Genomic DNA, 288,358 nt, shown 5'->3' with positions numbered 1-288,358 from the left:
GGCCTTTGCACTCACTGTTCCTTCTCCCTAGAACACACTACACCCAGATCTTGTCATTTGAGTGAGCATTCAAACATTTCCTCCTCAGTAGGGCCTTCCCTAATTATCAATCCTACCAATCAGTTATTCTCTATCATAATTTTTTATTTTTCCCTTAGTTCTATGCATAAGTCAAAATTCTCTTATGTATTTATTTGCTTGAACAAATAAAATCTTTTAAAAATAAAATTAAATAAATAAAATATTTAGTTTAAAAGGGCTTTTTCTGAACCCATTCAAAGCTATTTTTTGTTTTGATATAATCACACATGAACCTCAATTTTATTTTTAAACTTCTATTAGATAAATATTAGATAATATTATATAAATATTAGATAAATGTTTACCTCTACCTCAAGAAAACATTTTTCCAATAGCAGATCAAGAGAAACCCACAAAACTCTGAAGATGAAATGACTAATAATTTTTAATCTAAAACAGGATACTGTGAGTGAAAGGGGGCACTATTAATAATTATGCTGAGACAACAACATAAACTAGGATATACTGTCATCCTAATTAAAGACCATATAGGTAATTTCAAAAATGAGATGTGGTTGTTTGGGCTAATTTTTTGTTTATTTCTGATGGGAGAGTGTGTTGGATTATTGATTTTTTTTTTAAGAGAAATAGGAAGGAATGAAAAGAGAGCACAATATGAAAGAAACCAAAATAGAAAATAATAACTTTTTAAAGGATTTTTTTTTTTTTTAGATTTTATTTATTTATTTGAGAGAGAGAGAGAGCATGAGCAGGGGAGAGGGACAGAGGGAGAGAGAGAAGCAGACTGCCAGATGAGCAGGCACCACTCAGGTGCCCTGAAAATAATTATTTTTTAAGAATAGAGTGCAGATAACACTACTCAATAAATATAATAAATAAGCCTATTTTAGATCTATATTTTGGTGAAAGAAAGGGCATGAGAAAAAGAGAAGGGTGAATAGACAGGACAAGGACAGATAAACAGAGAATGGCAGATGGGAAGAAAGTTAGAGAGAAGCAAGGTAGCTGGAAAGAAGGGAGGGGCCATGAATGGAATGAATGGACCCAAGAAGCTATCACATATTGGGTTTCTCAGAAGGGAAATGCAGAGATGGAGGCTGGAATGAGGGAGGTTTAATAGGGAGGATCTGGGGGACAGATAGCGGCAGAAGCCTGGGGAAGGAAGTGGGAGTGGGCAGAGAAAGGAGTTCAGCTGCAACACAAGACCAGCAAAGGCTTCCACCCACCTCACAAGGAGCTCTGGAGCTGAGAAGGCCCTTCTGAGTTGTTCCAAGTTGGAACAAGGGAGCCAGGTCTTCACAGCCCAGTGTTGATCAGTTACTGGACGTGGACTGCGTCTGGGAGGAGGCATGACTTTGAGTGAGGTGTTTAGCTGATGCTCTCTCCAAAGAGAGTTGAAGGCATAGAGTCCACCACTGTTTAGTTAGGTCATTCAGTTTCTTCCTCTTTCTCTCTGACTATATGTGTAATCTTCAGCATATTCCTAGTCATCACTTCTGTGCAGATGAGGAAAGTATATGTATACACCAGTTTTTCAATATTTCTCTTGACATATTCTTCTGGGTTAAAATATCCTTGAGGGCACAACTTGCACCTCGTCCTTACTATTGGATCCCAGTATCTCCTAAAATAAAGCCAACTCACATGGTAGATGTTCAAAAAAATAGCCTCGGGGAATCAAAATGGGATTCAGTCTGACCTCTGGGAACTTCCACATTCTGGAGCCAGTTGAAAGTGACTACTTTCCTCCTAATGATGACTTCTCTTGAAAGAACTGCCCATATTTTCCTTGAAATAATTAATAAATTTCTCTGTTGCCTAAATTATCATTCCTTTCTTCAGGCTACCCCTGAAATGCTGAGAGAAATCCATCTCTCTCACCCTTGGATCTCATCAATGAGAACATTCAAATATCTCAGGTTGCTCATAATCTTAACAGCATAGTAATAATGATGATGAATATTTTTAGTAAAACTCAACTTCCTCCAAAAGTTCTAAATATCCAGGCTTGATTTTTCTGTATATTTCTCACCTCCTACTTTTCCAACACTTTGAATGATGATTTTTAAAGTAAAGAAAATGATCCCTAGACAATAACAATATGTAAAGCTATTTGCCTGTCCCTTTCTTTCTCTAACAAACTTGCTACAAATATATAGTAAGACCCTTAGGGAAAAAAATCAAAACCCAGGGGCAAACTGTCATCTGAGGCCTGCTCAACTACACAAAGAAGTTGAGATTTTTAAACATGTGGGGTATTTATTAAATCGCCATTTTAATAACCACTTCTAGACGTTTGGATTTTCATTTGAACTGGTAGCTGTATAAAAATAATTTGGTTTTAACATATTATTTGTTAATTCCTCATACTTCAATTAACTTTGTTGGAGTTTTTTTTTTTTTTTTTATGTACAACTCAGTTTGCTACTTTTACTAAGGATTTTTAGATATTTGTGATAATTAGATTTTTCAGTCTCCTGTTAGAAGTTTTGGCTTCTCCTTCAATTCCTTGCCAGTGGCAGAGACGAGTCACCGGATATTCTGATGGCTTAAACAAAACAGGCTGCCATCTTCAGAAAAAGTTAAATGGGGACAGGCAAATCTCAGAAGTAAGATTCTAAAGATTTCTAGCTACAAGTAAAGCAGGAAAGGTGAGTGAAGGGATGGGGGGAAATAGGTTAAAAGGGATTAAAAATACACTTATCATGATGAGCACTGAGTAATGTATAGAATTGTTAAAACATTATATTATACACTTGAAGCTAATATAACACTGCATGTTCATTATACTTCAATAAAAAAAGAAAGAAAGAAAGAAAAGCAAAACTCTTTAAATTTTCAATCATGGATTATATTTCCATCAAGGTAGCATAATGGAGTCAAACAGATCTGAGTTCAAATTTGCTGACCAGCAGTGTGGCCTAGGGTAATCATCTTTATGCTCTGAGCCTTGATTTCCTCACTCATAACATGATCAGCTCTAGTGTCACCGAGAGGATCTAATAGACACTTGCGACAGCATCTGGTGCAGAATAAGCAATTCAGAAAATAGTAGCTATTACCATTAACTCTATTGTTCAGGGTAAGTGCTTAAAATATACAAAATGTCAATTATGAGCACACATAGTGTAGCGTACTTACATTCGTGATTGAACATCAAACCATGTTTAATGATGATTGGATTCCAGATTCATGATTAGGCATGCAAATAATTAGGAACACCTACTTCTCAAAGTACAACGCTTTTAATGACCTCTGAACTTTTTTATTTTTCCTTTCCTAAAAGAATTCAGGAGTTTACTTTCTTCTTATTTGGTAAGTCTCAGGCTGAGGGGCAGACCACACACTACTGGTTGTGGCTGGGAACACACACCACCATCATCCTTCTACGAAAAATTACTCCATTAATATTTTCAGGTGAGTCTTTCCATAGACAATTTCAATATCCCTCACCAGCCATTTGTCCTACATTTTTTTACGTTATGCATACATCTCTCCACAAATCTGCAATAATGACTTATGAGAACATTTCCCTGAGCGTATGTTTAAAACGTCAGTCAGTATTTTTCTTTTATTATTATTAATGAATATATTTCTTTCACATTGGCTGTCACATTTCTGGTGCTTGTCACAGGCTTGTAAACACTAACAAGATTAAGAAAAGCTTTGAGTTATCTGGATAATTGCTTACCTCATATAAGAATGATCTGGCAATTCATTAAATTAAATTATGAGTGAAGCCCTGCTGAGTAGCTAAGAACATCAGCTATTTCAGATTCAGTAAGAAGTGGGAAAGTCTGGGAAAAGTCTGAGCTGAACCCCAACTGAGCTTCTATTGATCTGGCTGGGTTTTTTTATTTTTAATTAGAAATTGACTTCTACAGTCATTTTACATTAGCTACAGATTAAAACAAGTGGGGAGATTTGGAATATACTGACATTTACCTAAAAAATCTGATATTATATGCTGTTCCCACAAATGCAATATTAAATGGAACACTGAAGTAATTATCTGGATAATTAAAAAACTCATGATATGCTATTAAGGAAAGAATGGGAAGTAGGGAATGTAAACTCAAATCATCCATTAAAAAATCATTGCTTCTCTTTTAGCCACTATTAGTTTCCAAATGAAATGCCTCATTTAGGTAACAAGAATTTCCAAAGCAAAGAAAATATCTCAAAGTGATGATGTCTGATTGTTTTTCAAAGCACTTGAAAAACAATGATTCACATCTGTAAAAAGAGACAAACTCTGTCTATGGAATCACAAGTAAAAATTTTGCCTACATTACTGAGGTTTTTTCACAAGGTCAACCTTGCCAAATGCAAGCTCAAATGAGAAGCAGGAAGACAAGGTCTTCCATGTGTTTGAAATGCCAGTGAAGTAGCTTTTCCTCCCCGGCTGCCTTCCGTGAGATCACAGTGGGTGGAGAAGACACACAAAAGTTAAGGCAGCGAGACAACCCAAGACTGGTTTGAAAACAGAAACTGGAATCGTTCATACAGAGATCGTTGACATCATCAAAGCATTTTCTCTTAGCCTTGCCATCCAGATTTACTACATCTTTCCCCCACATGAAAACTAATAGGATGTGAACTGTCCTATTCAGCAGCCTTCTCACTAGCCCGGGCTTCCCAGGACAAGATGATGAAGCTCCGGACAGACCCGGGGACAGACCCGTCTAACCCCCAGGCCACCACTTCACACTCATATGAATTGTTCTCTTCGAGGGAGCCCCGCATCAAGCTTTCTTTTGACAATTTAACATGAAACGTTGTGTCACACTGATCAGTCCCTGAGTTCACACTCCTTGAACAGGTTGAATGAAGGAAAATAAACCCACCATCTGTTCCTGACACTTGTTTAATTTTGGAGGGAATCTAAAATCTGACTAACTCTGTAAGAGGAGCCAAGAAAACGTAAACAAAGCCTCTTAATTTAAAATCGACTAAACGCATGTTTTTCTCAGCTCCAGACAATCTGCTGTCTTCCAGCTGTGCTTGCTCAACTCTGCATCATTCTGGGAACCCTGGTGTCACAGCAGTGAATAGGCAGGGCTCCGCGGAGATGAGACTGTGCCAACCTGGCCTCCCCCACAGCATACAAACGAGTGCCCTTATGAAAGCATTAATTATGCAGAGCACATCAAGGTAGACGGCTTGGCACGGCCCTGAATGCACATCAGCAGCGGCAGCCGGGACTCGCCAGCCTGAATGTGTCTGCACGGGCTGACTGCAGGTGTGCCTGGTCTCCTAATCGCCAGTCTCCTTTCCCGTCACCCTCAAGGGCTTCATGAATAAAGATGAAGGACAAACACTTTCTGCCTCTCTTTAGTACCTCAGCAGGTGCACACTTAATAAACTTTCTTATCTCTCTGGGTACGAATGACCTCAGAGATTCCACAAACCCAAACCTGTCATTATTTTTTTCTCCTTCCGTCCACAAAAAAAAATATGCCCGAGCCACTGAGGAGGAGGAGAGAATGCATGGATGACAACAGTAAAAGAAACAAATTAATCTCGGAGAGATGCAGAATGGCCACACAGAAAATATCCACCCACGGTCACAATGTGCCTCTTTCCTTAGCAACCCATCTGCTCCACTTACCAAAGAAAAACCACCCAATCCAAAAGTTTTCACATGTTAGCATGTGATAAGGAGTCCCCGGGATCTCTAAGGAAGATTTCCAAATAGCTTTGGAAAGAGAAATTTGGCTTGTGTTAATTTGATCATCATCTGAAGGGATGGCCAGCCCCAAACTCTAAAGCTGGATGCGGCTCCTACAAACTTTACATGTAGCATCATGGAAAGCATAAAGGGGGGAAAGGGATATTACAGAGTATTTTCACATTGTGATTTAAGATCCGTTTATGACCTTTAAGACATCCACAATAATATCAGAGTATAAAGACACAAATTTATGGCTGAGCCAGCCAACAATTAAACACATTTTTAAAGGTACAATGATCTAAAAGTAGATTTGTTTTTATATGTGGTAGCTTCCTTCATTCCGTAGTGAGTAGCACATAGTAGGCATTTGCCAATGCTTTGCATGCTTGGGTGACTTAACACTGAAAAATTGTGGATCTTGCTACTGATCTCTCTTGCTTCCCTAAGTGTTCACTGCCTCCTTCTACCAACCAGTTGAGGTGGCTTCTTCAAATACACACGCCAAAAAAACATGATAATATATAAATCAGAGGGCAAAGCATGAAAATCAAGGGAAACATGAACTAAAGTCAAAAGACAAAACAAAGTGAAGACAAAAATGCAAATGCATTGTGTACAGTTCATAAAGGGCCTATCAAGTTTCTTCCAAACTTCCTGAGAGCCAAAGGAAAGAGAAAAGTAAACTTCTCTGAGCAACGTATACATTTGTGTTACCAGAAAAGATCAAACATCCCAAGTCCTCAGAGGAAGGAAAGTTCTAAGTTAGCACCAGTATGAAAAGCAAATGTTCCCATGCATTTTCCTTACCTGCTGCTTGTACACAAACACACCACATCTTCTCCTGCTTCAGACCTCCGTAGTCACTCTTCTGCTCTCTGAATGCCCTCCCCCCCATCAGTCGCGTGCTTCAGTCTCCTACCACCTCCAATCTTACCCCAAACGACATAGGCTCAGTGAGGCCTCCCCAGCCCCCCTGCTTAAGACTGCAGAGCTCCAGTCTTACCCTGCACTGTCACTCCCTCTCTCCAGTTCATTTTTCTGCATAGCGTGTACCATCTTCTCACATACCATAAAGCACATTCACTCTGTCTATTGTCTATAACTCTGGGCCCATCACCAACTAGAACATAAGTCTACAATATCAGAATGTGTCTGTTTTGTTCATTACTGTATCGCAGGTCCATAGTATCTGGCAAATTTATTAAATGAATGAACAAATGGGCAAGTTCTCAATATTATGATGTGCAACAGCTTCCCTTTGTGAAGTAATTCCACTGGACAAGAAATTTGGTTCTATTATGTACGCATTTAGTGATGTGGCTTGATCCAAGGTCAGACTTAAACCACCTATGGTGGCTCTTAACCATATCTGGTCACAGACTCCTTTGAGAGTCTCAAGAAACAGATCCTCTAATGTAATGCTGTCCAATAGAAATATAATGCAAGCCACACATATCATGTTAAATTTTCTAGAAGCCACATTTAAAAATGAAATTAATTTCAATAATGTATTTTGCAGGGCAGATGGATGGCTTAGTCCATTAAGTGTCTAACTCTTTTTTTTTTTTTAAGATTTTATTTATTTATTCATGAGAGACACAGAGAGAGAGGCAGAGGGAGAAGCAGGCTCCCAAGGAGCAGGGAGCCCGATGCGGGACTCGATCCCAGGACCCTGGGATCATGACCGGAGCCAAAGGCAGACGCTTAACCATCTGAGCCACCCAGGCGCCCAAGTGTCTAACTCTTGATTTTTCACTCAAGACATGATGTCAGGGTTGTGAGCTTGAGCCCCGCATTGGGCTCTGTGCCTAGTGTGGAGCCCACCTAAGATTCTCTCTCTCCCTCTGCCCCTCCCCCCTAAAAAGTAGGATACACAAATTGTCATTTCATTTTTTGCATACACAAATTGTCATTTCAACATGTAAACAATATAAAATATTATTAAGCCATCCAGTTTGTGGTAATTTGTTAGAGTAGCCACAGGAAACTAATATATAGACCAAAAAAAAAAAAAAAAAAAACCAAGATGCAAACTACCAAAATCAGGAACAAAAGAAGGACCATTGTTACTGACCTTACAGAAATTAAAACACTAAAAAGAAAATATTATAAATTACCTTATGCCAGGGTGCCTGGGTAGCTCAGTTGGTTAAGCATCTGCCTTTGGCTCATGTCATGATCCTGGAGTCCAAGGATGGAGCCCTGCATTAGGGTTGTCCCCACTCAGCGGGGAGTCTGCTTCTTCCTCTGCCACCCGCCTCTTGTGTGCTCTCTCTCTCACTCTCTCAAATAAATAAATAACCTTATGCCATGAAATTAGAAAGCTTAGACGAATCCTATAAATTCCTAGAAAAACAGAAATTTCCAAAACTGAATCAATACAAGAGAAAAAATCTGAATAGTCTTATAACAAGAAAACAAGTTAACAATTAAAAATTCTCTCACAAAGATGAGCCCAGGCCCTAAGGGCTTCACTAGTAGGTTCTACCAAATATTTTAAAAGGAAAAACTACTGATCCCTTACACATTCTTTCAGAAAATAAAGACAGAGGAAGCACTTCTCATTTCATTCTATGTGAACAATATTATCCTGAGAACAAATCCAGTCAAAGGCATTATAAGAAAAAAATACTACCAACATTCCTCATAAACATAGATGCAAAAATTCTTAACAAAATACTAGCAAACTGAATCTAATGACATATTAAAAAGATTATACACCATGACCAAGTAGGATTTATCCCAGGAACATGGCTAGTTTAGTAATGAAAATCAATTAGTGTAATATACCATATCAATAGAATAAATGACAAATCCACATGATCATCTCAACAAATGCAGATAAAGCAATAGGCAAAATCTAACACCATTCTTAATTTAAAAAACAAAAACAAAAATCTCTGAACAAACTAGGAACGGAACCTGACAACGAGCATCCACAAAACACCCCATAGTTAACAGCATACAAGATAAAAGGCTTAATTATTTCCCCCAAAACTGCTACAATGGAAGGTTGTCTACTCTCTCCACTTTTATTAAACAATGTACTACAAATTTTAGTCACTATAAGAAGACAAATTAAAAAAAACTAAAGGCATCCTGATTAAAAATAAAGACGTAAAACTGTCTTTAATTGCAGATTAAATGATCATACATATAGAAAGTCCTAAGAAATCATAAAACTCTACTAGAATTAATAACAAAGTTACAGGATACAAAGTCAATATACAAAAATTAATTGTATTTCTATATATAGCCATCAAAGAATCTAAAAATGAAATTAAGAAAACAATTTGGGGCGCCTGGGTGGCTCAGTCATTAAGTGTCTGCCTTTGGCTCAGGTCATGATCCCAGGGTCCTGGGATAGAGCCCCACATCGGGCTCCCTGCTCCCACTCCCCCTGCTTGTGTTCCCTCTCTCACTATGTCTCTCTCTGTCAAATAAATTTTAAAAAAAAAAAGAAGAAAAGAAAACAATTCTATTTACAATGACATTAAAAAAGAATAAAATATTTAAGAATTACTTTAACAAAAGAAGTGTAAAATTTACTTACTGAAAACTATGATTAAGCCCCTCCCCCCAAATCTATAATTGCTGAACTAAAGAAGGTCCAAATAAAAGGAAAAACTTTCCATGTTTATGGATAGACTCAATATTGTCAGCCTGATCTATAAATTCAATCAATCCTTACAAAATCTCAGGAGGACTTTTTTGTAGAAATTTACAAGCTGATCCCAAAATTTATATGGAAAAGTAAAGAACCTGGAATAGCCAAAACAATTTCAAAAAAGAAGAACAGAGTTGAATCTTTTACACTGTCCAATTTCACAACATACTCAAAAGCCATAGTAATCAAGACTGTAGTGTTGACAGAAGGACAAATATATAGATCAATGGAATAGAATTAAAGATTTGAGAAATAAAATCATCTGTCTTGACAAAAATGACAACACAATTCAATGTGGAAAGGATAGTCTTCTCAATAGATGGTGCTGAGATCATGGGATAAGCACATAAAAAAAACAATAATAATAAACTTAGGCCCTTACATCATAAATACATAAAAATTAACTAAAAATGAATAATGGACCTAAACAGAAGAACTAAGCATATAAAACTCTTAGAAGAAGATACAGAAGACAATGTTCATGACATTAAATTAGGCAAAGAGTCTTAGATATAGTACCAAACACACTATTCATAAAGAAAATAAATCAATATATTGGACTTCACCTAGAAAAGGTAAAGTTGTAGAGACAGAAAGCAGATCAATGGTTGCCTAGGGCTATGGCATGAGGGAACTCCTTGGAGTCTTGGAAATGTTCTAAAACTTGATTGTGGTGATGGTTACCAAGTCTATAAATTCAACAAAAATCATTGACTTTTCAACTGTACACTTACCATAGGTGCATTTATGGAGAATAAATTTGATCTCAATAAAGCTGTTTTTCTAAAACGTGAAATGAGCAGTCACCTACCTTCCAGAAGTTCATAGTCTAAGAACATATAGATAATGTTTGTTTGTTTTTTAATTGGTATCTGTTATTTCAGAGAAATAACAAAACACTGGAGGAGGGAGGTGTTATTACTTCAGCTGTGTCAAAGTTATTTGTATCAAAACGAGATCCCTGGGAGATGGTAAACATCCTGACATTCTCCTGACATGCTTTTTCCTCCTGGCATTTTACAATGTTTAGTGTCAATGGATCCTGAAGCAGAAGACAGTAACTTAAAGCTTGCAAAAAGGGTGTGAGCAGCCCAGGCACCAGAGAAAATAAAACCACAAAATCAAGAGCCCTAGTAAGCTGTGCAGCTTTTTCCTAGAGGCATTTGTCAAGTTCTAAGTTGTTCAGGACAACAAGCTAGGAAGCAAAGCAGAAAACTGGAGCTAAGAAACTAAAAATCTAAGCATTGCTCAGAGCAGACAAAATTTGGAGTTTCAGGACCCTCAAGGATGAATGGCCCTTGTAAACACCCCAGATTCTCAGTTGAAATCCCTGAAAGGCCATACTCTAGATGAGAAAAATAAGCCAACTGTCACAAACACTGAAACCCATCCTTAAATCATCTTCACCACTAGCAGAATCAAGGTGATCTGCCCCTACTGAGTCAAACTGCTGGCTGAAAGAAAATTACATCTTCTCTGGAGGAATGTTGGTTCACAACCTTGGAGCTCCCTGGGAGAAATTCAAAACTTGCCCCTATACACAAAGGGCAAGAAGAGACAGAAGAAAGAGGCAGACCACTCCAAATTGAGCTGCATAGGCCAGGGAACTTACATACAAGGTTTGTCTGGGTGTCTGTAATACAAGTATATCTTCACACCTACCCACTAGAATCTTAAAAGTTTATATAGAGGCCTTACCAGGGTTCAGTAACATATACTGTCCAGATGGTCTCAACAACATATTGTTCTCTTAAGGTTGCAGCCTTGAAATAGCTCCAGCTATGGGCAAAATATACAATCCAAGGACAGAGGAGGGGATGAGGGCCTCCAATTGCCCAGGTCCAAGTTGCAGGTCAACCAGCAGTCACATCGTGTTGATGACCTCTTCCAACAAGGAATAACACATCAGCCAGATTATGTGTAAATTGTGATACACAAAATCTGGCATTAAATGGAAATTGCAGGCATATCAAGAGGAAAGAGCAAATAAGCATAAAAAGTGAAAATATAATAGAAACAGACCCACCAACAATCCAGATATTGGAATTTTAGATATTGAAGTAATCATTTAATACATTCATGAAAATAGATTGAGATGTGGAGTATTTCATCAGAGAACTAAAATCTATGAAAAAGTCCATAATTTAAAACCTTCCCACAAAGCAAATTCCAGGTCCAGCGACCTTCACTAGTGAATTCATCCAAATACTTAAGGAAGAAATAATGCCAACATTACACAAGCTCTTCTAGAGAAAAGAAAAAGAGGGAACACTTCCCAGTTCCTTTTACATGGTTAGCATAACCTTGATACCAAAACCCATTGAGGATGTTAAAAGAAAAAAATATACACCAATCTCTTTTTTGAAAAGAGATACAAAAATTCTAAGCCAGTGCAATTCAGTAACATATGAAAAGTGCAGCTCATCACAATCTGAGTTTATTCTAAAAATTTAAAGTTGATTTAACATTTTAAGAGTATTTTAATTAATCTATGAATTCTACCAAAATCACAGAATAAAGGGAAAAACTCACATTTTTACCTCAACAGATGAAGAAAAAAACATCTGATGAAATTGAACATGGATTCATAATTTTTAAAGTTCAGTAAAATTAGGAGGAGAAAGGAACTTCCTTAATTTAATGAATGGTATATTTTTAAGACCTACAACAAATACTACACTTGATGAAACAGTGAAAGTTTGATCCATCAGATCTGGAATGTAACAAGAATGCCAGTCATCACCACTTTGTCAACCTTGAACTAGCCAATGAAACAAAACAAGAAAAAGAAATAAATGGTATAAGAAATGGAAAGGAAAAATAAAACTGTCCATATTCACAGATGACATAATTATATAGAAATCTAAAAGAATATCTATGATCTATTAGAATTAATAAGTGAATTTAGCAAAGCCACTGATATAGGTCTAAAAACAAATTAGATTGTATATTTACATACTAGCCAAAAAGAAGTTAAAAGTAAAATTTTTTTTAAGATTTTATTTATTTATTTGTCAGAGAGAGAGCACAAGCAGGGGGAGTGGCAGGCAGAGGGAGAAGTAGACTCCCCACTGAGCAGGGAGCCCATTATGGGACTCGATCCCAGAACCCTAGGATCATGACCAGAGCTGAAGGCAGACGCTTAACTGACTGAGCCACCCAGGCATCCCAAAAGTAAAACTTTTTAACATATTATTTTGAATTGATACTTTTATTCAAAAAAATGAATACCAAGAAATAAATCTAATAACAGATGTTCAAAACTCAATACAGAAAACAATAAAACATTACTGAGAGAAAATAAAGAAGACTTAGATATATAAATTTCCTAATTAAGTAAGGGAAGACTCAACATTGCAAAGGCAACAATTTTCCTCTATGTTGCTATAGATACATGCAATCCCAATCAAAAGTCCCTGCTGAAATTTTTTTATTGGAAAAGAACAAGGTGACTCTAAAATTGATGTGAAAATTCAAGGGGCCTACAATAGCCACAACAGTCTTAAAGAACAACATTGGCAGTGTGGGGACCAAGGGCAGGTCTCCCCAAGATGGGCCACTTTGGCATGAACATTATTTTGAGTTAAAAGCAATCAAAACCCAGCAGATTCAGGAAAAGCTCTTTACCTCCCCTTCAACTGCCTGCTTATACCAGGAAGAGAGTTATTAATAGAGAGTTTCTTTACCTAAGAAACTTATCTACATAATAGGGCAATCTTTTTTTCCAAACATGTCCTTTGACCTTCCTGCTAATGGTCTTTCTCCCCTTTGTATCCTCAGACCCCTACCCCTCTCCATAGCTCATATAAGCATCATGTTGCCTCACTATCTTTGGAATTTCCATGTCTGTGTGAATTCCTCATATGTACACTATTTTTTTCATTTTATTTATTTACTTTAAGGAATCTCTACACGAGCTCACAACCCCAAGATCAAGAGACTCACACTCTTCCAACTGAGTCAGCCAGGCACCCACCCCATATGTACACTATTAAATTTTATTTTCTCCCGTTCATCTGTTTCTTATCAATTTGATTCCTAATCCAGCTAGAAGGACTCTGAATAGTAGAGAAAATTCTTCCTCCCCAACAGCAGTGTGGTGGGAAAATGATGATCTTTACATTAAATGGTTTTTGAGTAAATGAGATATCCATATTTCATATCTCATTAAAAATGAATCTCAATCCTGCCACATAGTATACACACACACACACACACACACAGCAATTCCAGATAGATCAGCTCCAAATGTAGAATGTGAAAAAATAAAGCACCTAGATGATAACATAAGAAAATACCTTGACAAACGTTCATAAATAGGACACAAAAATCACTAAGCATAGAGTTTATCAAAAGACAATTTTAGGAGAATAAAAAGTAGAAGATATTTACAATACATATATTCAACAAGGACTTATATTTCAAATATGTAAAGAAACACTGTAAATCAACAAGTAAAACCAAAAACCAGTTTTAAAGAATGGGCAAAAGAGGACATCCATATAACTAATAAACTTATGAAATCCTATTCAACATCATTAGTAATTAGGAAAATCCACTTTAAAATCACAATGGAATGTTATTACACAACCAGATTGGCTTTTTTTTTTTTTTTCCCCCAAAACAGACTGTATCAAGTGTTGGTGGAGATACAGAATAATGGAAACTCTCCAACATTGCTAGTATGGATACAAATTTGTGCAACCATTTTGGAAAACAATTTATCATTATGTACTAAATCCGAAGATACCTATATCCTCTGACACAACATTTCCACTTCAAGTTGTATAGCTAAGAGAAAGAAATGTATACTTATGAACACCAGACTCTTGCAAGGATATTCATGGCACATTATTTGAAATAGCCAGAAGCTAAAAACAGTACAAATGTCCATCAATAGCAAACAGGATATACAAATTGTGAAATATTCAGCATTAAAATGAATTAACTAGGGCTATTCAAAACACGTATAAATCCTAAAAACATAATGTTGCAAGAAAGAATCCAGGCACTAAAGGGTACTCACTGTATAAATCCACTGATATAAATCTTATATAAAGCCAGAATACGTTACCTTTTGGGAAAGGGTAATGACTGAGAGAGAGCAAAAGACAAGTTTATGGGGTGGTACCAATGTTCTTGTATTTTGTTTTGGAGGGTTGTTTTTTTTTTTAACCTGAGTGATGATAACATGGGTATATCTATTTGGTAAAAATTCATCATGCTAATATATCTAACATACATATATATGTGTGTGTGTTCATATATATGTGCATGTATGTTATATGTCATAAACAATGTTTCCTTTGGAAAATGCTGTGGGAACACAGATTAAGTGCTTACTGAAGAATTTTGAGAGCTAACATCTTGTTGATTGGTTGGCTGGTGTCAGAGCAGCCTTTCTTCAGGAGGAGGACGAATCGGCAAGATGGCCCACTGACCTACTTATCAGGGGATATATTGATGGGAACTTTCAGATATGTTCCACCTGAGCCCAATCAATGTGCCTCCTTTGCAAACAGCAGGGCAGAAATTAGCTGCCGTCTTTCCAGTGCTGGAAATGGATTCACACTGTTTCACCTCTACTTTCTCATCTGCCACTCCCACCAATAATCATGGCCATTTATCTTCTAGTGCTCAGGCAAAGAGGGGCCTGCAGTCTTTGTCCCTAAATGAGAAAAAGGTGGCTGATCCCTGTGGTACTTTGGGACCAGCTTTCTTGACCCCCAGGCCTACTCTGCAATGCTTTGGGAAAGCAGTCTGGACTAGAGAAATAGCTGTGGAATCATGGACATAAGGGTGATGGGGGAAGACGTGGGTTGACGTGGGAGGAGGTGGCGGAGGCTAGAGCCCTGGAGAGATCAATGCCCGCAGTCAAAGAGTGCATAGACCTAGAGAGGCCAGAAAAAAAAGTGACTGCATAGGGGCAGACAAGAAGCAAAAAGACACCATAAAATCAGGAGATGGCTGTTCTAATGTGTCTATACATTCTCTCCAGAAAAATTCTGATTCTCTGCCCATGAGCCTCAAGGAACAGGAAGGAAAGCGACAAAAGCAGGCCCTGGCTCCACACCTCGGCCCTCCAGCAACCTCTGTCTGAGAAGACGAGACAGAAATTTACTGTCTTTTTCCTAGGATGTCTCAGAAACAAAATTACATTGTCCCCTCCTCCACACTACAAGTGCGTACTATCCTGGAGCAGACCCTTCCTCTGGGTCTCCCTTCAGAGGCCCTGAGGCAGAGAATGTTGTATCTAATATGGGCAGCTCTCAGGGCAACCCTGGGAGTGGTTCAGAAGAGTCACAAGTGAGGGGCCAGTGGCCCATTAGAACTAAATTAGTGCACAACTATGAACACTCATTTGTCATATAAATGCAAGGTTTGATGCAACCCACTGGGCACAGAGACCCAACGAGCTCTTCCCACAGGGAAGTGGGGAATGTGGTTCTTCCCTGCCTCAGCATTCAGGATGCCTCTATTCCGACATTGGATCTTTCTCTTCCACCCCAGGTTAACCTCAGAAAATTCATCACCCTGTGACAAAGAAAAAATAAAATGAATGAAATGAAGCCAGTTCCAGCACCTCGACCTCTGCATTTCTATTCTCAAGTTTCTAAACTTACTCTCTTAAGCATCCCTACAGACAAATGATCTGCCCTCCCAAACACAGCCCCAGACTCTCCTACCAGGAGCACCTCCCTCCAAAAGCCCTTTCATCTGAACCATAGCACCTTATGATCCCATTAGTTGTTCACTCTCAGTTCTCTCTGTGCTCCAGCCTCTCCTTACCTGCTCCCTGGTTCTCCTGTTCCCAAGCAGAGACCTCTGATGGAGGTGAGCTCTCTCTCCATGCCCGGCTCCCCCACCCTCACCTACCTTGGCTTCATACTCTGCTCCTACTTCATCCTGTTCCTTTCCTTTCAAACACCTTCACTTAAGTGAAGCCGTCCCTAGCCTTCCTGACGCTGACCTCCTTCTGGGATCTTGTACACCACATCTGCAGTCCATAATTTGCACTTGTTATATCCCATGGAGCGTGTGTGGAGTGTTTTAAAATATGGTCAATCGTAGGCCCAGCGTTATCGCCACAGCTGTCTCGTAAAAAGTCTCACAGGATAACATTCTTTAGCTTAATGAATATTTCCTGTCTGGGGTTTGTCTCCTAGACTTGGAGGCTCGGACGCCAAATGTGCCATCATAGCAGACTGTTTCCTAGGAAGGGTTTATATGAGCCAGGTTCATAAGTCCCATTCACTTGGAGCCAGTACATGAGAGTGGTGCTGAGTTTAGACACCTAAGCCAGACCTGGATTCAGACTCCAAATCTACCCCCTTCTGATTGTGAAATTTTGCACCAGGTACTGAATCTCTCGAGGCTATATTTTCTTGTTTGTGAAATGGAGATATTAACAGTAACATCCTCAAAGGTTGTCATGATGATTGAATGAATTAATACATGCAAAATGCTTGGAACAAAGCCCAGCCTGTAGTAAGCACCAATAAGGTTAACTATCATTTTTTAAATTAAATCAGAAGAGTAATTTATAATGACAAATATAAGTCTCCCAAGGAAGTTATATTCATAAATACTAGCTAGCCTAGTTGGTGTTTTAAATACATGGACCAAGACCAGGTACACTTTGTTAGAGGATTCAAATAATGAGTCACAGAAGAGCATGATGGTTAAGAACTTTGGCTTTTGATACTGGCTTACCACTTAACTGAGTAACCTTGGGGACGTCTTTCATTTCTCTAAGCCTTAGTTCCTCATCCATACAACAAGGCTGATGACAGGATCTTCATCATACAGCTGTTGTTAAAATTAATGGAAAAAGTCTACACAGGGCTTCACACTGTGCCTAGCACACAGAAACCCTAAGCCCCCCCAGTCCAGTTTTCATTTCACTATACTCAGCGACCTCTGGAAAAAATCAACCTCTCTTTCTCTCCTCTCATTGTTTTATTTCCTTCAACACCCAGATAGCAACTTCTGATGTTATAATCCTTATGCAAACTCATGAAAAACATCCACAAGGCCTAGATGATAACACAGGTGTAGATTATAATACATGCCTAGATTATAATACATGCTGGTCTAAGTGAGGAGGCAGGTGCGAAGAGAGAAGACCCATATTTGAGTGTGACCCTCCCATTATTATTTTTGTTCCGTTGGGCTGGATATCTAATATTGCTCCACTTAATTTTCCCCATCTTGAGGGATCAACAATTAGTATGGAAGTGATCTGGATAGTTTAAAGTACTATACCATGTTAACCACTAATAGCAATAATAAAAAATTCTATAATTAGAGGAGGAGCACATAGTGGAGGGAAATCTACTAGACTCCACAAATAGAATATCTTGAGTGCCCCAGCCACAAATGAGGGAAACTCATTTTCTACAGCACTGGCCTGACATGTGAAATGAGGGGGGTTAAGTTCCTTGAAAGGACAGATTCTGTAGAAATGGCAAACAGAATGAAAGGCCCATGTGGAAGAGATATTAAGGCAACTCACTTCTATCAGTGCAGAATTAAGGTAAGCAATAAAGCACAGAATGAAACAGAATTGGTTCCTCAGATATTACCTTGTCCTCTTACCATCCATTACAACTGTCAGCTCCCCAAATAAGGAAAGTAGACTAAAATCCAAGTCTCGCAAGAGGTGCATTCTTATTTCTCACTTATCTGTACTGGGGTCTGTTAGAAACTCAAAACTAGGTTTTCTTCTATGCCTAGAAAAATATTACATCTGCCAGTCATTTGCAAAAGATGAACAATGAACATTAAGGAAAACAACGGACTCTCAAAATAAGTTCTCTCCCCAAAGGGCACTAATAGAATATTTGCCTCAGAGTCTTCAAACTCCAGAACACATGGAATATTCTGTGGAGTCCTACACAGACATAGCTCAAAAAGCCTCACAGCTCCAACAGCTATGCATATTAAGGGATAGATCTCTAAGAATATCCATGTTGGCTGATAACCAACATCCTACTTCTGATCTTCTGGTATGATGGAGGTTAAAATGCAAAATGCTCCACAAAGACTGTATGTTAAAGTTCACAGACATTTACATCTTGATGTTAATAAGTGTCAAATCTTTTTGTGGGCATGAGTGACCTTTTCAAGGAGGAAGAATACACACTGAATCAAAAAGCAGTGGACACCAGCCACTCTATAATTTTACCTCCATCAAGCCTCAAGCTGTGGCTATGGATGCAATCGATTGAAAAGGACCACTTCATGTTATGGAACCACTTCACTTATGAGAACCTTCTATTTTATCTGTAAGAGGGATGACATTACCACTTGGAATGTGGCCATCTGGACAAGAGGAAGCGGAATACGTTGATTTATTTGAAAATCATACTAAGAAGCAAAAAATATCTTAAGAGAAATTTAATGTTTCACCAAAATAGAAGACACTGTAATCCCCCAGAACACTGACTTGAGTAGATAAAAGAAAATTAGAAAAACCTAGGAAGTTCAGTTTATTTCCTTAATTGAAGGAGACGAATTGTTTTTCTACAACCCAAAAGATGCAGGTGACAAAGAAATATATTCTGAGGAACAGAAAGTAGTTCTCTGAGCAGGGAAAACAAAAAAGAAGCTATTTAAATATCTGAGGTTTATCAAAGGGGAGGGCAACTGGGAAGTAACTCTGGGTGTGGGGCTCACTGAGTTCCTCACAGAACGAGGCTCGATTTAAGGGTCGTAGCATCTGCCTGCCCCCCATTCTGCAGAGCACGGTCTACCCCAGGTCCTGCAGGAGTCTCAGTGATGACAGAGCCACAGAGCTAGAAAATGCCCTGGAAAGCCTCCAAAGATAAAGCCTGAAGTTTTACCCACATGACAGGGGAAACAAGGGCCTCAAAGATTCATCATAGGAGGCCACTTCTTGAGAAAACAAATATGACGCAAAGCTGTGAGCAGCCTCAAGAGGCACAAAAGCCACCTACATCTGTAGTTACCTCAGTACCAAGTGTCAGTGGCTTTTTACCAAAGCCTGAAGGGTCATCTGAGGCTATGCACGGGAAAGAAGACTAACAAGGTCTTTCTCGGGGCACTCCCATTCCCAGCAGGAAGTAAAACAAGTCCCCCTTCCTCGTTTTGACAGACTGAACCTTCAGAACCCAGATTAGGGGTCGGCAACACAAGGCAAAGGGCAAATAAATCCACTTTAGGGCAACTGGTCAAACAGCTTTCGACTGGGGTTATTAAGTAAAATATAGCTTCTCAGCTTGCAGAATCAAATTGTATGGACTTTTCCTTTTCAAGATCATAATTTGGTTCCCTGACTCATATTGTATGTTTGGCACCTGCCATCTTGAGTGGAACTTCCTAAACCTGAACAACAACCAGAATGAAAGACGAAGGGGACACAGGGAGTAAGGGAGGCTTGGAGAAAAGGCTCAAGAACCACAGAATCACCATCCCTATGGTGGGATTTGGAAATAAATGCATCTGACACCCAAAAAGCTCATACCACTACACTCATATAACAGCTGCATCATGCAGAGCCCCAAACTGAAAACAATACAACTTTTCAACAAGAGAATGGATAAACAAGTTTCAGTAGAATGAAATAACACACAGCAATAAAAAAGAACAAATCACTGGTTCTTGCAACAAAAGGGATGAATTTTGCAAGCATCATATTGAGCAAAGGAAGTCTGACTCAAAACAGTACAAACTGAGTGATTCCTTTTTTATGAAGTTCAAGTAAACACAGAATTAATCTATGGTGACAGAAATCAGAACAGTGATAACTTTTGACTATAAAAGGGCTTTAATTATAAAAGGATATGAGGGGACTTTCTGGGGTAATGAGTATACAAGTCTTTATGCATGCAAAAACTTCATCACACTACATACTTCACATTAGTGCATTTTCCTGTGTATAAATTGTCTTTTTAAATTTATTTTTAAACAAACTTTGAAAATAAGATAGCAATATCTGTTCTTTAAGGGTTTGGTAAATCCTTTCCACTAAACTAAATATTTTGCTTTAAAAATAATGTTTAAGACACACACATATACCCATATACACGCAAACTCATTCCCCCACCCACCTACTGGTTATCATGCTGACTGCTGAGTTAGTCTTGGAAAACTTGTACCTAAATAAGATGAGCTATACAATGTTAAATCTGTTGAATTCACTAAATTGTATTATTTGCCTTGCTTTCAAAGTGTTAAAATTCCTAACAGGTATTTCATTATTTCTTACCAGGCCTTGTAATAAAAAGTGTCATTGTGTAACCAAATGCAGGCCAGCTCCCCTCAGGAAAATCATAAACTCCCTTTTAACTCTATTGTGAATTATTTTTTTTATTTATTTATTTTAAAGAGAGAAAGAACACATTCAAGCAAGGGGAGGGACAGAGAGAGAGGGAGAGGGGGAGGATCTCAAGCAGACTCCACGCTGAGCAGAAACCGGTCGCGGGGCTCAATCCCACAACCCCGAAATCATGACCTGAGCTGAAACCAAGAGTCAGACGCTCAACTGACTGAGCCACCCAGGCACCCCTATTGTGAATTATTGTAAAGGCGTGATGTTTTCAATTACTTTTAAGTTTTAGAATTTATTTATTCAAATGTTTTAAAGAATCGCTTTCCTAAGTGTAATTCCTTTAGTCTCCTAGAATTACTGCTGAAGTTATTATTGCTTAAAAATATGGAATGGCCTGAAATCGCAAGTCGGTGGTGCAACCAATCACCACAATGGTTCCAGTCTTACAAAAATTAGGACCCTGCTGGTGTTCCTGAGGCTATAGCCTGGCCTCTGCCTATCCCACCGACAGCTCCCACCCCCCCACCCCCCGCTCCAGAGAGCCAGCCTCCACATGTTTCTCAATGAACTATTTTCTGGGTCAAATTTTCCTTTCCTTTCCTCTTTCTCTGCTACTCAATCCCATCAATGTTGTTTGATTACAATTTTGAAGCTTTAAAAAAATAGTAATAAGATGGCAATGACCTAGCCTACAATAAATATTTTCCTCCCACATACTATTACCTGAGGAGCGGGTCAGCTGAAAACATGCATTTTCCATTTGTAAGGGGTCTGCTTTGCATATGCCATAATTCAGTTTATGTCTGGCTTTCAACTCACACCTGCAATTCCAAATAAAACTCCTGAACTGACTAATGAAAGGTTTTATGAAATAAACAGGAAATAAAATAACCTAGCAAATCTTCCAGAGCCCAATACAGTCCCCAAATGTATAACTTTATTTCAGTGAGAAATGTAGCCAAATACTAAGTAAGGAATTGAAACTTTTCTAAATGCTAAAGAGAAAGCCCTGGTGTTTGTTACAGCTCATACCCACAGAACACGTATGTACCTTCAGGTCTTCTCTTGGGTTCCTTAAACTCCTAGACTCCCAAACCAGGAATTCAAATGCAGCTGGAGCTGGCTTGCACCTCTGGTTTTATATTCCTGAAATTCCCTAATTCTCATGACTCTATGAGGACACTGGCTGACCACATCTGCTCAAAGTGGAACCAGACGCCCTGTGTCGTTCCCTCCAGCCAAAGCATCTGTAGGGGAGTTTTCAGACATGACTTTCAGAAGCAAAATGCAGAGGATGGTGGAGGAGCATCCAACTCTTCCATAATGTGAAATATAAAAGTAGTGCAGATGAAGGGTAAAGGAAAAAAATGTAAACCACTATCAGCCTATCAGCCCCCAACAAGAAGATGGCGCTCACCTAAACCCTACTTCGGTCAAATGACTGGTTACTTGAACTGTCCTGTGCTTTATCAAAATAGCATCCGTCAATCCTGGCAGAAAGATGAATTGTGTCTGTGTGTCCTCTTGCAGTGCTAAAACTAATTATTAGGGTCTTAAAATCTTATTGATGGATTAAGAGTTCCTGGTGAGCATAGTTAAACAAACCATTAGATTGAGAACAAAATTATTCCATGCTGCAACAATCCTCTAATGAGCCAACTGCTGCCTCATTAATCAGTTAGGAACTTGAACAATAGAAAATCTGAACTATGTTTTATTTATTTTTCCTCTTGTAGAATTGAGACAATATACATACAATAAAATGGATGGGCTTTAGCTGTGTATTTGGTGAGTTTTGACAAATGTATTTATCCATGTAACCTTAACACTGGTCAAGATATATAAAATATTTCCATCACCACAGAAAGTTCCCTCATGTCCTTCCTAGTGGATTGCTAACATCACTGCCCAGAGGCAACCACTGTTCTAATTTCCATTACCATAAATTAGTCTGTTCTAGAGCTTCATGTAAATGAATCATACCATAGCTACTATTTTGCATCTGGATGCCTTCACTCAAAATAATGTTTTCAAGGCTCATCCATGTTGTGTGTATCTGTATTTTATTAGTTTATTATGTAAATATGCCACATTTTTTTTCCACCCTCCTGGTAATGGATATTTGGGTTGTTTCCAGTTTGAGGTGATGATAAATAAGCTGTTCTGAACATTCTTATACATGTCTTTTGGTGAACACATGCTTCATTTCTCATAGGTAAACACTAGGAGTAGACTTGCTGAGTCATAAGGTAGTTGCAGGGCTTAACTTGACAAGAAATTGTGAGCCTTTTTTCTCTTTCACATGAACACTTCTACTTTCTCCAGTTTCTTCCACTGCTGCCTACATGCCGGCCTCCCACCCCAGGTTCATTCTAAAGAAGAAAATATAGTTTAAGATTTTCTGTTTCTTGTGTTTCTCTCTGCTCTGGCAGGTAACCCTGGTTGTCATTGGTAGAAGCAGTTTTAACCATTCAATTTCAACCACTGAAAATAAAAAAGAGGGCCCAAAGGAAGAGTTAGCTGCCCAAACCAGGTCTCCAGAGGCTCGGTCAATAACATCTGCTCCACGTCACAAGGGCATCAATTCCTGGACTAGTCTCTATGCTCAGGCCACTGGAAACATTTATTTTCATAATACCATTTGGTTTGAGCACTAAAATTGCCGCTAAAAGGGAAGGTGTTATGCAAATTAATATTATAATCAACCACTTGTTACTAAGGTAATCTTAACTCTTTCCCTTTGCTTCTGTTTTGGAGATTTGGGGTTCCCCAAATCCTCTTGGGTGCCATTCAGTGGCAGACGCCGGCATTAGGGGGAAGAAAGCTGCTGTTCCCACTAAACAGCTCCAGTTTGGGCATGATCAGCTGCCATGCTCTTCACAGGATGAAGATTCATTCCTTTGATAATTGGAAAACAAGGAAACAAAAGGCACTGCTTGAAAATGATTTACCACAGAACACATTTTGCTTTAGTCAAACCTTTTTTTTTTTTTCCTAAGGAAAAAGTGTGTGGGCTTATCTCTTGAAAATGCCAGCATGGTTGTGAACACTGGGGAAATTAAAAGACTGAATAGAATGGATTTCTTAGGAAAAATCAGTATGAGTATGCAGAGAGTTGCAAGGCTTATTTATTAAGTTGTGTGCTATGGGAGGATTATCTGCCTCAGACTTATCTATTACTTTGTGGCAGTGGTTTTAAATATAGAGGGTTTTTTTTCCATTGCACAAAGCCAAATTCAAATGGACTCTAAAATTCAGTAACCTTGGCAGCTTTGGCTATGACATAGGGATCAGAAAATCTGAGATACAAATACTTTCTCTACCACCATCCCTTGCCCAGAAAAACGAAAGGCTTTGAAGAACATTCTGTTTCCTTTTGACATAGCATCCAATTATTCCCTCTGAGAAACAGAGGTCAGTGGAACATCGATGAAGGTGTCTAGAGTAATGAATGCTGCTTAATGACTCTGGTAGTCAGTATACCCCCATTTACCAGTGTGGCCAAACCACTGAGGCCAAAAAAGAACTAAAGGTAGAGATGTCTTTGTCATGGGAGGAAGAGATTCAAAATCTGGAATCACAAGTTACAGAATTATGACTATTGGTACAGCTTCCAGCCCAGTTCAAAGGTAAGAGTGGTCTCATTCATTTAATGGGATACTTATGGCTTGGTACCTTGAAGTTACATGCTGCCAGTTAATAATTAATAATGCAGGGGCTCCTGGGTGGCTCAGTCGTTAAGCGACTGCCTTCAGCTCAGGTCATGATCCTAGAGTCCCGGGATCAAGTCCCACATCGGGCTCCCTGCTCAGAGGGGAGTCTGCTTCTCCCTCTGACCCTCCCCCCTCTCATGTGCTCTCTCTATCTCATTCTCTCTCTCAAATAAATAAATAAAATCTTTAAAAATAAATAAATAAATAAAAGTAAGTAATAATGCATTATCATACTTTTTGTTTTTAAATTGAAAAATGCTCTGTAGTTACTAGTCAATCCTCAGAATATTCCTCAGAGGCTGAGTCAATTTATTATTTCTATTTTATTTGAGAAGAAGAAGATGATCAGGTACAAAAAAAGTCACACAGAATAAAGACAAATATTGGTCCTCAAGAATGCCTTCTCCCAATCCTAACCAAATTTATTACTTTTAACCAAAAATATGAGTCTCTACAGAGTTTGTGAAATGCCCTGTGATAGCCCTTCACTATGACACTACCAAATGAGTGTTCATTCTGAACCAAGAAAAGGATATGGAATATTAAAAATAATATTGGTTTTCCTCACATTTGTATGGAACCACAAAAGACCCCAAAGAGCCAAAGCAATCCTGAGGAAAAAGAATAAAACTAGAAGTACAGCATTTCCTGATTTCAAACTATACTACAAAGCTACAGTGATAAAAACAGTATGGTACTGGGATGTCTGGGTGGCTCAGTTGGTTGAGTGTCTTCTCAGGTCATGATTCCAGGGTCCTGGAATCGAGTCTCACATTGGGCTCCTTGCTCAGTGGAGAGCCTGCTTCTCCCTCTGCCTGCCACTCCCCCTGCTCATGCTCTCTCTTTCTCTCTGACAAATAAATAAATAAAACCTTAAAAAAAAAAAAAACAGTATGGTACTAGCATAAAATAGACATACAGACTAGTGGAATAGAATAGAGAGCCTAGAATTAAAACCCTGCATATACAGTCAACTAATATTCAACAAGGGAGCCAAGAACATCCAACAGGCAAAGGCTAGTCTCTTCAACAAATAGTGCTGGCAAAACCAGATAAACACATGCTGAACAATAAAATTGGACCCCACCTTATGCCACTCACAAAAATTAATTCAAAATGGATCAAAGACTTAAACATCAGACATGATACCATAAAACTTCAGAAGAAAAGGTAAGGAAGAAGCTCCTCAATATGGATCTTGACAACAATTTTATGGATATGACACCAAAAGAAAAAAATCAGCAAATGGGACTACATCAAACTTAAAAGCTTCTGCACAGGAAAAGAAACAATTAGCAAAATGAAAAGGAAATCCACAGAATGGGAAAAAATTTTTGCAAACCATAAATTGGATAAGAGGTTAAGCTACAAAATATATAAAGAACACACACAACTCAGTAACAAAAAGAAAAACAAACAATATGATTCCAAATTAGGCAGAAGAATTAAGTAAACATTTTTCCAAAGAAGATTTCCAAATGGCCAATAGATACATGAAAAGATGCCCAATATCAGTAATCGTCAGAGAATGCAAATCAAAACCACAGTGGGATATCACCTTCTATCTGTTAGAATGGGAATCATCAAGAAGACAAGAGATAAGTGTTGGTGAAGATGTACAGAAAAGAGGACACTTGTACACTGTTGGTGGGAATGTAAATTGGTCCAACCACTATGGAAAACAATATGGAGGTCCCTCAAAAAATTAAACTAGAACTACCCTATGACCCAGCAATTCCATTTCCTGATATAAAACCAAAGAAAATGAAAACAGACTATCAAAGAGGAATACACACTCCTATGTTTACTGAAGCATTAAGTACAACAGCCAAGATATGGAAACAACCTTAGTGCCCCTTGACAGATGAATGGATAAGGAAGATGTGGTATGTGTATAATGAAGTATTACTGAGCCATAACAAAGAAGGACAACCTGCCATTTGCAACAACATGGAAAGATTGAGCACATTATGCTAAGTGAAATAAGTGAGACAGAGAAAGACAAGTACAGTACAAGATCACTTATATGTGCAATCTAAACAAGCCAAATTTGCAAGAATGGAGAGTCAAATGGTCATCAGGGGATAGGACAGATGCTGTTTAAGAGTACAAACTTGTAATGAGTGGTAAATAAAACCTAGAGATCTATGCACAATATAGTGAATATAGATAACAATATTCTAATTATCAAACTTGCTAAGAAACTACAACTTAATTATTCCAGCCACTAAAAAAGGATAATCATATAACATGATAGAGGTGCTAATTATCGCTACATTGGCAATCATACTGCCATGTACATATGTATCCCATGAACATGTTGTACACCTTACATTTACACAATGTGTCGAATATATTTCAATTTTTTAATTTAAAATTTTTTAATTAAAAGTTCAAAATTTTTCTTTTTTTTAAGATTTTTTATTTATTTATTTGAGAGAGAGAGCACAAGCAGGGGGAGCAGCAGAGGGAGAGGGAGAAGCAGGCTCCACGTTGAGCAGGGAGCCCAATGTGGGGCTCGATCCCAGGACCTTGAGATCATGACCTGAGCCGAAGGCAGATGCTTAACAGACTGAGCCACCCAGGCGCCCCAAAAGTTCAAAATTTTTCTTAAATAGGATGGATTTGGTTCTTTTCTGGTCCCCAAGTTATTCCTGTATATGGAGCACAACATCACTATTTTCCCTAATGCAGTACTTGAAATGTGAATGTCCTGGAGAGCAAAAATTTACCTCTTGGCAATAATTCAATTGGACTAGATACTTAATTAGAATTTCTTCCAGAATGCATAGGTCCCTTGCTATTAGAAAATACTTTCTAACTAAAGTCTGTACTTCCCATCGAAGAGAATGATAGCCAATAATTTCCACAGATACCACAGTCATATTTGTTTTCTTTCAAGAACCATAGTTTCAACTGAGCACATTCTTATAAGTATTGTCATGATTGGTAGACACTAGGAAACACAGGTGTAACACAACTCATCCTATAATTAAGTTCAGCATAAGGGGAATGGATCTTAGAGCTCAGGCAAAGTGGTCTGGTTCCTGTGACCTAATGATTCTATCATAAAGCAGTTTTACCTAAAAGGCGTAAGACTGGCTCTGCTGTGAGACTTATCAGGAAATGGCTCAACTTGGGTGGCTCAGTCAGTTAAAGTGTCTGCCTTCAGCTCGGTTGGTTAAGCCTCTGCCTTCAGCTCAGGTCATGATCCTGGGGTCCTGGGATCTAGCCCTGCATCCAGCTCCTTGCTCAGCAGGGAGCCTGTTTCTCGCTCTCCCTCTGCCTGCCACTCCCTCTCCTAGTGTGCTCTCTCTCTCCCTCTCTCTCTTTCTGTCAAGTAAACAAATAAATAAAATCTGGGGGAAAAAAAAGGAAATGGCTCATCTCCACAATTCCCTAAGCAGTGTCCTCACTCACTCACCATGGGTCCTGGCTTTCACCACTTCTCGTGGACTAGGAATCCTACCTCGTCTGAGATGACCTTGTGTTTCTTGAAAGGAGCTCAGCTGGCCAGATAGATCCCCATACTTCTTCTGAATCCTTATCCAATTCCTGATTTCCATTCTAAGTAGGAAACAAGAATTGTTCACTTTTGTTAGTGAAAGAAATCAGGCTACTTGCTGATCTTCTTGTTTCAGAAGTCCAAAAAAGCATGCTGGACTTGAACACACAAGTCCAACCCTGGAAATAAAATCCCAAACCCAAGAATTGCTCAGAACCATTTGTTTTTAACTTGCTTTTAATTAAGTTCTGTCCAAATTTAGGGAAGCAGATCAGTGTAGCTATTGTAGTCCAGGACTCCCTGATGGTCTGATCTGACAGGCATCCATCCTGTTTGGGGAGAGCAGTTCATCCTGGATTGCTGGGGACTTTGCTAGACTTCCCAACCACTGAAAGTCCCACATTCCCCAAACTCCCTCAGCCCTGGGAAAACTGGCATAGTCACATCATTTTAACAGCCAACAGTCCAGAATCTTCTGGAAACTTTCTTAAGATCTAACAAATCTTATTTAGAGCAATCACCTGTTAGTATCTTTCCTATGAGTTCTCAGCAAATTTCTAAGTGATGGGGATCAACAGGTATATTCATTTCCTAGGGCTGCCATAGCAAATGACCACAGATTGGGTGGCTTAAAGCAAACAGAAATGTACTCTCTCATAGTTCTGGAGGCCAGAGTTTGAAATGAAGGTGTCAGTAGGGTCACTTCCTTTCCAAAGACTCTAGGGTATAATTCCTTGTCTCTTCTGCCTTCTGGTATGGCCAGCAATCCTTGACGTCCCCGGGCACACAGCAGCATAACTCCAGTGGCTGCATCTGTCTGCACAGGGCCATCTTCTTGGTGTGGCTATGTCTTCCTGTGTCTCTCCTCGCCTCATAAAGACATCAGTCATGTTGGATTTCGGGCCCATGCTGATCCAGTAAGACCTCATTCTAACTGATTACACCAGTAAAGACCCTATTTCCAAATAAGATCACATTCACAAATACCAGGGATTAGGACTTCAGCATATCTCTTTAAGGAACACAATTTAACCCATAAGAGTGGGTCAAACCCGCCTTCATGATTCCAGTGATTCTCAACTCTGAACACACATGAGAATCATGGGGGGGGGGTTAAAAAAGAAAAAAGAGGGCACCTGGGTGGCTCAGTTTGGTAAGCATCTGACTCTTGATTTCAGCTCAGGTCATGATCTTAGGGTCGTGAGATCGAACCCCATGCTGAGCTATGCAATGGGCATGGAGCCTGCTTAAGATTTTCTTTCTCCCCTTCTCCCTCTGCCCTTTCCCACCCCACCTCTCGAAGAAGAAGAAGAAGAAGAAGAAGAAGAAGAAGAAGAAGAAGAAGAAGAAGAAGAAGAAGAAGAAGAAGAAGAAGAAGAAGAAGAAGAAGGAGGAGGAGGAAGAGGAAGAGAAGAAAAGAGGAAAGAAAACAATGCCCTTTCCATTCTCTCCACCACAGTAAATTAAATTCAAATATCTGGAGGAAGCCTGGGCATCCCCAGGTCATTCCCATATGTGGCCTGTGGCAGTGGCCCTTCACACCTTTAGGGAATGGTATATGTGGCTAAACACAAGAACTACTCAAAATGACTTTAGCTATGATTTCTTTTCTCCAAAATATGGCCCCTCCAAACCAGCCTAATTTCAAGAGGTAACTCAAACTTGTGGTTCTCTCCATAGATTTTGAATTGACAGTAAAAATGCATATTTTAATAACAGTGAGAAAGCTCTCAACAATTTATTTCACCCAAAAGAAACAGTATCCGGCAATTCAATCTCTAAAGTCAACATTTCTTTAATATAAAGTTAATTTTGATATATATTTGACTGTTTTTACTGACCTGAAACTTGTCTTACAGCCAAAGATTTTCATGCTGTTCATTCCAGGAATACTAATAAATATTCCAAACTGGAGAAAACTGTGACCTTTTCAAGATGAGTATCAACTAAGAATATGAAATTTTTCACAAAGTATTTGGAGGGAAAAAATTCTTGGTTCAGATACATGGGCTTTTTTCTCCCATGCTTTCTCATTGCTCTGTGTTTCTCTCTCAGCTTAACCTGGAGTTAGTAAGAGATTTCTTGCTATTTGCCTCCCCACTCTCAACATCAGGTTTCGCTCTTTTTTTAATTTATATTTTTCCAGAAACAGCATTTTCTGAGGAATATTCATGCTGAGACAACCAGCAGTGGGCCTCTGAGATCCTACCGCACACTAGATGAGCCAAGTGGATCACACTGGAAAGAACCGAGGTGGTCCTTAGAGCAAGGCAGAGAGCTCCTCTGTCCCCTGCTAACCTTCCTGCCTCCCCTGGGGCTCTGAGCATCCTCATGCCCACAGCGCATTCATCATACGGCACTTTTCTTTCCTGCCAGGTCTGTAAGGGGAAAGATTCACTTCTCCTTCCCAAGGTGTCAACCTTCATTGTTATTGATGCCCACAAGCCTGCAATTACTTGATAAAGCTAATGGGTAGAAGCACTTAAAGGGCTACGCTTTCTGGTTCCATTGTCATCTCCACGTAAAACAAACCAGATCCAACACAGACTGACAGGCTTTCAGCCTATTATTATTTGGGGCTTATTTAAATCGCGGGTTTGATTAAGTTTCTAATTTAGCCATTGCACTTAGCACGTACTCCTTTTCTTTAAAACTCCGAGAGAGACATTTACAAAATTCCTATCTCTGAGCTGTCAGAGGAGAAAAATGTCAAGTGGCCTGGGTGGCCAGAGGGAGGGGTTGAAAGTATACTTAGAAGAGTAAACTTAAATACAAATGGAATTTCCCAACTACTTTTTACGGCTTTGTCAACAGATACAATGTAGGTATTCATCCTTGTTTTAACTCCCCTATTAATCCCGCCATAGCACTGGAAAAAGAGTGGGGTGAAAAGCAGTCTCCCTATCACCCCTCCTCCCTTTCTTATCCTGGCCAGATCAGATAACCCTTAACAAAGCATGAAGCTATTACATTAAATTTTAATGTTTCGGTCCAGGAGCAAGAATGCCACTTCAGATGTCCTCCTTTGAAAAGAGTAGTTATCACCCGAGAGGTCAGCAACATCCCTCTGAGACAGGTTAGTTTTGTTTTAGACCGCTCGACATGGGCACTGTGTTAGCATGAGCACTAACTAACGTCACACTTAGACAAATATTTTATTGCTGCAAACATGAAAGCAGCTTGCAAGAAAATTAAATCTAACATACATGGGGTATGTCGTGAATCTGTTTATTCATCTATTCAAATGATAGTTACGGAGCAATGACCCAGGGCCAAACTCTGTACTGAGTACTAGGAATGCAGAGACAGTCTCAGGGATGAGCTGGGATGATGGGCATGCAACCAGTAAGTTACAAGACGCTCTGAGAAGTTCTGCAAGAAAACTGGTGTCATTGCCCCAGCACGCCACCTACACAGTGTAGGGGTGACCTCACATATGACCCTAGCGTATAATACAGAAAAATTAACCAGGCAGAGCAAAACTGGCTGCCTGGGCGAGTATCACTCCTTACTGAAACCAGACTTGGCGAAGGGCTCAGGAAGACCACGGGGAGGGGAGAGCATGGACAGGGCACAGATTTAGGACAAGGGGCACACAGAGTCGTTGGCAAAACTCTCTGCCACTTCTCGGTTATGCCTGGGAAGACAGGCCCACCTTTAGAAGCAGACTGCTCCCCAACACAGAGACTCAGTTAAAAGAGACCAGGCCAGGGGGCGCCTGGGTGACTCAGTCGGTTAAGTGGTTAAGCGTCTACCTTCAGTTCGGGTCATGGGGGAGCTTCATGCTCCCTGCTCAGCGGGGAGTCTGCTTCTCTCTCCCTCTGCCCCTCCCCACCCCTCGTACTCTCTCTCTCTCTCTTTCTCAAATAAATAAATAAAATCTTTCTAAATATTTTAAAATAAAATAAAATAAACCAGACTACATGAATCTCCTGGTTGGGGTGCGGGGGCGGGGGAGACTCCAGTCAAACACTGCATGCAAATCAAGCTAGAATCTGGCATAATTTCCTCAAAACATGTGGCCAGAGGAGAACAAATGCAACTGTCCCCATGTCATTTGGGACTGATTGTTCCATGACTCTAACTCTCCAGACTCCCACTTCAGTAGGGAGAGTGCTTGGACATCAGCAGCAGAAAAGCCAACTTTTTGGAGGCTCAAAGGGATTTATTTGCCTTCCGTTACAGGGAGTCCAGGTAGGCAGTCCAGGGTGGATGCAGCACCTCCACAATGCTGAAGGGAATGCTGGATCTTTCTGTGTTCTAAGCTTCTTGACTTTCATCTTCATGCCTATCCCTTCGTGGTTGCCAGCAAGAGGCTCCCCACCCATCCCTGGCCTCGAGTTCACATTCAAGATGAGAAGTAGTCCACAGAGATGAGAGAGAATAAAGCAGTGTCTCAAAAACAAGCAGAGACCAAAGGGGATGTCCTCAGCACAGACACTCAGCATCCCAGACTCCCAAATATTCAGCAACTAAATTCCTAGCCACACTTCCCTGACAACACCCAGTATCCCACAATAAATGTGTTTCCTTCTCTTTTGTCTTGTTTATACTAGATCAAGCTCATTTCTCTTACTTGCAAAATTGAAAAAGTCCAGTCTAATGCATTTATGAGGACAGGTTCACCTGTTAAAGCAGAGATACCTCAGAGGTTACATGCCTTTCAACTTCATGTTGGAGGCCCATTGCCAAGTATTTATACGTAAATCTACGTACTGATGGCTTACACAGTAATACCAGGAATGGCAACAGCTATTTATTGAGCACATGCTGCACTGCAGGCTCTGTTTGGGGCATTTTACATTCATTCTTGTCATCCTCACTCAGTCCTGACAAGTAAATGGTCCTAGTACATAAAGACATTGACCATCAGAGAAGTAACTTTCCTGAGACTGTACAGCTAGTAATGATCCAGAACTGGACCAGTCTGACTCCAGAGCTCAGTCTACTCTCCTAAGTTTCTTTCCAGGTGTGATCTGAGAGCCATCTGTATTAAATTCACATGGGGTATTGCTAAAATTTCCAGTTCCTGAGTCCTTTCTCAGACAGACTGAATTAGACTCTCTGGGGTTGCGACTAAAGGTTACAGGTCAGGAATTTGCAGTTTAAACAAGTTGCTTGGGTAATTCTTCCCCAGGCTGTTGGTTGGAAACCTCAGGAGCTTCCTGGGTGAAATCTGAAACTAGCCCATGTCCACAGAAGGTAAAGCCGGGCAGGTGGAAGGGGGGCGGGTGTTAATGAGCAAGGGAACTTACTAACGAGGCTTGTCTTGGCAGCTGCAAGATGAGTGGATCTCTGCACCTGTCCACCAGAATCATGAGAGTTTATACCAAGTCCTTAATGAGGCTCAGGGACATGTACCATCCAGATGGTTTCGATACCACCTTACTCTCTCAAGGTTGTGTCCTTGAAATGGCTCCAGCTGTGAGAATGGTAGGTGGAACGAACAACCCAAGGACAGGGGAGAGGGTGAGGAGCCGCCCATTGCCCAGGTCTGAGTCACAGGTCAACTAGAGGTCATGTCCTCTGATGACCTCCACCAACACATGCTAAAGCCTGAAAGGCACAGCCTCTCAGAGGCTCTTCTGGGGTTAGTGTCTGCCCGCATTTTTCACTGGTCAGTAGTATCATAAGGACAAATAAAAATTAAAAATAAGGAGCTTAATTCTCCCTGTGGAAATAATAGAGGAGACTTCTCCCACCTCCTTTTTCTTTATTTGCTTTAGAAAACTTAAAATTGTAAGTACTTTCTCTCTTTGAAATGTGCAAAATTGGGGCACCTGGGTGGCTCAGTCATTAAGCATCTGCCTTCTGGCTCAGGTCATGATCCCAGGATCCTGGGATCGAGCCCCGCATCGGGCTCCCTGCTTGGCAGGAAGCCTGCTTCTCCCTCTCCCACTCCCCCTGCTTGTGTTCCCTCTCTCGCTGTGTCTCTCTGTCAAATAAATAAATAAAATCTTTAAAAAAAAAAAAAAAAGAAATGTGCAAAATCCTTTTGAAAACCAGATACGCCTCTTGTCAGCTTTGGGACTCAGGAATGTCTTCCTCCCAGACTTGGGAGCCATCTCTTTGAAAGGTAACTATCTAGGGAAATAGCACCCCATCCCCTAGTTTCTGTGGGAAGGTAGGAGCCTAACTTCCCTGGGTGCCTTGTTCCAGTTTTCAAAACTACTTCCTGTCATAAAGATAAGAGGTTTGTTTTCTACGGAATAAAGCCAAAAGCTAACACAGATGATCACCCCAATCACCTGGTAAAGTTAGGAGGAACTATGTGTGACAGATGGCACCATCAGGTCCTCCTACTTGAGGACTAGTTATTGTTCATCTTGAAACATGTATATGTTGGGTTGTATCTGCTTAGCCAAATCAAGGAGTTAGATTCCTTTCTGTCTCCGAAGTCTCTTAACAACCACCAGTGATGTGTATCACATTCTAAGTCAATGCTTATTTGCTAATAAAACTCTTTCCTTTCTCTACTAGTTTTGTGGAGAGGATTTCTGGGTTGGGAGATAATTTGGTTTTTAATTTTATTTCCCCAACAGTAGCAACGTTCCTACTTTGCAAGATGAACTTTGAAAAGAAAAATTTTTTAATTCCTCCTAAATCAGCTTGGTAGAAAAGACCCCTGAGAAAATGGTATTATTCACGGCCACATTAGGCAGAGCGATAACAAGCTAAAGCAGAAGAGGCGCGTATCACAGGCCTCACCTCGCTTTTGCCGCATGTCCGCCTTCCATTGTAGAGAAATCCTCCCCCAAAGAGCCGCCTCAATGTCTTCATCTGTGAACTGGGATGCCGTAACAACAAAACCACACGGCAGCTAAAGACACTTCCGCACAGAAGCTTCCTGAGAAAGTGATTATCCACAAAAAGGTCAAGTTAAAATGATTCTGGAAACCACACTTGCAAAAGCTCATTTCAGGAAATAACATACAATAGAAATGAGATAATCCAGTCTAGAAAGGTTAAAACTCACAATTTCCACCCACAACATCCTCTCCCGCAAAGCCCCCGGGGCAGACTTTCCCGTGAAACCTGAAGAGGCCTGCCCTCCCGGCGTCAGCTCAGAGGGCAGGTCAGGGCTGGTAAACCCACCCCACAGGGGACTGAAGGCAGGCTGAATCACAAGACACAAAGGTTCCCCGGGGCAAAGAAGTCAGTTCCCTTGGGGATGGAAATGCTTATTTCTTCTGGAATTACAGAAAGATTTCTTCCTTCTGCCATTTTAGGGTTTTCATCTGCCAGGCAGATAAAGGAAAAGTTAGCTGAAGGAACCGAAAGACAGGAATGCCAAGAAGAAACTGGGGGTTTTTTTGTTTGGGATTTCATTTTTGTTGTTTTTTTATCGTTTAGTCATTTTGTTTCAATTATTTCCCTCACATTAAATGAAAAACTCTTTTTTTTTTTAAAGATTTTATTTATTTATTAGAGAGAGAATGAGAGACAGAGAGCACGAGAGGGAAGAGGGCAGAGGGAGAAGGAGACCCCCCGCCGAGCAGGGAGCCCGATGCGGGACTCGATCCAGGGACTCCAGGATCATGACCTGGGCTGAAGGCAGTTGCTCAACCAACTGAGCCACCCAGGCACCCTAAATGAAAAACTCTTAAACCTGAAAGCATATGAGGAAGGAAGGAAGGAAGGAAACAGCACCAACTTCATTTTTCATTTAAAATTACCTGTAGCCAAAGCAATGCATGAATTCCATGTTTCTTAATGCTTTCTATTAAATGTATAAAAGACATAACAGTAATCAAAAACTTCTTTCTAGAAATCCTGAGTTTGCATTTTCACTCACTGGCGAATCAGGTAAAGCATAAATGCTGAAGGAAAACTTCCTCTATGATGTTAAACTTGGGAACGGATGGCTTGCCTGGGGAATTCTCCCAAATCCTTCCCTCATTTCTAATTTAACTGTAGGGTCTGGGTCTTTGTCACTGAGTATAAGGCTGACAGCTCACCTTAGATTTCAATTTAGATGAATGTGCTTCTGTCCTGAGAAGTGTCCAGCTCCAGCCTCATGTACTGTTCCTTCACACTCTAAAGAGAGCAGCAAAATCAAACTGTCCATCCCCCTCTCAGGACGTCAATAATGGGGCCACTTGGACGTTTGGAATCTAATTGCAAACTTCAGTCAGACGCCAATAAAATTCTTTATCCACTAGATAGAGAAATAAAGGACTTGTTACATACAACTCCTTTGGCTGAGTTCACTATGGCTGCCCCCATTACCTGGAGTGAGAAATTACACATGAGAGGGGTCAAGATTAGCAATCCTGCCTGGGTCGTGAGAAGGCTTTTCTTCATACCGAATGCACGGCCCACCTCCATTCCAGGAAGGTAATGCAAACACTAAGTCGAGTTAAACCGCCGACTGTCACGCATCAGCCCTTGTGTACACTTAATGCAAGTGTGGTCCCGGTGAAGGGATGGCTGCTTGGAAGGGCATGGGGACAAACTGTCTTCAGTATTCCCTATTGATCCTACCCCCACCTCCCCGCGACTACCTCCAGGACCCACTCCCCAAAACAGGTCTCCAAACCAACTGGTTATTGATGTGGTGTGGAGGGCATTCCAGGACAAGACACAGGACGTAAGACAAGCTGAAATAACAAGCCCATGTGTAGACACTCTAGTTATCTGCCACCAATGATAAAAAACTTTCCTCTCTGCTGGGTAGAGCTGTGATACTAACTTTAAATTCTTTCATCATGCATTATCTCTGGATCTCTAATGTTCAGGGCTTGGAGATTTGTTTTGCTTTCCATTTGAAATACAAAGAGGCTCTGTTGGCTGAAAGAGTCATCTACTACTGACATCCCATTTTCCCTTCTATTATCAGCCTCAAAAGGTGTGCATGGGTGTGACAAGCAGAAAAACAGCCATCAGAAGGTTTGGGAACCAAGCTCAGAGGGAGGTTGGGGAATGAAGGAGGCCAACTGGTCTCCATGTGGGAGTGAACTGGAGGAGGTGGTACCCCTGAAAAGACATGAACTACAGCATGAGAACATTCTCCCCACTTACAAGGTGGGCGTTCGTGGTTCCTGCTGTGCTCTGAATCACAGTAAGAATGATGTTGAGACAGCAGTCCTCTTAAGTGCTGTCTAATAGCCAGCTCCATGTGGCTCCCGATGGCAAAATGAGGGGGAAAACGGACTAGGGGGCACACTCGATTAGCTGCCTAAACAATATCTATTCCTCCTTCTTGCTAATAAAATTTTAGTTTTGATTGAGATGAAAATACATCCCATCTCAGGGAATGAATTTTGACTGGTGTAGATCCATCCTGACCACCCCCACTGCCCACTTAACCAGACATTCGTGCAGTAAAGCCATGTGACCCAGTCTTTGTCATGACCTGCCAAGGGAAGTCAGGCAGAAGCCTTGGAGAGAAGCTTTACTTTCCTAATACAAGAGAAAGATCTGTTTGGCACTATGTTTTTCTTCTCCTTTTTCTTCCTGCCTTGAACACAGATGTGATGTCAGGAGCTGGGACATCTTGCTACCATGGGAAAAAAAAAAGGCCTAAGAGAATCAGAGATGCCAGTGCAACAAGGAGTAACTTAGCATGTCTGACTCAATATTGCTTTTATTTCCCTTGCTGCTGTGACCTGTAATTTAGGAACTTCTGCTTAGCCCCGCACATAAGCATATTACAGCTAAGATTTGCAAAAACTGCTTTTTACCCAAAATCTACCTCATACGAGGAGATAAGGAAATACGTACAGAAATAACTATGCTACATTTAAGATTTACAGGAACAACATGACCAGATTCCTGTATGCAAAGATCAACTGACCAAGGACAAAGAAGTTATATGACCTTCCTTGGATGTCTACAGATGTCAGTCACCTTTTGACTCCAACCCCTTCCCGCTTCCCCTCTTCCTAACATAAAATAGAAGGTCAAATCTTATGCTGGTGAAGCAGAATAACGAGGTTGTCTCACAGAGTCAAGGAATGAATCTCACAGACAAAGGAGAGTGAGTAAAGTGATAAGAGTTTTACTAAGTGAGGATACAGAGAAAGCTCTCAGGGGTGAGAGAGTCCCGCCAGGGCTGCAGCTTTTAGGGTTGGTCTTTTATTGAAGGCTAACCAAGGAACTGAAATCCTTTTAACATCTCTCCTGATAGCACCACTGAGTAAGGACTAGTGATACACCTTTAATGGCTTACTTCCTTTTTAGGTTCTGGTAATTCTTTGTTGGTCACAAGTGACAGGTTATAACAAGACCTCACCTCTGACACCTAAGGCAGGGTGGTCTAGTTTGTTCCCTTATCTCTGGTTTCCTTACATCTCTGCATGTGGGGGATTTCTGTGAGCCTGAGCCCATAGCCCCCTATCTATCTCTCTCTACCTAGCCCCACCTATCCCTTACTCACTGGGAGAGATGGTTCTTTGGGACTGGGCTTTCCAAATAAAGTCTCCTTCCTTACTCCAGCATCTTGCCTTTCAACTTATTGGGCTGTCCTGTGACCAGCAGAATGAGCTTGGACTCAGTTATACCAGGTCTAATATCACTGAGCCACTGAACTAATAATGCCAGCTTATTACATGAGAAAAATAAGCCTGTAGTTGGGGTTTCTGTTGTTCACAGTAGAAATCAGACCTGTGTTAACTCAAATACATGCTTACCTTCTATTGCTTTGATAGAAGAATTTAGAATGAGGAGGTTTCTCTTGAACAACAATAGTGCTTAAAATGTCTTTGTGTTTATTTGGGATTCCCTTTATCATCCATTATTCATTCAGCTTCACCATTCATATGTACATCAAGTCCCTCAAACTCTGTCCTGGTGAAGGACCAGCCCATACAGAGATGACAACAGTGCTTCACACTCACTGCTCAGAACTGTCTTAGTCAAGACAAAGAAAATCGGCTTGGTTCATCTGCCTAGGTCTGCTCTTGGCACACAGACAGGAAAGGTTTTCACAGCCAGTTAACACCATGCTGTGGTGAGAGGTTCAGATACAAAAAGGAAAAATTACTCCCAGTAAAAATAAATATTCAAAGACCTGCCCATAAGAAGTTGGATCTTGAAATCATGGTGTCACCAGGAGAAAGTCTGTGCAGGAGTATTCTCTCATAGAGGGAAGAAAACTTTGCCTAACTGAGTGAAAGGCTGATCTCTTCCAACAATGGACCAACTCCAGGAAAGAAATTCAGACACCCAGGACCCAGTGATCATCTATAGGCAAACAAATTGTTCACCTGATTACAGATGATTTTGCATCAACCATAGATGACTATCAACCGTCAAGCGGCCACACAAACTCGGGGTCTAACAGAGGTACCAGAAGAGTGAAGCACTGTGTGCTCTGAAAAACACTGCTAGCATATAATAAGTGCTCAGCAGATAATTTGTTTCATGAATGAACATCTTCTGACTTTGAAGGAAAAGAAGACCCCTAGTATCTGCAAAGCCATCCTGGCCATATTCAGGCATATGCAGAAGAAACATATGAAACATATGAGCATGGGGAAATGACCGTTCACACAGACCACGGTGGGATGTCGGGGTTTCTGATGAACACCCCAGCGGAGGGCTGAAGGGAAGCCCACCTGCTTTATACATCCAAGTCTCTGGGGCCAAATGGCTTACATGCAGCTTTCTTAGAGAACTGCCTTCTGGGAGCACCAAACCACTGCCAGTCATCTTCAGATGCCTCATAAGATCTGAGTGGATAAAATCATTCATATTAAAAAAGAAAGTGTTCTTTTAAAAATAATTCATATTTATATTCATAAAAAGAGAGAAAGAGATTGTGAATCCTCCAGATTTGATGGGTGAGCTTGACAGGTGAGATAAGAAGTAAGATTCTGTCACTGGGGAAGCTGACAGCAACAAAGTGCGCTAATATTTATTGAGTGTTTACTGTGAGTGCACAGTACTCTGTGCTTCACAGAGACTAGTTCACTCAAGCGTCAAAATGACACTGCGTGGCAATTACTTTTATTTTTCCTTATTGTACAATTCAGGAAATGGAGACTTAGCAAGGTTAAGGACTTTCTTAAGATCACACAATTAGTTATGAAGGGGTGGGATCTAGTTTGAACACAGACAGTCTAATTCCAGAGCCCACTCTACAAGCCTGAAAATTATCCCTATTTTCCTACTAAATGCTTGGGCTTATCTAAGGCTTCCTGCAGGTTAATGTCTAGTTGGGCAACCTGGCCAGAGAGTGCCACCGGGCTGTGCTCTGTGTGCAGGACAGAGAAGGAACCTCATTAACCACCCAAGAGACCATCTAACGAGAGGGCTGCTCAGGGCACCATTGCTCTTTCTCCCTCTCTATTCTTCCTTTCTCCCCAGTCTGCACCATGTACCTTCTAATACTGCTGTCTAAGGAAGCACATTCATTCTACCACTTGTGCTTTCCTAGTTGTTTAGATTCATCAGGAACTCTTCTGTGGCTTCCTTTCACGAAGTTATTACATACCTAGACAACAGGTCAGTCACAGCCGAAATGATCTTGTTTGCCATTTGTTGCCTTGTTTTTGTCTCTTCCCAATGGAATGTTAAATTCTGTGACAGCAAGGATCATTTCTGTCCTGGCCTAACACAGTGCTTGACACACAATTGCTGCTTAATATGTATTTGATGGATGAATGAATGAATGAACGAATGAACGAATGAACAAAGGAATCACAGAAGACAGAGAAGGTGTATATTATGTCCACCAATTCAGGGTCGCACACATAGTGGAAATTTTTTCTTCTTTATCATTGTAATCATCGTTAAAAGAGTTGTAGATTAAGTTGCCTATTAAGTGCCAACACTATTGGACATTTGATAAACGTGATCTTGTTTAATCCTCAGAAGCCACACCACAGACCATTCATTCCTGCCTTACAGATGAGGAAACAGAAGCTTGGAGAAGGTAAGTTATTTGCCAAAGTTTTCCAATTGCCCTTGGGATGGGGTTTAAATTTCCTAATAAGTTTATAAGTCCAACCTCATCTTTTTTCTTGGCTCAGTCTCCAATCTGACACTGCATTCTCTATCAGTTAGAAAAGTGCTTTTAGTAGCTTAAACAGAATTTCTTGTTTTTCCCCTAAGAAGTAGTTGAGAAATTCAGGGCCACTACAATGGCTTCATGACGTCAGCACGAACCCAAGGTCCTTCTATTTTTCCTCTCCACACTGTTCTGGTACACTGTGTTGCTCATGGCCACAAAATGGCAGCCGTTCCTGTAAGCATCCTATCAGCACTCAAAGCCAGGAGGAGGAAGAAGGGCGAAATCTGTCCAGCCAAGTTTCCCTCCTGAATCATGAGAAACAAAACTTTCCTGGAATCCTTCTAGCAAACCGTGCTAATATCTCAGTGTCTAAAGCTGTATCACATGGCCATCACTAACTACAAGAGAGGCCTCCATGGGGCACTTCACTGGCTCAGTCTGTAGGGCATGAGACTCTTGATCTCAAGGTGGTGAGTTCAAGCCACACACTGGGTGTAGAGCTTACTTGAGAAAGAGAGAGGCAGAGAGACAGAGAGGCCTCCATGATGGAAGGTGGGAAGGAAAAAAGATAGAAATTGTTCTCAGGTCTGTCAACCAGCAATGTCTGCCACTCAATCCTCCAGAGCTACTTTCAGATGCACAACATGTCAATGCTCATTCTTATGTCCAGATCCTTGTACCTGTTCTCCCTTCAGCTAAATGTAAGTTTCCTCTTTGAAATCTTCCCTGGCTTGGACACCTCTCACCACCAAGAGTAGGTAACAGCCCTCTTGCTTGTTCTCTTAGCATCTGGGACTTAACTGACTGTTTCCTTGTCTGTTTTCTCCACTGGACTGAAGTCTCTGAAGGTGGGGCCACATCTTCACTATGTCCCTGGCATTGATCACAATGTCTGGCGCAATAAGCCTTTATTGAATGAATGAAGCAACAAAGCAAAGAATCAAACTCAGATTGATCGCATCCCAAAGTCCATCCTCCATTCTCTACATAGCACTGAATTCTGGAAGTAAAAAAATATTTTTAAAAATCCATAGAAAATGATCCAACCTCCCCTTAGAGACACCTCAGAATTCTATTGTCATCATCATCATCATCATCCTCATCACATTTTTCGCTTGCTCTCTAATCAGGGACCCAGAAACATCTAGAGTCACCAGAATCTCAGCAGGAAGAAAACAGCCTGAAAAATAGCCAAACAGGGTGCCCAGTCCCTAGTCTCCATGAAAACTGAAAGCTAAATATACTAAGGAAAATATTTCAGAATAAGCAGGATGCTCTGGCTACTTAATTGTGGCTCCAGCACTAAATGGTGTTTGCTTTTCACTTTTCCATATGTGTTTAGTATTTACAGACCATAGCTCACACTCTGATTTTTCTTAAAAAAATTGAGATTGAAATGTATTGTGATGGTTCTAAGGTAATTGTTTATTCAGATACCAACCATAGCTTTCAAGCAGACAAGGTCCCTGAGAGATGGCAGAGAAAAATGTTATGCTTAACCTTGGCAGTATTGCTAGAAATAAAGAAACTTCTTGTTGTCTGCCAACTAGATGCCATTCCTCCACCTACTCCCTCTGGACTCCTGTGAGAAACAAACCATCAATATCACTGTTCTGGCCACCACAGTCACAGAAATAATTATCTTCACCTGGGAACACAGTCTAAGTTTTCTTTGGCATTTTAATTTGGTCATAATAGGCTTCCTCTCCCCTTTTTTTCATACTTCCTCTCCCCAGCCCACATGTTTTGGCATATTTTTAATGAAAAGTAATCTTAAATATTTGGTGATTTAAAACATGTACCCAAATATGCCATGATATGCCTCCTTTTAAAAGGTGAAGCCCAGGGGCACCTGGGTGGCTCAGTTGGTAAAGCAGCCAACTCTGGACTTCGGCTCAAGTCATGATCTCAGGGTCATGGGATCGAGCCCCAGTCAGGTTCCATGCTCAGCGGAGAATCGGCTTGGGATTCTCTCTCTTTCCCTCTCCCTCTGACCCTCCCCCCACTCGCACCCCCCCTTCTCTCTCTCATAAATAAATAAATCTAAAAAAAAAAAAAAGGTGAAACCCAATTCCCTTCTCTTTGAACGTGAGCTACACCTATGACTCACTTCTGACAAACAGAATAAAATGGCAATGATGGTGTAGGACTGAGAGACTAGGTGATAAAAGACCCAGCAATTTCAAATCTCTTCCTTCTCCTCCTCCTCCTCCTTCTTGTTCCTCTTCTTCTCTCTCTCATTGTCTTTCTCTCATCACTCACTCTGAGAGAAGTGTCCATGAGGACACTCAAGACAGCCTATGAAGAGACCCACATGAGGAGAACTGAGCCTCCTACCCACAAGAGCCATGTGAGCTCAGAGGCACATCTTCCAGCCTCAGTTGGGGCTCAGGGCACTGCAGCCTCGTGAGGGACCCCACGCCAGAACCATCCAACCAAACTGCTCCCAAATTTCTGATCACAGAAATTGTGAGACAACAAATGTTTGCTGTTTTAAGCCACTTATTTGGGAAATAACATAATGCATAGGAATAGATTAACTAATACAGCTACCTTAAAGAAATATTTTGTGCAATTAAACTATCACCAATACCTCATCCTCCTAACATGGTTTCCATCTTTGGATATTATCTTCCAAGTGAAAATGCTTTATATAATTGTTATCCTAATGCAAATACAATTCGGATTTCTGTATTTTCTCGTGTTTTGTCATAAATGCTTCCCTTGTTGTTACAATGTCTTCATAGTTAACATTTAAAATGTTTTAAGACTATTTTACCATAATTTATTAAACCATTTCCATAAATTGCATGTTTTGGTGGTTTCCAGTTTTTTATTCCAGAGATTCTACTGCAGTGAATATCTTTGAATATATAGCTTCTTGCTTGTGTTGATTTATTTGGTTAAACATTCTCTATTTGATTTATTGATAGAGTATAAACATCTTTGTGGCTTTCATTACATATTGTCATATTGACTTTTACAAAAGAATATATCAATTTATCAGCAATGAATAAGTGTATTAGCTATACTAACTACATGATTGTATTACAATCTTTCAAAATTTCCCTGGAAATACAAAATTGGATCTGAAGTTTGCTTTCATTTGAATTTCTTTGATCCTAATGTGCTTGTATGGTTTTTTTTATGTGTTTAATTACTATTTATTTCCCCTCTTGTGAATTACCTTTTCCTGTACTTTATGGTTATTCTAATTTTAATGTACTTTTTCTCATAAATTTGAAGTAAAATTATAGATTAGGAATATTACCCTTTGTAATCTTTCATTCAAATGTTTTTTCCAGCCAGTTGCCCATTTTTATTAGTTTACTTTTTCATTATACAAAAATCCATAAATATATCAATATGTTTATGTGATTTCTTCTATTGCCTTCTATGGCTGCAGAGCTAAGAGAGCTCACATTCCTCCTGGGATATGAACCACTATTTTCTTCTAGTTTCTCTAAAATTTATAAAAAGATGTTTTGTTTTGCTTGTTTGTTGTATTTACCTCAAATTTATCTGGTTTGTTTTGGTGTATACTGTAAAATGCAGGGTATTTTTTTTTTTTTAAGATTTTATTTATTTGAGAGAGAGCAAGCTCAAGTGTGCATGAGCAGTGGGAAGGGCAGAGGGAGAGGGAGAAGCAGACTCCCTGCTGATCAGGGAGCCTGACACGGGTAGCCCAATATGGGGCTCAAACCCAGGACCCTGGGATCATGATCTGAGCCAAAGGCAGATGCTTAACCGACTGAGCCACCAGGTGCCCCAGAATGCAGAGTATTTTTTTTTAATTGTTCTTCCACTTATTCATTTCTTAAGAAGAGTTTAGAATAGATTGACTTTAAAATTTTTATAATATTTCTAGGGCTCACTGGAGATCACTGAAGTGTCCCACCAAAATGGTAAGGAGTGGGAGTGACAAACCTGGGACCCGAGCTAGACACCTACTGAGAGAGAAACAAGTGCTTTTGAAGGACTGGGCTCCTCCCCAGCCCAGGTGCTGATCATGATTAGCTCAAACCAAATATTTCCGTTTTCTGATCATTTTAGGCTTGGGCTTATCTCACCATGTTGACCAATGATATGTGAGGGGGAAATCCCTTGGGGGCCTCTAGGAATAGTTTTTCTCACTGAACAAAAAGAAGAAAAGTCCACAGGAAGAGAGATCCCTCTTGGGCCATCAAAGTTGCCACCTGCCTATAATGCCTGGAACCTGGCAGGCCCCTTGCAAGCATAAGAGGGTAGGTCAGAGTACAAATGCTGGAGATGACAGAGCAAATGGCAAGACATGGGTCCTAGATGATGTTGTTGAGTCACAGAATGAATCGAATCGACTCTAGAACTGCCCTACCTAAGAACATGTGTGTGAGAATATATATTCCTATTTGGAGACACTTTTAGGTTCCTTTTCTGTTATTCTCAGCTGAAGGTATCCTAAATTTTAAAACCTCTGATATACTTCCCCTTGCACATTTATTTCTCTCATACCATTTAGAAATTATGTTACAGGCTTACGAACTGGATTCCTGAATCGTGAAAGAGGTCAAAAGCCAGCACGTATAGGAGAGGCCACTCTGGGAACCTCTCTGTTCGCAGGAACATCAGTCTTCTCTGCCCCTTAAGCTTGTGAACTGTTTCTCTCCCATATTCCAAGTGCTTTTATGGTCAGAGCTCTTTTCTCATTTACAAATATAGAACCCTAAGTATTTACAGCCTCCAGAAGATGAGTTGCAGTGAATGACAAGTACCATTTTCCACTGTCATTCAATGCAAATGTCTCAACACCCTTTTATCTGTAACAATACAATGAAAACAGCACTCTGCTGACACAAGCCCAAACTGCCAGGTTCTACAAATCCCTCCACCAAGCGTTGGCCCTATTAACAACTGCAAATAAACAACCTGAGGTTAAATGTTCAAATAAATCAGAGGGTTCATCTACACCAGTGGTGTTCACATTGAGCTCCACAGAACCCTAGCGAACCCTCAGGACAGGGTAGGAGCCTTTGAGCGAGCAGGGCTCAGTTCTGGCCCTCTCTTCAAATGGCAAGTTGCTTTTCTCTGTATTACATATATATTGGTCTTGTACAGAACATTCCATTTAAAGAAAAGGTACCTTTTTTTTTTTTTTTTTAGTTTAAAACACTAGTCAACACTCTTAATGTTTGAAGTCCTCCAGATGTTTGCAGTCAGACAAAATAATCAGTCAGACCATTAAGGAAGAAAGAGAAAGAGAGACAGAAGATACCATCTCTATCTTCTTATTATTTTTCTTTTTCTTCTTGTTATTTTGAGTATAAGAACTTAATGAAAGATCAACATACATGTGTATTTTCCATATGAGAACTGAAAAAAGACGAGGTTTTCAGAATCGAATCCTTGCTGTATCTGGTCTTGATGGAAGTTGGAGGGGGATGGGCAGTAAGGCGGCGGGGGAAGATGGGTTCTCAGTATTCCATTATAATAGAATAACCTGACAACACAAATTACTGGCATAGCTTTAGACATATTGGCACACACAGGCTATTTCTATTGATCCCTAAACTTAAAGAGTCCATGACTTCATCCGAAGTATGCTTTTTAATAATTCACTTCATTTAAGGGCCCATTAAAATGTCAGAACAATCATAAAGCTTGTAAACACTTAGTTAGTTCTAATGTCTTCAAAATAATAATGCATTATTGATGGAACCTTGATTCACAATCACTTTCTTCCCATTTGACAAAGCCAACACAGCACATGCTTTCTCCACATCCCACCACACGTTCCTCCCTCTTCAGCAACAATGCTTTGTTCCTGTGACACCCCTAGTTCTTCAAAAATGAATTCCTCGGAATCTTCTCTTGTTCCAAGCCAAGAAGACTGACTTACGGGCTGGTTTATTTCAATGAAGAAACTAGCATAAAGAAATGATGACCAAGTTGCCTGGATAAGCCACCAACCAGACCATGCAAAAGCAAGAGGGGGCTAGACAGTGAGAAATCCATCGCTAGCTGAAATATTTGCCTCTTTGCATATATAACGCTTTCCCCTGTAGAAATTCCCAGAACAATTTAAGCACGCAAGATTGATTTCTAGGGCCTTTTCAGTGGGACATGAGCACAAAAAATAGTATTAGTTTGAGTGTCACTCAAATCAGAAAAGGGAAAAAAAATTCTCCAGAGTATGGGGCTTCTCCCTAAAAATAGAGTTGCCAAATAAAATGCAGGATGCCCAGTTAAATTTGAAGTTCAGACAAACAGTGAATAATTTTTAGGAAAAATGTGTCCCAGATATTGCATGGGACATACTTACACTAAAAATTTGTCCATCGTTTATCTGAAATTCAAAGCTGACTTGGCATCTTGTATGTTTATTTGCTAAATCTGGCAACCCTACCTCTTAACACAAATCTTAATGCCTCACCTAAAACTAAAAATACAGATGGTACTAGCTCCATGGTCCCCAGTCCAGGGTACACTTTAGAATTATCTGTGGTTTCCCAAACCTACTCTTTTGAGCAGCTAAATCAGAGTCACTGGAGTGGGGCCCAGACATTCTTTCAGGCTCCCTGGGGGGTCTAATGGGCAACCAGGTTTCAGAACCTCTAAGCTAGAGGATTGTAATGACTCAGTGTAAAATATCAGAAAGACATATCTGAGGCACATCAGGGATGTCCCAGGATCTACTGACAGGGAAATATATGTATTTTTAATGCATATTCAACATTTTAATATAACTTTATATTGGAAAAATAAAAACTACCAAAAAACAAAAGACAAAAAACCCATACCCTACCAAAAAAAAAAAAAAAATCAAGGCTAATGGAATGATTTAGACCTGGAAGTCTAAAAGAGATGACGAAGCTTAGGTCTTGGAACCTGGGCAAGTCATAGATGGGCAGAGACCCTGGGATGGAGAACAACAGGCAGGAGTTAGTGGAGGCACAGGTGTCCTCTGTCCAGAGCTCAGGAAGGCAGACAAGAAGGAGTAGGACCTCAGGCCAAGAATCCAGACAGAGTCACCAGCCAGGCACCAGCAGATGTACTGCTGACCAAGGAATCCTGCCAATCACAGAACTTTTGGGGGCACTGATCCCAGCACCTGGCTGACGCAGGGTTCACAGGTGATTCAGGAATGAGCACTTGGCTAGAATGGGGGACAAGGCTACAGACAAGGGCAACTGGTAAGGTCACTCATGTGAGCGCAGTGCCAGCAAACCTGCACCTACAGTGACCTGAAATGAGTTTAGCACTTGGAGGGCACAGCGTTCAGTTCTGTGCCCCTCCTTTTTTTTTTAAGATTTTATTTTAAATATCCTCTACATGCAACACAGAGCTCAAAGTCACAACCCTGAGATCAAGAGTCCCAGGCTCCACCAACTGAGCCAGCCATGTGCCCCAGTCCTGCGTACTTTAAACAACTGGGTTGATGCCTTTCAACCTCAAAGTTCTCTTTTTAAAAATGGGGAGACTATCACCTTCTTTGCAGGGATGTGTAGGCAGCACCTTAAATCAGGAGATATATGCAAAAAGGATGGAATGTGATGGACAGGGATCTTCATCGGAGCCCATCACTTTCCCGACACGGACCCTTGTCTTGCCACATCCCAGGCCTCCCCTATGCCTCTCTGAGGCTCCTCTATGCCTTCACTCTCATAAGTGACTTGTTTACAGGACAGTAGGGATCCAGAGCCTGTCCAGGGGAGGTGCTCAGTGAGAGCTTGCCGCTTTACTTGGACTAAGAAATCTCAACAGATGTTCCTCCTTCTAAAACATTTTTTGGTATTCCCAACACTGAATATTTTCATTTTTCTCTTCTATCTACATCAATTTAAGCTTTGTATTTATTATCTATGTGACTTTGGACACCTGATTTAACTTTTCAAAGTCTCGGCACACCCATCCTTTAAAATGGGAGTATTAGTGTTAGCACTACTTCACAGATTTGTTGTGAGAATTAATTGAGATGATGTATGAAAACCTTTAGCCCAGCACCTGACACATCATAAGTACTTAAAACTGTTTAGTTATTACTAGAATGATCACCACTCAATTCGGCTATTGCTCCAGCAAAATTCTTGACTCAGACGTATACACTTCTGTGCCCACCACTAATCCAAGTACCCGAGACCGGTTTGCACAAAACGCTACAGCCCCACAGTAGAGGCTGGGCATTCCCAAGTCACACACTGCCCCAGGAATCATGAAAAATATCCCCCAGCTCTCACTGAATACACAATAATAAAACTTCTTCTGCATTTGCTAGATCTCCCTCCATCTGCATTTTCTGTCCTAGGTCTATATTTTACTGAGATTTCCATTCTTCAAATAAAATAACATCATGCTTTTATGATTTTCTGTATGCAAAAAGCCTTAAACCATCCCATCCCACCTCCTAAAGGCAGAAAAGTAAACCTTACGCCATATGGCAAGGGAATTAAAGTCAGCATATTGTTGCATTGTATAATTCGCCATCAGTATGAATGATCTCCCAGTGATAGGATGGTATTAATCCACTCTGGTATGCAATGGTTCATCATAGCGCCAAGTTCTCCTTCGCGGGCAGCTGTCTTCCAAATGGAGCTCAGCAGAATTTCGCCTCACAGACACGTTATGTTTCCAGCACTACTCCTCAGCCCCACCAGCTGCCTCGAAGCTGCCTGTTTCAGCCATGCATGGGGCTTCTGGCTTTTACCAAAGAATGATGCAATTCCAGATCCACAAGATCCCATCATAATTTATGGAGGTAATCAATCCATCCACCATTAAAGACATTTGACCTTGTCACTCAAATTATACTAGAGAATTTTGATTCAGGGGCCTACCTTCCTAATTTGCTAATTTGAAAGTTTGAGGATGGTGAATGGGATTCACAAGAGACTGTGGAATTTCCTTCAGTTAAAGAGGAGGATGTGAATTTCCCTTCCTTTCAAGGAGGCAACTTAGTACTTAACATACATGTCAACATATAGTCAACACCTACCTAGGCAACCTTTATGTGTATGTGAAATACATCACATATGTCAGCATACAAATATGTGCTTGTCACCTTGATGTCCCCAATCTTAACAGTCTATCTTAATATCCAAGCGAAATGACTCGAACAACTGCACTATAGAGAAAGAAACACAGCCCCTGACATTTGGAGCTGGCCTGGCACACACAGCTAGGCCTGGGGTTTCTGCCAAACCTAAACAATTTTTTTTTATTTTTTATTGTTATGTTAATCACCATACATTACATCATTAGTTTTTGATGTAGTGTTCCATGATTCATTGTTTGCGTATAACACCCAGTGCTCCATGTAATACGTGCCCTCTTTAATACCCATCACCAGGCCAACCCATCCTCCCACCTGCCTCCCCTCTAGAACCCTCAGTTTGTTTTTCAGAGTCCATCATCTCAAACCTAAACAATTTTACGGAGCATCAATATCAGCCAAGGCCACTCTCTGATCATGACAGAGCAAAAGAAAAACAAGACCGCTCCATATCTATGAACGTTGCCCAACCCACAACATTCAAAAACACCACCCCACCCCCACCCCCGGGTGGGGTAATATGGGTAGCTGAGGCTTCTTTGCCAATCACACCTTCAGCCTCACTCTAGCCTGCCCTCTCTATACTTAAGATGGCTCAGATACACAGAATCACCCCTCTCCTGACAACCATCCATCAGAGCAAAGCCCTACCCTGTCAAGCCCTACCCCAAAATCACTGACACAAGCCTGAATCCTGTGCTTCAGAACACCCTCTCATTGCGATGCCACACGATCCAATGCGTAATAGCCTCAACTTGTTTAACCACGTGTGTGTTCCTGGTGGTCTTTAGTTAGAAGACGCCAACCCCACAAAATAGCAGTAGTCACCCTCCCTGCCTTTTCAAATGTCACCCTCCCCCGGTGTATTTAAAGGAGGAGGTTTATCTAGCATCCACACGTGGCTCCATCTTGTTTCACAGCTGCTCTCTAGACCCTACCCGGCACTCTTAGCCCCACCTTAGGAGTTCTGGGACCACCATCTTTTACCCTCTTTCTGAAGAATACCATAAACATAGGGTGCCTGGGTGGCTCAGTCATTAAGCTTCTGCCTTCGGCTCAGGTCATGATCCTGGGGCCCTGGGCTCAAGCCCCACATCGGGCTCCCTACTCAGCAGGGAGCCTGCTTCTCCTCTCCCACTCCTTCTTCTTGTGTTCCCTCTCTCGCTGTGTCTCTCTGTCAAATAAATAAATAAAATCTTAAAAAAAAAAAAAGAATACCATAAACACAAAACTGTGAGCAGAGTAAACATCTGTGGGAGGATTTGTAAGTAATGGAGCACAGCATAGGACATGTAACTTAAAACTGACTAATGAACATGCATGTACAAAAGTTTCTCAGGTTCTCCCTTCACGCCTTCTCCCACGGCCTCCCTCCTCCAGCCCACCACCTCTTAAGGAATTTCTACCTGGGTTCTCCTTGCTCCCTACCTCCATGGTGCCAGTTTTGGTTACATGTGTTCTGTCCTTCCATCCATCTCTCCTTCTGTCCTCTGTAACCCCCAAACCTCCCTCTCCAGCACCTTCTCCCATATTCCTCTCTTGTCTATTTGCAGGGACTCCAAACCCTCAGCTCAACCACAGAAAAGGAGTGGGGAGAGTGATAGTGGTGGTGGTAACTCTATCACGCACGTCAGTTTTCTGTCTTGAATGCCCTATACTGAGCAGACCACGTAGCAGTTGAGATGGGAGTTGGGCGGTTGGGTAAACAGGAGAATCACAAAATTCTGCTCTAATTCTACTAAAGTGTGGCTTTCCAATTTTCTTGGTTGAGAATCTCAACAAGAAATACATTTACATTGTAACCCAGTGTATATACACGTACAAACATGGTAGATGAGGGGTAGATAGCGATATAGAGATATTGTAATCTCACTAAAATACTCTGATATTTCCTTTTTTTATTCCACTTCATTTTTTAATGAAAAGCTTGTACTTGGTCACAATCTGTTACATTGATTTCGTGACCCACTAAGGGATCTCACTGTAGTTCACACATACTCTCCTAAAGTGACCAACATCTAAAAATGACAAAACGTTCTTCCCGCCACAGGTAGAAAGATCCATCTTACAGTGACACACACGCATGCTCCCCTGAGGCATCATCTGGCCCATGGCTTGGGTTTCTGAGCCAGAGAGAGTAAAAAAGCCAACAGACTCTTCTTCACTCTGGGTTTCATAGGTAACATGGACTCATTTGACCATAGTGTGACTCAAAATAAAGCATCAATTCCCACGGTGACCAGTTCCGGTGAGGAGCTCCTTCCAGGTAGAGGGACTTGAAGCTTAGCCAAAGGTGGAGGAAGCAAGCCAAGGACCAGATCAGAGGCAACTCAGAATGTGACTGCAGTGGCCTCTGGGGACAGAAGCTAGAATCCAGTGGCTCAAGAGGTACACAGAAATGCAAGGTGGAAGAATATAGTTAGACAAATGAATAATGAGACCGCCATCACAAATCGGGCACCCTAGGGAGTCAGTGTCTACATAGAGGAAGAAAGGTGGTGGATGCCAAATAGATAGGGAAGCGTGGCCCCAGGAACAGAGCCAGGCTGGAGAGAAAGGGGTGGAAACTGCACAGGCAAAGTGATCCTGGGGGAAAAGAATGCACCTCCACTTGAATTGCAATTCATTTGGATTTGAGACAGCATCCCCTTTTGGCTAGCTACTCTTCAGGACCTTTACTCCTAGGACATATATCTTCTCAAACAGGGGTTTGAGGTGTGCATTCATTATCTTTCCCTGAAGTTAAATTTATTTTCACTGATTTTTAAGCTCAAGACAGCCTTGCTAGTATGTTTATATCGTGGTGTTTATTTTCAGAGGTAGAGCTGCAATAAATGAAAAACATTTTCCCTTCAGTAGAACAGGAAAAATTACACTTAGATATTTTATAAGTATGACTGGTTATTTTTTAAAACATGAAGTCAAAAATATTGTAATTATTATACAGTGCTGGCAATAATTTTCTGAGTGTGTCTAGCATAAAGACTGAAAGTAATATTCATGACATGAACTGTACTTCAAACTGAATATAGAATAAAAATGGATTTAAATAACCAGAGCGAACTGCATATCTAAGTAGTACATGCAAATCAGTTTAACTCTTTTATCCTAGAGTTACAATGCTGGGAAATCACCATAATAAAAGTAATAAGCTACTATTTTTTGAGTACCTATTTTATTCCAAGTACTATGATAGATGTTTTATATGTATTCTCTTATTTAATATCCACAGTAACCCCAAGAAATAGGTGCCATTAACCCTATCTTGCAGATGGGGAAAACAAAGCACAGAAAGATCAAGTTATCTACCCAAAGTCACACAGCTAGGAAGTGGCCAAATAGGATGGAGACCTGTATCACTTGGCACAAGTCTCTATTTTTTTCATGTTCTTACCTGTTTCCTCCATCTCAGTCTTTAGGGGGATGACATGCATGTGCTTACTCTGGGTACAAGGTTTGCCTGATCCAACACCATCATCTTTAGAACCTGTCAGAAAATTCCTCTAGAGAATTACCATCTGTCACTAAGAAGTAACCAGACTCTATACGGACCCAGGCAGAATGGAAGCTAAACTCATGTGGGTGTCAGAGGGTTTCTTTTCGGAGAGCTGCGTCCTCAGCAGGAGCGTCCTACTCCACTGCAATGTCTGGGGAGCCCAGTTCACCCTGTGGCTTCAGAGGCTTTGGATGTTTCCCCCAGAAGACTTCGGGCTCCTTGGAGGCCATTGTATGTAGATGGAATGGGCCACCCCCCTGGGGACACTTCACAAATGCGGATTACCTGCCTAGCATCTCCCCCAGCAGAACACTTCAGAATGGTTATTGTCTACAATGACTCACTCCACTCACCTCCAATCCTTCATTCCCATAACTTCCTCTTCCCCATCTCCCTTCCAGACTCCCTTAGAACTGAACGCATCTCCCATGTTCTTCCATAAGAGCACTTTCCTGCATTCAAGTGCCCATGCTAAAATAAGGGCATGGAGGGAACACGTCCGAGTCTCATTATGTTCTTCCTTCACTGAGGAGAGGAGGTGGCTAAGGATGGCTCTCCTCCATCCCATTCTGCACAGATTCCTCAGCAGCAACCAGGCATTCCTTGATAAGGGAGCAAAAGAGTTACCTAAAATGGGCCAGAAAAGTATTTTATTATTCAACCAAGAAGATACTTTGTGTCACAAAGCACTTTAATATTGAACTCCAATTTTAATGAGCTAGTGATTCATGTGTTTCCTTGGATTTGGAACCTACATACCTTTTTTAATGGACACTTTCCTCTCTCAGAAGTAGCTTTCTCTAGTGTTTTGCCATAATTATGTGACACATGAACTAATCATGATTTCTTCCGTTCGCACTGTCATGTAAGTACCGCATGCTAACCGTTTGCGCCACTGGAGCTCCGTAATCATGATTTCTTATATGAGTGGTGAAAGTACAAAATTTTAATGCGGGGAGGGGAGAAACAAAGTAAAGACCAACCCTCTCAATGTAATATAAATGGAACAATACACAGTCATGAAGGGAATTTTGATGATACAATAACTTTTATTAGCTTGATATGCTGACTGAGAAAAGAAATAGCATGCATTTTTTAAAAGTGACTTTTACACAAGAATAATTTGTTTGCATAAAATATGATTACTTACCCTCATAAATGTTTATTTGAATATATTGCACTATAACCAAAGCCAACTGCATTAGCCACAGCAGGGAAACCCAATTCTGAATTGCAAAACAAACCAAAGGTGTGACTGGGAGCACATCAGCATTCCATGCTGACTCAAGGAAATTTTGGCAGTTAAAATTCTGCTGATTTTCCAGGATGAGAGGCTCTAATGAGGCCAAATCTTTTAGAAATGGGTGGAAAAAAAATAATACCTGCAAGTCAGACTGGGGCCTACCCCTTCCAAAAAGAAAAACACCGAGAAAAGGCTCATCAGTACCTTTCTTAGGTTCACCTGAGGTTCCAACCCACTGTCTACACTAGAATCTCAACAGGCAACCACAGGCCAAGTCCAGCTGCAGATGCCATTTTATAGGTGCTCATCAAATAAGCATAGAAAGATTTTTTTAAAAAAAAGGTTATGTGGGCTGTGCTCTCCAACCAACCTGTCTCCATCATTTCTATTCTTCTTCAACTCCTGCCTTCATTCATTTGCCTCTCCAGCCCCATGGGCCCTGGGCACTCCTGAACTATGCACCTTCATTAAAAGGATTCATGAGGGGCACCTGGGTGGCTCAGTAGGTTGAGCATCCAACTCTTGGTTTTAGCTCAGGTCATGATCTCAGGGTCGTGGGGTCAAGCCCAGGGTTGGGCTCTATGCTCAGCATGGAGCCTACTTAAGATTCTCTCTCTCCCTCTCACTCTGCTCCTCCCCCCACTCACAGGCTCACACACACTCTCTCTCTCAAATAAATAAATAAATGGAAGTCTTTATATAAAAAAAAAAGGACTCATGAAATACTACTCGCCTGCTATCTCCAAGTTAAAAACTGGAAGATCTTCAAAGACAGGGGCTCAGGTTGTCTCCATCCAGAAGGGAGGGTGAAGAAAGGAGCAGGAAGAGAACTCAGCCTTAACAAACACTAATTTTCTCATGAGGCTACCCAAGACATCACAGGGAGTCAGAGGTAGAGGGAGCCCCAAGACTAACTAACTATCCCCATTTCCTAGGGCCCAGCTCTTCCAAAGATCCTAAAGCTACCTCTACTCCTAACAAACTAGATGCTCTATAAGCATTTACTGATGAAGGAGGCAAGAGATTATTAAGGAATGTCATGGAGGAAGTACAGAAGGATAGGCAAGGTTTCATGGGTCAGACTAGGACATCTTGAAATCATGCAACTGTGCAAAACAAAACAAAACAAAAAAAACTACTTTGTTTTTATAGTGATGATTTTCCATAATTGGACAACTTCTTTACTTCTACTGTTTAACCTTGTTATACCGAAAACAACATGAAATAGGGTAAAGAGATGGAAATGAAAAGGTAGAAACACTGACTCTCCCAATGTGCCTCTCACTGGGCTTGGTGTGTCCCATGTGGTATGACATGAGATCTTCATCACTCCTCACTTTAGAAATCAGGAAACAGGAGTTAAGTTGGCCAAGGTCACAGAGCAAGTATTGAAGTAGCTGGACCATGCTTGATCTTTCAGAACCACTAGCCAATGACCAGTTACACTCAGTGCTTCATTTTGGGGGATTATATTGCATGGATTCGGGATATAGTGCCTAAGGCTGAAATTAAAATACCACATATTTACTATGACATTTCATTCACCCCGGCAATTTCTGTTTCCTCTTCCCATACCTAGGCAAGGCCTTAGTTAGAGGTCCACAGTTCACTGGAGAGCCGCAATTTTATTTTATTTTTTTATTAACATATAATGTATTATTGTTTCAGAGGTACAGGCCTGTGATTTATCAGTCTTACACAATTCACAGCACTCACCACAGCACATACCCTCCCCAATGTCCATCACCCAGCCACCCCATCCCTCCTACCCCCCACCACTTCAGCAACCCTCAGTTTGTTTCCTGAGATTAAAAGTCTCTTATGGTTTGTCTCCCTCTTTCGTCTTGTTTCATTTTCCCTCCCTTCCCCTATGATCCTCTTCTTGTTTCTCAAATTCCTCATATCAGTGAGATTATGATACTTGTCTTTCTCTGACTGACTTATTTCACTTAGCATAATACCCTCTAGTTCCATGCACATCGTTGCAAATGGCAAGATTTCATTTTTTTGGTGGCTGCATGATATTCCATTGTGTGTGTGTGTATGTGTGTATACCACATCTTCTTTATCCATTCATCTGTTGATGGACATCCAGGCTCTTTGCATAGTTTGGCTATTGTGGACATTGTTGCTATAAACATTGGGGTACATGTGCCCCTTTGGATCACTACATTTGTATCTTTGGGGTAAATACCTAGTAGTGTAATTGCTGGGTCATACAGTGGCTCTATTTTCAACTTTTTGAGGAACCTCCATACTGTTCTCCAGAGTGGATGCACCAGCTTGCATTCCCACCAACAGTGTAGGAGAGTTCCCCTCTCTCCGCATCCTCGCCAACACCTGTTGTTTCCTGACTTGTTAATTTTAGCCATTCTGACTGGTGTGAGGTAGTATCTCACTGAGGTTTTGATTTGTATTTCCCTGATGCCAAGTGATGTTGTGCACTTTTTCATGTGTCTGTTGTCCATTTGGATGTCTTCTTTGCAGAAATGTCTGTTCATGTCTTCTGCCCATTTCTTGATTGGATCATTTGTTCTCTGGGTGTTGAGTTTGATAAGTTCTTTATAGATTTTGAATAGTAGCCCTTTATCTGATACATTATTTGCAAATATCTTCTCCCATTCTGTCGGTTGTCTTTTGGTTTTGTTGACTGTTTCCTTTGCTGTGCAAAAGCATTTTATCTTGATGAAGTGCCAATAGTTCATTTTTGCCCTTGCTTCCCTTGCCTTTGGCGATGTTTCTAGGAAGAAGTTGCTTTGGCTGAGGTCAAAGAGGTTGCTGCCTGTGTTCTCCTTTAGGATTTTGATGGACTTCTGTCTCACATTTAGGTCTTTCAACCATTTGGAGTCTATTTTTGTGTGTGGTGTAAGGAAATGGTCCAGTTTCATTCTTCTGCATGTGGCTGTCCAATTTTCCCAAAACCATTTGTTGAAGAGACTGTCTTTTTTCTATTGGACATTCTTTCCTGCTTTGTCGAAGATTAGTTGAGGGTCCATTTCTGGGCTCTCTATTCTGTTCCATTGATCTATGTGCCTGTTTTTGTGCCAGTACCATACTGCCTTGATGATGACAGCTTTGTAATAGAGCTGGAAGTCTGGAATTGTGATGCTGCCAGCTTTGCTTTTCTTTTTCAACATTCCTCTGGCTATGCGGGGTCTTTTCTGGTTCCATACAAATTTTAGGATTATTTGTTCCATTTCTTTGAAAAAAGTTGATGATATTTTGATAGGGATTGCATTAAATATGTAGATTGCTCTAAGTATTTTCACAATATTTGTTCTTCCAATCCATGAGCATGGAATGTTTTTCCATTTCTTTGTGTCTTCCTCAATTTCTTTCATGAGTATTTTATAGTTTTCTGAGTACATATTCTTTGCCTCTTTGGTTAGATTTATTCCTAGGTATCTTATGGTTTTCAGTGCAATTGTAAATGGGATCGACTCCTTAATTTCTCTTTCTTCTGTCTTGTTGTTGGTGTATAGGAATGCCACTGACTTCTGTGCATTGATTTTATATCCTGCCACTTTACTGAATCGCAATTTTAAATCTGATTCCCAAAATTGTTTCTGTAGAATGCAGTTGCCGAAAACAGAAGGGGCGGATGTCAGTATTAATGCCACTGCATTGAGACAATTTCTGGAAATGTCGCCTACAAGAGGATTTGTTCTAACTACTGATGGCTGTCTCAGTTCTCTTATTGCCTTTGGCTATAGAGGAACTGAGGACCGGCAAACCATTAGGACCTCCTCTCGCAGAGGGCTCTCCACCCAGCAGTTGGCTGCTCCATCCGGTACATTAGCAAACAGCCCTGATATAAGGGCCCATAACCATATTTCTAGACACCATGTTATGACTGTGTCCACCGTAGGAAGTTATTTTTGTCTTTTTAAAAAATCATCACAGAAGTATCTTCACAGCAGGAAACCTGAGAAAGAGGGGTAAATGCCTCACACGGTGTGTCAGGAAGAAAGTGAATGACAAAATTGCGAATATTTTATTTCCACATTATTTCCCTAAGCCCCCTTGTTGTCCAGCCCTTTCTGTCCTTTTAAACCACAGGTAGCTTCTGGCGAAGCTTAAGACAGATGGCAATGTAGAGTTCCTGGCAGCCAAGATAAATGTGTGTAATATCAAGCATCCCGCATACAGCTTCTGAGGCTCATGACACCCCAGCTCCTTCCCGAGGCTTCAGGAAGAGCCGCTTGCTAAAATAATTTTCTGGTTAACAAGAAATCTATGCAACATTTCATGCCCGGCTTGTTTCAGAAGCCCCCTCTGAGGGATCCATGCTATGCATTTTAATTTAGGTTTACACATTTTGTTTTTTAATAGAATGAATTGTGCATAACAACACATTTTGCAATATGAAATGAAAAGCCCTCGACACAGTTTATCCACTGGAAGGTTTTAAATCTAAATCCAGAACAAATAAAGCAAAATAAACACAGCAGGACTCCAACTTTCCTCTTCTAACATTTGGTAAGTTGGGCATGGAATGAGGGGAGATGAGGGGCACAGAGGAACTGGAAGAAGCCAGCGAGACACAGGACTGCTTGAGACCTGCGAAGGAATCCTGATTCTCATCTTGAGTCAAAGATCTTCCATTGCACATCACGGTATGTAAGATGCTGTCCTGAATCCCTCTTGGTGATTTTGCCACATTTTGCTAGAAATCAATCCTTTGGCAATCAGCTCAGATTTCAAATAACCTTTGAGAGGCTTTTTACCACTGCAGCATGTAAATGGACATTTCACATCTATTTGAAAATGCAGCAGGAGGGCTAATTTGGAGATAATAGACATTTTCTATTTGTTTGTGTTCGAATCCACAAGGTTTTATACAGGTCCAGAAACCTGTTGGTTAACACCGATTTTCTAACAAAAGCTCCATCCAGAACCTGGCAGTGGCCTCCAAGCATGCACTTAGCCTGGGTCTGACCCAGGAGGAGAAAGGTCCAGAGCGCTCACTTGAACTACCCACAATCACACAAGGATGCAGAGCAGCCCCTTTCAAACATGTCTTCAGGAGGCTGTGCTCCATGTCGACATTCCCAGTGTCCATCCTGAAGATCCTGAATAAGTGGGAAGCACTGAAGATGCTGAAGGGTTCTAGAAAGCGGCCCCCTCCCCCTTCTGCTCTCAACCAGTAGCACGGGAAGCATCAGCATCCTCTGGCAGGCTGAGCCATTGCTCCCAGGACTTGGAGGAGTTTGACTAGTGGGTTTGGGCAAGTGACACCTCTTTAGAGAACATTTTGCATTTAGACCGTCATGAACATAAACTTGCTTCAATCCACAAACATGGGAAATTAAAAAAATCTAGAACTGAACCCTCAGTTTCTTTTCCTCTGTGATATTCATGCAAATCCTCTTCCTGGCCTGTGAGGTCACCTGCAATAGGAAACTCATTGATATTTTTCCCCATCACATTAGTCTAAAAGTTAAAGAGATTATAAATGAGGCTGCAAAGACGCCCTACCTTCTATTTTCTAAATCCTAGTCATCCTTCAAGATCCAACCCACTTCTTCACAAAGTCTTCCCCAACCCACTCAGAGCTCACACTGATTTTCCATGAATGCTAGCTTCAGTATCCTGTATTGTTCAGGTCTCTCCATAACCTGGTTTTTGTAAAAACTGAGAATTAAAACAGAAAATAAATAGGGGGGACCAAAATATCAACTTTATTACCAAGTGGTTTTGTTAGACTCACCCCTGAATTTATTTAGGCAGACTTGCTCCCAATATTAGGCAGCCCTGGACCAGGGCAAGGGATAGCTACGTGTCCAGGAGAAACATACACCTCAGAAGAGAAGCATCCTGGGGCGCCTGGGTGGCTCAGTTGGTTAAGCGACTGCCTTCGGCTCAGGTCATGATCCTGGAGTCCCGGAATCGAGTCCCGCATCGGGCTCCCTGCTCTGCGGGGAGTCTGCTTCTCCCTCTGACCCTCCTCCCTCTCATGCTCTCTGTATCTCATTCTCTCTGTCTCAAATAAATAAATAAAATCTTTAAAAAAAAAAAAAGAAGAAGAAGAGAAGAGAAGCATCCAGGAGAGCCCATGCCCTATGTGGACAAGCTCGCCCCCAAGAGGAGGAAGGATGGAACTGTCTAGAACATGTATCACCAATCGCATGGGTCCCTCCTCCCCTCCATGGGGGCAAAGTTAATAAAAAGGAGAGAAAAATCTGGCATATGTTCAGGAAAATTCCTCCTTGAAGAGGCCAGAGAGGAGAAAAATTTCTTCTCCTCCGGCACATAGTTTTGTATTAAATTTCTGCACACATGTTAGTTCTGTCCCTTTATCTGGATTTTTAAGCTTCTTCGCAATAAGAGCCATGTCTTACACATCTAGTATCCCTCACAGAGGCAAACACAATGCTACGTAAATAATGAATATTTAACAAAGATCTGTCTTTAAGAGGATTGATAAGAGCAAGAATTGTACAAAGTTAACTGTTCACATTTGTGAAAAACAACTAAACCACAGAAATTCAAATCTGTTTCATCAATAGGTTGACAAGTTTGGACCTGGGTCCCAGGTCAAATCCTCATATGCAAAAAACCACACAGCCTTATTATTCTCTATTATAACAACCCCTCTATTTCATTACTCAGAACACATGAACACCCAGAGACCCTGAGGATAATTTGGCATAAGCTCATTCTTCACACACTCAGAACCTAAATATCTATTCCCTTTTAATGAAATACCTATAGAAAAAATTGCAAGATTTGGTTGAAAAAAGAAGAGAAATACATATCAAATTGCAAGAAATAGTGTTGGGGACTACCACTTATGGTCCAGACACAGGTAGCATATCCTCAAATTCCTCCAGTTTGGTTGATGAAAATCTTGCAGTTACACCATAAGCAGAAAGAATAAAATCTATACTCTGAAGAGATGCCCGACCAGCACACCAAGCAAACTGTGGGTGTAAAATTCCTGAGTGTTTCCACACATCTGCCTGGATATGAAAAATGCAGTTGCAGACATAAGTGGAAGCATAACAAATTAAAGAAATTCAAAACTGGAATGCCCTGAAAGTCAAGCTCTAAAAGTTCCCCCAAATGAGAGTTGATAAAATGCTACCTTCTTTCCGCACAAACAGATTGCAAGGGTGTTAGTGAAGCTGTTGCCTATATATTGGCCAGTGTCCTCTCCCTGGAGGTCATTTTTAAGTATCCCTAGAAGAAAAAAAAAATGCAGCCTGGAGACAAATGCATGCATTGATCCATATCTAACCAAGAAAATATCTTCTATGAAGGAAGATCTGCAGCTCTTAACCTTTAGCAACCAGAGATAATTGATAGAAACACTCTGTAACATTCTATATCAAGGATGTTGGTGGGTTCTGTCACCTCTAGAGGTGCTTCTGAGGAACACCCTGGGAAAGTGGCCTTCCTAGGCAGGCATTAACTACCAAATACTCAGGGTGCCTGGGTGGCTTAGTTGGTTAAGGGTCCAACTCTTGATTTCAGCTTAGGTGAGGATCTCAGGGTCAAGCTCCGCACTCAGCTCAGAGTCTGCTTGAAATTCTCTCTCCCTCTTCCTCTGTCCCTCCCACCCCCACTCATGCACAGTCTCTCTCTCTCTAAAATAAATAAATAAAATATTAAAAAATAAAAATAAAACTACCAAGTGCTCACTAGCAAGCCAGCCTTAAATGGTGAAGTAGAAATCATGGAAATACTCTCATGAACTGGCTCCAACAAAAGTCACCAAAACTTACCCAAAACTCCCCAGCTGCTCTCTAAACCATTAAAAAAAAAAAATTGTTCCTTTGACTTATGAATTCATTTAATAGATACGTATATAGTCCTCATTATGTGTCAGGCAGGGTTTTAGGTGTGTTACTCCTGTTGCCAAGCCTATTAAGTGATACTCTCATTATTCCTATTTTATAGTTGAGGATATTTGGCACAGAAAGACTAAGTAACTTGCCTAACGTCACACAGCTCATAAGTAAATTAAACACAGATGGTTCAGGCTCTTGAGTCCATGCTGTTCTTCCTAAGTGTGATAAATGGAGTAACCCTCTTTGGTCATGATCATCATGGACAGGCCCTAGTTACTTCTCACTGCAACAACTAATGTAAAATGTGTGTATACATATGGTCAAGAGGGGATTATACACACAATATAACATTCATGTTTATGCTGTGAACATTTGAAGCATATTAGAATATATTACAGTCCATTTTCCAAGTAACTTAAATATAAAAGGGTAAGATAATAGTTCTCAAACTGTAGCAAGAATTAGAATCCCCTGAAAGACTTGCTAAAATTCCAACAGCTGGGCCCCCTTCCCGGAGTTTTTGACCAGGCGGGTCCCAAGAATGTGTTTCTAATAGCCTCCAGGTGCTCCCCCTGCTGCTATGGGGAACCTGTTTTGGCCTGCTAGGGCTGCCATAACAGAACACCAATGACTGGGTGGCTTAAACCACAGAAATTTCTTTTTCTCAGAGCTCTGGAGGTTGGAAGTTCAAGATCAAGATGGCGGGTTTGGTTTCTTCTGAAGCCTCTCTCTTCAGTGTGCAGATGGCCGCCTTCTTGCTGTGTCTTCACATGGCCTTTCCTCTGTGTGTGTGCATCCCCAGTGTCTCTCCCCCTTCTTATAAGGACACCAGTCATATTGTATTAGAGCCACACTAGGGGCCTAAGTTTAACGCAGTCATCTCTTTGAAGACCCTATCTCCAAATGCAGTGGGATTAGGGCCTACCCATAGGATCTCATTTCAGCTTACCTCCTTAAAGACCCTATTTCCAAATACAGTTACATTCTGAGGGACTAGCAGTTGGGACTTCAACATACGAATTTGGGGAGTACACAGTTCAGCCCAGAACAGTACCATACTTTGAGAACCATGGTCTAGAGAATGTAACAAGCACGTGTGAAAGGCATGCCTTGGCTGGGAACCCTATGAGGGCAGTCCTCCCTGTGTGCCAATGAATTACATGTGTTCATTTGAATCTGTTTTTATTGGTGAGCCTCACTTCTGCCTCTCACTCCAAGCCTGTTGTTCTGACAAGAACATAATAACTGATAATAATCCTTTCTCTATCCTTTTCCTGAACTTTGGGACTCACATCCATAAAGAAAAGAAACCAATATCTGCATGAATTGATTCATGAAATCCAAGAATCAAGCCATTGTAGGTAAAAATAAGACTGCTCCCTAAGAGCTAAGCTATAATTATAAATTAAAAAACAGATCAAGGCAGACATACGTAAAGTCAACTTAAAGGGAAAAATGGCTCCCTATCTTAATTCTTTTTGGGCTGCTATCACAAAAACACCACAAATTGGGTATCTTGTAAACAACAGGAATTTCTTTCCCACAGTTCTGGAGGTTGGGGAGTCTAAGCTCAGGGTGCCAGCAACAGATTCAATGTCTGGTAAGGGCTCGCTTCTTCATAGACAGCTGTCTGCTTCTGTGACTTCACATGGCAGAAGGGACAGGAGACCTCTCTGGAGACTCTTCTATAAAGGCACTAAGGCCACTCATGAGGGCTCCATCTCTGAATTTGGAGAGGACACAAACATTCAGACCATAGCATTCCCAGACCTACAAATCTTGATTTTCATCAGATTGAAGCTGTTTAGACACTTAAAACACAGTGAGTCTGAAAGAAGGTAAATCAGCCTTAGAAACATAGGGGAAGGGGGAACTCCCAGCAGCCAATAGTAGTGGGTTCATTTGGACAGCATCCAGGGACCAATGAGGTACTTGATCAGTCCAACTTGAATCCCAGTGCACCTGATGTGTTGTCTCTTTTCTGGAAATATATGTACTGGGGCATAGCCACAGAGCCGATGCCATGAACTGTTTGAGTCATATTAAGTCTCCTAGCCTTGCTTTCCATGGCCACCAAGCAGCCTTCTGATAATTTGGTTTCTCTTGCACATAACACGTCTCCAGGGAAGAGCATGCCCGATCAGGCCAACCAGGAATTTCTGGTCCCACATGGCAATTATTTTTCTCATACTAAAGTATTAAGCTGGCATTCTGACTTTATACATCAGCCTTTTGAGAATTTTTTTCATTTAAGTCCAGTCAACTCAGAAATACCAACAGGGGCGCCTGGGTGGCTCAGTTGGTTAAGTGACTGCCTTCGGCTCAGGTCATGATCCTGGAGTCCCGGGATCGAGTCCCACATCAGGCTTCCTGCTCAGCAGGGAGTCTGCTTCTCCCTCTGACCCTCCTCCCTCTCGTGCTCTCTGTCTCTCATTCTCTCTCTCGCAAATAAATAAAAATCTTTAAAAAAAAAGAAAAGAAATACCAACAAGATCTGTTTCTGAATTTGAAGCCCAAAGAGCCAGACCCTGATCCCCCCAGGTGTATGCCATCTTGTGAAGACTCCTGGGACCAGGCACCCAATTATGAAGCACCCTAATAAATGACCCTGACAAGATAACCAACACACTTGGTGGTTGAGCAATAGGATCACACTTAAAGGACAAGTAAAACATAGAGCGAAAAGGACAGACTTTTGAATTAAACAAACTTATGGTTAAACCCTGGCTCTACAGCTTGCTAGCTTTGTTATTTAACTTCTGATTCTCAATTTTCCCACTTACAAAATAGAGGAAATGCCTATGTTATAACTCAGCAGTTCTGAAAGTCTAGACCTTGGATGTCTTAGTTCGGGCTGCTATAACAGAATACGTAGAGTGGGTAGTTTATAAACAACAAAAATTTCTCACAGTTCTTGAGACTGGAAAGTCCAAGATCAGTGCCCACAGTCTCTAGTGAAGACCTGCTTCCCAGTAGTCCTTCCATTATGTCCTCGCATGGCGGGAGGGGCAAGAGAGCTCTCTGGGGTCTCTTTTAAAACGGCGCTAATCCCATTCACGAAGGTGCTTTCTCAAGACCTAATTACCCTTCAAAGGCCCCCACCCCCTAATGCCATCACCTTGGGGGTTAGGATTTCAACATATGCATTTTAGGAGGACACACACGTTCAGTCTATAGCACTGGACAAGCAGCAACAACATTTCTAGGAACTCATTAAAAATGGAAATTCTTGAACCCCACCCCAGACCTACAGAATCAGAAACTCTGAAGATGAAGCCCAGCAATCTATATTCCAACAAGCCTTCCAGAGGATTCTGATGCTCACTAAAGCTTGAGAAGCACTGAGATTGGTGTTGTGAAGATTAGAAATCATGTGTACAGGGATGCCTGGGTGGCTCCGTTGGTTAAGCGTCAGACTCTTAATCTCAGCCCAAATCTTGACATCAGGGTTGTGAGTCTGAGACCCGTGTTGGGCTCTGTGCCGGGCGTGGAGACTACTTATAAATAAACAAACAAACAAATAAATAATAAAATAAAAAAGAAATCATGTATACAAAGTGTCTAGTACAGTGCCTGGCACAAAAGCAAATACTCTAGACGTTTGGCAGCTCTTATTGTTATTACTTCAGGGAATTTGGAGAATGAAGGAGTCTCCCATGATCTCACCACCATAGTAACAATTTCATTTCTTACTTGGCCAAGAACATGTATTTTAAACATGCTGTCGGGGTGCCTGGGTGGCTCAGTCGGTTAAGCATCTGCCTTCAGCTCAGGTCATAATCTCAGGGTCCTGGAATCAAGCCCTGCATCCAGCTCCCTGCTCAGTGGGGAGTCAGCTTGTCCCTCTCCCTCTGGCCCTCATCTCCACTGGTGCTCTCTCTCTCTCTCTCACCCTGCTCTCTCTCTCTCAAATAAACAAAATCTTAAAAATAAATAAATAAATATAAACAGACATACATGTTGCCAAGTTACTTGTATTTGTTCAATTTTTATTGATTTTCCTTCTTAGCATACTTTTTCAGTCTTCAAATGTCAATGGCTGCCCAATTTTCCATCAAGCAGACATGTCAAAATTTATGTAATTATTTCCTTAATTTTGACCAACTATGCCACTTCTAATTTTTCAAGAGACATCTTTGGCACACAAGTTATTCCTTTCCTTGGAACATTTCAAACTCCTAAACAAAATACCATGTGACAGAGAATGAATTTGTGTGAGCATTCTAGAAACACACTGTTATGCCAGTGTTTTCCAACTGTCCCAACTAGAAAGGTATCTCTTGGAATTTTATTAGGCAGAAAAACAGTTACTATGATTAGAAAATTTTTAAATTACTACCGCATTTGAGTATTTGTATTTGCTACAATGTGATGTAATTGTAAACTGTTATTTGAGTAGTTCACAGAAATTCACAATTATTCTCTGTAAATCCATAGAAATGGATCTTTTGTAAATCAGAAAAGTTGCAATTCTGAATTGGTTGAAAACTGTTGGATTTCTTCAACCTTTTGTGTGAGAGAATATAAAAAAACAAAACTGAAAATAGATTCCATTTACAATCTTGTATTTAAATCTTTAAGTACCTCGTGTATTTTACTATTGATACATAATTCTAAATCCTACCTTGCATTAAGTTAATGTTTGCAATATAGGAACAAGATGGAAAACAATATAACATTAATGTTCATATTATCGGTAAAGACAATTGTATATTTAGAACAAAAAAATAAAAATACAGTATTTAGCTGTGGTATAATAAATTTAAACATGTAATGGATGCAGATATCTGTATCTGCTTCTGAATTACTATACTAAGAACATATATGAGCTGAAATATTAGTATTTTTGTTGTTGCCATCATTATCATTATCAGTAAGAAAGATACTGTGTTTGAGAATGTGGTTTGCTGTATTTGCAATTGGACAAATACTTATTCCTAGTTGTTGTTTTGCTAAGGTCTTAGAATTGTATGTTTAGTTTACCCTTATGAAAAGGAAAAATCTTGAATTCTTCATTTTTATTAAAATTATAAATTCAACTTTCAGGCCAAGAACTATGAACTTCAATTCCAAACTATAAACAATAGCACAAAATATTAAAAGTCGATAAAATAAAGAGATATATTATGAGATCTAATGAGAAACTTCAACAAGGTTTCTAGAAACAAAATCAATTTATAAAAATCAATATTCCTTTATTCTAGCTATAGTCAAATAGAAAATAATACACTCTTCCCAAGAAAGTGTTTAGGAATTATCAACCTAAGAGAGAACATTTAAGATTTTTATGTAAAATATTTTAAGACACTCATAATAGGAGATAAAAAATGGATATGAGTTCATTGGGGAGCTTAACCAAGTTCATGGATATAGTAACCACATAGGTAAAGATGCCAGTTTCTCCAAAATAACGTCCAGACTTAGTATAACCCCAGACAAAATTTCTGGTTTGTGGAGCATGATAAATTCATTCCAAAATGTATATGGCAGAATAAAAGAACACAGATAACCAAGCTAACTTCAAAAAAGCAGCAAGAAGGGAGAACTCACTCTACCAGATATTAACACATATCACAAAGCCTTGGTATTCACAGTAATTTCACTCAGAGGAAGAAATATGTAGATAAACTGAATAGAACATACATAGAATAGAGATACCTGCAGGCACATACCACACACACAAAGGCACTTGATTTGTGATAAAGACGCATACCACCAAGCACAGATTATCCAGTAGATGCTGTTGTAAAGACCCCTCAATACCTCAACTGTTCTCACCCTGTGCAAGCCACCATAGTCCTTCCCCTTGAGCCCTACAAAAGCCTCCTACCTGGTCTTCCTGCTTTTTCTTCTGATCTCCCTCCGTCTCATTAATAAGGACCCTGTTAAAACATAGTCAGATCATTCTATTTTTTATTTTTCCCAGCTTTATTAAGATAAAATTGACATGTAACATTGTGTAAGTTTAAGGTGTACAGTATTAATTTGAGGCACTCATATACTGCAACATGATTACCACCTTAGACTTCATAGCTTGTGTTTTTAAAATACCAGCTTACATGAAGACACAAAAAAATCTTTTCTGGACCAATACATTAGGCAGAGAATAATAACTGATAATTATTGCACACTTTCTATTATTAGGCACTCTTTGATTTATACATATGAACTCAATCTTCACAACAAACCTATGAAGTAGATGCTATAAATCCCCCCATGCTAAAAAGGCGCAGAGACGGGGCACCTGGGTGGCTCAGTGGGTTAACCTTCTGACTCTTGGTTTTGGCTCAGGTCATGATCTCAGGGGTCCTGAGACTGAGCCCCATGTGAGGCTCCGCACTCAGCAGGGAGTCTGCTTAAAAGGTTCTCTCCTTCTGCCCCTCCCCCACATGCACGTGCACTCTCTCTCTCTCAAATGAATAAATAAATCTCTTTAAAAATTAATTTTAAAATAAAGAGGCGCAGAGATAAAGTGACTTACCAAAGGTCACAAGTTACTTAACCTCTCTGTGTAGAAGTAGAGTCGGGATTCAAATCTGGGAATTCTGGCTCCAGAATGTTTGGGCAAGGTTTGTAGCACAGAAAGATTTGTTTACTAGACTTTTAGATCCTCCACGTGGTTTTAATTAGAAAATTAAGTCATGATGTTCATAATTGATTTTACAGCTATTTTTCAATTTTATGGTAGGAGGGAATTATTATAAAGTGTATTACAAAAATCCAACATGTTGCCTGAATCTGTCCCAGCTTTCTGACATCTGCTTTGTTTCTACCACCCTGGTCTTTACATTATTCTCCTCTGCAGTCTGTTCCAGAGACCTCTCCTTGGTTCCTTGGTTCCTTCCTCTCTCCCATGAGCGGTCAAATTGCTAAGTAGGCCTGCATATTCCAAGACTGTCTCAGCACCTGACTGGGAGACAGCAACACAGGCCTGGAAGTGGAAGAACACATCACTGTGCTTCCCTAGAGAGGGGACAGGCTGGACGGGTAGGCTCGGGCAGGCAATCAAGCTGATGTGGGCTGAGGGGACTCAGTCTGTGGGACACAGTCTGCAGTTAGCTGGCAGTAACCCAAAAGCTGCTAAAAACCTTTAAAGCAAGAAGAATAAAAATGCAAAGTGCAAGATGGACCAGAGAGTGTGTGTGTGTGTGTGTGTGAGAGAGAGAGAGAGACAGAGACAGAGACAGAGAACATTTAATGTGTCAACATTCTCCTCTGTATTGAACAAACTATCCATTTAGATAGGCTTTGCCTGAAGCATTATCTAAATTATCCAAGAAGTCAGGGAAATTAACCCAAATTCAAAACAAATATTGACCTGTGTGGCCATGACTTAAAAGACGTAAACTCTGAATATGAAAAAATAAACCCATCCTTCACATTTTAGGTTGAGGTTTTGGAGAGTTTGGTAGCAGGAAGGGAACTGACTATATACTTGCTATTGACTACAGACATTATTTCTTTTTCCAGTTTTACTGAGATAAAATTGACCTTAAACACAGTTTAAGATATGATATATGTATATATCACAAAATGATTACCACAATAAGTTAACATCCATCACCTCACATAGTTACAGTTATTTTCTTGTGGTAAGAACTTTTAAGATCTACTCTCTTAGCAACCTTCAAATATATGATACACTATCCTTAACTATAGTCCCCATGCTATACATTATATCCCCAGAACTTATTTACCTTATACCTAGAAGTTTATGCCTTTTGACCACCATCACTCATTTTCCCCATGCCCCACGACAACTGACATTGTTTCATTTGAAATTTAACAAGGGTGTATCAAGAACCTTCTAGAATTATCATAGATAATATTAATTGAATGCTCAATACATGCACCAGATACTGAACCATCTACTTGACCTGTATTATCTCGTTACTAGTATAATCCTGTGCAAAAAGGGATTACTATCTTCGTTCTATAGCTGGGGAAGCTGAGGTTAAGAGGGTTTAAGATACTTGCTCATGCTAATAAAGAGAGAGACAAGGATTTGAATTTAAGCCCAACTCCAAGCCTAGGCCTTTTTAAAAATACGTATTTATTTTAGCAATGAAAGATTTGCTCATCCAAAAAAATAAGGTATACAAGACAATAGAGTAATCAAGGATAACAGAGTGAACACCTATGCACCACTACATAGCTTAAGAATAAAAGTACAGGGAGCAATCTACACATTCAATGCAATCCCCATCAAAATACCATCCACTTTTTTCAAAGAAATGGAACAAATAATCCTAAAATTTGTATGGAACCAGAAAAGACCCCGCATAGCCAGAGGAATGTTGAAAAAGAAAAGCAAAGCCGGCGGCATCACAATGCCGGACTTCCAGCTCTATTACAAAGCTGTCATCATCAAGACAGCATGGTACTGGCACAAAAACAGGCACATAGATCAATGGAACAGAATAGAGAGCCCAGAAATGGACCCTCAACTCTATGGTCAACTCATCTTTGACAAAGCAGGAAAGAATGTCCAATGGAACAAAGACAGTCTCTTCAACAAATGGTGTTGGGAAAATTGGATAGCCACATGCAGAAGAATGAAACTGGACCATTTCCTTACACCACACACAAAAATAGACTCCAAATGGTTGAAAGACCTCAATGTGAGACAGGAGTCCATCAAAATCCTTAAGGAGAACACAGGCAGCAACCTCTTTGACCTCAGCCAAAGCAACTTCTTCCTAGAAACATCGCCAAAGGCAAGGGAAGCAAGGGCAAAAATGAACTATTGGGACTTCATCAAGATAAAAAGCTTTTGCAAAGCAAAGGAAACAGTCAACAAAACCAAAAGACAACTGACAGAATGGGAGAAGATATTTGCAAATGACATATCAGATAAAGGGCTACTATCCAAAATCTATAAAGAACTCATCAAACTCAACACCCAAAGAATAAAGAATCCAATCAAGAAATGGGCAGAAGACATGAACAGACATTTTTCCAAAGAAGACATCCAAATGGCCAACAGACACACGAAAAAGTGCTCAATATCGCTCGGCATCAGGGAAATCCAAATCAAAACCTCAATGAGATACCACCTCACACCAGTCAGAATGGCTAAAATTAACAAGTCAGGAAATGACAGATGTTGACGGGGACGCGGAGAAAGGGGAACCCTCCTACACTGTTGGTGGGAATGCAAGCTGGTGCAGCCACTCTGGAAAACTGTATGGAGGTTCCTCAAAAAGTTGAAAATAGAGCTACCATATGATCCAGCAATTGCACTACTGGGTATTTACCCCAAAGATACAAAAGTAGGGATCCGAAGGGGTACGTGCACCCCGATGTTTATAGCAGCAATGTCCACAATAGCCAAACTGTGGAAAGAGCCAAGAGGTCCATCGACAGATGAATGGATAAAGAAGATGTGGTATATATATACAATGGAATATTATGCAGCCATCAAAAGGAATGAGATCTTGCCATTTGCAATGACGTGGATGGAACTGGAGGGTATTATGTTGAGTGAAATAAGTCAAACAGAGAAAGACATGTATCATATGATCTCACTGATATGAGGAATTCTTAATTGCAGGAAACAAACTGAAGGTTGCTGGAGTGGGGGGTGGGGTGGGAGGGATGGGGTGACTGGGTGATAGACCCTGGGGAGGGTATGTGCTCTGGTAAGCGCTGTGAATTGTGCAAGACTGTTGAATCTCAGATCTGTACCTCTGAAACAAATAATGCAATATATGTTAAGAAAAAAAAAGAAGAAGAAGAAGAAGGTAGCGGGAGGGGAAGAATGAAGCGGGGGAAATTGGAGGGGTAGACGAACCATGAGAGACGATGGACTCTGAAAAACAAATTGAGGGTTCTAGAGGGGAGGGGGGTGGGAGGATGGGTTAGCCTGGTGGTGGGTATTGAGGAGGGCACATTCTGCATGGAGCACTGGGTGTTATGCACAAACAATGAATCATGGAACACTTCATCTAAAACTAATGATGTAATGTATGGGGATTAACATAAGAATAAAAAAAAAAAGAAAATCTGAAAAAAAAAAAAAGAATAAAATTACAGGGATGCCTGGGTGGCTCAGTTGGTCAAGCATCTGCCTTCAGCTCAGGTCATGATCCCAGAGTCCTGGGATTGAGTCCCGCATCGGGCTCCCTACTCAGGGGGAAGCCTGCTTCTCCCTCTGCCTGCCACTCCCCCTGCTTGTGTTTGCTCTCGCGCGCTCTCTCCCTCTCTCTCTGACAAATAAATAAAATCTTAAAAAAAAAATAAAGAATAAAACATTACGAATACAGTTAAAGCTCCCATGTTCACTCCACTCACTCCCTCCCTCCCAGAGGTGACCATAAACCTGAATGTGGTGTTTATCATTCACAACCATTCCTTTACATGTTTACTACATACATTGGTGCGCTTAAGCAATATGTGACATTGTTTTGCGTGCTTCCTTAAACTTTAATAAACGGGATACTGTAAGTATCCTTTTACAACTTATTGTGGTGAGTGTGTGAAATGCATCACATGGATGAGCTTAGCTCTTGTTTGTGTTCTCTGCTGTATAATATTCCACTTCATGACTACATCCTGTTCTTTTGTTGACAGGCATTTAAATTACCTTTGACTTTTTATTATTACAAATAATGTTGCAGTGAACATAGTTGCACTTTCATTCTTTACAAGAATTTGCCCAGAGTATATGACCGGAAGTAGAACTGTTGGGTCACAGCACACAAGCATCTTCAAATTCACCAGCTGGCGAAGAGTTGCTGCAGAGTGGTCTGCAGAGTGGTCTGATTGCCATTGCCATCAGCAGGGCATGGCAGGATCTGTGTCCACATCTTCGCCAGCACTTGGGTTTCATTGGAGCGTTTAATTTTTGTCGATCTAAAGGAGTGAAATGGCATCTGATTGTGGTTTCAGTTTGAATTCTTTCTCATGACTAGTGCAGTTGAGCTGCTTTTCCTATGTTCATGCAACTGCTCAGGTTTCTTCTTCTGTGATTTGTCTATTCGTCAGCCTGAGCCAGGAAGGTATGAACGCATGACTCCTGAGCACAAAAAGTGGAGCTCAGGACTCAGTACTACGGAGCCTGGCCTTCAAGTAGGGCTGACAGGAAGGGACCAACAGCAGCCACTCCACAGGGCAAGTGCCATACAAGCCCAGGAGAGTGGAGGCAATGGACAAGGGAAGGCATTCTCGGGGAGACAACCCTTATGCTAATGGCTTGAGAATTCACGGCAGCCAAGTCCAGAGGGGCAAAGAGCACTCTAAAGTGAGGAAAAGAATATCTGCAAAGCCACGGAAGAAAAAAGAAACTGCTATGTCCAAGAATATAACAACTAGCTCTAATTGGTTGGTACAGAGGCTGCTTGAAGCAGACAAGTGACTAAGAAGGCAAAGGGGCAGCCAGACCTCGAAGGTTTTGTATTCTGCACTAAGGAACTCTGCGTCCTGCAGTCACAGGGGGTCATCTGAGGATTGTGAGCAGGAGGGTGTCATGATCAGATCTGCACTCTGGGGTGCAGAGACAGGGGAGGAAGGAAGGGCTGACGATGAGCGATGAGAACAGTTAGAAGGCTACCACAGGAGTGCTGAGAGCCCACACTAATGCAGTGGCAGAAAGGCCAAAGGAGGGAATGAATTTAGTGGATATCTAGACCAGGGAATCGATAGAACTTGATGGCCTGTTTGAAGGATACTGTTGGGGTCTGAAGAACTCATAAATAGGATTTCCATTTCCAAGCCCAATTTCAGAACCAATTAAGACAAAGACACAGGTGTCAGGCAGATGAATACTGAAATATTAGCTTTATTACCAATAAAGCCGATTTGGCAGGATATGTCTCAGGCATGCAGCACAATGGGCTTACTAATACCAGACATGAAAAAGGAACACACATCCTCCCAGGCACGGGCAGCCCCAGACTCCTAGGGGACATCCACGCCTGGGGGTCTGTCAACGAGAATGCAAACCCTCCATAAGCAGGTGCATGCAATCAAGAGGTGGAGGAAGGGTCTGAGCCACTTAGGGTCAGTTCTTTCATCAAAACTTACCAATAAGGTGTGCCTGGATGGCTCAGTCATTAAGTGTCTGCCTTTGGCTCAGGTCATGATCCCGGGGTCCTGGGATCGAGTCCCGCATCAGGCTCTCTGCTCAGCAGGAAGCCTGCTTCTCCCTCTCCCACTCCCCTGTTTGTGTTCCCTCTCTCTGTGTGTCTCTGTCAAATAAATAAGTAAAATCTTAAAAAAAAAAAAAACTTACCAACCAGATGAATCATTCCTCCTCCAGGGAAGAATGTGTGTAAGTGTGTGGAGGGGAAGGGCAGCCAGGAAAAGGGGGCCTCTGATGAAGCCCCCTCCAATTCAAGGAAAGAAGCCTCTTTCGTCTCCAACAGATCATCATCATCATAATAGCTTGTCTTGGAAAGTAGCTATAGCACAGTGGAGTTGACTAGAATGGGTTCCAGGCCTGCTTTAGGTAAGTTTGTAGGGTGGTAAAATATGCTCCACTCCCAAATCATGTGTGGTTTTAGAAACTGACAAAGGGGTGAGTGGAATGAAGGGTGTGTGATTGGAACTGGTGTTATACCTTGGGTAGTAACAGTAATGCTTAGAGCAGACGTGGTTTCTCTGGAAAACAAGCCAGGCTCAATACTGGACTGAATGTTAACTAACTGGAATTTAAATAAAAACTTGAAACTAAAAAAACCCAAAACAAACAAGCCAGGCTCAGGCGAGGCAGGAAAGAACATGGTGTTTCCCAGCTCAGTGATGATGGGACTTAGTTCTAAAAACTGCAAAGCCAAAATCATACTGAGTGGAGGAAATATTCCTTCTCCTTTGAGACTGAACTATGTTGTTTCTTTAAAAAAAAAAAATGCTTACTTCAGCCACAGAAATTTGGTAGAGAAACATAACAGCATTCAGAGCACCCACACTGGCCCTCCTGTAGAGAACCAGAGCCTGCCCCACTGCCTCCTGGGAGACTTTGGTGAATCCTGAGGCATTGGTCATTGTTGCAATAGCAGGAAACCGCCCCCCCCCAAAAGGCAAAACTACTGCCTAAACCCCACAGAGTGTGGTTTGTGAATGTGCCCAGCTCAGGGGCTTGAAAAAGGGGTGCCATGTGGAATGGAGGCTGGGGAGAGAGCAGGGTAGATCGGGGGAGCATCTTCCTAGCAAAGCTCTAAGCCTTTGAAAAGGCCTCCCCACTTTCTGCAGTTTTGAGTAAGGTAAAACACACAGAGAACCACTTTTCTGAGATTCCCTTGTCCCTTCCATAAAAATTTCATGAACTTGCCTAATAGGTGTGTGAGATTTATGGAGCAGAGACCAGAACAACAGGGAGACTCCAGGAAGTTGGAGGATTCATCCACATCCACCCTTTGGCAGAACTCTCCCAGAGACAGGCTGGAAGGTGGGATCACAAAAGGGAAGGGGCAGTGCGGGGAAGATCCCCCGGTGCTGGGGAACGCTGTGCTCCTTTGAGGCCTCCCTTCACCCAGGTTATGGAGAGAGGAACACACTTTGGGAAAAAGCAAAGAAGCACTGATACCCTGGGGCCACACATGAATGCCAAGGCAGCAAGCAGTGCTCATTGCTACCTCCTGGCTGGACACATTTGAGTAGAGGAGGAGGTAAGGTCAAAGGGAAGAGGAGCAGGAAGGAATAGATTCTCCAAGTGCATATAAGGCATTGAGTGAGACAGTGTTCCTGGACCTAAAGATAAGAGTAACAGAAAAACATTGCAAATCTAAAATCCTGTAAGTATCTGCTAGATTCAAGCCATAACCCTTTCTAGAATCTCATCCACTGAGTTTCTTCCAGAAATTTTTTCAGGAAAAAATTGGGGTCTTTGGGCCTTCCTACTCCTCAAGATTTCTATAAAACTGACTCGAACCCTCCCCCAACCCTATTGCTCTGTGGAAATACAAAGACTTCCCCAAGATTTCTGCAAATTCCCAGGTGGCCAGGTTCCCCCGGGGCACTCTGTCTCCAGGCTCTTGCTGAAATCCATCTGTTTCCCACAACACCCACGAAGCATGAATTCAGACCCTTTTTGGATTTCTACAACTCAGAACATGTGTGGGTTTAGCATGATTTACTGAAGATTTCAGTGAGGCAAAGACGGTTTATACCACAAGGATGCTCATCTCAAATGGAACCAGGAGGGGCATTATTCTTACAACGAGCTGCAGCAATAAGACCAGGGATTGTTCCGGGCCCTGCGCCCTACCCAGCCCAGCTGCTCTTCAGCTCTTCACGCCGCTTCTGTGTCCCCATCCTTCCTTCCCTCCCTTCCCCTCTTCCTCTCAGGAAAAAAAAAAAAAAAAAAAATTCCTCTCCTTGGCCCCGCTGTTGCTTCTGTCCTTGGAGTCTCAGCCCTCACCTTCACCTCAGCCAGGTATTTTTTTAGAACAAAGACAATTCTCTCCTTGAAATTTGATGCCAACTAAGGCCAACATTAGGACGATGTGCATGAGGGTCTTATCTCAAACACAAACATGTAAAGGGGCATCAAAAAACTCTGAATCAAGATATGGAAATTTTTAATGCTTTTTTTTTTTTAAAGATTTTTTTATTTATTTGACAGAGAGAGACACAGCGAGAGAGGGAACACAAGCAGGGGGAGTGGGAGAGGGAGAAGCAGCCTCCCCGCTGAGTAAGGAGCCCGATGCGGGGCTTGATCCCAGGAACCTGGGACCATGACCTGAGCCAAAGGCAGATGCTTAACGACGGAGCCACCCAGGCGCCCCAATGCGGTTGTTTTTTTTTTAAAGATAAAATGAAAACCAAAAAAGTGTATGATGAACAAAACATCAAAATACTAAATAAAGATAAGCTGTTGTGGTTTGTTTGCTACTCTGTATCATTTTACAATGGAAACCTAGTTCCCCATCAGCCCACGCTTCTCAGGCAGTGGGGCCATCAGGTCCCTGACCCAGTGAATCTATGGGGGTGGACGATGGTGTGAGGACAGATTGGGCAACACAGGGTTTTATAGATAGTCAATTTTTTTTTTAATTGTAGAGCTGTATTAACTTTTCCCCCTTGTCTCAAAATATGGGAGGATATTTTGATTGGTGTATCTGGAGGCACACATTTGTCCTTTGGCCTCAGGCTCCAATACAGCTGGCAGGGTACCTCACCAGGGTTACAGCTAAAGCAGCACTCCTGCTCGCCCTGTATGAGAGCACAGCAGGACACAGTGGGTACGAACTCGGAGTCGAACAGACTGAGCAGAGGCCCAGCTCACTGCTAGGGAGCAGGTGATCCATCTTCTCTCAGGGAGGGGTCCTCCCCTGGAACACACAGGCAGTAACAGTGCCTGCTTCCCAGGGTCATTTCAGGATTAGATAAAATACTGATGATCATCAAGTGTCCAATGAACATCTTCTGTGTATGGTATAATAGCTGGGACAGGCAAATAAGTTGATTGTGTTTTGTTGATGTATCTCCTAATCTAATGATTTGCCCATTCAATGGATGATGTTGTTTGAAGGGAATCTTCTCAGCATATCAAAAAAATTGTTTATTAGTAATAAATGGTACTGTTACTTATTCTTTCCCTCCACAAGATTCTCTTTGGTCTTTTAAAGTCCATTTTGATGGGGTGCTGGGTGGCTCAGTCAGTTGGGCGTCTGGCTCTTGGTTTCAGCGCGGGTCACTATCTCAGAGTCATGAGATAGAGCCTTGCATATCAGGCTCCGTGCTCACCTGGGAGTCTGCTTGATATTATCTCTCTCGTTCCCCCCGCCCCGCATCCCCTTCTCTCTTAAAATAAATAAAAATCCTAAAATAATAATAATAATAATAAAGTCCAATTTGAGGAAACCCAATCCAAGACTGCAGAACAACAGACGCTAAGTGGGGAATATCAACATATACACAAATCACCTACTTGCCTAATAAAAACAATGGTTTACGTTGTATCTACCGTGTGCTTTATGTGAGATGTTTAACAAACTCTAACCTTACACCAACCCAATGGGAAGTTTTGCAACTGACAGAAGGAAGCCCAGAGAGAAGAAATAATGTAACCAGCATAACATAACTAATAACGATAGAAGGAATATTTGATCATTGCTTTGCATCGGCCTGTTCATGCACTAGGAATACTTCTTCTCTTACATAATCCTCTCTTTTTCCCAGGGATTACCATCAAAGAGAGATGAAAACAATTATGTGGTCGTAGTTCTCAGAGGCTCAAGTGCATTTGTACCACTGCAGACCCATGTGTATTGCCCCTCTGGTGAAATTTTCTGACTACAAGAGCCAACTTCAGGATCAAACCTTTGAATATAACAACTGAAGAGTTGCTAAGAGAGGTTAAGCATAACTTCCTTTGTGTTCATCAAATAGGTTTCAAAGTAACAAAGTTCACACCTTTTTGACAAGCCCTGAGAAATTTAGGGCTGCTAATGGAAGCTCATCAGGAAGAAAAATAAGCTGGGAAAAATACCTTTTATCATTGCCTCAAAAGTAGGAAGGAGGCTAGGGACACATGCAAATGAAAATATATGAATAAACTCACTATAAATTCATTTTCGAGCCAGGAGGTTTGAGCAGTAGGGGCTGTTGATGGCCCAGATGTTGTCTCATTCTTTTTCTGCCACTCAATCTCCTTGGGGCTTTTCTTTCTTTTTTTCCTTTTAATGCTCTAACACTGATGATATTGTTTAAAATCAGCCTGGGACTAGAGACAAAAATGCAGATGCAGTTACAGAAGCATGAACAGCTGAAGCATGAAACTAATACGATCAAGAAAAGTAATAGAAAAGTCCTAGAGGCTGGTTTACAAAAAAAGAAGGAGGAGGAGACAATGCTGAATCAGAATCTTTACTGCTGGGTAAATGGGCTGGGAGGACCACTGCTGGAGGGGAAGTAATAATTATTCACACCAACATTAGCAGGGACACGGGTTAACTGTGGGTAGTATACCTTTCCTTTAAGGCACCAGGCCAGGGCAAGAAGAGGCATACTGCTTTGCTGTGACAGTCTTCATTTTTTTCCCACCATCCCTGTGGTGTGGTCAGAGGGATTTCTAGGACCCGATTCAAAGTCTGAGATCAGATTTGGAACAGAATTCTTGCTGCCTTCTGAAATGCCACAAACCCAGCTGGAAGCCCTGAGCCTCTGTGACAGTGCCACATTCTGCTTGGTCTGAGTTACATCCTCAAAGCCTTCCAGGGCTGCTGGCCAAGGCTGTTCACAGAGAAAAGAGGCATCGTCACCAGGGCTGAGATGAGGATGTGTTAGAAAATGCCCGACAGAGTATACCTCTCTTCCTTCCCGTGGACTCAGGGGGGAAAAGGCAGAACAAAATCGCAGCCAGAGGTTAGTTTGCATTCTGGGCAAACTCCTAAAGATGTGAGAGCATCAGGCAGCAAAATGGGCCGTGCAGGCATCAGTAATGTGGTGAGGAGGAGGCACTAGGAGAAGTGAAGCAAAAGCAGTTCCCATGGCTTTATGTGCAGATTCCAGAAGTTACTGCCAGCACACTGAGTCCAGAGTCACAGGTGAGTGCCCCATGTAAATACATTCTCCCCGGGCAGGCTCCCCCATCACACACCTATGGGATCTCCTCCTACCTGGCCTCCTCCAGCACTGGCGACACCTACAGTATCTGAGCTTCTTCTTCCCCCCTTTAGGCTGTGCTGGGACCTGACTTTATTGAACGAGCTTGAAAGTAACAAGGAGTGGAAGGGACAGATCCTGAGAATGAGCATCAGCTTTCAAGGATGTGCCTCAGCCAAGGTCACCGCACAGCCTGCCGGGGGGCTACCACTGTTAACCAGAGGGGTTCCAGGGGAACCTGGGGATTTACTGTTCTTGGGTGCATCCCCTAAATGTCCCCATCCTAAGCTTCAGGGGCCCACTTGTTCCCTATCAGGGCCTTGACTCTGACACAAGAGAGCTGCCAAGGCTCTTCATTCAGGCTCGCTGACAGCTCTGCCTCCCTACACCTAGATCCTTACAATTCCACATGCCTTCCCCGAAGCTAGACGAGATGACAGTCTCCTTCAGAGCTGACATAGAGACCTCATTACAAAGCATGCCGTGAGTTGGCTGTTGATTGCACTAACCTATTATTGTCCTTTTTCTTTTTTTAATTTTTTTTAAGGCTTACAATGCAGTTAACAGAAGCCATAGCACTCTCCTGACCATCCTCATCACCCTCATGCCCCATGTTACTCAATCAACATAATTCCCCAAGGCCCACGGCTTCCCCTTCCACCTACAGAGAAGGTGAGAGAAAGCCTGAATAATCGCAATGCCGCTGCACGTCAGGGTGATCACCCCCTCCCTTACCACAAACAATGGGATCCTTGGTGTCATCAGGCTGCTGCGTCATCCAGCTGAAAGGGCTGCTGGCCTCGGGTTTATATTCTGCACATTTCTCCCCCACGGAACATTCACAAGCTCCCTCCTTCACGGGTTCTCTAAGGTCCTGAATTCCTTTGGCATGTAAGCTATTCCTCGACCAGAGACTTAGCCTGGGTTCCCCCAGAAAGCAGAGCCTGAGCCAGAGGACTTGTAAACTAGCACTTAACTCGGGTAGGGTTCCAGGGAGCAGGAGTGAGGAATGAGCCGAGGGGAGCACAGACCCCCAAAGCTGCCAATATGCATCATTCAACTGGCCACCACCAAGTGTGACTGATGGCTTGATTTGCAAGACTGCACCTCGGAGAAGCTGTATAGGTACCATTTCTGTATCCTCCCATATCGGAGGGGAAAAGGTAAAGGCTCCCATGCCCATTTGTTCAAAGTTCACTACTTGTGAGTTCTGAAGAAGTCAGCATGGGTGCCTACTGCAGTGTTCAACTAGAAAGCCCTGGAGGGGAGCAGGGTGCTGTCAGGTTGTACCTGGGGGACATCACTCAGAGCCCCACACAGCTGGAGCAAGAGAGCAGGTGAGACCCAGAAAACAGGAACAGGTACACAAGAGGGGTGTAATGCAATGGGTTTTCTAAGCATTGAAAAAAACCAGAAAGGCAGCCTCACACATAACGGTTCCAAGTGCAGCATCTGCAAACTCCAGGCAATGAGAAAACCAGGGCTGGAAAGTCAGTGGCACGTGGAGAGAGAGAAACTCAAGTGTTCACAACCACGCAGAAAAGAACCAATCTTCTATTGGGTACACGAGAAAAACAAAAATAAATTTCTCACTTGCATGTGAAATAGCCCTTTTATGTGACCATCCCCTGCCCCATGGTTAGTGTTTATCAACACTATATATCAAGAAATGCATTTGCCAGCATATCCATAAGGACCTCTGGCATTTCCTTTATTCACCTTGAACAAGACATTGGGTTCCTAAATAAAAGAAGTGGTGGAGTTTGGAGAGTGCTATAGTTTTCTGCGGTAGCTGTAGGAAGGCACCTACAGGCAAACATGATGAAAAACTAGGAGGGAAATGCAGCATGATAGTCTAACAATGCAGTCATCTCTACCTCAAGCCACCTCTCTAAAATTAGTAATTGCAGAGATCAGTTCACAGGCCAAATCTTGCCACCACCTATTTTGTAAATAAAGCATTACTGGAGCAGAGCCACACTTGTTGGCTTGAGTACAGTTGCCCTCACCACAGTGGTAGAGTTGAGTAGTTGTGACAGTGACCACGTGGCCCATTAGACCATAAGACTAAACTAGTGACTGCCTGCCTTCACAGGAAAAGTATGCTGACCCCTGGCCTAGATCGAAGACGGTAAGCTTCCTCTTACAGGTAGGATCTCCAGCTTAGCAGTAAGCCAAGGCTGGTATGATCTCTCAGCCAAGAACAAGAAAATTCCATGTCTTAATCACCATACTGTGTCACCAGAGATTCATGGAGTGAAAACGAACATGAAGGACACACGGTGACTTTCCCTTCCTTTTACTAAGATCACAATTCTCAGATTCTTCCGTCCAAACTCATGTTTAAAATGCTGCTCTATACACCTAGCCCTGAATAAACTCGGGATGCACCCAGGCAATCTCAGGAATTGTGGTGATGGAAGGTAGGTGCGGGGGAAGAAAAGGGAATCTCTTTTTAACAGGCTAAATAAATAACAGTTCTCATGCTGCATCTGACCAAAGCTTGAGAACCCGTGTGTTTGTGGCCCTCTGTGAAGGTGAGCCCAATTCTAACTTCCTCCTTGGGTGTAATTTCAGTGCTCTGATAAACCAACTCCTTCAAGGCCCTGGGGGCCCCATCTCATCAATGCCTCTCAATAAATAATGTTCTTCTATATTCTTAAGTGATTCTAACTCAAACTGTACAAGAAGAAAAGGAAGAAGCCAAAAGCTTGCTTTTTTGGCAAAGAACAAAATATAAGGAGATGTAATTCTGCCAGATGGCAAAATCCCAGAATTTTAATTTGTTGATTCATTGACAGGCATAATTAGCTGTATAACTTACTAAACTATGATGGAAATACAGAAGAATTCTGCAATTTTTGCATATTCAGCTGCATCATGGGCCAAACTGCATCCTCACAAACATGACAATAGATAGAAAAATCCTGCTCACTGGGGCAGAGTAATGGCATTCTTACTCGTTTCTCTGCTTTCCATTTTCTTCCTTCCCAATTCTACCTACATTTCAACTGTGTTATGTTTCTAAAACATACACTGAAGTACTGGAGTCCCCCTGCTTTGAAATTTTGTAACAGCCTCTTCATTGTTACCAGGCTCTTTAGCAAATGAGGCTCTCCACAGTAAGACGCACACCTGAGCCACCAGCCTCATCTCTATTATTTCAAGCATGGCCTTTGCCCTGGGTGCAGGTCACACTGTTCTCTACTTGGTCCACAAACATGGTAAATACGTGCTCCTGGATGGGTCACCAGGCCACACAGCTATTGCTCTACCCATAAAGGGTGGAGGGAAACCTGATGTTGTAAACAGACTGTTCATAATGTGTCTCATCTCTCAGTCGGTGCTCCAAAAGCCCCAGTAGACTAGACTGAAGAAGCAAGCCCGGTGTTGCCCTCGAGCTGCTTCTAGATCACACACACTCCTTCAAGTGACCCTCTCTCCCTGCTGTGACTCACAGGACCCTCATTCACTTGCTCTATGCCCATTAATTTCCATTGAGGACATAGTCTGATGGCTCTTGGTCTTGGTCTATCTCCATCTCTCTCTGGATGGACAGGTAAATAGGTAGATACTTACATATATACATGCAGATATCTCACCCAGTGAGGCAGCTGAGAGGTCCCGAGGATCTGCAGGGTATCCAACAAGATTCATTTATTCACTCAATGAACGTTTTAAAGCACTTCCGATGTGCCAGACCCTGTACAATGAGTGTATGAGTATTCACTACAGTATACTACGGATGTGCACAGCAAATGACTTCATGCCCTCAGGAAGTTCACAGTCCTCTGATTAGCAGCCCCTGCCATTTTCAACATCTGTGCTGTTTCCCCAGCTTTCCTATGTGTCCTGGGAGCCACAGGACAAACCCCCAAATATCCAGCATCTAAGGATCCCCAAGCCATCCTGTGGGTGCGTGGACTGGTCAAAAATGAGGAGGGCTCATCGGACGACAGACCCCATGAGGCCAGTTCCATCACACCACGGCAGTAAGCACAGAGTCGCAGGGCAATTAGGCTCAAGTCTAAAATAATATTGTCCACATTTTTTGCCACAAATGCTATCCTGCCACTCATATCTTAGGAGAAATGCGGCCAGGATCATGCGCCTGCTACTCTCACTGGCTCCTCATTTCAAAGGTTCAGAAATTGGGGTACATGACTGGAATTCATAAGCAGAAAAGACCATCAACTCTCTCTACATGCACTGGTCGTCTAACTCACCCTATGGATAAGTGCAATGACCTACAATCTTAGATCCCTACATGGAGTCCTTCCTTCACCAAACTAAATGTAAACTCCGCTATTAACCCTGCTTTTAAAATGCTAGTTGGATTATGCATTCTCCCTACCCAGCAGCCTTCCAAGGCTCCCCACTGTCTTCTATCCAAATGCCTCACTCCAGTGTTTAAGGCCTCCATAACCTGGCCCCAAACTAACCGGCCTGGTACAAACCTCCCGTGCTCATCCCCACTATTACCTAACAAGCTAGGTCCTTTCCCATGATGAGCCTTTTAAGATGCCCTTTCCTTTTCTTGCCATTCATCAAAATTCCCTAAATCACTCAAAATCTACCCCAAGTGCCCTTGCCAAAAGGCCTTCCTTAGCTAACACTCGAACCAGTACAAAGTGAACTTTTCCTGCCAGGAGCATCGGCTTTGCTACTGGTGCCACTCATTATAGACAGCCATCCTCTTGGTCAGCTTCTCATGTATATTCGTCTTATCTCCTAATACCACTGCAAGAACCTTTTGAATTCAGGAACCATGTACTATCATTTTCATACTTAGCATCTGCAATGATGCCCTGTTGGCATGCTTGAGAAAAGGGGAAGACCTATATTTCTCATAGAAAGAAGATTAACAGGGCGCCTGGGTGGCTTAGTTGGTTGGGCATCTGCCTGTGGCTTGGGTCATGATCCCAGGGTCCTGGGATGGAGCCCTGCATCGGGCTCCCTGCTCAGCCAGGGGCCTGCTTCTCCCTCTCTCTCTGCCTGCCGCTCCCCCTGCTTGTGCTGTCTCTCTCTCTGTCAAATAAATAAATAAAATCTTTAAGAAAAAGAAAGAAAGAAAGAAAGAAAGAAAGAAAGAAAGGAAGGAAGGAAGGAAGGAAGAAAGAAAGAAAGAAAGAAAGAAAGAAAGAAAGAAAGAAAGAAAGAAAGAAAGAAAGAGAAAGAAAGAAAGAAAGAAAAAAGGAAGGAAGGAAGGAAGGAAGAAATGAAGAAAGAAAGAAAGAAGAAAGAAAGAAAGAGAAAGAAAGAAAGAAAGAAAGAAAGAAAGAAAGAAAGAAAGAAAAAGAAAGAAGAAAGAAAGAAAGAAAGAGAAAGAAAGAGAGAAAGAAAGAAAGAAAGAAAGAAAGAAAGAAAGAAAGAAAGAAAGAAAGAAAGAAAGAAAGAAAGAAAGAAAGAAAGAAAGGTTAAAAATTCCACACTGTTCCTACTGAAGGGAATGGAAATGATGGGGTCTGAGTCCACAAAGAGCTTCCATGGGCAACCCTTCTGGCTACTTCTCTGGGACTCCTGACTCAGAATATAGCCAGAGGACAAAATCCCAAGGGCCAAGTTCCTCCTAATGATCCATATGGCAAAGAGCCCAGAGTTTGGGGATGCATCCCTTAATTCTAGATTTCTCACACTCAGTGAAGTCAGGCCTCTTGCTCATATTTATATAAGAGAGGAGATGCAGGTTAAAATAAGTATACTGAGTTATGTGTGTACACGAGTTACACTTCCCTCTGCATCAAGTGACACAGCCCTGCCGACACACTCCTTTACTGCAATCTCCATAGCGCTTAAATCGTGGCATAGAAGACAGCTCCGATGGATCTTTTCCTTTAATGAAAAAAAAAATTAACCTTTGCACATCAACTGAAAATTTCCCAAAGCCTAGAACCTGATTATGCCCAAACTCCATGAATTATTCATGATGCTTCAAGTGAGAAAGATCAGATTTAATTATGTTCTGAGGGGGCATCTTCCCTAGCATTAAATGGAAAATATCATTTGTCTACTGAGTTGTTTTAAGAAAGGTTATCGTGGGCTTTCCACAGAACTGTATATGCTGAGAAACAAAAGAAGGTTCACTGGATCAGCATAAGGGAAATAAATATGAAACCAGAGAGTCTTTTCCACATCCACACGGAGCCTGTTTCTATTAAACTCAGGCAAGAATGACACCAATACCAACACATGCAAACCCTAATAAATTAGCTGTACCCAATTATTAAGAAGGCAGCCTTAGGTCATAAAAACGATTTTGTGAAATTGATCTTAAATGAAAAATGTGTAATTATACTTAAAGCAGTTACAGGCTGCTAGTCAATGAAAAATTTATATTTCCTGTGGAGTTGTATCACTTTCTGTACATATAAAATTAGTTGGATTGGGAGAACTTACATTACAATCGGAAGTGGTTCAAGAGACAGAAACATTTTTCAATATACTTTTCTAAATGATGCCACAATCTGGCCAGCTCGGCACCCGATGTGCACGTTACAATTTTATTGCCTTTGGTCAAAAGCCACCATAAGACCAAGCATGCAGAATGCTAAGCAAGAAATTCACAATATTTTTTAAAGGTATGAAGGAATTTTTTCTACGTTTCTTTTGTTGTTCTTTCCTTAAGATCTGAAAGACTTAGTTTTTAGTAAAAGCAAAAATAACCTAGGGAGAAAGAATGCATATAGATGAAGAATCATGGGATCCATCCTTGATTCATCCCTTACCTCACTATCTACATCTCACCCATTATGAACTTCTGTAGGTTCCATCTCCAAATTTATCTCAAAAGCATACAGCCCTCTTCACCTCCAATACCGACACCCTGGCCTAAGCCACCATGGCAGCAACCTCTTGACTGACCTTTATCCTTCTGCTCTTGACCCCTCCAATTTATTCTTCCCACAATAGGCTGAGAGATCCTCCTGAAAATGTAATCAGGGGGCGCCTGGGTGGCTCAGCCATTAAGCGTCTGCCTTCGGCTCGGGTCATGGTCCCAGGGTCCTGGGATCGAGGACTGCATTGGGCTCCCTGCTTGGTGAGGAGCCTGCTTCTCCCTCTCCCACTCCCTCTGCTTGTGTTCCCTCTCTCGCTGTCAAATAAATAAAATCTTTAAAAAGAAAGAAAGAAAAAGAAAGAAAGAAAGAAAAAGAAAGAAAGAGAAAGAAAGAAGGAAGGAAGGAAGAGAAAGAAAGAGAAAGAAAGAAAAAAAGAAAGAAAGAAAGAAAGAAAGAAAGAAAGAAAGAAAGAAAGAAAGAAAGAAAGAAAGAAAGAAAGAAAGAAAGGAAAGAAAGAAAATGTAATCAGATCATAACATGGCTCTCCCTCAGACCTTTCAAAGGCTTCCCATCACCCATTGAATAAAACCCAAATTCCTCTTGTGACCTATTAGGCCTTGCTTGATCTGGCCTCTGGCCCCCTCCTTAACAACACCTCTTTTCATTTTTGCTCCCACCCACCCACCACCACACTGGTCTCATTTCCATTCCTGAAGCCCTAATATCTCCTAGGCTTTGTGCTTACCTTCAGCCCTTTCTTCTGGAACACACTGTGCCTGACTTATGGTATCTCAGTCTCCTGCTTATTTCCTGTAGAGTCATCATTTTATTAATGTGTTGAGCTGCTGTGGTCTGTTTTAGCCTTCAGTGAATGCAAAACTATTCCGTGAACAAAATAACATATTTAAGAAATGGTAAATTCATAAAGAAGTACTTGGATACATAAGCAAATAGCTTAAGGGAAGTTCAGATTTAAGCTCACAATTGCCTGCCAAAATAGAACTAGATCCTTTTAGGGCTACAGTTTCTACTTTTTAATTGCACTAAAAATTACATTAGGTTAGCAATTTTTCATTTCTTATCTGCTTAAAGACATTTATACTAAAGAAGAAATTCATGCTACTAATAAATGTATGCAATTTTTGGCCTTTTTTATATTGAGCATTTCAAAATTTAAGTTTACACATTAGTTTCACCAGAGATAGCCATTTAAAAGGCTAATCTGTTTTATCTTTGGCTCATCCTTTGGTAATCTTACATGACTTGTCTGAAATAGTCCCACTAGGTAAATATTAAACATTATTTCCAATACCAGAGGATGGAATCAAGTAGTCTATTCACAACACCACCAACAAATCATATATACATAGGTTTGCCATACTTAGAAAGTGAGGAGATGCAAAGAAATATAAAATAGAGTTGCACCCATAGTGGATCTTCCAACCCATCCTTGAGACAAGACAAAGATGGGAGGAGGATGGATGAAAGAAAGAGTAGGGACTCAGGGAGAAGTCACCCTGGGGGCAGGGGGAGGTCAGGGCGGCCCTGAGTTGCCTTCATGGGATGGGAAAGCCACGGATAGGAAAGGAGAGCAGGAGACATTACAAAAAGGGGAGACAGAGTGACATGTACAGAGCAGTGAGTAAGCTGGTCTAACTGGAGCAAAGTCAAAACTGGGGAAAAATAATAAGAGAAGCTCAAGAGTATTTGGGGGCAGCAAGTCAGATTGCCGGCAGCAGCTTACCCCATTTTAACCCCTACAATACTGAAGGACTAGGGAAGATTTTGACAAAAGAACAAATTAATGGGAGGTACATGCTTCTGTGGTGAGAAACTGGGTATTTGAGGACCTGCATTTACAGAATAGAGGAATATCTCTTATTAAATCAGTACTCCAAATACATACCTTTCTAAGGCTTCAGCACAGGAGCGTACACTCTCCACAACATCTTTAATTTGAGGAGATAAGGATTTTAGAAACCCGGCATGAAGCTTTATTCAGAAAGAAAGAAAAATGGGGCCTGCAGAAAACTGTAAAACCATATTGTGAATGAATGACCATCTATGATTGAGTTCTAGAATAAATAACCCTACGTATATGCTTCATCATTTATCTAAAACTTCATTTTTCAGTGTAATCTGTGATCCTGAAGTCTTCCCCCAAACCCCGTGAAGCATGAGTTCTGGTTTTCAGATAAGAATGGGGAATTAGTTGACATGGTCAAGGTTATAAAAACAATGTAAACAAATAATGAGATCAGTGGCAGTTGTTACATGAGCAGCTGCAGAGGTAAGATGCTGGTCGGGCAACCATTAGAAGAACTTCTTAGACAAAATAAAGGCTGGGAACATTCACAAGGACAGGAATCCTAACCCACCTGTTGGAAGTAGTCCCTGGGGTACATTTATACCTTTCCATATCTTGGAACCATGCTACTTATTATTTTGTCACTAAAAGAAATATGTCCTTGCTAAATTCTTTGTAATATGTCCCCTTAAGATATCAAGGCTTCAAAACTTTAACAGTATATCTCCTGTGAATGTAACCATTAATCTCACACATACTAATTGGTTGTCATGGGAAACTGTATTCAACCTGGTATCTATAAATGCCATAGAAAACTCCTTCAGTCCTTTGTTAGTAGGAAGAGCCTCAAGTCTCTGTGCCCCACTGTTTTCCTCTGGGCTTGATTGAATTAAATAAATCAGTGGCTCTAATGCATCATCTTTAAAAAACAGCATATGATTTTATTTTTGTCAGTAAACACACACACACACACACACATACACACACACATTCCAGACATTAGAACAGAAGGGAGCACAACAGAGAGAGAATGTGTTTTAGTCAGCTCAGGCTGCTATAACAAAATACTACAGACTGGGTAGCTTAAACAACATTTATTTCTCATAGTTCTAGAGACTGCTTAAGTCCAAGATCAAGGTACCAGCAGATTCAGCTCTTGTTGAGGACTCTCTTCCTGGCCTTCTTGCTATTCTCACATAGTGGGGGGTAGTGGAGGAGGCAGGGGGGGAGGCTCTCTAGTCTCTTTCTTTTCTTGTAAGAGCACAAATCCAATCTTCCTTCACCCCCCCTCCCCAAACCTCAGGACATTATCTAAACCTAATTATCTCCTAAGGGTCCAACCTCCAAATACCATCATACTGGAGATTAAGATTTCAACATATGAATTTGGGAGGACACAAACATCAGGCCATACCAGCAAGCTAACCTCAGATAAATCACTCTGACTCTTCCAGTTCAATCTCAGATTGTCCAGCAGATAATTGTGCCATGGTTACCAATCCCAGGGGAGGACTTTAAAGCTTCTGCCCACTGCATCTTGGTAATGGAGTCACCAAGAAGAACACAATGCAGTCAAGCACTGGATGGAACAGTAACACAGATCATGTACAATAGTGGGTGTCAGTTCCCCATGGCCAAAAGGTCTCTCCCAGGGGCCAGCACAGGGCAATCTGCCTTTGCACACCCTCTTGTGCACAGTAGAAAGACCCTGTCCCCTCCCCACAGAGGATAGATATTAAAAGCAGAAAGAGTTAGGAGTCTCCAGAAAAAGAAAGACCAGACACAGCTTTCAGACACAAGAGAAGTCATTTTAGGCCCAGGCTATTTTCTTTCTATGCCTTACCAGCTCTATTTGCCCAAACACACTTCTTGCAGAACTTCCTAGGAGGTGTCAGAGTTACAAAAGCTTCAGTAGTTAAGGATTTTAAGGGAACAAAGGTAATGCAAAAGATTAACAGTCTCTACCAGGCCAGAAAATAGCTTAACCATATCAGAGACAACAAATCAGTGGTAAAAACTCCTAGTGCTGTTTCCAAAGTAAGCAAGGGCCGTGCATTCCTAATCTGTAAGGGGCCCAAGACCCCACCTGGTTTATACCTGTTCTTGAAGCATACCCACTGCCTCTTCGCCTTCAGAGAGTTACCTCTGCTTCATTATAATGTTAAAGTCTCTGCCCAAGGAAGAGCACAAACCTCATTAACATAACATACAATACATGTAAAGGCAGGTTTCCTAAATACGCATGCACGACCTTATACCTACCTCTACATGGGATGACAAAGCTCCCCTTTCTGAATATTCATCCTAACCCTAAATAAAGACTCACCCCCCACTCAGGGAGTCAAGGCCTTGAAGGTTATTCCTCAGGATCTTCTTATTTGTTGTAAATGAAGTTTCCTTTGTAATCTCTATCTGTAACTCACAGATCTGTAACTCACAGGAGCAAACCCAGGCTAGTTCAGTTACAATATGACAGTGGAGTTGGTCAGGAGGTATATGACGCACAATCTTTAAGCAGAGACAGAAGAACATTTATTAAGCATGAAAAAGAGAAAGATATTCCCACACAAGGGAGTACGGCTGGCATAGACTGAGTGGGATCCTTATCTCTTGGTTAAAAAGGAGTCTAAGCCCAGATGTACCATGGCTCGGTAGCAATGGTAACCCCCACTGGGACTGAGCATCGCCAGCCCCTCCGGCCAGGAGGTGCAGTTGCCTACCCCCTGCTCCTCGGTAACCATGGGCAACCGAAAGGCTGTGATCAAAAACGCAGATATGTCAGGCACCTGGGTGGCTCAGTAGGTTCAGCATCTGCCTTTGGCTCAGGTCATGATCCCAGGGTCCTGAGATGGAGCCCCATCGGGCTCCTGGCTCAGCGGGGAGCCTGCATCTCCCTCTGCCCGCTGTTCCCCCTGCTTGACTCTAAAGCTCGGGCTGGCTGTGTGGTCAGGAAAGAGCAAACCCATGGAAATCTTCCACCTCCCACCCCTCACCTTGGGTTCCCAAACTTTTCAACGCCCTACCCTCTACACAAAACTTTTAATGACCAAGGCTCCAGGAAACTCAAGCACTATGCTGCTTTCCAAAATGGCTAAATGGTGCACCTTAGTCACTGAACATAATTCCATCTTAACTTCTCCAATTCCCAACACAGGTACTACTTCCCACCAGCCTCACACTTTAGCTCTTCAGATCCTGCTTACTTGGGTCTTTTGTCTTATTTCTTTAGCACATTCAAAACTCTTGGTCAAGTTAACTACTCTCCAGATGCTTTATATATAGCTTACATTCAATACATTTGGCTTAAATATGAATGTTTAATACAAGCTGTATTTTTCCCTAATTGGGCTGGCTTATATATTTCTACCCCCAAATAAAGTTAAACTTCAGATAAACTCAGCATTCTGTTCATTGACCAGGTACTTTTGCCTCCTATCCTATCCAATACTGTATTTATCATAAACTCACTTATATCTGGGTAATTTATCTATATTCCAATATGTCTGTAACCTCATTTGATCTGCCTTGAGGCCATGCAAGCCCACAGTGTGCCTTCTGAATTATTCAAGATTATATTCAGTATTGTGTAATTTATTGTCTAACTAATAAAACAAACAAAAAACCCAAATGGTTAATTCGAGCTTTTTCATATAATTTTTTTTTTAAAGATTTTTATTTATTTATTTGAGAGCGAGAATGAGAGAAAGAGAGAGCATGAGAGGGGGAGTGTCAGAGGGAGAAGCAGACTCCCTGCCAAGCAGGGAGCCCAATGCGGGACTCGATCCCAGGACTCCAGGATCACGACCTGAGCCGAAGGCAGTCGCCTAACCAACTGAGCCACCCAGGCGCCCCTCGAGCTTTTTCAATTAGGTATATCAAGTATATGAAGACCAAATGGAAACATTAAGTTATAAAACTAAATATAAAAAATTAAGTATGGGGATGCCTGGGTGGTTCAGACTGTTAAGCATCTGCCTTCGGCTCAGGTCATGATCCCAGGGCCCTGGGATCGAGCCCCAAATCAGGCTCCATGCTTCTCCCTCTCCTCCCTGCTCATGTTCTCTCTTGCTATCTCTATCTCTCTCTCTCTAATTAATTAATTAATAAAGTATGACCTTAGAATTAAGTATATTCGGGGCGCCTGGGTGGCTCAGTTGGTTAAGCAACTGCCTTTGGCTCAGGTCATGATCCCAGGGTCCTGGGATTGAGACCTGCATTGGGCTCCCTGCTCAGTGGGAAGCCTGCTTCTCCCTCTCCCGCTCCCCTGCTTGTGCTCTCTCTGTCAAATAAATAAATAAAATCTTAAAAAAAAAAAAAAAGAATTAAGCATATTCTAGTAAATGTCACTAAAATAAATATACCCCATATAATACATACTAACCCAATGTTGGAAGGAACCAAACATATTCTCTCCCAACTACACCCTATAATTTATGGTACTACATAATTTTTAAGTACCATGGAAGTAAATGCACAGTAAATATTTACTGAATGATCTTCACAGCTATCCTATAATGTCCTGTGAATCATATTATCTGAATTATGAATTATCTTTCAAGTGTGCCTCTCTCATCTACACTTCCTGACAATCTTCTGGAGAGCAGGAAACATTGCCTCTTAATTCTTGGTATCTCTCTCAGTCACTTTTGCTTTCATTACCTTCAATATTGCCGTGAATTCAGGGTCCTCTTTCCAGGCAAGTGAAGGCCCAAAGGACTGAGGTCTGGGCCAGGTGAGAAGCCATAGGAGCCTGGGCACAGAGAAATATATCACTTACCCATAGGCCACAGTGCAAGTCAGCATCTTGGGAAGGAGCCAAACCAAAATCCAGTCAGGCCCTTTATCTGACTCATCATCCAAAGAAGCTAGGGATGGAGACCAAGTGCCCAAGTGTAAGCCAACAGAACTAAATGAGATCCAATGTCCTAATAGGCCAGTGGGAAAAAACACATCTGGAAAAACCTCCTGCTTACATGCCTTTCTTTTTACAGGGTGTCAGTAGCTTTAGCTATAGAGGAAGCCAAGAAAGTCACCAACCTGACTACCGTACTTTTCTTTCCATAAATGGAAGGAAAAGAGAGCGGTTAGGCAAAACTTGAGACACATTTTTTTTATTCCATCTGTTTAGCGACAAAGAATAATAAATGAAGCGTACACTTCTGCGTAGTGTGGTTGGTGAAAAAAATAGCCGCTATCATCGTTCCTTTGCCAGGTTTTCCGGAACTAAGTGACAGGTGGAATTTCAAACACTGTTACCCCTATGAGCCTGGGTAGAATCCAGTATGAGAAAATGAATAAAGTGGTATGGCCTCTAGGGTGATTCCTTTTAAGGGAATGTCCTCTGCCTGGTGGGAAGGAGAGTCAGGGATCAGCAATGCTGTAGAAGCTATTTAAATTAGGGTCTCCTAATAAGGACTCTCAAGTTTGTGGGCTTAAAATGGTTTTTAGATACAAGCACTGCCACTGGCAGCCTCATACCCTATAGTGCACCCTCAACAGAGCTCATGGTTCCTTCATACACAACAGTAGGGAGTCAGGATTCCTAGCACTTGGTAGGAATAGCCACATTATTCTCCCTTATAATAAACTTAGGCATTTTCTTAGCTTCCAAATAATTTCCTCTAAGCCAGAGGGAGAAAAGTTATTGTGAAGAGAGATGTTCCTGCCATTTCTTTTGTACAAGGTGTAGTGATTTCGGCTTATTGCTTAAGTCATTAATTTCACATCATTTTCCAGTGAGACTTTCATTTCATTAAAGGTAATAATAGTTGACAATCTATTACTGTCCCTTTTGCCCTGAATTATTATTGCTATATTTTCCCATAGAGTGTAAAAATAAAATATACACACTGCCATAGATCATCAACTCAAAGCTAGCTGCTCAAGAATTTATTATCCAATGGAATACTCTGTAGGGAGCTGTATTTCCCTTCTTGGTCATTCTAATGTGCTCCAGATGTCCAGAAAAGGGGAATTAGCATGTCACTCCAAAGTTCCATCTACATTACTGTTGTTTGAAATAGAGTGCTGGAGCCATTGGAACTCTTAAAGCTCCTCCAAGTCAGACAGGAGAAAACATCTTTTCTCCAAGACCCTGCCAGATTCTCCTAGATAAAGCAGTCAACTGAAAACCTTACACTAGCAAAACATAGATCAGTTTTTTAGGGTATTGAGTACAGGAGGGTAAAAACTGCTTACTCTTTGATCTTGGGCAAGCTATTTAAATTCTCTATGCCAATTTTCCCATCTTTAAAATAGTAAGGATAATAATACCTATTCCAAAGCACTTACCCCAACATCTAGAAGTTTGAGACTTAATAAACACTACTTGTTATTATTGTTTTACTATTTCCTATGGGAAATCAGCATTATATGAAATTACAAAGATAAGTTAAAGACAGATCTTGTTGAACCTTTTTTTTTTTTTTTTAAGATTTTATTTATTTGACAGAGAGAGACACAGCGAGAGAGGGAACACAAGCAGGGGGAGTGGGAGAGGGAGAAGCAGGCTCCTCACCAAGCAGGGAGCCCGATGTGGGGCTTGATCCCAGGACCCTGGGACCATGACCTGAGCCAAAGGCAGACGCTTAACGACTGAGCCACCCAGGCACCCCGATCTTGTTGAATCTTGAACAACATGCTAAGAAGTCTGATTTTAGAAGGCAAGCAAGAAACCAGGAAAGATTTTTAAAATAGGAGTGACAGGGGTGCCTGGATGGTTCAGTTGGTTAAGCATCTGACTTTGGCTCAGGTCATGATCTCAGGGTCCTATGATTGAGCCCCATCTCCAGCTCCCCTCTCAGTGAGGAGTTTGCTTCTCGCTCTCCCTCTGCCCCTCCCCTACTCGTGCTCTCTCTCCCTCTCAAATAAATAAATAAATAATATTTAAAAAAATAGGAATGATATGATCATATCTGAGTTTTAGGAAGAAAACAGAATCAAACCCTAAAAGATACAAGATGACTATAATACAGATAGAGACATAAATTAAAATGTTTAATTTTTCATTTTGTCCATTTCTCAAAATGGCCCAAAGCTATTAGCATATTTCCTTCTTGGGTATAATCAACTCTTTACCTTAAATACTATAAAATGTCTATATGCCTATATGGCCAATTTATGTTTCTGTCAATGGCTATTTAAAGCCAGTGGCTCAAATAGGCAGAGGATTTACCAGTCAGTCTTTAATCAGTAATCTCCTGTAACAGGCATTAGCACAATGTTATTGATTTCTTAATAGTCAAGTGGCTCTCAGCCTGACTACATTTGCATGTCATTTCAACTGGGCAAGTCATCTTAAGACACCTAGATGTATAGTTGGAAAGAAAGAAATCACAGTTTTGAAATAAAGTTTTTAAATGTTAATTTAAAAGAGAATGTAAACTGTTTTTGAAAAGGGAAATCTTCAGCAGTTTTTAACCTATCACATTGTAGATAATACTCAGTGTTGGAAAGCACACAGAAAAATAAGCACAGCCATATACTTTAGTAAGAATATAAACTTGACTCCACCTTTATGGAAGGTACTTTGCTAATATGCATAAAGTCTTACGCGCATAAGCTTTGGTCCAATAATTCTACTTTTAAGAATTTGTCTTCAGTAAGTAATAATAAATAGGCACATAGATTTAGCTACCAAGATGTTAATTTTAGCATTAATTATAATACTAACAATATGGAACTATCTGAATATCTACCTAGAAATAATAGGATAAACCGAATTATGACCCACAGACCAAGTCTAACCTGCAAGCTAAGAATAGTTTCAACATTTTCAAATGATTGCAATAAAAGAATAATATTTCATAACACACAAGAATCATAGGAAATTTTAGTTTCAATGTCCATAAATCAAATTTTACTCGAACACAACCACACCCACACTTACCAACATGTTTGTTTGCACTACAACAGCAGTTGGGTATATGCAACAGACCCCAAAGGCTAAAATATTTACTGTCTTCCCTTTCACATAAAAAGTTTGCCAACCTCTGGGTTAAATAAACCACGGTCTAATCATAGCATAAATTTAGGCAGCCATTTAAAATGGTATAGAAGATTACTTACTAGCTTGCAAGAATGTTTAGTATATCAAGTTATGACCACATTTTTGTTAATTTTAAAAGACCATATCTTTTAACAAAATGATACTGTGGCAGACAGACTCTAAAATAGCCCCCAATTGTCTTCACTGCCTGGTAATCACACTTGTGTAATCCCCTCCCATTTAGTGTGAATATGACCTGTAACTTGCTTCTAAACAATAAGAGATGACAAAAGCTGTTACTCCCATGATTAAGTTTCATAATAGTGACATTTTGTTGCTAGCAGACTCTACTGCCTTCTTACCTTGCACACTTTGATTAAGCAAACAGCCATGTTAGGGAGACCCATGTGGCCAGAAACTGAGTGTAGTCTCTGGCCAATAACTAAGATTTAAGGTGGCCTCTGGCCAACAGCCAATTAGAAACTGAGGTCCTCAGTCCAATAGACTGCAAGGAACTAAACCTTGCCAACAAGTGCATGATTTTGGAAGCAAACCCTTTTCCAATTGAGCTATCAGATGAGACCCTAGCCTTGGCTAACACCTTGCTAGCAAACTCATGAGAGACCGTAAAGCAAACTAATCCATGCCCAGATTCCACACCCACAGAAATTGTGAGATAATAAATGCATATTGTTTCCAGGCACCAAATTTGTGGTAATTTGTTATGCAGCAATACATAATATAAAAGTTATTTATATTGAATAATACATTAGGAAGAAATTAGCAACTAAGTAATTTCAATTTTTTTGGATGGCAGATATGACATTAGAAAAGTAGACAGAACAAATTAATCGGTAGCCAAATTCTGCCCTTTAGATAAAACTAAGGTGCCAGTCAGCAAGTGCATAGGCTGCCCCAGATCCTCTAGCTATTCATGTTTCAACTCAAAAGATCCTGGAAAGAAGTCCTGACTATTCAAAGCACCCCTGCATATGCAATTATCTAGGCTCTACAAGAAATGGTCATTTGATTTCCAGCACTCTCTAGAGTTCTGCACCCACCTTTTCCCCTCCAACCCCCTCCAAAGCCACCCTATTTGAATAGTAGGAAAAGAAAAACTATCATCATACAATAATTGCTCTGGAGTTGCAGCTATCACCAATATCTAGATCTTTCCAAGACTCATAACATACAAAAAGAATTTAAAAAGCATGTCCTCTTGCATTTTTTTACTAAAAGCAAGTTACTCATTTTCACCTTGATCAACAGGATAATCACATGTGTAAATCTCCCATTCTGACCCCAAAATTGTCTTTAAATTTCATGCAATTTTCATGTCTAACAAGCCATTACATTTTTATTACTGAAGCAGTAATAGCAGTTTATTAGATTTTTTAAATGCCCTACTGAACACTGAAGGTCTTTCTCCTTCCTCAAGTAGCTCTTAAATGACAGAAGTCATTGTCCATCATGATTACTGGGTATTAGTTACAGGTCATAAATATCCCTTATTTCTTGCAATGGATCTTTCTGGGATTAAAATAGGACAAAATAAATAAACTGCCCCCTGAACCAGTTAAAAGCATCTTGTTTATTTTTTTAAAAACTTATTTTATTTATGTATCTATTTATTTTTACTATTTGTTTAACTCAATTAATTAACATATACTGTATTATTGGTTTCAGATGTAGAGGTCAGTGATTCATTAGTATTATGTAATACCCAGTGTTCAGTACATCACCTGCCCTCCTTAATGTCCATCACCCAGTCACCCCATCCCCTTATCCCCCTCCCCTCCAGCAACCCTCAGTTTGTTTCCTATGATTAAGAGTCTCTTATGGTTTAATTGTTGAATGCTACATCAAAAACTAATGATGTACTATATGCTGGCTAATTGAACATACTAAGAATTTAAAAAAAAAAGTCTCTTACGGTTTATCTCCCTCTCTGATTTTATCTTGTTTTATTTTTCCCTCTCTTCCCCTATGATGCTGTTTTGTTTCTTAAATTCCACATATGCATGAGATCATATAATATTTGTCTTTCTCTGATTTATTTCACTTGGCATAATACCCTTTAATTTCCTCTACATTGCCATTGCAAATGGCAAGATTTCATTTTTTTGATGGCTGAGTAGTATTCCATTGTATATATATACCACATCTTTATCCATTCATCTGTCAATGGACATCTGGGCTCTTTCCATAGTTTGGCTATTGTGGATATTGCTGCTGTAAACAAGAGGGACAGGAGCCCTATCAGATCACTACATTTGTATCTTTGGGGTAAATATCTAGTAGTGCAATTGCTGGGTCATAGAGTAGCTCTATTTTCAATTTGAGGAAACTCCATACTGCTTTCCAGAGTGGTTGCACCAGCTTGCATTTCCTACAACAGTGTAGGAGGGTTCCCCTTTCTCCACATCCTTGCCAACATCTGTCAAGTTTCCTGACTTGTTAATTTTAGGCATTCTGACCCGTGTGAGGTGGTATCTCATTGTGTTTTGTTTTATTTTTTTTTAAGATTTTATTTATTTATTTTGACACAGAGAGAGAGAGAGACAGCGAGAGAGGGAACACAAGCAGGGGGAGAGGGAGAAGCAGGGGGAGAGGGAGAAGCAGGCTTCCCGCCGAGCAGGGAGCCCGATGCAGGGCTCAATCCCAGGACCCTGGGATCATGACCTGAGCCAAAAGCAGACACTTAACGACTGAGCCAACCAGGCGCCCCTCTCGTTGTGGTTTTGATTTGTATTTCCCTGATGCTAAGTGATGTGGAGCATTTTTTCATGTGTTTGTTGGCCATTTGTATGTCTTTGCAGAAATGTCTGTTCATGTCTTCTGCCCATTTCTTGGCTGGATTTTTTTGTTCTTTGAGTATTGAGTCTGATAAGGTCTTTATAGATTTTGGATACTAGCCCTTTATCTGGTATGTCATTAGCAAATATCTTCTCCCATTCTATTGGTTGTCTTTTGATTTTGTTGACTGTTTCCTTTGCTGTGCAAAAGCTTTTTACCTTGATGAAGTGCCAATAGTTCATTTTTGTCTGTTTTCCTTGCCTTTGGAGATATGTCTAGCCAGAAGTTGCTGTGGCCAAGGTCACAGAAGTTGCTGCCTGTGTTCTCAAGGATTTTGATGGATTCCTGTCTCACATTTAGGTCTTTCATCCATTGGTATGGTGTAAGGAAATGGTCCATTTTAATTCTTCTGCATGTGGCTGTCCAATTTTCCCAACACCATTTGTTGAAGAGACTGTCTTTTTTCCACTGGACATTCTTCCCTGCTTTGTCAGAGATTAGTTGACCATAATGTTGAGGGTACATTTCTGGGCTCTCTATTTTGTTCCATTGATCTATGTGTCTGTTTTTGTGCCAGTACCATACCGTCTTGATGATGACAGCTTTATAATAGAGCTTAAAGTCCGGAACTGTGATGCCACCAGCTTTGGTTTTCTTTTTCAACATTCCTTTGGCTATTCAGGGTCTTTTCTGGTTCCATACAAATTTTAGGACTATTTGTTCCAGCTCTGTGAAAAAAGTTGATGGTATTTTGATGGGGATTGCATTGAATGTGTAGATTGCTCTAGGTAGCATTGACATTTTAACAAAATTTGTTCTTCCAATCCATGAACATGGAAAGTTTTTCCATTTCTTTGTGTCTTCCTCAATTTCTTTCATGAGTGTTCTGTAGTTAGAAGAGTACAGATCCTTTGCCTCTTTGGTTAGGTTTATTCCTAGGTACCTTATGTTTTGGGATGCAATTGTAAATGGGATCAACCCCTTAAATTTCTCTTTCTTCTGTCTCATTGTTAGTGTATAGAAATGCAACTGATACCTGTGCATTGATTTTATATCCTGCCACTTTGCTGAATTCCTGTATGAGTTCTAGCAATTCTGGGGTGGAATCTTTTGGGTTTTCCACATAGAGTATCATGTCATCTGGGAAGAGTGAGAGTTTGACTTCTTTGCCAATTCAGATGCCTTTTATTTCTTTTTGTCATCTGATTGCTGAGGCTAAGACTTCTAGCACTATGTTGAATAACATTGGTGAAAGTAGACATCCCTGTTCTGTTCCTGACCTTAGGGGAAAAGCTCTTAGTTTTTCACCATTGAGAATCATATTCACTGTGGGCCTTTTGTATAAGGTAAAAGCATCTTGTTTACATTTATAAACATTCTGAAGAGATAGTCAAAAGATTGTTAAAACCAGTATTATTTGCATTTTTTTTAGTTTTTTTAAATTTAATTTTAGTATGTTATGTTAGCCACCATACCTCATTAGTTTTTGATGTAGTGTTCCAGATACTTTTTTTTTATTATTATGTTATGTTAATCACCATACATTACATCATTAGTTTTTGATGTTCCATGATTCATTGGTCAGAAACAATAGAGTTTAATTCTGATCTTGCATTGCCCAACAAACCACATCACCAAAGGTGAATGGGCAAAAATTCTTTCTGCTGAGATTTCCCCCTCTGTCTGAATCACACTGAAAATATATATGGTTACTCTTGTTATAGTAAAACTACTCTCACATCCATTTCTCCTAAAGTAAAATCTCAATTTTAAAGGACTCCTCAGTAATTTGGAGAGTTTGTGATGCAAATTATTTTAGAAGCTTCTGCAGATGAAGAGCTAAAGACTAAGAATGAAATCTCAAGTTGGCTGCAAAGGTCAATAATAATCTCAAATGTGGCTGTTTTAAGGGAAATCATGGGGGAAAAAAAAAAACAGATATATTACTTCTTTAGTTCACAGATTTGACATTTGTGAATTCCTTTGAAACTTGTTGGAGATTTCCTTTTTGTCTGCTTTCTGCCCTGCATAGGCCTCTCTGAATACCACAGACACAATGGCATTTAGATGATAGAAGTGTTCCCTTCCTTTCATCAAATCTCCCAACACTTTATTCATCTAACTCCTATCACATTGTTTCATCATCTTTACATGCGCATATCTCTTTCCTACCAATTAATTTAAGGCTATCTATCTTCCTTTACCAACTTCCTAAAGCCTTGCACAAAGTAGGCCCTTTAAAAAGGAAGACCTATAGATTTTTTAAAAAGAGATTAAAAAGGGGCGCCTGGGTGGCTCAGTCGTTAAGCATCTGCCTTCGCCTCAGGTCATAATCCCAGGGTCCTGGGATCGAGCCCCGCATCGGGTTCCCTGCTCGGCAGGAAGCCTGCTTCTCCCTCTTCCATTCCCCCCTGCTTGTGTTCCCTCTCTCGCTGTCTCTCTCTCTCTGTCAAAATAAATAAATAAAATCTTTTTAAAAAAAAAGAGAGAGATTAAAAGACACACTAACTGTATGCAATATATGGAATTTAATTGGATCTTGATACAAACAAATAAGTTGTTAAAAAATTTGTGAGACAAGGGAAAGCTGAACACTAATTGGATATTTGACAATATTAAGGAATTGTTACATGTGATAATATTGTGCTTATGTTGTTTTAAAGAGCACTTGTGTATACCTGTATACAAAGATGAAAGAAATGAAATGAAGTCTGGAATCTGCTTCAAACTAGTTGGGAAAATGGGTTTGGGGTATAAAGAAACAATGCTGACTCTGGGTTGAGCTGGTTGATGGGTACTTGGTGTTAAGTACTGTTGCTTTAAAAATTACCCCAATTTAGTGGATTGTGACAATGACAGCATGTATTTTGCTCACAAATCTGCAATATGGGTAGATTGAGGGAGCTAGCTCAAATCTATTCCACTTGGCATCTGCTGGGGTAGCTCAAAAGTTGAAGGTTGGGATCATCTGAAGACTTATTAACTTAGATGTCTAGTATTGATATTGGCTATTGGCTGAAATTTTAGCTGAACAACTACATGTGGCCCTCTATGTGTGGATTTGTCTTTCTCACAATTTGGGGGTAGGTTCCAAGGTAGAGTGGAGAGAGGAAGAGAGCACAGGCACACAGGACAAAAGCTGTAATGTCATGACTTAGATTTTTGTTTTCACTTCTAACACATTCTGCTGGTTAGAAGCAAGTCACTAAGGCCAATCCATATTCAAGACTCTAATTTTTGATAGGAGGAATGCCTAAGAATTTAGAGTTCACCCTGTGACCAACAATTATTTCCATTCTTCCCACACACAAATTACACTCTTCCCCTTCCAAGGCCCCCAAAAACTTATCTATCATGACAACAGGCTCAGATTTGAGGGCAAGTATATCATCATATGAATCAGGCTCAATTATAGATGAGGTTCCTCAGAGAGTTTCTCAGAGAGAGTGTCTCAAGTTCAGTTCCTTGAGTTCAGTTCCTCTTGGTCTGAAGTTTTATGAACTAAAGAGACAAGTTATCTGACCCTCATAAACCCAATATAAAATGGTTACAAAGGGATAAGATAATTACCTTAAAAAGGAGAAAAATCACACAAAAGTCACTGATCCATAGCTATTATGATACCATTCAGGCATATGTTGCCAGTTCCTTAATTAGGAATCAGTTGTATTCTTGAGAGTATGGATTCTCTCCTTCATAAAAGCAAGGAGAAAAGTGACAAAAATAATCAGAATCAACTTTTTCAAAACTGTGGAGATTAACCAAAATCTTGGAAGGATGGAGTGGCCTAACACAGGAAAAAAAAAAAAGAAAGAAAGAAACTGTCCTTTAAAAAGCCAGATGTTAGGCTTACTAAGTAAAACTTTTAGTTTTTTTTTTAAAGATTTTGTTTATTTATTTTAGAAAGAGCATGCAAGTGGGTGGGGAGGGGCAGGGGGCGAGGAAGAGGGAGAGATGCAGGGCTCAATCTCACAACCCTGAGATCATGACTTGAGCTAAAACCAGGAGCCGGACACTCAACTGACTGAGCCACCCAGGTACCCCTAATACCTTTAAATTATTATTTTAAATGTGGTCAAAGAACTAAAGGAAACTATCTATAAAACTGAAGGAAAGTATGAAAACATTGTTTCACCAAATAAGGAGTATTTTAAAGAGAAAGAAATCTAAAAAAGAACCAAACAGGAATTCTGAATTGAGAAGCATAACAATGAAATGAAAAATTCACTGGAAGGGTTCAGCAGCAGATTTGAGCAGGCAGAAAAATGAATCCAAAAAGAAAAAGAAAAGAATAGGTGAATTGAGATTGGCCTGTCTGAGAAACAGAAAGAAAAAATGAAGAAAAATGAACAGAGCCTCAGAGACATGTGGGACACCATTAAGCACACCAAATACATGTTATATTAGTTTTCTGCTGTAACAAAGTACCATTAATTGAGTGGCTTAGACAACAGAAATTTATTGTCTCACAGTTCAGGAGGCTAGAAGTCTGGGATCAAGGTGTAAGTAGGATTTGTTCCTTTTGAGGGCAGTGAGGGAAGGCTCTAATCCAGTCCTCTCTCCTTGGCTTTGTAGATGGCTGTGTTATCTCTATGTCTCTTCACATTGTCGTCCCTCAGTGCATGTCTGTCTCTATGTCCTTATGGCCCCTTTTTATAAGGACTCCAGTCATACTGGATTAGGGCCCACCCTACTGCCTTAACTTACTACATCTGCAAAAACCCTACTCCAAATAAGGGCACATTCTGAGGTACTAGAGGAGTTAGAACTTCAACATATGAATTTCAGGAGAACACAATTCAGCTTATAACAAGCATAATAGGAGCCCTAGGAAATGAGGAAAGAAGAAAGGGGACAGAAAGGATATTTGAAGAAATAATGGCCAAAAACTCCCCAATTTAACAAAAAACCATTAATCTACACATACAAAAAGCTCAATAAACTTCAAGTAAGATAAACTCAAAAAGATCCATACCTGAACACATCATAATCAAACTGTTCAAAGATGAAAACAAAGAAATAATCTTGAAAACAGCAAGAGAAGAGACTCATCACATACAAGGGATCCTCGATAGTATTAACAGCTGATTTTTCATCAGAAACCACAGAACCAGAAGGCAGGGGAAGGACTTACTCAGATTGCTGGGGGGAAAAAACTATAAACCAAGAATTCTACATCTAGCAAAACTATCCATTTTTGAAGGAGAAATTAAGGCATCCCAAGTAAACAAAAACTGAGAGAAACTGTGGTAGGAGATTTTCCCTACAAGAAATACTACAGGGAATTTTTCAGCCTGAAATGAATCCACACAAAGAAATAGAGCATTGGTAAAGGTACATGGGTAAATATAAAAGACAGCATAGATGTATTTTTTTGCTTATAATTATATTTTTCTCCTATTTGATTTAAAAACAACTGAACAAAACATTAATTACCTATCTGCAATGAGGAGCACACAATGTGTAAGACTGAATTTGTATGACAATAACAGCCCAAAGGGCAGGGAGAATGGAACTACATAGGACAGCAAGGTTTTAGTATAATATTGAGATTACATCAGTATTAATTTGAGCTAGCTTGTAATAAGTTATGATGTTAATTGTAATCTCTAGGGTAACCACTAAGAAAATAATTCAAAAATGTATGGTAAAAAGGGATAACAAAGGAATTAAAATAGTATACTAGAAAATATATATTGAACACCCACACACAAAAGAGTGTATCTCATAAAAACCAGATACAAGAATAAAAAGTAATAATAAATTTTGATTTTTTTAGAATAATTTTTAAAATGGTAATTTTTTTTAAAAAGCCAGAGAGACATACCCACAAACAGAAGAGAACTGTCACTTCATATTTCAGCTAAAAGAGCTGAAAGAAATTAAGATGATGATAGAGGATTGAAGAACAATCTAAATTAGAATTCGAAAAACTCAAATGAGAAGATTAGAGATTTGATAGGAAAGAAGAAACAATTCAGAAAATAATTTAAAAGGGAAAAAAAAAAAAACAAAAAAACAACACCATTTCAGAACTTAAGACCAAACAAGAAGGGGACCATGCCACCCTGACCCTCTTGCCTCTGGTCCTCCTTCCTTCTTCCCTACCCTCCACACCATCCTGGCTTGGTTTTGCAAGTTGTATGTAATGGTTCTGTAATAAAAACAAACAAACAAACAAACAAGAAGGAATATAACAGTGAATATACACAATCAATTATACTTTAAGAGAAATAAAACAAAAGGAAGAAAAAAATCTTAATTTAAAAGAAAACAAAAAGTATAATAATTTGAGAGAAATGAAGGATGTAGAAGGCAGACAAAGTAGATCCAAAATATATACAATGGGAGTCACTGGCAAAGGGAACCAAAAAAATGGAATTGAGAAAAGGCCAAAAAAGACCTTATGCTTGCCTTGTCCCTCAAACACAAGGTAATTATCAAATCATTCCTGAACACCCAGGAAATCTGAGGACCAAGAGAACAAAGTACACAACCTCTGGAGAAAAGAGGCCACATGGGGGAAGGAAGGAGATTCAACGATGGGATTTGGGGGAGAAAAGAATCATAGGTACTGTAGGGGGAAGAACCCTGATCATGAACAGAGGAGAGAGATAGAGGGAGAAAGACATAAAGCAGCAGGCAGGGGACTGCATAAGAGAAACACTTCCCCAAAACCATTGACTGGGAAGATGAGAGGGGCTGATTATTACAAGTTTTTACAAGCAGCAGAGCTGAAAGTCTGAAGTTTTACACATCCGCACCATCACCAGGGGTGAGCCTGTGGAGATGGAGGTTAGAAGGCCAGGAGCAGACAGTGTGCTCTGAGGATCCCTTGGGTTGTGCTCAGAGAGACAGTTCCCCTTCTTGGAGTGCACATGGGAGAGGTAGCACTGCCTCTCAGGCGACAAAAGAGCTGGCAGGTGCCATTGAGCTGCCTCATTCATTAGCATAGGAGCAAAGATGCCTGCTGAAAGCAGCTAACCTGGACACTGGCTTTTTGCTGTGCTTTACCATAAACCCTAAGACCTTGTGTGGTCATGCAACTACTTTTCTGGGACAAACCAGTACCAGCCATCGTGTGGCAAGACCCTCCCCAAGAGGACCAGTGCAGGTCCATGCCAAGCCAGGTCCCTAAAATTTGGAGTTTTCAAACCCAGCCACATGCCTGAGCTAAAACACAGGAGCAGTGCACCACCGGGTGGGCTCAAACACAGACAGGGTGATGGCAGGGATCTGATGGAAGCCTGGGACACAAGAAGGGAGATTGTCTGCTCTTCTGTGAGGGCCTCCTGAACAGCAGCAGGCATGAACTCCCCTCTCCTGAGACAAGAGTGGGCAGTCACCATTTTTCACCCCCCCATCAGCGCAGATGGGCTTCAGCAGAGTCACACAGTGCCCACAGTGGAGGCTTGAGCCGCTTACACCAAGCCCTACCCCCTGCACTCTGCAGGTGCCTCTTTTTCTACTAGGGCAACTGAGATTGAGAGCCAGAGCAGAAGCTGGCCCCTCCCCCAGAAGACCAACACAAACCCCCTGCACACACCAGGTCTACTGATAACAGAGTGCTGCAAAGCTTCAGCTCTAGTGGAAATAAGACCAAGCATAGGCTTTCCTAACACACAAAAGACAGAGACCTAGACAAAAATGTCAAGATGGAGGAATTCATCCCAAAAGAAAAAACAAAAAGAGATCACGGCCAGGAAGCTAAACAAAATAGATAAAAGTAATATGCTTGAACCAGAATTTAAAACAGCAATCATAAGGACACTAGCTGAGCTTGAGAAAGGCATAGAAGAATCCAGAGAGACCCTTATCACAAAGATAAAAAACCTAAAAAGTAGTCAGACTGAAATAAAAAATGCTATAACTGTGATGCAAAACTGACTGGATGTAATGACCACAAGGATGGAAGAAACAGAGGAGTGAATAAGAGATGCAGAAGATAAAATTATGGAAAATAATGAAATTGAGAAGAAGAGGGAAAGAAAAATAGTGGATCACGAATGTAGATTCAGGGAACTCAGCAACTTCATAAAACATAATAACATTTGTATTATAGGGGGAAAGGAGAAGAAGACTTATATGAGCAAATTATAGCTGAAAACTTCCCCAATCTGGGGAAAGAAACACACATCCAAATCGAGGAGGCACAGAGAACTCCCCACAAAATAACTAGAGCAAGCGAACACTAAGACATATCCTAGTAAAATTTGCAAAATACAGAGATAAGGAAAGAATTCTGAAAGCAACAAGGAAAATAAATCCCTAACTTCTAAGGGAAGACAGATAAGGTTAGCAGCAATCTCTCCAGAGAAACTGAACAAGCCAGAAGAAAGTGGCATGATATATTCAATGTGCTGAATGAGAAAAATATGCAGCCAAGAATACTTTATCCAGCAAGGCTGTCATTCAGAATAGAAGGAAACATAGAGTTTCCCAGACAAGGACATCTGCGTGGCTCAGTCAATTAAGTATCCGACTTGATTTCAGCTCAGGTCATGATCTCAGGGTTGTGAGATCAAGCCCCACATCAGGCTCGTGCTGGGCGTGGAGGCTGCTTAAGATTCTCTCACTCCCTTTCCCCTCTACTCCCTCTAAAAAAAGAAGAAAGAAAGAAAAAAAGAGTTTCCCAAAAACAAACAAAAACTAAAGGAGTTCGTGACCACTAAACCAACCTTGCAAGAAATAATAAAGGGGACTCTTTGAATGGGAAAGAAAGGCCAAAAGAAAAAACACTAGGAAAGAACACAGAAAATCTCCAGAAACAATGACTTTACAGGTAATACCATGGCACTAAATTCATATCTATCAATAATCACTGTGAATATAAATGGACTAAATGCTCCAATCAAAAGATATAGGGTATTCGAATGGATAAAAAACAAAAAAAACAAAAAACAAAACCCATCTATATGCTGCCTACAAGAGACTCATTTTAGACCTAAAAGACACCTCCAGATTGAAAGTGAGGGGATGGAGAACCATCTGTCATGCTAATGGATGTCAAAAGAAAGCCAGAGTAACCATACTTACATCAGACAAACTAGATTTTAAACCAAAGACTGTAACAAGAAATGAAGAAGGGCACTATATCATGATAATGGGGTCTATCCATCAAGAAGATCTAACAATTGTAAATATTTATGCCCCTAAGCTGGGAGCAGCCAGTATATAAATCAATTAATAACAAAGTTAAAGAAACTCATTGATAACAATACAATTATAGAAGGGGACTTTAACACCCCACTCACTGCAATGGACAGATCATCTAAGCAGGCTTTGAATGACACACTGGACCAGACAGACTTAATAGATATATTCAGAACATTTCATCCTAAAGCAGCAGAATACACATTCTTTTCAAGTGCACATGGAATATTCTCCAGAATAGATCACATACTGGATCACAATCAGTGCTCAAGAAGCACCAAAAGATTGAGATCATACCATGCATATTTTCAGACCACACACTATGAAACTTGAAGTTAACCACAAGAAAAAATTTGGAAAGGCCACAAATACAAGGAGGTTAAAGAACATCCTACTAAATAATGAATGGGTTAACAAGGAAAATAAGAAGCAATAAAAAACAAACAAACAAAAAAACATAGAAGCAAATGAAAATGAAAATGCAACAGTCTAGAACCTTTGGAACACAGCAAAGGCAGTCCTAAGAGGGAAGTATACAGCAATACAGGCCTACTTCAAGAAGCAAGAAAAGTCTCAAATACACAACCTAACCTTACACCTAAGGAGCTAGAAAAGTAGCAGCAAATAAAGCCTAAAGCCAGAAGGAGGGAAATAATAAAAATTAGAGCAGAAATAAATGATGTAGAAACAAACAAACAAAAACCCAGTAGAACAGATCAACAAAACTAAGAGCTAGTTCTTTGAAAGAATTAATAAAATTGATAAACCCCTAACCGATCATATCAAAAAGAAAAAAAAAAAAACCCAAATAAATAAAGCTATGAATGAAAGAGAGATCACAACCAACACCACAGAAATAAAAACAATTATAAGAGAATATTAGAAATATTATATGCCAACAAATTGGGCAATCTGGAAAAACTGAATAAATTCCTAGAAACATACAAACTACCAGAACTGAAACAAGAAGAAATAGAAAATTTGAACAGACCAATAACCAGCAACGAAATTGAATCAGTTATCAAAAATCTCCCAACAAATAAAAGTCCAGGGCCAGATGGCTTCCCATGGGAATTCTGCCAGACACTTAAACAAAAGTTAATACCTATTCTTCTCAAACTGTTCCAAAAAAAAGAAATGGAAGGAAAACTTCCAAACTCATTCTACAAGGCCAGCATGACCTTGATTCCAAAACCAAAGACCCCACTAAAAAGGAGAATTATGGGCCAATATCCCTGATGAACATGGGTGCAAATTTCTCAACAAGATACTAGTAATTTGAATCCAACAGTACATTAAGAGAATTATTCAGCACTATCAAGTGGGATGTATTTATTCTTGGGCTGCAAGGGTGGTTCAATATTCACAAATCAATCAACATGATACACCCACATTAATAAACGAAAGGGTAAGAACCATATGATCCCCTCAACAGATGCAGAAAAAGCATTTGACAAAATACAAGATCTATTCTTGATAAAAACCCTCAACAAAGTAGGGATAGAGGGAACATACCTCAACATCATAAAGGCCATATATGAAAGATCCAGAGCAAACACCATTCCCAATGGGGAAAAACTGAGAGCTTTTCCTCTACAGTCAGAACAATTCAGGGATGTCCACTCTCACCACTGTCATTTAACATAGTACTGGAAGCCCTAGCCTCAGCAATCAGACAACAAAAAGAAATAAAAGGCATCCAAACTGGTAAGGAAGAAGTCAAACTTCCACTATTTGCAGACAACATGATACTCTATATAGAAAACCCAAAAGACTCCAACAAAAAGTTGCTAGAACTGATACATGAATGCAGCAAAGTTGCAAAATATAACATCAATGTACAAATCTATTGCATTCCTATACCCTAATAATGAAGTAGCAGAAAAAAAAATTAAGGAGTCTATCCCATTTATAATTGCACCAAAAACAATTAAATATCTAGAAATAAACTTAACCAAAGAGGTGGAAGACCTGTACTCTGAAAAGAATAAGACACTGATAAAAGAAATTCAAGACAATGCAAAGAAATGAAAAGACATCCATGGATGTCTCATGGATTGGAAGAACAAATATTGTTAAAATGTCTATACTACCGAAAGCAATCTACACATTTAATGCAATCCCTATCAAAATACCACCAGCATTTTTCATAGAGCTAGAACAATCCAAAAAGTTGTATGGAACCACAAAAGACCCCAAATAGCCAAAGCAATCTTGAAAAAGAAAAAGAAAGCTGGAGGCATCACGATTCTGGATTTCAAGCTATATTACAAAGCTGTAAACATCAAGATAGTATGGTACTGGCACAAACACAGATACATAGATCAATGGAATGGAATAGAAATGAACATTAATTATATCAAAAACTAATGATGTACTACACATTGGATAATTGAATTAAATAAATGAACAAAGAAAAGAAAATCCAGAAATGGACCCACAACTATATGATCAACTAATCTTCAACAAATCAGTAAAAAATATCCAATAGAAAAAAGTCTCTTCAAGAAATGGTGTTGGGAAAACTAGACAGCAACATGCAGGACAATGAAACTGGACTATTTTCTTACACCATACACAAAAATAAATTCAAAATGGATGAAAGACCTAAATGTGAGCCAGGAAACCATCAAAATCCTAGAGAACACAGGCAGCAACCTCTTTGATCTTGGCTGTGGCGACTTCTTACTAGCCAAAGGGAAAAAAGCAAAAATGAACTATTGGGACTTCATCAAGATAAAAAGCTTTTGCACAGCAAAGGAAACAATCAACAAAACTAAAAGGCAGTGTTCATGAATCAGGAAGCTCTCTAAAGGTTGGAAGTATCAACCAATACAATTAGACAGGAGAAAACAACTGAGGTTTAAGAACTAAAACAAAGATGGAAAACATCTCTATTTGTAGGTGGCATGATTACTTATCTGGCAAAACAACAGTAAGTCAATGGAAACTGATAGGAAAAATTATTAAAAACAGAGAGACAGGGCACTGGGTGTTGTATGTAAGTGATGAATCACTAAATTCTACTCCTGAAACCATTATTACATTATATGTTAACTAACTAGAATTTGAATAAAATTTTGAAAATAAATAAATAAAATTATAAAATTAAAAAAAAAACTTTATATATTGAGATGGCATACCACATACATGGGAAAATCAATCTGGAACAGCCAACACTAATAGGAAAAACAAAACAAAATATTTCCTTCTACTGTACTACTTACAACACTTCTGTTTTTTCTTCTCACCACTCTTAATACTTGACATCTGACACAAATGTGTGGCTTTTTTCCCCACATTGACCAATTCTCTGATTATCAGCTGGGAGTCCTACAACTCAATTCAGTTTTGACATTATCTACCTAGCGTTATTGTCAGATGCCGTAAGTTAAGGGCTCAGTCCCACAAGACTGTTCCCCCACTTCAGACCCAATCGGCCTATCATACTTCTGACCAAGTGGCTACAAATTGGGGTTCCTCACAACTCTTTCCTTGGGTTCAGTAATTTGCTGGAATGGCTCACAGAACTCAGGAAAGCACTTTACTATTACTCATTTTTTATAATGGATGTAACCCAGGAATGGCCAAATGGAAGAGGTACATAGGGCAAGGTATATGGGAAGGGGCAAGGACCTTCCACACCTTCTCCAGGTGTGCCACCCTCCCAGCACCTCAAGGTGTTCATGAATCAGGAAGCTCTCCAAAGGTTGGAAGTATTAACCAATACAATTAGGAAAAAACAACTGAGGTTTAAGAACTAAAACAAAGATGGAAAATGTCTCTATTTGTAGGTGGCATCATTACATATCTGGCAAAACAATAGTAAGTCAATGGAAACTGATAGGAAAAATTATTAAAAACAGGGAGACAGGGCACCTGGGTGGCTCAGTTGGTTAAATGTCTGCCTTCAGCTCGGTCATGATCCCAGAGTCCCAGGATCAAGTCCTGTATCAGGGCTCCTGACTCAGCGGGGAGCCTGCTTCTCCCTCTGACCCACCCCTCTCTCATGCTTTCTCTCTCACTCTAAGAAACAAAATCTTTAAAAACAAAAAACAAAAAAACTGACATTAGTAAAGTAGTCGTTATAAAATTGATATAAAATCAACAGCTTTCACATTAAAAAAAAACACTTAGAAGATATAAATGAAAACCATAAAATATTTCTGAAAGACACAAAAGAAGATTTGAACAACAGGAAAGACAAACCATATTCCTGTATAGGAAGATACATCATACAGATGTTAGTTCTCTCTAAATTAATTGATTTAACAAAATTCCAATAAAAATACTGTAAAGTATTTTATACTAGAGCCAGGATTATTTAAAGTTTACGTGGGAGAACAAACAAGGGAAAATGGCCACAAAATTGTCAAAGAAAAGAGCAATAAGGAGGAGTTGTCTTGCCAGGTATCAAGATACATTATAAATCTTCTATAATTAAAAATTTGGTACATAAGTAGAAAACAGACCAATGAAAAAGGAAAAAAGCATATAGAAATGTAGTGTTGATGAATAGTAGTATCTCAGTCAGTGGGGAAAAGAGGGATTTTCTAATAAATGTTGCTAAGATAACTGGATAGTCAGGTAGAAATTGGATCCACTCCTCCCACCAATATGAAAAGATGCTCCATCTTGCTCATTAGGGAAATGCAAACTAAAACTATACTGACATATATTTCTCACCCATGATTGGAAAATAGCTAAATGTTTGATGACTCTCTCTACTGGCACTCTCTAACATTAATGGTACACATAATTTGCCTATGGAGAAGAAACTGGCAATATCTAGCAAACTCACAAATGCATTTATTTACCCTTTGACCCAACAACCCCAATTCTAGGAACCTTCCAATGCTAAATTGGTAAAAATACAAAGGGCACAAATTTATTCATGGAAGCACCATCTGTAATAGTACAAAACGAGAAATAATCCAAACGTCCAGCCGTAGGGGAAAGACTGAATAAACTTTGGTATATCAGCACAGTTGCTATAAAAAGAAATGAGAACCATCTCTATTATTATTGTTATTATTAATCTCCAGATTATACTACTTGAAAAAAGCAAGATGGAGAAAGTTGTGTATACTATTCTTTTGCTTGTCTTAGAAAGGGCTTTGAAAATATATGCTTACATTTAAAACAAATTTTAAAATAAGCTATATTATAAAAAGGCTTCCTATGAGAGGGAGGAAACAGGATGAACAGGAGATAAAGCCAGATTTCTCTGAATATACTTTTTTCTGTACATTTAACTTTAAACCATGTAAATATTTCTCCTAATTATAAGACAAAATTACATTTTAAAAATCCCTAAAAGACAAAATAAAAAAACACATGATCCTGTGCACTCGAGTTGGAAACATAGCAATTTGTACACCCCTCATGACATATACCTAAATAACAAAAAGAACTGGCGGGGGCATGGGGGGGGGAATAGGATTTTTAAACTGTTTTCACTAATATTATTGATGGTAGTGCAGAAATTGCTATCCTGAGACTATTGTATGAATCTTGTATAAAATAAATGGGTAATTATTAGTGTCATTGAGAGTTAGGATGCTCAGAATATAAGAAAGGAAATACACAGATGTAAGATCATTGACGTTGAATTTTTAAAATGTACTCCTGAATCTGAAGTATGAATATGAAGAACATGAACAGAATGTATACTTATTTCTTAGCTCTGTTCACTGTGATCAAACCAGTAGAAAGAACACCCCCAATGCCGAGATTACTCTGTGTGTGTATGTGTATGAGTGTTTGTGCATGTAATATGTATTAAGATCTATATAATACCATTTCTGAATAAACAAAGGCTTTGGAAAAATGGTCAATTCCAGGTCTGAGGAAAAAAATGTACAAGATAAAACTGGAATATCTTATTACCAGGAAACCAAAAAAAGCTATCAAAGACCACTTAAAATGCTAGCTAAAGATGGGACAATTTGAAAATCAATAAGGGTAATAACTGCAATGGATAAGAACACATCAAAGTTCCATGTTTATATTAATACTAAAAAAAAAGAAAAACTTAGTGATCATTTTTAAAGGATATTGGAGAATCAATTCATTTTTTAAAATAATGAAAGATTTTTACCATTTTTCCTGTATGTAAAAAACCTCAGGGTAACCAAATAATCAGGGGAAGTTATCTTTTTGGAAGTATTACAGGCAATAAGTAAATAAAACTATAATGAATAGATCTAGCTAGTGATCACCGGTATCTGCTAACATCACTAGGAATGAAGTACCCAACACCTATGAAGTGGTACTGAAAGAAAAAAAAAAAGTGTATGAGTGTGGAATCTGAATCGGACCAAGCCTCTGTATCTAGGGCTAGTTTCCTGGTATTATCTGTGCCATCACACTGGGCACTGTGCTCAGAAGGGCCCCGTGTTTGATTTAATGCTCTGCCATCCCCGTCTTAAAATTTGAACAAGACGTTCCACATTTTCATTTTGCACTGGGTCCTGCAAACTTTAGCCAGTCTTCGTTTACATCTGTTCACTAATTTACAGGAAATAAAGTGTGGTGGTTTAAAAATACCCTACAGGGGCACCTGGGTGGCTCAGTTGGTTAAGCGTCTGCCTTCGGCTTGGGTCACGATCCCAGGGTCCTGGGATCAAGCCCCGCATCGGGCTCTCTGCTCAGCGGGAAGCCTACTTCTCCCTCTCCCTGTGCCTGCTGTTCTGCCTGCTTATGCTCTCTCTGTCTCTGTGTCAAATAAATAAAATCTTTAAAAAATTTTAAAAATTAAAAAAATAAAAAGATCATACAAATTCAAAAGGTGGAGCCTAAGTCCTCCCTCCTTGATTCACTTCCAATAGAATGTACTGGAAATGATAGTGTGTGACTTTCAAGAACAGTATCACAAAAGGCACTGTGACATCCACCCTGCTCCACCTCCAAGACCACCTGCTCAGGGGAAGCCCGTTGGAATGTGAAGAGACTCAAACAGAGCAGCCGTACAGAGAGATCCATGTGATGAGGCAGAGGCCTCCAGCCAACAGCCATGTGAATGAGTCTCCCCGGAGTAGATCAGCCTCAATCAAGCCTTTAAATCACTGCAGCTTCTGCTTACACTTTAAGGCAACTTTGTGACAGACCTTGAGCCATAACCACTCAGCTAAGCCACTCATGAATTTCTGACCCACAGAAACTGTGTGAGGCAGTTTTAAGTTTTGAGGCAATGTATTACACAGGAATATATAACTTAATACGAGAAAAAAACAGCATGGGGTTATAATCAGCAAAATCCAAACTGTGGAAAACTCTACAGGAAAAAAAAATGGTCTTCAACCAAAACATATCAAAGAAAAAAATCACATCACAGGGATATTTTTGGATCTGTATTTAAGCTAACAAAAAAAAGCTACAGGACAATTAAAAACATGTAAATACTGACAGGATATTTAATATTACGAAATCATTGATTTTTTCTTAGGGAGGTGTAATAATAGTTATGTTTTTAAAAGGGAGTCCTTGACTTCTAGAGATACATACTAAAATATTTATAGATGATACATCTGGAATTTGCTTCAAAATGGCTATGGGAGAGAGGGAATTGGTGGGGAAAAGGAAGTAAGACTGGCCATGCACTGGTCATTATTGGAAGTTGAGTGATGGCAGCATGGAATTTCATTATACAATTCTCTGTTTTTCTGTATACATGAAATTTTCCATTATAAAAGGATAAAAAAGAGTAAGTATGCACTTACATCAACATGCACAGATACCACACCATGACATTTAAAAGTGGGCTTAATAAAATCAAATAATTACAAGCAAGACAAAGAACATAAGAATTTGAATGTTTTATCTAAAACAAAGTAAATAATTTTTAAGTGTCCAAAAACCGAAATCTAGAGTACACATTACTAATCAATGCATCTATTTATGGAACTACTCGGCTTGGAATTGATATCTTTGGCATATACTATTTGATCCAATATTCTGTAATAAGCTCAGGAGGATTATGCCTTCTTTTTAATTGTTTGATTCAAATCATAGTCATATTTAGTCACCAGATGGACTTTCTTCTTCACCTATTCCATCATGTTAGAGAAAGAGTGTAAATTAGCACCTTATAATGACTCATGATAGACTTTTATCATCCACATAGGAAAGCAGTGAAGAGAAGGTTATGCTAACCATTTGATGGTAAAAGAGACATAAACAGATGCTACATACAAGTCTCAGCGCACCAATGGCAATTACCGCCTGTTCTGCTTCATCTATTAGTGCTATGCATGAGAAAGAAGCCAAGAGACAGGAAAACCATGCAGACACTAATTTTACTGCAACAATAGTATTTTAAATTTCTTCATTAAAAATACATAGCATACATAGTTATAATAGTCTCGCAAAAGATAAGCAACTGCAGGACTAGCCCACGCTGAAACCAGATGACTAGCCCAGATTCACAATGGTCTCTCCTCCACTCTCCTCTCCAAGTAGGTGAGAGGGGTTATTTGCCTTATGCAGATTCTTAGGAAAAGAATCAACCCAGAAATGTCTCATTTCTCACTTTTATCGATTCATAATTTGTGGTTAACTCATGGCTTGAGCTTGGCTGGCTGCAGTTATCATTAACGTGATAAACAAAAGGCTTGATCAGGTACAAAACTGTAACAGTGGCTTGACTTTAACTATGGGGGAAAAAACACTCCTCAAACTTGTGTACAGATTTTTAAAAAGCCTGAGAGAAGGGAAATATTCCAATATATAGGTTAACATTAATATTGGGCCTGGATGATAAGATTATGGCTCTATCTCCCTTCCCCCTTCTTCTGCCTACTTTTAAAATATTTTTTTCTTTTAAAGTGAAACAATTAAAGAGTGCTATTGGTATTACTATGAGAATCTTTTTAAGATTTTTACTAGCATAGGGAGAGGTTAATAGGTGTCCTTTTATTTAAAATTTAAACGTTTTGGGGCACCTGGGTGCCTCAGTCGTTAAGCGTCTGCCTTCGGCTCAGGTCGTGATCCCGGGGTCCTGGGATTGAGCCCCGCATCGGGCTCCCTGCTCCGCGGGAGGCCTGCTTCTCCCTCTCCCACTCCCCCTGCTTGTGTTCCCTCTCTCGCTGTGTCTCCGTCAAATAAATAAATAAAATCTTTAAAAAAATAAAAATTAAAATAAAATAATAAAATTTAAATGTTTTATCACTAAAGCAACTACAGAAGATACAGACTTAAAATCTGCACCCAAAGTATGTTTCAAAGTATACATTTCCATAAAAAATATAATTCAGACTGGCCTCCTCTCAGTATAAATTATTGACATGTGGTTGCAAATAAAACTGTATTTTTCGGTTGGCTCAGTTGGTTAAGCATGCAACTCTTGGTTTCAGCTCAGGATTGTGAAATCAAGCCCCACATCAGACTCCATGCTCAGCGGGGAGTCTGCTTGAGATTCTCTCTCTCCTTCTCCCTCTTCCCCTTCCCACGCTCATGCTCCCTCTCTCTCCCTCAAATAAATAAATCTTAAAAATAAACTGTATTTTCTTTCTTTTTTTTTTTTTTAATTTTTATTTATTTGACAGAGAGACAGAGAGAGAAGGAACACAAGCAGAGGGAGAGGGAGAGGGAGAAGCAGGCTTCCCGCTGAGCAGGGAGGCCGACACGGGGCTCGATCCCAGGACCCTGGGATCATGACCTGAGCCGAAGGCAGACGCTTAACGACTGAGCCACCCAGGCGCCCCTAAACTGTATTTTCTACCAAGTAACCAAAGGTTACTTACTGTAAAGTACTGTATTTCAATGGCTGCCTGTCATTTAATAATAATAATAGTAATAATAATAAATATAGATGAGGATAGATTAATTTAACATCAAAGAGAAAAACAATGAAAGAGAAAGCAAAACAGGAAATCACAACAGTCACACACAGGAATATTAAGTTTTCCTTAAATGTTTTGTTAAAAAATGGAAAAGGGTAAAGAGAAAAAAAAGTGTTTTTAAAACTTTCATGATAGTCTCTATGCCCTCAAACATGGGCCAGATTTATTTTATTCTCTCCTAGGGAGAATATGTAGGTAGACTCAGAGATCCAACATTAGCTCTAAATAAAATATAGTACTCCTTTTCTCAATTTATCTTTCAGCTAACTACCCCAGGTCATATAGAACCATGAGTAATGGAATCACTTGGTATGGGCTCTCGTCTATACATTAGTCTTGATACTTAGTTATATGTGACCGGCTGCTTGGGATATGAGAGAAGGGAGGAGGGAAGCGTTCTAGTACAAGAATTCAGGGGAAATAATGGTACTATTATCATGTTCCCAGCTCACAGGAAAAGCTCTAGAGATCCCTTTAGCTTTGAGATCCTCTTTAAATTGAGTATTTGGATGAAGCCAGTGGGCAGAGCCTCCATTTGCTTTATACAAAGGATGAGCTCATAAAACTGAAAGAAGGTAGTGTACAGTTTTACTGGTTATTCTCCTAAATTGTTAGATCTAAAACACTTGACCATAGGGGCACCTGGGTGGCTCAGTCAGTTAAGCATCTGCCTTGGGCTTAGGTCGTGGTCCCAGGGTCCTGGGATCGAGCCCCATGTCAGGCTCTCTGCTCGGTGGGGAGCCTGCTTTTTTCCTCTCCCCGCCTTGCCTCCACTCATGCTCTCTCTCAAATAAATAAAATCTTTTAAAATTATAATTAAAAATAAATAAAATACTTGATCATAAAACTGAAAATGGCCACATTACTAGCAACTTCACCAGCAACTTAAAATCTTTCCACAATAGCACTAGGCACCCGCTGGTAAAAATTATACAGACAGTTCCTTTTCAAACACATTTTTTTTTTTTTAAAGATTTTATTTATTTATTTGACAGAGAGAGACACAGCGAGAGAGGGAACACCAGCAGGGGGAGTGGGGGAGGGAGAAGCAGGCCTCCCGCCAAGCAGGGAACCTGATGTGGGGCTTGATCCCAGGACCCTGAGATCATAACCTGAGTCGAAGGCAGACGCTTAACGACTGAGCCACCCAGGCACCCCTCAAAGAAATATTTCTATGACTAATGAAGAAATATAATTAGGGGAATATACCTTTGAGAATACAGAGGAGTATAAAAGTGAAAGGCAAACTTTTAGATGGATTTTCTCAACTTCTTTCTATATCCCATGCTCATGGAACTACCAAGTCACCTTTTCAGAGAAGACGTGGTTATTTACATTTGTACTAGTTATTATTCATGATACATTTTTGAGGACCAACAAAACTATAGAATTTTAGGTAGTAATCAGTCAAAAATACTCATGTTTTCAAGCTATATCTGACATAATACTTAAAGATCTATAAAACATCACGATTTTCACACAGGCTTACAGATAGATGGACTTAGGTGGAAAGAACAGATCTAAAGTTAGAGATATCAACCGGTCATGTGACATAAATATGCCACCTAGGCTGTCTATCAAGGATTATCACTGACATGGGTGGTCATGGAACACAAGAGGAGCGTAACTCATCTCTGGGAACTAGGGCCACCAGCAAGGTGCATATTAAGACACTTGCTACTAGGCAAAAAGGAAAGGGAAATATAAAGAAACAATGTTCAGGTTACCACTGTTCCATCAGATGATCATGGGAAAATATCCTATGACAGGAAGTACCAACAGGAAATAAACTTAAAGGATAACACAGGATCGTGTGTGTGTGTGTGTGTGTGTGTGTGTGTGTGTGTGTGTGAGAAATCTTGAAAACCGTTATTAAAACTGATCTTAAGTACCATTAGAGAACTATGGTACTACAGGGTTCTTCATGAGGCTCACTGTGACTTTAAAATGACAGTATTAGGGGCGCCTGGGTGGCTCAGTCAGTTAAGCATCTGCCTTCAGCTCAGGTCATGATCCCAGGGTCCTGGGACTGAGCCCCACATCGGGCCCCCTGCTCGACAGGGAATCTGCTTCTCCCTCTGCCTGTTTGCTCCATCTGTTTATACTCACTCTCTCTTTCCTCTCTCACTCTCTCGAGTCTCTCTCCCTCTCTGTCAAATAAATAAATAAAATCTCTTTAAAAATAAATGAGAGTATTAAGCAAACAAAACCACAAATATATATATATTTTTAAAGATTTTATTTATTTATTTGACAGAGAGATACACAGTGAGAGAAGGAACACAAGCAGGGGGAGCGGGAGAGGGAGAAGCAGGCTCCCCGTGGAGCAGGGAGCCCGACGTGGGGCTCGATCCCAGGACCCTGGGACCATGACCTGAGACGAAGGCAGACGCTTAACGACTGAGCCACCCAGGCGCCCCAAAACCACAAATATTTTAAAAATAATAATAATAAATAAAAATGGAGAGTATTAAAGCACCATTTTTCATGTAGGGCAGAGCTTATGGTTCACACTAACCAGAGGTATCATTTTGATCAGAAGTTGCAACTATAGGGGCGCCTGGGTGGCTCAGTTGGTTAGGCGTCTGCCTTTGGCTCAGGTCATGATCCCAGGGTCTTGGGATGGAGCCCCGCATCGGGATCCCTGCTCAGCAGGGAGTCTGCTTCTCTCTCTCCCTCTGCCCCACCCCCCTTTGTGCTTTCTCTCGCACTCTCTCTTAAACAAAACCTTAAAAAAAAAAAAGTTGTAACTATAACTCACTACCTGTACATACTTTCAGATCTCTCACTGAATCCTTGCCGTAAGTCATAAAAGTCATAAATATTTTATTATAAAGTAATCTAAAAGAAAGATACATTGTATACAGTAAGTAAAATTACTCATGTTTTAAATAGCAGGGGCTTTTAAATGTCTCTGAAATACCCATTTTCAGATTTTTAAGAACAAGAGCTCAATGATGTTATGGATAGTTTAATTTTTATTACACATTTGAACATGAACAAAAACACATGAGAAGACTCACCCTCAAATGTAAACATTCTATGTGCATTTGCCCCTAATAATAAACCAGTTATGTTCAAAATCGGAGACCTAGGGTTTGGAAAAATAAAGAGTAGAACAACATTTAAAAATTGCTACATAGTAAATACATTCTTGGAATTTCTTTATTAAGTATCAGAATTTCCACCTGGTTTTCCATATCTACACTAATTTCTGCTATATACCACATTCAAACTCTATCTCCACCCACAGGCAGCAACTACAGCTCTAATTTGCACCGAGTTCAGTCATCCCTCTGGACCTTAACAAGGCTCCATCATTTGGTCTGTCTTCATCACTGCTTTTATCAAACAGCAAAGGTCTATCAGGGATGGACTTGGCTGACACACTGCCATCTATTTCAGGCCACAGGATCCCATCAGGACAGAAGACTTGCCTCTCCTGTGGACCCAATTTCTAGCTGTCTATCATGACAGTAATGCTTTCATGAACTTTCTTTTAAGGTTGGTCCCGACAGCATCTTACCACAGCTCACCTGATCCAGTGTTTAGTCTTCTCTGACCATAGATTTCATATTGAGCATCTGGAAAACCAATAAGGTGGTGTCTCATTAACCTAGAATTCTGAGGTCTAAATTTCACAGGATCAAGGACTATGTGATAACCTATCTAGACAATAAAAGGAAGAACACTGTAATATTAATATAACTGGCAATCATTGCTTCATAGGATCAAAGCTGCCCTCAGATTTGGAGGCTGAATGGAGCTCGAATGTTTTAGTTGATACTAAGTGACTCAGAAATACATAGCTTTCTTTCTTTAAAGATGGTGCCACAGAAATGCCCCTCTCAGTCTCCTGATTTGTATTCTAAATATGGTAAAATCCTCCTTCATTTCAATACTGACCTAATTTTTTTCAACTGAGCCTATTTTTGAGTTTAAGTCTGTTCTTGCCTTTGCAGAAATGGGAGTTTCTTTCAGCCAAAGAGAGTATCAAGAACTGGGGGGGAAAACCAACAATAACAGCAAAATTATTCATTTTCTATTTTCTTTTTTTAAAAAAAAAGTTCTCCCCTGAGTTTATCTGTAAAAAGCCAATGAGTAAAAATTCTTCATAAAACTGACTGAATTAAGAGATGAGAATGGAATATAAAATAGTTTTTTATAAACATAAAAGATAGTCAACCTCAAATAAAGTAGTAGTAATAGCAGATTCAACCCCATTGTGTGTGCACTTCCAGGAAAGTTTCATGCATTCCATTCTAAGCTCCTAGCCCTAGGCAAACACAGAATCATAGGCGGAAATATGCCACGGTTAGCACTAGAAGCAGCATCACAGAATAAAGCAAAAAATGGTTCAGTAAATGAATCTATAACATAAAAATGTGCTGGTGATGAATCTGTAATAAAGTAACATAAGTAAGGTTTACAGTATTTTTTTACCAGGAATTCAATTGTAAACATTTGCATTAAACTACTGCCACCCCCAATCATAACTAACCACACAAACAAAAATCATCTTTTATGACTATAAAATCATGAAGAATTTGTACTGCATGGCTCTTTGTTTTGGTGGTTTTCAGAGTAAGATATGAGCTGCATTAAGTAGCTTCGCTGATTTCTCCATCTTGAGTAACTGCCAGTTCTGGAACTTCATTCATCCTCAGAACCTCTGCATAGAGCAAATAATTATGTAGGCTTCTGGGAAGTGGCAACTGACAGATAAAACTGTCAGACCGTAGGTGTTCTGGTTTTACACTGGACCGAATTTCCAAACGACAAAGGTGGGTGAGGGACGGAACAGAGGCTGGAGAAACAAAAAAAGGAAAGATGAAAAAATTTTTTAATTTTCTTTTTTAAATTTTTCCAATTCTTTGGAGAAAGCATATGTTACTTAGATTACTTTTGAAGATTTGTTGGGTGGGGATGGCCACAACAAACTTTATTTATTCCTTTTATTCTTTTTATAGCCTTCACCTGGCTCCTCTCTCTCCAGTTCCTGGCTACACATTGAAAGTCGTTTCAGGGCCATATAAAACTAAATGTTCACATTCTAAAGATGTGGCAATACCAGTTGGTACTTAAGAAATGGGTGAACTTGGGTGCCTGGTGGCTCAGTCGTTAAGCGTCTGCCTTCGTCTCAGGTCATGATCCCAGGGTCCTGGGATCGAGCCCTGCATCGGGCTCCCTGCTCCGTGGGGAGCCTGCTTCTCCCTCTGCCTCTGCCCCTGATCGTGCTCTCTCGCTGTCTCTCAAATAAATAAATAAAATTAAAAAAAAAAAAGAAGCTAATGTCCACAGAAACTGAGGGTATTAAAAACGACTATTGGTTTTATGTGTGAATCAAATCTAAAGTCTTTTATTAATCTAAGAAATCTTTTATAAATCCTCAAGAATTATAACAATGATTAACAGACCAGGATCAGAGCAGCAGCGGCAAGTACTACCATCGGGAGCCCAGCTGGTATCAGACCAACTGGTCTGACTCCAAGGCCAGGGTTCTGTAAACTAATAGCCTGTAGAACCTGCCATTCCAATTCTCTAACAACTTCAACACCTTCCAAACCACCAAAGTTAATCCATCCTGTAACATTTTAAAGATTTTATTTATTTATTTGACAGAGAGAGAGACACAGCGAGAGAGGGAACACAAGCAGGGGGAGTGGGAGAGGGAGAAGCTGGCTTCCTGTGGAGCAGGGAGCCCGATGCGGGCTCAATTCCAGGACCCTGGGACCATGACCTGAGCCAAAGGCAGATGCCCAACGACTGAGCCACCCAGACGCCCCTAGCTAGAGGATTCTTAATGCCTCACCAGCTTCTCTGACTTGACAGATCACCGACTTACAAACTCCTCAGGCTGAGGACAGCTCCTCTGGCTGCCCCACAGCCTCCTGCAGTGCCAACAAGCCTTTCCAGGCCATCTGACTACACCACTGTAGCACTATCTTCAAAGCTAAAGAAACCATTTATTTGTTTATATGTATTTGTTTGTATATGTAATATGTATGTGGAAATTTAATCATTTGTGATCAAGCCCTCCTTGACCAGTTACACATTTGCTATGAGAAGTTTAAGTAACTTGCCCATGGTTGAACTGTACATCAACAAAATAGCTGATATTAGATCCAAGTGATTTGACTCCAAGTCTAGGGTTCCTTAAAGTGTGAAAAGCCCAAAGTAATTCTCTAACATCTTCTAAACCACTGAAACTATTCTAAGTTTCAGAAGATCTTCCCATTTCACAATACAAAAAAAAAAAAAAAAGGAGTATAGTTACTCTAGACATTGGTTACAATTTTAATTGTACCACTTTCATTTTTCTCCTGTAAGCACAATAGATCAATGGCATCATGAACAGTTAGAGGGAAAAACTATATTCACTTGAACTGAAGGGAGTCTTTTATCTGCAGATTATTAACATAGACAATAATATACACCTCAGTGACATCTTAGTTTAATATGCCATTGAATACTAAGGGAACTTTATAATCATATATGCAATATTTCAAAACTCACAAAATTCCTATGAAAGTTTTAGTGATGCATAGTATTTCCAGATGTGTTACCACTAGACTGAGAGAAGATCAAGCCATGCCTTAAATTTATAATACGAAATAGCCCATAAACTGTACATATGTAAAAATATACTTTCATTAACACCAGATTTTAATTTGTTAAATACGTCTCTGTCTTCTTGGATTATGGCACCGATCATAGCCTAGAAAATGATGTCTGAAACCATGCTATACTTTTTTTTTCATTTCTTAAATTTTATTATGTCACCATACAGTATATCATTAGTTTTTGATGTAGTGATCCATGATTCACTGTTTGCGTATAACACCCAGTGCTCCATGCAATACGTGCCCTCCTTAATCCCTCCTTAATCCCCATCACCAGGCTCATCCATCCCCCATCCCCCACCCCTCTGAAACCCTCAGTTTGTTTCCCATAGTCCATAGTCTCTCACGGTTCGTCTCCCCCTCTGATTCCCAGCCCCTTCATTTTTTCTTTCCTTCTCCTAATGTCCTCCATGCTATTCCTTATGTTCCACATATAAGTGAAACCACATGATAATTGTCTTTCTCTGCTTCACTTATTTCACTTAGCATAATCCCCTCCAGTTCCATCCATGTAGATGCAAATGGTGGGTATTCATCCTTTCTGATGGCTGAGTAATATTCCATTCTATATATGGACCACATCTTCTTTATCCATTCGTCTGTTGATGGGCATCTCGGCTCCTTCCACGGTTTGGCTATTGTGGACATTGCTGCTATGAACACTGGGGTCGTGCTATACTTTTTTTTGTTACTTTTTTTATTATGTTAATCACCATACATTACATCATTAGTTTTTGATGTAGTGTTCCATGATTCATTGTTTGCGTATAACACCCAGTGCTCCATGCAGAATGTGCCCTCTTTAATACCCATCACCAGGCTAACCCATCCCCCCACCCCCTCCCCTCCAGAACCCTCTGTTTTTCAGAGTCCATCGTCTCTCATGGTTCGTCTCCCCCTCCGATTTCCCCCCCTTCATTCTTCCCCTCCTGCTATCTTCTTTTTTTTTTTTCTTAACATATATTGCATTATTTGTTTCAGAGGTACAAATCACTGATTCAACAGTCTTGCACAATTCACAGCGCTCTGACCCAATCATATTCAATTTAGTATATTAAACCTAGTTTATCTATAGATCCATTAGCAGACAAACAACCTTTAACTTTTCATTCCTATACAGACTTCTTCAATTTTGTTCTTTTTGTTGTTGTGTACCGAAAGAACAATCAAAATAGAAGGCTACATGTTATACAAAGTTTTATTAAGATGAAAAATGATAAACTAAATCCCACAATTCTTAATTCATTATGCTTATTAATGCCAACTTTACTATAGCACAGAACTACATGTACATCATACATACCCATGATCTACATTTTCCACAACCAATCATCTCTAGTCTGCCCTTCTGCCAATATTGAAATGATGTATCTGCCTGCACTATATTTCTATGGTTCTTCTGCATGGCTTTCCACATCAAATGTATTCATTTGACTTCTGGGCCATCTAGGACAATTTATATTTCCATCATTAATATACTGTCTTTCTGGTTGGCTTCCATCCTTTGTTCCCAGTCTTTCTTAGTTCACTAGTACAGTCTCTCTCTCTCTCTCTGTCTCTCACTGATTACAACCAAAAACTCTAGACAACATACAAAAAGCAATTACCTAAGGGTTCTGAAAAATAAATAACAGACAGATTAGGGCAGGAAATCAAAACATGGAGAATGACCAGTAGAACAGCAATAAATAAAATGAATGGAAAGAGCACCATACAGTAAAAAGACCTGTCTGGAGTTCAGAAGTCACTATTAACAAGTTGTATGACCTTGGACAAGTCATTTAAATACTCTGACCTTGAGTTCTTCCTCTGTAACATGGGTATAATGCTTCATCTATAAAATGGACATGATGACACCTCTCTGCATTGAAAGGTTGTTGATGAGGTTCAAGTTAGAACACATTTGCAAAAGCATTTTATAAACTATAAAATAACATACAAATCCTAGACACCATCTAATCTAGTGATCTCCAAATGTTTTGACTGCACACCCAATGAGGGAAAAGACTTTCAGTAAATAACCCCAATGTGTAGATACTTAATATGTATATACTATTAAATTAACATTATCTGTACTATAAAATACATAAAATTAAAAGAATATGCTAAAATAAGATACTTTTTAAAAATATTTATTATTTTACTTTTACTAAAAATATTAATAATATTTTAACAAGAGCAAGGTGATTGACTAAGCTTTATAAATTTAATTCTTAGTGATTTGGCAATTCCAAGATATGGTTCTAGGTCCAGTTTATTTCGATACTTGGTTAAAAGGGCTGATTAGCTAAAAAAATATCTTACAAAAGGATGGGGACCAAATGGGAGGAATACACTGTAGCTTAGTTGAACTAATCAGGATACTATCCGATCCCATCTACCAATTATACAAAAGTTTTTATCAAAATTTATCCAGTAAATTTCCATTTTTTCTGTTATCAGTTTATAAGCTACTTAGAAAGTTTGGCTTCTCTTAAGCAGTCGATCCCATTTACAATTGCACCCAAATCATAAGATACCTAGGAATAAATCTAACCAAAGAAGCAAAGGATCTGTACTCAGAAAACTATAGAATACTCATGAAAGAAATTGAGGAAGACACAAAGAAATGGAAAAACATTCCATGCTCATGGACTGGAAGAAAAAATATTGTGAAAATGTCTATGCTACCTAGAGCAATCTACACATTTAATGCAATCCCTATCAAAATACCATCAACTTTTTTCAAAGAAATGGAACAAATAATCCTAAAATTTGTATGGAACCAGAAAAGACCGCGAATAGCCAGAGGAATGTTGAAAAAGAAAAGCAAAGCTGGTGGCATCACAATTCCGGACTTCCAGCTCTATTACAAAGCTGTCATCATCAAGACAGTATGGTACTGGCACAGAAACAGACACACACATCAATGGAACAGAATAGAGAGCCCAGAAATGGACCCTCAAGTTTATGGTCAACTAATCTTCGACAAAGCAGGAAAGAATGTCCAATGGAAAAAAGACAGTCTCTTCAACAAATGGTGTTGGGAAAATTGGACAGCCACATGCAGAAGAATGAAACTGGACCATTTCCTTGCACCACATACAAAAATAGACTCAAAATGGATGAAAGACCTAAATGTGAGACAGGAATCCATCAAAACCCTTGAGGAGAACAGAGGCAGCAACCTCTTCCATCTCAGCCACAGCAACTTCTTCCTAGACACATCACCAAAGGCAAGGGAAGCAAGAGCAAAAATGAACTATTGGCACTTCAAGATAGAAAGCTTTTGCACAGCAAAGAAAACAGTCAACAAAACCAAAAGACAACCAATAGAATGGGAGAAGATATTTGCAAATGACATCAGATAAAGGGCTAGTATCCAAAATCTATAAAGAACTTATCAAACTCAAAACACAAAGAACAAATAATCCAATCAAGAAATAGGCAGAAGACATGAACAGACACTTCTGCAAACACATCCAAATGGCCAAAGGACACATGAAAAAGTGTACAACATCACTTGGCATCAGGGAAATACAATTCAAAACCTCAATAAGATACCACCTCACACCAGTCAGAATGGCTAAAATTAGTAAGTCAGGAAACGACAGATGTTGGCGAGGATGCGGAGAAAGTGGAACCCCCTCCTACACTGTTGTAGGGAATGCAAGCTGGTGCAGCCACTCTGGAAAAGAGTATGGAGGTTCCTCAAAAAGTTGAAAACAGAGCTACCCTACGACCCAGCAATTGCACTACTGGGTATTTACCCCAAAGATACCAATGTAGTGATCCCAAGGGGTACATGCACCCAATGTTTATAACAGCAGTGTTCTCAATAGCCAAACTATGGAAAAAGCCAAGATGTCCATCAACAGATGAATGGATAAAGAAGATGTGGTATATATATACAATGGAATATTATGCAGCCATCAAAAAAAAAAAAACACACCTGAAATCTTGCCATTTGCAACAATGTGCATGGAACTAGAGGGTATTATGCTAAGCGAAATAAGTCAATCAGAGAAAGACAATTATCCTATGATCTCACTGATATGAGGAATTTGAGAAACAAGACAGGATCATAGGGGAAGGGAGGAAAAAAAGAAACAAGATGAAACCAGAGAGGGAGACAAACCATAAGAGACTCTTAATCTCAGGAATGAAACTGAGGGTTGCTGGAGTGGTGGGGAGTGGGAGGGATGGGGCAGCTGGGTGATGGATGTTGGGGAGGGTATGTGCTATCATGAGCGTTGTAAATTGTGTAAGACTGATGAATCAGACCTGTACCTCTGAAACAAATAATACATTACATGTTTAAAAAAAAAAAAAATAGCAGAAAGGGAAAAATGAAGGGGGGGAATCAGAGGGGGAGACAAACCATGAGAGACTATGGACTCTGAGAAACAAACTGAGGGTTTTAGAGGGGAGGGGGGTGGGGGGATGGGTTAGCCCAGTGATGGGTATTAAGGAGGGCACGTATTGCATGGAGCACTGGGTGTTATACGCAAACAATGAATCATGGAACACTACATCAAAAACTAATGATGTAATGTATGGTGACTAACATTAACATAATAAAAAAAAAGTTTGGCTTCTCTACATGTTTATTAAATGCATTCAAAACCCAGGGAAACGGTTTCCAAGTATTTTAAATGTGTCAATATGAGAGGTTTTCTAAGTAACACACATTGTTTTTGGCAAGAAAATCGCTTAACAATAGAAGTATTTCCCAGTATCTGTTTTCAGAATCATCTCCCCAAGCAAAGCTTTCTTTCAGAAAGTGGTTTCTTTCTCACTCAGTCAAAATGTCATCTTTACCTTAAATCAACAGAATTTTTAGAAAATATACACTAGGTTTCACACTACTAATAACTATTTATCTCCAAGAAAAAGAAGATTAAGAAAAATTAGAACAGTGGTATTTTAGCAAAAAAAAAAAAAAAGTATAGTATATAATCCATCTTTAAGTTTGAGGACTCTTAAATATTGTGGTCATAGGAGAATGAGCAAACCTCTATATGTATAAACAATTATTGTGGTCACTCCTATCACAATATAAAGTACTATAAAGACTCTAATATATTTAAAAGTCATGTTTTTAGGAACTTATCCACCACGGTATTACTTTGTGCTGTTCCGGTTCAACTTCTTTGCTGTGTTAGCCTATTAATGGTGTAATAAACTCATTTCATGAATGATGTTATCTCCATTTCCTAACATCTACAGAAAAGTAAGCTGCCCCATCAGTAGTCATTCTTACACAGATTTTCCAAAAAACATTTTTCTAACCCATATGGATTCGTAAGTACAAAGCATTGGGCCATGTGTGTTCAGTTGGGGGGGCGTCGGGGGCAGGGACGAAAACAATTTTTACAACTACATCACTAGTAGAGAAAAGACAAAATGAAAGGGAACTTAATCATTGATAAGCAATTTCATCTTCCTCTTTCCCACCTTTAGAATGCCTCTCTGGAGCCTGGAATATTTGCAAATTACCAAAATCATCAAAGAAAGAATGAATCATGGTCTCAGAATCTCCTAGAAAAATCCATTCTTCATTACCCTACCCTGTTTAGGGTATTATAACACAGTAATCTGAGACAAGAGGAAAAAATGAGACTCAATATTATAACGCAAATTTTAACTGCCTCTAAAACTTTTCCATTAAGTTCTCAGGAACCCCCATTCTACCATAAACAAACTCACCTCCATCTAGAACACTGTAAAGAAAACTCTGTCCACCTCTGTCCTCAGAGAAGCCTGATCCTTCCAGGGAAATTAACTTCCTTGACCAATTTCTCACATAGATTTTTCTCATTTTTCCACCTCCGTCACACCTACCACAAAGTCTAGGAGGCAAATGTAGCATTCTCATGGTTCTGCACCAATTCTAGACCCATGGCTTTTTGTCTTTAAATTCCAGCATACACTACCGCCTATCCTTCCAGACTCTGCTCTCCCTTACTGCCAATATACCCAATCTTTAATATCATGGAGACCTCAGGTCCCCCAACTCCTCCTGCTGCTGATCTATCCTTTCTCATGTCCTTTCCTATTCAGACTAGATTCCAGAAGGCCCATCACTTATGTTATTTTATCATCCTCAATTCTTCTCTATCTGCTCTGACAATCCCCAGGATAATCTAACCACTCTCCTGCACCTCAAGACAGAGAAAGTGAAGCGATGCTGGGAAAAAATGATCCCATAACCATATGAGCTAGTACCACTTACAATGTCTATCAGGTCTGTAGGGTTGCACGGGACCTCCTTCTCTGGCCCCCCCTTCATTTCCCACAACAACCATTCTCAACCACCCCATTCCCACCCCACTGTCACTTCAGTCTCCTCAGCATCATTTCCTTCCTACTTCAAAGTGAAACAGGAGGCCTTTAGGGCCCTCTCTCTCTGAAGGCCTAGTTCTCCAACTATAACTTATCTTGAACCACACCACCTTCTTCTCAAAGAAATGGGCCTATTTAAGGCTAATCCCATCACCCTCTGGCTTATTTGAAACTTTATTACATAAATAATCACTTTTATCTATCCAAATCTTTAATGTTGTTGTTTTTACAAACTGAGACCCCTTAATCTATAAAACACGTCAAGCCTCTGCCATGATCCTGCTTCATTCCCTTTAGCCACTGCACTAAAGAACTATGCTCGCTTTATTTCTCCATTCATAAATTCTGTCAGTGTCTAACACAAAGTTGACATGTAATTAAAGAATCCACTCACTAAGGAATTAGTGGATATAAACAGCGAGATTTGTAAATGTCCACCTATGGAAATACTTATGTCTCCTCACTGAAGACTTCTGCCTGTGGTCCATATTTGTAACTAAAATTATAGACTGGATGATTAAAAATTCTCAAATGAACAAGCTATCAGGAGTTAAAGCTTCCATTCTAATTGCCTTTCCACCTTAAGATAGATATTTTGGGTCTAGAAAATAATTTTTTGTTTTAACTGGTATATAGCTGTCCCTAGGGTCCACCTGCACACATATCCAATGCAGTATACATCTAGGAGGAGTAAGATGGTCTTTCAAATAATATTGGTGACCTGATACCTGGAATACTTTTAAAAATTCTGTTTTAACTGCTCTAAGGCAACATTTTCTCCTCTCTTAGCTTACCAACAGATTACTGACAACATCAGAACAGTTTTAATGACAAAATGTCCCCGCAACTATGGCTACAATCTATTAGTACCTAGTTTAGTAAGAATTTCCCCACCACACACATACATACACACACACACACCCACGTGGATTAGTAAGAAATGCTATGTGAAGCTACACTTCGATTAGTAAGAGGCTGTGTGAAGCTAAAATTATAAATGGGCAGATGGAATCTTGTTAAAATTTTAAGTTAACTATAAATTTCTCACTAAAAAAACCTAAAACTAAGTCTGGCTCTTAAATCTAACAATAAGGGCAGTCTGTAGTACATTTAAGGCATGATTCTGCTGGAGTGATAAAGGCCAACAATATGGCTGGAATCTTGGAGGTCAAGTTTCCTACTCTATATATAGAAGATCACATGTTTAATTTTTCAAGATGAAAGGCAATTACTGTTGGGGTTCTTAGTGATAATGCCTCAAACCAGAGGAAATACCTCTAGGGTTAAAAACCGCTGTGGACAGTGGCTTCTGAGTCTCACCAAATACTGAGCTTTATTAATTCTATGGGCATGGTCCCTGTAACTAGACACAATACACCATTTTTCCTGTAGTTTTAAAAGCACAACTCTTTACTCCACCTATTTTCCTGATCCCTACCAAATTTAGAAACCTTTTAATTTACTGAACGTTTTATCTGAAAACTGCAAGTTGGGGTTTTGCAAGTCAGTATTTAAAATAAGAAGCAGGTGGGTTTTAGTTGAACTATTCCACCACATAGCATTTGTATAAATACTCATTACCAAGTACACTACTACATTATCTGTAGCTTTTACTGACCTTTCCTTGGACATGGACTCTAGGGCAGGATTTAGTTATGGGTTAACTGGGTTACAGGCTATGTTGTACTGTGATAACATATAAATACTAAAAACCAGTATCTTAACACAACAAAGGTTTATTTCTTCCTCATGCAAAATCCTCCTCAGTCCAGGGGATTCTCCAGGGCAGGTGCCTGAAATGACAACTAAGTGTTTCAGGTTACTTCCACCTTGGGTCACCACCATCTCAAACATGTGTTCACATTTCCTCAGTAAGAGAAGTGAGAGCAAAGAGAGCGCACACCCAATGACCTTTGACCACTTACATCATTCACATGATAATGGAGGCTGGAAAATTCAGCCTTCCTGTGTTCCAAGGAAGAGGAATGACAAAATCCATTGTAAAAATTATGTGAGGTAGGTTCTATTGAAGAAACCAAGGCTCAGAGATATAAGTAACTTCTCTATAGCTAGAAAGTAGTGAAGGTGTGTCTATTTAATTCCAGAGCTCAGATCTTTAACCATTTTACTTGGCCTGATGTCAATGCAAAAACTGAATCATATCACTACCATGAGTGTCAAAGTAGCAGAGGAATTAAAACTCTCCATTAGCCTGAAATAAGGTTGTGCCACACCTCCCATCTTTTTAACAAGTAACTTAATGATATAAAAGATACATCGCAAGGGGCATCTGGCTGGCTCAGTAAAGCAGGGCATTCTTGATCTCGGGGTCAGGAGTTCAAGCCCCACATTGGTGTAGAGATTACTCAAAGTAAATAAATAAATAAACAAACTTAAAAAAAAAGATATATCTTGAAAGATATATCTTCAAGAAATGAGATTCACCTTTTGCAAAAGATAAATGCTCTTGCTATAGATAACAGAAAAATGTTCTTTTAAAACTGGATACATTTGGGGCACCTGGGTGGCTCAGTCGTTAAGCGTCTGCCTTCGGCTCAGGTCATGATCCCAGCCAGGGTCCTGGGATCGAGCCCCACATCAGGCTCCCTGCTCTGCGGGAAGCCTGCTTCTCCCTCTCCCACTCCCCCTGCTTGTGTTCCCTCTCTCAATGTCTCTCTCTCTCTGTTGAAAAATAAATAAAATCTTAAAAAAAAAAAAATGGATACATTTTATTACCTTAAACTAGAAATGGCTTGAGTAGACAACCAGAATGCTAGTTAATTATTACCAAAAAGGTATACTTCAAACTTACACCATGTTATATGTCAATTATATTTCAATAAGGCTGGGGAAAAAAATATTACCAGAAAGGATTATAGCTATTGCTAAATTTAAATTCTGTTTCTGGTAGTTATTCCTCAATTTTTTAAATGCAAATATAACACTCTCTTAAAATAAGGTGCTACATGTAGTCAGTTTGGTGTACTTACTGCAGGCAGAGCTTTATCATGAAGAGTACACAAGGAAGGAACATTGCTTCAAACCACAAGTACTGTTCAAAGTTTCAAAGGAAACTCTGGTTGTGGATACTTGCTCAGCCCACCATATTTAGCAAGGAGTCCTCATAATGTTCTTTGGGTTTCACAAATAGAACACTTAACCTATCACAAATCAACCTTTATTTTCCATTTTTGTTTCGCTTCTACTCTGAAACTCGACTATCTCTTAAAAATATGTTCTCAACTCAACCTGCATGCAACACAAAATAGCTGTACTCTGATACTTCTAAGGTAGTATAATTTTAGATTCACTGCTAACTACTACTATTATTACTATTACTGAGTTGAGAGGTGCCTGCCTGGCTCAGTTGCAAGAGCCTGCGACTCTTGATCTTGGGGTGATGAGTCCCAGCCCCATGTGGGGTGGAGAGATTATGAAAATAAATAAATAAACTTAAATTTAAAAAAATTTTTTTAAAGAAATTGAGTTGAAAGAAACAATATTCAGAGAGAACTGCTGAAGTACATATCCTCCAGATATTACAAATCCAGCCCTGGTCAAGTCAGAGCAACAGATACCTTAATACCTGGATGACAATGTACTGATCCCTTAAGAACTACTTTTATTGAATTATATAGTTTGGTATGATAGCAAGAGCCCACAATGAAGACTGGTAAAATAAAGTCCCAAGAAACCATGGCTGTCAAGATATTGTCTAGAAAACTGTCCATTATGACATCCAAGAATATCAGTACTTCTGAGCAGTAAGTTTGTCTTATGTTATGAACTCTGTAACCTATATTATGAACTCTGTAACCTAGTGTCAATGACTAGAGAGCTTAGTCAGAGCCAAACTTATAGCCTGTCCACAGACAAGTTTCAGATCACCATGCTATATGCTCTCCCTGACTCCATTTTATATCCATCCCCAACATTACTTTTCATTTTTCTTTTGCTTTCACTTTTAACTTCTGCTTTACTGTTTTGTGATAATCTACATGTACAAACTACTTTAAATCCTTTTTAGAACAAAGCAGAAGAACACTGAAATGAATAGATCAAGAGAGTTTCCTGGGGCCCTTTTAGAACCTTTGTAGAATCCAGATTCATATAATACTCTGGATAGAATTGTACATATTTGATCATTACAGGGGGGATGAACTAAGCCAAGTGCTTTCATCCCTAAGAATTTAATTACTTAGACTTTATCTTAGACAGCTGGCCAGCGATTGGCAAATTTTTTGATTAAGAAGTCTACTACTGTATCGTTAAAATGATGTTTCTAAGAGGTACATCTATAAGGCACATGATTTAAAAAATTGTCATTAAAGCTGTAAACTTTAAAAATTAAAAAAAAATTAAAAATCTTAAAAAAAAAAAAAAAGCTGTGGTCAGTAAATTTTACCTGGTACACATCTCCTTTCTAATGCAAAACAAAACAAAACAAAACAAAAAAACTTCTTGAAGACAAATCTGACTTAATGATTAAAAGATGAGCAGCAAGAGAACTAGTTGTCTTTTTAATTTATAAACTACCAGAGCAAGTTGCTATTTCTTTATGGAGGAAAAAGGTAAGGAAAGGAGAGTTTTGACCAAGTACATGGCATCTCCAAGACCTGAAAAGGGCCTAAAAAAAAAAAAAAATGGAGAAAATTCTTTCCTTAAGATAGATTCTAGTATACCTAATGAGCTATGGAGCTGAAATTATGTGGGGGCTCACTAATAGTTGTAGAGCTGCAAGAAGCATCTTTTCCAAAAAATTTAAAGAAATATATTGACAATGTAGTTTCTACTACCATCACAAGTTACTGGAAAAGGTGGGCAAAAGTAAGACTGTCATACATATGAGTAGTCAAGAGTTGTTTTTCTGGGTTCACTCCCATTGGTGTTAAAAACATTGGCCATGCTTCTGCTCACCAGAAATCCTGCAGTTCAAGACCCAAATAAAGATAACCTATATACAGAAATGGAGTGTCAGGGTGCCTGGGTGGCTCAGTGTCCAACTCTTAATCTCAGCTCAGGTCTTGATCTCAGAGTCATGAGTTCAAGCCCCTAGTTGGGCTCCATTCTGGGCCTGGAGCCTACTTTAAAAAAAAAAAGAAAGAAAGAAATGTAGTGTCCTAAAAACTGAAAGAAAAAAGGGAAGCTGAGTATATTGAGAGAGAGCCTTCAACTACAGAAAGGAAGAAAAGCATAATCCTACTGGAAATTCAGACAACTGAGTAGATGGGCATATCTTTTCCTCAGCCTTACTAAAATCTGACATTAAATGGCTCCCATTACCTGCAGAAGAGGAACCAATAAAAGTATACCTTGAGAGACCAATATAACTAGGAGGAAGAATGCAAGCTTTTCCTAAGTCGTATGCAATAAGAACAGGGTTAAAAAGGCTTTCCATGATCGGAATTAAAAAGCCTTCCTAAAATTGGACAACCCAAGAGACAATGTAGATGAGTTTCTCAAACTCAGCACTACTGACATTTGAGGCCGGATAATTCTTTGTCATGGAGGGCTGCCCTGCACATTGTAGGATGTTTAGCAGCATCGCTCACCTCTACCCCCTAGATGACAAGAGCCCCCTTATCAGTTGTGACAACCAAAAAATGTTGGCAGACATTGCCAAATATCAGGGGCAAAATCATTCCTGTTGAGCACAACTGCTGTTGATGAAACAAGTAACAAAGAGCTGCCAAGAATAACTCACAACTCTAGGTCAGTAGCTCCCAAACCATTCCACTTCTCAAACCAGGATACAGAAGGAACAGCAGGACTAGTAGGAAAAATGACAAGTTCAAATTTTGGATAAGTCAAAAAAAAAAATTTTTTTTTTTGGATATGTCAAAATGTGGGATACCAAGTAGAGATGTACAAAAGGCAGTTGGATATATAGAAATGGAACCAAGAAGTTGGCCAGAAAAGCATTAGCTACATTAGTACCTCTGAGAAGGACTTTTGCAAATCTTCAGCCAAAATAAAATCCTCTTAAGAGATAATGATTATTACCCTACACAAGCTCTACCTAGTGACTAATTAAACAAGAAGCCCTTGATGGATTTAGTCTACTGCAGGTAATGTACTCAAGCACAATTTTTACCTTCATCTGGACAAACCTGCCATATGTTAAAGTCTTCAGAGTAAACTCTCACATATCTTTACTAATTGATACCTGCAATAATTTTCCCATTTGGCATATGCTCCCTCATTTGACTTTTGTTCCCAAATCCATTGTCCCATATTCTATTTTGAATAGATACTTGTTCTCTGCTGCTTCAGATACATAATTAGTAAAAGAAGATGCAATTCTCAACATTAAGAATTAAATGCAAGTGAGTTTTCCAACAGTATCATTAAATAAATTCTGTATGAAAAGACTCAGACTCCAAACATTACTTTTTTTCTTCCATAGAAAACTCTCTTAAGAGTTTGAATACACCTCAGTTCAAGAGTGTATTTTCCTGAATGTCTGTTTTTGATTGAGAAAATTTACTTAAATGTAATTTTCCAAGAAATTACAAGACACATTTCTACATATGCATAAGTTCACTTGTTAAAAACCTATTCAACGTATTTTATGAAGAGCTACATTTCAGGCAAAATAGCAGTGAAGAAATAATTTTCCTAACTTAAGACATATAATCTGTTTAACAAAATATAGTTAAAGTAAAATAAATCTGAATAAGGAAATAGGAATACTTTGCAATATATTATGTTTAGTTTAAACTAGTTTCCTTGTGTAAAATCTTCTACTGTATGCTTTTTTTTAACTAGCTTAAAAAATTTTAATAAGTGAAAGGAAGTTGAGAATTTGTTTTAAAACAGTCATTTAAAGTATCAATCAATTCACAGAATTTTCACCGAGCTCATCTTGATAGTTATACCAACACATTGGCATGCATTCAGTAAGAACAGTCATAAATAAGGGATGGTCATACTTCCTTTTAGAGATGATAAATTATTAAAGAGAGAACACAAATCCACACACACTCCTAAGAAGAAAATTAGGTTTAGCATTTTTCTGATCACAAACTAAATATTCTCTAACAACATTTTTAGGACTCACTTTTGTTTACATAATCCTTACTAGAAATAAAAGGATACCATTAAATAAAAATATCAATAAATACCTGTTTTTTGTTATATGTCCTTTAAGCTAAACTTACCAAATCAGATATGATTTTTGTTGAAGGAAATTACTATGATCCCCCGCCACCATTACCACAGCCCCATCCTTTCCCCACATAAAGAAAATGCAGATTAGTCACTATTTAATATATGTTCTCCAATGACTCTGGTCACTTAAAATTATAACATAGCTAGAGGAGGAAGAGAAGAAAAAGTAGTGAAACATGTTTAAAATTGTACTTTCTTACCAATATGTTGCTGCAGAGCCCAAGAGGAGTTTGAGGCACGAGTGGAGAGCATCTTTTCAACAGTTGGAGGAAGCCTCCTCCAATTGGTAAACTCCAAAGTGAAGATAAGGATGTCATCACTGACTGAGTCAATCCTATATTGGCAAGATGTTAACATACCATTAGACACAAAAGAGTTCATCCTGAAAACAAACACCACACAACTATTCTTACAACATCGCAGTATAGAAGGAAGAGCGAAAACTGGGACATAGAAATAATCGTGTAACTGGAGGCAAGTTCAGTAGATACGAACCATCATCTACAGGTTCCTATAAGAAAATGAATCGACTACATGTATAGTTGTCCAGTAGATGACCAGAGAATCTCTACACTTGTAGAGGACAGGAACTTTCCTTCCCATTCCTCAGCCAGCAGTGGTAAGAAAAAGAGAGACAGTACCAGCGTCATCAGTGGATTTGCCATTACCTCCTCCTACTCGAACCATCTTGCTGAACCTAGACTGGTCACCCTCACAGACTCACAATTTAACAGCCCTAAAAGGATAAAGCCCAAACACCCAAAGTTAACTCTAAACTGAATATATATGGGAGAGATGGCCTTTTTCTGTCCAACTCTCAGGCACGTACAATTGCTCCCCTCTAGGAACCTTCCCCATTATAGATTCACTTCTAAAAGATGTACCAAAATAAGTTTCGTCTTTAAGGACTGAAAGGTGTTCAAGACAAACAATTCTTCCTCTGTTTTTTCAAAATAATTTCAAATTTTTCCTACCAATTCAGCCAGAGGAGACTTCCCCCAAATTTTATAAGCACTTGAATCCTATTGAACAGAGCATTAGTCTAAGAAAAGTTCTGGTTTCTAATACCACCTCTACTACTTACAAACATGTTGCCTAAATTCTTTAAGCCCTAGATTATGGTCTCTAAAATGAGAATAATACTTAACCTGCCTATTTCAGGGGACTATTGGTGAAAATAATATGAAACAATATAGTAAACATACTTTTAAGACAAAAATGTTACATAAATATTTGCTATTACTAGAACTGGTCTGAAATTTTCAGTATTGCATTTTTGATAGGGCTTAAAACATTATACACATGAAATTTAGTCACAGCTTAAAGGGAACTCCAAATTCTAACAGGATTATCTATCTTGTACTCAACTAGATACTCCCCTACTCTATCACATTGTTTGAAGAAAAGTAAAATGATTAGGGCTTCCGGTAATTACTTCAGAAATTCTTTCCAAGGTTGCTTTTTTGAAGACATTACTGGGCAAGAACTAAAGAAGGGGAAAAAATAGAAGGAAAGGAAAGAAATTGAGTAATACTCTCAACATGTCATCTGAAAGATAACTTAATTCTTGTAATTCAGGGTCAAAGTGTCCTTGAAATGACTGATTAGAGAGTATGAAAATTATTTCCCAAATTCTTAATTCTCTAATATGCAAGCATATAGAAGAAAGAACTTAAAGTGTAGTACAAATGCTTTAGGAAAACATTCTACTTCTTGGGAAGCTCTCAGTGAAATCACAACCTATCAGGAAATTCTGAAAATAAATAAAATGATAAAATATATTCAAAAGCAAACAATCCCCTTGACTTTCTAGTACCCTGTACCAAAGGTTACTTAATTCTAACTCCTTATTTCATTTTTAATGGTTTCATTTTTCTGCTTAAGTGTGCTCTAAGTTTCAGTGTGACCAAACACAAAGTCATTTTTATGCAGTTATCTAAACACACACGAGAAATAAATCTGTTTATACAGCTTTAGTTAATATAATGGTGAGTGTATTCTACCAATGCTGATAATGCCACTAAAAATGTATTGTTACTGTACTACATTGACCATTACATTGTACAAAGCAGTTGTACAATCATAAACAAGTGACAGTTAATCAACTAAATGCAGAGATGACATTTACTTTCTATTATTCACCTATTACATTTGGGCAGGGGCAGGGGGGTGGTGTACCTAGTCTTGCATTTAAAGTTGAAAAAGTATTTCAACTCTGTAGATTATATTGTGACAGGCAATTATTCAGCCAGATACATTTTTTAAGACTGTTTAAGGCAAGCAATACTAGGAAAGACATTTATAATTTACATGACAAAGATTAAGCAACAGATTTACGTGTGATATAAATAAGATACAACCAAAATCCACTTTAACAACATACTGGAATTTTTATGGGAGAATTTTTCTTGTAACAGCTCTTTGAATGTAAATTTGATCAAAGAAAGCAAAACATTTATCATATTCAGCATAAACACTAGCTTTATCCATTCAATAAAAGATCAGTGAACAAAAATTTGACAATGTTAAGCATTTTCATTGCTAAAGTGAAATTTTCCATTGTATTTTTCTAATGACTATAAAGTGACTAAAGTTACTCCTTTGGAGTAAAATATATGCAAGTGGCATTCTCAGTTCAGATAGTTGAAAGTTTTACAATTTACTTCAAAATAATTTGTAGCTTACTGGTTCTCAACTCTTTTCTGTCCTAACACACCCAAGGAATACAGCACACAGAAATATGACAATAAATATAACACACACATTCTTTTTTTTTTTCTTTTAGAGAGAGAGAGTACCACCCTGGGGCGGGGGGAAGCAGATGGCAGAGGGAGGAGGAGAGAGAGAGAATCTTAAGCAGGCTCCACGCCCAACCTGGAGCCCCCAGAGTCCGACACGGGGCTCAGTCTCATGACCCTGAGATCATGACCTGGGCCAAAATCAAGAGTCAGGAGCTAAACTGACTTAAGTCACCTGGGTACTCCATATAACACACAAATTCTGAAACATACTATTCACATGGGGAGAGGGAGGGTCCTGTTATCAGGACTGGGGAATGGAAGAGCATATTTTACAAAGCCTTCTGGGAGAATAAAGCTAAATAATTCCCTCTCCTTCCAGCAGTCTAGGTGGTTGGCTGAGGAGGAAAGGAAAGGGGGCAATGTTTAATTTTTTTCCCTTATAGGTTCTTCTTAATTTAGGAATAGGAAGGAGCAGGAAAAGTTGGCATATAAACCCCCCCAGGTTTGCAAGGGATTAAGGTAGCTGAAATTAAGTGATGTAACTACAGGATCCATGTGGACACACAGGACTAAGGCAGCAGAGGACAGTGGTTAGAAAGAAAGACTTGAGCCACACTACACAGGACAGCCTAGGTTCAAACCTAAGCTCTAGCACTAACTAGCTGTGTGAGCTTGAGCAAGTATGTTAAACACTCTGGGCCTCAATTTCCTTCTCTGTAAAATACAGATAACAGTATCTACTGTATTCTATATTAAATGAGTTAATACAGTAACAAATTTAAAATAGTGCCTACTTAGTGTTGGTTAAAGAAAAAAATAAACCAGAAACCAGAAGGGAGTGTGAAGGCCAAAAGTAATGGACAAGTAATAGAGTCGAGTTAGTATCCTCAGTGGAGGAACACAAAGAGTACTGCTGAGGAGAGAGGGGGTGCCGTGAGGACAAGCACCAAGCTGCGAACACATTGTCAGGGCTGTCCACAGCTACCCCACATGCTGGCCTGGATTTACAGCAGCAGTTGGAAAGTGAATCCTAGAATGGTGAGAGGTCACTGCTGCTAGCTGTCAGGAGCCCAACACAACCATACAATTCACTAAGCTAATAGTTAAGGGTACTTAAATAACTTTGTTAATAGCTAGATAGAGCATTCCTTAGCAAGTGTTTCTATCTCAGTGGTGTGTGTGTGTGCGTGCGCACACGTACATGCACATGTACGGGAGTATAAGACAAATAAGCACATACAAATAACTTTTAAAGATCAGTGATCCTCGGGGCGCCTGGGTGGCTCAGTAGTTAAGCATCTGCCTTCAGCTCATGTCATGGTCCCAGGGTCCTGGGATCGAGCCCCGCATCGGGCTCCTTACTCAGCGGGGAGCCTGCTTCTCCCTCTCCCTCTCCCACTCCCCTGCTTGTGTTCCCTCTCTCACTGTGTCTCTCTCTGTCAAATAAATAAAATCTTTAAAAAAAAAAAAAAAAGATCAGTGATCCCCAATGAATTGTCAATAATCTTTATATTTCATTCAATTACCTAAAAAACACAATGGACGGGGCGCCTGGGTGGCTCAGTTGGTTGGACGACTGCCTTCGGCTCAGGTCATGATCCTGGAGTCCCGGGATCGAGTCCCGCATCGGGCTCCCTGCTCGGCAGGGAGTCTGCTTCTCCCTCTGACCCTCCTCCCTCTCATGCTCTCTGTCTCTCATTCTCTCTCTCAAATAAATAAAAAATAAAATCTTTAAAAAAAAATAATAAAAAAAATAAAAAATAAAAAACACAATGGATTTCTATGAAATTTTACTGAAAAGATATAGAGAGAATTACAACAATGAGTATCTGGCAAACGACTGGATATTAGCTAGTGGGAAAAAGAGTAAATACAATTAGGTACTCAACCTGTTGTAAAGCTAGAAACAAAAAAGTAAAATGGGAATCAGAACGTGTATCTCAACTTTCTTTATACTTCTATGTTCCTCAAACAACCTACCAGAAAGCAGTTTTTCCTTACAAACCACATATCTGAAACACTTAGTATCAAAAGGGATGACAGCCCTAAGCATAAAACCTCTACTTAGTAAAAATTCCTGAATTCTATATATTTTCAGATGTAATAAAAAGGTGGGATACTGGGATCCTGCCAAATACAGACCTGTTCATCATATGCAGATAGAGAAGCCACCAAGGGAAAGATAGGAGTCCCCAGAAGTGCAAACTAAACATACAAGTAGGGAACACTAACAGGGCCTGCACGAACCCCAAAGAGAATCTCTTTCTAACAAAAAACTCAAATAACAAGGTATCTTTAAAGCACTTTTCTGCTGAAATGCAAAATCTAGTATTTGACTAAACATTATTTTAGTGAATGCTAGTTTTTGAAGCACAAAAATGAAGCCATCTAGATGTTTCATTGAAATTTTATACAATACCCTTGTCCTCCATTTTCCTGGAGACTTTCATTCTGTTTTCTCATTTGACTTATCAGGCCAACAGAGTTCTTTCATTGCTACAATTATCTTCTCGGTTCTATCTAGACACTTAAAACTTTTGCAAAAGCTGGAGGCTGGCAGAAACAATGTCCTCTTCTTGCCCAAGAAAAATCCTGACTCAACTTTCATATATCATCAGCTACTTTAGAAATTAGTATTTATTAAGGGAGACCAAGTTCAAATAAACAAGATGCTATAGGACAAGAGTATTGACTCTAGTAGACTAAGGGACAACAGAAATCTCCAAAGCAGGGGCGCCTGGGTGGCTCATTCGGTTAAGCGTCTGCCTTCAGCTCAGGTCATGATCCCCGGGTCCCGGGATAGAGCCCCGCATCGGGCTCCCTGCTCCGCGGGAAGCCTGCTTCCCTCTCCCACTCCCCCTGCTTGTGTTCCCTCTCTCGCTGTGTCTCTCTCTGTCAAATAAATAAATAAAATCTTTAAAAAAAAAAAAAAGACATCTCCAAAGCAGCTACAACCATTTTGTCACAGGCATTTTTAAGAGCATGAGAGATGACCTAAGTAGAAAAAATAGCCCGCTCCAAAAATCCATCCTCCCCTACTCCCTTCCAGTCACCTCTTACCTTTTATTAGGACTCTTATATTCAAGCTCACTATTAGCAGCCCCCAACTCCATCACCCCAACCTAGCCATCATGTGCAAACACACACACACACACAAACACACACACAAGCCCTTCTCCCAACATGGGAATCTTAAGAAATTGGGGGAAATTGAAGGTAGTATATTCACTCAAAAAGGAAAAGTTTCACTATGGTAGGATTTCTTACCATGAGCTGCATAGTAGATTCAGTGGGTCAAATCCAGCGAGCAGGAGAGATGGCAGCCATTCCTTATATTTTGTCTGTGCTTTAATCGCATGACTTACAAATTCAGAAATATGGTTCCACGGTGCCAGTGGACAACCTTTCTTCAAAAAGTAGCGAAATACTGAAAACTTCTCATACTTCAGACAGTATGCCAAATGAAGTTCATTTAGTTGGGCTCCATATTTCAAAAGAATATTCACAATTCCAAAAAATTCACAGCTCCACCACAAGAAAGAAAGAAAGAAAGAAAGAAAGAAAGAAAGAAAGAAAGAAAGAAAGAAAGAAAGAAAAGAGAAGTTAGACTTTTATATAAAAAAATTCTTACAAATAGTTAATAGTACTTACAGCTGGAAAATAAATGGCAGATGGGATAGAGGAATCCTGTGACATGTGTCAGGGAGGAAGAACTTCCTCTGCCCTATGGTCCTTCTAGTTGGACTTAGAATCAAACTGACATGAGACAGATTAACAAGAGAAAATCAAATTTAATAGGCATAAGTATGGAGAATCCACATAGACATGAAACTCCAAAGACAAAGAGGCAACATGACGCTTATATGAGCTAAGGAGAGGGACAGGGCCTGAGGATACGAAGGGGAGAGAGCTCATTAGCAGGAAGGTGAAATGAGGGGTTTGGAAAAACAAGGTTGTCCTATTATGCACGAGTTCCTTAGATAACGGGGAGTCTCTGATAACAGTACTCTTCCCCCGTTGCAGGCTCCCCTTTCCAATGTAAAGTTAGGCAGTTATGGGGGAGGCAGAGAGCTTTTCTTGCATCTGCTGGATTTTTATTACTTTTAACTCAAAATAATCTTTATGTCAAATGATACATTTTGGGGCCTCTCATCCTGCACCCCTTCATGTGTCTAGTGAATTGAGACTAGGGTACTAGGGGAAAGGGAGTATTTTACTGTCTAATTTACACCCTCCTGCATGGTTTTTAATTTTCAACTATGAACAGGTAGTGCACTTAGAATTTAAAACATTTATCTTAAGTAGATAATTTTTAAAAATTATCATTGACAAATAGAAAACTCTTCTCAAACTGTGGTATTTTTGTACAATTAAGTATCTACAACAAAATACTTGGAAGCAAAGTTAATTAACATTGTCATCAGTCCCTAAAGACAGAGGACTCATTCTAGGAATTTCCAAGATACCATTTCCTTTAGCAAGAGTCTTAGTCAATTTCCCTTTCATTTTTAAGTTTATAATGGTAAAAACAAGAAAAGTTTTTTTATGAACAAAAATTTAACTTACAGCTTTATATTTTTAAATTAATCTTCTTTATCAAATACTTTTACAGAATAGAAGTATATAATTTTATATCTATTAAATTGGTTAATTTTATTTTTTTAATGTATCATCCAATACTGGTAAGTTGTGGTTAAACTGACTGAAAATAAGTGTAACCTGAGAACTAATTGGCAAGATGTATCAAAAGAGATATCACAGCAAAGTTATAAGGGGCACAATCTCTGGAGCTAGCCTGCTCAGCTACTTATTATCTACTATTATTATCTATGGGACTCTGAACCAGTTACTTCACCTTTCAGGCATACAAAACTAACACTATACAAGTATTTGTAAAGTAAAATTATATGTAAAATAAGTTACCATTAGTTAAATTAATTAAAATTAATTAATTAAAATAAAATAAAACATATAATTAAATTAAAACATAATAGGGGGTGCCTGGCTGGCTCAGTCAGTGGAGCATGCAACTTTTGACCTCAGGGTCATGAGTTCAAGCCCCATGTTGGGTGTGGAGCCTACTTTAAAAAATAAATAACTAGAATAGAATACAATAAGCATAAATCTTGGGAATTTATCCAAGACAAAATCAAAAAGAAATTATATCCTATCTGTACAACAATAACAATAGTATTATCTGTAACAGACTTTAGAAAGAAAGAAATTACCTGTTTAACGAGAGGAGTGGATAAGTACAAAATATGATATAGTCATCAAAAACTGCAATTACGATGGCCCTGTGACCACATTTTAAAAACTGTTTATGCTATAAGTTTAACTGTAACAAAGCTCAGTAAACAAGTATGTTTACTATGTACACAACTAGGAAGAAAATACATAATAAAATCATTCTCCCAGGGTACCTGGGTGGCTCAGTCAGTTAAGCATCTGCCTTCAGCTCAAGTCATGATCTCAGGGTCCTGGGATCAAGCCCCGCACCACACCAGCTCTCTGCTCAGCAGGGAGTCTGCTTCTCCCTCTCCTTCTGTACTCTCTCTCTCTCCCTCCCTCTTACTCTTCTCTCTTTAAGTAAATAAATAAAACAACAACAAAAATCATTCTCCCTTTGAAACTGGCATTAATTCTATTTTAAACAGCTATAAATTTAAAAAATATTTCCTTAATCACAATATAATGGAATCTAAGTAAAATAAAGGCATAAAAATTATAGAGAAAGCAAATATAAAATGTTTAATCCACTGTCATGTGAAACCAACTACTTATGAAGACTTAAGTATTCAGTTTGAAATCAAAGTTTCAAAGCAGTTAAGAAACCCAATACATACGTAAACTGTTACCTAATCCACGTCTATTTTTATAAATCTATGTTCTTTAATCTCCAATTCATGCTTTTCTTTAGTTAAAACCTTAAACAGTATTTGCTTTACTCTTAGTTATTTACATAGCAATTAGAAAAGGAAAATTGAGGGGCATCTGGGTGGCAGAGTCGGTTGAGCATCTGACTCTTGGTTTCAGCTCAGGTAGTGATCTCAGGGTCCTGAGATTGAGCCCCTAGTGGAGACCCAGCATTGCGCTCTCGGCATCAGTGTGAGTCTGTGAGTCTGTTTGGGACTCCCTCTCCCTCTGTCCCTCCCCACTGTGGTCTTTCTCTCAAATAAATAAATAAGTCTTTTAAAAAAGAAAAGAAAAATCAGTAATTCTAAAATTTCTTTTTAAAAAATATTTATTTGAGAGAGAGATAAGAAGAAAGAGAGATTGCGTTGGCGGGGGGTGGCAGAGGGAGAAGTTGAGAGAGTCTTAAGTGGACTCTACGCTCGCAGGTGGAGCCCGACACGTGGCTGAATCTCACGACCCTGCAATCTCACAGCCCTGAGCTGAAACCAAGAGTGGGATGCTCCACCAACTCTGCCACCAAGGCACCCCTCTAAAATATCTTTATAAAAATTAAAACCTTTTTGCCTGTCTACCATCTTGCTATTTGTTCCTGATTAGAAGTCCATCATTCATATTACTGTTCTTGAAAACAGCCGTATATTTATGTATTTTTTCCTCTGGTTCTTTTCAGATACAGGAAAGCTGAGAGATTTGTTGCCAGCGGTCTTGCACTGCAAAAAAAAATGCTAAAGGATATACTTCTGACTGGTGGTTCTAAACAGTTATCACCAATTTATTTCAACCACTTCGACCTCATTTGACTAGGCTCTCATTATTTTGCCTGCAGTTATTACTTGCTGATTCCACTATAGAACAGACAAGCTACACATGGACTGTTGAACAAGTTCCAATAAATATGCAGGTAAACTATGAGAAACTGCCTCACTAGAAATGTGATATATAATTCTCAAGAAGCAATTTTCAAGGCATGAGTGTTTACATGTGCAATTCAGGGACTGGTTGAATTCTTCCCTCAAGCGCTCTGAAGCCATCAACAACCTAACCACAGATACTTTAGCTCTTAATGATTTAGCTCTTGAAACATACTTCTGCTACAGAATACAAAGGTAAATGAGAGCCCTAAATACAAGCTATTAGGGTAAGTGCCACAGAAGGGTTCTCTAGCCATTTTCTGTTTAGAAAAAACTACAAAACAATTAGTGGCTTTCTTATTAAAATTTTAATATAGCACCCAGACATGTGGCTCCTGCTAAGAAAATCTGAAGAACAAGGCCAAAAGATAAACCATTCATCTCTAAAATGTGGGAGGAACATACACACATACAATTCCTTATAATAACAAACTTTAATGAGTATTTATTCTGTACCAGGCACTATGTTAAATGTGTTACATGGAAGATTTGCCTTAATCCTCACAACAACCCTAAAAAGTAAGTTCTACTATTATCTCCATTCTAGACACAAAAACTGTGAAGCTTAGTCACGGAACTGGTGACTGGCAGAACTGGTATATCAAACCAAAATCTACCAGTGAATATGACACAGCAAATATATGAAATATCGTTCCTCTATTATGAAAACTGCTTCATGAAATAGTCAAATGAAATTGAGGAATATTTTAGGGCCAGACCTATGTTTCCCAAAGTATGTTCCAAGGAACACTAGACCCTGAAAACAATCCATATGACAAAGGCTCCATAATGAAAATATTTGAGAAATCCCATATGGTATACACTGAGGTCAGAAAAGAGAGAACTATAGGATGAATTTATTTTTTAAAAGTATGCTAGAGGGGCGCCTGGGTGGCTCAGATGGTTAAGCATCTGCCTTCGGCTCAGGTCATGATCCCGGGGTCCTGGGATTGAGTCCCACATCGGGTTCCCGGTTCAGCAGGGAGCCTGCTTCTCCCTCTGACCCTCTCCCCTCTCATGCTGTTTCTCTCTTGCTCGCTCTCTAAAAAATAAATAAAATCTTTAAAAATAAATAAATAAATAAATAAATAAATAAATAAATAAATAAAGTATGCTAGAAAAAAATAATAAAGTATGCTAGTTACATTTTCAAATTAAATGCCAAAATGTCTTCTTCGATCTCCGGACACATCTCAGAAGAAATACCTTTTCTTTCTTTTTTTTCTTTTTTTTTTCAGAAGAAGTATCTTTAAATAAACAAACAAAAAAGATTAATTTATTTATTAGAGAGAAAGCATGAGAGCAGGAGGGAAGAACAGAGGGAGAGGGAGAGGAAAAGAATCTAGGGCAGATGTAGACTCCCTGCAGAGTGCAAAGCCCAATGTGGGGCTTGATCTCACAACCCTGAGACCATAACCTGAGTCGAGATCAAGAGTCAGACACTTAACTGAGCCACCCAAAAGAAATTCCCCCAGAAGAAATATATTTAAAATTAAAGAAATGGATCTGTTAAAAAGAAAATCACGGGCCCCACATGGCATCATCTGGCTTAAGGCCCCCAAGTCAGTAAACCAAGACTTAAAACCTAACCTAACTGCAGTCAGCTCCCTAAGGAATGTGACCTTTAATCAGTCAACATGGAATTTCCTGGTCAATACTGGAAAATTTACTGATGGACCCTTCCATCCCCTTAGGAGGGCAACCCTGCCTAAGCAACGCATTTCTTGATAGTAAGTTCCTGTCTCCTTTTTTTAATGCTCTCTCTCTGCCTTTAAAAACCTTTCTTTTGGGGTGCCTGGGTGGCTCAGTCGTTAAGCGTCTGCCTTCAGCTCAGGTCATGATCACAGGGTCCTGGGATCGAGCCCCACATCGGGCTCCCTGCTCAGCGGGAAGTCTGCTTCTCCCTCTCCCACTCCCCCTGCTTGTGTTCCCTCTCTCGCTGTGCCTCTCTCTGTCAAATAAATAAATAAAGAATCTTTAAAAAAAAAAAACCTTTCTTTTGTCTAGTTTGATTACCACATATCATTGAGCAACAACAGACCCTAGGGCTTAGATAACCTTTGGTTAAAATATAAATTACATGGACATATGCATGTAATTCCCTTAACACTTAAAACAAATTCTCTCTCAAGCCCCAATGAAGAACTAGAAAACTCTCAAAGAGCATATGAATTAAAAAGAAATAGTCTTTCTTATTTAACATGAATATCAAGAGCTAATTGTGACACATTAAGAGAATGCATGTTATAAAACAGTGGAAATCAACAGATACTAGGAGGAGAAGTTTAAAAACTAAAAAAACAATGTCTAGGCTTTATTTTCAGGGTTGTACCTTTTTTATCATTCTGCTCTTTGAAATTCAAAAAGTACAGAAACAGTACCCTGATGCCAGAATCACAGTAAAAGGAAATTCAACATGTTAACAAGACTTATTTTAAACAAACAGAAACAGGCAAATAGGGGCGCCTGGATGGCTCAGTCACTGGGCGTCTGCCTTCAACTCAGGTCATGGTCCCGCGGTCCTGGGATCGAGCCCCTTATCGGGCTCCCTGCTCGGCAGGAGGCCTGCTTCTCTCCCTCTCCTACTCTCCCTGCTTGTGTTCCCTCTCTCGCTGTGTCACTCTTTGTCAAATAAATAAATTAAATCTTAAAAAAAAAAAAAAGGAAAAAGAAACAGGCAAACATCTTGAGTATTTTATGTCCAATGAGCCAACAAAATATCTAACCAACTTATTAGCTGAGTTATCAAAAGGTCATATAGTAAATTTTACTGAATGGCTCTCAGCTAACAGTTGAAAACCAAATGAAGACATTAGGTCCTGTCAGGTGTACCCATGTGTGATATGATGATGAGAGTGGACATGATTTCTATAAAACTATGCGATAACAATGATCAGTATCAATTAGAAAGACAAAATCAAGTCAGTTAAGCCATGATCGTGTTCTACTGTCATCTATAAAAGGCAGTAACGTTTGTTCAAACTGTACTGAAATGTGTCAGCTTCCCTCCTCCTTCACCCATTCCAGTTAAAGGAGTCTTTTTCTTATATTTTCTCATTTGAGTTGAATTACTTAACTGTGCTTTTGAAAGATGCTTTCATGTCACTGCAGCTGTTAACTTTTTAGCCCCAAAGGACAAGACTGCTTTTTGTACAGTGGCAGAGGAGACACCTTTCCATCATTCCTCGTAGTGGTGAGAAGAGCTAAAGATCACTGCTTCAAATGGAAGCTTATCCTCTCAAAGGGATACAGAACAAAAATGTTTTAGAATCCTGAGCTAAAAAGTTAACGTGGCTGGATAAAACATAAAACAATAAAGAAGGGAAAACTTAAAACCCAGAGCCATTATTTATATTTATTATTTTCATCACCTTTCGATATTCATTATACCATTCATAAAAGCAGACAAAAGTTTACTGAAACACAATAGGCCAAAAGTGCAAGAAGGGCCACAAATACTAAATTTCTAGATCTCAGAGAAATGCCAAAACTACCAAAAAACACACAAATGCAAAAATCAAACTAACATTATTATAAGAACATATGGTTGCTATAAAAATAAAATTTCAAAACTTACACTACTAAACCTATCTCATTATCTCTTACCAAATCTCTGAAAATTTTAATATCTAATAATAATTAATTTCAGAAAACAGTCTTCCAAATGACCTCAAATTCTTATTAATAGTTGGTAAATGGGAGTAAGGGAAATTCACATACTGTTTCATTATGGAACAAAACCACATAATAGTTATTTTTAAATGAAAGTTATATTCAATTATCCTTGCTTTTTAAATGGCAATTTTAATTAATTTAATTTTTAAGTGTGTGACTATAGAGATCCAAATCTTTTTTTTTTTTTTTAAGATTTTATTTTTAAGTAATCTCTACACCCAATGTGGGGCTTGAGCTCACGACCCCGAGGATCAAGAGTAACACCCTCTTCCAACTGAGCCAGCCAGGTGCCCCTGAGAATCCAAATTTTAAAATGCATACTTACTGAAAGAAACAACAAAAAATTAACAAATTCTTCTTATTGACTTTTTCCCCCCAGACACTTGGCTATGTTACTCTCTTGATATACTAAAACAAAACCTATTGGGAGAATGACACTTTTCTTGCTTGATCAGCAAAGCTTTTATGGAATTCCAAAATAATCAAATGGTTCTCACATTGCATGAACAGTGACTGACATGTAAACTAATAGCAGACATTAATTAGCTAATATAAATGTAGTACAGAGATTAAAATTTAATTGATATTGTTTTCTAGATAAAAGGAAGATGGCAGGGAGAAGAAAATTAACCTTGGTGTTTCTTTACTATGTGCCAAAAATTGTACAATGTACTATACTTAAGTCAACTCCTTTATATACACACATTAAATGTGAGCACCATCGCTTAGATTTAGTCCCTTGCAAAAGGTTTCCCCTTCATTTAAATTACCCACAAAGTAGGTAGTAACAGCAAAGATGTCTCAAAATTAAGTCTATTGCCATGGGTCCCTGGCAAACAAACAAAAGTCAAGTACAAAGAGTAGGAGAATGTACCCTCGTAAAACAGGTATTTTGATGTTTTAAGCTTTTCCCCTATAGGCTAACAAGTAAAATCTTCCAATGACTTTTCTCACTAAAAAAACTTACCTTACTAATTAAGAACACATTTGGTCCAATTACAAGTTCCCACAAGGGAGAAAAAAAAGCTGATAAGCCCTTTTAAAGCCACCAAACCAGATTTCAATTGTGATCTATAGGGTCACTTCCCAGAGCAAAATTTCCAAGAGTAGCTCAAGTCTGTGACCAAGGACCACCGTACAGCACACTGCTGCTTCTTTACTTTCAGTTTTCAGCAGTTTGATTATTTTTGAGCATGCTTTTTTGGGGGGGGGCTTTATCCTGTATCAGTTCACTGAACTTCCTAAATCTATAAATGTGTATCTTTTATCCAATGTTGGGAAGCTTTTGGCCATTATGAGTTCACATAATTTTCGTGCAACAATCTCCTTCTCCTCTCCTTCTGGACTCTAATGACATGAATGTCAACGTGTTGATACTGTCCCTCAGGACACTGAGGCTCCGTCCTTTTTTATTTCCCCCAATCTTTTCTCTCTGTTCTTCTCTTTGGATAATTTCTATTGGTTTATCTTCAAGTTAACGGACTCCTTCCTCTGTCAGTTCCATTCTGCTACGGAGCCCACGCAGAGAAATTTTCATTTCAGATACTATATTTTCCAGTTATAAAATCTCCATGTGGTTCCTCCTTTACAGTTTTTATTGAGAATTTCTACCTTTCCATTTATTGCAAGTGTGTTTACCTTAAATAGCTGCTTTCAATTACCTGATACTTCCAAAAGCAGAATTATCTCGGGTTTGACACCTGTTAATTCTTTTCCCTTGAGAACTGGGCATAGTTTACTGTTCCTCACATGTCAAGTAATTTTAGATGATATCCTAGATGTTGTGATGTGATTGTTGTGTAGGTTCTGTATCCTGTGTCCTGTATTAATCCTTTGAAGAATACTGAATTTTGCTTGTTTTTTTTTTTTTAGCAGGCATATAACCTAGTTAGTTCAGACTGCAATTTCTGTTTCACCTTCTACAGGCTGTAGTTGCAATGTCAATTCAGTTCTTAAAGACTTTGTTGGCTATTTTGGGTCTGGTTCCATCAAATGTGCCACTCAGGGCTTACTCTGAGACTTGGGTGACAGTTTAAATTTTGTTTTCAGCAATCTGAGCCTGTCACTCAAAGCTTGGAGTGACCTTGGGACGTATGCACATGCATAGAGAGAATTAGAGGGTGCCCTCTTCCAGCTATCTCTTCTCCAGAATTCCCCTCACACTCTCTGTCCCATAAGGTTCAATTTACCTGATTCTTCAGGCCCTAAAAACTTAATTTTAAGGTGTTTCAGGGTTAACAGGGCACAGTGTCATATGGTTTAATTCAAACTATACTTAGAAGCTGATGAGGCATGAGCTTAGCTGCTCTTCCTCCAAAAGATAAAACGAAGGCCAGAAAAGACTATCATATTGGACAAACACATATACAAACTATCTAAAACCACTATGTTCTAATATAATATTTTTAAAAGTTCAATTCTGACCTAATAATAAAATATAATAGAGTTAGATACATATAAAGAAAGACAACTGAAACAACGAAAGTCATCAATGCAGCCTTACTGAAGAAAAACTAGAAGTGTTTAGAAAAAAAACTTGAAGGAGTACACAACAAACTACTATGAAATCATGGAAGTAATGCATCGAGTAGGTCCCAGATACTCAGATTCACCAAATCCCCAAATATTCAGACTACAATATATACTTGGAAGCTTGCATTCTGAATAAATAAAATGAACTACTATTTTACACAGAAATGTTAAAAAATGGTAAACTGAAAAGCTTAGAAAATAAATTTTTGATAGATATTTCAATTAAATAGTGGAGAGCTGTCCATAACAGTGAATTCAAGAGAGCCAATGACATTTAGGGTATGCCTACAACCTCTTCTGTATCAATAAAAACAAGAGTGTCTATCTGCACAACTTATTCCATTGATGGATGGACCCTACATATTATTCAGTATGGTTTTTCTTGCACATGGCCTTATTCTTACTATCTATTTTAAAAACCTTAGGAATCTTACAGACAAGGACTGGCCAGAAGCTAATAAAACAGCAGTAATTCTTCATTTATTCTACTTCACAGGATCATAGAAGATTAGCAGAACAAATATTTTAAGACTTTTTAATTACTCTGACTCACATAAAGAAATGCCACATACTGAATACATTAAAAGTACAATAATATTTACAAAACTAAAGTTTCATTTTTAGGCTCAGAACAAGTCTTATAAATTTCAAATGGTAAAATACCTGAAACACAATCAATGCCTTACTTGATAAAGTCATTTTGAATTCTTTTTTCATCCCCCAGCTCTACTAAAGTATAATTGACAAATAAGATTTTCAGTTATTTAAAAATATACAACATAATCCCATAAATATACACACTGTGAAAGGATTTCCCCCCACAGAATTAACACATTCATCACATCGCATATTTACCATTTTCTTTTTTTAGCAAATTTCAATTATACAATACAGTGTTATCAACTATAGTCATCATGTTATACATTAGATCCTCAGGCCTTATTCATCATATAACTGAATGTTTTAATTTTTGAATTGTTTTGAAAACCAAGAATTAGCAGAGAACTCCTGCATTTACTTTATTTTTTTTAATATTTTATTTTTAAGTAGTCTCTACACCCAACGTCAGGCTTAAACCCACAACCCTGAGATGGAGAGTTGCATGTTCCACCAACTGAGCCAGCCAGGCGCCCCACCCTGCGTTTACTTTAATACACTGAAAGTATTCTCTAAAGTGGCCACAATGAAAACATAATCCAGATCCAAAAAGAGAAGAGAAAAAAATCTTGCATTATCACTTCATTTTTACTGCACTTTGATGGAACAAGGTACATCATAGAGGGTTATTTGTTAAGTCAACAATTTAGCACTATGAGATAATAAGTCTCACCATAAAAGGAAATCACTTGGAAATACATCTCCATATAGCAAAAAAGAATAAAAATACAGCAAATATACATACTCCTTTTGGAAAGCCATACACATGGGAGAACTGAATCCAAAGACAAGGCACATCTGGGCATCTGGGCTGTAGCCATGCTGAAGTAACATTTCTAGGCACTCTTCATGCCCTCCAAACACTGCTGAGTAAACGGGACTCACTTTGTCTGGCCCAGTGTCACAAACCCGGTTGGTAAGTGGTATTAACAAATCCAAGATTCTGTAACCACACAAATTCAGGAGCATTTAATGTTTTTATACGTACATGAGTGCAGGCAACATTTCTACAGCACATATTTTAAGAGTCACCTGACTGATTTAAAGTCTTTCTGTCTTCTACCTACATTAAATTATTACAGGCTGTACACTCCAAAATGTTACCCTTACTATTGTTGCTTTATACAAAGGTCCTTACTATATATCTAAAACAGACTTAAATAATATGACCATAAGTAAATAGGGAACAGGTTATCCTTATTTTTTCTTTTTTTTCTTTTCTTTTTTTTTAAGATTTTATTTATTTATTTGACAGAGAAAGACACAGTGAGAGAGGGAACACAAGCAGGGGGAGTGGGAGAGGGAGAAGCAGACTCCCTGCCGAGCAGGGAGCCCGATGCGGGACTCGATCCAGGGACTCCAGGATCATGACCTGAGCCGAAGGCAGTCGCTTAACCAACTGAGCCACCCAGGCGCCCCTTATTTTTTCACTATTTACTTTGCCACCCCATCACCCTACTCCCCCCCAATTCAAATTTTCTGTTAGATATTTTAGCATCTAACAATTTAAAACTTCATTACACCAGATATAAACTTATATCAAGAAAATAAATAATTTCTCTTTTTTTAAATAAACTTCCCTTTTTTTAATAAACTGAAGTCTTATTTTTCTAATTATTAAGAATTTTTAAGGATGGTGAGTGTCATGAAATGAATAGTATTTTCATGACAAAGAAATAAGAATTTCTTTTCTTTTTTAAAAGATTTTATTTATTTATTTGACAGAGAGAGCACAAGCAGGGGGAGAAGCAGAGGAAGAGGGAGAAGCAGACTTCCCGCTGAGCAGGCAGCCCGATGCGGGGCTTGATCCCAGGACCCTGAAATCATGACCTGAGCCGAAGGCAGATGCTTAATGACTGAGACACCTAGGTGCCCCAAGAATTTCTTTTTTTTTATTTTTAAGATTTTATTTATTTGAGAGAGAGAACAAGCAAATGAGCAAGCAAGGTGGGGAGGAGGGATTGGGCACAAGCAAGGGGAGGAAGAGGAGCAGAAGGAGAGGGAGAAGCAGACACCCTGCTAACAGGGAGCCCAATGTGGAGCTCCATCCCAGGACCCTAAGATCATGACCTGAGCCAAAAGCAGATGCTTAACCGACTGAGCCATCCAGGTGCCCGAAGAAATAAGAATTTCTGCTAAAATATTCTATTCTCTGAAAAGAATATAAGCTCTTTAAACACTAAGGCAGATTTATAAAGAAACTGGTTGCTAAGTAGAGGAACTTCTAAAGAAAATCATTAAAACCTAAGTTCTTAGATTATTTGTAAACTTACCTCCAGATTCAGCTGGAAAGAAAGAACTAGTCTATTCTTCTAAAATTAAAAATAAAACTGTAGAGATAAGGCCAGCCATGAAATCCCCCCTCTTTCTGGGAAAAGAAAGGCAGGGCTACTCCAAAGCTACTTTCCTTTTGTAAGGTAGGCTTAAGATGTTAACATTTAAGTAGAACTTAAACTCACAGAAAGGGTTACATTAGAAGTAGTCTATGGAGGAAATTGTAATGACAAACAGAATTCCCAAAATTGAGGACAAATCCCAATAGGGTTTTGGTATCAATTTAAAGCTCCCAGTATAATTGTGGTTTTTTTATTTTATTTTATTATTTATTTGAGAGAGAGAGAGAGAGAGTGCACAAGCAGGGGGAGGGACAGAGAGAGAGGGAGAGGCAGGCTCCCCACTGAGAAGGGAGCCCAATGCGGGACTCGATCCCAGGACCCTGGGATCATGACCTGAGCTGAAGGCAGCCGCTTAACCAAATGAGCCACCCAGGCGCCCTGCTCCCAGTATAACTGTACCTAACACTTATGTTTAAATACACAATCAAGAATTTTAAGGGCGCCTGCTTCTCCCTCTCCCACTCCCCCTGCTTGTGTTCCCTCTCTCGCGGTGTCTCTCTCTGTCAAATAAATAAATAAAATCTTTAAAAAAAAAAAAAAGAATTTTAAGAAAAATTCCAGATCTTAAAACCTAAGTATTCTGTTAAAATAAATAACCTGTTTAATGTCCCTTAATAAATATGTTTAACTTTTAAAAATGGGTTGGAAAAATTATAAAAGATGCAAAAATACATAAAATATCTTTGAGGAAATAGTAAAATACCATGCCACCTAGTGGCATAATGACCAAATTACAGAATTTGTTTTCCTACCATGTAATCACACTAAAGTAATGGCAATTTCAATACTACTTTTTAAATTAAGTAATAGTAACAACAACTATAAAACTATTATTTTAGAATTACAACTCTAAAGACTTTAAACGTATATTTTTTAATACTATTCATTGCCAATTTATGTTAAGATGGGCTACCATATTCTCATAGGTATAACCAGGTTATTAGCTTCTAAGATTCCTGGAAGCCCCAATTTCAGGGAGTTCCAACTTTCTCTAAGTCTTCCTCTCTCCAGAAAATAGCAAATATTTCATAAGAACTTTTGGCTAAGGAAGAAGAGTAACAAGCAGAGAAAAGTACCAAGCTGGACTTGAGATTAGATAAAGAGAAGTCTAGTCAAAGGGTTCAAGACGGGGAGAACTACCCAGCCCACACAAAAGAAAGACTCGACCCAAAAGGAGTCACAAATTCAAAAGCTTTCTGGGGTCAGGGAGGTATCATAAATAAGTTGAATAAGGTCATCAGATCGCTAACTAAAGACACCTGGGATAAAACCAGAGCCGAGCAGAAGAGCATGGCCACAACTTGAGAAATCAGAGGAAAGACTTTAACACCCTGAGGATGCCCCAGAATTCTGTCTCTAGCCACTCTGCTCACACGAGGAAAGTGCAAGACTAAGAGGAGCTCAGGATGGCACGGGACAGATATGGGAATGGATCTAGTCATATAGTAGGTTGGCAAAGAAGGGAATACCAAGGATTCTGCCTAGAGATGAAGGGTCTGGGCCAGAAGATTTATTCCTTATTACTTTTTGATTATGAGACTATTTTTATTTTCTGTTTTAATACTTACTTTGTATGGCCCATTTGTGCAGCTGCATGAATAGGTAACTGCCAAGTGTCCTCATTACAGTAAAGATCAGGATCTGCTCCACTGGATAACAAAAGCTCCACACATTCTGTGTGGCCCTCTTGAGCAGCAATGAACAAGGGAGTAGCTTTGTCCAATGCTTGACAATTGACATTTGCACCTAATACAAAATACAACATTTAACAGACAATCCTAATTTATGGGGGAAAAAAAGGTGATGATTAACATAAATTTCAAAACAGCTGTCTTAAAAGGGCTTTATAGTACAATAGTTTTTCCAACCCCAGTGGATATTGTCGTATAAACATACTGATTTTCCCCATTTGTTGGTAATCATTTAAATTGTTTCCGCTTTTATGTTAACAAGGAAACAAGTGATTAGTACCTTAGAATTCATTTTTAAGCTAAAACAAAAATCTTATTCAATGAAGGATTCATTTCATTCCAATCTGTCCTCTAGCAAGCACTCTGTGGGCCCAATAAGTAATCACTGAAAAATGAAAAATGCAAACCAACAAATATGGAATGTCTGATTATTACAGAAAAATATAAGAAAAACCTAAATCATAAGAATTTATAGATGCCATTAATCAATTCAGGCTGAGATTTATGAAAAAAAAAACTAGGGATGCCTGGGTGGCTCGGTCTGTTAAGTGTCTGCCTTCAGCTCAGGTCATGATCTCAGCGCCCTGGGATCGAGTTCTTCATTGGGCTCCTTGTTCAGTGGTGCCTGGTTCTCCCTCTGTCTGCCGCTCCCCCTGCTTGCGCGCGCTCTCTCTCTCTCTGACAAATAAATAAATAAAATCTTTTAAAAAAAAAAGCTAATGTTGACCATACTCTTCATTAAGTCCCTTTTCTTCAGGACCACTGCACGATAAAACCTTATAATGAAAGGGAAAATGTCTATTTAAATGGGTTTCTGAGCTGATTTTTTTTAAAGAACAAAAACTAATCAATTATTTAAATTCCAGCGCATCAAGATGTAAAGAAGCGGAAAGTGACCTCACTTTTTGTGAAGGTTTTAAAATATCCCCCAATTTTTCTCATTGACAAATAGTGTGTTAAGTATGCTAAGTATGGTGTTACTACATAACTGTAAGAATGTTTAAATTTCTGGAATATGTCTCAGTGGAAAAGTCATCTTCATCACAAGGAAAAAAACTACCTCTTTGAAAGGATGTTCCATAAATGCACCTGGAATAAACCATAGCCCCGACTTAGGCAAAAACTTAAGCAAAACACAAATAGTAAGTTAATAGTAAGGGTGCATGGAACTTCAGAAACTCCAACTGGACACTCAACACATCCAGGCAAGTAGAATGTTCTTGACTTATACAAGGTGGATGCTTCATCTACAGTCAGCCTCAGAAAGAAGGGAACACTAATTACTGAGAAAAGACTAAGTCAAGAAAAGAAATCTACTTAACTTTCCTTTTTAAGCAGTATTTCATTTTGATTGATAATTTCAAAGTATCAAAAAGAATAAGGAACCAGGCCCCATAAAATTACAGGTAGAGAAATCAGAAAAATGACAAGATAATTCACTGAAAGGAAAATCATTTTAATAAGTTAGAAACATACATAGCTACATTATAAACATAGCTACATACCTTTCCAATTTGCTGTTCATAACTTCAGAGAGGAGAGGGGAAAAAAGGAACAAAGCAAAACAAAACAGGTGCCTAGCATTCTGGGAGACTAGGCATGAGGAAATAGTCATTAAGGTGCAGTTTAATCCATTTTATTCTTTTTTTTTTTTAAAGATTTTATTTATTTGACAGAGAGAGAGCACAGGTAGGCAGAGCGGCAGGCAGAGGGAGAGGGAGAAGCAGGCTCCCCACCAAGCAAGGAGCCTGACGCAGGGCTCAATCCCAGAACCCTGGGATCATGACATGAGCCAAAGGCAGACACATAACCAACTGAGCCACCCAGGCGGCCCCATAACCCATTTTACTCTAAATATTAGTTACACACTAATAACTGGAACTTACAGGACTGGAAGCCATAAGATGAATTAGGACAGCCTCAGGAAGGTACAACATAAAAGAGCAAGAGAGGTCATACATGAGAAGACCTGCTTCAAAGCCCTGATTCTGCCAGTAAATATTTTCTAGACCTTTGGCAAGGCACTTAAACACTCAGGGCCTGGGATTCTCAATCTAAAAAAATACATGTTTAAATAAGTGATTTTGGAGATTTCCTCTCAACTCTAAGATTTACAGACTCAATATTTGTAACAGATATCTTAATTTGGCACTTAATATTTTCTTTGCTACATACTTCAACTTGAGCATTTGAAGGTTTGTAAGGAGAAAGCAGAAATAAGAAAATATATGCTTTGCTGTCTAAATAAACTTTGTTTTGTATACTTGGAGGTAACTTTTTTTTTTTTAAGTAGGCTCCACATCTGCAACACCTATCTTGGGCTCATGACCCTGAGATCAAGACGTGAGCTGAGATCAAGTCAAGACGCTTAACCAACTGAGTCACCCAGGTGCCTCCTGGAGGTAATTTATTAAAAACCTAAGTATTATAGACATAAATAAAAAGCCTAGGTATTTAAAAAAATTTTTTTTTTTTACCTGGTGGCAATCTGATATATTTCCCTTTGGCTCTTAACTATCCATGCTTCATCAGGTTAGTACTGTGAGTCCATACACAGTGTTTGGAGGAATTTAAAAGCCCTTATATAACAAGCATTTCTGGTCACAGAAATGTCACACAGCATAAGAATGTCACCTCAACACCATCTTCTCCAGAAATGCTGAATGTATAATAATTGTCACAGAGAAACCTTTAGCAGGTTTATGTTGCTATTAACATAATAAAGTGTAAACATGCTTTCAAATAAACCTATTTAAATAATCACACAAGGGTGCCTGGGTGGCTCAGTTGGTTGGGCGACTGCCTTCAGCTCAGGTCATGATCCTGGAGTCCCAGGATTGAGTCCCACATCAGGCTCCCTGCTCAGCAGGGAGTCTGCTTCTCCCTCTGACTCTCCCCCCTCTCATGTGCTCTCTCTCTCATTCTCTCTCTCAAATAAATAAATAAAATCTTTAAAAATAAATAAATAAATAAATAATCACACAATTTATCAAAACATACAACTCAAAGGCTTAATATACAAAATAGCTATCTAATAAATTAATTAAGCTTATATAGTCTCTTGCCCTAGAAAGTTGGAACTGTTCAGGTCCCCATAAGCAAGAACAGACCCATCATTCAACTTGCCAATAAAACTGCTTTAGTGATAGATCATTATGTTCCTCTTCAGATATATTAGTAGCTGTGCATCACACTACGTTAGTAATAGACAGTTAGTAACCAGGCTTATAAATCAACTTGCATGTACTCTTATTTACCACTAACATAAAACCATAAATTTCACAACCTGATTTATATCTGGTCAAGAATTATACTTCCTAGGAAGATAATACAGTTAAAACTCAAGATCTTAACAGTGCAAAGGCTAATGGATTAATCTTACCTGATGAAATAAGTATGTTCAAGCTTTCTAGCTTGCCATACTGAGCAGCCACAAATAAAGGTGTGATTCCAAAGTCATCCTGGCATTCCTTGTTTGCCCCTTTTTTAAGAAGCAATTTTATGATCTCAGCATTTTCCTAAAGCACAGATTCACATTTTAAATAGGAGAAAACAAAGACAATAGAAGGTATCTCTTTTCTTATTGTTGTATTTTGGGGTTTTTTCAACCTCACTAAAGGAAAACTTTTTTAAGTGTACTGTTCAATGAGAAGGAAGTATTAAACAATCAGATTATTCTATACCTTTAGCTAGCCCATTAAACATAAACAGATGAAACACTGATCTCTAAGAATCATAATCCTTTTAAAGCCTGCAAACTAGTTTGCTAGCCCAAGCACTAAGGAGTTACCAGTTTCTAAACACACTGCTATAAATAAAATAAGCCACTGCTCCTTATCAATTCATATCCCAAATATTCTGATGGTCTCTTAACTCTGCTATCAACATATGAAAAACTTAGATAAACCCTGAAGCCCAAAGCTGCTGGAACTACCAGAGCAGCTGGCTTATTCAGAATGATCATTAGCATTTAGACTGCCTTTTCTGTACTGCACTAACCATCATAAATCACAGGCAACTAGGAAGCAAAAACTGTATAGAACTGTCATTTTAAAAGGGTAAAACACATAATTTACATGGAAATGAAATAATAAATTCAGAGGTTACCTGAAAAGTAGCCTGGTGCAAAGCGTTCCATCCACACATAGAATGGGATCCATTAACATTTGCTCCATGTCGAAGCAACAGCCTTAACACATCTATCTGTCCATTTTCAACAGCTGCAATACAGCAGTCAAAACAATTATTGTCAGTACAAAGGCATGTTTGCAGCAATGGACACTTTGGAGATGTTCTCCTCACTTATTCACCCTGGAACTCACAATGCTCTGATCATTCCTATCAAGAAATCAAAACACATATTCCCTATGCAATCCCAAAACATTCATCACAATTGTCTTAGCCCAGACCTATTAACATATACTATCCTATCTGTTCAAAATTATTTTCAATCCTATTCAAAAGATACAGACGAGGGGGTATAGCTCAGGGGTAGAGCATTTGACTGCAAAAGATACAGACGAAATGGAAACAAGAGGCAAACACTTATTCCCTCTGCTAATGAAGACAATGTTTCTGTGGTGTTAAAAATGCAATTGGGAGAGAGACAAGTTTGAATAAGTCAGAAGAAACAGCACCAGGCTGAAGAAACAGTCTCGAAAGGATTGAAAGGTTTCTATTATTACCATCTGACCACAAATGACAATAGTCACTGACGACCCAAAAAAGCAACACTGCAAGTTTTGCATTGTAGATATTTTCTGCCATCATAGACAACAATCATTGTTAAAATGACGTTTTTGTATCAATCAATGAAAATATGGTAAAACTCTGCTTATTTGAAAAGGAGACTCCAGGTAACCTAAAGGGTATTATTAAAGAACTGCATATGACTTAACTACAGTAACTGAAACTAACAGCTCCCAAGATGCTGCTAACATAGATCCTTTAAAGAAGAGTTCGCATGCCCGTAGATACCTAAAAATCCCTTACCCTTTTTACGAATTTCACCAAATTATTCTACTTTCTTTTACGTATCTAATTTAACATGAGCCCAAGATAGGTGTCGCCTGATGTCAGGTAAATATAACAATTTGTAAATCCTACTTTGTGAGGAAGAACATAAGTATGATGTTACTAAGTTGATACAACACACAAGTGGGACCAAACTTCCCAGAATGTTATCTACCACAAAATTGTGCATTGAAGGTGGCACTGGTTCTGGAGGAGTTAATGAAAAAAAACAGAACACGAGAACAAAGGTATATAGTACTTACTGAAGTAAATACACACACAAATACACCATTAGCAAATCAGGTACACTGTGAATGATGTAGGTGTGAGTTACTGTGATGACTTTTGGAATTATAAGTTTGGGGAAATATCAGTTATCTATTAGAAAGAGGACAGATGTGTATAAGAAGGTCTGACTTCATGTGCTTGGTAATGAGAAAGGAGGTTTGAAAAACAAGTATTTTTTATTTTATTTATTTTATATATTTATTCCTTCTACTATAGTTGCAGGTAGGAAGTGAAAATCAACAACTCTCAGTCAAAAATTAGAAAGGCACTAGACTTTTAAATGAAGGGCCACACATGAAAAATGCTAGCATACATAAAACAATAGGAAAGATAAAATATTTAGAAGTAGAAAACAAGAAATGATACATGTACTCATTATCAAAGATAAATGTCACTGATATTCTATTAATTTTGTATATTGAATTTATACCAAAGCTTAGTTCCCCCATAAGGACTGTCAGAAGTTCTATAGTCAAGAATTCTCTTATTCGGGCGCCTGGGTGGCTCAGTCGGTTAAGCAACTGCCTTCGGCTCAGGTTATGATCCCAGGGTCCTGGGATTGAGTCCCGCATCAGGCTCCCTGCTCTGCGTGGAGCCTGCTCCTCCCTCTCCCACTCCCCCTGCTTGTGTTCCCTCTCTTGCTGTGTCTCTCTCTGTCAAATGAATAAATAAAATCTTAAAAAATAATAATAAATTAAAAAAAAAGAATTCTCTTATTCAGGGAGGTTTCAGAAATGTGGTGGTTCAGAAACCACCACGGTTGAGATAGCACCGCTGTAATAGAAGTTTAACATATCTTATTTCTAAGTTAACGTTCAAGGGCATTTTACCAAAGAAAAACACAACAGCTTTTCAAGCTATTTTTTCTATAATCAATTTAAAATCAATCTAATTTGGGGTGGAGGTCATAAGAGAAAAGGAAGAAAATCTGTTTCATATCAAATTCATACATCATTATCAGTGATTGCTGGCAAAATCATTCTATTGCCAGACCCTGAGTTGAAGATTATCAGGCTGTCAGCAGTGATATCTGAAGCAGGGTAAAGATGTTTGTTTTTCATGAGTTAGGCTGACCTTATAAAAATGAAAGTCGAAAAAATTTGTTTTGATTATTAAATACACTATAGTAGAGAGACAGAAAAATTGTTTTTAACATCATAAATACATTAAGATATATGATATCTGCATCTCTAGTGAAAACATTTCCCAATGGCAAAACAGTGAAACCAATACATGAGCAGATAAACAGCATTTTTATAGCTCTCACTAATTATTTAAATATAAAGCAAATTTAATGGTTAATAATTAAGAAACAATGGTTCAGAAAAGTGTACTTAGAGCTTACATCTACTACCAAAAGCCTCTCCTTTGGAAAAGGTGGATTAATTTATTTTTCCTTATATAACAAGTTACCAAATTGAGGAGGTAGGGTGCCGTATGATATGAATGTGTGTTATGCTTCAATACAAGTTTATTTTAAAAAAAGAGAAAAGAACCAGACTTGAACTTCCTGTTTGCTGGCCTCTTAATCCACTAAGAAAGTATGCTCCTTGAGGAAAGAAACTGTGCCTCCTTCTGCTTGTATGCTTTGTGCCAAATGCAGATAGAAGACGGGAAATAAATAATCGTTGTCTGGATGAATGGGAAAAAAAAAACATCTAAAAAGAAGTAAAATTTTCACTTTTTAAGAACACATCCCCTTTCCAAACTAAAAAGGCTTCAGAATTAGACTTCTGGATAGGACAACATAACTAGAACTAAACTAGCCTTCCCACCATCAATTATTGCACAAGTGAACAAATATGTAAGGCAACTTTTTCTGGCATTAAATAGGCAGAACATTGTGATTCCCGAGAGAAGGGAAACACATGAGGTAAGCCCCGTGACCACCTCAGCTCTCTGCCAGGCAACATTTATTAATTATGGTGCTTTGAGCTAAAGTCCAAGCAGGGCAAGGGTAAGGTTGAGGAAAAGGTACTCCAAGAAAGGAAACAGCCCAAGCAGAGGATAGCAGTCCACTAAGGAAGCAGAGATTAGAGTTTAAGTAGTTGACATCTGTGGTGGAAGGCCCCAGAGAAAAGAGATCTGTGCAGAGAGGTCCTGGTGTGGAAGTTCTCTAAGAATCCTTGCCTGAGTCTGGGCTGCACATGCCAAAGGCAAGACGAAGCTTACTGGAGAACTGCTAAAGGATTAAGAATGGAATAAGGGGAGCCTAGGTGGCTCAGTCTTCAGGTTAAGCATCTGCCTCTGGCTCAGGTCATGATCCCAGAGTCCTGGGATCGAGCCCCATCAGGCTCCCTGCTTGACAGGGAGCCTGCTTCTCCCTCTTCCCCGCTTGTACTCTCTCTCACTCTCTCTCTCAAATAAATAAAAACTTAAAAGAAAAAAAAAGAATGGAACAGAGATAACTAGAGGTCAAACAGTGCTGAGGACAATGGAAATCCTAGGAGTTCTGGTCAGTCACAGGGGTGAAACAATAAGATACCTCATTAACACTTTGGGCATCCAGCTAAAATACCCAAAAGACCAAGCCCTGGGAGTAAAAACCATATCTGAGAGTAACATCTACTCTAGATCTGCTCTAATGAGGCCTAAAATAAGTCCTGCAAGATGGGGAAGGGGGCAGAGGTTGGGAGGTGAGAGTCCTGCCAAATTAGACACACTCGGGAAACACCTTAAGCTCTCCACAGATACAGTCTAACAAAGCATAAGACCAAACCTAAACAAGCTGTAGGTGATATGTCAGTAAATGAATTATTAGAAAAAAAACATATCAACGTTTCTCATATGAAGATAACAGAACTCAAATCTTTCTAACATACTATCCACCATGTCCAGTATACAAGTCAGAAAGCAGTCACCAGAAACTGACCCCAAGATGGCCCAGATGTTGGAATTAACAGATGAAATAAAGCAACTAGTATAAACATGTTTTAAAAATTTAAGGGAAATATGTTCAAAGACTTTACTTTTAAAATATATGGTATATAGAAAGGTATACACAGAGAATCTCAGCAGAAAAATGAAATTATTAAGAAAAAAAAAAAAAAAAAAGAAATTCCAGAACTGAAAAAAAGAAATGGATGGGCTTTTAAAAGAAGATTAGAGAAAGGAGAAGAGTCAGTGAACTTGAAGACATCAATATAAATCATCCAGGGGCAGCTGGGTGGCTCAGTCGTTAAGCGTCTGCCTTCGGCTCAGGTCATGATCCCAGGACCCTGGGATGGAGCCCTGCCATCAGGCTCCCTGCTCAGCAGGAGGCCTGCTTCTCCCTCTTCCACCCCTCTGCTTGTGTTCCCTCTCTCACTGTGTCTCTCTCTGTCAAATAAATAAATAAATAAATCTTTAAAAACATATATATATAAATCATCCAATCTAAAGAACTGAGAGAGCGGGGCGCCTGGCTGGCTTAGTCAGAAGAGTATGCAACTCTGGATCTTGGGGTGGTGAGTCTGAGCCTCATGTTGGGTACAGCAATTACTTAAATAAATAAAACTTTGAAAAAAACAAAGAAAGAACTGAGAGGAAAAAAAGACTGCAGGAAAATTAACTGTGCATCAGGAACCTGTGGGTCAACATCAGATAGCCCAATATACATGTAATTGAAAGTCCCAAAGGAGAAGAGAGTAAGAATGGGACAGAGAAAAATATATTTCAAGAAATAATGGCTGAAATTTTCCAAAATTTGATTTAAAAAACATAAAGAAAAGCCACATTGACTTACAGATCCCAGAAAATCAGCAAACCACAGTGCTTTAGAAGAAGTCACTATACTTCTTATGATTTCACATTATATGTAAATTAAGGATGATTATATGAACATACCGGACAGTTCCATGGAAGAATTCCATTATAGAAGGGGCTACAAACAACAAGCCACTGAAATCAACTTAACAGCTTAATAGTTTAATTTTTTTTCAGGGCTCCCACTTGCACTTAAAATCTACCATTTCATCATATCCTTCAAGACTCTGCGATAATAAATTAATTAATCCAGCCATTCAACAGTACCAGGGACTGTACCAAGCACAAGGGTTATATAGCAGTCAACTCAAGAGACAAGGTATTTGCCTTCATGGAACTTCCCTTTTAGTCAGAGAGATGGATAATAAACAAACACAGATAAATAAAATAAGTTCTCATGAAAATACTGTGAAAGAAATTAACAGAGTAAAATAATAGACAGTGACTGGGGATGAGTGTGCTACTTTAGAAAAGGAGATAGAGGTCATCTTTGAAACAAAGACAGCTAGCTGAAGAGAGAAATGAAAGATAAAAAGCAGTAAGTCACACAAAGAGATTGAGGAGGAGTAGTCCAAGCAGGAAACAGGAGTGTAAAGGCCATGAGGGAGCCAAGAGCTGGGTATGTTTGAGCAACAGCAAGATGGCCCCTATGGCTTAAGTGTAAGTCAGGGAGAGGAAATAAGGCCAAAGAGGTCTCAGGAAGAAGCCGTATTTTGTATGGCATAGTCAGAAGTTTTAATTAATTGGTTGACTGATTTGTTTATTCATTTATTTATATTCAAGGAAAAAATTTTCAGCTGGAGCATCAATGGAAAACAGCTCTCTCTTCAGACTCACCTTGTGAGCCTCTCCCCCTCACTTTCCTGTGTTCTAGCCACACTCCTTTTGCCTTATTTCAATGGTTCATTCCATACTTTCAGAATGCAACAACTAAGAAAAATTTTCACTGACCAGCCCAACTAAAGCAGGTCCCCCTATTACTTTCTATCATATCATAATGTCCCATTCCTCTCTATCACTTATTAATAGATTGCAATTATAATTCACATGTATACCTTTTCATTATAAATTCCCCACCAGATTATAAACCTCACTCACTACTATATATCCCCAGCACTTAGCAAAGTGCCTGACTTTTAAAGCCACTCAGTAAATATAAGCTAGATGACAGAAAACAGAAGAGGATTTATACTGACTGGTCACTTCAAACATTAAACACACCATCACAAATACTAAAAGAATAGAAATGAGCAGAGGGGAAAAAAGGACTTGAGATTAACACTAAGCAGGATTCTCAAATTGACTAATCAGATCTTTGCTATTACACAGGAAAGATAAACCTACACATGATTGATGTTAAAATGGAAACAATAAGATTCAAGTAATAAAATCTAGAGAAGTATTTATTTGGAACTTATAAATTAAATGAGATATTCACATAATGAGTTCTTTTACTGCTATAATCAAAATTTAAACAATAACTTATAAACACATAAAAAGATCAACATCATTAATCATGAGTGAAATGCAAATCAGAACCATGAGATGCCACTTCACACCCATTAGGATGGCTATAATCAAAACGATGGACAAGTATTGACAAGGATATGGAGAAACTGAAACCATCATCCATTGCTGGTAGGAATGTAAAATGGTACAGCCACTTTATAAGTCCAGCAGTTCCTCAAAAACATAAACACAGGGTTATCACATGATCCAGCTATTCCACTCCTTGAAATTTCCACAGAACAAACCAGAAAACATATATCCATACAAAAACTTTTACACAAATGATTTTGGCAGGATTATTCGTAATAGTCAAGAAGTAGAAACAACCCAAATGTTCATCAATTGAAGAATGGATAAACAAAAGGTGGTACAACCACACTACTGAATATTACTCAGCCATAAAAAGGAATAAAGTACTGATACATGCTACAACATGAACCTTAAAAACTTTATGCTAAATGAAAAGAGCCAGACATAAAAGGCCACATATTGTGTGATTACAGGAAATGTCGAGAATAAGCAATTCCATAGACACAACGGAGTTTCATAGTTGCCAGGGGCTGGGGGAAGGAGCGGGGAGTGACTGCTACCACATACAGGGGCTCCTGTAACCGATGGTGTCTTTACGTTTTGTACTATCTTTCCGCCTATCTCTCTTTCAAGTCACAAGTGTTTCTATCAACATATTTCTTTTAAAACTTCGTGGATCTTCTGGGAATCTTCTTAGGGTTCTCTTTAATAGACAAAAACCACACTCACAAAGCTCTTTGAGATAAGCCCTTCTCTGCCCTGGGCTTCTGCTGAGGAGCAACACCCCAAGTTTCTTAAAGCCCCACTGTTTGAGTGTACCTATAAATCACACCCCAAAATCTTTAGAGGACCTTTCATCTGCCTGAATACTTCTATGGCACCACCTTTATCACACACAGATTTTAACAAAGTACTTTACAATCATATAGAAGACTTCACTTTGATACCATGTTTCCCTGGTGGTGCCCTGGATTTGGTATTTGCTTGTAAATCTTAATGTAAGTCTTCTTAGTTTAAGCCTTTTGCTCTTAGTGGAGGCTGAGAACTTTCAAAACTATGAAGTCCAGGCTCTTTGGTGTTTTAAAGTCTTTCTTTTAGTTGACCTCTCTTCTCTCACTTTTTTTTTCAAAGTGTTTTCTGGCTTACTCCACTGGAAAATCATCACCTTGAATATAGTTACCAGAACCCTTTGGCCCATCAGCATTAATTAAAATATGAACCATGGGACAGTGCAGGGCGGGGGCGGGAGCGGTGCACACTGATGGAACTTGTTAAGAGTGGTAAGAGGTGTTAGATTAACTGATTAGCAGTTTCTAAAGGAAAAATAAATTTAGATCCAAACTTTTCACCACACAATAATCAAAAAATAAAAATTTAAAAAACCAGAATTGCACATTTATCAGATTTTAGTAGAAAAACATTCTAGGGCGCCTGGGTGGCTCAGTCGTTAAGCATCTGCCTTCAGCTCAGGTCATGATCCCAGCGTCCTGGGATCGAGCCCCGCATCGGGCTCCCTGCTCCGTGGGAAGCCTGCTTCTCCCTCTCCCATTCCCCCTGCTTGTATTCCCTCTCTCGCTGTGTCTCTCTGTGTCAAATAAATAAATAAAATCTTTAAAAAAAAAAAAAAATTCTAAACCTTAATGCCATAGATACAATCACAAAGTAAAAGATAAAAGGATTTCAACAGATATATATACAATAGAATTGAAAAAGTAGTGAGGAAACAAGTGCTCAGGGAAATAATAATTTTCACCAAACATAAAAACGAGCTTAATAATATAAAGAATTCATAAAAATCAGTAAGGAAAACATGAAGACTCTTATAGATGAGTGACATGAATAAATTTATAAAAAATAAAGTACAAGAAATAAACAGATAATGGGAAAACATATAAACATGGTAATATTTCTTAAATTAGCAAATACGTGGGGCGCCTGGGTGGCTCAGTTGGTTAAGCGACTGCCTTCGGCTCAGGTCATGATCCTGGAGTCCCGGGATCGAGTCCCGCATCGGGCTCCCTGCTCGGCGGGGAGTCTGCTTCTCCCTCTGACCCTCCCCCCCCCTCTCATGTGCTCTCTGTCTCTCTCATTCTCTCTGTCTCAAATAAATAAATAAAATCTTTAAAAAAAAAAAAAATTAGCAAATACGTTATGCAAATGGTGTCCTTGTGATGATTTACCAACTTTTCAGTGATTTAATAAGGTTAATATGAAAGTGTAATAAAATGTTTATTTTTTATTTACTAATCCTTCAATGAAAATTTGTTGTGTGGAAAAATTTCAGTTATTTTTTTTCAAACATGGAGTGACTAGTAATAAAAAGTCTAAATGTCTAATATTATGATATAATACCTTCAGTAGACTAAAATAATATCTAAAACTATAACTGTTAAGACAGTGTTGAAATGTAAAAAAAATGCTTATAGCAGATTAAGTGAAAAATGTAAATTGGAAAAATGTATGATGCATTTTATAAAATGTGAAGTGCTTCTTTAAAATTATAAAATATCTACATGAATTTCTGTATAAACTACATAAAATACCTACCCATAAGGAACTGCAGGGAATTCTTGAAGATACAAATGTGTAGGATAAGGGACAATTTTTTTTCTTCTTAAAATCTGCTATTGTTTACACAATAAAAAAAAATAGAAAAAAATGAAATTTGTGATATCTATGCTGTTAATACAGACACCTCCTTTTCAGCATATATCTACTAGTCTGTCTCACTATTAACAATTTTTCCAAATAGATATCATATTTCAAAAATTTGTACAGTAGTATTTTGGAGATTGGCTTATTCCAAAGTCTACAAATTTTTCATCACAAGACAATACTTCTGCTGTTGGCCACAATCTTCAAGCTCACTTTAACATCTGCCTTTAAACAGAATTTCAGCCCAAAGAACAATTCAAAATTACATTTAAATACCCTAAGACAGAAATTCCTATATAATACCTGTGTGAGAACTCAACTCTTTTTACAGCATTTCCCTATAATAAGATTTCAGATCCTGTGTTACAACCTAGAGTATAGAAGCATATAGAGAAGCCTACGGAATTAGTGAAGCAACACTGTAGGGCCAGACAGATGATTCAAATGTCTGGAACACAGTCCTGCTTCCTCATTATGATCAAAGAGATCTGCTGTGTGCAGAAAAATTTTCCTCAATAGTCCCTAACATTCTCTAGGCCTCAGCACTTATAATCCACCTGCTGGCCCCAGTAAGCCTCACTGTCCGATTTATTTTCTCCAGAATAATTACCTATGACCAATTTTATTGGTTTAAATAAACATGTTTACCTTTCGTCCTCCACAACTATATTGATCTTGTCAACCAACCTTACAAACATACACACTATTTTCCCATCCCAAAAAAAGGAGTCCAAAGTCCATAATCCTCTCTTTCCATGGTCACTACCTGTACAAACAGCCATTCATTTGCCAGGTTTTCCTCTACTCCAAAAAATACAACTGGGCCTGCAGGCAGAAGCTGTTAACACAGAACCTGTATGCTCTTTCGTGTCCTCCTATTTCCTGTCCAAGTTTTCAATGACTCTAAAGACATTTCCTTAGACTGTTTAATTAGTATCATTTGTTCATTTTCTCATGTCTCAGTAAGAGTAGGCTGCAGCTACTGACAATGACAAATCTTTAAAGACTTAAATTCCAAGACAACAAACTGCATACTTTCTGCCTGGCCGTATTGGGGCTACATACAGTCACTGACTTCACACTCAACAGTCACCAACGACTACAACTCAAATACTTTCCTCCCAATCCAACAACAACAAAAAAACCCTTACACTCATCAGTGTTTACAGATTTTCTGTACTTTTCCATGATCTAATCCCAGCAAAGTTTTGATTGGAAATTAATTTCTATTCACCTAAATTTGGAAAAGAATTTATAATTTAAGTGTATGTGTTTATTGTCATTGCCAGTCATATCCTAGAAGCCTATTAACATGTTTTACTGCAAAATACTTCAGCAATCAGGACTTCCTGGGTGGCTCAGTCATTAAGCGGCTGCCTTCGGCTCGGGTCATGATCCCAGGGTCCTGGGATCAGGTCCTGCATCGGACTCCCTGCTGAGTGGGGGGCCTGCTTCTCCCTCCGACTGCCACTCCCCTTGCTTGTGCTCTCATTCTCTCTCTCTCTCTCTGTTAAATAAATAAATAAATAAATAATCTTTAAAAAAAATACTTCAGCAACCTAATCATTATGGCAAGGCTGAAGAATTATTTAGTTTTGAAGGAATATTATTAATAAACCATGCCTACATATTTGTATGTAGTATAGGCACTAAACTAAAATTTATTTCTTTTCCTCAATAAGGTGGTAATACCAACTTCCTTTGATTTAGAAGCATTTCCATAATTGAAGTGATTCTGAGCAGAGAAACAGTGATTTGTGGATATCATCAAATAAAACTAATTTCTATGTGATACTAGGACAGCCATATACATGAAAAGTATCCTATAAGATATTTTGAAGAAGAGAAGAGGAAGAAAGGAAGGAGGAAGAGAAAGAAACTACTTCATGGGTGCAAATAACTAAGACCAGACACTTCAGCAGCATGGAACTATAAGTCCCCTTTTATTCTTGTAGTATCATACTCAGTATGTACTAACATCATAATATCTCTCAATCAGAATCTTCAAGTAACATGTGCTCACATGAGCATCAGTAACAATCTGTGCACAAGATGCTGTCTGGAGAATAAGGAAAATTAAGTCAACTCTTGCAAATATATAACATTCTTTTAGATTTATTTTATTTTTATTATTTATTCATGAGAAACAGAGAGAGGGACAGAGGGAGAGAGGCAGGTTCCATGCTCCAATACGGGACTCGATCCCAGGACCCCCGGATCACGACCTGAGCCGAAGGCAGACGCTTAACCAACTGAGCCACCCAGGCACCCTGTAACATTCTTTTAAAACACCATTAGCATTCTTGGAAGATGCTTAAGATTAACTATTCATCCATCCAAGACTTTGTCCTAAAATCAATGAACAGGTAACAAACATTACATGAGGTAGAAATGATGAAACACTGTACTAAAAATAAAATAAAGGACAAATAAACTAATTACAATTCAGAGACCTTAACTGGATCCTGATTTCAACAATCTGAAAAATACACATAATCATATATATGACAATCAGGGAAATTCTAACACCAATTGGATGTTTGTTGATACTGATGAATTATTGTTATCTTTAAGAGCAATAATAACATTGTGATAGTTTTTTAAAGAAACATATTTATCCTTTGCAGATACATACACAAATATTTATGTGTTAAATTATATGATGAATGGGGTTTTCCCTCAAAATAATGAAGTGGAGATAGTGAGTAGAGCTATAAATGAAACAAGATTTGCCCTAAGTTGAAAACTACTGAAGTTCAGTGTTAGGTACATGGCAACTTATTTCATTTGTCTTTATATTTAAGAATGCCACAAATTTTGAAGAGAATTTCAAATGGGAATTCCAAAAACATTTTGCATATCTGAAATATTCTTAATGTGTATAAATGTGAATTTTTTAAAACATTATCAGAATAAAAATTTAACTGAACATTCTTACTTACTTAATAATATAATTTAAGGTTATATTTTACATATTAATTAAAAATTCTTTAAAACCTAAAGAAACAGAGAGGGAGAAGAGACAAGAAAGTAGATAATCTACAGCAGAATAATAACAGTAATTAGGACTGACCTCACCTTCATAATACTTTGTGCCTCTTACAGCACTTACTAAAGTGTGCCTTGAATTGTTATTTTAATAACCCCAATTAGATGGTAAACCCTTGATAGTAGGAACTAAGCCTAACAAAGAAGACAGAACCCTGATCATCACCTAATCAATTGAGGAAAACGAGGAAAATTCTGCTGCAACTTCTACCATCTCGCTAAAGCAAAGCTGACTGGCTAAACTGGTGATTCTCTACTCCTTCCCTTTCAACATGCTGTGGGACCCACCTAGTACTGCATGCTAGGGCAGAGGAGACAAATGCTTCAAAGACAGAAGAGCACTACTGCTCAGTTAAGGATGTATGATCAGCCAAACTCTCCAATACAGAACCACTAGCCACAAGTAGGTGTTTACATTTAAATTACTTAAATTATAAATCAAAACCACAATATCACCTCGCACCTGTCAGAATGGCTAAAATCAAAAATACAAGAAACAATAAGGTTGATGAGGATGTGAAGAAAAAGGAACCCTTGTGCACTGTTGGTGGGAATGCAAACTGGTGCAGCCACTGTGGAAGACAGTATAGAGGTTCCTCAAAAAATTTAAAATAGAATTACCATATAATTCAGTAACTCTACTACTGGGTATTTACCCAAAGAATACGAAAACAATAATTCAAAAAGTTATATGCACCCCTATGTTTATTACAGCATTATTTACAATAGCCAAATTATGGAAGCAACCTAAATGTCCATTGACAGATGAATGTATAAAGATGTGGTATACATGGGCGCCTGGGTGGCTCAGTTGGTTAAGCGACTGCCTTCGGCTCAGGTCATGATCCTGGAGTCCCGGGATCAAGTCCCGCATCGGGCTCCCTGCTCGGCAGGGAGTCTGCTTCGTCCTCTGACCCTATCCCCTCTCATGTGTTCTCTCTCTCATTCTCTCTCAAATAAATAAATAAAATCTTTAAAAAAAAAAAAAAAAGATGTGGTATACACATATATATAATGGGATATTATTCAGCCCTAAAAAAGAATGAAATCCTGCCATTTGCAACAGCATGGATGAATCTAGAGAGTATAATGCTAAGCAAAATAAGTCAGTAGAGAAAGACAAATACCACATGATTTCACTCATATGTGGAATTTAAGAAACAAAACAAATGAACAAAGAGAAAAAAAGAGAGACAAACCAAGAACTCAACTATAAAGAACAAACTAATGGTTACCAGAGGGAAGGTGGGTGGGGGAATGGTTGAAATGGTGAATGGGATTAAGAGTACACTTATCAAGATGAGCACTGAGTCATGTATAGAACTGTTGCATCACTATATTGTACACCAAAACTAATATAATACTGTATACTGGATTTAAAATAAAATTTAAATATTTAAATATTTAAATTAATTAGATATAATTTATTGAAATCTGAGTACCTCAATCAAACTAGCCACATTTGAAGTGCTCAAGAGCCATACATAGCTAGTGATTATCATAATGGACAGTGTAGATATAGTACATTTCCAAGTTCTATGGGACAGCATTGGTCTAGAGTTCAGAATTTAACTGAATTGGAATTTAATCTAGAATACTAGGCACATCTGTCTGAGATACATGCATGCCTGGCAATGGGGACAGGGAACCAGGCCACCAGTTGTGGCTCCAATGGCTTGAAGTTAAGTGTTCAAGGACAGAAAGGAAATGAGCAATCCTAGAACCTGCAAAAGTACTGTGGTTCCCACAGAGAAAAAGAAAGCAGAATCATAATGATCTGGTATTATACCAGCATTCAACAGAGACCAGAGCTCAAGGATAAAGAGTAAAGATGAATAAAACACCCCACTTTGGAAAGCAGAGCTCAAAATGTCTGGGGCACACAGAGAGATGGGAGAAGGGTTTTCCTCCCTCAATCCAAACAGATATGTACTGTGATTGTCTCTCTAAGACTGCAGCTGAGAGAGTAGAAAAGAAAAACCAGAAGCTCTGAGGGAAGGGACACTGCCCCTCTGGCAAGAGGTTATATTATAGTGCTGGAGAAGCCTATAAGAGCAAAAGTCTAAGAAAACAAGGATGACAATTTCAATAATTTCTAGGGAGACAGTTTCTCCATTTCCTAAGTTAAAGGGAAAAAGAAGTAATCTGGGAAAGCATCCTGAATAACAAAATATTTTTGAAAAAGAAGAAATCAAGGAACTGAAAACAGTCTTTGACCCATATAAAACTTCTAACCAAAATCAAAATTTAGTTGAGGCATGGAGCATATTAAGTGCCGTCCAAAGCCCCAGATAAAGACTTCCTGAAGGCATGAACTCAACATAAGATTCTCATTTGGGACAAATACGACAAACCTATACATACATGTAAGTAATAAATCTAACTAGGAATAGTAAGTTCTAACTAGGAATAGTAAATAATGATCATCATATAATGCAACATTCATTAAAGAATAGATTTTTAAAAGAAGAACTTTTAAAAATGTAATTATCTTACTGAATGTTCTTTTGGGAAAATGCCTAATGTGACCACGTATTCTAGGGAACTACTGCAGACAAGTTCTATAGCAAATGCAAATCACAGTGAGCTGAGTTTTACATCTATAAGCTAGAAATATACTCTTTCATTTTAAAGCTCCGATTTTGACAGTAATTCTACTGAGAAACATCACAGTCAGTGAGGCTGAAGTGGACAGTTCAAACACAGGCTGTCCATCTCCTCTTGTTATAGCAGCAGGATGGCAATTTCTGAGAACGTCAGAGATCACCTAAGTGTTCTATTAGTATATTTGATTTATATATGGATTTTTAACTGTATCTATGCTTTTTAAGTTCTACATGTACTCTATTCTCCATTATGCACTTCATTTTTCTATACAATTCAACAATAAAATAATATTTTCACTGTATACCTAATATGTATAAAACTTTTTTTTATACATTTAAAACATTCATAAGTCATTTATCTACTGCAGAATTTCTCTGGTCCTGTGGTTACACTGACATCTGGTGGCACTAGGAAAGAAACTAGACTGCAATGACAAGGGACTTTTCTCTCTCTTTTTTTTTGGCTAATTTATTTGATATGACTTCAGAGTTTATGTTTTTCCAAGGCTTTATACCCAAGATAACAAAACTATTAAAATACTATACTAACTCCAATGACAGCAAACATTAGTTACAATCAGTGACATTCTTGAAGTAATTCACTTTGGTAACATGACTGGGAAGGATGTAGAATTATTTCAACAATGTCACTGGCTAAGTAGGACTGCCCATGGTTATTTATCTCATAATTAAAGTTTATAATCAGAATGGTTATAAAGTAAGACTTTCCCATCAAGGATAAAGGCATCATTGCAAACCATTTTCTCTATATCTTTAGATAGAGTCCCATATTGTGTCTTGGCCATGAATGTTTAGTTTGAAATAGAATACTGTACTGATATTTAGTAAAGTTTTTAAATATTTAGAAAAATTTAGAAAAAGTGTAACTTCGTAATAATAATGAAGTTACACTTCTTTTTTATCAAGTACCTCAGGTCTACCCAATGACTAACAAGCTTAAAGATGTATACTAATGGGAAAAACCATGGCCTCATGAGCAAAATCCGTTATGTCAGCAATATAACAAAAAAGCTGTGATCAATACTCCAATCTAATTTTACAGGTTGCCACTGACATGTCTCATGGTTTCTAATAAAAAGAGAATTCTAGGGGCGCCTGGGTGGCTTAGTCATTAAGCATCTGCCTTCAGCTCAGGGTCCTGGGATCGAGCCCCGCATCGGGCTCCCTGCTCCATGGGAGGCCTGCTTCTCCCTCTCCCACTCCCCCTGCTCTTCCGCTGTGTCTCTCTCTGTCAAATATATAAATAAAATCTTTAAAAAAGAGAGAGAGAGAGAATTCTTTTTTTTTTTTTAAAGAGGGAGAGAGGGAGAGAGAGAATCCCAAACAGGCTCCACACCCAATGAGGAGCCTGATGTGAGGCTTGATCCCACAACCCCGAGATCATAACCCAAGTCAAAATCAAGAGTTAGACGCCTAACAAACTGAGCCACCCAGGCACCCCCAGAAAGAGAGAATTCTAATGACCAGTTAGACACTGGAGACCATATCCAGAAAAAGACATCTTTCAGTCATGAGAAAGTCTTAGACAAAACCCTGAAATTTCACCATCTTATTACATATTATTTTTCCAGATGTCTCCTCAGCAAGAGAATCAAGACCACCATTTGACTCAGCATACCCCTAAATTTATATATTCTAGAGCTATAACAATGAATTCCACCACCTTCTGTAATTATCCATTTCACATTTTTGAAACATTCATATAACAGTATTCTCCTTATAGGAAAACCAGCTCTGTAAGTATGATCTCCATGTTATGGCTTAGAGAAATAAATCATTACACTGAAGAGTCCCTATTAGAGAAAAAGTATATAGCACACTGTCCTTCATCCCAAGGATTCCTATTTAAATAGAAGCAACACTTCTATTTCAGTTTTTAAGTTCTAGTGAAGATCATATATAATTAATTGGCCAATGGTAATAATTATTATGAAGAATGAAGAGACAACTGCATTAACTATGTATGCAATGATCCAGTTTGACAGCCACACATCCATAATGTACGGCAGTGATAGTCAATATTGTTCATAAACTGGCTGTCAATCTGCAAACTGTCCCCAGTCCTCAACAAGGTAAGATCTGACCAGAATGTAAATCAATTATGTCCCTAAGCACACTGTTTAGTTCCGCTGACATTTTTCTTAAAATGAGACTTCTCTAATAAAGGAAGCAGGGCAATGATTTACATTCTGACTCAAGCACCTTACATCAACAAACCAACATTTTGTGTGGCACTGCTCTATGGTATCTAAAGAGAACAGAGATTGCACTATATGGGTGGGGTGGGGTTGAGGGGGAGCCCATCTAGGTCTATACTAGAATATTACATTATTGCAAAATACTGAAATCAAGAATTTTTGTTCTACTTTAAAAGTTAATAAGGACTTCCGATTTTATTATGGGGGCATTAAGCAAGCATTTCCCCTTACTCTTCTTAGAAAGCATCCAAAAGCAATTAATCCAAAATCAGCAGAGAAAATTAGAAATAAAAACACACTCTCAATTTTTAGCAAAACTGGGATCCAGCTAAAACTCCAAACCAAAAATAGGTATAAGAACTTCCTAAAGAAAGGATGTCAATCCTGGGTACTTAAGGGAGGAAAGGGAGCAATGTCTCAGCTGCACATCGCAGAAAGAGCTAGCAAAGTAAACTCCTCAAAGGTGAGAGGCTCGCTCTAAGTTGCAAAACATAAATTCCCAGCAGAGGGATAGGGTTCTGGGCCGTTGACAGAACATCCTGGACCCAGTTGAAATCTGAAAGTCAGAACAGGGTCTAACAGGGAATCACACAAGGAAACTGTATTTGCAATAGTAGTCTGTCTCTGCTTCCATAGAAGGGAAGCTGCATTGCAAAAACCCCACAGCTGCCGTCTGTGCCCACTGACTGGTAAAATAGCTAAATGAACTCAACAACCAAAAACCCTAACTCTTCTGGAATGTGGCTCTAGCTCCTTTCTCTTAAAAAACTCCTAAAAATAACTGACCATGCAAAAACTCACATTTCCAGATAAGTTATCACAAACAAACAAGCACAAATCCATACAAAGTTATAAAAAAAAAAGGGGGGGGGTGGAAGAAAATTTCAGGAAAAACTATCAGTAGACAAAATAAAAACCCTCTTATCACAAAAATATCGCCACAAAGTAATGAAAATCGTAGCTAAAACTTAAGCTGTAATAAAAAAAAAGTTAAGGAGAAAAGGCATAACACTGAGATATAGGAGCTCAGGTAAAAGATGTCTAGATGATAGGAAATTATGTAACATATATGATTTAGAAAAGACCTGGAGAAAATGAAACAATCATAGAAATGCTGTTGAAACTGGAAAAAAAACATTATAGAGAATAGATATTTCTGAAAATGAACACAGAAGATTAAAAAAAAGGAAAAATAAAGTAAATGAATTTTAAGAGGGGATTAGAGAGGAAATAATAGATACAAAAAACAGGATATCCAACATATGAATAATGGGAGCTCAAGAAGACCATCACAATCACAGAAGAGACAAATATTTAAAGATGTAATTCCAAAAGGCTTTACTAAAATAATAAAGAAAAACTAAATCTATATATTGGAGGGGCACCTGGCTGGCTCAGTCAGAAGATGTGTGACTCTTGATGTCCAGGTCGTGGGTTTGAGCCCCAAGTTGGGTGGACAGATAGATAGATAGACAGATAAATCTATTGAAAGGCACCATATCTCTGAAAAAAACTGACCCAGAATGGACATGCAAAAATATTGTCACAAAAAAAAAGAAAAGAAAATCAGGCTGGCCTCCAACTTCAACTCTAGAACATAATAGATTACTATTAAAAAAACTTCCTAAAGAAAGTATGACTCAAGGATTATACACTTAATCAAACTGCTGCTCAAATACAAAATCACTATTCAATTATGAACATGCAGAACTCAGGGAACATTATTTCCACAGGTCCTTTTAGAGGACTCTATTAAAGGAAGAATTTAGTTAGCCAAGCAAAGCTGGAAAAGCCATGGTAAAGTAACTGGTGACAAACTTCTAAGCTATTTAACCATAGAACTAAGAATAAAATTAAATAAAGGAATTAAGAAGCCAGAACAGGTTGCAAATGTGATTATACTAACATGCAAATATGATATAACTAACAAAAGTTGGGAAGGGAAAAGAAGAAAAAAAAGTTACATAAGGACAATTTAAGGATAATGATTTCCTCATCTTTAAAAGTTGGAAGTTTAAATCTATTGAATCATGGCTAATAAAATGACAGATTATACAAATAGATTTAATTGCATGAAGGTAAATGTAAGACAGATAATACATATTCTAGTTTCATAATTGCTTACTTAAGAAACAAGATATTGTCTATGTTTTACATGGAAGAGTGTGATACAAAATAATAAAAAGTTACATCAGGAAACATTAAAACTAGGGGCACCTCTCTGGTTCAGTTGGTAGAGCATGTGACTCTTGATCTCAGGGTGGTGGGTTCAAGCCCCACATTGGGTGTAGAGGTATATAGAGATTACTTAAAAAAAATAAAATCTTTAAAAAAAGGCGGGGGGGCACCTGGGTGGCTCAGTAGGTTAAGCGTCCGACTCTTGGTTTCAGCTCAGGCCATGATCTCAGGGTCCTGGGATCAAAACCCATGTCAGGCTCCACACTCAGCAGGCAATCTGCTTAAAGATTCTCTCCCTTTGCCCCTCCCACCATGTGTGTGTGCGCTTACTTTTTTTTTTTATTTTATTATGTTAATTACCATACATTACAGCATTAGTTTTTGATGTAGTGTTCCATGATTCATTGTTTGCGTGTAACACCCAGTGCTCCATTCAGTATGTGCCCTCTTTAATACCCATCACCAGGCTAACCCATCCCCCACACCCCTCCCCTCTAGAACCCTCAGTTGGTTTCTCAGAGTCCATAGTCTCTTATTCTTTATCTCTCTTTCTCTAAAATAAATAAATAAATAAATCTTTTTTAAAAAAGAAACAGAAAAGAAATTAACATTTTTAAAATACAACTTTTTGGTGAATATCATACTTTTGATCTGGGAAAACTCAAACTTGATTTTCAAGAACATGCCCTCAAGTAAAAATGCTCGCGTTACAATCCCTGAAGATGATAATTAATCTCTGTTGAAAAATCTAAAAACAACTCCAAAGATAAAGTTTAATTAACATAATACATATTAAATATATGAATTCAAAACCTCAAAATTGCTAGCACCTCGAAAATTAGCCCTATCAATGACCACTGATTCATGAAAATACTAATGAAAAGGGAAACAGGTTGTGGTTTGTTCAATTTTGGAATATATTAGTGGAGTCAGAGTTAAAGGATATGCCACATGAGCTCAAGTATGACACATTTCACAGTTAAATACTGAAATAGGCAGCCTCACATAACACTTTTATAAAACACTTTATTCTTATTAAGCATTCCTGCTATGTTTAATATCGAAGGTTACACAGAATAAACAGACACACAGAAGAACAAAAAATGGAAAATAATCAATCAAAAGCCAGAACTGCATGCTGTGCGGTTCCCATAAAAATTGTTCTATGAAGTCACATTGGGTTGATTTCAAGCCTCCAATTAATCAGTGTTGTTTTATATATAGCAAAATAAAAAGAAAACTTAAGTCCTATAAAATTAGCTGGGTTTTCACTTAGAATCTACTATATTTATAAATAAGGATATTCTTATTCCAAAGCAATCTGACAAATCTATCCTTAGACTATTTACTATGTATGTATTCACAAGGCAAGAAAAGGGAATGGGGAGAGAAGGCAAGGGTAAAGAAAAGAAACAAGGGGGCAGACTCTTTGATAAAATATAAACTTTAAACTGCATGTTAACAAAAAGATGTTCAAGGACAATTTTCACGCGGAAAGAGAAGTTTCCTGAATTTCCCTTCTTGCGAGGTTTTCTTATTTTGATTCTTACTGCCATGAAACTGAAAAGTTTCCTTTTGAACTCATTTTTATAAAAATCTTGATGAAGGGCACCTGGGTGTCTCAGTCGGTTAAGCATCCAACTCTTGATCTCAGCTCAGGCCTTGATCTCAGGGTTGTGAGATCAAGCCCCGCACTGGGCTCCATGCTGGGCATGCAGCCTAATTAAAAAATAAAAATCTTGACGAGTTCTGTGTAGAAAGTATGTTCTCATTATAAATGGTGGCGTAATATATTTTCTCTCTGCATATAGCCTTCACTTCAGTCATACTCAAACATCACTGATGTCAATGACTTTTCTAAGTCATCTATCAAGTTTCCATAGTTTTATATTCATTTTTCTATCCCTTAATCCTCCAGGTTTATATTTATAGCCTCCAGCAACAGTCTAGGTGGTAAACTAGGCCACTAAGACAGGTACTACAACATGTATAGGAATATAGCTTCCGTTGCAGGGAGAGGAAAACATACTTCAACACTTAAAAGTTTTAGCAAAGAACAGTTTTGGAAGAAAACTCAAAGATCGGGAAGGAAGCTACACCAGATGGGCAGTCCCCCTTTCTCACTTTAAGTTCAAATGGCCCAGCCACTCTGCTCATCAAGACATTATCATCTTGTTTGTTGCAAATAGTTTGTTGCAAATCTTGAGGTATCCTAGATTTTGTTTCAATAAAAGAATCTCTTCCATTATAGACTGAAACATGGATCACTATGGTTATTTAAAAGAGGGAGATACAAGTAAGCAAAACAGACTGCTGAAGTTTGTCATAGTATTTATGGGGCAAGCAGACGCTTGTGCACAGATCACCTAACTGAGGAGTCATATGTCCATCCCTCAACCCTGTGTTCTTGCAAAAGCTAAAAGTAAACTTTTCCTTTTTAAAGAAATAGTCTACTTCCAAACAAGGACCTGATACAATTGATGCTGTACTTGGGCACATAAAAAGTACTACATCTCCTTGAAGTTAACCTCCTTGCTTGAATCAAAGTATTTTTTGTATTAGCCAATATAAAACATAATTAGGATAGTCAGTTTGCTGCCAAAAAACTAAGTAAGTCCAATTACTAAAAATAAGTGATTTAAAGTTATTCACTGGTTTGAATTATCTTAGCAACTGTTCTTTCAGTAACATAAAAAATCACAAGTTAACTATATCCTAAAATAGAAATCACTAAAACTGCATCTCTGATTTTCTTCAAATACTTATATAAGGAAGCACAATACTGAATTTCATAAACAGGACTATTATATTTTGAAACTGTAAACTAAATTACCAGATGAGCATTTCTCAAATCGTTCCGTGGAATGTTAATGTTCTTTGAGATTTTTCTAAGTGTTCCACAAAGAAAAAGAATATTATGGTCAAATGCATTTCAAAATGCCGAGTTAAAGTTAAAACAAGTGTTGTTTTATAGCAGATCTGAGAGACACTTTCATTCACCAAATAATTTACTAAATGCCACCATACACCAGGCACTTATCTGGGTTTGACGGTTACAACAGTGAACATGATAAATAAAATGCCTGCTCTCATGGAGCATTCTTTCTAGTGGAGAGGACAGTCAATTAACAAAAAAGCAAATAAATACAATACAGTAAAAGGGCTATGAAGACACAAAAATGGGGTAAGAGAGGGCAGAAGACACTTCTCTCTGGATGGACACATTAAGCTACAGAGCTAATGTTTTTTGTTTTTCTACATTGGGGAATACAGTACACAGAATTTCCCAAACACAAGTTGATCAGGAACCCTTTTGTCAATGAACATCTATTAATTCTATTAATAGCTCATCAAATCAATTCAAGAAGTGCTCTTCTAACCAATATGCAGACAACAGCAGGATCAAGACTTAAATATAGCTCTTCTGGTCCTAAATACAGTGTTTTTATATCTTCTTCATCTATAAAAGCAGAAATAGTAATAGTACATATCTCAGAATCATCATGAAAAATATAACGTAGCTAATTCATGTAAAACATCTGACACAGGGTTTGGTATACACTCTGCTCAATAAATGTTGTAGTTACTATTAATACAGTTACATGTCTTCCTCTGTTATCCCAAGGGGACTAATATTGCCTTCTTTTAATATCTTGAACACTTCATTTCTATCTCTTTTATAGGACTTAATTAATTTTGTTCACTCCTCTATATGGTAGATTTCTTAAAGACAGCAACCCAAACAGAGACTGTACATGGCTAAGCCACAATGAAAGCTTACTATGTAGTTGTGTATACAATATCCAAAGTGAGTTAAATGTGCATGTGAAAAAAAAAACCTTATATAAAAAAGCTATCTCCCCTCAGGGAAACACTAACCATATTATAGCAAGACTTCCATTAAGCATCTTCCTAATTATACATTTTACCTATTCAAAATACTTTAATAAATTAACATCACCAGTAATGGGTCATATTCTTCCTGATAAGATGTATTAAGATACCATTTCATGTCTTTGATATTCCTGCCAGAAATGCATAACCAGAATTATATCAAGAAAAATCAGACAAACCCAAACTGAAAAACATTCTTCAAAATAAATGACCTGAACTCTTCAAAAATGTTAAAATAAAAAAATGTTAAAATCATAAAAGATAAAGAGTGAAAATCTGTTCCTAATTACAGGAAGCTAAAGAGACATAACAACTAAATTTAACAAATGATCCTGGACTGGATCCTGAACTAACAAATTTTGTTGTTGCTGTATAAAGGACATTAGTGGAACAACTGGCAAAACTGAGTAAGAACTGTAGATTAAATAACAAATCTGTATCAATGTTAACTTCCTGATTTTGATCATCATACGGCAGTCATATAAGACAATTTCACTGCTTTTAGGAAATTCATACCGTAGTATTTATCAGTAAAGAAGCATTATATCTATAATTTAATCTCAAAGGGTTCAGAAAAATACATGGATAAATACAGAGAAAGAAATAAAATCATAAAGTGAACACAGCAAAAGAACAAGATTTGGGGGGAAAGTATATGAATCCTTTGTACTGTGAGAACATTTCCAAAAGTCTGAAATTATTTCAAAACAAAATGTCTAAATACAAAAGTAATGGGTGACAAAAAGGAAAGATGGCAAATAATCACATGAAAAGATGTTCAACATCATTAGCAACCAGGAAAAGTACAAAAACCACAATGAGATGTCACTAAAAGCAAAAAAGGAAAACTTGTCAATACTAACTGTTGGTGAGCATGTGAGGCAACCGAAGCTATCAAACATTACTGGAGGGATGGAATACAAACCATATAGTCACTTCGTAAGAAGTTTCTGAACTGTTTTCCAAAGTTAAACACACACACACCACAAGACCCAACAATCCTAGGTATTAATCTAAGAAAAATTAAAACTTATATTCAAACAAAACCTGCATGCAAATGTTTGTAGCAATTTATTCATAATCACCGAATACGGAAAACAACTCAAATGTCTATCAACTGGTAAATGGATAAACTGTGGTACATTTATATAATGGAATTCTACTTAGCAACAAAAGGAATGAATTCTTGATAACAAAACAACATGTATGAATCTCTAAAGCATTATGCTAAATGAAAGAAGTCAGCCTCAAAGGTTATATGTTGTATTATTCTATATATATTTATGATATTCTGCAAAAAAGCAAAATACAGGGAGGGAAATAGATCAGCAGTTGTTAGGGGTAAAGTTCCGGGGGAGGTTGATTAAAAATAGGCAGCCTGAAATAAAAATAAGCAGCATGATAGAATTTGGGGGGGTGGGAGGTGTTGGGACTGTTCTGTGTATTAACTATTACTGTCATTACACAATTTTATGCACACATCAAAACTCATAGAACTATATACTAAAAAGAATGACTTTTACTATATATAAATTTTAAGTATACATTATGCTCAAAAGAAATAAAGTACTTTCATAGGCACCTCATTTTATTCTCAGTCCAATAAAAACTACATAGGTACTATACTCTCATTTTACAAGCCAGGAAACTAAACTATAGCAAATAAATGTACATACAAATTACAAAGGGTAGGATGAAAATTGTAGTCCAGATACACTGATTCTACACAAATATTTTATTCTCTTAATTTTCTCACGTTCTTCTAAACTTTATGGGCCACAACGTCTCTAATGACAAACAGGATCAAAGGGAGGAAAAACAGGATCAAAGAGAGGGAGGGAAGAAAAAAAGACAAGTAGTGGAAGTGTGCCCTTTAGAATTTGACCTTTAGTCCTAGGAATTAAAAATAGGAATAGGAATAAAATAGGAAGGAATTAAAAATAATCCATAATTGAAGAAGTCTGAATAGTGATCTATATATAGGCAACAAATTAACTGACATTAAAGGACTAGCTGGTGATTTCTTCCATAAAACCTCAATTTCTTAATACAAAGCAAAAGCAAACAAAACATTTACAGGTAACCTTGTAACTATTGCTACAATTTAAGCTATCCAAAGTCTTCAGAACAATATTGAGAACAACAGTGATGGTGGCTACAATTTAGAACAGATTTTACAACTTTAAATAAAGACTTAAAAATATTTCCAAGATGCTATCACCCAAGGGTGGAAAACAATAGGGATACCTTTTCAGTTTCAGAATCAAAGAAGTGGCAATATAATCTTTGCAAAGGAAAATACTGTAAGTACAACAGCTTGGGGGTAAATTAAAGTTTAGTTTCTTCAAGAAAAAAATAAATAAAAAATAAAAAAATTACATCTGTACCAAAAATTGCATACTTCACCTAAAAACAGTGGCGTGGTTTCCTCTAAAGTAGTTGCATTAGGATCTGCCCCAGCTTCTAAAAGAATCTGTACAATCTTCCAATGTCCTTGACTTGCAGCAAGATGTAATGCACAGAAGCCCTCAAAAGTCTTTGTCTTAATGTAGTTTTCAGATGAATCTATGTAAAAATAAAAATAAAAAAAATGTGAACTGGAAGATATTGCTGCTATTTCTTGTGATTAAAAAGCAAAGATTCCAAGAAGAATTTAATGAAATATTAAAATACAATTATAAATGGGAGGCCTGAGTTTAAAACCATCTAGAAAATTTAAAAAAGAGTTCTACAGGGGTCATGATGTAAAAAGCTCTCTGGTATTCTTAACATACAAATTCTGCCCACAAACTCATTTTCTATTCTCTAATTTTTGGTGGGTAGGGGAAGAGAAGTGGCAGGAGTTGAAAGGTAACACCAAAGCAAGATCTGAAGATGATGTAGCACCAAATATTTGCTTAAGCAAGATTTACTGAAATACTGATAAATTTGATTTTTTTTATTTCTAAGTTTCTATGAAATGGTCTCATCTCAAGCATTACTTCCTTGTACTCAACTAATAACATGAAGGTAGTTCATATCACAAAAACAGTGTTTCCCAGATTAGTCAGAAACTGACGTTTATTCAGATATCCACAAAACTATAAGGTTAAGACAAAACCTAGGAACACAGAGATATATATAGATACACAGACAGCTCCAAATGGGAAATCTCAGTATTATAAAGATGCTCATTCTTCCCAAAATAATTAACAAATTTATTATAACTCTAATCAAAACGCCAAAAGAGCTGGCATTGTTGTTTGGTTGGCTGGTTTTATACTTGGTAAAGTGACTGAAGTTGATAGGGATAGGGGAGGGGAGGTAAGAATAACAAAGAAAAATAAAGAAAGCAAGAACTGAGAGGAGACTAGACTTACTTTGCATACTACACTGGATCTTAAAGTTAGAATAAGTAAAACAATGTGGCATTGACACAAGGGCAGAGGAGGGTGCCCATGAGGGAGAGGAGGAGCCATCAGAAGCAAAAAGAGATGAAGACATGATGGCTGAAAGGTAGCCGACCTATGCCAATGTTGTGTCAGATGCTGGAAAGAGACACTTTTGGAAAGGGAGGTTACAGAGAAGTAAAGGTAGAAAGCTAGAAGGAACCATATGGTACTGGATTAAAATCCAGACATCAGTATGAACTTGTATTTAGCTTTAATGCAGATATAGGTGGATAGATATAGAAATACTTTTAAGTATGTATATACACATGGGTCATAATAAATATATTTCCTAGCTCTGTCTGCTAAAGGGGCTTAAAAGTAAAGACATGCCAGTAGCCATAAGCATACTCAGTGCCCAGATCTTAATTTTGAGCACCATTCTCCAATAAAAGGAACCAGGGCTCTTAAGAAAATGGCTGATTCTAGGGTTGGCACAAAGAATATACAAAATGAGCCTGAAGCATCTCCCAGGTTCAGCAAGTTAAAAAAGTGCTCAAAAAACAAAACATGGGGGTGGAGGGATGCCTGGGTGGCTCAGTTGGTTAAGCATCTGCCTTCGGCACAGGTCATGATCTCAGGGTGCTGGGATCAAGCCCCACGTTGGGCTCCCTGCTCATAGGGGAGTCTGCTTCTCCCTCTCCCTCTGCCTCTCCCCCTGCTCAAGCTCTCTCTCTCTCAAATAAATAAATAAAATCTTAAAAAAATTTTAAAAAGGGCCAAAAAACATGGGGGCATGTCAAAGAAACACAAGAGCCAACCTGAAAGGGCACTCAATGACAAAAGCTAGAACAATCTGAGCAACAAAATAAGTAACATCACATTCAATTATAACCCAATGTATAAAATTAATACATATGAGTCCTGGCAGATATAAATGACTGAATAAATGGAAGAGAGGAGATATTCTAAATATCAGAAAAATTCCATATAATTTATGTAGATACTCCCCCCTCAAGGAAGGGAGCTTAATTCCCACCTGAGTGAGGGCCACCCTTAGTGATTTGTGCACACACACACACACCCAAAAACACCTGTGCAATTATCTATGAAATAAAGAAAAGGCACTTCTCAGGAGGAAAAATAGTGAAGTCAGTTAACTACTAAATTGAGATCTTAAAAGATTTTACCTATAGAAAAAAATAGATACTCTTAAAAAAAGGGGGGGGGGCCTGGGTGGCTCAGTTGTTTAAGCGACTGCCTTCGGCTCAGGTCATGACCCTGGAGTCCCAGGATCAAGTCCCACATCAGGCTCGCTGCTCAGCAGGGAGTCTGCTTCTCCCTCTGACTTTCCCCCCCTCATGCTCTCTCTCATTCTCTCTCTCAAAAAAATAAAATCTTAAAAAAAAAAAAAAGAAATAAAAAATAGATACATTTAAATAGCTAACTCTAAAACCACTGGACCAGAAAAGTAACATGGTTTGGCAAACACAATGGATTTGGAGTTAGAAGATATGGGCTGCAGGGGCGCCTGGGTGGCTCAGTCGTTAAGCATCTGCCTTCGGCTCAGGTCATGGTCCCAGGGTCCTGGGATCGACGAGCTCCACATTGGGCTCCCTGCCCCGCAGGAAGCCTGCTTCTCCCTCTCCCACTCCCCCTGCTTGTGCTCCCTCTCTCACTGTCACTCTGTCAAATAAATAAATAAAATCTTTAAAAAAAAAAAAAAGAAGAAGAAGATTTGGGCTGCAATCCTGGCTCCACCAATTCTATTCTGGGTTACCCTTTGGGTAAGTTACTCAAACTCTATGAAGCACAGGTTCCTTAACAGTAAAACAAAGATAAAACAGCTGATCTTTAAAAAAAAAAAAAAAAAAAAAAAAAGATAAAACAGCTGGCCTAAACCCTCAAAGGGGTTCAACAGAATTACAGTATTTATGTACTGTCACAGTTGTGAGAAATTTGGGAAAGTCTCCAAAACATCATTTTTTTCCCCAAAGCATCGTTTTAAAGATTTACTTGAGAAAGAGAGAGGGAGAACAAGCATGTACACGTGGGGGAGGGGCAGAGGGAGAGAATCTCAAGCTGACTCCACACTGAGCGTGGAGCCCGAGGAAGGGCTCAATCCCACAACCCTGAGATCAGGACCCTAGCCGAAACCAAGAGTCGGACACTTAACTGACTGTGCCACCCAGGCACCCCTCCAAAACATCATTTTAAGAAAGCGGTCAGGACCCAATATAAACTGATTTTGAAAATTCCAATAATAAACTGCCCTCCTTAACTGATTTGTGGGGACAAAAGGAACCTTATCTATCTTGAACTGGACTATCAACCACCTCTCTTTGTCTTCCTTTCCTTATAAGGATTCTTGGGGAAATGAATCATAATACTCAGTTTTTAATGCCTTAACCTCTACTTAGTTCTCACTGGAAGGCAAAGTAGTTTCTGCTTCTATTCTTATTGAAATTTTAAATGTAAAGGCATTAAAGACTTCATAATGGACAAACCCATAATGGGCACTTCAGTTCTTCTATAACAACTTGTGATTTCTTCCATGGCTGCACTTTCAGGATTGGGGCCATGTCAGCTGGACCAAATCCAGCCACCTGATGCCTGTACAGCAATGACTAGAGTTGACTTTAACTTTCTGGCAATGATACCATAACCCTATGTTTCCTAACCCAAAGTGTCCTTTTACTTATAAATAGTAAATTCGCTTACTTGTTTAAGTGAAAGATGGTAGACTTTTGTTTTCTGCAAACCCCTAATAAGGAAAGCAAAACCACATGGTTTTAAGTAGAGATTAATTATTTACATAGAGGTTAACATAGGTTAAGTATTAAGATCAGAACCTTATGTCAACAGCTGGGCCACAATCTGATGATGACCAAACAAATTTAACATGTGCCAATCACAAAGAGTGATGACTGTCCATTTCAGGTAGCTTACATAGTCACATACTTTGCACAATGTGCATCATCTCAATATGATTTAGGAATTCTAAGAAAAGGTTGGCTCCAGAGAGAAAGGCTACAGGAGGATAAAATGAACATAGAGAAATGCAGAGATAAGAGAAAGTAAGACCCTGAGTCCCGCTGACATCATTTCAACAGGAGCATCCAGCAATGCCTAAAGGGACCTACCACTCAGACTTAGTTACATAAGCACTCTCCGCCCCCCCTTTTTTTTTGAAGTTTTTCTTTTAAATTTTTATTTAAATTCCAGTTAGTTAACATACAGTGTAATATCAGTCTCAGGTGTACAATTTAGTGATTCAATACTTATATACAACACCTGGTACTCACACACTTCTTTGTGTAAACTAGTCTGAATTATTTCATTCATTACTGAAAATTTCTGATTAATATTATGAATAATTTAGCAGTGTCTATCAATATTTTAACTTTGCATATTTCCTTTTTTATTTTTTTGAGAGGCATGCGCATTTTTTATTATGTTATATTAATCACCATACATTAATTACATCATTAGTTTTTGATGTAGTGTTCCATGATTCATTGTTTGCGTATAACACCCAGTGCTCCATTCAGTACGTGCCCTCTTTAATACCCATCCCCAGGCTAACCCATCTCTCCACCCACCTCCCCTCTAGAACCCTGTTTGTTTCTCTGAGTCCATAGTCTCTCATGGTTCATCTCCCCCTCTGATTCCCCCCCTTCATTTCTCCCTTCCTGCTATTGTCTTTTTTTTTTTTAACATATAATGTATTATTTGTTTCAGAGGTACAGGTCTGTGATTCAACAGGCTTACACAATTCACAGCGCTCACCATAGCACATATTATGCTGAGCGAAATAAGTCAATCAGAGAAAGGCATATTTCCTTTTTTTAAAGATTTTATTTATTTATTTGAGAGAGAGAGAGAGAGAGTGAGGGAGAGGGAGAGAGAAGGTGAAACAGACTCTGCGATGAGCACAGAGACCAACTCGGGGCTCAATCCCACAACCGCAAGATCAGGACCTGAGCCAAAACCAAGAGTCAGACGCTTAACCCACTGAGCCACCCAGGCACCCCTGTATATTTCTTGCACCAGCAACTTCACTTCTAAAACTCCATCCTATAGAAACACACACCCATGTGCACAAAGTTATAAGGATGTTAACTGAAGCACCACCTATAATAGCAAAATTTTAGGAAACAAGATGCCCATCAACAGGAGAATGATTAAACATATTGTATCTATACTATGAAACACTTTGCAACAGTTCTTTTACTCAGAATGAAATGGGGAGCTATTGCAGAGTTCTCAGCAAAACAGAAAGACATCAGTCTGACATATTGTAAAAGGTTCTGATACACTACAACCAGACTGTGGTAGGATGGGGAAGAAGCAAGAGCAGAAACAGATTTGTCAGGATGCTATTACAGCAATCCAGGTCAAGAGATATGTGGCTCAGACCAAGGTCTTAGTGGTCTGAGGTAGCGAGAAGTGATGTGAATATATGTACGAGAAGTGATGTGAATATATGGACGCATATTCACACAGATACACACACACACACATATATACACATATACAACATAAAGATTTGCTGATTGGGTGAGGGATGTAAGAAAAAGGAAGTAATTAAGGATGGCCCACAGTTTCTGGCCTGAGCTGGAATGTTAGAATATATTTTTTTTTTTGAAGATTTTATTTATTTGAGAGAGAACAGGAGTGGAAGGGGCAGAAGGAGAAGCAGACTCCCCACTGAGCAGGGAGCCCAACACGGGGCTAGATCCCAGGACCCTAGGATCATGACCTAAGCCAAAGACAGACGCTTAAAAGACTGAGCCACCCAGGCACCCCTGGAATGTTGGAATATTTCTAATCTTATAGAAGAAGAAACAGAAGCACCAAAAGGTTAAAAGACCTGTCCAAGACCACACCAATAAAGTGGCAGAGTCAGCAGAACCCAGGTCCATCTGAACACAGCTCTTAATCACTGCTACACTGTTATTTACCTAATGATCTTCAGCATCTGTTATCATGCCCAGTATGACAGCACAATATTTTCTTAACCTGAACTAATAAAAAGTACTATGAATTAGTTCATATATTTGCCAAATAAAAATATTTGTTGGTGATATGCTACAATTATAAGATTTTAAGTGACCTTTAGTCAGTAAGTGGTTTAATACTGAATAGCATGATTAACTGCCACTGAAGATCATTATTGTCCTCCAAGATGAAAAGATGCATGAAATCTCAGTACCTATTACATAAACTTCCAACACAGGAAAGAAGACAAGCAAATCTATTATTTATATTAATACTTCAAATAGAAAGTTAAAGTGAAAAAAATATATATGCATATTAAATTTCCAAGTAATCCATACCGCAATTGAACGCTCTTCTCCAACATGGATGAGAAGACCATGTATGGTTCTTAGGCTAGATTCTGGATCTAAACTGAAGCAACAATAAAGCAAAACCTTTCTAAATATCTAAGATGCTTCCATTCTTTTCGTGTAGGCCTGAGCACTTTCATAACTTTAGTATGCTAATAAAAGGTATATTTTAAGAATCTCTGGCAGTTCACTAATATTAAATGAAGTTCAAGAAGATAGAAATTATATAATGAAAGACGCTTTTATGTATACCAGCAGAGCTGTAAAGGACAAGAGAATTATGAATTAAATAAAACACAGGTATAGCAAGTATAAAGAATAACAGAAATGTCAAACTTGGTTTGGAAACTTTTAAGATTAACCCATAATATCGAGTTAACTGGTACAGATATAAAGATGCCACTGTCACCAATAAGCAGAAGAGACCTTACTTTACTCCTCAAGACTAAAAACCCCTGTATTTCATCATTATTTTAAAATACATCCTCAGGGGCACCTGGGTGGCTCAATCGGTTGGTCATCTGCCTTCTGCTCAGGTCGTGATCCCAGGGTCCTGGGATAGAGCCCCATATCGGGCTCCCTGCTCAGCGGGGAGCCTGCTTCTCCCTCTCCCTCTGCCTACCTCTCCCCAGGCTTGTGATCTCTCTCTCTGTGTCAAATAAATATATAAAATCTTTAAATAAAATAAAATAAAATAAAATACATCCTCACAAGGGCCCGAGATGCCCTTCAACAGATGAATGGATAAAGAAGATATAGTACATATATACAATGGAATATTACTCAGCCATCAGAAAGGATGAATACCCACCATTCGCATCGACATGGATGGAACTGGAGGGGATTCAGTGAAATAAGTCAAGCAGAGAAAGACAATTATCATATGGTTTCACTCATATGTGGAACATAAGGAATAGCACAGAGGACCACTGGGGAAGGGAGGGAAAACTGAACATGAAGGGGAAGAAACCAGAGAGGGAGACAAACCATGAGAGACTATGGACTCCAGGAAACACAGTTTCAGAAGGGAGGGGCGTGGGGGGATGAGGTAGCTGGGCGATGGGTATTAAGGAGGGCGCGTGTTGTGATGAGCACTGGGTGTTATACACAACTAATGAATCACTGAACATTACAACAAAAACTAATGATGTACTATATGGTGGCTAACTGAACATAAAAAAAAAAAATCTTCACATGTAGCAAGCAGCTACCATTCCTCACTGGTCAATGTTCCTGAACTTGAATCATCCAGGTTAAGTTTAAATTGTAATCTTTTTTAAGAGGCAAGGGATCTAGGGATGCCTGCATGGTTCCGTCGGTTAAGCGTCTGCCTTCGGCTCAGGTCATGATCCCAGGGTCCTGGGATGGAGTCCCACATCGGGTTCCTTGCTCAGCAGGGAGCCTGCTTCGGCTTCTCCCTCTGCCTGCCACTCCCCCTGCTTGCGCTCTCTCTCTCTCTCTCTGACAAATAAATAAATAAAATCTTTTAAAAATTAATTAATTAATTAATTAAAAGGCAGGGGATCTGAATAAAGTATGGACTTTAGTTAATTTACAAAGGGGGGGATTGGCCATAAGAATATATAAAACATTTTTTAAAGTGACCAATAGGCTATACAGCCTTTCTGCCTCATTCTAGTTGTTTTCTGGTTAGTGAATCAAATAATCAGATATGATAGAATTTTGGACCCTAGTTCCAACTACAGAGAACAACTGAACTCATGGAAGACTGAGACCAAAAATGTCACCACCTCCTAAAACAAGTCATATAGCTGCTTCCTGGTCTCTGTACACCCTACTTTCCAATCCTTGTATACAAACTACATGTAAACCAGATTTATCCAAAGTTTATTTCATAACCGTGAACTCTAATAAAAATACAATTAGAAAATTTTACTTGACCATTTATATAAACTATTCACATAATTAACTATGTGTGGCTATCTTATCCTCCAAAAAAATCAAGCCTAAAAAAGAACAGTCATTAAAAATGAAGGTGATACTTAAAATTTCTAACAGAAAACATAGATGACTTGAATAGCCAATTCAAACACATTTAGTCAAAAGCATGCCTAAGTACAATCTGCAGCTATAGGAAAAAAAACTAACATAAACATAAACATAACATAAACAATATTATTCTGGTGTGGGGAGAAATAACATTGGGAATGACCTTTTTGACTAGAAAAGAATATCTAAATTTATGCCTTTATCACTAGAGATAGTCTGGGAACTCAAGCTATAGAATTAACTTCAAATTCTAAAAGCACATATCAAGTTTTTAAAATCTAAGGCAAAAAGTCTATTTATCTAATATCTCTTAAGAGTCAACTATAACAGACTCTAGAACATGTGCTTAGCAGTCATAATGAACTTTCTGTATTATGATTGGGGGAATTTAGCCTTGCCATCCCTCATTCCTGAAAACAAAACAAATAAAAATCAATGCCAAAAAAACGGAAGGATTATTTCCTTTCCCATTCATGAAGCCATGAGTTAGTAATTCTGATGAACTATGGCACCAGAGTCTAAATTTTGAGTAGCTATACCTGTGATGACAAGTACACAGGGAAGAATCAGAATTCCCATGATCAATGAAATATAAATGGTTCACTGAGTGTTAAAACAGAGTGTTATATTCAACCTCAGTTTAAATTAACTAAATGCTAAAAATGTTTACTTTGATTAAATGTTGGAAGCATGCTATTGTGAAAAAAAGTGGGCTTTACAGAGAGAAATGGGTTCTAGTTTATTATATAATCTTTGGACAAGTCAAGTTCTCTGAGCCTTGGTAATTTTCTCACCAATAAAATGGAGATAACAATGCCTCAAGAGCAGTTTGGTACATATTAAATAATGTAAATCAAGTATCTAGTACAATGTTAAAAAGCAGTGCTCACTCACTATTATCCCCCTCACTCCGGCCCACCATCTCCTGTCACAGTCTCTCATTTAGACTCTTGTCCTTTTCTCAGTAGTGAGCTGACAAATGTATCACTGGCTCTCAGAACGGGGGAAAAAAAAAAAGCCCAAATTTATAGCATTGGTTATAGTACTGGCTGATTTCTGCCCATGTAAATATTCCCACTTGACTGATCTCAGGTTACAAGCATGAAGTCAACTGAATACAGAATTGGAAAGAGATGCACAATAGCACACGGCTAATCTCTGTCCCATTACCCTTTTATTCTCTCCACAACACTTTTACATTTGGAAATTATCTTGTTTAAATATTTAGGTATTGTCTGTCTCCCCTGACAGGAATTTAAGCATCATTAAGGCAGGGACCTTGTCTATCCTATTCTCTACTGTGACCTTGGATTAAAAAAAAAAAAAAAGTAATTGGAAAGATTACTGAAATTAACAAAACTGAAAAGTATTAAAAAAAAAAAAAGACTAATTCAACCAAAGCACTCACACCCTCAATTCCAGTAACATTGTTCCTTTTGTTTGGAAAAGGAAGAAGGAATAAAAATGACTACTAACTACCAAATGCTTAATTAAAAGAGCTCAGACAGTAAAAATGGGCCAGGCACAGCAACTTACATATCAAGGACAACATTTATAGATGTCCAGCTGAAACACCATACTTATGTAACCCAAGGCAGGCAATCTTACCATTCTTAATAATGCATAGGCAATTCTTTTATGGTTATAGAAAAGGAAAACAAATACTACCATTAATAAATCATATATTACCATTTGCTTATGTTTCATTAATCCAGTTTGTAGGCCCAGCCTCCCATACCTTGAATTTACTTTACCTGCATGAATTAACATCCGTAAACATTCTACAGAGTTGTGATAAGCTGCTTCATGAATTGGCATCCATCCCCTGTTATCAGCAACATCAACGCTACGTCCCTTTTTGAGCAGTTTTCTTAAGACTTTAACATTGCCTTCCCTGGCAGCAAGTCCAACCGTGGAGCATGTGTCAGAGTAAGCCTCTGTAAAATCCATTCTTTTGACCAGTCTACAAAACAAGGCAGAAAAAAAACACTATAGACAATAAAACAACACTGCACTCCTAGAGATTAGCAGACAGAAGCAGGTCTGTCCTGCATCTGTCACAAGACTGCTGAGGAAAAGCCTGAGGTGGAGTAAGCGACCTGTCATGCCACAGCTTCTGCTAGAGTCTAAACCAGGAAGTGTCCCTGGGGAATTGGGATTCCTTGGCATGCTCTTATTAAAGATACCAAGAGAGTTTTAAGTGTTCTATCATTCCACTTCTGGAAATGTCTGAGCAGCTCCTTCCTGCAGGCTTCCGCTCCTGTTCATATCCACCAAAGTGCATTCACTAGAACTCTGTGGATGAAGGAGCTAAACACCTCCAGTTAATCCCAAATGTGTACTCTTATTACATAGAGATGGCCATTTAAGTAACAGCAATGCTCAGCCTCAAGAATTAATTTGTAGTCCTCTCCAGGAAAAAGCTAAACCCAAAAAAGCTAGAAAAGGAATGAACAAAGGGAAAAAAAGAAAAAGATAAGTAAAAATTGTAGTTTTTCTCCTGGTCCTTTCCAAAAGGGGCTACACATTCACGTTCTCTTTCCTTGATGAAACAGTCCCACTGATGGAATATACTGAATATACTGAAACGAACAAGAGCATCATAAAAAGATGAGTCCACCTTTCCTATACCAGCCCAGAAAGTTCTTGACAGTGTTAGTGCCTCTTTCTCATCATCTCCCTCCAAAGTTCATTCCATGTTCCCCCAGTATAGCTCTCAGTATATGATTCTCACAAAGACAGTTTCTTGTTAATCACACTATGAGGCTAAGGGTCAGGATTCTCAGGGGAAGAGTTACCTCCCAAGGGACAATCCCTCTCAGTAATACTCCTAGCCCAGCCTCCCTTAGTCTTTCTAATTATTTTAGAAGGTGGTTCAGGAAATGCCAACATGTCTAGTCCAATACAGGTGAAAAACTTTCTAGAACCACATTCTAAATCATTTATCCAGAAAATTAAGGTTTAAAAGAAGTTAAGGGGCGCCTGGGGGGCTCAGTCAGTTGAGCGTCTGCCTTTGTTTGGCTCAGGTCATGATCCGGGGGTCCTGGGATTAAGCCCCAAGTCAGGCTCCCTGCTTGGTGGGGAGCCTATTCTCCTTCTCCTTCTGCCGCCTCCCCCCCGGCTTGTTTGCTCTCTCTTTCTCTGTCAAATAAATAAACAAAATCTTTAAAAGGCGAAGTTAAAAGAAAGTACACAGCATTTCCGTAGGAAATTTAAATTTATCCATGGTCACATTTTTTTAAAAGATTTTATTTATTTATTTGACAGAGAGAGAGAGCACAAGTAGGCAGAATGGCAGGCAGAGGGAGAGGGAGAAGCAGGCTCTCCGCTGAGCAGGGAGCCAGACATGGGGCTCGATCCCAGGACCCCAGGATCATGACCTGAGCCGAAGGCAGCCGCTTAACCGACTGAGCCACCCAGGCACCCCCATGGTCACATTTAAATAGAAAGCTATAACTGCAGGAGTGATTCTACACTGCGCCAAACAGCTAACAGTAGCTATGGATTAATCTGATTGGATCAACTGGTCCCTTACTAGGAAAGTGAAGATATTGACTACAGAATATTTAATTATGCAGTTGACGGTTATTTACTGTGCAACAACTAGCTCATCAGTAATGTGGCAGATATAAAGATGACACAGACTTACATACGGTCTCATAGAAATGATAAACAACATGTTATTCAAAAGAAAGGAAGAAAGTGCTCCAAGAGAAGTACAGATAAAGAGTCCTGGGTAGTCAAAGAAGGGAGAAACTACTTCAACTTGTGAGGGATGTGAGCTGGGCCCTTAAGTACAGGAAGAATCTGACAATGAGAAAAAGGGCAGAGGAGCATTCCTAGGCAGAAGGAGAAACACAACCAACACTATGTAAATGAACAGTCAAGGGTGAATAAGGGACAGTGAATAAGGAGAACAACTAGTTCACTTCTGAAGGAGAATTAGCTAAACAAAGAACTGGAAGAAAAGGAGCTTAGAGAGGCAGCTGAAGGCCAAACTGTGGAGAACCTTGAATGTTAGGCTACACCTTTGTTGAAAGATGCTAATTTCCAGCTAAAGCCATTATAGCCAAGCTTCACAAAAAAGAACAGACCATACATTTATGGCAATTTATGGCATATTCATCTAATACAAGAAAAAATTGTTTCTACGGGGGGCGGAGCAAGATGGCGGAGGAGTAGGAGACCTGGATTTCATCCGGTCTCAGGAATTCAGCTGGATAGGGACATTCTGAACACCTACAAACTCAACAGGAGATCGAAGAACAGAATAGCAACAACTCTCTGAACAGAAAAGTGACCACTTCCTGGAAGGTAAGACGTGCGCAGAAGTGAATCCGAGGCAATATTTGGGAGGATAGATGGCGGGGGAGGGGGCCTCCGTTGGCCACTTCTGGCAAGTGATAGAGCAGTGGAGCACAAAATCGGAACTTTTATAAGTCGGCTCCGCTGAGGGACGACGCTCCAGTGGCTAAGTGGGGGCGGAACCCTCGTGGGACAGTGTGGTCTCAAGACCCTCGGGGTCACAGAAAGACCGGGGTTGCCTGATTGCGGCAGAGCGCCCAGGTATCGGAGAGGGAAGTCAGCTGCAGAGACGGAGCCGAGGAGTGGGCTCTCAGCTTGGGGTTGCCATAAACCGTGATCCCGGCACAGTCAGGCCACTGCTCCTCCAGCAGGGACCCAACAAGCGGCAGATCCGGGGAGGCTCCCCTTCCTCCCCCGGGAGGAGCGGCACTGGAGTGCACCACAGGGATCTGCTGGGTTTGGAGACTCCACACCGAGTCGGGTGCCAGAGATAGAAACGCTGGGTCACAGGCCGGGTGAGCACGGAGTGCGGCCGGAGACCAGGGAGACGGGAGTGACTGACGGCTTTTCTCTGGGGGCTCACTGAGGAGCGGGGCCCCAAGTTCTCGGCTCCTCCCGGGCGGAGATTGGGAGGCCGCCATTTTCACTCTCAACCTCCAAAGCTGTAAGGAAGACTTGCAGGGACAAAAGTTCCCGAGAGCAAACCCAAGCAGATTACTTAGCCCTGACCGGGCAAGGGCGGGGCAATTTCACCTCCTGCAAAGACATCTGGGAACCACGGCAACAGACCCTTCCCCCAGAAGATCAGGGAGAACAGCCAGCCAAGACCAAGTTTACCGATCAATGAGAACAGCAGAACTTCAGCACTAGGGGAATAATGCACATAGAATCCATGGCTTTTTTACCATGATTCTTTAGTCTTTCAAAGTTAATTTTTTTTTAAACTGTCTTTTTTTTTGAATTTTTCTTTTTCCCTTTTCAACCAACATCTTATCAATCCCTTTTTTAAAAAACATTTTTATTTTTCATTTTTAGAGTCATATTCTATCCCTTCATAGTAGTTACCCTTATTTTTGGCAATATATATATAAGTTGTTCTCTCTTTAAAAATTTTGAGAGAGTTTCTTCTAACAGATCAAAATATACCCTAAATCTCTAGTGTATGGTTTTGTTCTACTCTCCTGCCTGACCACATTCTCTCCCTTTTTTTTTCTTTTCTTTTTAAATCCTCTTCTTTCTTTTTTCAAACAACTTCTTACCAATTCCTTTTATAAAAATTTTTATAATTTTCATCTTTACAGTCATATTCCATCCCTTCATCATATCAACCCTTATTTTTGTACATATATAAGTTTTTCTTTCTTTAAAATTTTGGGAGGCACTTCCTTCTAAAAGACCAAAATACACCCAAAATCTAGTGTGTGGCACTGATCTATGCACCAGCCTGATCATATTTGATCATATTCTGGTTTTTTTTGTTTTGTTCTGTTTTTCTTTGTTTTTATCTTTTTCTTTTTCTCTTTTTTTTTCTTTTTCTTTTTTCTTTCTTTCCCCTTCTTTTCCCCCAGCTTCAGGTCTTTTCTGATTTGTTTAGAGTATATTTTCTGGGGACGTTGTTACCCTGTTAGCATTTTGTTCTCTCATTCACTATTCTCCTCTGGACAAAATGACAAGACGGAAAAAATCACCTCAACAAAAAAAACAAGAGGTAGTACCGACTGCCAGGGACCTACTCAATACGGACATTAGTACGATGTCGGATCTAGAGTTCAGAATCATCACTTTAAAGATACTAGCTGGGCTTGAAAAAAGCATGGAAGTTATTAGAGAAACCCTTTCTGGAGAAATAAAAGAACTAAAATCTAACCAAGTAGAAATCAAAAAGGCTATTAATGAGGTGCAATCAAAAATGGGGGCACTAACTGCTAGGATAAATGAGGCAGCAGAGAGAATCAGTGATATACAAGACCAAATGATGGAAAATAAAGAAGCTGAGAAAAAGAGAGATAAGCAACTACTGGATCACGAGAGCAGAATTCGAGAGATAAGCGATACCATAAGACGAAACAACATTAGAATAATTGGGATCCCAGAAGAAGAAGAAAGAGAGAGAGGGGCAGAAGGAATAGTGGAGCAAACTGTAGCAGAGAACTTCCCTAATCTGGGGAAGGAAACAGGCATCAAAATCCAGGAAGCACAGAGAACCCCTCTCGAAATCAATAAAGATACGTCAACATCCCGACATCTAATAGTAAAACTTACAAGTCTCAGAGACAAAGAGAAAATCCTAAAAGCAGCTCGGGAGAAGAGATATGTAACCTAAAATGGTACGAACATTAGACTGGCAACAGAACTACCCACAGAGACCTGGCTGGCCAGAAAGGACTGGCATGATTTATTCAGAGCACTAAATGAGAAAAATATGCAGCCAAGAATACTATATCCAGCTAGGCTGTCATTGAAAATAGAAGGAGAGATAAAAAGCTTCCAGGACAAACAAAAACTAAAGGAATTTGCAAACACGAAACCAGCCCTACAAGAAATCTTGAAAGGGGTCCTCTAAGCAAAGAGAGAGCCTAAATGCAACATAGACCAGAAAGGAACACAGACAATATACAGTAACAGTCACCTTACAGGCAATACAATGCACTAAATTCATACCTTTCAATAGTTACCCTGAATGTAAATGGGCTAAATGCCCCAATCAAAAGACACAGGCTATCAGATTGGATAAAAAAACAAGACCCATTGATATGCTGTCTGCAAGAGACTCATTTTAGACCCAAAGACACCCCCAGATTTAAAGTGAGGGGGCGGAAAACCATTTACCATGCTAATGGACACCAAAAGAAAGCTGGGATGGCAATCCTTATATCAGACAAATTAGATTTTAAACCAAAGACTGTAATAAGAGATGAGGAAAGACACTATATCCTACTTAAAGGGTCTATCCAACAAGAAGATCTAACAATTGTAAATATCTATGCCCCTAACATGGGAGCAGCCAATTATATAAGGCAATTAATAACAAAAGCAAAGAAACACATTGACAACAATACAATAATAGTGGGGGACTTTAACACCCCCCTCACTGAAATGGACAGATCATCGAAGCAAAAGATCAACAAGGAAATAAAGACTTTAAATGACACACTGGACCAAATGGACTTCACAGACATCCCAAAGCAACGGAATATACATGCTTCTCTAATGCCCATGGAACATTCTCCAGAATAGATCACATCCTAGGTCATAAATCAGGTCTCAACCGGTACCAAAAGACTGGGATCATTCCCTGCCTATTTTCAGACCACAATGCTTTGAAACTAGAACTCAATCACAAGAGGAAAGTCGGAAAGAACTCAAATACATGGAGGCTAAAGAGCATCCTACTAAAGAATGAATGGGTCAACCAGGAAATGAAAGAAGAATTAAAAAAATTCATGGAAACCAATGAAAATGAAAACACAACTGTTCAAAATCTTTGGGATGCAGCAAAGGCAGTCCTAAGAGGAAAGTATCTAGCAATACAAGCCTTTCTCAAGAAACAAGAAAGGTCTCAAATACACAACCTAACCCTACACCTAAAGGAGCTAGAGAAAGAACAGCAAATAAAGCCTAAACCCAGCAGGAGAAGAGAAATAATAAAGATCAGAGCAGAAATCAATGAAACAGAAACCAAAAGAACAATAGAACAGATCAACGAAACTAGGAGCTGGTTCTTTGAAAGAATTAACAAGATTGATAAACCCCTGGCCAGACTTATCAAAGAGAAAAGAGAAATGACCCAAATCAACAAAATCATGAATGAAAGAGGAGAGATCACAACGAACACCAAAGAAATACACAATTATAAGAACATATTATGAGCAACTCTATGCCAGCAAATTAGATAACCTGGAAGAAATGGATGCATTCCTAGAGATGTATCAACTACCAAAACTGAACCAGGAAGAAATAGAAAACCTGAACAGACCTATAACCACTAAGGAAACTGAAGCAGTCATCAAAAATCTCCCAACAAACAAAAGCCCAGGGCCAGATGGCTTCCCAGGGGAATTCTACCAAACATTTCAAGAAGAATTAATACCTATTCTTCTGAAACTGTTCCAAAAAATAGAAATGGAAGGAAAACTTCCAAACTCGTTTTATGGGGCCACCATTACCTTGATCCCCAAACCAGACAAAGACCCCATCAAAAAGGAGAATTACAGACCAATATCCCTGATGAACATGGATGCAAAAATTCTCACCAAAATACTAGCCAATAGGATCCAACAGTCCATTAAAAGGATTATGCACGAACCAAGTGGGATTTATCCCTGGGCTGCAAGGTTGGTTCAACATCCGCAAATCAATCAACGTGATACAATACATTAACAAAAGAAAGAACAAGAATCATATGATCCTCTCAACAGATGCAGAAAAAGCCTGTGACAAAGTACAGCATCCTTTCTTGATCAAAACTCTTCAGAGTATAGGGATAGAGGGTACATACCTCAATATCATAAAAGCCATCTATGAAAAACCTACAGCGAATATCAGTCTCAATGGGGAAAAACTGAGAGCTCTCCCCCTAAGGTCAGGAACACGGCAGGGATGTCCACTATCACCACTGCTATTCAACATAATATATGAAGTCCTAGCCACAGCAATCAGACAACAAAAAGAAATAAAAGGCATCTGAATCGGCAAAGAAGAAGTCAAACTCTCACTCTTTGCAGATGATACGATACTTTATGTGGAAAACCCAAAAGACTCAACCTCAAAACTGCTAGAACTCATACAGGAATTCAGTCAAGTGGCAGGATATAAAATCAATGCACAGAAATCAGTGGCATTCCTCTACACCAACAAGAAGACAGAAGAAAGAGAAATTAAGGAGTCGATCCCATTTACAATGGCACCCAAAACCATAAGATACCTAGGAAGAAATCTAACCAAAGAGGCAAAGAATATGTACTCAGAAAACTATAAAATACTCATGAAAGAAATTGAGGAAGACACAAAGAAATGGAAAAAGGTTGCATGCTCATGGATTGGAAGAACAAATATTGTGAAGATGTCAATGCTACCTAGAGCAATCTACACATTCCCTGCAATCCCCATCAAAACACCATCCACTTTTTTTCAAAGAAATGGAACAAATATTCCTAAAATTTGTATGGAACCAGAAAAGACCCCGAATAGCCAGAGGAATGTTGAAAAAGAAAAGCAAAGCTGGCGGCATCACAATTCTGGACTTCAAGCTCTATTACAAAGCTGTCATCATCAAGACAGCATGGTACTAGCACAAAAACAGACACAGAGATCAATGGAACAGAATAGAGAGCCCAGAAACAGACCCTCAACTCTATGGTCAACTAATCTTCGACAAAGCAGGAAAGAATGTCCAGTGGAAAAAAGACAGTCTCTTCAACAAATGGTGTTGGGAAAATTGGACAGCCACGTGCAGAAGAATGAAACTGGACCATTTCCTTACACCACACACAAAAATAGACTCAAAATGGGTGAAAGACCTAAATGTGAGACAGGAGTCCATCAAAATCCTAAAGGAGAACACAGGCAGCAACCTCTTCGACCTCAGCCGCAGCAACTTCTTCCTAGAAACATCGCCAAAGGCAAGGGAAGCAAGGGCAAAATTGAACTATTGGGACTTCATCAAGATAAAAAGCTTTTGCACAGCAAAAGAAACAGTCAACAAAACCAAAAGACAACCGACAGAATGGGAGAAGATATTTGCAAATGACATATCAGATAAAGGGCTGGTATCCAAAATCCATAAAGAACTTATCAAACTCAACACCCAAAGAACAAAGAATCCAATCAAGAAATGGGCAGAAGACACGAACAGACATTTCTGCAAAGAAGACATCCAAATGGCCAACAGACACATGAAAAAGTGCTCAATATCGCTCAGCATCAGGGAAATCCAAATCAAAACCTCAATGAGATACCACCTCACACCAGTCAGAATGGCTAAAAGTAACAAGTCAGGAAACGACAGATGTTGGCAGGGATGCGGAGAAAGGGGAACCCTCCTACACTGTTGGTGGGAATGCAAGCTGGTGCAACCACTCTGGAAAACAGTATGGAGGTTCCTCAAAAAGGTGAAAATAGCACTACCATACGATCCAGCAATTGCACTACTGGGTATTTACCCCAAAGATACAAATGTAGAGATCTGAAGGCGTACGTGCACCCCAATGTTTATAGCAGCAATGTCCACAATAGCCAAACTGTGGAAAGAGCCAAGATGTCCATCGACAGATGAATGGATAAAGAAGATGTGGTATAGGGGCGCCTGGGTGGCTCAGTTGGTTAAGCGACTGCCTTCTGCTCAGGTCATGATCCTGAAGTCCCAGGATCGAGTTCCATGTCGGGCTCCCTGCTCGGTGGGGAGTCTGCTTCTCCCTCTGACCCTTTCCCCTCTCATGCTCTCTCTCACTCTCTCTCTCTTCAATAAATAAATAAAATCTTTAAAAAAAAAAGATGTGGTATATATATAATGGAATATTATGCAGCCATCAAAAGGAATGAGATCTTGCCATTTGCAACAACGTGGATGGAATTGGAGGGTGTTATGCTGATCAAAATAAGTCAATCAGAGAAAGACATGTATCATATGACCTCACTGATATGAGGAATTCTTAATCTCAGGAAACAAACTGAGGGTTGCTGGAGTGGGGGTGGGTGGTAGGGATGGGGTGGCTGGCTGATAGACACTGGGGAGGGTATGTGCTATGCTGAGCGCTGTGAATTGTGCAAGACTGTTGAATCACAGATCTGTACCTCTGAAACAAATAATGCAATATATGTTAAGAAAAAAAAAAGAAGAAGAAGAAGAATATAGCAGGTGGGGAAGAATGAAAGGGGGGAAATCGGAGGGGGAGACGAACCATGAGAGACGATGGACTCTGAAAAACAAACTGAGGGTTCTAGAGGGGAGGGGGGTGGGAGGATGGGTTAGCCTGGTGATGGGTATTAAAGAGGGCACGTTCTGCATGGAGCACCGGGTGTTATGCACAAACAATGAATCAGGGAACACTACATCAAAAACTAATGACGTAATGTATGGTGATTAATATAAAAAAATTTAAAAAAAAATTGTTTCTATGTAGGAAAAACAAACACACACATAAGAATACCCCTCCAAAGACATTAAAAAAGAGCATTCGAGTAAAAACAAGTATGAATCCCTTTCCAAATTTCACTGGCTTTTCTCACAGTTACAACAAATGTTAACGGATCTAGATTAACAGGCAGTAACCTGGAAAAAAAAAAACATCAGAACTGGGTAGTATCTTTGAGCTTCTTAAGGGAAGGAGAAGCCAAAAGAAATGCACTATCATAGCAGAATCATTCCCCTCAACCCTTAATACCAACTAGTTAACACGCATAAACTGTATGCAAGATCTCCTTTTATAAAAACCTTCGCATGTTCTTGACTAAATGACTACAAGGTCAAACAACCATATGTGATGTATAAACCTTAAATGGATCCTGGATGGTGAAAAAAGTATCAAAATATCAGCTACAAAAAGCTATTGTGAGACAATAAGGAAATTTGAATATGTAATAGACATTTGATGATGTAATTTTGTTAATTTTCTCAGATGTGATAATGGTATTGTGGTTTTTAGGAGAAAGTCCTTATTCTTTGGTATTTAGCAGGGAACAGTAACACATGCAACTTACTTCAAATGTTTTAGATTAAAAAGTATACAGAGAGAAAAAAAATAAAGTAACAGGCAAAATGTCAATTATTGGATCCGTGTAGAGAGTATACGAGTGATTACTATACTTCTAAAAAATTCTTTATGTGTGAAATTTTTCGAAAAAGTTCAAAGTTGGTGGAAAGCAACCATCCCAGGCAATGTGAAACTTAAACTTGGGTAATATATGAAAAGACCTGGTGATTCTTAAACTAAGTTTTTCTTTGTAGCAGTTTCCTGCTGATTTCTTAAGAGTTCAAATAATACTGGGCGCCTGGGTGGCTCAGATCATGATCCCAGAGTCCTGGGATCGAGCCCCGCATCGGGTTCCCTGCTCAAGTGGGGAGCCTGCTTCTCCCTCTCCCTCTGCCATTCTCTCCACTTGTGCTCTCTGGCTCTCTCTGTCAAATAAATAAATAAAATCTTAAAAAAAAAAAAAAGAGTTCAAATAATACTCTTTGAATCTGGGTGTTTTAAAATTCTTTCGTGTAGCTAAAGACAAGAATTTGCTAAAGCTTCTCTTTTTACACACAGAAACACAGCCGTGCTGGTCCAAGTGAGTTTCCTAAAAAATATTTTGGAGCAGTAGTTCTAACCAGCAGATCTTAACATTTTTTAGAATCTTGACCTGTTGGAGAAACTCATGAAAGCTATGAAGCTTCTCCCCCAGAATGCACACAGACCGCAAATTCTGTATACAATTTCTGGTTCCACAGATCGCTTCTGAAGCCTGTGCATGAGGCAAGGAACCTTTGCTTACCCTTTTCTGAGTGAGCTACTGAGAATACTAAAGATGAATAAGGTCGTTTTGCGCGTAAAATTTAAATGAGTTGAAACAGCTCTTTCGCAGACGTAAAAGTTCTGCTTTATGTGAAAGGCAGACATATAGAAGTTTTTGGGTTTTTGTTTTGTTTCTATTTTTTAAGTGTAAAGCCAAATACGGCATTCACAGCTTGTGCTCCTCTGGCGGCTGTTAAATTGGCAGAAACCCAGTTTTCAAAGAACAAAATGTCTTCCTACGTGCCAAACGCAGTGCCGATACATCTCTTCCCGGTATCTAGTCTATACCAGCAGCAGCCGACTCCAGGCGCTTCGCTTCTCCTTGTACCCGCTCGAAAGAAGCGGACAGTTCCAACCTCAGAGCCCCAAATCCCAGGAAAGGATTATGGGTGTTGTAGTGCTCTGCATACACGCACCAGGTGGTTAGAGTGAGTTGCAGAGACTACGAAAGAATCCCATTGCTTAGCATACGGAAGGTCAATCCTTGATACCTTAATCAACGAAGTAAAACAACGCTGACCGAGTCGGAAGACGATCCTCGAACTACGTGTCCCAGTGTGCTTTGCGCCCCCGAGCGGGCAGTGCGGCCACTGCGCCTGCGCCCGCCCAGCCGGTTACTTGCGTCGGGGAGGCTGCAATACCCACTGGTGCCGGCAAGGTAGAGACCAAAGCTGAGGGTCAACCGCCGCCGCAGCGGAGGAGCAAGGGAAGGATGTGGGTTTTTGGTTATGGGTCTCTGATCTGGAAGGTGGACTTCCCTTATCAGGACAAGATGGTCGGATACATCACAGGCTACAACAGGCGCTTCTGGCAGGGAAGCACCGACCATCGCGGGGTCCCCGGCAAGGTGAGGCGCCAACCAGTACCCCCACCCTTACTGCCCTGGAGCGCCGCTCCCCAACTCCTCGCCCAGCTTTGCTGGACCTACACCCCAACCTTTCTAAGGGTGTAGTTTCCTCGGCCACCTGCCCCCTACCTCTCTCCCCAACCAAGGGCACTCCTTCCGAAGCCACTTGAGATGCGGGTGGTTAGTTTCTTAAGGAAGCAAGAAACGTGGGCACAAGCACACAAGCTCGCACAAGGCTGACGTGCTGGGAGGGGGCCCCATCTCTTGGCAACCTCTGCCAAAAAAAAAAAAAAACAGGCGGGAAGATCAATCTTCGTGTCACCACGGAGTTGAAATACCAAAATCAACTTGCACATTCAACTTTTTATCAGTTAAAATTGTTGGCATTTGTGCATTCTGGCAGACTTTCATTGGTTTCAGTTTAAACGAGCATGTTATTTCTGAGGTTTCTTTGTATCTTTCCAAAGGTTTTATTTTATGACACCTAAGGTCAAAGAAGAACTATTTTCCAAAATTATCTCCGGTTATTAAGGAGCTTACTTTGATCACTTACTTTGGTTGTCAGGTACGGCAAAGTTAAATGAGTCCCTGGTTTGTTACTTGAGTAACACAGTACCACTGTATTACTGTATCCAACATTATTTTAATATTTCCCCATGTTTCTCCTCTAAATTATGAATGTGAAATGGAAGTTCTTTGATCCATTTTTCAGTCATACAAAGACATTCATCCCAAAATACGTGTACAGAGAACTAGTAGCAGCTCACTGCTTATGCAAATCAGCCTTGTATTGGCTTCAAAACAACCAATCCACAAAGAAGACTAAGTTTTGGGTAACAATTTGGATATCATAAATACGTGTTTTAGTTAATCTCCTAACTTTTGGAAGGGTACAAAATTTTTTATTTATATGTTCTTTAAAGTACTCAGAGTTACATGAGTTTGATTACTGTTTTTAACACTATTTTTTTTTAAAGATTTTATTTATATGAGAGAGAGAGAGAGAGCACAAGAGGGGGGAGAGTCAGAAGGAGAAGCAGACTCCCTGCTAAGCAGGGAGCCCGATGTGGGACTCGATCCCTAGACTCCAGGATCATGACCTGAACCGAAGGCAGTCGCTTAACCAACTGAGCCAACCCAGGCGCCCTTGATTACTGTTTTTTAAAAAGAAATTAATATTGGCCCCAAAACACAATATTTAAAATGCTAGAATCTGGCTTTAAGGTAGGCAGATGACTTGAAAACAGGGGAGTAACTTAGGGGAAATGCACATTGGTAAGATAACAGAAACTTAATGGCAAAAATTTCTTCAAGAATATTATAAACAGGGGCACCTGGCTGGCTCAATCCGTAGACCATGCAAGTCTTGATTTTGCAGTTGTAAACTTGAGCCCCACATTGGGTGTAGAGATTACTTAAAAATAAAATCTTTTTTATTTTTATTTTATTTTTAAAAAAGAATGTTATAAAATAATATTTAAGACTTCAAAGAATTAAGTAAAATGAAACTTGTTAATAAAATAAAACTAAGTGAAGTAAAATGCCTTTTGAGTTGTCAGATATGGACACTTAAAATTTCTATTAAGAGAAAAGCCTTAACCCAGCCTCCAAATTTTAATGACCAAGTGTTAAATGCTTACAAATATGGTTTTGTTTTTTGGTTATTTTGTTTTGTTTTTAGAGAGAGAAAGAGCATTTGCACACGAATGGGGGGGGCGTGGATAGGGGCAGAGGGAGAGGGAGAGAGAGAGTCTCATGCATGCAGGCTACATGTCCAGCACAGAGCCTGATGAGGAGGCTTGATCTCACCACCCTGAGATCATGACCTGAGCCGTAATCAAGAGTCCTACGCTTAACCGACTGAGCCACCCTGGAGCCCCATAAATATGGTTTTAATAGCATATTTTACTACTCTAGTTTTTGGGTTTTTTTTTTTAAGATTTTGATTGTTTATTTGAGAGAGAGAGAGAGAGCACGAGCAGGGGTCAAGAGGGAGAGGGAGAAGCAGACTCGACATGGGGCTTGATCCCAAGACCCTGGGATCATGACCTGAGCCGAAGGCAGACGCTGAGCCACCCAGGTGCCCCTCTACTCTAGTTTCAATCAAAATGTATGATGTGTTTGTTATATAGCACATTGAGATATGTACACTGTTGGACTAGAACAACAAGAAGTTGTCAAGTAAATGCAACAGCCATGATTCTTTAAAAGAAGAAAGGAGCTATAAAAGCCAGTATTTTTTTACTTACATTTACTAAAATATAGGGCAGGTAAAGTAGGAGCCAGGGAGACTGCTATAGTTTTACACCTACTTTTATTTAAAGGATCCATCATAGCAAATTAAAGGAAAGTCTAAGTAACAAACGTTTTCTAAGTATACTGTTCTGTTGTGGCTCAGTCATTGGGCGTCTGCCTTCGGCTCAGGTCATGATCTCAGGGTCCTGGAATCGAGCCCGCATCGGGCTCTCTGCTCAACAGGTAGCCTGCTTCTCCCTCTCCTACTCCCCCTGCTTGTGTTCCCTCTCCTGCTGTCTCTCTCTCTGTCAAATAAATAAAATCTTAAAAAAAAAAAAAAAATGGAAAGAACATTATTTACTTAACATTTTTTATTATAGTGGATCACCAGCTTTATATAAATCTTAACTGTCAAACAAGAATACAAAAGGCTACAGAGATATCCAGCAAATTAGAAGAATGACATGGATGTTTTATAGGACTATGTTTTTTACAGCAACATATGCTCCTAGTAAGTTAGTCATATTTACATATGAAATGTGATATTATTAAACAAATGTTAGGCTCATTTCCACATACTGCAATGTGACATTTGTGAAAAAATACCAAACCTACTTGCTTTATTCAATTATGCTTTCTTTTTAGCTTCATTAAACTTTAATTTCTTCCTAAGTTTTATTAAGCATCTCATTTATATATAACAAAGCTAGCAGCATCTCACCAAATTAAGGATTCATTTAAATGTGAACATTGTTTTCACAGCAGAGAAAATATATTTCAACTTCAGAAAGGAACATTTTAACACAAGAGATAATCATGAACATTTACTAAATCTCTAACTGTTCTAGATCTAGATCTAGATCTAAATTTTCTGGATCTAGAAAAATTACTCATTACTCAAAGCACCCATAATGCCCCATATTTCACGATATCCTCCAATACTATTCAGCTTCAAAGACCCCTTCTTTAGTTTCAATCCCCTAAAATAAAGCTTTCATGTGATTTACAGATGTACACTGTTTCTCAATAACATATTTATTTTAGGGACAAAAAGTTTAAGTTTTAGAAAATACTTCCAAGGGGTGCTGGGTGACTCTGTCGGTTGAGTATCTGACTCTTGATTTCAGCTCAGGTCATGACCTCAGGGTTGTGAGATCTGCATGCTAGCTCCCCGCTCAGTGGGGAGTCTGCTTGAGATTCTCCCTCTCCCTCTGCCCCACTCTTGCTCTCTCTCTAAAATAAATCAATCTTTACAAAAGAAAAGAAAATATTTCCAAGTAAATTTATCAGTAGTGCCAAAAGTCCATGTCTGTATCATCTATAAGCAATCACAGGGAGTCCGTTTATTTCCCCTTAAAATGATTCCTTATGTTTCCTGTTTCAACTGCCACCACCTGAAGTCCAGGACCTCCCTCTTTCAACAATTACTACTGAGCACTTACATATACAAGTAGGAGACACCTATGCAAACAACAATACCTGACAAGTGCCATAGGGAAGTGAATAAAAGGAGAAATGAGAGTTTAGAAGGAGCTGCTACAGAGTTGCCTGGGGAGTCAGCCAAGCCTTTATGGACGGAATGGCAGGAGGATATCCCAGAAATATAAAAGGAAGGGCATTCCACACTGAGTACTGGTATATACAAAGATATGAATGTTTGTAAAAGTTACAAATAAATCAGTACAGCTTGAGGGGGAAAGTGGTAAGAAATGAGGTTTGTAGTAAAGTCATGATGGGGAATTTTTATTTTATCCTGTAGAATATTATAACCCTGAAAAATTCAAAGCACAGGAGTGAGTGGCCCAATTTTTGTACTAGAAAGTCATTCCATGGCCAAGAGAACAAACTAGAGGTAAACAAAACTAGAGGGAGGTCCCTAAGGAAGCCACTGAAGGATGCAGAGGAACCAGATACAGAAGAATCAAAAGACAGAGCTACCAAGAATTGATGACTGGGCTGGATATAAGGGGAGACAAGGAAAAGGGGAGTCCAGAACTTGTCACCTGGACCACTAACATTTCTTACTCAAAAGTCTACTTCCTTCCCACTCTAACTTGCATACTATACACTTTACCACTCGGATCTTCCCATACACTTCTTTTATCATACAAGTCATCCATTCCTCAAGTGCTACAGTAGCTCCTATTTCTCCCAAATTTCATTGGCTTCTTATGTTCCATTGTCCCCTAACTTCACCTCCACTCGTTGGCTTTTCAAACTGACTATCCTGTTTCTCCAGTTATCTTTCTGGATCATCTTCTTTATATGTTGGGGCCAACTGCTAAAGTCAGACACTTAGCCTGTGTAGTCTTGCCTCTAGGTCCACACTAGCGGTCCACTCTTGTGAATTATGCCCTTTTGCCAGAATTTTGTCTTTCTTTATGACCACCAAGACTCAGAATTCTTACTGCACTTATACCATACATCTTAGCCCTTAAGTGTTCTCTATTTCACATGTTAAGTTCATGTTCCAGAACTACAATATAAGCTCTTAAAAGCAAGAATCAAGGTTTTATTTTCTCTACAACATAGCTAGGTATTCCGTAAATAGCTCCTAATTCACTTTAAAGTTGAAAGTGATATGGTAATACCTACATGAATATATGTATCCTCATTGTAGCATTTTCTTAAATAGAAAAGTCAAATCTAAATGCCCAACAACACAAAAATGTTTAAATTATAGCTCACTCATGATACAATATTATGCAATTATTAAAATGTATGACAAGACTAACAAGAAAATATAATTAAATAAGAAACATAATCCAAAATCCTATGTTTTCCATCATTACAAATTGTCTATACAAATATACAAAGACTAGAGGAAACAGCAATGAAGATGACACAAATATCTGAATGATTTATGATCACTATGTGCCAGAACAGTGGGCAAACAAATGTTAAAACAAAAATGTTAAAATGCTTACAATTCAGCATCCTCACTAATGATGCTAACATGTCAATAGATACATAGCCTTTGGCACTAAACAGGAAGTGTACTTTAAAAAAAAAAAAAAGCAAATTCTCAGAGAGCTCCAGACCTACAGGATCAGAAACTCTGGGACTGTGGCTAAGTAATATGCTTATCAACCCTCCAGGTAATTTTGATCTACACTAAAGTTTGAGAACCACTTTCCTATTAGAGGAAAGCACTCTGGAAGAGCATGTTTGTTCCCTAATAAAACTATAGGAATCTGACAAGAACTTTTATTTATTATTGCTTCTCCCTTTACCTTTCATTTTAGATGAGCCTTAGTCACAGGTGTGTTTTTTAATATATCAATTTTAAGTCAAGGTAATATAGCTAATATACACAAATTGAAGGGAATCTTTTAGAAAAGATAAGGTATATTTTCTTAGTTAATCCACTTGAAAATTTATCATAAAAAATAAGTGCTAAGAAAGTGTTTAGTATGAACAAATGAAATTACAATATTCCATGTCAACAACAAATTGCTAATGCTCGGTAAGTTGAAAAACTGATTCAGAAAAAAAAAAAAACTTTTTTTTTTTTTTTTACTTTTTTTTAAAACAGCCTGGAAGAGTTGTGACTCTTGTTGAAGATCCTGGGGTATGGTATAATTATTCTTTTGTATAGTCTTTAATCATATAAAATGTTGAGATGTTTCTCAGTTTTAATAATCAATGAAATTCTATCAATAGTCATCACAGACAGTTTGAATACTAGGTCTAGAATTCATCTCTGTATTTGTTGTGTTTCTTTTCAACTGTTGGGAAAAGTTGGAATGCAGACTGCAAAGTAGACAACAAAATAAAACCAAATGGCATGTAGTCTCATTTTCTTTTTTTTTTTTTTCATTTTTCTTTTCTTATTCAGTTTATTGACTAAGAATTAATGGAGCCAGCCCTCAGACAGCCACTAAGAATCAAATGGAACCCTTAAAACTCTCACATTTGCTAGAAGTCTACGATTCTCAGCAAAAATCCCAGTCAGGAATTATCACTTTATTGCCTAATTTTATTAATAGCACAATAGGTTTTTAAAGAGATCTGGAGCACTAGAAAACATAATTACCTGATAGTCCTCTGTTTTCTTAAATATTTTCAATCATTTCATTGATGTACAGATACAAACTTTTATATTTTGAAGTTAAGGATTTAACTTTGGAAAGAACTTTGATATACAAAGAATAAGCAGCTATCAACAGCAGATGATAATGGTGAAATAGTGAAATGAAATGCTTTCATAATTTGCATTAGGAAAAGCATATATAAAAATGGCTTCAGGGTGCCTGGCTAGCCCCGTTGGTACAGCATTCGACTCTTGATCTCAAGGTCCTGAGTTTAAGCCCCAAGTTGAGAATGGAGCCTACTTAAAAAAAAAAAAAGCTTCAAACTGGTAACTGTAACTCTTAAAGTTAATATACAGCACTTCATTTCTATAGAATGTTGAATTCACTCAAGAAGTTACTTAGCAACCTAAAGTTTAGTCTTTAAAGTTAATAATTAAAGGTTGTGAATAGAGAATCTATACTACAAACTGTAAATCCTGCTTATATCACAGATATTTTATTAATACATACACACACACAAAACCTCTGCAGCCAAAATATACTGTTTTTACTGATACTTTGTGAACAAACTAAATAAAGGAAATCAGCATTTTAAAATTCTTCATTCTGAATAATTTCCTTGCACACTAGGTTACTTACCATTGTTTAAGTTTTTAAAATTATGTCTTTTAACTAGTGGGACTGAAAAAATATCAGGTGTTTATTTGGTCATTAAAAATAGAGTTCTAAAGTTTTAAATCCATAAACACTCACTAATGGTATAGGGAATTGGTTTCCAAACTGCTTCATGGAGTGTTGTAGCCACTGTGAAGCCTACCTGAGGGGCTGTAAGTGGATATAAGTGCTGGGTGCTGGTTGGGAGGGCTTTGATACCCCAACCTGCTTCAGCTAGCATCACTTATCTTTTTTACATATCAGGTGTTCCCTTATTTGCAGAAAGGGTTCTGTATTTTAAAAGCTCTGTAAAAAAGTAATCAACTACCTCAGGCCATAGCAAATTCATTTTATTTGTTCATTTTTTCGCTGCAGGAACTTTCAAATATCCTTTGTAAGTTACTCCATTCAGAATACTAAATGGCAACCTCTTTTGTTGAGCTGGTACCTCTCAGTGCACTTTAAGTAATGCAAAACTACACTGACCTCTTTTTTTTTTTTTTTTTTTTTAAGATTTTATTTATTTATTTGACAGAGAGAGACACAGCAAGAAAGGGAACACAAGCAGGGGGAGTGGGAGAGGGAGAAGCAGGCTTCCCGCCGAGCAGGGAGCTAGATGCGGGCTCCATCCCAGGACTCTGGGATCATGACCTGAGCCAAAGGCAGACACTTAACTGACTGAGCCACCCAGGTGCCCCAAAACTACATTGACTTCTAAGAATATACAAGATACTTTCTTAGAGCACAATATATCTTCACCTATTTTAGCACTGTAAATACTAAATATTGTATTTTCATTTTTCAACAGGGTTGTGTTTGGGGTGTTGCTTATAGACTGCCAGCAGGAAAGGAAGAAGAAGTAAAAGCATACCTTGACTTCAGAGAGAAAGGAGGCTACAGGACCACGACAGTCATTTTTTATCCAAAAGATCCCACAACAAAACCATTCACTGTGTTGCTGTACATTGGAACATGTGATAATCCTAATTATCTTGGTCCTGCACCTCTAGAAGACATTGCTGAACAAATTTTTAATGCAGCTGGTCCAAGTGGAAGAAATACAGAATATCTTTTTGAACTTGCAAATTCAATTAGGAACCTTGTGCCAGAAGATGCAGACGAGCATCTTTTCTCTTTGGAAAAATTAGTAAAGGAACGTTTAGAAGGAAAACAGAACCTCAATTGCTTATAAAGACCTAATCACTGACTTTTCCAAACAAGCAGAGCTTTTAGTCTTCAGAGAAAAGCTATAGCTTCATGCACGCTGGCAATATGATTTGGAAACATGTTTACTTGAAGATCTTATTTATTTTTAATGTTGCAGTCAAGATATGATCAAAATGTGCAGTTTAATTTCATGTATCCTGAAACACATAAATATTTAAAATACTGGGATATAGTTAAAGAAAAAATTTAAGGTTTAATAATATAATGGTTTCCTAACTATATGATATTGAACACTTGCTCATAAGAAGTGAGTTCTTTAGAAAAAAAATACAATGAAGGACTCAGTTCAGAGCTTGTTTTTATCAGAGTAAAAATAATTCTGTTGTTTCATATCACAATACTATTTTGAAGTTGTAGAGAATTAAACCAAAGTCCAGTAAATATAATAAGGTAATACCTTCAATATATTCCTATACGATAATTGTGTAACCATGGTTTAAAATATATAAACTTAAAATAATGTGTAATTAGAAATATATGGTAATTAGACAAGATGTCAACTTTCATTGTGAATTTCCTTGTTCAGGTATTAAATAAGACCCTTTCCAATGTAAGTCAAAAAAACTGGCATTTTTAACATAAAAATTTCCTTGGAATTATAATGTACTCTACCTCCCCTTTTTTGAATAAATGCATTTTACTACATGGAAAAAAACTCATTCAGCTAAAAAAGCACAAATTACATTATACGAATCATGTCCACTAACAATGCAGTATGTCATTCAGTCACTTTGTATCAATCTTATACTGGAACCTAAAGAGAGATGGCCTTTCTGATATTACAAATTAACAGAAACATACATATAATCAAAGTCTGGTATTTGAAATGACCTTTAGAATTGTAAGGGTTTTTTTAAAACTACTAAGGTGGCATTACCTAATCATTTACTACACAGCCTTTTTTTTCCTTCTTATATCTTATCACCAAAACAAAGGTATCCACTTACTACTGTTGATGATTCTACTCAAATAGGAAAGTTACATGTGCATTATTAACTCATGTAGAATTGATCTTAATTCTAATCAAGATAATTTGTGATTATAGGTTCTTTCTCAATAGGACAGTCTCTCTAAAATCTTTTAACATAAAAAGAATTTCAGTATCACGTTAAATTTATTATGAAACTTAATAAAAATCTTCAAACCCCAGCATAACTAGTAATTAATACAGAAAATTTTCACATTAAACAAAGTTGTCCTACAGTAGGAAAAGTAGTCCTTTCCATGTTTTTCTTATTAACACCTAACTTGGTAATTTACTCAGCTATATAACTATTTTAAATAATTTCCCAACATTTTCGATACTAGTTTTCCAGAAGGCATTTCACTTGTCCTATAAAACAAGAAAAGGAGTTAACATGCATTAATGAGTATCTCATAAGGATATGCTAGGCACTTTACACATGGAAGCATTTTCTGGGTAACCTCTGAGCTTGTTTCCATAGTACCTTGCACAGCCACACACATATGTTAAGTAGCAGAAATCCAGGTCTCTCTCTTAAACACAAGATCTTTCTACAATATATTTAAAAACCCACCTGAACTTCACCATCTTCACTGTCCACCATCTTTTTTTCAGGAGGTAAACAAAACTAACTGTTTTGTATAATGAAATAGTATGTAGCTTGTTACATAAAGATGTTAGAGTTAATTTTGATAGATGTGTATCAATTCCCACAAATATAATGAGCCAATCCAAGATTCACATTCTATAGCGCAGAATCATGTAGGTGAATTCAGAAATACAGCCTTTCATTTTGCAAACAAACCTAAGTCCAAAGGAGTTTGGGACACCCCAAAGTGATTCTTCTACCATTTAATATATAATTGTTACAGAATATAAAGGGCAAGAGATAACTTTGGGATCCCCATTTATATGTCTTTCTAGGCTTTCAGCTACAAGTTAGACTAGAAAATATGTGACATATTACATATGGTGTACCATAAACATTTATAGGGAGGACATATTCCAAAGAGCCCAGAAACAGGGATATTTATATTCACTGGGATGGACAGAAACAGGGCTAACATGGAGAAGTTAAACAGTACTTTAATTATTAGAAGCTAGGGTTTGAAGCCTCCCAGCTAGAAGGAATCATAACAGGTACCAAGTTACCTAGAGTCTAACTTATTTTTGTTCACAAAACTCTCTCTCTTTACAGCCCTTGGATCTCACTTTGAAAGCATTTTCTCTCATTCTTCCCTAATCACACACACAAAACTCAAGACTCATTCCTCAGAGTACAACTACTAGGTAAGTTTCAAGTTTTAGGAATTTGGAAAAAGTATGAGTGTAAACCCTGCATTGAGAAAAGAAACCTTTAATATAAATCTCTAATGGAGTGGATTTTTTAAAGTAGCTCTTTACACTCCTACTGCAGGCCACTATTAGTTTCCCTTTCCCACTCCCAGGAAAACACAGTCACTCTTTGATCTACCATGAACGAATGGTAAGTACCATCTAGATACCACCTCCATAGATAAAAGGCTACCAGTTAAGGAAACAAAGGTTTGTGATGTCAACTCCGAATATCTGAAAGTATGAATGTGACCCATTTCTTTAAGATGGACTTTAAAAATTTAGCCACTGTCTATAGGATATGCATTTCATCTTAAAAAGGAATTTCTTTTCATTTTCTACTAATAAAATACCTGAAATGTGTATTATTTTACATCTTGAAGGTGCTCGTTTAATTTTAACATTTGTAAAGCATTATGCAATACCTGATGTAATAATATTACCTAGTATTACTTTACATTATATATCCAGAGTATATGGGTTTAGCATCTCTTTGAGATTCATAATGATTACAATCATGCCTATAATTTAAGAACCACATTTGGTCTATTAGAAATTTTTCAAACACTTTATAGTCAACATTTCGTTCCATTATATTAGATTTCTCTTTTCCATGGATACATAGCTTTTAAATTATAACTTTGGAACAATTGTGAATATCAATGCACCATACTCCTATAATTTACCATCCCTGATTCTTTCAAAGTCAGTCAAATGATGGATGCACTTAAAATTCCCTCTCATCACATCATGTTAAAATCTACATATCAAATATTCCAATTATGCTTATCTTTTCTCACCAAAGGATACTGTGACTATATTTTCTATGTATTTATTCAGCTCTCAACAATCTATTTTTATGTATTTCTAAAGCCTTAAAATAAATTCACCCTAAGCATGTATTAGAAACTCAAGGATTAGTGGGATGATTTTTTTTAACCCTGTGGCTACTTTTCAAAGAATTTTAACTTCTCAAGCAACAACTACTAAAATTATTCTTCTGTATGTCAAGATTATATGATGAAAATAAGCTTTACTGAATTTCAGGGTTTTTTTCATTCTTCTTAAGGTTCATTTTCCGTTTCTATAACATATATTCAGCACTAATTTCTTGGTGGTTTCATTTAATTGTACTAAAACTTCTTGTCTTTATAAAAAGTTTGACAACATATATACATACATTCTGTAACTGGAAAAACCACCACTTACCCCTAAAATTTCTTTTATTCTTCCAACTTTACTATCCTTCACAGAATTTTTTCACTACAATGTTCTACTTCTCTAACAACTCCTCTTTTTTTTTTTTTTTTTTTTGACAGAGACAGACATAGCGAGAGAGGCAACACAAGCAGGGGGAGTGGGAGAGGGAGAAGCAGGCTTCCCGCGGAGCAGGAAGCCTGACGCGGGGCTCAATCCCAGGACCCTGGGATCATGACCTGAGCCGAAGGCAGACGCTTAACAACTGAGCCAACCAGGCGCCCCTCTATCAACTCCTCTTAATGCCCTTCCAATCTACCTTTGCTCTTGCTGTACTCACAGAATCAGTGTAGTCTCCGGTCTCCAATGACTCTTTCCCTGATTTAACCCAAAGATCTCGGTTTCATCCTTTACAACGCTGATGCACCAGACACTAGTAAGCAAATATCTCATTTCACTAAGGCCAAAAGAGCAGAATATTTCACCGTATTTACATCTTAGATTTTTTATCAAATACACAAACTCACCACGTCCTAGGTTTCAATTACCATCTTCATTGAGAAAATTTCCAATCTTTCTCAAATTCTTTATGACTCTATGTCTTATATGTAAGGTATCTCCAGTTGAGCTACACAAGCACCTGAAACTTAGCATACTAAAAACAGAATTTATCTCTTTCCCCAAGGAGAAAAATTTTGTCCCACATTACCTCCCTACACATGACACACATTAAATGTTGAACAATTGTTAGAACAGAAAATAGAACAAACAGGTTTAAGATACGCATCAATTTGCAAGCTTTTAGAGAAAATGATATTTTCCCAATATACACAAAATTTTAAACTTTATTTTACTAAAAACTCATGTAACATTTCTTTTTCTATATAACATTTCTTAATAACAAGTCAAAGAAAAGTTAGCAGGGAAGCACTGGAACCGATCTGTGATGTGGCTTGAAATATTACATGATGGTAAGACCTATCCTTCAAGTACAAGCTGGAAGATTTCTCAGCTAAAATGGGAACCTTATAATATAGCAAGAGCCAGAGTTTCTTACATCTTCTCCTTACCTCCAATCTCTTTTCTTCTTTCTAATACATTCTCTACTCTGCAATGAGAATTATGTTTCTAAAATATCAAACTAATCTGGTCAATAATCAAAAATGCCTCCCACAGCATACTAAACAAATTTCAAATTCTTTAATCTGGTATTCAACTTTTATAATATGGTGTCAGCATATTTGTCACATTTCACTTCCTACTAATGTACCCCACCTCATGCTCCAGTCACCCCATCCTCCTCATCCATTAAGACCCAGCAAAAATGAGGGACTTGTGATAACGTGTCAAGCAGTAACTATGCACTAAGACTACCAAGATAAAAAGAGTACATTTGGTGGAAAGACATACAACGAAGCAAATCAATGTTATTTAGCATAAAGGCTGTGACAAAAAAATACAAGCAGGATACAGAACAGCAAATTATTAATTCGAACTAATAAGATCAGAGAAAGCCTCATAGAAAAAAATAAACAGTTGTTCATGGATCAAAGAATAATAAACCTTATGTAGCAAATACTATATATACCAAAATCTATTCTGTTGATACATATATTAATCCCCATTTTCTTAGATGATGAAAATGAGAGACAAAAAGAGTTTAAGTTAAACATAGTAACAACTACCATTTACTGAATACTTACAACATACCAAGCACTGTGCTAAACATGAAAAAGGAACAAAATGGAATTAAGGCTCCTAATTGAAAAAAAAAAAAAATTGTGAGAAAAGGCAGCTTTCTCATTTTGTACCTCCACTGGTAAGTTTTAACCTCAATGAGATTCTTTCCTGAAACAGGATAAATTAAAGGGATAAAAAAAATATGATAAAAGAAAAAGGATTCATTTAATTACCCATACCGTACAGTCATAATTTTTTAAATTTCAACAAAAGTATCCTTTGCCCAATTTTCTCAATAGCATTAACTGATTTATTCAACAAATATCTATGAATTATCTACTCTGTATAAGACAAACTAAGGACAGGGGCACCTGGGTGGCTCAGTTGGTTAAGCAACTGCCTTCGGCTCAGGTCATGATCCTGGAGTCCCTGGATCGAGTCCCGCATCGGGCTCCCTGCTCGGCAGGGAGTCTGCTTCTCCCTCTGACCCTCCCCTCTCTCATGTATTCACTCTCTCTCATTCTCTCTCTCTCAAATAAATAAATAAAATCTTAAAAAAAAAAAAAGACAAACTAAGGACAGTCGTTTTCCTACACTTCCTACCAAAATTCCACTAAAATGCATTCATCCATTCTAGAAGAGAGAAAACAGATGGGATTATTTTGGGATTAGGCAGTGCAGAAAAAACTGCAGTCTAAAACAAACATGAAGAGCCCCACAAGAAGGCTACACCCACAGAGAAGACATTCCTGCCAGCAGAGTCTGGAGAAGTACCAAACCTGGAAATAACAAGAAGAGAAAGCAGGAGGGGTCTGTAGGATTAAAAATAGGAAGATTTAAAATAATTACTTAATTAATCAATAAAATTAGGATGATTAAAAGATGCGTATGGAACAGCCCACCCAAACCTCTTACCCCATTCCTTTACACATAGAAAGTCTATCAGCAACAGTATCAGTTTCTAGCTAAAACATGTTTGTTTTTCTTAACAATCTACCCTGAAAGCATTAGAGCATCTTCACACTCCCTAACAAAACCTTCCTTATTTGGACATAGGCTGGAGGGAGAGGAGGGCACAGTTCTTTTCCTACATTTCATCCATGGACCCTAAAGTGAGGCCCAACAATTGATACCATGCTCAAGAATCACTAATTTCTTTTTTTTTAAGGAAGATCAAAAGCGCAAGAAAAAAGGATGAAAATTAACAGCTGACCTGAAGGAAACACAGCTATTTCTGGAAACGGAAGATAAATGTTTAAAATTTATAAGTGCTATCCTAAAAGAAATTCATGAAGGCACTGCATCCATTAAAAAAAGAGCACCTGCAGGTGTGCCTGGGTGGCTCAGTCAGTTAAACGTCTGACTCTTGGTTTCCACCCAGGTCATGATCTTGGAGTCTTGGGATTGAGCCCCGCTTCAGGCTCTGCACTCAACAGGGAGTCAGTCTGCTTGAGATTCTCTCTCTCTCTCTCTCCCCCTGCCTCTCCTCCCACTCATACGCATACACACACTCTCTCTCTAAAATAAATAAATCTTTAAAAAAAAAAAGAGCAACTGCAGTACACCTGAAACAAATATAACCATATGTTAACTACACTGGAATTGACTGATTGATCCTCCATATTACTTAATTTTTTTTTTCTTTTTGTCCTTTTTCTCAGTTTGGAAGAATCTCTCTAAATGGAATTCCAAGTAGGACAGAGAAAATGGAGAGAGAAATAATAGAAGAAAATTTCCCAGAAGTGAACAAACAGAACTCATGGACTGCCATGAAGGACACATGAGAAAGTATCCACACCTAGAAACACTCTCATAAAATATCATAAAACCAACGATAAAGAAAAAAAGTCTAATAAAATCTTCCAGATAAAAAAGCATATCACTTCGGAAAAAAGAGAACCAGACTGGCATTAGGCTTCTCATCAGATAAATTCTATAGAGGCTAAGAGGCAAAGGAACAATGTCTTCAAAGTCTTGAGCAAAACAAAATGATTTTGAACTATGAATTACATTCCCAAACAATTAAATGAGAAGGCAATATAAGTGCATTTTCAGATATATGAGGCCTGTGAAAATTAAATTTACTGCTTAATATCCTTTCTGGAAATATTATTTGAAATTAGTTATACTCTAACGACGTGGAGAAAAAATCTGAGATAAAGGAGGACATGGAATAACACAAAACAGTAGTCTTGACCCAGAAGAGTGATACAAAGAAACCCCAGAATATAGATATGCTACAGACTTGGAAAGCAACCAGTATATATTAGAAGAAGATGTTTGAGAGTTCAATGTATCTTCAAGAACAAAATCAATTCATTTTAGCAAACAGAGCAGAATTATTAGGAAGCTAATAGGACACCTTAAGTGGCAGAGGATTAATACACTTACCTTCTCTGTAGTTTCAATTACAACTCCGGGCTTTAAAGTGAATAGTACTTGCATAATTATAATATTTAAACAGTTTATAGATTTTCAATATTTAAGAATCAACCTATAAACAGCACAGAAGATCAGAATAAAATCACAGAATGTAGATATTATAAACATGTGGTAATAGTAGATTGCAGAAGTAGTGAAAATGATAATAAAAGCTAACACATATTACATACTTAATATATATGAGGCATTATGCAAAAAAAAAAAAAAAGGCTTACATGTAATAATTCATTGATAACAAAACGATAGCATTGAGCAGTGGCCAAAAGAATGGGTTCAGGTTCCAGACTGCTTGTAATCTGATATCCAGTTCCACTGCTGATCAGGGTGATGGCCTTTGGCAATTTGCCATAGTACATTAATATATTTATCTCATTTTATGACTTCTGAAATTGAGAGGAGTCTCACACTCGCTGGCATGTCATAAGTTTAACTGACAGCAGTTACTTTCTTTCTTAGTAGTACTAAAAAATAATAGTGAGCCTTAAAATAGATGGCAAAGGGGATTGTTACAGTTTAAAAGAGACTTTAAGACAACAATCGAATGCAAGGCATGAACTCTGATTGGACACTGAAAGGGAAAAAAGGTAAATAAATTGTAAAAATTGAAATGATAGACATTTTTCCAAGATGCAATGTAGTATACATCTTAGGTTATACAAGAGTCTCCTTTTCTTGGGGCGCCTAGGTGGCTCAGTCGTTAAGTACCTGCCTTCAGTTCAGGTCATGATCCCAGAGTCCTGGGATCAAGCCCCACATCAGGCTCTCTGCTCAGTGGGAAGCCTGCTTCTCCCTCTCCCACTCCCCCTGCTTGTGTTCCTGCACTCACTATCTCTCTCTCTGTCAAATAAATAAATGAAACCTTTAAAATAAAATAAAATACAGGGCGCCTGGGTGGCCCAGTTGTTAAGCGTCTGCCTTTGGCTCAGGTCATGACCCCAGAGTCCTGGGATTGAGCCCCGCATTGGGCTCCCTGCTCGGCAGGAAGCTTGCTTCTCCCTCTCCCACTCCCCCTGCTTGTGTTCCCTCTCTTGCTGTGTCTCTCTCTGTCAGATAAATAAATAAAATCTTAAAAAAAAAAAAATTTGTTAAAATAAAATAAAATACTATCTTCTTTAAAAAAAAAAGTCTCCTTTTCTTAGTCACTGACTTTTTTCAACGTCCAGGCCAGTGGTCTTGTACAAGTTGCCACATTTGGGATTTGATTATTTTCTTAGGTTTGGCAAGAATACAACATATGTATTGTTGTACGCCGGAGAAACACATACAATATTGACATGCACCTGTATATTTGCTGGCATTCTGTCACCTGTGTTTGTGTTATATTTTAACCAAAAAAATGTCTGAAGGCCAAAAGCTTTTATTTTCCTTTATTTTTCCCAAAATGTGCATCCCAGTTCTCTTATGTCTCCTTTCTTATTACTGCAGAGTAAATTATATTCAAAGGAGGAACTGGAGGGGAAAAAATCAGTACTGGAAATGAAGAGAAAAGGACAATTATGTTCTTAGGCAGCCTCTGGAGTAATTAGTGCTACACAACCTCAGAGTGCATACCAGCTGTTCAGCTGAGCTTTGTTTTTACTGGTTTTGCCCTTTCTATGTCTAAATGAGAAACAATATAGAGATTTTGGGTAACTTTTAACTTAAAGCCCAACTGTTTGGTTCTCATTTGTGATTCATAAAAATTTCAACTGAAAAAAAATTTTTGGTTTTATTCAGTCATATTTTATAGTGTGGCATAAATATATTAACTTTACGTGTGTGTGAATTATATTAGAATATCATATTAACTTGTGTCTCAGTTTCCTCATCAGTAAAATGGGGAAAACAATAAAACCTACCTTTTGGTTATTAGGAGGGCTAAATCAATTAAATAAGTTTGTATCTATTAAGTGCTTAAAATAGTGCCTGGGGTGCCTGGGTGGCTCAGTTGGTTAAGCGACTGCCTTCGGTTCAGGTCATGATCCTGGAGTTCCGGGATCGAGTCCCACATCGGGCTCCCTGCTCGGCAGGGAGTCTGCTTCTCCCTCTGACCCTCTCCCTCTCATGCTCTCTGTCTCTCATTCTCTGTCTCGCAAATAAATAAAATCTTAAAAAAAAAAAAAAAAAAAAATTTTTTTTTAAATTAAAAAAAAAAAATAGTGCCTGGACACAACATCTGGTACATGAATAGAATAAAGAAAGTGAATTATCATTAGTTCTTACATCTTACCATTTGTTATTTTCTTCATTTGAAGGATAAGAAAACTGAGCTCTAAAGAGGTTAAGAAACATTCCCAACATCAGACATGTGGTTAGATGGTAGAGCTGGGATCAGAATCTAACTGGGCTAACTCCTAAGCCTCTGCTCCTAACCACCTCACTATTCAGTTGCACAGTTTATATATAATTATTTATTCAGCCATAGCCTTATTGTTGAAAAATCAGATACCCAGGAGTTTTTTTCACCACTACAGATAATGACACAATGAATATCTTTGTACCTACATTCTTATGTATCAGGGCAAATCCAAAAAGTAAAATCACTAGGCCAAAGGTTTACACATTTTTAATTTTAACAGAAATTACTAATTTTAAAACATTTATTAAAGCAGGTCTATCTTTCCCTTTTACAGTATCTGGATTTCCTATCTTACTAAAAAATGTCATCTCTATTCCAGTTATACAAATATTCTCATCTCTTCATATAGATATATATATTTAACTCATTTACAGTCCAGTTTTTGTGTATTTTATGAAGAGGGGATCTAGTTGGTTTTCTTATAAATGGATAGCAAATTATACTAGCATCATTTTTACATCCTTTTCCCACCAGGGTGAAATGTCACCCTTGTCACATTTTAAATTCCTTTGTCATTCGCAAGCTCCCTGCCTGTACTCAAACCAAATTACTTTTGATCTAAGTAAGTCTTGGGCTCATGTTTTTTCATCCACTTAAAACAGGCCTTTCCCAGCCCTGTAAATCCAAATCCTACCATCTGTTAAGGTCCAATACAAATGCCAGGACTACTTTAGTGTTTCTACCCTTCCTTCCTCTCATCCCTTGCTAGAGGCAATCACCCCCTCCTTTGAATGTCCACAATACTTTATCTGTACAGTACTTCTCTAACAATACCTCTCACTTTTAATATAGTTACATACAAGTCCTACCTCCCTTTTTAGGTGGTAACATTTTGATGGACTTGATCTATATCTACATCATTTTTATAGCACCCTTAGTACTTAGGACAGTGCCTCCAAACCATATTTGTTAGATGAATAACTGCACAACCTTCTTGATCCCTCCCCAGGATCTGTAGGTCTGCAACTAAGTGAAAATTGCTGCATTAAGACTAACTCCCTTATATGCAGAAAAGGGTAGCTTTGCCAAATAAAGGGGAATTTTTCTGTAATCGATGAATCAGAAAGTTAAAATAACTGAAATTTAAACTCGCATATACTGTACCATGTTTATATGAGAAAAAGTAAAAGACTATTAAATGAAGTAGTGTTGACTATTTTTTCAAAATAACAACTTCTAGACTATGATGGGTTTAATACAGATTCAGAACAATCTTCTACATATTTACATCCAAATCCTCTATGATGATAACCAATGTGCATAATAATGAAATTAGTGCAAGGTAAGATTAAATGCCTTATGAATCATCAAAGATACAATACAAACAGGACCATCTGTATTATAAGCAAAGTAGGTATTCACTATATTGCTAATTTCTTGGAGTGCTAGAAAGGTCCCCTGCCTGTCCCTAATCTTCTCAATCAGTGAGCTATCACCTAAAAATTTATCATGAATATTCACAGTTTTCATTTAAGAGTCTAAACCAGTGGTTCTCAACCATGGGCCGTTTTGCTTGCCAAGGGACATTTGGCAGTATCTGCAGACATTTTTGGTTGTCACTACTGAGCAGGGAGGGATTTCTACTAGCACTGAGTGGACCACATGCCAGGGATACTACTAAACATCATACAATGCCCAACACAGCCCCACACAACATAGGATCATCTGGCCCAAATGTCAATAGTGCCAAGGCTGAGAAACTCTGGTCTATACTCTGCTAAAATGCAAAAGCACGTTGTTTTCAATTTAATGTGTAACGTAGCAAGCCCTCCACTTCAATCCAATCCAATCAAGCCTTTTTTCCTTTTACTCCTCCTCCACACTGCCAAATCCAGGGGTTACTAATTTATCCTCAACTTATACAACTCCCCAGCAGCATTTATTTGACTCAGCTAGTTGGTTACTCCCTCCTTAAAACACTTCTTTCTCTTGACTCTCTTTTTATCTCAGTTCCCTGATTTTCTTTCTGCTTTAATGGGCACACCTTCCAGGCTATTTTGTTAACTCTTCAATGCTGTTCAGTATTTAATGTTGCAATGGCCCTTTTCTTTCCTTTGTTATCCTCATCTGTTTTCCAGAGATGATGTCAGCCAGAACCATGGCTTTAACCTCCATGGTAACCTTTAACATAACCTCTATACTTAGCGGCATTTTTTAATGCTGATAACAATAATATTTATTTATAACTCCAGTCCTGACCTCCCCACTGAGCTTCAGAATTATCTAGCCAACTTGTTAGCTCCACTCGGATGTCAGTCTCTATAACTTAATATGTCCAAAACAGAACTCTTGATGCATAAATTATTATTATTGTAATCAAAACACATACTCGGTAAAATGTTAACAACTGAGGAATCTGGGTTCAAGTCTTACAACTTTTATGTAAATCTGAAATTATTTCAAAATAAAAAGTGAAACAAATAAACAAAAACACATGGTTCCCAACAGTCCACATTCTGTTCTTCCCTCTTTCTGTAAACTGCACCACCAGTTCCTCATAAAAAATATCTAGATATCATCATTAATTCATCTTTGCCACATCTAATCCACCAGCAAGTTCAAGATGCTCTACTGAAAAATGTATTCCAAATCAGGCCACTTCTCTCCATTCTCCATTGTTACCAGCTTCCTAACTGGTCTCCCTGTTACCACCCTTGCCTCCTATATTAGTTTCCTATGGCTGCCAAAACAAATTACTACAAACCAGGTAGCTTAAAAAACAGAAATGTATTGTTTCACAGTTCTAGGGTTTAAGTCTGAAATCAAGGTGTCAGCAGGGCGATGATCTCTCTGAAATCCCTAGGGGAGGATCCTTCCTTACCTCTTCCTAACTTGTGGTGGTTGCTGGCAATCTTCAGTGTTCCCTAGCTTGCAGATGCATACTCCAGTCTCTCCCTCCATCTTCACACAGTAGCCTCTCTGTATGTCTTGTCTGTGTTCAAATTTCCCTCTTTATTATAAAGACACGAGTCAGCAGATTAGGACCCACCCTAATTCAGTATGACTTCATCTTAACTTGATTACATCTGCAAAGACCCTATTTCCAAATAAATTCACACTCACGAGGTTCCAGGGGTTAGAACTTCAACATATCCTTTAGGGGAACACAATTCAGCCCATAACATCCCCTATAATCAATTTTCCACACAACAGCCATAATGATCTTCACGAATGTGCATCAGGCCCTATCACTCTCCTTCCTATCACCCTCCTGTGTCGTCCTCTTCCTGCCTCTCAAACATACATCTCTAGCCACATGGGCCTTCCTTCTGTCTGTCCAACACACCACTCATCCCTGCCTCAGGACCTCTGCCTGGAATTTTGGTGTGACTTCTTCCTCATCATTTCAAGTCACCACTCAAGTGTTACTTCCTAACACAAGTTTACTCTGATCATCTACCTAAGCAGCACATTCCATAGGTATTCTCTTTCATATAATCCGAGTTTCTAAGCAGCATTTGCCAGTACCAGAAAGTATCTTATTTATTTGTTATTTAAGTAACCCCCCTTATTTGAACATAAGCTCTACTGAGCCAGATTCCATTATTATAGCCCCAGAGACTAAACCAGCGCCTTACAAGTATTTTTCATTTTTATTTACTCAAATATGTCTTTTTCTTTGATGATACAAGGATTTCCTATATTACTCACAAAGATTAATTATACCCTTAAATAAGTTTTCTTGTATTTTTTCTCTTTTTTGTGGGTGATTAGTTAAATCTTTAATCCATTTGGAATTAATCTTTGTATACTTGAGAAACAGGAGTCACGTCAGATGATTCCAATGCAAAAAGTCTGCAATAACTCTGACCTATTGGATAAAGCTCAAACACTTCTTCAGAACACATGCAACGTTCCCTGAACTGACTGCCTCTGTCCCTCCACCGTACCAATCTCCTGCTGATGATTGCATCCTGTCCTGTCCTCTGACTACACCAAAAAGTCCTAATGGATCATCAAGAAGAATTATGCTTCAAATGCACTTCTCCATCTGCCTGAACTCCTATAAATCCTTAAAACCCCAGTTCTAATGTCACCTCTCTTGGAAAGCCTTTCCTGTTGAACCCTAGAGTTCCTCACTTCCTTCTTTATACCTCCACTTTTACATCCCTCTACTCTATAATATACAGTACCTGCTTCATAAATATATAAAGTATTTAGACTAGTGTCTAGCACACAATAAATGCTAAGTAAATGTTAACTACTATTTTATTACCACAATAGGTTGCAAGTATTTGTGTAATCTACCTTGCTAGACCAAGAGGGACAGAGGGCAGAGACCTATTTATTTGCCATTTTACCAAACCCACTGGTCTGGCACATATCAAGCACTAATAAGTACTAAACAAATTAATAAACAACACCTCAATGCTGGACCAAAGTAATTTTCTTTGAAACTGTGGATTCCTTATATTTAAAAAAAAAAGAAGAAGAAGAAGAAAGAAACTTTTAAGATGAAAAATAAGCCTGCCCTTCCTGCTTTTTGATTTAGTTCAAATTCGAGGAGTTAGGGGAGAGTTCAGCTTTAAGCGCATCCAGAAAGACAATTCTAGGTGCTCTATGACTACCACTGTATAATCCATTATACTGGAAATGAAAACAATGCCATCTTTAAAAGGGAGAGGGAAATTTAAAACGTCTTGTCTTATTTTGAACGCAGTCAGACGTGTCTTAACCTCAGGTGAATTCATAACCTCCCATGCGCCTGGCCCCGAACCTCACGTAAGGAAACTTATCAGCTTCTCCGATAAAACAATCCGATAAGGTCAACTCCGGGATGAAGAAGCCGCACGGGTGGAAACGCTGGGGCTGCCCTCTCCAAGAGGAGTCTCGGTCCATACCAACCTCGGAGAAACACAGCATTCTTACCCTGGGGTACGACAGGATTCCTCAGCTCGGGTATCCCCTAAGCCAGCGCTGCAGAGAATGAGCACTCCGCCCTGCGTTAGTCAGTGGCTGCAAGGAACTGAGATGACCACAGCCCACGGGAGAAGAGGCGGAGAGAAGCTTCAAGCGGGAAAAACGAAGTGTACAGATGCTACGTGCGGAGAAAAGGAGAAAGAAAAGCAGCTGGAGGGTAGCTAAGTCAGGAACACCGCCACTTCTCACTTAGCGCCACCCTGAATTTTGGCACCTAATGACTACACCCGCCGAGTTCACGCTCTTCTTCCCGCTCCCTTGCGGGCCAAGCCACCGCCCACCCGCTGGAGAGCCGCGCGGGTGGCAGGAGGGAGCGACCGCCGCCTCCCGTACTCACCGGTTCTCGGTGCCGTCACTTCTGCGCGGAAAGGCCCGGTCTGAGGCCAGGTCTTCGGAGTCAGCTCCCGGGAGGCCGCGACGTTCGATTTCTCCCCTCCCCCCACCCACCACCACGAGACCGCCAACCGGCGTCCCGGCTTCCGTAGGCGGACGGCTTGGTGGCCCCGGATGTTGATATGCCGCCTGCCCCGGAAACAGTGGCGGGAGTCCCAAGGGGGTGGAGGTGGCGTTGCCCGGCTCTCCGGAAGGAGACGTGGCGGCGGTTGGGCCCCGGGCTGCCTGGGTGCTTAGTAGTCCCGCCGCCTCCTCCTCCTCCTCCCCCTCCTCTCCTCTATGGGCAGAGGAGGTTGTGGCGGTGGCTGGAGAAATCGGCAGCGGAGGATGGAGGAAGGAGGAGGCGGCGCGCGTAGTCTGGTCCCAGGCGGGCCGGTGTTATTGGTCCTCTGCGGCCTCCTAGAGGCGTCCGGTGGCGGCCGAGCGCTCCCCCAGCTCAGCGATGACATCCCTTTCCGAGTCAACTGGCCCGGCACCGAGTTCTCTCTGGTCAGTGCCCTCGCGAATCCTAGCCATCTCTCTCTCCTAGCACTAGGGTTTGGCCCCTTCCCTCGGTACCTGCGCTTTTCTCCTCCAGAACCACCTCGGCCGGCGAATGCGTCCTTTCCCTAATCCAAAGGTTCATTTACCTCGCATTCATTCATTCATACAGCAAGTGTTTAGCGAACACATTATGTGGTTGTGCCCTCCATGCTAAGCATTGAGGATCCAGCGGTCACCTGCTCTCCGCCTTTTAAATTTGTCTCGTTAGACATTGCTTACCAACACTCCCACCCCGTGGAAGAAGCTTTCTTAGAATCACGTCAGGCACAGGTATTTATCTTCTCTTTAGAGAGTCAGCTGCAGGTCTTCCTCCACCAGCCGCCTTCTCTCTTTCAGTATTACTACCCTACCCACACAGCCGGTTGTACTGCAGATAGGAGTTCCCTCTCGCATACTAGTCATTTCTGTCTTGTATACACACACGTGTATATGTACATACTCACAGCTCTTTCTCCTTCAGAGTTGTTTCCGAGAGGGTTATTTGGCCTTTGAGATGTTAATGACATTCTATTCAGAATAACCTTTAGGGTGCTGATATTACGACTGTTATTTAAAACCCCAGAACATGAGATTCTGTGATCCGTTTTCCTAGAGTGATGAACATTTTTATAACTTTACAGTAATGAAAATTTGCGATCCTCTGTCTTTAGGAAGTACTCTGCTGAAAAGTCTTCCTACCACTGTAGGCCAATAAAAAACTGTGCACTTAAGATGCTTACCGTGTAGTAGTTAATTTATTTATTTCAAACTGAAGTCTTGGAAAATACAAAAGCTTTTTTAAAATTCTTATTCCAGTTACCTGTAGTCATTCCATTTGGGATGACTGTTTTGTTCTATTACCATATTGTTCTATTACTACTTCATTGAAACGAGAATAAGTGATAGCATGATGTCAAAGCAAGATTTAGCAGGACAACAGATGTTATGGTTACCACAACAGCTTTCTATTTACAAATGTTAGTTTTTGCAAATATTTCACACTTGTTTATTTCTCTACTCCTCTTCTTTTCAATTCTCCTATTCTTGTAGTTCAGTGGTACTCAACATTATCTAAGTAAATATTTCTCTGAGAAGCCAGGTTTATCTTTGTATGAATGCCATGAAATATTGTTATATTAAAATACTTAGAGGGCATCTGGGTGGCTCAGTCGGTTAAGCAGCTTCTTCGGCTGGGGTCATGATCCCAGAATTCTGGGATCAAGTCCCGAGTCGGGCTCCCTGGTTAGTGGGCAGTCTGCTTCTGTCTCTCCCTCCGCCCCTCCTCACTGCTTGTGCTCTCTCTTTCTCTCTCAAATAAATAAATAAAATCTTTTAAAAAAATAAAATAAAATACTTATATAAAAGTTTGTTATAAGTGAGATATAACTTTAGCAGTCTTGAAGTGAGAATAATTTAGTCCAACCTCTGTTATCTTTCAAAAGAGCACACAGAATAAACATAAGAAGTGTTTCAGAATGTTGTCATTAAAGTATTTTACTCTTGCACTTGTCAGGTTTTTTTGTTTGTTTGTTTGTTTTTTAAATTTTTTATTTATTTGCGAGAGAGAGAATAAGAGACAGAGAGCATGAGAGGGAGGAGGGTCAGAGGGAGAAGCAGACTCCCTGCTGAGCAGGGAGCCCGATGTGGGACTTGATCCCGGGACTCCAGGATCATGACCTGAGCCGAAGGCAGTCGCCCAACCAACCGAGCCACCCAGGCACCCCCAGGTTTTTTTTTTTTAAGATTTTATTTATTTGAGAAAGAGGCAGAGAGAACACAAGCAGGGGGAGGGGCAGACAGAGAGGCAGAGGGACTAGCAGACTCCTTGCTGAGCAGGAAGCCCAACTTGGGGCTCTATCCCAAGACCCCAAGATCTTAACCTGAGCTGAAGTCAGATACTTAACTGACGGAGCCACCCAGGCGCCCTGTTATTTTTTTGGTTTTTAATTTAAAAATTACATGCTGAGGGCGCCTGGGTGGCTCAGTTGGTTAAGCGACTACCTTCGGCTCAGGTCATGATCCTGGAGTCCTGGGATCAAGTCCCGCATCGGGCTCCCTGCTCAGCAGGGGGTCTGCTTCTCCCTCTGCCCTCTTGCTCTCTGTCTCTCATTCTCTCTCTCTCAAATAAATAAATAAAATCTTTAAAAAAAATAAAAATAAAAATTACATGCTGATATGCAACCCTGAAGACTTCCTGACTTACAAGTGGATAACTAAAACTGGCCTTTTTAGAGGTTACTACCAGATTGTTACTCTGTTTTCTTTCTGGCACTGGTGTTTGCTGGCTAAAAAAAGGTTATGGAAGATCTGTCTTAAATGTATCCTCTACGAACCTTTCACATATCTCTCAATTTTATTTTGAATTTTAATTTTTAATTCTCTTTGGCAATGTAACATAATCTAAGATGGGCACATCTGAAGTTTTTCTGAAGTTTTTTTTCTTTTTTTTTTTTTTTTTAAGTTATTTTGAGCGATGCCAGGGTGGCTCAGTCAGTTAAGTGTCCACCTTCAGCTCAGGTCATGATCCCAGGACCTGGGATTGAGTCCCTCATCCACATCGAGCTCCCTGCTTGTGCCCCCCTTCTTTCTCTCTGACAAATAAATAAATAAAATCTTTAATAAAAAAAATTTTTTTAAGTTATTTTGAGGAAAATCTAGAGACCTTTTTCTGTGATTTGGCAAAAGGTCTGTGGCCCTCATGCAAAAATAAACTGTAGGAGTCTTTATCATTGGCCTTTGGGTTTTGTTTTAGTACTTTTTAATCTTGAGGCTTCTCTTCCCTCCGTTTTGTAATTGACACTACAGCCCTCCTCACCTCGCACTGTCATTTTCTTTTATGGGCCAGTTGGTGGGACAAATATAACTAAGCAGCTGTATGAACTGGGATAAGTGCCTTTCTCTCTCTACTATCTGGAATTGGGAGAGACTAGATTGGAAGATGTGAATTTTTTTTTTTAGCTTTAAAATTCTTCTGTGCTTTAAATCATCTCCCCATTCAGATATATCAAACCAATATATAATCTTTATAATCTTGCTTTCAAATTTACTTAGAAAAGTTATTAAGCACCAAAACTGTGTATATTTTTTAATGTTTATGTTAACTAATTAATGACTATGATAGTCTTTGTTTACTGGTTTTTAGCATTCAGTTTTTTTGTGTGTATATATTTTTCTTCTGAAATACCATCTCTCTCATTAAACTGTTCAACTATTCATTACTTCACAGAGTTCACAGATTTCACCAAAGTAAAACCAAAGAATAAGTCCAATTTTCTCTTTACTTCTCTTGGAAATATATTCCCACTCAAAATCTTCCCATAGGGGTACCTGAGTGGCTCAGTCAGTTAAGCCTCCGACTCTTGATCTCAGCTTAGGTCTTGATCTCAGGGTCATGAGTTCAGGCCCTGCGTTGGGCTCTGAGCCTACTTTAAAAACAAAACAAAACAAAACAAAAACTTACCCCAAACACTATGCTTGGGAAGAATGGTAACCAACTCCATAGTTCCAAGCATGTTTGTTTGTTTTTTTTCCAAGCATGTTTATATATGCTGGGAAGTTGTACCACTGAGTTTATTTTACAGCTTCTCTCTTTTGTCTCTCATCCTCTATCTTAATTCTTCCAGACTCTTGTCAAACATTAAGAATTTCTCCCCTGCCAACATATTTTTTAAGTTCCTTAACCTTAAAGTACCATACCCCCTTGGCTTGGTTTCATTATATTAATATCTGACTTTAATCAAATCACTAATAGCACCTCTTACACTGAAAATACATTAAGGTATTATATGGAATTTTTTTACACTATCTGCAATTCTGTATATTCAGAATTTATTATATTTCATTTTCCTGAAGAACTGTTTTACTAAATCAAAAGGAAACATTTTTAGTAGCAGATCAAAAAAGTTTTTTAACTTAGAAAATCAGAAAAGGTTAACTTTTTCCCAGTAATTTCTTTATGAAAAAGAGGATAAAGTTTGTTAAAATTTTTAGTTTGTGTTCCCAATAAGTGACTCACTATTCCAGCAGTTTTCAGATAGAGGAATTGCTACTTGATCTGTTTTATTGAAGAGGAAAGCAACCCTTCCAAAACTAATGAAAGACAAATCTTTGCATCTTCAAACAAGTGATGGCTTTTATTTCTTGTTACCCTTTACCTAGATCTAAAAACAGTAGACAGAGTATAGCCAGGGCACAGGGGTGCAAAAGCACCTAGGTCTGGGGATTCCAAACAGACGAGGTTCAGCCACTCACAGCTGACAAAATCCAAACTCAGAGAAATGAATGGTGGTGAAACAAGAAAGGATTTAATTTCAATGAGGCCAGCACCCAGAACACAGCAGACTGGCGGCTCAAAGACTGTCTCCAAAGTGCTGAAAATACTTCCAGATTTATGTATGAAAAATATGGGCAAAGGTGGCGTGGGTATGTTCAGGGAGGCACTGAAGGTCAAATCAAACCTTGTCATGGAGTCAGTCATGGGGAGGCGTCTTGCTGGTTCAGGCAGTCCTTTTTACTTGAGGGAATAGTTTTGGTTCCCATCAGGGAATGCTTTGCCCCCTGGATCTTCCAGTCTGAGCCAAGAGACAAGCTGGAAGGAAGAACCCAACTAGGAAGTTTGAGGTCAAAATGGAGATAGCCGAAGTCCTTTTCCAGGAGGAATGAGTTTCTTATCATATAAACATAAAGCCCCAAGAGTGGTTTTTATTACAAAGGATTGGCTTCCTTTCTTTGCTGTGGTTCCAAGCAAGCAGTTCTTTTTCCATTGTTGGCATTGTGAATGTTTTAGTAAATAAGTCAATATTGCTGTGGAATTCAATTCTGAACATTAGAGTTGCAGGTACTTCACAAATAGAGGTAAATACTCTTAAGTCATATGCTACTGGTTGCCTTCGCTACTGTACAGGAATGATTTGGCAAGACTTCAGGCCAGCCATTGCTCAGCAAATGTGAGTCGTGCTTTGAACAACTCTGCACACATTCTGCATATATCTGAAAAACGGCGAAAGGCTTTGTAAATGTTACGTCTTATAGTAATTTGTTGGCACAACTGAATAAATGTTTCTAAGGATCTCTTTTTCATAAATTTGGTTTTGTAACTCTCGCTTTCAAGTCTCTTTGGTTCCCCTCTTCACTTACAGTGGTCTTTTAAATAAGGATCCTTCGTCATAATCCAGGAGCCTATATAGTAATCTAAAAAGATGTTAACAAATGCTGATGCAAATATGTTAAAACATATTATAAACATAAAACAGTTAAGAGTACACAAAATATGGAACCAGTCTGCTTGGATTCATCTCTGTACTGTGCTACTTACTAGCTGTGTTACCTTGTACAAATTTTTTTTAGAAGATTTTATTTACTTATTTGAAAGAGAAAGAGTGAGCAAGAGAGAACACAAGCAGGGGGAGCAGCAGAGGCAGAGGGAGAAGCAGGCTCCCCGCTGAGCAGGGAGCCCGATGAGGGGCTCAATCCCAGGGCCCTGGGATCATGACCTGAGCTGAAGGCAGACCCTTAGCCGACTGAGCCACCCAGGCGCCCCACCTCGTACAAATTAAGCTCTGGGCTTCAATTTCCTTTTCTGAAGATGGGTAGAATGTTTGTCTTAAAGATCGATGAGCTAAAAAATGTTAAGGACTTAAAACTGCAATACAGCTAATTACAGCTTGTATTTACTACTATTTTTTGTTTTGTTTTATTGTCTTGGAAAAACATTGCAATAATTTGCATTTGTGTGTAAGATAACATTGGATCAAGTAGTACTTGTTTTATTATGGTTATGAGTCCTTCTTGTTAAATTGAGAAAAGAACAGTTACTTAATAAGAGTGGTTCTTTCTTCATGAGGGATGGCCAAATAGTATAGTGGTTTCACAGTATCGTAAGATGAGAAGTTAAGAGTTGAATTATCATGGGGCGCCTGGGTGGCTCAGTCATTAAGCATCTGCCTTCAGCTCAGGTCTGAATCCCAGGGTCCTGGGATTCAGCCCCGCATCAGGCTCCCTGCCCCGCAGAAAGCCTGCTTTTCCCTCCCCCCCCCCCCCGCTTGTGTTCCCTCTCTCACTATGTCTCTCTCTGTCAAATAAATAAATAAAATATTTTTTTAAAAAAGTTAGATCTCACAGAACACATATCATAGAATATGAAAACTTCTGTCTTAGTAGTGACACATCTGCTATAACACAGCAAAGATTTCTGTTTAGTTAAATAATATGAGTTATATTGATTGAAATGTTCATTTGAATTACATTGGTTCATATTTGGTTTGTGAATTTGTTTGGTTTTATATTAAGCTTTAAAGATAGTTTTGTTGGGGCGCCTGGGTGGCTCAGTCATTAAGCGTCTGCCTTCGGCTCAGGTCGTGATCACAGGGTCCTGGGATCGAGCCCCGCATGGGGCTCCCTGCTCAGCCAGGAGCCTGCTTCTCCCTCTCCCACTCCCCCTGCTTGTGTTCCCTCTCTCGCTGTCTCTCTCTCTCTCTCTCTGTGTCGAATAAATAAATAAGAATTTAAAAATAAATAAATAAATAAATAAAATATAAAGATAGTTTTGTTGATACATAGCGGGAATGGGCAAACTTCACCTTTGGGTTGGCCAACCACCTATTTTTGTAAATAAAGTTTTTTCAGGACACAGCCATACCTGTTAATTTTCCTCTTGCCTATGCAATGTCTTACTAGAATGGATGGTTGAATAGTTGCAACAGAAATCATATGGCCCACAAAACCTCAAATATTTACTACCTGGCCCTTTACAGAAAGAGTTTGCTGACCTAGGATGTATACTAAAAAAAAAAAGTTAAGTCAGCACAGAGGATCCTTAGGGATTTTTCTTTTTCTTTTCTTTTTTTTTTTTTTTTAAGATTTTATTCATTTATTAGAGAGAGCACATGCGCACAAGCTGGGGAGAGAGGCAGACGGAGAGGGAGAGAGAGAAACAGGCTCCCCACTGAGCAGGAAGGCCAATGTCAGGCTCGATCCCAGGACCCTACGACCATGATCTGAGCCAAAGGCAGAGGCTTAACCGACTGAGTCACCTAGGCACCCCTAGGAATTTTTCTTTTAAAAGTAATTTATCCAAATATGAAAAATAATGCACTATTATTATGTTCAAGTGTCCCATCCAACAGAATTGAGAGTACATTTATAAAATGCTATTGACTATCACAGATAGGTGGTAATTGTTAATAGGAGTAATAAGTATTCAGTAATGGTGTATCTATGAACGTTCGTTGCCTCAATGCTTTTTTTTTTTTAAGATTTATTAATTATTTGAGAGAGAGAGCTTTGGGGGGGGACAGGGGGTGCAGAGGGAGAAGAAGAAAAACCCAAGCAGACTCTGCCCTGAGCATGGAGCCCTTTGCGGGGCTCGATTTCACCACCCTGAGCCAAAACCAAGAGTCAGACGCATAACGCACTGTGCCTCCAAGGTGCCCCGCCTCTTAACACTTTTTAATCCCTATTTCAACTTAAGTCTGTTGCATTACTACTTTTTTTCTTTATACTCCAAATTTCATTTGTGTTCATTTTTTTTTCTGTTATAACATCAAGATAAAGCTTATCATCCTTATTTTGATCTTAAATAACCTGTAGAATCCTTTCCCCTGCCTTAGGAAATACGTTTAAAAATCCTCTGTTGACATGATGAATTACTTTGACCTAAGACTGTAATTTATTCAATGTAATACAACTTAACCAAAAAAAAAAATGTATATTTTTGTTCTATTTCTAGCCTACAACTGGAGTTTTGTATAAAGAGGATAATTATGTCATCATGACAACTACACATAAAGAAAAATATAAATGCATTCTGCCCCTTGTGACAAGTGGGGATGAGGTAACTTTTTATAAATATATCTGTAATCCTTGTCACCAGAGATATGTATTTAAAACACTGTAAATACATACTTTAAAATAAAACTGAATGACAAGGTTCTCAATAACCCTGTTTATCATAAAAGTAGTAATCACTTTTATTATTCTTGAATTCTTTGATTTTACAGTTCAACTTAGAAAACTTAGCAACGAATTAGTCATAGTTTTAATGAAAATCTAATTCCACGCTTGCTTTCTTTAACAGAAATGGGGGTTTTGAAGCAGGATATAATTTTTAAATATATATGTGAAATTTTTTTATAAAGAATTTCTAAAAATAAATCTATAGGTACCTGTGCTTTTTCCCTACCTTAGCCCATGCCCCTTTCTTCCTCCCAAAATGCCCTAACTGCCTCTTATCCATCCTTCAAGGCAATGACTTCTTTCAAGATGAAACAGGAGAGTCAGCATGGTAAAATGAAAAGGACACCAGCCTAGGAGCCAGGAGGCTGAGGTATAGGCTACAGTTAGCTGTGGAACCTTGAACAGATTTGAAACTCAGTTCTTCCACTCAATAAATTATTGAGCTATTTATGTAATACTTTCACAGTCTGTAAAATGGAAATACTACGAACTCAGTGAGTGCTTTCTTAGGTTTTGTTCAGATGTGAAATCTGTGAAAGATAGCTCTCTGTTTCATTTTGTTTTAAACCTTCTTAAGACACAAATATACATGTGTGCAATCATATGCATATGCATATGGCATTCAAGTCTGAAATGTAAAAATATATAGGAAACTGGGATGTACCTTAAAACTTTTCTATACCTTCTATAAGATTCAACTATTCTGAGGCTTTCATAGTTAGAATTTGTTCAGATGCAAGTATTTAAAACTTCTGAAATAGGTTCATAAGAATTGTTCAGGAAACTGATACTCAGAAACCTTTTTTTAAGAGAAGAGAGAATGGAAGATTATTCTATGGCTCCATATTTTATACTTAAATTCTTTTGAAAGAAGTGGCAAACCATAGGATCTTTTTAAAAGTTTTGACTTTTTTTCCCCTTTTATTTCCAAGCATTTGTGATTTGAACAATGAGTTAATATCCAGACAGAAGAGTTGGGTGAAGTTCTAGAATAACTGTAAGTATTAAATCCTAGTTCTTTCATAGGAAGAAGAAAAGGATTATAAAGGCCCTAATCCAAGAGAGCTATTGGAGCCATTATTTAAACAAAGCAGTTGTTCCTACAGAGTACGTATTTTATGTTCACTTAATAAGTAGAAAATAAATTTCTAGTGGCCAATAGACCCTTGAAAATAACTCTGCATTCCTTTTTACTTTATTATGTTATATCAAATTTTAAGTTAGTTGTAAACCAAAGCTATTGCTTAATAGTATTTTGTTCATTTAAATTCCCGTGTGGTAGATGAAACAAACACCCAGTAACACCAGTTTCAAATAATATCACTTCCCAAATTGTTCTGAATGATTTTCAGATCAAAGGAAAGCTTCCTTATATACAATTTTACTAAGAAATGCTAATTGTTATTTCTTAGACTATGTATAAAATGGTCCCTAAGCCAGGTGGTTAATACAGATCCCAGGCGTAGTCTAGACCTGTTTTCTTCACAGAATTTTCACAAACAGCTAATTAGTGAAAATAGGGACTAGGCTTCAGAAATTTCATATTTTTCTGAGGTGTAATAAAGTTTCATTTAATGAAAGCTTACTCTAAATCTTGAGGGAAATCTACTCAACTACATAAAATATCAAAAAGTAATTCAGTGGAGTTATATGGCTTTTGTATGTTTAAATACATCCATTTTTCTTAGATTGAGTCTTACTGGACTTATGAGGTATGTCACGGAAAACACATTCGACAATACCATGAAGAGAAAGAAAGTGGTCAGGTATGTTTTTCTTCAAAATATGAAGGGTGGAACATTATACAATGAGAACTTTAATAATGAGATTGATAATTTTAAAGTTGTATTCTTGGTATTTGCAAAATACTTATTATATTTTTATTTTATTCCAATATAGAAAGTAAATATTCACGAGTACTACCTTGGGAATATGTTGGCTAAGAACCTTCTATCTGAAAAAGGTTTGTTTCTACAGAGTGATTTGATAGTAATGCTGGAATTTCGTTGAAAGTATTTATGTTCAAATTGGAATTTAAAAGATCTTATAGGAGACTGTATGCATTTTAAAACACTAAAATAAATTTCTGAACAATCCCTTAGAAAACTTTTTCAAAGAGATCTTTTCATTATTTTCTACATCAACAAACATTATGCTTTTTGTCTACATATTAATAAATTTTTTAAAATCTGGTAAGATAACACATGTTAGTGTTATATTTATATAGTGTTAATGTTAGTCTTTTGCTTGCTGTAAGCATAGTTGTTATACATGGAAATAGAAATGTAGATGTGTCCCTAAAATTGTGAAATATTTTTGTTAATCTATGTTATTCAGAGTCAGCTAATTTAAGATTAAAATTCTCACTGATATAAAAATACTTCAAAAGAAAATTGTTGTGGCCAGTTTTATGCCTCAAATAAAGTATTTCATAGGTAAAGATGTAAGGATTAAATTTGTCCTTTCAAACAAAACCATTTCAAGGCAACTAGCTAAAAGTAGTAAGATAAAAATTATATGTATGTTTTGGATCTTCTTTAGAAAGAAATTTAAAATTACAAAATTGAAAACGTAATCATTTGTATTTTATATATAAGTCACTGGTCATTCTTTACACCTACCTTACATAGGTAATATCTTATATTATTCCACAGATGAAGAGGCAGATGAAAACGAAAAATCAAAAGAGGCAAGTGACAAGTGTTGATTTTTTTTGCTTTTAACATCTATTATTAGTGAGGCATGAATTTATACTACTTAAATGACAGAATTTAGTCCTGTGTTCTTTAACTGTCTATCAAATACCTCAGAGGATTGGGCCAAAGATAATTTGCAGTATGTTAGATTTTTCTGAGAACAGTTATACTGTGATACTTTTATTTACTTTTAGGATCATAGGAAAATTAAGGAACTTAGCAAAGATGTGTCTGGGAAAGTTTTCATAATGGCAGTGTATCACTTCCGGTCTTAGCAGTGGTTCCCTCTGTTTAACATTGGAAACAATTATAAATAAGAGCTTTTGCTTTTTCCCCCTAGTTTGGCCCCTATCTCCCCTAGGTAAAACAGATAAACTACGTATGTAAATAAGCTACCAGACTGCAAGCATCTTCAAAGCAGGGACTGTCTTTTATCTCTTTACCCTGCAGTGCAAAGCAGAGTGCCAGATATAATATAGGCACTTCATAAGTGTGTACTGAATGTGAATGCATAATTGATGACTGAAAAATAAGATTGTTTAAAAAGAATGATTCCTTAGGGTTCCTAGTCACAATTTTTAAATGCCCCAGTAGTTCAAGGAATGCTTTCTGAATCCTAAGAACTCCTATAGAGTTAAATAACCTATTGATAGAGGATATTTCTGTAAGTGGTTTTATATCATAATGATAATTTTATCAGAAGAAAAGTGAAATGGCAAAAGGCCTTAAAAGGGTGGCTTTGGGGGGAATTGATAAGCTAAGCATAGACACACATAGCATTGCTATTTTAAAAGATTTTAATTTTACAGACTACCTTTGAGATAAAATATTTATTTACTGTGGCTCTGGAGGATAGCAAGATGGAATTCAAAGTGTGAAATGATAAAGGAAGAGGAAGAAAAGGGTAAGGGAAGAAAACTAACATTTACTGAGCCCCAATTTATAAGCCAGATACTGTGCCAGGCATGTAACAAAAGGTAATGCTTAATTTCCCCCACAACCTCTGAGTATATATTATTATTCTCTTTTTACAAATGACAAAAACTGAAATTTGGTCACAGTCAGAAAGCCAGTAAATTCAAAGCTTGACTTTGAACCCAGGATTTTCTAATTCTGGATAACTAGCATGAAAATAGCATACAAGAAACCTCAAAATATTTTTTCCTGGAAACATTTGTTTATTGCCTGTTTTACACATGGCACTGACAGGGTACCAAAGTGATACAAGATGAGCTCCCTGCCTCCAAAGAGCTTGCTTGGAGATATTATTAACAATATTTTTTTAGAGCCCTTATATTAGATTTTTCTTTGGTTTATGTAGATGAAATATGAGAGCTAGCTCCTTAATAATCCTTGTCTTTTGAGGTGATCTATTTTATTCCCCCATTCCATGAAAATTTCTTCATTTGTCCTTTGCTGGGCTTGAATAGATTTATATAGGAGTTTATGTTGAAAAGTATGGCTTTTAATATTAATGACAGGGAAAAAGAATAAGCAGATTAATGAATGAGTACAATATTAAGATTCCTGTTTTAGAAGATAGTGTTTTACTATGTAGCCCCACTTTTTGACAAATCAGACTTCAAACCTCTAGAATCTAAAGTATAACATAGCCATTCACTGAGAATTCAGTCTAGAAAATTCTGACTAGTCCAGTATAGTAAGTTCCTGTATTTTATCTTAATCTCTTTCATTAGAACTGTTAGAAATAGGGCGCCTGGGTGGCTCAGTTGGTTAAGCGACTGCCTTTGGCTCAGGTCATGATCCTGGAGTCCCTGGATCGAGTCCCACATTGGGCTCCCTACTTGGCAGGGAGTCGGCTTCGCCCTCTGACCCTCCCCCCTCTCATGTGCACTCTCTGTCTCTCAAATAAATAAATAAAATCTTAAAAAAAAAAAAAACTGTTAGAAATAATTCATATTAATCAAGAGATTATATCCTTTTATATAAATATACACTTAACATCTTAATTTTAGCACCAAATAAAATTTCCTTTTTTCGCTATATAAAACTGCTCTGAAAATAAGTATTAGCTTAAATAAGAACTTAGGAATCAAAAGAATGTTAGAGGAAAAGTTTATAGAAAATACAGAAATGTTACCTTTATAAAGGTTGGTTTTATTTAAAATGTAGTTTTTTTCCTTTAAGAATAAGTGTTTCTCCCATCCTCACCCCTACCTCCATTTCTAATGAAAAGTCTGTCTGAAACTCTTTTTTTTTTAAGATTCCCACTAAAAATATCGAAGGTCAGATGACACCCTACTATCCTGTGGGAATGGGAAATGGTACACCTTGTAGTTTGAAACAGAACCGGCCCAGATCAAGTACGGTGATGTACATATGTCATCCTGAATCTAAGCATGAAATTCTTTCAGTAGCTGAAGTTACAACTTGTGAATATGAAGTTGTCATTTTGACACCACTCTTGTGCAATCATCCTAAATATAGGTAGGATGTGGATTTAATATTTTAAACATGAAGCGCACACATGCTTTAAAGTGTCATATGCTTAGCTTTAATGCTTTGTTCTTACTGAATAGATTCAGAGCGTCCCCTGTGAATGACATATTTTGCCAGTCACTGCCAGGATCACCATTTAAACCCCTCACCCTGAGGCAATTGGAACAGCAGGAAGAAATACTAAGGGTGCCTTTCAGGAGAAATAAAGAGGTATGTGAATTATGTAACAGTATTTTCTCAGTGCTTCCTTTTCCAAATTTAAGAGCATGTATCAGTATTTTAATCATTCCTGTAGCATAGTAGTAGTAATTTATTTTTCTGACTCAAATTTTAAGTTCCAATTTTTTAACTGATTTTAATTATTTTCCTTATTCTTGTACTTCTCAGAAACTATTTTATCATTCTCTTACTCTCATGATTTCATATTTTAAAGTGTGACATCCTATTCATTGTAGTTAAGTTGATTTTTTAGGTAGTTGACTGGCCTTCCCAGCTGAGCCCCTTGAAAAAATAAACTACAACTCATCTTCTAATGCTTTATTTCTTCTTCAACCCATTGCTGTATGTCATCAAACCATCATTCTTCTGAAACTTCTTATTCAGGTCAACAGCAATCTTTTGGTTCTAAGTCCACTGGACATATACATAACTTGATCTTAGCACATAAAACACTGAACATGTGAAGCTTGAACTTTCTCTACTGCCTTTACTTGAAGTCATTCTCTCTGGTTCTCTCTGTTCTCCTGTCCTGTGTATTAGGTCTTTGTCTACTTCCTGCCCTGAAAATGTTGACGTTCCCCACAGTTCTAGCCATAGTTGCCTTCTCTCTGTAGTGTGTATAGTCTCAAGTGAGCTCATCCAGGCCCATTCTGTTAACTTCATTAATATGCCCATGAGTTTCAAATACACATCTTCAACGTTGACCTTTCCCCTGAACTCAAACCACAGTCACAATAGTTAACATGGATTGAATATTAACAGCTGTTATCTAATCCTCACAAAAACCTACAAGAATATACTATTATCATCCTCCTTAACATGTTAGGAAATTGAGGTTCAGAGAAGGGAAGTGACAAGTGATGGATTACAGATGAAAATCAAAACAGTCTGGTTCTGGAACCTGTCCTCTTAACCACTTCTCTATGCTGCTTCTCCTTTTCCATGTGCTTTTTTCCCTTTTCCTCTGCTCATTGGACATAACCATATACATTTTCAGTAATCTCAAATTCATCTGTCTCACACTGACCTTTTCCTAATCTTCCCTGTTGTTGTTGTTTTTTATTTTCATTTATTTACCTATTTATTTTTGAGTAATCTCCACACCCAACGTGGAGCTTGAACTCACAATCCCAGGATCAAGAGTCGCATGCTCCCTACTGAGCCAGCCAGGTGCCCCTTCCCCATTGTTTTTAAAGCAGTGTTACTTCCTTTGCAAATGAGAGAGGACTTCTAATGAATTACCCCAGGAAGAGATCAAAGTTTCCGCTTTTTTGGTCTTGTATTTTACTCAGTCCTCCATTATAGCACTTACATGGCTAAAATTGGTTGATTTTCCTATGATTCTTACACTAAGATCAAGGAGAATATGCTATGCTTTTATTACTTTGAGGTTTCTAGTTCCTTGCATGATACCTGGTATACTGTGGGTACTTAGTAATGGTTTAATTAACTAATAACTAACATTTAGCTGCAAAGCCTGTTTCTCCCCTTTCTCTTCAGTACTTCTAGCAAAAGTATTGCCACATTCTTTGTGACTTTTGTGAACACTGCCATTCTGATAGGAAGGAAAAATTATCTTATTAATCTGCACTTGATTTGAAGTGCTCAATTAAAAGATTGGACATGGATTTTTCTACTGGTCTTCTCCCTGATAGTGATTTAAATACTGACAAGTACTTAAAAGTCAGCGCAATCAAAATGCTTCCCAAATCCCAACTTTAATTACTCTTCAGAGAAGAAATGGCAGCTTACTTTTCTCTAATTAATGTGTTTAATCTGCCGTTTGAGAAAAATTGTTTTTAAAAGCTACAGATGATAATACTTTCAAAATACTTAGGACCCTTAGAATACATGTTGTAGATGAAAACCTTAGGTAATACTGTAGGGTGAAAAGTTATTTAAAGTGACATTTTTCTCAGAATCCTTTCCTTTATAAATCTATTACGTATAACTTTTTTTAAAAAATTGGTATTTGTCATATGGTTTGCCTTTTAAATGTGGAATAAGCTTAACCATAAAGATAATGAATTTTTTTTCTGTTTTAAACAAAAATACAAATCTGGCTATCAGAATTTTGTTTTGATATTATACCTGTTACTTGTGTTCTGTTTGACATGAAATGGTTTATTAAGGGGACTTAGGACTGAAGCCTCTTGGGCTATGGCAAATAGACAACATGAAAAATTGATCTTCACAACTCCACCTCTTGTAAGACCTGCTTTTATAGCCCTAGAGGCTGGGAGTACACACTAGGGAACTACCCCAGAGAATGTTTAGGAATAGGTATGAGTACAGAAACTATTTGCTAGATAACCCACTAAATAAAGTCTTAATGAGGCTTTAAAAAAAAAAAGGGAGAGAAAAAGAATAGGTGTGAGTCATAGTCACTTCTTCAGCAGATCAAGGATGTTGTGCCTGGAGGGTGTACTTAAGGGCGTAGTTGAACAAAAGGACAGAATGGTGGGGGTGCTATACTCAAGAAGGCTTCAAGTAACAGAGGGGTCATCATGGCAGATTGGTCCAAGATGATGTTAGTCTAGCTGTCACATGTTACCCCTCAAATCCAGCTCTTAGAGTCTCATATGCCCACCTCTTCCATGATATTCCCTGAGCCATCAGAGAAGGGCTTTTTTGCAGTAAGGGCACTTTGGCTAGACAGTGTCCAAGTTGAATGCATAATCCACAGCAGCTGTAGAGACAGCAAGAAAAGAGACCTATGTTGACACAACTAAGAATGAGTAATAATTTTGCCACCATGTCCCCCAGACTTTAAACCAGTTTGATAACTACTGGGTTAAAGTGCGCACAGGACCATCTAATGCCTATATCTCTTTATGCATGTCTTTTAATGCATACGTGATACTGCCTGAATTAACAGTCGTATATATGCATCATTTGGTTTGAATGATAGCATAAGTGCCCCCTTGTGCTACGGTGAGTACATCCAAGGCCATTCTATTTTGTAATATGGCTTTTCACATCTTTGTCATCTCTGTGTTCATGAGTGGCAGGCTATGGTAACTATTGTTGAGGATCCTCTGGGTATAATTAATTGTCTATATGCCATATCACATCTTCTGTGCCTAAAGATGGTACAGATATTCCTGCTAAATGGTCATACCAATGAAAGACAGCATGGGTCCATCATGCCTTTAAATGGGGTAAATTTGCAGAGGCTGTTAGGGTGCTATCAGTGCTGTTATTATATTACATTAATTTGGAGATTACTAGACCATTAGGAATCCATTTTATGAATTTCCAAACCCTGCCACAAAAACTATCATCTTGCTTTTATTGGAATAATTTTTCTTAAAAATGCAAGGAGATGTTCTGTCCACAAGAAGCAATAATAAATGGTCATACTTCTATTCTTCCTACCTCTTCCCCTATCTGAGCTGGAGGTTTCAGTGTTTTTCCTCACTAACCTTACTATAGGTCTCATGCATTCTAAGTAATTAGTTTAGTCTGTTAGAGCTTACCTTAGGAGCAGTGACTATGTCTTCTTCATTTTTAATACTCAGCACTTAAAACAGTACCAGGAGTGTGGTATGTTCTGAATGTAGAAAGACTATACATAAAATCCAAAGTCCTTTCAAAAAATAGGATGTCATTTGGCAATCTTTGTTCTTCTGGAATATTGGAGGAGAGGAAGGGTAAGGTCATTGGTTTCTAGAGTAACCTTGCAGTGACTCCCACCAGCCAAAGTAGGAGAAAAGAACCACAGTGGAGCAATGGCGCCTACAGCAGGTGAAAGGAGGCATCGTGACCACTATACATTTACTAGGAACCCTTTTACTATTTAATTTCTTTAATTATGTTACTCAGTTTTAATTGGTATACTCCTTTAATTCTGATCTAGATTCATTTTCTCTCCTCACTGTCAAAACCCAGTTTACTTCTGGATTCTAACTCATTATCCTCTTTCGTAACTATTCTCTCCACCCACTTCTGCATTCCTTTAGAGTCTCTTCCTCTCTGGCTTGGGTTACTTCAACTCCCAATGTGGCTCCACCTCGGGATTTGTTCTTACTAGTCCTTCCCTGCCACTGCGACAGTATTACTTAAAATCTGATCAAAAACCTGATCCCATATTTTTGCCTAAAATCCTTAAGATGAGGGGCGCCTGGGTGGCTCAGTCAGTTAAGCGTCTGCCTTCGGCTCAGGTTGTGGTCCCAGGGTCCTGGGATCAAGTCCCACGTCTGGCTTCCTGCTCAGCGGGAAGTCTGCTTCTCCCTCTACCTCTCTCCACCGCCCCCCCTCCACCCCGGTCGCTCTTTCAAATAAATAAATAAAATCTTTAAAATTAAAAAACAAAATCCTTAAGATGATATCCAAACTTCTTAAAATTATGTAATTTTTTTACCAGTAAGTACCTGTTTATCTTTTTAGTTTTAAATATTATTCCACACCCCACGTCTTTGCTCCTATGTCTTCCTCAGGTTCACGTGCATATGTGCACACAGACACAAAACCTACAGACATTCACATACATCACAGATTATTCATGTTTCAAGAATCAAGGGTTTTCTCTCTGTGAAGTCTTCATGTTTCAATTCTTCATCAAAATCTCTGTGAATCACCAATCCCTCTGTGAATCTGCTGTTCTCTGTACCCTTTAGTGGGCATCTTTCTTTACCAACTTGCAGCGTCCTTCAGGACAACAACCAGATCCTGCTGCATTTTAATAATTATAATTAATATTCTTATTTACTCCCACTTAGCTCTTTACCCTGATTGTTATCTTTTCTTTACCCATAGTAACCACATTTTCCAGAACTAAATGTAGTGACAAAATCTAAGAAGTAGTGAAATAATAATATTTTAGTGCATTTCCTTTCAGTCTTTTTGGGGATTTTTTTTTTTTTTTGATACACACACAGAGATACACATGAAAAAAAAAATAATTTGGACCAACTGTGTGCTGTGTGTGTGTAAATATATAAAATATCTTCACTTGTTTTCACTTAACAGTATATCATTTTTTACATTCCTGTGTCATAAAGTAATCTTCTATAATATTATTTTAATTATCTCAAATATTCTATGGTGTAAAGTACCAAAATTTATTTAAATTATTTACTGGTGTGGATATTTTTGTTGTCCACAATTTTTTATTAACATGAAGAATGCCGCCCTGAATGTCATTGAAGCTAAATCTTTGCACCCATCGGTGGTGATTGTTTACTCTGGATAAATTTCTAGAAATAGGTCAAAGGTAAGCACATAACGAAGAGTTTTGCTATATACTGTCAACTTGTACTTGAGAAGAATTGTGGAATTTTACAGTCCCGTTAGAAATATTAAAAAAAAAAAAAAGGCAAGTGCTGATACATATTTGTGTATATTTCTTTGTATTTGTGTGTATATAATGTGTGTGTGTTTTCTAGGAAGGTAGAATACTACTTAGCTTAGGTACTTGCATTGGAGTAACTCTAGCTGCTATGATCAAAAAAAAAGAAAAATGAGGCAAAATATATGAAATGATAATTATCCCGGTGTGTTGAGAATGGCCATCATACCCCTAATTGGTAGATGGAACTATCATTTGTCTAGAGCTTTCTCTATTGTATTAAGTGTTGCAAATTCATTTTCTTAAAGCACATTAAAAATGAGTGGACTTTTATTTTCCAAATTTCCTTCAGTTTAAAAATAAAGTCCTAACTGAAAAAAAAAAAAAAAGTATGGTATAGAAACCCTTAAACATATGTGTTTAACTTTAGGAAGAGTTGCAATCAACTAAAGAAGAGAGATTTCCAGCAATCCACAAACCCATTGCTGTTGGTTCTCAGCCTATGCTCACTGTTGGAACAACCCACATATCCAAATTGACAGATGACCAACTCATAAAAGAGTTCCTTAGTGGTTCTTACTGCTTTCATGGGGTGAGAAGTGAACCTTTGGTTTCAATATTTATCTAACAGCTTTCACCTGTGTGTTATTTAGTCACGGGTCATCAGCAGCCCTGAAAAAAGATTTTGTCAATAGAGAAATGGCAGGTTTCTGGAAGCCTCCTAATGGACATTTTCTGTCTGCATCTTACTATAATCCATAATAGCCATTATCTTTTCTTTGCTCACAAGCTAAAACTTGACCTTTACTTGACAGAAAATACATATAACTAAGTCATGTGTGATTCTGGTTGATTGCTGGAATGGGCATCAAGGACTGTATATCCTCAAAAAAAAAAAAAAAAAGATTGTATAGCCTACATTTTAGTTATGTAGCAGTCACATTTAAAACTTGAGTTAATATCTACAAAGGTTAAATTTTGCCTCTAATAAACTATTAGTTCCAGTGGGAAATAGAGTCAGTGGAATTTTCATTTCATTTTCTTTTACCAAGGCAATACAGCAGTTATTCTCTGTATTTGTCTTTTTTAAATTATTATTTCTCAGTAATTTCTTTTTTCTTTTTATTATTGAAGTGCAGCTGACATACAATGTTATATTAGTTTCAGGTGTATATAATGTAGTGATTTGACAACTCTATACATTACTCAATGCACATCACGCTAAGTATAGTTAATCATCTTTCACCATATAACATTATTTCTCAGTAACTTTTTTTAATTTTCAACCATATTATTGCTATTACAGTTTTTCTAATTATATATATTTCTATTACTGTCATGTGGCAATACTGAGACAGACCCCAATCCCCCATTCTTTCTGTGTAACTTGATCTGTTTTCTTTCCTACAGGGCGTTGGTTGGTGGAAATATGAATTCTGCTATGGCAAACATGTACATCAATATCATGAGGTATAGAATAGCTTTCTATCATTCTACCACTAGATAGATTCAAGTTTTAAAATTCGTTTATGAAAAAAAACGAGGGGGGATGGCATTTTAATTATGAAATGACTTTAATATGAAAATATTCAAAGTGTCTCTGAGTTCTAGAAAATGGAAAACTTGGTTTTAACTAAGTCACTCATCTTAAAGTAACGTTTATTAACTCCTCAGATTCTCGTATTACTGTGTTTCTGGAGGAATAATAGGCTATTGTGACTAACCTCTAGCTTTGACTGAGAAATTAATCATTAAAATTCTTTTTTAAATTAATGAAGTGAATAGTAAGATAGTACGTTATGGCTCGAGGTAGGAAAATAGGGTAAATACAGCAAGTTTCTCACCTATAGAACATACCATATCATCCAAGTTTAAAATCAACTAAATTTTAAGATTATACACATTGGCTTTTTATTCTTCCTTTTATTTCTAATTTCATAAATCAGATAGCATTTTCTTCTACAACTTGAGCCAAACTGCCTAAATTCTGAACTTCAGGCTTCAATAAATTTGTCATAGTTGTACCTTGTTTGGTAGGGTAAACTGCTAGACGTTGAAGACAAATGTTAATTAATAAATATTCACCTGGCTGTTTTAAACAGCTCTTTTTATTTCCCCAAAGAAATAATATCTAGTAATTTAAAAATACTGTATTTACCCTCTTGAGATGTTATGAGTCAGTCTTAAATTCCAAGACAGATCATACCAGGAAAGATCATCAACTCAACCTTCTGCATTTAAATCATTCCAAATTTATGAGGCATCTGTAAACTAGGACATTTTATTTCTCTACTTAAACCTGAGAAATGCCATTTCACTCTTCTTCCCACTTCTTCTTGCTACTATGTAGAGGTTTCATTTATTTTTAATAATACTTATTAATAGAAAAAATATTATCTAAGTACAACCCAGATAATACCCAATGGCTTTTTTTTAAATTAAAGGAATATATTCCAGAAATTTAGAATGAACAGTAAAATTCTCCTCCACCATTGTCCTATTTCCTAAAAGTAATTGCTGTTAACATTTTCTTAGTTAACCCTCCACAAGAAAAAAAAAATGCATATACATAAATGTTAGTATAACTAGTAAATGCACTGTTCTGCACTTACTCTTTTCAATTAGTATCTTGGAGATCTTTCCGTGCCAGCAACAGCTGATCTCATTCTTTTCAGCAGGTACAGAGGATTATGTTTATACCCACAATGTATTTAGCCAGATCTCTCCTGACAGACCTTTGAATTATTTCCAGTTTTTGCTGTGATAGCATCTTAGGGAGCATTTATAAATAGTATTGGTAAACCTTTGTAAGTATATTCATAAGGCACATTTCTAGCAACAGACTTGCTAGGTCAAAATATATGCATACTGAATATTGCCTTCTAGGGACGCCTGGGTGGCTCAGTTGGTTAAGCATCTGCCTTCGGCTCAGGTCATGATCCCAGGGTCCTCAGGCTCCTTGCTCAGCGGGGAGCCTGCTTCTCCCTCTGCCTGCCGCTCCACCTGCTTGTGCTCTCTCTCTGACAAATAAATGAATAAAATCTTTTTTCTCTCTTTTTTTTATTAACATATAATGTATTATTTGTTTCAGGGGTACAGGTCTGTGATTTATCAGTCTTACACAATTCACAGCGCTCACCATAGCACATACCCTCCCCAATGTCTATCACCCAGCCACCCCATCCCTCCCACCTCCCTCCACTCCAGCAATCCTGTTTGTTTCCTGAGATTAAGAGTCTCTTATGGTTTATCTCCCTCTCTGATTTTGTCATTTCATTTTTCCCTCCCTTCCTGCATGATCCTCTGTCTTGTTTCTCAGATTCCTCATATCAGTGAGATCATGTGATAATTGTCTTTCTCTGATTGACTTATTTTGCTTAGCATAATACCCTCTAGTTCCATGCACATTGTTGCAAATGGCAAGATTGCATTTAAATAAATAAAATCTTTAAAAATATAGATATAAAAAAGAACATTGCCTTCCAAAAGGTTGTAAGTCATTCCCATTAACAATGACTTTAAAACACACACACACACACACACACACACACACTGACTTTTTCCCCATACACTTGCCAACACTAGGTTTTATCAGACAAAATGAGCCCAAGGTCATATAACCTAGAAGTTTCTGAGGGACTCTGCTAGGAGCTTTGGGAGATAAACAAATATTAGTAGCTAACAAATACAATACTCATTGTATACCAGACACTGTTCTAAGTATGCATATTAACTCGATCCTCATAACAACCCTAAGAGGTGACTATTGTTCTTCCAAGGTGAGGAAATAGAAGCAATGATTTAGTAACTTGCCTAAAACCACATAGGTAGTAAATGATGAAACCAGAATGCTAACGCAGGCAGTCTTGCTCCATATCCAGCCTTAAACACTTCACTATGCAACTTCAGTCCCTGTCTATCTAGTAACTTACAGTCTGGTTGCTAAAAGAATGTTAAATTGTTGTCTCTTGCCCTGGGCAGTAAGCCCTGCTAGCAGCAGTGTCTGCGTCTGTTTCATCTACCACTGTAAGGGTTTCTAATTCTACCCAACAGATGTATGCTAGTGCTCAGCAGTGCCTGGCATAAAATATGAAGAAGGAAAGGAAGACAGGAAGGAAGGGAGGGGAGAGGAAAGAAAAGAAGAGAGAAGGAAGGAAGTCCACATATAAGACAGCATAATAGTGTTTAAAAAAATTAACAGAATGGGGAAGGGGGTTTCTGAACAGACATCTTGACACAGAAATAAGCATGGTGTCAAATGAGTGTGTGAATACACGTATAATTTGCAGATTGGCATTTGTAAGAGTAGAAATAGGATGAAGATAGGCTCAGTGGGTCTGCAGGTAAGAGAGATAGGCCAGAGATTTAATTGAGAATCACGGTAGTGGGGCGCCTGGGTGGCTCAGTTGGTTAAGCATCTGACTCTTGATCTCAGCTCAGGTCTTGATCTCAGGGTCGTGAGTTCAAGCCCCGCATTGGGCTCCATGCTGGGTGTGGAGCCTACTTAAAAAAAAAAAGAAGAATCAGTAGTATGCAGGCATATCATTTAGGTATGAGAAATTAAACTCATTGGAAATGTAGAGGAAGAGTCTGAAGCCAAGAACATCTCCAGGAAAACAGTGGACAAAACCGATAGATGTAGGGGAGGAAGGAAATAAAAGAGTCAAAGATAACTGCATGTGGAGCTAGCTGACAAGAAAGTAGTTACATTGTTCAGAGAAACAAGGAACAAAGAAGATAATGAGCTCAAGTGTCTACTCATCAGGTTTGACTAGCGTTGTTTGACTAACATCTAAACACCTATCTGTGGGCGCCTGGTGGCTCAACTGTTACGTGTCTGCCTTCGGCTCAGGTCATGATCCCAGGGTCCTGGGATCGAGCCCCACATTGGGCTCCCTGCTCCACGGGAAGCCTGCTTCTCCCTCTCCCACTCCCCCTGCTTGTGTTCCCTCTCGCTGTGTCTCTCTCTGTCAGATAAATAAATAAAATCTTTAAAAAATAAACACCCATCTGCAGTGTGCAGGTGAAGATAAGGACTATAACTTATAGGCCATCAGGATAAATGTCTACTTGATGATATCAAGGATTCATCACAAATATTTTTTCCTATATTAGGACAAAGATAGTGGGAAGACCTCTGTGGTTGTGGGTACATGGAACCAAGAAGAGCATATTGAATGGGCTAAGAAGAATACTGCTAGAGCCTATCACCTTCAAGATGATGGTACCCAGTCAGTCAGGTAAAGATTAACCTTATTTGCCTTTGGTTCGGATTAGTAGAATATTTAAAACTCAGAATATTGAAAAGCATAAAATTTAAACACTTAAGTAAAATCTCTGGTCAGTTTTTTTCAGGGACATCTTTTAAATTAGTTTTCTTTTCTAAGGTAATAGTTAAGAACACAATTTCTGAAGGTGGTGGCGGGGGCGGGCCTGGATTCAAATGCTGGCTCTTCACTTACCACCTTGGGCAAATTACATCATCTTCTTAAGTCTCACTTTTCTTGTCTACTAGTATTTGCCTCAAAGGACTGTTAGGACTCTTAAACAATCAGGTATGTAACACATAGTGCGTGGCAACAGCATGCAGTAAGTTCTGGCCGCTGCCTTTAAAGCAGTGGTGGCATGATAATGAGAGTGCTGGTGGCTGGCCTTCGTGACAGACGCTGGCTCACTTCCAGCCAGTAGGTCTGAGGCTGTTAGAAAGCATTGCCTCTTCCATGTGTCCTCTTTACCTTTTTAAGTTAGTTAATTCTATGTAAATATACTCTAGCATTTCCCTTTGTTACTTTACCTCTAGGAGGTTATGATTGAAAATAAAGAGTGGCTTTCTGAAAAACTACCTCACAACTTCTTTGAGTTATATAGGTGTATCTTGTCACAGCAGAAATAAGTTAAGCTCTTATTTTCCAAGAATAACTAAGCTTTAGATTTTCTTGTAGTCCTCTTACCTGGCGAATTTTAAATTATTCATTCTTTCTCTTTCTTGGGTATTAACTTTGTCCTTCCTAGCACTGATGGCATTGAGAGACTCTGTTTTTAGAACGTGCTGACTTCAGGGCGCCTGGTTGGCTCAGTCCATAGAGCGTGGGACTCTCGATCTCAGGGTTGTGAGTTCGAGCCCCACGTTTGGTTAAAAATAAAATCTTAAAAAAATAGAATGTGTTGACTTCTTGGGCTGACCAGAATCAAAGTTAGCAAAATTAAGAGATGGGCATTTAAGTATTAGAATATACTAAACAGATGGACTTTTCTTATGTTCATGTATGTTTCATGTGAAAGTAGTTCATGGTATCATGAGCAATAAATACTGAATCACAGGAGCATAAGGCTAGCTAAATTAAAAATATCCTGCTCATTTGGAATTTGTAGGTTAACCTAGGCAGGTATACTTTTGTATACCTGCATGACAGTATTTTCATGAGTGGAGCTGGCTGGAGGATGGCAAGGAGGGAAAACTGCCACAAAGTAAACAATATACAGGGCTGAGGAAATGGTTCGCTTCAGAAGGACTTTTTAAAAAACACTTTAACCTTAACTATTTGTATCCAAATAAATAATATGCAAATTGAAGATTATTCTTATTAATTAAATCATTCCAAAGTATCTCAATTTTGTATTCTCCTTACAGAATCTGAAAACCTTTCTCTGTGACATGACCCTAGAAATAGTTTATAACTAATGCAAAACTGATCCCTCTAACCATGTTCTCACCCTCCCCATTACAGTTACCCTGAATTAACGAAGTTTAGGTTAATAAAACATGTGTGTTTCTCTGGTTTAGGATGGTGTCACATTTTTATGGGAATGGAGATATTTGTGATATAACTGACAAACCAAGACAGGTCACTGTGAAACTAAAGTAAGTTGGACCATCAACTCATGCTTTGTGCTTCTCTTTTATCTGCTTCCAATGGGCAAAAGTTTATATAAATATAAAATATAATTGTGAGCCATTATATTTATGCATAATAATGTGTGGATTAATTTTATATAAAATTACTACTTTATTCTAAAATAGTAAAATTGGGGCATCTGGCTGGCTGAGTCAGTGGAGCATGCGACTCTTGATCTCAAGGTTGTGAGTTCAAGCCCCACATTGGTTGTAGAGATTAAAGAAAGAGAGAGAAAGAGAGAAAGAAACTTTAAAAGATATAGAAAGAAAATCGTTTTTAAAAATAAAACACTGGGGCGCCTCGGTGGCCAGCTCTTGGTTTCAGCTCAGGTCGTGATCTCAGGATCATTAGACTGAGCCCCACATCTGGCTCCATCCTTAGGGTGGAGTCTACTTGAGGTTCTCTCCCTCTACCCCTTCCCCCATTCACTCACATGCTCTCTCTATATATAATATAAATAAATTAAAATCTTTAAAAATAAATAAATATTAAAATTATTTTAATATAATTATATTATTTGTAAGTTATAATGATTTTTAAATTATATTATTTCAGTTATTATATTAAATTATACAGGATCACTTACATAAGATTTGTATAGCTTAAAAGGAAAACAATTAAAAATACTTTTGTACAGGGCACCTGGGTGGCTCATTTGGTCAAGCGTCTGACTCTTGATTTCAGCTCAGGCCCTGGTCACAGCGTCGTGAGATCAAGGCCCACGTCAGGCTCCAGGCTTAGCTCGGAGTCTGCTTGGGATTCTCTCTCCCTCTCCCTCTGCTCCTTCTCACCCCCCCACCCCGTCCCAACTTATACATGTGTGCGCATGCACACGCTCTCCCTCTCTCTCAGTTAATTAATTAATTAAGCCTTTCTAAAAATAAAAATACTTTTGTGTGGTTTGGGCAGTACTTTAAAGTGCTCTCTGTTTCAGGTGTAAAGAATCAGATTCTCCTCATGCTGTTACTGTATATATGCTAGAGCCTCACTCCTGTCAGTATATCCTTGGGGTAAGTAAAAAAATAATACTCAGGGGGCGCCTGGGTGTCTCAGTCGGTTAAGCGACTGCCTTCGGCTCAGGTCATGATCCCAGGGTCCTGCTCAGCGGGAAGCCTGCTTCTCCCTCTACCTCTCCCCCTGCTTGTGTTCCCTTTCTCGCTGTGTCTCTCTCTCTCTCAAATAAATAAATAAATAATCTTAAAAAAAAATAATAATACTCAGGAATTCAGTTTGAAAACATGTTTCAATTTTTAGCATTGAGTCTTGAAAAGAGCTTCAGTAATCTCCAAATTTTAATATAGCCCTCATACTATCTCTGTAAAAGCTATAATCTTTTTTATTGAGGTACAATTTATAAAAAATAAAATGCAGAGATCTTAAGTGTTGAGTTTGATATATTTTGATAATTTTATATACCCATGGAACTATCACCCAAAACAAGGTATCTATCACTGCAGAAAAATTTTTTATACCCCTTTTATGTCAATACCCCAACCCCCACAGATACCCCTTTCTGCTTTCTGACATCATAGAGTAGTTTTGCCTGTTTTTTGATTCCACATGAATGGGATCATATAGTATATAGTTTTTTATGCCTGCCCTCTTTGACTTGGCATGTTTTTCAGACTCACCCATGTCACTCCAGTATTTCATTCTCTTTTTATTAATGAATAGTATTCATTTGTATAAGTATACCACACTTGCTTATCCATTCTTCTATATAGACATTTAGGTTGTTTCTCATTTTTTATTATGTGAATAAGGCTGCTATGAACATTTTCTTTTATACGTCGTTTTGTGATCACGTATTTTCTTTCCTTTGGGTAAGTACCTAGGTGTGGAATTGCTGAATCATAGATTAGATATATGTTTAGCTTTTATCAAATAGTTATCCAAATGGTTGTACCATTTTACATTCCTACCAGTAATATATGAGAGTCCAGTTGCTCTACATCTTCCCCAACGTTTGGTATTGTAAGTCTTTTTTCTTTTAACCACTTTATTTTTTTTTAAGATTTTATTTATTTATTTATTTGTTTGTTTGTTTGACAGAGAGAGAGGGAACACAAGCAGGGGGAGTGGGAGAGGGAGAAGCAGGCTTCCGCTGAGCAGAGAGCCTGATGCGGGGCTCGATCCCAGGACCCTGGGATCATGACCTGAGCCGAAGGCAGACGCTTAACGACTGAGCCACCCAGGCGCCCCTCTTTTAGCCACTTTAGTCATTTTAGTGTGTGTTTCCCATATGGAAAATGGTGATGAGCACCTTTTCATGTGATGATTCATTCATAGATCTTTGTGAAGTATCTAGCCAAGTTTTTTTTAATGAAAAATTATTCTGACACTTACTGAAACAGTGTTTATTCAGGACTGTTGGCAATAAGTGTGTCAAGACTTTCACAATAGGAGAGAGAGATCCAGCTTAACTCTACATGTGGCAAAGACAGCTGGGGACGTACAGCCAATGAGCAGAAGGTGGCAGGGTTGGGGGTGGCGCAATGGATGGAAAATTACTAAGAGGAGACATCAACTTAACTGACTTGACAGGATTATTGCTGAAGGCAGGCCAGGATAATCAGCTATCAAAGGTGAGAAATGAGGAATTTGATCCGATATGGGATGGATGATTAGTTGTTGAGGCTAAGGGGTTCTCTCTACACTGACTTATCAGGATTCTTGCGACAGCTGGACTCAGCAGGCCCAAGACAGGGCACAAATACAAGAAGAGGCCTAGTTGAAAAAAGGAATTAGGGAACCTGACTTCAGTTTGGTCGAGGAGACTCTGTCATCTGTTAGTCTTTTACCCATTTTTATTGTTTTGTTTGTCTTCTTATTTCTAGGAGTTCAAATATATTCTGGATATGAGTTATTTTATTTTTTATATTTTTATATTTATCATATCTGGATATGAGTTCTTAATTTATAGTGCATACTTTTTTTCCTCAATCTGTGGCTTACCTATTTATTTTCCTAATGTCTTTTGATGAGCAAAAGTTTATTTGATAAAGTTTATTTTAATCAGTTTTTCCCTTTTATGGCTAATGCTTTATTTTGTTCTAAGAAATGCTGCCACCCAAAGTCATGAAAATATTATCCTGTATTTCTATCTAGGAACTTCATGGTCCTGCCTTTGGTTATATGATGCCTAGTAGTGGCTTTCTCTGTATGTTTCCTGATCAGAGTTCACAGAGCTTTTTGCATTTATGGGTTGATATTATTCATCAACTTTTGAAAAACTTTACATGTTTGTGAATATACATTTAACAAATTTATACACATGTATTCATACAGAAGAACACTAAATAAAGAAAGTATTCAGTTTAGCAACTTTTTAATGGCTTTATTGTTTTTGTTCTTTAGGTTGAATCTCCAGTGATCTGTAAAATCTTAGATACAGCAGATGAAAATGGACTTCTTTCTCTCCCCAACTAAAGGATAATAAAGTTTGGGGAAAGAAAAGATCATTGACAGTCATGATTTCTGTCTGACCATGTGTCTCACTGTAGAGTTCCCAGCCGTTGAACCTCATCTGAAGGATCGTATAAAAGGACTCTCAACCACTTTGTGAATATGTATGTGTATATAAGAGGTTATTGATAAACTTCTAAGGCAGATAATTGTCTCACTTCTTTCATTTCTCTTGTGTCCCATGAACTGATTGTGTTTTTTGCTTGGATAATGTGATTCCAAAATAAATCTAATCCAAGCAATTTAGAGTCCAGCCTAATGAAATGTCATAATTGTACCTATTGGAAGTTTTTAATAGATTTATTATGTAAATTATAGTATATATAACTAGTTAATGAAGTAAAGGTAATGAAGAAGGAAACTGATAGGAGGTTGTTTAAATGGGAGACCATGTAAAATATGTAAATTCTAGTGCCTGAAATCCTTTCAACAAATTTTTATTTAGCAACTGCTCTCTACCAGGTGTTAAGCTAGAAACTGGGCACATGGTAGAGCCTCACAACATTTAAGTTTTCTTCACTTCTGTTAATCTCAAGAAACTCTTACTTGTAATAGGTAGTTTCTCTCTTGGAACTTTTATCTATTTCTTTCTCCTTGATGTGAATGTGTTTTCCCCCAAGGTGTGTACCTGCTGTAGACAGAGATTCCTCCCTCTTGACTTAGAATGGTTTCCTCCAACAAAACACACTCTGCTGCAGCCATTCTTTGTACCTCCCTACTGTATGCTACAGATTTTAGTTCTGGGCAGTTTTACAGCACAGTATTTATTTTAAAGTGAATAAAATGTTCACAAGCAGTGTTGTCATGTACTCAATGGTAGATTATTCATTTCCTTTATTTTCTCCATTACCGTGTTGCACAGAACATTATCCTGTTGTATTTTGGATGTGCGTATCTAAACAAGGACAGAAAAGTGGCTATAAAATACTTGACTTTTCCTCCTTTTCAGTAGTTCTGGCCAAAGATATTTTAGTTTGAGAAATGGTTAATGCAATTGATTATTGCAAGGCTCTTTGTAGATTTTAGTACAAAGCAGTGCATTATATAAAGAGCACAGACATTGCATTCACACCAAAGTCCAGATACTCTCTTTAACTTACTAGCTGTGTGATCCTGCATAGATCATTTAACCATTTTCAGCCTCACCTCCTCTGGTAGAGAGACTACTTACTTTAGAAGGTAGTTGTAGCAGTGCATTAATTTCACTGTAAGTAAAAAGCCTAGGCCCAATACTGGGTACCAGGTTCCCAGTAAGAGTTAGTTTATTTCCTAATATTGCCCTTGTCTCCTATTAATATAATAAGATCAGAAACCAAAGCCATTAAAATTTATTTCTTTAGGGGCGCCTGGGTGGCTCAGTCAGTTAAGCGTCCAATTCTTAATTTCAGCTCACATTTTGATCTCAGGGTTATGGGATTGAGCACCACCCCCCCGCCCCTTCTCATGTACTCTCTCTCTCTCTAATAAATAAATCTTTAAAAACAAAAGATTCTCTCCCTCTCTCCTCCCCCGTCTTGCATGCTCTCTCTAAACAGAAAAAAAAATTTATTTCTTTAATAAATTCTAAAATCATACTTCTTATATCAATGAATTAAGACAAACAGAATTACCCACATCTAGATTTATAGGTATAAGAAGGGAGGGAGTGAGAATTGTGAAAGGTTAGTGCCAGCAGATACTTTTAGAATATTTAGGTCAAATTCTTCTCTTAAAAAGGGGAAGGGGGGAGAGAAAAATCTAAAAAACTGTATTGGATAGTTTACTGCGGAAGATTCTTAAAAACAGAAGTTGTAATTATTTCAAAATAAAAGGTTAAAAAAAGTAAGTCAGCTTTCTGTTTGGCTAACAGCTTGAACTTCTTAGAAGGAAGGGCTGGGCCAGCTCTCTCCATCTTCCTTCTGAATCTTGGGTCCCTTACCAGTGGTCTGGGAAATCTCCTTTGAGCTCTGAACTGTGTGCTGCCACCTCTGCTGGGCAGGCGGCCTCTCTTCTGTAGCCGTAGCCGAGTTCCTAATAGGGAGGGGAAAGGGCTCAGCTGTAATACGCCTGGTGCACTTGGAGAAGTCTGTTAAGGTGGGTGCTGTCCCAGAGCTGCCTGATCAGATCCGTTAGGGCAGAGTATATCCTGGATTTTAAATATGCTTCCTGAGTGATCCTCTTTATTTTAAATATATTCTTCCAGTGAGAATCGCTAACTTAGGAACTTCATTTCTAACAATTTCACACATTCTAACCCTCCTGATTAGGGTTTCAGGAAAATAACTAGTAGCTCATCTTTACCGGAAGATTGGGACACGACTTACCTTTTTTTAGCTCTACCTGCCTTTCTTCAAGTCACCACTAGATGGGGCCTCTGCCCAGCTCTAGTTTATATCCTTAAGTCCTTGCTGAAAGCAACTTTGGCAACAAAGGGCAACAAATTACCTCAGTTACCTGAATAGTAAGCTCTGTGTACAGCCCCTGGTGAACAATACTTCTCCTCAGTCTGATCTACAAAGGCCTGACCTGATTTCTGACAATTCTTAAACTTCCTACTACACAATCAGGCCAAATTGTTGACCTAGTAGCACCAAAGATCTAACATAAAAGGGCTTAAGTTAAACAGGAAAATGAAAATCAAGACTTAAATTTTGAATAAATAGGACATGAAATCACAGTTTCGAATGAAAATAAAGGGGCGCCTAGGTGGCTTAGTCGTTAAGCGTCTGCCTTCAGCTCAGGTCATGATCCCAGGGTCCTGGGATCGAGCCCCGCATCGGGTTCCCTGCTCGGCTGGAGTCTGTCTGCTTCTCCCTCTGCTGCTCCCCCTACTTGTGTTCCTGCTCTCGCTGTCTCTCTCTCTGTCAAATAAATAAAATCTTTTTATGAAAAAATGAAAATAAAATATCAGCTACCCTAGGATCTGATTTTAAATTCCCTTCCTAGTTTAAGTTGTTGAAGTAAAAGTTTTCAAAATATGTTGCCATGGTGACATGGCTTAAGGAAATATCCATTTCTCCATTTCTTTTTTTCAGTTGTTTCACAGGGGTAGTAGAGGAACCAGGGCCAACTACATACCCAGTGGCACGCTTTGTTTCAGACGCCAGTAGTCTTAAAGTAGGTTGTACAAGCAGGCAAGATGATCCAATGCATTATGGGGAAAAAATACTAGAAATTCTATAAAATTTCATCTGTGAAAAAGGAATTAAGCTTTTTTTATTTAATATTTAATGGGTGAACTTACAGTAGTATACAGAGTCATTCATAAATCAGGTTTTGTTTAATAGAACATCAAACGACTCAAGGGAAGGATAAGCATTACATGTGTAGAGGAGGTGATAGAGATACCGTCATTATTTACTTCCACCATATACAGCATTGTAGGTTAAATTAATGCCTCCATCACCTTTCAGAAAATGGAATTGTCACTTTAAATATTAGCATCAAGACCATGCATTATTAGGTATATAACCAATCAGAATTAAGGTGAGAGGTTAACAGGTTACTTTCACCTGCGTCGTGGCTCTAATCACTGTGGTCCTGGTATCTCACAAGGCCTCTCTAGTAGAAATAACAGGGGTTTTTTTTAATGCTTCTTTGCAGTGTCAGGAAGAATGAGCATGCTTTCCTCACTGGCAGTTAGAAGAAACTACAGTATGAAGACTACTGGAATTCCATTCTTTTTTTTTTTTTTTTTTTAAGATTTTATTTATTTATTTGAGAGAGAGAATGAGAGACAGAGAGCATGAGAGGGAGGAGGGTCAGAGGGAGAAGCAGACCCCCTGCCGAGCAGGAAGCCCGATGCGGGACTCGATCCCGGGACTCCAGGATCATGACCTGAGCCGAAGGCAGTCGCTTAACCAACTGAGCCACCCAGGCGCCCCTGGAATTCCATTCTTTCTTTAACACTTAGAGAAAATAAAAAACAAAAAACTCTGACAATCTCAAAACTCAAAAGAAGAAAGGCAAAATTACTAACAAATGGAATATAGGGCTTATAGTGTTTTGTGTCCATACCTATTTGTAAATTTTTAAGCTGAATTTTAGTCTTTTTTACATTTGAAACAAAAAGTGTTCACCAAAAGCAAGTAAATCTAGCAGAACTTATGGAAATGGTAACCATCTCAACTATGGAAGACATTTATGAGACTGTAAAATAATACTAAACATCTCATCTAATCACATACAACAGTATGTATTTCAAATCTATTAAATTGCTTTCCGGTACTTTTCAAGAGAGTACATTGTACTTTGCCTTGAATTTAAGAAAAAAATAGTTTCCTGTGGAGCCTGGGTGGCTCAGTCATTGGGCATTTGCCTTCGGCTCAGGTCATGATCCCAGGGTCCTGGGATCGAGCTCCCGCATCAGGCTCCCTGCTCAGTGTGAAGCCCTCTTCTCCCTCTCTCTCTGTATCTATCTCTCTCTGTCAAATAAATAAATCTTTAAAAAAAAGAAAAAATACAGTTTCCTGTATAATACATAATTTTGATTTTGTAAATCTGTAATATTAAAGGTCAAACTCTCAGGGGAGTGAGAGATCCAGGCTTCCAGGTAAAGGATAAGTCACGGGGATGAAAGGCACAGCATAGGGAATATAGTCAGTGGTGTAATAGCATTGTATGGTGACTGATGATAGCCATGCTTGTGGTGAGCAGAGCATAATGTATAGAGTTGTCAAATCATTATGCTGTGCACATGAAACCAATGCCACATTGTGTGTCAGCTATATTTCAGTTAAAAAACAAAAGTGCGGGACACCTGGGTGGCTCAGTTGGTTAGGCATCTGCCTTCAGCTAAGGTGGTGATCCCAGAGTCCTGCGATCAAGCCCTGCATCAGGCTCCCTGCTCAGCCGGAAGCCTGCTTCTTCCTCTCCCTCTCCCTGCCACTCCCCCTGCTTGTGCTCTCTCTGACAAATAAATAAAATATTTAAAAAAAAAAAAAAAGTGCTCTACCACCAAAAATAAATTTTTTCCAAAAATCCTTGGAAGTCCAGCAACTTAAGGTTTAAAACCCAATTAGTCAAATCTACTCTTCTCTCTAAATTCACTCAAAATATAGCCCCAAATAGCAAACTTTGTTAGGTTCTAATAGCTTCTATGTTCTCAATAAAATACTAGTTTGCAAATTAGTCACCAGTGGTCCTTAATAACAGTAAAAGCAAATTTACACATTGAGAATTTTTTTTTTAAGATTTACTTATAGAGAGAGCAAGCACAAGCAGGGGAGGGGCAGAAGGAGAGGGAAAGAGAGAAAGAACCTCAAGCGGCTTCCCCACTGAGCACAGAGCCCCAATGCAGGGCTGGATCTCACGACCCTGAGATCAGGACACGCCAGCCAAAACCAAGAGTTGGACACTAAACCAACTGAGCCATCGAGGTGCCCCATAATTTACTCATTTAAGAATTTTATCAGAGCTCTAAATATTACCCATAGATTTGAAATGTTAATAGCTGGTCAAGGAAATCAGGAGTCATTTTCCCCCTGGATTAGTTTTTTTTGTCGTTTTTTTTTTTTTAAAGATTTTATTTACTTATTTATTTTAGAAAGAGCATGAGCAGAAGGAGGGGCAGAAGGAGAGGGAGAGAATCTCAAGTGGACCCTGCATTGAGCGTGGAACCCAAGAGGGGGCTCATTCTCACGACCCGTGATCATGACCTGAGCTGAAACCAAGAGTCGGTCACTTAAATGACTGAACCACCCAGGAGCCCCACCCCCTGGATTAGTTTTTGTATTTATAGGTTTTAGTGTTCTTAAGCCATAGTGACAGAAATCATTTGTTGGAAAAGCTTTTGTTAACCACCTCCAAGAAAGCGTTTCACCCCCAAAAAAGCCAGTTGTGAACAATCTTGAGTTTCAGATGATAGACTACCCCAGACTCTGCTTTTATAATAAAAATGATAGCTGCCACTTTCTGCACATTGATTAAATATTAGGCACTATGCTAAACACTTCAGACACCTTGTGATCACAACCCTGTGAGGTGGGCTTACTCTCTTTAACTCACAGATAAGAACAAAGAGGCTCAAACAGGAAAACTCAACTGCATGTGGCTGAGCCAGCTTTGGAATCAATTCAGAGTCCATGTTTGTAAGTAATATGCTATAGTGCTTTCTATTCACAGAACCAGCTTTTGCCCCGTGAACCTCTCTGTGCCATCACCTCCCACCTGAAGGAACACCCCCAAAGGACTCAGCAAAATGCTAAGCGAAATGATTGATTTTTGTCTTGGTAAAGTATGGTACTCATTTTTTCCCATACAGTATTTTTTTTTTTTTTTAATCATGGAACACCCACTAACTTCTCTTTAAGTTAATGCAACCCACAGTCTGGCAAATGGAAACTCACTAGTAAGATTAAAGTGTCACCTTGGGAATTCTGGCTCCGTTAAATGTCATCAAACCCTCCCTTCTCTGATAATCATTTGGTGTTGGTAAACAATGCAAGTGCACTGGCAATTTATCTAGATCCAGATTATATTTATTATATAAATGATAAAAATAATTCCTTCATCTTTTATTTATTGGTAAAGAATATATCTTTTTTTTTTAAGATTTTATTTATTTATTTATTTGAGAGAGAGAGAGAGAGAAACAGCATGAGAAGGGATAGGGTCAGAGGGAGAAGCAGACTCCCTGCCAAGCAGGGAGCCCGATGCGGGACTCGATCCCAGGACTCCGGGATCATGACCTGAGCCGAAGGCAGTCGCCCAACCAACTGAGCCACCCAGACGCCCAAGAATATATCTTATTTTTATTCTCAGACCTTTCTCCTCAGACCTTGCATAACACTGACACTCAACTAATATTTGCTGAATGAATGAAAGAACACTCATCCTCTCCCTCTCTTACCCACACCTTATAAAATCTTCCCCAACTACAATTCCAAGGAGTTTCCTACAAGCTCATTTTTTTGAGTGTTTGGTACTTTGAGGAAAACAGTATTTTCCCCAGTTTTATAATGGTTGGGAAAGAAAAGGGAGAATTAATGACATGTCCCATTTGTAAACCTTTTCACTCAAATTCCGTACCACTCCCTAACAAGAAAACAGTGTCTGTGTCTCTATTTACCCCATTTGTGGGCCATGATTGAAGTAAAGTCCCTGATCTCTCAGGTCAAGAAAAGATTTGAATTTTCCACCTCCAACTCCATGAACTATAAAACATTCCAGTTCCAAGGTACTCTGGATTCCTCAAAGAAATTGTCTAACATTATGATTCTCTGTGAAGAACACAATTCCCAGCCATATCTTTCCTCATTGTAATATTAATAATAAGATCAGTTCTGGGGCGCCTGGGTGGCTCAGTCAGGCGTCTGCCTTTGGCTCGGGTCATGATCCCAGGGTGCTGGGATCGAGCCCCACATCGGGCTCCCTGCTCCGCGGGAAGCCTGCTTCTCCCTCTCCCACTCCCCCTGCTTGTGTTCCCTCTCTCGCTGTGACTCTCTCTGTCAAATAAATAAAATATTAAAAAAAAAAAAAAAAGATCAGTTCTTACCATTTCTTTGACATACTTTGTTTGTTGCCAAAGACAAACAAACGAGCAAGAAGCTTTCATAAGCTCTTGGTAATGTCAGATACGAAATGTGTTGAACCTTAAGCATTGACCCAGGTTATGAAACTTATCCTAGTGCCATAGGCCCAGAAGACAGGCACAAAGCAGTCTTTGTAGGTTGCTCCACTTTTTAAGGTCTATCTGGCATCTGAACAAGCTGCATTTTGCAAAACATCAGGCTTTGCATGAAAATCAAGGTTCCCACACTGGGAGTCGAATGAAAGATATCCCACTCATCAGCATGCTACAAGCAGCTGGAGGTTCAAGAAAGTGTCAAGAGGGCCAACATTCACATAAATGGAACTCAGAGAAACAAACTGAACTTATCGTGGCACCAGCTAAGTGTATTTATAGAGAAGCAAAATTATCTGTTTACTGGAGTAGAGGAGGGAAAATTCATTCATTTCTCCATAAGCGATGAAGTGATATTTTTACTTTGGCAAAATTAATCTCAAAGGCATTGGACCTAGAGAGATTACCTGTGAACTATCTCTATGGAAAGCAGGATTTCACTAAATCTGCAATCTTTTTTTTATTTTCAAATTGCCATATTCTTTAATAAAGGTAATTGGTATTCTCCCTCCTCTCCCTCCAAGAACCAGTTACCTCTTTTCTCCTTGAACTTCTCTGTGGTTGCTGAAGACTTTCCTTTCATCTTCAATGTCCTCAGGCTGCATAATGAGCCAAAGAATTCCAGCGAGATGAATGCAGGTTGTCTGGCCACTCCTGGGCAGCCAGGGTGGTCCCCTGGGAAAAGAGGCCCTCAGAGCTGGTTCCCTGAGGAAACAGTCAGAAATCCTAAATCAAGACCCATGTCCCCTTTCTTTTTTTTAATAGATTTTATTTATTTATTTATTTATTTGAGAGAGCGAGAATGAGAGAGAGAGAGAGAGCACACGAGAGGGGGGAGGGTCAGAGGGAGAAGCAGGCCTCCCGCAGAGCAGGGAGCCCAATGTGGGGCTCGATCCCAGGACCCTGGGATCATGGCCTGAGCCGAAGGCAGACACGTAATGACTGAGCCACCCAGGCGCCCCTAAGACCTGTGTCCCCTTTCATCAGAGTCCTGCTGATAACTACCCTGGGAATGTAGAGAGGGATACAGAAAAACACCAAACATGGGGAAACTAAGCCAGCCAGATAGAGATTTGGGTTGATTATCACTTCCAGGCTTCAGCCATTCTATCATTATTTGACTCATTCATTCAACAGTTACACCCTCACAGCTCATCCAGGCCAAGGACTGAAAGGTACTAGGGATACAGTGCTGCACAAAATAGACATAATTTTTGCCCTATTAGTGCTTTATTCTAATGGGAAAACAGCCAGTAAACAATTATACAAAACTGTTATGGACTGAATTGTGTCCCCTCCCACCCCCACCCCCAAAAAATCATATCTGAAGTTCTAACTCCCAATGTGACTCTATTTGCAGATAAGGTTTTAAGGAGGTAATTAAGGGCAAATGAGGTCAAAAGGGTGGAGCCCTAATCTGATAGGAATGGTGTCCACATAAGAGGAGGAGACATCCCAAGAGCCCCCGACCCCCAACCCTCTCCCTCCCTCTCCCACCCCCTCTCTTTCCCTGCATGCACAGAGAAAGGCCATGTGAGGACACAATGAGAAGGTGATCTCCTACAAACCAGGGAAGGAGGGCTCACAAGAAATCAACACTGATGGTGTGTTGACCTTGGACTTCGGGCCTCCGGAATTATGAGGAAATAAATTTCTGTTACTTAAGCCACCTAGGCTGTGGTATTTTGTTATGGCAGCGCAAGCTGACTCATACAGTAGCATAATGTTGAGTAATGATAAGAAACATGAAAAGAATAAAATATGGCAGAAGGATAGACAGTGATGGAGTGAGAACTCTGTTGAGTATGGCAACTAGGAAAGGCCAGTGGGGAAGACCATTCCAGGCTGAAGTATTTCTGGGGGAATTAATTCCCTGACATGGGAACAAAACTGAGTCATGTGAGAAAGAGCCAGAAAGCTTGTTGCATCCCAAACATATTAGGTAGGGTGCAAGTGAAAGCAAATGGGGACAGAGCGGAAACCAAGGGCTGGATCATTAGGGCCACACAGGTCGAGGCAAGGAGTTCAGATGTTGTTCTAAGTTTCAATCAGGAGAGTGGCAAACATGATTTACCTGCAGTGTCCCTAGTTACAAAGCAAGAAGACTGCAGGAGAGAGAGCCTGGAAGCTGGGAAATGGCTATGAGGCGGTTTCATACTCCGAGGGAGAAATGATGGGCACGTGGGCTAGAGGGGATGGGGATGAAGAGCTAAGAAGTAATTGGATTCAGGGGCGCCTGGGTGGCTCAGATGGTTAAGTGTCTGCCTTCAGCTCAGGTCATGATCCCGGGATCCTGGGATGGAGCCTCACATCAGGCTCCTGGCTCGGCGGGGAGCCTGCTTCTCCCTCTCCCTCTGCCTCTCCCCCTGCTCATGGTCTCTCTCTCTCTGTATCTCTGTGTCTCAAATGAATAAATAAAATCTTAAAAAAAAAAAAAGTAGTTGGATTCAGAGTTTATTTTCAAGATACTTCAGGATTTGTCCCAACGAATTGGATGCGATGTTCAAGAGAAATAGTCAAGGACCCAACAAATTGACCTGTGCAACTGGGTAATTGCCATGCCATTTACTGAGATAATAAAACAGCAGGAGCCCCAAGTTTGGTAAAGAGTGGGGTTGAATCAAGAGTTCAGTTTTGCACATGTTAAAATTTGAGATGCCTATTAGCCATCCAAGTGGAGATGTTGAAGAGGCAATTGGATAGACCAGCATGGAGTTCAGGGAGAGGTTAGGACTAGAGATATAGAATTGAATGTCATTAGCATTTAAATGGTATGGAAAGCCAGAAGATGGAAAATCATCATAATTACTACCAGCACCTGCTTCTCAGTTTACAGATCCGTCTTTAGAGGTGGGGGGAGGGAATAGGGGGCTATTTTCCTATCTTCCTGCTCCTCCTTTCCTTTCTTCAGCCTCTCAAAGATTACTCCATCTGGCTTCCAGGGGTCATTGTGTTTGCTCCCATAAGTGACTTTGGCTCTCCTGCATCTCATCACCTTTGGGCCACTGCAGCTGGGCTGAGCCCACTGAAGCTCAAGCCGTAGTCACCTGCACCAGCAGAGTCCTCCAGATGGTGACGCTTGCCGCTTTGTGTTCTAGGCTCGGTCCAGGCCTAGCCTGGCCTCTCTAAAGCCTGGATCTCTAATGGAGATGAGCCTTTTCCTGGCAGCCTGCCTGTCTTTCTTACCATTCCATAGGCCTGGGATATTCACTGACTCTAGGCCTTCCTTCAGCTCCAGTAGGAGAATGGTGGCTCAAGTTTCTCTGGTGGGACCATAGGCTTCTTTTGTTAATGGAAAAGAAAAACAAAGCTTTTAGTGGATACGGGAGAAAACACAGGTCTCTCTGGGAGTCAAAAATCTCACTAGGTACACATTGCCCCTGAACTGTGAATGAAGAGGGTGGCTTTGAAAGGGGAGACTCCATGACCTGGCCTGGCTAGATTATGGGAGAATTATTTAAGAATGAGCTATAATCACAAGTCAGATCTGGACAGGAACCCAAGACTGCCGGCACCCAAGGAGTGCTGCTAGTGGCCTAGAGTGGAAATCTTTGAACTAGGGTGTGAATAACTTGAAAATGAAAAAGGGAGGCTTACAGATGCTCATTCTTAGGACCCTAAAACTGAGCTGTTTAAGAATGCTTCTGTGCCAGGGCACCTGGCTGCTTCAGTTGGAAGAGCATGGGACTCTTGATCTTGGGGTTGTGAGTTCAAGCCCCACGTTGGGTGTAGAGATTACTTAAAATAAAAATCTTAAAAAAAAAAAAAGGCTTCTGTGCTTTAACTCTGCAGGACCTCGTGTTGCTTTTTCTTCACCACTGCCCATCTGTTACTGCCCCCTTCCCACTTTGTAAAAGAATTCCCACCTGGAATCTTAGCAGGGGATTGCTCCCAGATGTAGAGTTGCTAAATAAGAAACAACTCAAAATATTAGTTTCAGGGTCGCCTGGGTGGCTCAGTCATTACGTGTCTGCCTTCGGCTCAGGTCATGGTCCCAGGGTCCTGGGATCAAACCCTACATGGGGCTCCCTGCTCCTCGGGAAGCCTGCTTCTCCCTCTCCCACTCCCCCTGCTTGTGTTCCCTCTATCATTGTGTCTCTCTCTGTCAAATAAATAAATAAAATCTTTAAAAAAAAAATACTGGTTTCAAAGAAGGATCCTTAAAAAAAAAAAAAAAAAAGGATCCTTAAATTATTTATCAAGGAACTGTAATTTTGAGCTTTTCCCCCAGCTTATACACCCCATATAGATTACCAATTCTAGGATACGTAATTTTGCTTTTGGCTTTTAGCTTGGAGGAGGCGAAGGTACAACTGTCTTTGGTCATCCTGAATCTGAGTTCATCCAAAACCAGCCACCTCCACCATGCTGCCTAAAATTTTTAGCCCCAACGAGATCAAAGTCATATACCTGAGGTGTGCAAGTGGGGAAGTTGGTGCCATGTCTGCCTTGGCCCCGAAGATCGGCCCAGTGGGTCTGTCTCCAAAAATGATCAGTGATGACATCGCCAAGGGAACCAGAGATAGGAAGGGTCTGAGGATTACAGTGAAACTGACCATTCAGGACAGGCCCAGATTGAAGTGGTACCTTCTGCCTCTGCCCTATTATCAAAGTCCTCAAGGAACCGCCGACAGACAGAAGCAGAAAAACATTAAGCACGGTGGAAATAGCACTTTTGATGAGATCATCAATATTGCCTGGCAGATGCAGCACTGATCTTGAGCCAGAGAACTCTCTGGAACCATTGAAGAGATCCTGGGGACTCACGGCACCTGGCTGGCTCAGTTGGTAGAGCATGAGACTTTGGATCTCAGGACTGTAGGTTTGAACCCCACATTGGGCATAGAGCTTACTTAAAAAAAAAAATTAAAACAAAAAACCCACAATTATTTCATCTCTTAAGGAAGAAAATGCGAAGGGTCAACATATTGTTATCCATTGCGCAATAACCATCACTACTTTTCTCTGATGGTTTTCAAATGATTGGACGGGAAAGTAATAGTACTGCAATCTGATGTTCAGAAATGTTAGGGTTTTCAATATTTTTATTTTCCAAACATTATTTTAAAAGAACATTAAAACCATCAGAAATACAAATCTGGCCTAAAGATTAACATCAGAAGGATTATAAAATGTTTGAAATACATCACATACTTTGCATCACAGTAAAGCATCAAGAGAACTAATTAATATACCCTGCTAATAATTAGTCGTATTCAACTGAATTCTCATTATTTTTAGTTCTCAATATAGCCCTTATAGAGAAGTTATATATGTCTATCCACATCTCCCTCTATAGATAGACATATATAACTTACAAAGAGATGAGTTTTATCTATCTCTGTATCTCCACACAGATGTAGAGATAGATGTGAAGGAGGGCTAAGAATCTAGCCCAACATGTATTTCATGCAAGTTAAATCATCAATTTCTTGATGAGCATAAAGAGACTGAATACCTCATATGCGCATGCTTACTTTTCTTTATACTGTAACTTTTACCTCCCAAAGATGGGTCAAGTCATCTCAAACTCAAAGGTCATACAAGAAACCTGTCAGTTCAAATTTTACAAGTAGAAATCACTTTAAAAAAATCTTTTATTGAATCACACTGGAAATGCCTAGCCAAAAAAGAGATACATACCTTAAAAAGTATGAAGTATCTTCTTGATTAATCTTATTAATTATAAAGCTGTTTGGCTTACTGGAATAAATACCCAGTTCTAATTTAGACAAAAGTCTAATTCCTAATTAGAATTATCTTCAAATGATCTTGGGAGAGGATATTAGATTTCTTAGTTCTTTATTAAAAAGGGGTAATATACTAACCTATCTCATGGGAGTATTAATAATTGGAAACAGTGTTGTATTAAAAATATAAAAGCATAATTGAAATAGGTTATAGTGACTTCCAAAAATAGCACTCAATTACAAACAAGAAAAAAATGTGACAGAGTGGATATTTTCTCTTCTGTTAGAAAATTTAAATAGCAAAACTAAAGGAAGAAAAGGAGAGAAGGAAGGGAAGGACAAAGTCCTAAAAGGTGAATTTAAAAATAAAATAAAACCCATATCTCATACTTAAGCCTCACAAACAGAATGGTCGGTGCTGAAAGGTGGCTGTTGGATGAGGCTGCGCAGAGCTCCAGCTGAGCATCTACTGTCTTCTCTACAACTCGGGGCGCTCTTGTATTTGGCAACAGCCTGGAGAGGGAGCTCTACACTGAATCCCTTTCACCCAAAACAACAAAGCTCCTTCCAACCTGCAGTAACAGCTCTGAAATATATCAATTTCTAAAGCTAGGTTTTGGATCTTGATGCTCATCATGAGTCTAACAGCTATAGTTCCAAAATTGTAGCAAGTTCAAAAGCTAACTGTACAATGAAAATATTTTTACATAAAAATATGAATTTATGGTTGTTATGCTAGGAATCACAGAGTAGACCATAAAATTAGCTCCAGATATAGAAACACTTAATCTAGTTTTCTTTATTGCCCATTGCCAAGATTAATGGGAGAGAAATAACACAATTAGTTTGCAAACAGATAATCTTAAGGATTTTTCTACCGCACTGATATTTAAACAAAGACAAAAAAATATTTTTATATAGTTACTTGGATACTCTTCGTCAACTTGTTAGCAAACCATCTTCACACAGAAGGAGCGTGTAAATCAGAATACTCCTGATCTCATTCTCACACCTTCTTAAGCAATAATGAAGATCATCTAACACACAACAGCAGTCCAGATTGCTCCCCACATCTCCATACCCTGGCTCAGAGGACCCCAGTTAGTGCCTCTGCTCCCAGAAATCACATTCCTCTACTACAAGTGCAGTCCTCTTCACTAGGCTTCTTGGGTAAGCTCATTCCAAAATAGAATAATTCATTTTTAGTAAGCAAAAACATACTTCTTTTTTTTTTTTTTAAAGATTTATTTATTTATTTGAGAGAGCGAGAATGAGAGAGAGCACATGAGAGGGGGGAGGGTCAGAGGGAGAAGCAGACTCCCCGCTGAGCACGGAGCCCGATGCGGGACTCGATCCCGGGACTCCAGGATCATGACCTGAGCCGAAGGCAGTCGCTTAACCGACTGAGCCACCCAGGCGCCCCGCAAAAACATACTTCTTTAAAAAAAAAAAAACCACTATACAGCTAGTCAATTCCCACAAAGTAATAGTGTCTATCATAAGAAATGGTAGTAATCATACTACTTGGTGGACTGTCTTAGGAAAGCAAAGTACCTAAAGCCTGTGTGTGTCCTGTGTAAGTAATTACCAAGAATATATTTCTGATTTTCTGCCTTGACAATATATTATTTATTCAGATAAGCCTGCTACCAAAAAAAGTGTATTGTTCCCCATTTGAACACTTCAAAGAATCAAAATTTATAGTTCAATTAATAAAAAATTTCACCTCAGTGAAGATCATCCCTTCACATTGTTCAAAAAATCCAGCTCAGGTGTACTTCAGAGACCCCGAACACGGACTCAAATGGTCACAATCAGTTCATTCTCCTTGAATACACTAGCATGATCATTCCTGGCATCTATTTAAAAGTTTAGTACCAAAGATCGGAGCACAGGTCAGGGTAAAAAGCTAAATTATAAATTTTTACATCAAATCTTAAAATGTCAGGAAACCACAAAACAAATCAGTAGATGCCAATACTTGAGACAGAAGACGATCATAACTGCCAACTGTTCTGCTGAATCTTGACGTTTCCATCTACCGCTGGTCTCACAAAAGTGAATAAGAAATCAGTTAGTATCCGAAACACCAACAGTTTGCCCAAGAGCCTCCAGCCTCCAGGACACTACACGGAGGGCACTGGGATCTGCTTGGCCGGTGTGCTGTCGTATTCGTGCATTAAATCATTAGTGGTGTGATAATGCATGGCAATATAGGAATTGGCAAATCCCAAAGAGTTTACTGGCGGTAAGTTCGGCGGCATGCTCTCTTCCTGGGAGGGGCTGCTGTAATAAATGCTATAGTACGGTTCGATGCGGGTGTTGATGGGGGTTGAGCTGCTCTGACCATAGGGCTGGTGCCCAGCAGAGATCTTGGGACTGACCACACTTTCCCTCGAGTGACTTGGGCCACAAGCCCGGTCCACAAATTTCTTCTGGGGCTTTGGAGACAGCATGTAGGCGGAGTTTGTTTCATGATGGGACGACTTGTTTCTGTTGACCTCCAGGTTCCCTTTTCCCATGGCTCGAAGTCGAGTCTTCTGTTTGCAGCAGAAAAAGCCCAGGCCGACGTACTGGAGGCACCAGAGTACTCTCCTTCTCAGCCCCGCGCTGTTCCGAGAATATATAAAAGGGTTTAACCCTGACTTGAAAAATATAAGGGTAAATCCAAACAGTTCAAACTGGTAGAGGATGAAGCTCCCGTTGCTGGACAGGACCACCTGCACCAAGGAAATCCCCAGGGGGAGACAGCACACCAGGACGGACAGCACGATAATCACGCAGGTGACCACCGCCTTGGAGTCCTTGGCCGTGGACAGATTGACAGCCGACACGAGCTGGAGCCGGCTGGCCGCCGGGGGCGGCACCTGGTTAAGACTCTTGGCGCATCCGTGGGTCTGACTGCGCGGCAGCTTGTTGTAATTCTGGTTCCTGTAGAGAGCCGGCACGGTACGCCGCACGGGATCTCCCCCTCCCTTGCCGGGGGCCCCCATGAAAGGCTGCGGTCTGGAAGCATCCGCGGTGACCACGGGGGGGCACTTCCTGACTCGAGCGTTCTTCCGCAGCGTCTGCGCAATCATGATGTAGGAGACCGACACCACGGCCACGCAGAAGGTGAAGTCCACCACGTACAGAGACACGATGGCTTTCCCTTCCGCGGCCGTCAGACTGGACATGGGAAGGCAGAGGTGGGACTTGCTGGTTTTCAGCGTGCCCAGCGTGGCCAGAGTGAAACTGGTGGCCCAGAGGAGCAGAGTGAGAAGCGCGGTGCAGGGAAAGGAGGCGGTGCGATTGGGCTGCTTCCCCAGCACCATGCGGAGCCGGTGCAGGGCGATCACCGCCACGGTCTTGAGGGACATGATGATGAAGCCCGAACCGGTGACGTGGAAGGTGAAGCAGAAAGCATCTGGGATGCTTCTGGCGGGGCTGAAGAAGAGCACGAAGGTGAACATGGGGGCGGTCACTCCACAGATGAAGAGGTCACAGAAGGACAGGTTGAGGATCATGAAATCAAAGTTGGTTCTGAACTTGCGGAAGGCTGGATCAAAGAAGGACAAGAAGACAATGAAGTTGCCGTAAGAGCCCAGGCAGAAGATGACCGCCAGCAGGAAAGTACAGGTGACCAGAGTGGCCGTGTGCATGAGGTGCTGGAGGTCCCCCGGGACGGCGGTGCCGTTTCCTCCCTGGGAGCGAGGCGCGCTCAGCAACGTGCCGTTGGGAGCATCCTCAAGGGGCTCGGTGGAGTTCATCTTCAGACAGGAAGGGCTCTTCCTTCTGGGGGAAGGGGGTCAGGGCCTCGACTCACAGCTGTGCCACATGTGACACAAGAGGCCCGAGGCAGAGAAGCCTGCACACAGAAATGCACACCCAGAAACAGAATTAATGTAGAAAGCAGAGTGATCTCAGGATTTTGTACAAAAGGACTGGATTTTAGCTCTGACCCGACACATAGAAAGCATTTCTCCTTACGAGGCCCAACACCGAAAAGACACAAACACCTCAAAGTACATTCTTCCAGCTAATTTCATGTTTCCTGGCATAGCGGTTTGCAAAATCCTTTAAGCATCACCTGGAGTGTGGGTTAAAAAAAAAAGCAGATTCCTGGGCCCCACCCTTTTTCTGATGGAAGGGGATACAAATGTTATTTTTAGAAATACTCCCAATGCCTCACACGGGAGATCCAAGAACATAACTTCCACCAAAGAGATCACACCCTACTTATAGCCTAATGTGGTAAATCACATGATAGCAGGGTACACTGGAAGTAAGAGGGGCGGAACCTAATCCACCCTGGGGTGGAGGCTGAAGGACGTGGCGGTGACGAGGAGCTCGCTGTGGGGGGAGGGGCAGGGCAGGGACTGGGAGGAAGACAGGCCGGAGGACGAGAGTAGGTCTTACAGCACGTGCTTGAGTTACAAGCCGGAGGGTATTGCTGAAGTATACTGTGGCCCCCACAGATCACTAACAAATCCTATTTCTTTCCCCAGGAACAAGCCTTTGTTTTCCATTATTTATAATTTCTTCTCCCTGCTGGTAATTTCTTGGCCAACTCCCTATCTTCCTTTGGAAAACACTTTGTGGACTACATTTGAGAGGACAAACTGAAAGCATTGATGGGTGTCAATTATATCTGAGATTCACGAGGTGCAAAGCACCTGTGACTCTCAGCTGCTGTACAAAGGTAAGTTATTATCATTCCAACAGCAATATCCTCACCCTGAAGCAGGAGGAACACCCCCACCCATGCATCCACTGGCTCAGTTTACATTTATCATGTGCACACTCTGTGCCAGCCCTATGCTATGTCCTGTGGGCAGACAGAGGAGTGAGACCTAGCCTCCGCTTTAAAAGAATAACTTCTTTTTCTTCTTGCTTTTTATTCTCTTAAACTTTTTTTTTTTTTCAATGAGATTTAAAGTTCACTCACACATCTTGGGTTGTTCCAAATCCCAAAGGCCCGTGTGGCCGGATGCCCACTCTGCTCTGAAAGAAGCTTCCAGTGGGAGAGCTGAAGTTGTTCCTTAGAGACTGGTGCAATGCTCTTGACAACGCAAAGGTATTGCTTGAATCCAGCATTTTAGGAATAAGCAATGGCACTGGGGCGGTCCAGGGGTACTGTTCCAAATATTTAACCACCAGCTCCAAATGGGTCCCAGAGGCCTCCAGCTGCGTCAGGGGTTAACCCTTCAGTTGCTGGATCATGGGGCAGAGAGGAAGGGGAGCCAGGTCCATGGGGGGGGATTACTAGGGGCTCTGAGCAGCAGGTCTGAACCACTCGACCAGAAGTCTCTCTGCATTCAGTAGCAGGTATGGCTACGCCAGTGAGTACTGGACAAATTTCAATCCTGGGGAGGTCCATATACCTAATGGATATTCTTTATGAAGGAAGAAGATGGCCTCTTCTTTATTCTCAATGGTCCGACAGTGAAGAGCCCGACAATATGATGAAGTTCTCCACTGGCAAGGGAGACCAGCTTTTCTGTACTTTTCTTATAAAAGTTCTGTGAGAGAAAAATATAAATCTCGACCTCTTGTTTCTTGATTAGAATTAAAAAATAATAGAAAGTTTACTGTTTTCACTTAAAGACCATGTGCCTGCTTCTGAACTCTTTTTGATAGCTATGTAGTAAAAAAGACAACCTTTTACCGTTTGTTTTTTCATTGTTAACTGCAGGATTGGGATTAGCTGATGAAAAGAGAAGTAGCAAAGAAAACTCAATTTGAGGAGGTAGGAAGGCAAAGAAGTGATACTATTGTTTCTAGCAAACCCCCTGCCCCAGAAGGGTTTCCTCTTTGGAGGCAGGGAAATGAACAGGGGTGAAGATGAAGTAGGAATTTGGTTTGGGAAATTAGAAGAATGAAGCATCTGGAATTGATGCTAAGAGAAATATCGAGTAGATGGTTAGTAATGAAGAAGTGGGGTGATGGAAATTATGGAGATCCCAGGTTAGGAGATATTTGGAAACAACTGTCAAAGGCAAGATGGGATGATGAGGCACCAACATTAGTCAAGGATAAGAGGCAGGAGAAAAAAAAGATTTGGTGGAGCTGAGGACCAACTTCCACTTTCTGCACAGTTATAATTTTTTCAGTGTATTTAAGATTTTTCAGATTTTGAGAATTCTAGGTCATTAATATAATTATCAGTATCATTAATAGTATGTTAACTTTGTTGAGTGCTTATGATGTGCTGGGCACTGTTCTCAATGCTCCATGCTATTAACTTGTTGAATCCTCACAACCCTGAGACAGTATAACTCATCCCCATTTTACACATAAGGAAACTCAATTGGAGAGAGAGCTCCTAATTTAAAGCGGGGTAGGGCATGGATTTGAAGCTAAGCAGGTACTCTCTACAGCTGACACTGGGCACCCCTCGGTTCAACTCAACATAACAATAAAGAGATCAGGGGCAGTCCACAGGTCAGAAGATAGTTACAGCAACCTTCATTTATGGGGTGGTTAGCATACATAACAGAAGCTTTATCAAGCTTTACTTCACACTCAGTACAATCCTATGAAGTAGGTATTACAATCCCTTCCCAACTCTAAGTTCCTGGACCTCAAAATATGAACACACACACACACATTTCTATGTACCTTTTAGGCAAGGTTGTTAATTATGGTTGTGGCATAAAGTAATTATAAATCATTCCTATTGGATCATTAGAAAAAAAGAAAGCAATGAGAGGCTGGGAAGAAAAGGAAAAGCAGAACACGGAACAGAAATAAAGGTTTTGGCAGAGAAACTTTAAGAGCAAAGGTGGAAATGAAGGAAAAGTAAACCCACTGCCGCGACTTTTAAGAAAGAGGAGGCTGAGATCACAATTTCGAACGAAGTTATGATGGTAGCTCGCGGGGAGGGGTGGTAAATGAATACCTATTTGGTACTCCTAAACAGTAAATACAGATTACCAATGTTCTTTTCAATGCAAGCATACTAGCTACTCTTTATTTCTGGCACCATAAATAGGTGCTTAAAGTCATAAAATCCGAAAAAGTTTAGGTTGGAACACCAGTCTTCAGCAGACATGTTAGCCACAGTAAGAATGAATTCATATCTATGTGCATCTTGTTGCAACTAAGGAGGAGGGAACCTAAAGTAACTAGTAAGCAAGGAAGAGTAAATGAAAATTTGTGTACCGTGGCCGTGATTTCTCACTAAGATGTGGGAAGAGCCTGTGATAATCTAGTGTGCTGCCTTAATATTTTAGGACATATGAAAACATCTGGAGCTTTTACAAGTCAGCTCCTGGCTTGGATTCTTCCAACTCCTTTTTTTTTTCTTCTTCTTCTCATAATGTCTTACATTCCTCGAAGACAGGCATTTTCACAGTCTAACCCTCACAGAGAGCAAGGTTCTATACTATTATTATTCCCACTGTATTTGTACTGATCAGGAAAAAAAACCCTCAGGGAAGTTAGGTGACTTGCCCAAGGTCACTAAGATTCAAGCCAGATTTATCTATTTCGGAGCCCACGCTCTTCTCCCCGCAGTTCAACCACCTCTTGAAGCCCCGAGCAGCTGACGGTTTGGGGTAGGATCAGTGGATGAGAGAGATGAGGAGGCTAGGGAGGCCCCCCAGTCTGGGGATGGAGAGCGAGGCTTTGGGGAGGGGAGGTCGACCCCAGCCAGGGACTGGCGGTGGGTAGGCGCTCCCCGGGGTGCGGAAGGGAAGGAGGGCCTAGGTCGGAGCAGGAAGCTTGTAAGAGAATCGGCAGAGGGCTGGTGGGGTGCGGAGAGCTCCGACCGGGAATGGGCAGTGGGCAACGGGTTCCGCGGCCCCGCAGAGCCCGGGGAGCCGGCCAGGTGGGGGCGAGTTGGCTTCCCCGCAGGCCGCGCCAGCAGGGCAGGTGCGCGGCGGCCGGGCCTGGAGCAGCGCAGCCGCGCTCCTCCTACCGCGCCGGCTTCCCGGGGCCCGGCCCTCCCGGCCCCCGCGGGGGCGCCCTCCTCCGGGGCCCGCGGCCTCTCACCTGCCCGGTGGCCGCAGCGCCGCCCCCCTCCTCCATCTCGCCGCCCGGACCCCAGCTCCGCCCGCCGCCCGGGACGAGGCCGGGCTCGAGGCATCATCGCCATCGCCGCCGCCGCCGCCGCCGCCGCCGCGCATCCCGCGAGCCGCCGAGCCGGGGCGCCGAGGCGCAGTCACGGAGACGCCGGGGGCGCCGCCCCCTCCGCCGGACACTCAGGCCCCGCGCCCGCCTGCCCCCCGCGCCCTCAGCGCCTCGCGGGCCCCCGGGCCTGGCCGCTGCCGCGCCCCGCCCTCCGCCCCCCCACGCTGCGCCGCTGCCCGGGCTGGGCTCGCCGCGCGGGGACCTGGGCTCGGCGGCGGGCGAGAGCTGGCGCGCGGAGCAAGAGGGGGCCTGCGGGCTGGGCGGCAGGCCGGGAACGCTGGGGAGCCCCCGCCCCCCCGATGGCCTTAGCGGGTGGAGAGCGTGGGGCGCGCGGCCGGCAGGGCTCCCCTCGGTGCTCGGGGCTTCGCCTCCGCGCCGCGGCTAACACTGCCTCCTAGATTCAGCTGGCGTCATCGTCCAGTTCGGTACTTCGAAACGGAGTTTGTAAATGAAGTCATCATAACAATTTATTTTAAAGATTTTATTATTTGAGAGAGAGAGAGAGCGCGCAAGGGGGGGGGGTAGGGGCAGAGGGAGAAGCAGGCTCCCCGCTGAGCAGGGAGCCCCATGCGGGGAGCTGGAGAGCATGACCTGAGCCGAAGGCAGGCGCCGCTGGCAGTTTTTTTTTTTTTTTTTTAAGATTTTATTTATTTGACAGAGACAGACACAGCGAGAGAAGGAACACAAGCAGGGGGAGTGGGAGAGGGAGAAGCAGGCTTCCCGCCAAGCAGGGAGCCCCATGCGGGGCTTGATCCCAGGACCCTGGGATCATGACCCGAGCCCAAGGCAGACGCTCAACGACTGAGCCACCCAGGTGCCCGGCAGTTTATCTTTTTAAAGAGAACTGTTTGGTACCAAAAAGTACCAAAGAATTTGACTTGTGTGTAAACATCTCCCCTAGTATCCTGTGCTTTCATTAAGAAAGAAAAAAAAATGGGTAATTTATGAAGTAGACATTCAATCCAGGTGTTGACTATGCTATTAGAATTCTGTGTAGATAAAACTTGACAAATTTTCAGTTAATTCCCACATAATACTCCACTCCCCAACCACCTGCAATGTAGCGGTTCTAACCTATGTCGTCAGTTATGATGAGCTCGGGCCCTAGAAATAAGCCATTGAAAGAGAAGACCCATTACTATTTAGAGAATTTTAACCCAAGTTCTGTCCCTCTCCATGTGGATTAGCTACTGAATGAGCAATCGCCAGCTGATTTCCAGGCATCTGGCCGCCTGACAGATTACAGTAGGTTTGGGCTGGAAGGTGGCCATCAGAGTTACACCTTTGAGAGAAATTATACCGGGAAAAAAAAAAATCCCAAATTGTAATAAAAGATTCTAGAGAAGAGGAAATCAGGAACTAGTTAGTACCATCAGCAAGTCTAAAGCTACTAGAATTATGCCTACAAAATGTACCAGCCAACAGTGCCAAATGGAGCACAGGTTTAGTAGTAAAAAAAAAAAAAAAAAGTCAAATCTGCGAAGGAACAAGCAAGGCTGACTATAAATGTTAAAATATGAATGGGCTGGGGTACCTGGGTAGCTCAATTGGATTTTTTTTTTTTAAGATTTTTTATTTATTTATTTGACAGAGAGAGACACAGCGAGAGAGTGAACACAAGCAGGGGGAGCGGGAGAGGGAGAAGCAGGCTCCCCGCAGAGCAGGGAGCCCGATGCTGGGCTCCATCCCAGGACCTCGGGGATCATGACCTGAGCTGAAGGCAGACACTTAATGACTGAGCCACCCAGGAGCCCTCAATTGGATTCTTGATGTTGGGCTCAGGTCATGATCCCCAGGGTGGTGAGATCCGGTGGGGATCTGCACTCAGCAGGGTGTCTGCTTGGGATTCTCTCTCCCTCTTCCCCCTCCCCCCACTGCACTCTCTCAAACAAATAAATCTAAAAAAAAGGGGGGCTATCAATTTGCAGGGAAACAGGCATTCTAATACTATCATTGGCAATGCAAATTGATACATGTGCAGGTGGAGGAAAACAATGTATCAGAGCAATTACAGTATTTAAATTCTTGACCTAAAATTTTACTCCCCACAATTTACCCTGAGGAAATAATTGAAGAATTTAAGCATTTAGTTATGAAAATGTTTTTTTAAGATTTTATTTACTTGGGGGGGATAGAGAGCAAGCAAGCTCAGAGGGAGAGAGAGAAGCAGACTCCCCTCTGAGCAGAGAGCCCCACTTGGGGCTCGATCCCAGGACACTGACTGAGCCACCCAGGCGCCCCAAAATTACGAAAATATTCATTGCAATGTAATCTGGAGTAGAGAAAACTGGAAACCCTGATGTTCAACAATGGGGAAAAATTGAACACAAGTGTATTAACAAGACAATGGTCTTTGTGCACAAAAATAACTCTGAAGACTATGTAGAAAAAGTTGATTTTTCAATAAAACAAAATTCCTTAGTAATCCTCTCTGGCCTCACTACTAATCACAAGTGGTTTTCCAAAGAGCTTGGCAATGCCATGTATCTGGAGTATTTGAAAACAGCTTTCTCATCCTATTTATTTTTTTCACCAAAACTTTCATTTACATTAAGAGACTAGGTGGGTAAATTTTCTTCCTAAATATTGAAACATAATTTGCAGTCTTTGTTTTTAAAGGATCCATTCAGGAACTAGATTAGGCATGACAACCTCAAAGAAGACTTTCCCCCTCCCCGACCTAGAAACCTACCTTGACTGTCTTCCACGTCCAAACAGCAGTGACTTCTCAACTTTGGCCTGTCTTCCTCATCCTTAACACCATTCCCGCCGCGGTTCTCCATTTTTTTTTAACACAACATACATTTAAGAACTACCTTAGACAGTAGTAGCCATCCACCCCTTTTCTCTCCTGCATCCCTTTAAGTCTTCTTCCACTGGTAGAAAATTTAGGGAATTAAGTCATTCACAGTATAACCTGATCGGGTATCAAGGTAATAAGCAACATCTACACCTGGTGTCAGAATCACATGGGGCAAATGTTAGAAACTCAGATTAAAGAATCCTGTTTCTAGGTCTACAGTGGGCCTTAAGAACCTTCACCAGAGGTTTTCAATTCTTTTTTTTTGGTAAAGATTTTATTTATTCATTTAAGACACAGAGAGAGAGAGAGAGAGAGAGAGAGAGAGAGAGAGAGAGCATGAGCAGGGAGAGAGGCAGAGGGAGAGGGAGAAGCAGGCTCCTTGCTGAGCCAGGAGCCCGATGTGGGGCTCGATCCCAGGACCCTGGGATCATGACCTGAGCTGAAGGCAGACGCTTAACCATCTGAGCCACCTAGGCACCCCGGTTTTCAATTCTGATGCACAACTGAAACATATGGAGCTTTTAAAAGACATTGACGCCTGGGGCATCTGGATAGCTCAGTGGGTTGGGCGTTGGACTCTGGATTTCAGCTCAGGTCATGATCTCAGGGTTCTGGGATTGAGCCCCACGTGGAGCCCGCAAGGGGCTCGGAGCTCAGCAGGGAGTCTGCTTGGGATTCTCTTCTCCCTCTCCCCCACCTCATGCAAGCACGCTCTAAAAT

General features: G+C 39.2%; 4 protein-coding genes, 1 long non-coding RNA gene and 1 other non-coding gene across 19 annotated transcripts; 3 read left to right on the top strand and 3 right to left on the bottom strand.

The window, feature by feature from the left end:
* Positions 1-27,768: 27,768 nt before the first annotated feature.
* LOC123850509 (uncharacterized) lies at positions 27,769-36,063 on the bottom strand. Its single transcript, XR_006792362.1, has 3 exons — positions 35,853-36,063; positions 34,603-34,741; positions 27,769-27,956 (listed from the first exon to the last, which is right to left on the bottom strand). It is a non-coding gene; the product is annotated as an uncharacterized LOC123850509 (long non-coding RNA).
* Positions 36,064-121,274: 85,211 nt separating this feature from the next.
* On the bottom strand, positions 121,275-233,992 carry ASB3 (ankyrin repeat and SOCS box containing 3). 6 transcript variants are annotated; one of them, XR_010405701.1, is made up of 11 exons: positions 231,438-231,566; positions 198,618-198,826; positions 188,541-188,699; positions 163,058-163,170; positions 162,333-162,468; positions 158,828-159,005; positions 155,609-155,806; positions 144,440-144,697; positions 138,632-138,765; positions 121,851-123,121; positions 121,275-121,405 (listed from the first exon to the last, which is right to left on the bottom strand). XR_010405701.1 is itself a non-coding variant. In XM_064572516.1 (11 exons), exons 3-11 carry the CDS (start codon positions 198,811-198,813, stop codon positions 122,916-122,918), a joined length of 1,578 nt encoding a protein of 525 aa, XP_064428586.1. In that variant the 5' UTR covers positions 198,814-198,826; positions 233,486-233,654; positions 233,874-233,972; the 3' UTR covers positions 121,275-122,915. The 6 variants fall into 6 exon arrangements, 5 of the variants coding, with proteins under 5 accessions (XP_064428586.1, XP_045740957.1, XP_054365854.1 ...); XM_064572516.1 differs by lacking the exon at positions 231,438-231,566 and adding exons at positions 233,486-233,654; positions 233,874-233,972 and having other exon boundaries at positions 121,275-123,121; XM_045885001.3 differs by lacking the exon at positions 231,438-231,566 and adding an exon at positions 233,874-233,992 and having other exon boundaries at positions 121,275-123,121.
* Positions 210,274-219,438, top strand: CHAC2 (ChaC glutathione specific gamma-glutamylcyclotransferase 2). 2 transcript variants are annotated; one of them, XM_045885006.3, is made up of 3 exons: positions 210,274-210,510; positions 216,281-216,316; positions 218,242-219,438. In XM_045885006.3, exons 1-3 carry the CDS (start codon positions 210,376-210,378, stop codon positions 218,623-218,625), a joined length of 555 nt encoding a protein of 184 aa, XP_045740962.1. In that variant the 5' UTR covers positions 210,274-210,375; the 3' UTR covers positions 218,626-219,438. The 2 variants fall into 2 exon arrangements, with proteins under 2 accessions (XP_045740962.1, XP_045740963.1); XM_045885007.3 differs by lacking the exon at positions 216,281-216,316.
* An 83-nt stretch (positions 233,993-234,075) lies between the features above and the next one.
* On the top strand, positions 234,076-264,239 carry ERLEC1 (endoplasmic reticulum lectin 1). Of its 6 annotated transcripts, none has more exons than XM_054509881.2 (14): positions 234,077-234,418; positions 242,178-242,282; positions 243,431-243,511; positions 244,093-244,170; positions 244,304-244,367; positions 245,035-245,093; positions 247,325-247,548; positions 247,641-247,770; positions 253,500-253,661; positions 254,480-254,539; positions 258,185-258,309; positions 259,854-259,931; positions 260,900-260,975; positions 263,323-264,239. In XM_054509881.2, exons 1-14 carry the CDS (start codon positions 234,209-234,211, stop codon positions 263,392-263,394), a joined length of 1,524 nt encoding a protein of 507 aa, XP_054365856.1. In that variant the 5' UTR covers positions 234,077-234,208; the 3' UTR covers positions 263,395-264,239. The 6 variants fall into 6 exon arrangements, with proteins under 6 accessions (XP_054365859.1, XP_054365856.1, XP_054365857.1 ...); XM_045885002.3 differs by having other exon boundaries at positions 234,209-234,418; positions 245,059-245,093; XM_054509884.2 differs by lacking the exon at positions 253,500-253,661 and having other exon boundaries at positions 234,076-234,418.
* Positions 264,240-275,803: 11,564 nt separating this feature from the next.
* TRNAQ-UUG (transfer RNA glutamine (anticodon UUG)) lies at positions 275,804-275,876 on the top strand. Its single transcript has one exon. It is a non-coding gene; the product is annotated as a tRNA-Gln (tRNA).
* Positions 275,877-277,498: 1,622 nt separating this feature from the next.
* Positions 277,499-285,308, bottom strand: GPR75 (G protein-coupled receptor 75). 3 transcript variants are annotated; one of them, XM_064572514.1, is made up of 3 exons: positions 284,698-285,308; positions 281,651-282,224; positions 277,499-280,570 (listed from the first exon to the last, which is right to left on the bottom strand). In XM_064572514.1, exon 3 carries the CDS (start codon positions 280,470-280,472, stop codon positions 278,850-278,852), a length of 1,623 nt encoding a protein of 540 aa, XP_064428584.1. In that variant the 5' UTR covers positions 280,473-280,570; positions 281,651-282,224; positions 284,698-285,308; the 3' UTR covers positions 277,499-278,849. The 3 variants fall into 3 exon arrangements, with proteins under 3 accessions (XP_064428584.1, XP_045739735.2, XP_064428585.1); XM_045883779.3 differs by having other exon boundaries at positions 277,499-282,224; XM_064572515.1 differs by lacking the exon at positions 281,651-282,224.
* Positions 285,309-288,358: the final 3,050 nt, after the last annotated feature.

The sequence above is a fragment of the Mirounga angustirostris genome, unplaced genomic scaffold (genome assembly GCF_029215605.1).
Source record: "Mirounga angustirostris isolate CCGP_5_RB_7025 unplaced genomic scaffold, mMirAng1.0.hap1 SCAF_10, whole genome shotgun sequence".
Lineage (NCBI taxonomy): Eukaryota > Metazoa > Chordata > Mammalia > Carnivora > Phocidae > Mirounga > Mirounga angustirostris.
Note: the sequence above shows the minus strand (reverse complement) of the source record. Positions and strands in the feature narration are given on the sequence as shown.

Excerpts from the sequence above, each read along its gene's own strand:
- CHAC2 (XM_045885006.3), top strand. The coding sequence starts at position 210,376 with ATGTGGGTTTTTGGTTATGGGTCTCTGATCTGGAAGGTGGACTTCCCT. Across the intron at positions 210,511-216,280 it reads ATCGCGGGGTCCCCGGCAAG|CCTGGAAGAGTTGTGACTCT; the intron begins GTGAGGCGCCAA and ends TTTTTAAAACAG. Across the intron at positions 216,317-218,241 it reads CTCTTGTTGAAGATCCTGGG|GGTTGTGTTTGGGGTGTTGC; the intron begins GTATGGTATAAT and ends ATTTTTCAACAG.
- ASB3 (XM_054509879.2), bottom strand. The coding sequence starts at position 231,517 with ATGGAGGGAGAGACTGGAGTATGCATCTGCAAGCTAGGGAACACTGAA. Across the intron at positions 188,700-198,617 it reads ACGGATGTTAATTCATGCAG|ATTCATCTGAAAACTACATT; the intron begins GTAAAGTAAATT and ends ATTTTTACATAG. Across the intron at positions 163,171-188,540 it reads AACCACGCCACTGTTTTTAG|CTGTTGAAAATGGACAGATA; the intron begins GTGAAGTATGCA and ends GCTGTATTGCAG.
- ERLEC1 (XM_054509881.2), top strand. The coding sequence starts at position 234,209 with ATGGGCAGAGGAGGTTGTGGCGGTGGCTGGAGAAATCGGCAGCGGAGG. Across the intron at positions 243,512-244,092 it reads AAAGCAGTTGTTCCTACAGA|ATTGAGTCTTACTGGACTTA; the intron begins GTACGTATTTTA and ends CATTTTTCTTAG. Across the intron at positions 244,171-244,303 it reads AAGAGAAAGAAAGTGGTCAG|AAAGTAAATATTCACGAGTA; the intron begins GTATGTTTTTCT and ends ATTCCAATATAG.
- GPR75 (XM_045883779.3), bottom strand. The coding sequence starts at position 280,472 with ATGAACTCCACCGAGCCCCTTGAGGATGCTCCCAACGGCACGTTGCTG.